The 244,544-nt window shown below is 29.3% G+C and overlaps 26 protein-coding genes, 3 long non-coding RNA genes, 4 other non-coding genes and 1 pseudogene across 49 annotated transcripts; 18 read left to right on the plus strand and 16 right to left on the minus strand.

Annotated features, from left to right (window-relative positions):
• Positions 1 to 12,850: 12,850 nt before the first annotated feature.
• On the plus strand, positions 12,851 to 13,990 carry LOC112786604 (F-box/kelch-repeat protein At3g23880-like). Its single transcript, XM_025829974.1, has one exon. It carries the CDS (start codon positions 12,851 to 12,853, stop codon positions 13,988 to 13,990), a length of 1,140 nt encoding a protein of 379 aa, XP_025685759.1.
• Positions 13,991 to 16,839: 2,849 nt separating this feature from the next.
• Positions 16,840 to 17,982, plus strand: LOC112786605 (F-box/kelch-repeat protein At3g23880-like). Its single transcript, XM_025829975.3, has one exon. The coding sequence runs from the start codon at positions 16,840 to 16,842 to the stop codon at positions 17,980 to 17,982; it is 1,143 nt and encodes a 380-aa protein (XP_025685760.3).
• Positions 17,983 to 20,214: 2,232 nt separating this feature from the next.
• Positions 20,215 to 23,461, minus strand: LOC112782462 (uncharacterized). The gene is made up of 4 exons (XR_003816223.2): positions 23,324 to 23,461; positions 21,238 to 22,842; positions 20,800 to 21,024; positions 20,215 to 20,584 (listed from the first exon to the last, which is right to left on the minus strand). It is a non-coding gene; the product is annotated as an uncharacterized lncRNA (long non-coding RNA).
• On the plus strand, positions 23,292 to 28,004 carry LOC112782459 (F-box/kelch-repeat protein At3g23880). Of its 4 annotated transcripts, none has more exons than XR_003816221.2 (3): positions 23,632 to 23,939; positions 24,932 to 26,360; positions 27,588 to 28,004. XR_003816221.2 is itself a non-coding variant. In XM_072229431.1 (2 exons), exon 2 carries the CDS (start codon positions 25,044 to 25,046, stop codon positions 26,193 to 26,195), a length of 1,152 nt encoding a protein of 383 aa, XP_072085532.1. In that variant the 5' UTR covers positions 23,292 to 23,939; positions 24,932 to 25,043; the 3' UTR covers positions 26,196 to 26,439. The 4 variants fall into 4 exon arrangements, 2 of the variants coding, with proteins under 2 accessions (XP_072085532.1, XP_025680633.1); XR_003816220.2 differs by having other exon boundaries at positions 23,649 to 23,939; positions 24,972 to 26,360; XM_072229431.1 differs by lacking the exon at positions 27,588 to 28,004 and having other exon boundaries at positions 23,292 to 23,939; positions 24,932 to 26,439.
• A 6,225-nt stretch (positions 28,005 to 34,229) lies between these two features.
• Positions 34,230 to 35,039, plus strand: LOC112786606 (uncharacterized). The gene has a single exon (XM_025829976.1). It carries the CDS (start codon positions 34,230 to 34,232, stop codon positions 35,037 to 35,039), a length of 810 nt encoding a protein of 269 aa, XP_025685761.1.
• Positions 35,040 to 35,808: 769 nt separating this feature from the next.
• LOC112782463 (pentatricopeptide repeat-containing protein At5g39710) lies at positions 35,809 to 39,688 on the minus strand. 4 transcript variants are annotated; one of them, XM_025824853.3, is made up of 4 exons: positions 39,423 to 39,688; positions 36,466 to 38,957; positions 36,256 to 36,339; positions 35,809 to 36,128 (listed from the first exon to the last, which is right to left on the minus strand). In XM_025824853.3, exon 2 carries the CDS (start codon positions 38,915 to 38,917, stop codon positions 36,635 to 36,637), a length of 2,283 nt encoding a protein of 760 aa, XP_025680638.1. In that variant the 5' UTR covers positions 38,918 to 38,957; positions 39,423 to 39,688; the 3' UTR covers positions 35,809 to 36,128; positions 36,256 to 36,339; positions 36,466 to 36,634. The 4 variants fall into 4 exon arrangements, with proteins under 4 accessions (XP_025680638.1, XP_029152214.1, XP_029152213.1 ...); XM_029296381.2 differs by having other exon boundaries at positions 35,809 to 36,125; positions 36,246 to 36,339; XM_029296380.2 differs by having other exon boundaries at positions 35,809 to 36,125; positions 39,423 to 39,686.
• A 917-nt stretch (positions 39,689 to 40,605) lies between these two features.
• LOC112782464 (peroxisomal nicotinamide adenine dinucleotide carrier) lies at positions 40,606 to 43,687 on the minus strand. Its single transcript, XM_025824854.3, has 11 exons — positions 43,306 to 43,687; positions 43,060 to 43,176; positions 42,866 to 42,940; positions 42,624 to 42,754; positions 42,482 to 42,536; positions 42,089 to 42,241; positions 41,812 to 41,880; positions 41,621 to 41,719; positions 41,427 to 41,495; positions 41,276 to 41,330; positions 40,606 to 41,134 (listed from the first exon to the last, which is right to left on the minus strand). Exons 1-11 carry the CDS (start codon positions 43,390 to 43,392, stop codon positions 40,944 to 40,946), a joined length of 1,101 nt encoding a protein of 366 aa, XP_025680639.1. The 5' UTR covers positions 43,393 to 43,687; the 3' UTR covers positions 40,606 to 40,943.
• A 6,594-nt stretch (positions 43,688 to 50,281) lies between these two features.
• Positions 50,282 to 52,337, plus strand: LOC112784791 (probable xyloglucan galactosyltransferase GT17). The gene has a single exon (XM_025828117.3). It carries the CDS (start codon positions 50,655 to 50,657, stop codon positions 52,131 to 52,133), a length of 1,479 nt encoding a protein of 492 aa, XP_025683902.1. The 5' UTR covers positions 50,282 to 50,654; the 3' UTR covers positions 52,134 to 52,337.
• Positions 52,338 to 56,712: 4,375 nt separating this feature from the next.
• Positions 56,713 to 59,866, plus strand: LOC112782364 (BTB/POZ domain-containing protein At1g50280). The gene is made up of 3 exons (XM_025824722.2): positions 56,713 to 56,840; positions 56,959 to 58,089; positions 59,261 to 59,866. Exons 1-3 carry the CDS (start codon positions 56,778 to 56,780, stop codon positions 59,684 to 59,686), a joined length of 1,620 nt encoding a protein of 539 aa, XP_025680507.1. The 5' UTR covers positions 56,713 to 56,777; the 3' UTR covers positions 59,687 to 59,866.
• A 7,925-nt stretch (positions 59,867 to 67,791) lies between these two features.
• LOC112784514 (uncharacterized) lies at positions 67,792 to 72,152 on the plus strand. The gene is made up of 6 exons (XM_025827750.3): positions 67,792 to 69,186; positions 70,305 to 70,360; positions 70,472 to 70,705; positions 70,800 to 71,091; positions 71,443 to 71,639; positions 71,802 to 72,152. The coding sequence occupies exons 1-6, from the start codon at positions 68,296 to 68,298 to the stop codon at positions 71,953 to 71,955; spliced, it is 1,824 nt and encodes a 607-aa protein (XP_025683535.1). The 5' UTR covers positions 67,792 to 68,295; the 3' UTR covers positions 71,956 to 72,152.
• Positions 72,153 to 72,520: 368 nt separating this feature from the next.
• On the plus strand, positions 72,521 to 78,066 carry LOC112783985 (cytochrome P450 704B1). Its single transcript, XM_025827072.2, has 6 exons — positions 72,521 to 72,837; positions 73,365 to 73,580; positions 74,677 to 74,973; positions 75,614 to 75,991; positions 76,890 to 77,090; positions 77,887 to 78,066. The coding sequence occupies exons 1-6, from the start codon at positions 72,526 to 72,528 to the stop codon at positions 78,064 to 78,066; spliced, it is 1,584 nt and encodes a 527-aa protein (XP_025682857.1). The 5' UTR covers positions 72,521 to 72,525.
• Positions 78,067 to 92,118: 14,052 nt separating this feature from the next.
• Positions 92,119 to 93,239, minus strand: LOC140182795 (uncharacterized). The gene is made up of 3 exons (XR_011878926.1): positions 93,121 to 93,239; positions 92,654 to 92,745; positions 92,119 to 92,554 (listed from the first exon to the last, which is right to left on the minus strand). It is a non-coding gene; the product is annotated as an uncharacterized lncRNA (long non-coding RNA).
• Positions 93,240 to 94,540: 1,301 nt separating this feature from the next.
• LOC112784138 (uncharacterized) lies at positions 94,541 to 95,571 on the minus strand. Its single transcript, XR_011879109.1, has 3 exons — positions 95,477 to 95,571; positions 95,024 to 95,378; positions 94,541 to 94,796 (listed from the first exon to the last, which is right to left on the minus strand). It is a non-coding gene; the product is annotated as an uncharacterized protein (transcript).
• Positions 95,572 to 98,549: 2,978 nt separating this feature from the next.
• LOC112786887 (B3 domain-containing protein At3g17010) lies at positions 98,550 to 101,796 on the minus strand. Of its 2 annotated transcripts, none has more exons than XM_025830268.2 (5): positions 101,632 to 101,796; positions 100,641 to 101,241; positions 100,389 to 100,516; positions 99,584 to 99,860; positions 98,550 to 98,890 (listed from the first exon to the last, which is right to left on the minus strand). In XM_025830268.2, exons 1-5 carry the CDS (start codon positions 101,707 to 101,709, stop codon positions 98,877 to 98,879), a joined length of 1,098 nt encoding a protein of 365 aa, XP_025686053.1. In that variant the 5' UTR covers positions 101,710 to 101,796; the 3' UTR covers positions 98,550 to 98,876. The 2 variants fall into 2 exon arrangements, with proteins under 2 accessions (XP_025686053.1, XP_072085533.1); XM_072229432.1 differs by lacking the exon at positions 98,550 to 98,890 and adding an exon at positions 99,053 to 99,202.
• Positions 101,797 to 103,650: 1,854 nt separating this feature from the next.
• On the plus strand, positions 103,651 to 105,005 carry LOC140173161 (uncharacterized). The gene is made up of 2 exons (XM_072230264.1): positions 103,651 to 103,993; positions 104,742 to 105,005. Exons 1-2 carry the CDS (start codon positions 103,757 to 103,759, stop codon positions 104,877 to 104,879), a joined length of 375 nt encoding a protein of 124 aa, XP_072086365.1. The 5' UTR covers positions 103,651 to 103,756; the 3' UTR covers positions 104,880 to 105,005.
• On the plus strand, positions 104,923 to 111,291 carry LOC112786609 (origin of replication complex subunit 3-like; annotated as a pseudogene).
• A 1,032-nt stretch (positions 111,292 to 112,323) lies between these two features.
• TRNAV-AAC (transfer RNA valine (anticodon AAC)) lies at positions 112,324 to 112,397 on the plus strand. Its single transcript has one exon. It is a non-coding gene; the product is annotated as a tRNA-Val (tRNA).
• Positions 112,398 to 113,443: 1,046 nt separating this feature from the next.
• On the minus strand, positions 113,444 to 115,067 carry LOC112786610 (uncharacterized). The gene is made up of 3 exons (XM_025829980.3): positions 114,527 to 115,067; positions 113,915 to 114,299; positions 113,444 to 113,574 (listed from the first exon to the last, which is right to left on the minus strand). The coding sequence occupies exons 1-3, from the start codon at positions 114,878 to 114,880 to the stop codon at positions 113,444 to 113,446; spliced, it is 870 nt and encodes a 289-aa protein (XP_025685765.1). The 5' UTR covers positions 114,881 to 115,067.
• On the plus strand, positions 115,048 to 115,121 carry TRNAV-AAC (transfer RNA valine (anticodon AAC)). The gene has a single exon. It is a non-coding gene; the product is annotated as a tRNA-Val (tRNA).
• A 6,839-nt stretch (positions 115,122 to 121,960) lies between these two features.
• Positions 121,961 to 124,771, minus strand: LOC112784208 (B3 domain-containing protein At4g01580-like). 3 transcript variants are annotated; one of them, XM_072229862.1, is made up of 5 exons: positions 124,679 to 124,771; positions 124,148 to 124,252; positions 122,992 to 123,370; positions 122,575 to 122,693; positions 121,961 to 122,354 (listed from the first exon to the last, which is right to left on the minus strand). In XM_072229862.1, exons 2-5 carry the CDS (start codon positions 124,235 to 124,237, stop codon positions 122,082 to 122,084), a joined length of 861 nt encoding a protein of 286 aa, XP_072085963.1. In that variant the 5' UTR covers positions 124,238 to 124,252; positions 124,679 to 124,771; the 3' UTR covers positions 121,961 to 122,081. The 3 variants fall into 3 exon arrangements, with proteins under 3 accessions (XP_072085963.1, XP_025683122.1, XP_072085964.1); XM_025827337.3 differs by having other exon boundaries at positions 121,962 to 122,381; XM_072229863.1 differs by having other exon boundaries at positions 122,223 to 122,358.
• Positions 124,772 to 127,361: 2,590 nt separating this feature from the next.
• Positions 127,362 to 129,432, plus strand: LOC112783899 (B3 domain-containing transcription factor VRN1). 2 transcript variants are annotated; one of them, XM_025826975.3, is made up of 5 exons: positions 127,362 to 127,516; positions 127,603 to 127,917; positions 128,179 to 128,653; positions 128,840 to 128,910; positions 129,015 to 129,432. In XM_025826975.3, exons 1-5 carry the CDS (start codon positions 127,457 to 127,459, stop codon positions 129,258 to 129,260), a joined length of 1,167 nt encoding a protein of 388 aa, XP_025682760.1. In that variant the 5' UTR covers positions 127,362 to 127,456; the 3' UTR covers positions 129,261 to 129,432. The 2 variants fall into 2 exon arrangements, with proteins under 2 accessions (XP_025682760.1, XP_072085805.1); XM_072229704.1 differs by having other exon boundaries at positions 128,856 to 128,910; positions 129,015 to 129,204.
• A 614-nt stretch (positions 129,433 to 130,046) lies between these two features.
• On the minus strand, positions 130,047 to 134,487 carry LOC112786612 (probable disease resistance protein At4g27220). Of its 2 annotated transcripts, none has more exons than XM_072229318.1 (4): positions 134,328 to 134,487; positions 133,867 to 134,208; positions 133,048 to 133,176; positions 130,047 to 132,944 (listed from the first exon to the last, which is right to left on the minus strand). In XM_072229318.1, exons 2-4 carry the CDS (start codon positions 134,195 to 134,197, stop codon positions 130,177 to 130,179), a joined length of 3,228 nt encoding a protein of 1,075 aa, XP_072085419.1. In that variant the 5' UTR covers positions 134,198 to 134,208; positions 134,328 to 134,487; the 3' UTR covers positions 130,047 to 130,176. The 2 variants fall into 2 exon arrangements, with proteins under 2 accessions (XP_072085419.1, XP_025685766.1); XM_025829981.3 differs by having other exon boundaries at positions 130,047 to 132,959.
• A 1,664-nt stretch (positions 134,488 to 136,151) lies between these two features.
• Positions 136,152 to 140,940, minus strand: LOC112784197 (probable disease resistance protein At4g27220). Of its 2 annotated transcripts, XM_072229319.1 has the most exons (3): positions 140,377 to 140,663; positions 139,881 to 140,086; positions 136,152 to 138,931 (listed from the first exon to the last, which is right to left on the minus strand). In XM_072229319.1, the coding sequence occupies exons 2-3, from the start codon at positions 139,933 to 139,935 to the stop codon at positions 136,239 to 136,241; spliced, it is 2,748 nt and encodes a 915-aa protein (XP_072085420.1). In that variant the 5' UTR covers positions 139,936 to 140,086; positions 140,377 to 140,663; the 3' UTR covers positions 136,152 to 136,238. The 2 variants fall into 2 exon arrangements, with proteins under 2 accessions (XP_072085420.1, XP_025683107.2); XM_025827322.3 differs by having other exon boundaries at positions 139,881 to 140,940.
• A 3,175-nt stretch (positions 140,941 to 144,115) lies between these two features.
• Positions 144,116 to 144,874, plus strand: LOC112783265 (uncharacterized). Its single transcript, XM_025826131.2, has one exon. It carries the CDS (start codon positions 144,140 to 144,142, stop codon positions 144,872 to 144,874), a length of 735 nt encoding a protein of 244 aa, XP_025681916.1. The 5' UTR covers positions 144,116 to 144,139.
• On the minus strand, positions 144,757 to 148,279 carry LOC112786613 (B3 domain-containing transcription factor VRN1). The gene is made up of 7 exons (XM_029296549.2): positions 148,116 to 148,279; positions 147,165 to 147,681; positions 146,820 to 146,959; positions 146,475 to 146,727; positions 146,307 to 146,384; positions 145,806 to 145,954; positions 144,757 to 145,257 (listed from the first exon to the last, which is right to left on the minus strand). Exons 1-7 carry the CDS (start codon positions 148,215 to 148,217, stop codon positions 145,009 to 145,011), a joined length of 1,488 nt encoding a protein of 495 aa, XP_029152382.1. The 5' UTR covers positions 148,218 to 148,279; the 3' UTR covers positions 144,757 to 145,008.
• A 2,314-nt stretch (positions 148,280 to 150,593) lies between these two features.
• On the minus strand, positions 150,594 to 153,745 carry LOC114926089 (B3 domain-containing transcription factor VRN1). 2 transcript variants are annotated; one of them, XM_072230245.1, is made up of 7 exons: positions 153,604 to 153,745; positions 153,246 to 153,331; positions 152,951 to 153,031; positions 152,115 to 152,268; positions 151,549 to 152,005; positions 151,252 to 151,397; positions 150,594 to 151,001 (listed from the first exon to the last, which is right to left on the minus strand). In XM_072230245.1, exons 4-7 carry the CDS (start codon positions 152,178 to 152,180, stop codon positions 150,753 to 150,755), a joined length of 918 nt encoding a protein of 305 aa, XP_072086346.1. In that variant the 5' UTR covers positions 152,181 to 152,268; positions 152,951 to 153,031; positions 153,246 to 153,331; positions 153,604 to 153,745; the 3' UTR covers positions 150,594 to 150,752. The 2 variants fall into 2 exon arrangements, with proteins under 2 accessions (XP_072086346.1, XP_072086345.1); XM_072230244.1 differs by having other exon boundaries at positions 152,951 to 153,034.
• Positions 153,746 to 161,879: 8,134 nt separating this feature from the next.
• Positions 161,880 to 163,859, plus strand: LOC112784465 (B3 domain-containing transcription factor VRN1). The gene is made up of 4 exons (XM_025827672.2): positions 161,880 to 162,150; positions 162,552 to 163,095; positions 163,196 to 163,281; positions 163,379 to 163,859. Exons 1-4 carry the CDS (start codon positions 162,052 to 162,054, stop codon positions 163,622 to 163,624), a joined length of 975 nt encoding a protein of 324 aa, XP_025683457.1. The 5' UTR covers positions 161,880 to 162,051; the 3' UTR covers positions 163,625 to 163,859.
• An 11,206-nt stretch (positions 163,860 to 175,065) lies between these two features.
• LOC112784504 (B3 domain-containing transcription factor VRN1-like) lies at positions 175,066 to 176,312 on the plus strand. The gene is made up of 3 exons (XM_025827739.2): positions 175,066 to 175,671; positions 175,785 to 175,870; positions 175,968 to 176,312. The coding sequence occupies exons 1-3, from the start codon at positions 175,131 to 175,133 to the stop codon at positions 176,211 to 176,213; spliced, it is 873 nt and encodes a 290-aa protein (XP_025683524.1). The 5' UTR covers positions 175,066 to 175,130; the 3' UTR covers positions 176,214 to 176,312.
• Positions 176,313 to 176,901: 589 nt separating this feature from the next.
• LOC112784505 (uncharacterized) lies at positions 176,902 to 180,487 on the minus strand. Of its 3 annotated transcripts, none has more exons than XR_003193921.3 (5): positions 180,325 to 180,487; positions 178,801 to 179,354; positions 178,535 to 178,673; positions 177,739 to 177,860; positions 176,902 to 177,110 (listed from the first exon to the last, which is right to left on the minus strand). It is a non-coding gene; the product is annotated as an uncharacterized protein (transcript). The 3 variants fall into 3 exon arrangements; XR_003193920.3 differs by having other exon boundaries at positions 176,902 to 177,594; positions 180,325 to 180,486; XR_003193919.3 differs by having other exon boundaries at positions 176,902 to 177,860; positions 180,325 to 180,485.
• A 22,076-nt stretch (positions 180,488 to 202,563) lies between these two features.
• Positions 202,564 to 204,928, plus strand: LOC112783431 (B3 domain-containing transcription factor VRN1). The gene is made up of 4 exons (XM_025826378.2): positions 202,564 to 202,681; positions 203,606 to 204,149; positions 204,260 to 204,345; positions 204,443 to 204,928. The coding sequence occupies exons 1-4, from the start codon at positions 202,583 to 202,585 to the stop codon at positions 204,686 to 204,688; spliced, it is 975 nt and encodes a 324-aa protein (XP_025682163.2). The 5' UTR covers positions 202,564 to 202,582; the 3' UTR covers positions 204,689 to 204,928.
• Positions 204,929 to 206,467: 1,539 nt separating this feature from the next.
• On the minus strand, positions 206,468 to 209,658 carry LOC112783430 (uncharacterized). 2 transcript variants are annotated; one of them, XR_011878287.1, is made up of 5 exons: positions 209,521 to 209,658; positions 208,029 to 208,582; positions 207,750 to 207,901; positions 206,835 to 206,956; positions 206,469 to 206,690 (listed from the first exon to the last, which is right to left on the minus strand). It is a non-coding gene; the product is annotated as an uncharacterized lncRNA (long non-coding RNA). The 2 variants fall into 2 exon arrangements; XR_011878286.1 differs by having other exon boundaries at positions 206,468 to 206,956.
• A 21,223-nt stretch (positions 209,659 to 230,881) lies between these two features.
• Positions 230,882 to 232,080, plus strand: LOC112786615 (B3 domain-containing transcription factor VRN1-like). Its single transcript, XM_029296228.2, has 3 exons — positions 230,882 to 231,437; positions 231,551 to 231,636; positions 231,734 to 232,080. Exons 1-3 carry the CDS (start codon positions 230,882 to 230,884, stop codon positions 231,947 to 231,949), a joined length of 858 nt encoding a protein of 285 aa, XP_029152061.1. The 3' UTR covers positions 231,950 to 232,080.
• Positions 232,081 to 232,588: 508 nt separating this feature from the next.
• LOC112783425 (uncharacterized) lies at positions 232,589 to 235,275 on the minus strand. Its single transcript, XM_025826367.3, has 3 exons — positions 235,032 to 235,275; positions 234,186 to 234,887; positions 232,589 to 233,437 (listed from the first exon to the last, which is right to left on the minus strand). The coding sequence occupies exons 1-3, from the start codon at positions 235,125 to 235,127 to the stop codon at positions 232,754 to 232,756; spliced, it is 1,482 nt and encodes a 493-aa protein (XP_025682152.1). The 5' UTR covers positions 235,128 to 235,275; the 3' UTR covers positions 232,589 to 232,753.
• A 436-nt stretch (positions 235,276 to 235,711) lies between these two features.
• Positions 235,712 to 239,144, minus strand: LOC112783428 (B3 domain-containing transcription factor VRN1). The gene is made up of 6 exons (XM_025826371.1): positions 238,989 to 239,144; positions 237,490 to 238,084; positions 237,208 to 237,359; positions 236,832 to 237,081; positions 236,282 to 236,403; positions 235,712 to 236,137 (listed from the first exon to the last, which is right to left on the minus strand). Exons 1-6 carry the CDS (start codon positions 239,091 to 239,093, stop codon positions 235,892 to 235,894), a joined length of 1,470 nt encoding a protein of 489 aa, XP_025682156.1. The 5' UTR covers positions 239,094 to 239,144; the 3' UTR covers positions 235,712 to 235,891.
• Between the last annotated feature and the right edge of the window lie 5,400 nt (positions 239,145 to 244,544).

The following is a 244,544-nucleotide window of genomic DNA, read 5'->3' on the forward strand; positions in this document are numbered from 1 at the left end:
ATAACCTGGTCAGGATGTCTAAAAGCTAAGAAAGCTATAAAAAGTTTGGAACAAGAAAAAGAATCACTAGATTCTAAAGATTCCCCAAAGGAATTACTTTGCAGGTATATTTCAGGGACTTTTACTCCAACAGAACAGAGATATACCACTCATGAAAAAGAAACTCTAGCAGCAATTAAATCTCTTAAGAAATGAAAAATTGATTTACTACCCAGAGAATTTACATTAAGGACAGATTCAAGTTACCTAACAGGTTTCATACGATATAATTTAAAAGTTGATTATAACCATGGACGATTGGTAAGATGGCAATTATTTTTGTTACAATATCCAATAAAAATTGAATATATTAAGGGTGAAAAAAATGTTATTGCAGATACATTAACAAGAGAATGGAGTTCGTCTACAACACATTAGATCAAGAAATTCAAAAGTATGAGCAAGAATTCGAAAAATGCAAGCATTGTCAGCAAATAAGGACACAGATCCAATCTCTCAAGAAGGCCATCGAAGCAATGAAATCAACACAACAAGCAAAACCATCAGAGTTCAGCCAGCTAAGCGTGGTGGACAAATCAGGTGAAGAAAAAATTTCAGAAAATAAAACAATTGCTGAAATCATTAAAAAATCCACCCAAGATAAAAAATATTATGTAATTTATAATGGCCCCATGAAAGGAGTATATGATGCCTGGGAAAAAGCAGCACCATTCACACATCAATCAAGGATAATTCATAAAGGGGGTTTTCTAACACTAGAAGAGGCAAAGGAATCCTTCAGGGAATATGAAGCTCTCCATCCAGAGCAAACCTTAAAAAGAGCAGATAAAGCTCCAGTTCAAACCCAGAGAACAGGGATAATAAGAAACATTCCTACAAGGGCTGAAATCAAGGAAAAGAAAAGGGTCTGTAGATCAAATCTCAGAGAAACCCTTAACATAGTCCTGAATTGGACTCAAGAAAAAAGGGCAATTTTGGGATATTATCCTATTGCCAAAGAACAGCTAACAAAGCTGGTTATATTCCCAGATGCTTCCCCATCTGACACCTATCAGTTTTTCCAATATGGATTAATTGATACAATTTTAATTTTAATGATCTAAAAATTATTAGTGAGTTTCCTGCAGGATTCGTTGATGCAGTAAAGAGATTTAAAAATATGATTGACAATGTAAATCCAAGGGATATATCCCTAAAATTTACAAACAGTCAACCTATTTTTAATGAAGAAGAAGAATGCTTGGTTCCAGCACACCAAGTAATATTCATGTCCGTCTTCCCAGGAAATTTTCAACCAATTGATCAGATTCAAGACTTAACAATTTACAGTCATGAAGGAAGGCTAGCCAGCACATTAGCAAGGGTCTTTGAAAGAACTCAAAAAATAACGAAGGAATCTCACACAAGGATTAATTATAAAAGTAGAAATACTTTGCTTGTGTCCAGCAAAAGAAATGAAATTGAAGAAAGAGAGATGAGACTCTTGGTGGAATTTGAATCAGCATTCTACAACTTATCCGGACTTTTAGAAAAGCTCCCTGAAGGGATAAAGAGGAATCTCTGCTATTTGATAAAAGATAGAGAAGACCACAAGTGCCAGCTATGTGCCTCAGAGTTATCTGAAGAAAGCAATAATGAAACGGAATCAACTCACATGATGAAAGAAGAGGACAATGCATCTGAGGGTCACATGATAAAAGAGGAGGACAACACATCTGAAGCATCTCTCAATATTATTGCATAGTGACGTAAGCACTTAGGTCATAAAGCACCAACGATGTAGCTGGTGCAAGATAGCAAACAATGACGTAAGCAATGACGTCATAAGAAGGGTAAGGATGGGAATTGTCCATCAAACCCAATTATTATAAATAGGTTGCTTAGGCAATTGTAGAGGTATCAGAAAACAGAAAGCAGAAGGCTAAGAGTACTCATATGCTAGGAGAGCAAGGAGGAAGCTGCCGAGGCGATTCTGTAGTCTGACAAAGAATCCCCTTAGGGAAAAAATAATTCTAAACTCTCCTCTGGAGTTAGCATCTACAATCTCCCCTCTGGAGATAAAAACACCTTATGTAAAATATACTAAATAAAGGAAGTTTTTCTCCAGAAAGGTACATCTTCATCTTAATCTTTAAATTATGAATTATTTAGAAAGTTTAGAATTAACAGAAGAATCTGATTATTATAAATTAACTGCTTTACTAGATAATGAAAAACAGGCTGTTCTAAAAACAGAATTAAATCTCAAATCAAATGAAAACTTTAATAAACAAAATCTTTTAAAAGAAGTTTTTAATAGAAAAAATATAATATACTATGAAAAAATTCAACTTGAAGCTCCTATAAAGATAAAATCTGCCAATAGAGAACTTGAAATAGCTTTGATAAATAATGAAGAATTAAGTAAACAGATTGAAAAAATTAAGGATCAACAAAAAAGATATAAAATTGGATGGATTCATATTAGTACTATACAAGTCTTAATCAAATCTACATATATGAAAGGAATTAATTCACCAATAAGTTTAGCAATCTGTGACAAAAGAATTACTGATGACCCGATAGATCAAATAATTGGAATTTTTCATGAAAATTTGGCAAACGTAAATGTTAAATTTAATGCCCATCTTGGATATGCTATACCTTTATCAACTGAAAATCTTGGAAGATCTATAAGTTTGGCTTATAAATTTCATAGAAAGAATCTAATGGAACAAGATGATGAACCATTTTCAATAACATATGCAATAAATTATGCTTTAACAAATAGCCATCATAGTATAATATTTAAAAACAGAGAAAGAATTTATGTCGATGAACTATTTCAGAAAATTGTAAAAACAGAAATACCAAAATATAAAGCTATTGAAAACTCAGTTCTATTATTAAAAGAACCATCAGAAAAATTGGTTTCATCAAATTTTCAAATAAGAGAATCTAAAATTAATAGCCCTTTAAGTTTATCTAAGTTAAAGATTAAAGAAGAAAATTCTGAAATAAAAGAATTAACAAAAAAGGTCGAAAAATTAAATGAAACCCTAAATACTAAATTATGACAATAAATAAAGAAGAAATATATGTAACTTATCAAGATAAGAAACAAGAGCTCTTTGAAAGAGAAAATCGTTTGAATTATTTACAGTTTTCTGAAATAAATCAAAGAGCATTTGAAGCTCTAAAAATAATCTATGACAAGTTAAAAAGAGAAGTTGAAGAGCTAGAAAAATTAATAGAATCTCTAGAAAATAGTGATGAAGCGATGATAGAATTTGCAGAAATTCTAAAATAAATAATGAAGCATACAAAGATTGAAAGACCAGAAAATAAAATAAAAAGAAAAAGAGCGAAAAAATTAAAAAGTAAAATAAAGGAGTATAAAAGGGAATTAAATAATCTTCAGATCGAAATTGATGACCTTATAATAAAAAGGATAGAAATAAGAATAAATATAAACAAGTTGGAGTTAAACTTAAAAAATTTATAAATGCCTGGAAAACCATATTATGACTTAAAAGAATTAAAGCTATTGAAAGAAAAAATGGAGAATGAGGTTGAAAAATTAAAAAGATATTTAGAAACAACAGAAAGTGTAGAAATAAAAGAAGTTTTTGAAGATTTGAGAAATTATATTAAAGAAAAAGACAAACAGATAAAAAATTTTATATACAATAATCCTTGCAAAAAAGAATATTATAAACTAAAACAAGATTGAAAAACTATACAAATGAAATCAGAATTATAAATACTAGTAAAAATGATCAACATTTTTTATGAATTTGCAAATTATACAAATTATAAACTTATTCGAAGTAAAATATGAAGAGTAAAAATTGGTATCAGAGCCAAGTTAACGATTAAGGGTAACACTTTCTCTTTAAGCAATACTTTTAGTGATACGCTTTTAAACCAAATAAAAACAAAAATCTGTAAATCTGTACCAAAATGCATCTGTACACTAGATGGACCCTTAAAAAATTTATATTCTAATATTACGAATAAAAATACTAATATAAATAAAATCCCAAAAATGTGTGTGATCAAGAATTTTTCGTTTCCAAAATCCACGCTAATAAAAGATAACTCAAATGGCATAATCTATTCATATTCAATTAAGAAGATACGGGTTAGAGTCTTCTATCTTTGTTAAAAAAAAAAATCTCCACTAACCACAACAATAACAGGACACATGTCATCTCTTTATTCTCTAGCCAATTTTAAAACCTAGCCGCCTGTCACGGCCTTGGACACACTCCAACGCTACCGTGATGGCACTCGAACTTACTCAACCTCTTGAGCTAAGACCAAGTCAGCCTAACCCTCAATACTTAGCAATAAAGCTAAGAATACAAGAGAACACAAGAGAAAGGAAGCTTTGGTGGAAGAACACTTTATTGCTCAAGTGTGGTTACAAATGATTCACACCCATACTCTAACTCTCATCCCTATTTATAGCCATCCACCTCCTCAATGGATGGTTATGATTAAATCTAATCAACGGTCCAGATTAATCATCCAGAACCTTCTTTACAAATATCTATCCTACCACAACTCTCTAAATGTTTCTAGATTATTCCATATCACTCTTTATACTTCTATATACATCTACACTCTTCTAGAATACTCTATGACCTTCCAGAGTCTTCTAGAACCTTCTAGGGTATTCCGGGACCTTCTAGGACATTCTAGAACGTTCCGGAACCATCTAGAGTATTCTCAAACACTCCAGAAAACTATACAAACATTGTTAAATTTAACCTTCTAAAATTTACCGTGACATTCTCCCCCACCTAATGCGCAGACGTCCTCGTCGCGTTCTGTTCATGATAGCGCTCTAGGTGTTCTTGGAATTGCCACAGATCTTCGCGAGTTTCCCAGCTAGCTTCGGTTATCGGGAGCCCTTTCCACTTGATCAAGTATTGGATACTTGGTGGCACCCCTCTTCGTCGCACGATGCGATTAGCTAGGATCTCTTCAATTTCTTTATCAAAGGATCTAATTACCACGGGTGGAGCACGACTCGAGTTACCTCTACTCGGTTCATCTTGGTCTTCATGATATGGTTTAAGCATACTCACATGGAAGACCGGGTGAATCTTCATAGAGGGAGGGAGTTCTACTTTGTAAGCAACCTCCCCAACACGTCCAATGATCTCAAATGGCCCTTCGTATTTGCGGATTAAGCCCTTATGAACCTTGCGAAAGGCTTTGAATTGTTGTGGAAGAAGTTTGATCATTACCTTGTCTCCCACTTGATAGCTTGCATGCCTCCTCTTCTTATCTGCCCATTTCTTCATCCTCTTGGCAGCTTTGTCGAGGTAAGAACGAGTGACATCTGCTTGTTCTTCCCAAGACTTAATCATATGATAAGCTCCAGGGCTCTTCCCTGAGTAAGGGGAAGGAAGAGAGTGAGGTGTAAGCGGTTGTTGTCCAGTCACGATCTCGAATGGACTCTTCCCTGTAGACTCACTCCTTTGCAAATTGTATGAAAACTGAGCAATGTCGAGGAGTTTTGTCCAATCTTTCTGATTAGCGCTTACGAAATGCCTCAAGTAACACTCGAGTAAGGCATTCACTCTCTCAGTCTGCCCATCGGTTTGAGGATGGAAGCTTGTTGAAAAATGAAGCTCTGACCCAAGGAGTTTGAACAACTCTGTCCATAGTCGTCCTGTGAAGCATGGATCTCGATCACTAATGATGCTTTTAGGCAATCCCCAATATTTCACCACATTCTTGAAGAATAGTCGTGCTGCCTCTTCTGCAGTGCAATCAGTAGGGGCGGGTATAAAGGTAGCATACTTCGAAAATCGATCCACTACCACGAGAATAGATCCAAACCACTCGGACTTTGGTAAGGCAGAGATGAAATCTAGAGAGACACTTTCCCACGGTCGCTCCGAAGGAGGCAGAGGTTCCAACAACCCACTTGGTGTCTTGTTTTCAATCTTATCTTGTTGGCACACAAGACAAGTCTTCACATAGCTCTCCACTTCATCTCTCATTTGAGGCCAATAATAAGAAGATTTAATGAGTGCTAAGGTCCTTCGCTGACCTTGGTGACCAGCCCACTTGGTGTCGTGGCATTCCCTCACTAATTTTCTTCTTAGATTTTCCCATTTAGGGACGTATAGTCTTCTCCCTTTTGTGTAGAGAATGTCGTTTTCTAACCAAAATCTTTTGGTCTTACCTTCTCTAGCCAACTCCACCAACTTCTTGGCTAATGGGTCGTGATGCAACCCTTCCTTGATGGTATGCACAATATCTCCTTCCACCATAGAAATAGCCGCCAACTCAGCCTTGCGACTCAACGCATCTGCTACCACATTAGTCTTGCCTGACTTGTATTCGAATTCGAAATCAAACTCAGCCAAGAAGTCTTGCCACCTAGCTTGTTTGGGGCTTAACTTCTTTTGAGTTTGGAAGTAGCTTGTAGCCACATTGTCTGTCTTGACGATGAAGTGTGAACCAAGCAAGTAGTGACGCCAAGTTCTCAGACAATGCACCACCGCGGTCATCTCCTTCTCTTGGACAGTGTATCGCCTCTCTGTATCATTCAACTTGCGACTCTCAAAGGCAATAGGATGTCCTTCTTGCATCAGAACTCCTCCAATAGCGTAGTCAGAAGCATCAGTGTGGACTTCAAATACCTTTGAGTAGTCGGGTAGTGCTAGTATTGGTCCTTCTATGATAGCAGCCTTCAACTCATCAAAGGCCTTTTGACACTCCTTTGACCATTCCCAAGAGTGATTCTTCTTGAGAAGATCAGTTAATGGTGCAGCCTTAGCGGAGTATCCCTTGATAAACCTCCGATAGTAATTAGCCAACCCAAGGAATGACCTCAATTCAGATACCTTGTTTGGCGGCTCCCACTCTTTGATAGCCTTCACCTTTCCTTGATCCATGCAGAGAGTTCCACCCTTAATGATGTGTCCCAAGAAGTGGACTTCGTCCCTTGCAAAGGAACACTTTTCCTTCTTCACATATAGGTTATTCTCTCGCAAGATCTTGAACACGGTTCGTAAGTGTTCTACATGTTCCTCCAAAGTATTGCTATAGACAACAATGTCATCCAAGTAGACCACTACAAACCGATCAAGGTAAGGTCGAAAGATCTCATTCATCAAGGTACAGAAGGTCGCAGGAGCGTTGGTCAAGCCAAAAGGCATCACCAACCACTCATACGATCCATACCTCGTGACACACGTGGTCTTAGGCTCATCACCATCGGCAATTCTCACTTGGTGATATCCTGACCTCAAATCTAGCTTTGAGAACCACTTGGCTCTACCAAGTTGATCAAACAAATCGGCTATCAAAGGAATGGGGTATTTGTTCTTGATGGTTACCTTGTTAAGTGCTCGATAGTCGATGCATAGCCTCAATGAACCATCATGCTTCTTTTGGAATAAGACTGGTGCGCCATAAGGTGCATTTGATGGACGGATGAACCCAGCATCTAGCAAATCTTTGAGTTGCTTCTTCAACTCCTCGAGTTCTGGCGGTGCCATTCTATACGGTGTTGAGGCGGGCGGCTTTGCTCCTAACTCCAATTCAATCTTGTGGTCCACCTTCCTCCTAGGTGGTAGTTGTTTTGGCAACTCGGGAGGCATCACATCCTTATTTTCTTCAAGGACTTCCTTGATTTCGGGAGGAACGTCTTCTCTTTCAAGTGTTGACTCCTCTTATAGTAGAGCCAAATATGTAATCTCTCCCTTCTTGAACCCTTTCTTGAGTTGCATAGTGGAGAGTATCGGTGGTCCTCCAACTTTAGAGGCTATAGGGACCATGCATGGAGACCCTTTCTCCATGACGCATACTACGTCGTAGTATGGCATAGGTATTATATTTGCCTTCCTTTGCAAATCGAGCCCGATGACTATTTTAAAATCGTCCATGGGTGCTACTGAGAAATCCACAAGGCCCTTCCAAGAACCAAGAGTCATCTCAACCCCTTTTGCTACTCCCTTAAGGGGTTCACCCTTGGTATTCACGGGTTTGAACCAACCATTCTTTTCGGTGATCTTCAACCCAAGCCTCCTTGCTTCATCATGCGTGATGAAGTTGTGTGTAGCACCAGTGTCGATCATAGCCATGACAGGTTTTTCATTGATAAAGGCTTTGACATACATCAAGCCTTTCTTTTCTACAGTGCTTGCCTCTTTGCTCTTCACAGCATTTATGTGTTGGATAGATCCAACACACTCAGTTACTTGAGTTTGAGCTTCTCGTTCCTCGGCGATAGATGCTAAAGTCCCTAGCTTGGGACAATCCTTCATTTGGTGTGGTCCCTTGCACACGAAGCATCCTCCTTTGGGCACGAAAGCCTTCTTCTTTTCTTCGTACTCTTTCTTTGAAGAGTATTTTCCTTCCTTCTTGGTTGAGAAACTCTTCCCCTTGTCTCCCCCACCTTTAGCAGAACTAGGCTTGGAGGAAGACTTGGGTTTAGAGTCTCCCCTATGATACTCAGTGAGTGATTCGGCCACCACGATGGCCTCATCGACATCCTTAACATTCCTTCTTTGTAGTTCTTGCTTTGCCCAAGGTTGGAGTCCATCAATGAAGAAGAACAATGCATCCTCTGATGCTAAGTTGGGGATTTGAAGCGTGAGAGTAGTAAACTCCTTTACGTAGTCGCTAATCGTACTCTTGTGCTTCAACTCCCTCAACTTCTTCCTTGCTTCATAAACCACATTCTCAGGGAAGAATTGTCTTTTCAATTCCCTTTTGAAATCTTCCCATGTGGCTATGTTGCAAGTGCCCTTTTCCATATCTACGCACTTTCTCCTCCACCACAAAGTAGCATTATCAGAAAGGTAGAGAGCTGCAGTGCGTACCTTTATTGCTTCTTCGACCACCCCTTGGCCTTCGAAGTACCTCTCCATTTGCCATAGGAAGTTCTCCACCTCGTGAGCGTCCCTTACGCCCTTGAACTCCTTTGGCTTGGGGAGATCAATCCTTGTCGTCTCCCTTATAATGGTTGGTCGAGATTTTGCCTCCTCGAACCAAACTCGAACTTCCTCAAATAGCTTCAAGGAATTCTCAAGCTTCTCTTCGATTTGGAGCATGCTTTCTTTGAAAGCATCTAGTTCTCCTAACACGTGAGCCTCGAGGGTCTCCTTATCATGTTCTATCCTTTGGAACCGCTCATCCATAGAGGATAGAACCTTCTCCAACACAAAAACTCTCTCTTCTAAGAAGTTAGAGTCCTTACCTCTAGGCTCACTTGAAGAACGGACCTTCTTGCCTCCCCATTGAGAAGGAATAGCATTCCTTCCCCTTTGAGACTCAACATGCTCCATGGTGATACTAGAAGCCATACCCACAAGCGACTTGTGCTCCCTCTCGAACCTTGCTCTGATACCAAATTGTCACGGCCTTGGACACACTCCAACGCTACCGTGATGGCACTCGAACTTACTCAACCTCTTGAGCTAAGACCAAGTCAGCCTAACCCTCAATACTTAGCAATAAAGCTAAGAATACAAGAGAACACAAGAGAAAGGAAGCTTTGGTGGAAGAACACTTTATTGCTCAAGTGTGGTTACAGATGATTCACACCCAAACTCTAACTCTCATCCATATTTATAGCCATCCACCTCCTCAATGGATGGTTAGGATTAAATCTAATCAACGGTCCAGATTAATCATCCAGAACCTTCTTTACAAATATCTATCCTACCACAACTCTCTAAATGTTTCTAGATTATTCCATATCACTCTTTATACTTCTATATACATCTACACTCTTCTAGAATACTCTATGACCTTCCAGAGTCTTCTAGAACCTTCTAGGGTATTCCGGGACCTTTTAGGACATTCTAGAACGTTCCGGAACCATCTAGAGTATTCTCAAACACTCCAGAAAACTATACAAACACTGTTAAATTTAACCTTCTAAAATTTACCGTAACACGCCAGACACAATCAATTTGAATTTAAATTTAAATTCTCTAAATTTTAAAATGGAGCAATGCTAGGAACCAAAAGGATATTAGCCAAAAATCAGCCAAAATACTTTTGGTGAATTCAAAATTTATACGAATTAATATATATGGATGTTTCTTCTGCTAAGTATCAGAATATTTTTTTTTTCATACTAAATGGATGTTCTTTTATATATTTTTCGTATTTTTTTGTATTGCAAATGTGAATGTCTTTATTTTTTTAAAAATTTTATTTTTTTTTAAATTTTATAGATATTTAATTATTTTTGCTAAAATATAATTGGATGTTTCTTTTGTTAAGTATTAAGATTTTTTTTTCATATTAAATGAATGTTTTTTTTTTATAATTCTATAATTGTGTAGTTTGCAGTCTCTTTAATCATCAAAACAGCACCTAATATCATAAAACGCAGAGAGCAACATCTGCAACAAAAAAAAACATAAAATAAAAATAAAAAATAAAATTTTATTATTTTCACTTTTTTTTATAAAAATTAAAAATAAAAAACACTAAAAATAAAAAAGCAAAAGCTGCGATGGGTTGGGCTATAGCTGTTCATGGCGGCGCCCGCGACATCTTCCGTTCACTGCCACATGACCGCCGCCAGCCCTGTGAAGAAGCCCTCCACCACTGCCTTCAAATTGGCGTCGAAGCTCTTGAATCCAATTTGCCTCCTTTGGACGTGGTTGAGCTCGTGGTACAGTAATAACCGTAACGGTATTTGTCTTCACTTTCATCAAAGATCATGTGATCTCATGCTTTTACTCTTCTGTATAGGTTCGTGAACGGGAGAATATTCCGCACTTCAATGCTGGTAGGGGTTCTGTGTTGAGGGCGTCGCGGAGAGCATAGAAGTCGCCGGCGCTTCCAGCAGCATTGGCAAGAGAGAGATCTGTGTAATTGTTGAAAGTGAGTAGGTTAACGTGAGAGAAAAGAGAAAAGCTTTTATAGGTTTTAATTAGGTTTATCTAATTAATTTTAAATTTTTTAAATTTTGAATTTAAAAAATTTAAAATTAATTATTAATATAAATTAATATGGTTTTGTTTAATTTTTGGCTGATCCCTTTTGGTTCTATATACTTTTCCTTTAAAATGTGATCACACGTCCTTAAATAATTTTTTATATTTTTTAATTTCATCTATAAAATAAAAGATCAAAAATTACACGGCGAAAGCTAGTGCACTCCAGGTAAAGTAGAGAGTGCAGCACTCTTTAAAAGTTAATCTACTATCAAAAGTTATCAGGTAAATTAAATTTATTTATTATTGTTATTATTTTTTTGTGATGGGCTGAGTAAACAAATTGATACCGACAAAAAAATTAATTCCCACGTTTAACACAGGACCTTTACACCACAGAGGTACTCAGAAAAACTTGATCGAATTCTTCCATTACTTTGTTATTGTCGATGCAATGTCTTCAAACATCTTCACTATTTTGTTTGCTGACGGTGCTTCCATTATCGTTCTAGCTAGCCACAGAACCCACTCCCTTCCACCTCTGTCATGAAGCCGAAAAATCGCTGCCATAGAAGAGGAAGGCCATAGAAGAGGAAGAAGTCTTTTTGTCGCCGCTGCTGGCTGGCTAACTCAAGTCTATTATCTTTTATTTCAAATTATCCTCGACGTGTGCGTAATAGAATGAAAAATTAAAATACAATTCTATTTAAACAATTATTTGTATTACTTTTTATTAATTTATTCAAAAAATAATTAAACTTTAAAGCTAATTGATATAAAATATTACAGATATAAAATTAAGAGAAATTTTTATTTGTATAAGAATGAGCTAATAAATAATTATTCTATTTAATATATAATTAAGAGTATTTTTTTCTTTGCCATCGAGTTATAATTCAAATGGTATAGTCTTCTTATACTCACTTAAAATGTTGCGGATTTGAGTCTTCCTATTTTGGGTAAAAAAAAAATGAGTACTTCTTTCTTTTATTAACTTATATAATATTTATTGAATAGTCGCAGTTACGTAAAAAAATTTTTGTTATAGTATTTGAACAAAAAAAAAGAAAATATTATTTTAAAAAAAATTAATAATATATTTTTAATACAAAATAATAAATTTTAAATATAGTAAAATAACATATTTCAATAAAAAATTGTTAATAAAAAAATTATATAAATATTTTTTTATATGAATTTTTGTTTCACACAAAATAAAATTATTATATATTTGTTTACTTCTTACGTTATATATATGTTTTTTAAATTAAATTTATATAATACAAAATATGTTATCATTCACTTCATATTTAATGTTATAATTTTGTTTCACATAAAATAAAATTATATATATGTATTAATTAAATTTATATAACACAAAATTTTTTATTATTGTGTTTATATTTAATATTATAATTTTGTTTTACACAAAATAAAATTTATTTAAATTTTAATATTATATACATAATATATATTTAATATTATTTTTTTTATGATTCTAATATATCTTTTTTTATGAATTTAGTACATAAATTTTCAATTTATTTTTCATATATTATTTATTTTAATTCTAAAGTCCAGTAATTTTTTCTGTTGTACATACATGTTGTTTTTAATATTTATATACTTTTTTTTTTTTGTTTGGACTTCAGCTCAATATCTGAAACTTAAAAAAAATCTAAAATTTATAAAAAAAAATGGTTAACCTGATTAACAGGTTACCTTTTTAAATTCAGACCATTCAAATAAGATATAATAAATGAAGAGTTCAGATTTAACGAATTAACAAGGTGTGCAGCACTCCATACTTAGCAAGGAACGTTTAAAGATGAGCCAAATTACACTTTATTCTCTAAAATAAAATTTAAAATTTAAAGAATCCAAATCTCATTCACCTTATAATACAATTACATTTACGTTCTTCGTTTCATTTCGAGGGCATGCACATGGCGCCTCAACACGCAACAGCGGCGCTCCTGTTGTGTGAAGTGGTGATGGAGATCCTCTCTTGGTTTCCTGCAAAGTCTGTCACGCGCCTGAAGCTTGTGTGCAAGTCATGGAACTCCATCATCTCCCACCCTCACTTCGTCAAACTTCACCTTCACCGTTCACCTAAAAATGCCATCCTCCTCTTTACGCGAACACCAGCGCTCACCCTCGAAAAAGAAAAATGGGGCTTAGTGTTGACTAGCGTTGAATCTTTCATCCAAAATCCATCATCCACTCCTGATGCTCAAGAGAATCGCCACTCTCTACACGTAGAAGACTGGGTTTCGGGTTCATGCAACGGGTTGGTTTGTGTGGCCCATATTCTTTGCCACCCCAACAACGATATTTGCGATATCTGGTTCCGTTTATTGAACCCTCTCACAGGGTTTATTTCAGAGAACTCGCCGTGCTTACGTATCAATGTGCATACTGCTTTTGGGTTTGGGTATGATGAGTCAAGTGACAGTTACAAGGTAGTGACTCTCATTCGGGATTCTTCTGGAACAGTAACTGCGCAAGTTTATAGCTTCCGTGGCAGTTCTTGGAAGACGATCAACAGTTTCCCTGCTTTTCCGTATTGTGTTGAAGATAATGGCCAGTTCATCGGTGGCACTCTTAATTGGCTAGGTGTCCGTAACCCGCATGGAGATGATTATGATTGGGCTGCTGTTACACTTGATATGTTAATGATTGTTTCTTTTGACCTGAAATCTGATACACATAAACAGATTCTGCTTCCAAAGGGTATCGATGAGGTCCCCCGTGAAGAGCCAACTCTGGGAGTTTGGGGAAATAGCCTGTATCTTCTTCATGATTACAAGAACACTCATTTTATTGCATGGCAAATGAAGGAGTTTGGAGATGAGAATTCTTGGACTCAATTGCTAAAGATTAGTTTTCACCATCTCGGTGTTGAAAGGCTATTACCAGTGTTTATATTTGAGAATGGAAATATCTTCATGTTGAGAGGCAGGCATCGTTTTGAGGAAGTTTTTTATGACCGAAGAGATAATAGTATTAAACGCATTAATATCTTGGCCAACAATAGTTACTTCATTGCATTTGATTATGTTGAGAGCTTGGTTCAGCCTTGTTAAAATTTGGTTCCTATTCAAAGTTTTGCTTCTGCAGCTTTTTGTTCTGTTATTTCTTTGCCAATGTTATTAGTTCCTTTAAAATATTTACTTGTTTTCATGATTTCCACTGGTGCTATCATATCTTATGTTCAACTAGACATTTTATGACAATATCTTGTTATATTGAAGACCAAGAGCAATATTTTTAATCTTAGTAATGATGTTTTGTATCACGAGATATCCAGTGTCAAGTATGCAAAAGATTATGGTCAATCCTTGGTTCTGGCTTGCAATTAAGTTCCTTGTCAACGGTTGAATTCTATGAATTCTTCTGAAATCATGCAAGTGGCTTTAAACCCTTGCATTTCATTTAAGGATACAGAAGATCAGGGTGCCGTAAATACTTTTGGTGTTCCCTTAGTTTGACTAACTGTTGTTTTCATTCTTCATGCTAATTTTGGTTCTAAATATGTTGTTGGGTGAATTTATTTTGAATTTATTCAACATATTGTCATGAGAAAGTGAGCTAGTATTTGCAAATTATAATATACTGAAGTTAGTTGTGAGTTAGGATATTGACACTGAATCTGATTTTGATATGAATTGCAATATTAACACCCAATCTGTTTATCTAAGTGTTGGCCTAGATTCTTCATCCATGCGAATTAAAAAGTCTAACAAAACAAGTTTGATTGGAAAGGGAGAGTTCAAAGAGTTTAAAATATAAAAAAATTAAAATTTCACAAAATAAAATATTTAATTATTATATAAAAACAATGACATATTGATAATATGCTTTAAAGATTGGTGAGTGAAGCAGAGCACACTAAGTTGGAGAGAATTGAGAGAAGAGATTAAATGGAATTGATGAATAAACTCAATCTAAAGTGAAAGATCTCAAATGAAAGTAGCTGATACACGTGGCTTATATAGCAGCAAACTACAACTAACTTAGCCTCTAACTAACTGATCCTACGTGGCAAGTAACAATAACTAACTCTACAACTATCATCTACTTAATTTAGTCACACCAACCATGCATGCATGAGCTGAACTTGGCTGCATGAGGTTGCACCATATGCTGTGAGCTTCTCTTAAAACATAGATGCTACGTGGACACCAAAATTTGATAGAGAATATTATCCTCTGCTTCAAGTTACAGCAAGTTTTCCACAACTCCACAAGCATGGTTCACAAATAGTTTGCTACAACCTATTAAACAAGTAAAATTCCCCTGGTCAACAATGTTTTGTAGCTTTGAAATGCAGAGCTTCCCCTGCAAATTGGGAAATTTTTGCAATTCTCCCACATTCAATCCATTTTGCTGTCTGCTAACAACAAACCCAGATAAAGTTTGGAGATTTTCTAGTCCTGCAATTGAGTTCCACTAATGTTGAGGTGGCGAAGATTCACCAACATTCCTATCTCCTCAGGTAATTCAGTGAGAAACTTACAATCAGACAACAGCAAGCTCTAAGTAGCTTAGTAGCAGAGCAGGTTGCACATTCAAATTTGGAAGATCCCAAATGTTACTTCTAAGTACCTTATTCCAATCATTTTTCAACAATTTGGTGCGAAGAAGACCCCCCAATGCAACTGCAGCTAAAGGCAAACCATCAAATTTTTTCACAATTTCTCTTCCAATTCCTTCTAGGTTGGACCTTTCACTGGAATTATTTGCTCCAAATGCGTGTTCAGCAAGTAAAGACCAGCAATCTTCACTATCAAGAGATGTCAACTGGAAGATAGGAAAGGTTTGCATAGCAAAGTATTCAAGTTATCAGTATTTGTTGTTTTTGAGGTAACCGATTCAAGCACAGTCTTAGTGACCCTGAAAACCATCAAAATCCTTTGAAACACATGCCCATGCTTTTAAATCAAACTTGTCTTTAACTTCATTTTCATCTTTCCAAGAAGTGAAACATTAAAGAAGTCCAAGAACTCATTGGAAATGATCTTATCCAACAACACCTGAACAGAAGCAGAGAGTAATGCCCCTCCCACAATAGCAGCAGCCATAGTTTCTTTGGTTTAAATAAGACCCTACAGTTACCAGTAATTAACAGTATTAGTTTACAAGAGAAGTAGTGTGTAAATAAGGATTAATATATAGCACACAAATTTCTCAAGAACAAGTTTCTTAGTATTTGATGGATTTACAATTATACTTTAATCAGTTAATGATGATTATTCTTAAGTAATTAGTAACAAATTAGAACAAATGAATAGGATAAAATAGAGCGCCAACCAGAATGTGGTTTATTGATTCTATCAGCAGATGTTACTACAGTCTCTCTCTCTCTCTAATTTTGGACCTCACTAATTAAAGAAAAGAGAAAGAGTGAGAGAGAGCTGAATTCTTACCTTAGAAGTAGAATTTAATCAGAAACTAAATGATATGATGAGAAGCAATTAGCAGCAGAGCTTCTGTCAACTAAGATACTTCATTTTCTTCATATCCATATCCAGCTGCTTCTTCTTTGATGAGAAGTCACTCAAAACTCAAAGTCAAAGTCAAAGTCAACATCAACCTTAACAAAAAAATTAATAAACTAATCTGTATTATTATTATTATTATCATTATTTTTATTATTATTATTTAAAAATAATTAAAGTAAAATTTTTTAAAATTTAAAATTTAAAAATCTAATATAATTTTATATATTAACAAACTTTTAAATTTAAATAGTATTTTTAAATTTTAAAAATTATTTTACCAACCATAAATATTGTTATTTGTATTTATTAAAAGTCATTTTTAATTTGATTTACCAAACATAAATATTATCTTTTTTAAAAATAAAAGCTTTATCAAAAACTACCTTATAATGCCAAAACTGCCTTTGCAATTGCATTTTGAGGGTATGCACATGGCGGCTCAACACCCAACGGCGGCGGTCCTCTTGTGTGAAGTGGTGATGGAGATCCTCTCTTGGGTTCCAGCAAAGCCTGTCACGCGCCTGAAGCTTGTGTGCAAGTCATGGAACTCCATCATCTCCCACCCTCACTTCGTCAAACTTCACCTTCACCGTTCACCCAAAAATGCCATCCTCCTCCTTACGCGAACACAAGCGCTCACCGCCGGCGAAGAAGAAAAACATGGCTTAGTGTTGAGTACCGTTGAATCTTTCATCCGAAATCCATCATCCACTCTTGATGCTCAAGAGAATCGCCACTCTCTACACTTACAAGACCGGGTTTCGGGTTCATGCAACGGGTTGGTTTGTGTGGCCCGTATTCTTTACCACCCCAACAAGGATATTTGCGATATCTGGTTTCGTTTATTGAACCCTCTCGGAGGGTTTATTTCAGAGAACTCGCCGTGCTTACGTGTCAGTATGCATACTGCTTCTGGGTTTGGGTATGATGAGTCAAGTGACAGTTACAAGGTAGTGACTGTCAGTCGGGATTCTTCTGGAACAGTAACTGCGCAAGTTTATAGCTTCGGTGGCAGTTCTTGGAAGAGGGCCAACAGTTTCCCTGCTTTTCCGTTTTCTGTTGAAGATAATGGCCACTTCATCGGTGGCTCTCTTAATTGGCTAGGTCTCCGTAACCCGCATGGAGCTCATTATGATTGGGCTGCTGTTACACTTGATATGCTAATGATTGTTTCTTTTGACCTGAAATCGGATACACATAAACAGATTCTGCTTCCAAAGGGTATCGATGAGATCCCCGATAAAGAGCCAACTCTGGGAGTTTGGGGAAATAGCCTGTATCTTCTTCATAATTACAAGAACACTCATTTTATTGCATGGCAAATGAAGGAGTTTGGAGATGAAAATTCTTGGACTCAACTACTAAAGATTAGTTTTCACCATCTCGGTGTTGAAAGGCTATTACCAGAGTTTATATTTGAGAATGGAAATATCTTCATCTTAAGAGGCAGGCATTGTTTTGAGTTAGTTTTTTATGACCGAAGAGATAATAGTGTTAAACGCATTAATATCTTGGCCAACAATAGTTACTTCATTGCATTTGATTATGTTGAGAGCTTGGTTCAGCCTTGTTAAAATTCGGTTCCTATTCAAAGTTTTGTTTCTGCAGCTTTTTGTTCTGTTATTTTAAATCTTTATATTTCAGGTAGGTCCAGCAAAGTTCAGGTCATTGTGATTATTTTGGGTGTTTCCTTACTTCGGCTACTTCTTGTTGTTGGATCCAAATTTGTAGATGGATCACTTTTATTTTGGCTGCAAACTTTATATATACAAGTGCATAAAATTCTAACATCCTTATCATGACTACTTGTTGCATAAGTTTATTTATTTTTGCTAATTGTTGGATGAAGTTTACAAACAAATGAAGTTTGTGTTGATTTTTTCATTAATAAGAATCTAGAACATGATTTTCTGGAGTGAAGAATGATTTTCGCGACCATCCCATTGTTAAAGTAATGAAATTTTCACTTTCTTTATTTAGTTATTGGTTACTTTATGTTTTCATGACATATGTTTTGTATGGCGAGCAAGCTTGATGGCAAGCTGAAATCTTATTTATAGTAGTCATGGGATTTTACTAATAGGAATGAATAATATAAGATTAATTTGTACTTTTAAGATTAATTGTGATGGTAGTTATTTTGGTTTGGGTGATAGTGTTGGTTTTGCTTGTGTTATTAGAGATTGTAATGGGAGTTGACAAACTGGGTGTTTGGGAATGATTGAGAGTAATAGTATTCTTCAAAGAGAATTGTTTGCCATTTGGAGAGGATATCTCTTAGCTTGGGATGTGGGTCAACGAGATGTTATTTGTGAGACGGATTGTGTGAAAGCATTTAATCTTGTTACTCAAGATGGTTTTGGGTTTATTGATCCATTGGTGCTCAAAATAAGAGATATCATGCATTGGAATTGGCGTGTTGACTTTCGTTTGATTATGAGAGATGCAAACACGGTGGCAGATACTATGGCAAAGATGTCAATGAAGTTACAACTTTCACATGTGGAGTCTTCTTTCACCTTGTGAAGAATTTAAGAGTAGTCTTAAATGAGACTGTCCCTCTATTTAAGCAATTCTTTATTTTGTTTGTTTTATTTTTCTTTGTTTAGTTTATTTGAGTCACCAAAAAAAAAAATATAAGGATGGAAATAAATTATGACATCCTATTGCCATGCCAAAAGTACCCTATCTATGATGTAGATGCTCTATCTATGATGTATATACCTTCATTAGTTTTTTCCGTGGAAATTATGTGATAATGTGAGGGTGGTTTTGATCCTGTGTATCTCCATTTTCAATAGTGTTGGAACCAAAAAACTTACGTGTCAGAGTATTGGATTTAGTTCTTTTTTCTTCGGAGTAAATTTGTCATGCAGCATATGATTTCTTGGATCTTTAGATAGATGTCTAATACGATAGCAACTAAAATAAGATTGCTATCTTAGATTGTTACATACATGTCTAATAGAATGGTAACTATGTGTATTCTGAATTTTATTGCTGTGAGATAGTTAATACGAAAAAAAAAAAAGAGAAAATATTGACTAATCAGAGAATTTTTTTATTGGGAGGGAAGGGGTATCATAACAAAAACTTAATGAGGGAGCTGCTTTTAGTGTTCTATTGCTGTTTTGTCAACAAAATTATCCAGTCCAAGAATTACATATTACATTAGCAGCTGAAAATTTGTTTCAATGCATTAGAAAATATACTGCTATAAGTCACAATTGACATTGAACTGTAAAATGAAAAGTTTGATGCTATCACTATTTGCTGACGTTGCTGTACTGCTAATACTAAGTTGTCCCCTGTTGCATTCACTAGAAAATGTTGTGTGCAAATTTAGTTTCCGATTTTATCTTTATTACAGATCTCTACCTATTAATAAAACTGAATCTAGAATTTTTCTTGTAATCTAATTTTTACTACACATTTCAACATGCTTTAGCGTGTTAACTACATACTTATGAACTCAATTTTCACTATTTTTAGAATTAATTACTTATATTACTCTTTTGAAACATATTGCAAATATAACACTATTTTTGTATAATAATAATATTTTTTATTTAGTTTTGTGAGATTCTTTATGTTTTATGGATATTTTGACGTCAAAATTGGTTTTTAGAAAAAAGTCTATCTAAACAAGTTTGATTGGAAAGGGATAGTTTAGAGAGTTTAAAATATAAAGAAATTAAAATTTCACAAAGTAAAATATTTAATGATTATTTAAAAACAATGACATATTGATAATATGCTTTAAGATTGGTGAGTGAAGCAGAACGAGCACACTAAATTGGAGAGAATTGAGAGAAGAAATTAAATGGAATTGATGAATAAACTCAATCTAAAGTGAAAGATCTCAAATGAAACTAGCTGATACACGTGGCTTATATAGCAGCAAACTACAACTAACTTAGCCTCTAACTAACTGATCCTACGTGGCAAGTAACAATAACTAACTCTACAACTATCATCTACTTAATTAATCACGCCAACCATGCATGCATGAGCTGAACTTGGCTGCATGAGGTTGCACCATATGCTGTGAGCTTCTCTTAAAACAAAGATACTATGTGCACACCAAAATCCGATAGAGAATATTATCCTCTGCTTCAAGTTACAGCAAGTTTCCCACAACTTCACAAGCATGGTTCACAAATAGTTTGCTACAACCTATGAAACAAGTAAAATTTAAGAGCAGTGGTGTTATAAAGATATGACTCTACACATTCATAATATTTCTGTTAGAAAGGGTAAGAGAGAGCAGTAAAGAAAAGGTTTATGTGTATTCAAGTTGTGTAGAATGATACAATACAGAAAGATATTTATAGGTACTAAAAGAATTGAAATAAGAAAGACGTAATATGGAAAGGTATTTATAGGAAGACCTTCATTTGCAAAAAACTGCATACTTGGGAGGTTAAGAACTGTCAATTCTTGAAGGCCAACAAGAGCATTAACCGGTTCTGGTAGTGAATTAAGCTTGTTGCAATATGACACCCAAAAACGTCTGAGCTTAGGAGTTGGCAATCCAAGTTGAGGAAATGATTCAAGTTCAGGACATTCTATAATGTAGAAACCTTGAAGAAATGTGAGATACTGGGGTGCATCTTCTGAAATTAAAAATGAATTTCAGATTCTTACATTCTATAAAGTAGAGCCACTTGAGCACAGGGAGAGAGCCTAAGGGAAAAATGATTGAAATGAAGGAGAACAAGATCCATAAAATTCAGGACCAACAGTCTTCATTGAGATAATATCAAATATGATGAGTTCTTTAAGATTATGAAGCTGTCCAACAGGTGGTAGTGCAAATGAGGAATTACCTAACCAGTTGGGAAACCAGGTTCCACCATAGAATTAGATGGTTAGTTTGTTCAAGTTTGTTGAAGGCTGCAGGTGCTCCAATACAAGATGTTGGGACTCTTGAGCAGTGCAGCTATCCCATTCTAATGATAGATCTCCAATTTGTTCTTTCTTCTTCATATTGGCTTGTGAAGCATCACAGGTCAACAATGTTTTGTAGCTTTGAAATGCAGAGCTTCCCCTGCAAATTGGGAAATTTTTGCAATTCTCCCACCTTAATCCATTTTGCTGTCTGCTAACAACAAACCCAGATAAAGTTTGGAGATTTTCTAGTCCAGCAATTGAGTTCCACTAATGTCGAGGTGGCGAAGATTCACCAACATTCCTATCTCCTCAGGTGATTCAGTGAGAAACTTACAATCAGACAACAGCAAGCTCTGTAGATTGTAGAGCTTGCAAACCACAGAAGGCAACCTTTTAATGTTAGTGCCAGAAAGATCTAAATGCCGCAAATGTTTTAAAGCTCCAATGGAGTCTTGTAACTCAGAGATATTCTTGTAGTGTGACAAAGATAACACCCGCAACTGTTTTAACTTGGGCAACAAGCCATATATTACCTTGTTTGATAGGTAATAGTCAAATGACCATCCATTCAATGGTAAGGGAAGGAAAACCATCACATTTTTTCACAATTTCTCTTCCAAGTCCTTCTAGGTTGGACCTTTCACTGGAATTATGTGCTCCAAATGCGTGTTCAGCAAGTAAAGACCAGAAATCTTCACTAACAAGAGATGTCAAATGAAAGATAGGAAAGGTTTGCATAGCAGAGTATTCAAGTTATCAGTATTTGTTGTTTTTGAGGTAACCGATTCAAGCACAGTCTTAGTGACCCTGAAAACATCAAACTTCTATGAAACACATGCCCATGCTTTTAAATCAAACTTGTCTTTAACTTCATCATCATTGTATAGGAGTTTAGCAAGGGTTGTTTTCCCAATCCCTCCCATGCCAACAATTGCAATCACTCCTATTTTATTGCTACTAGCACCAACATCTTCTGACACCACATACTCTCTAAGCTTCTTTCTCTCATCATCTCTTCCATAAATGACAGCTTTGTCGACCACAGAACTTGTAGGCATCCCTTGCCAAACACTGTTGGAAACACCTTCTTTCAGTTGAAGGATGTGTATTTGCTGTGCAAAGTGCTCTAGTCTTTCAAATAATCATTTAGAACAGCTTGAACACTCAGCAATGTCATCTTCATCTTTCCAAGAAGTGAAACATTAAGCTTCCTTCTCCTAAAGAAGTTCAATAACTCATTGGAAATGATCTTATCCAACAACACCTGAACAGAAGCAGAGAGTAATGCCCCTCCCACCATAGCAGCAGCCATATTTTCTTTGGTTTAAATAAAACCCTACAGTTACAAGTAAATAACAGTATTAGTTTACAAGGGAACTAGTATGTAAGTAAGGATTAATAGTCAAAATGGCTATAAGAAACTATGGCCTGTTGCAGGAACAATTAAGCAACACTTCAAGAGTTGGACAGGGACTCCTGCTAGGAAGGATGAACGTAATAGGTGGTTGATTGGTTTTTGTACTATCACCTGGAATACTTGGCTGAAAAGGAATGACAGAATATTCAGGAATTGCGGAGGTTATCAATAAGTCAATTAAGAGTTATAAAGAGTGGACTGATTTTGATCTTTCTAGTTGTTGATGGCAATGTCAAAGATAACTACAGTTTAATTTTCTGTTTTATTACTTAGTAAATTTGTACTTTATAACCGCTTTACCTTATTGTGTTGAACTTGTTGTTTAAAAAAAAATGTCAAAATGGTCTCGGAAAGAAGCACACACAAATTTCTCACAAACAAGTTTTTTAGAATTTGATGGATTTACAATTATACTTTAATCCGTTAATGATGATTATTCTTAAGTAATAAGTAACAAGTTAAAACCAATGAATAGGATAAAATGAAGAGCCATGAGGACCAAAATGTGGTTATTGATTCTATCATATGTTATTACCGTCTCTCCCTCTAATTTTGGACCTCACTAATTAAAGAAGAGAGAAAGAGAGAGAAAGCTGAATTCTTACCTTAGAAGTAGAATTTAGTCAGAAACCAAATGATATGATTAGAAGCAATTAGCAGCAGAGCTTCTTTCAACTAAGATTTTTCATTTCCTTCATATCCAGATCCAGCTGCTTCTTCTTTGATGAAAAGTAACTCAAAACCATGGTTCTGAAAACCGGTCATAAAAGCGGTCCGGTTTACTTCTAATAAATGCTGAAGAGAAAACCGTTCAGAAATCGCTGAACCGTCCGAGAACCGGTCGGTTGAATCGAACTGATAACCAGACGGTTCTATAAAAACGACGCCGTTTTGTGATTTAAAAAAAAAAAAAAAAAATCCTGAAACACCCCCTTCTCCGAATCAAGAATCATTCGTGCACCCCCATCCCCCATTCGCCCCTTCTGAAGCAAAGCAAAGAGAACCCTAGCCCTAGGATCCTTGCCGCCGCCGTCCACAGGTTCTCGGCGCCTCCACTTCTTCCTCTTCCCCCTGTCCGGAACCAGGTAGCTCGACTCGTCATCCCCATCTTCCCTGTCTTCTCTGTTCGTGGCTTGGAGCAGCTCACCGTTGGGTCGCCGCTTGCCGTCGCCTCGCCTATCGTCGTCGTCTCGCCGGTTGCCATCCGTGTCTCCGTCGAAGGTTAGTGATGGATCTGTTTAATTTTGCTTCTGGTTACTGATGGCTCTGTTAGTCTTTTTAATTTTGCTTCGCATCCGCTCCTTCCTTTTAGTTTTGCCATGGTTAGTGGTTACTCATGAGTGATGAGTGATGGCTCTGTTTAATTTTGCTTCGATCTGCTCCTTCCTTTTAATTTTGCTCTGTTTACTGATGAGTGATGACTCTGTTTAATTTCTGAATGCTTGGTTCTTCTTGTTCTTTTTAATTTCTGGAATTTTCGTTCAATTTTTTGTGTAATGTTTTGTAATGTTTTATAATGTTGCTGTTTTGTAATTGCTGGTTGCTGGGTGCAGGTTTAGTGTCATCACTGTTTTGGAATGTTTATGTACTAATGTTTGTTGCTATTTTGTCATTGCTGGTTGCTGGTTGGAGGTTTAGTGTGATTATTGGTTAATGTTTTGTAATGTTTGTTGCTGAATGCTGATTGTTGGGTTCAGATATGGTCTTGTTGCTGAATGCTGTTTGTGCTGAATGCTAAATGTTTGTTGCTAAATGCTGCTGCTGTTTTTAATTTCGTGAATGATTTATTAATTTCATTGTTCTTAACTTCTATTCTTGTTAAAAAATTTGCAATTGGTGATCTTTTGATTTATTATATGCCTCATGTTTTTAGTTTCACTCTGCTTCTAGGCTTTGAAATCAGTTTATGATAACTGTGATGCAATTATTTAGTTGGATAATTGATGTAATTATTGAGTTCAAGAGATTGAGTTTTTCTGTTCTCATTATTAGGAAGACATGGATAGCTTAGAATTTTCTATTTCTGTTCTCAATATACTAATATGTATTATTATTATTATTATCATCTGATGCATAATTCTGATTATTGAAAATACAAAAAGATATTTATTAGCTCTACCATAAACAACTTAGAAAACGAAATTACTTTCACACCCCTATATATTAATAAAATCCCAAAAATGTGTGCGGGATCACAAATTTTTTGTTTTCAGAAACGACGTTAATAATCTCCACTAACCACAACAATAACAGGACACGTGTCATCTCTTCATTCCCTGGTCAATCTTAAAACCTAGCCACCAGAGACACAATTGCATTGAGGGAATGCACATGGAGCCTCAACACCCAACAGCGGCGGTCCTCTTGTGTGAAGTGGTGGTGATGGAGATCCTCTCTTGGGTTCCTGCAAAGCCTCTCACGCGCCTCAAGCTTGTCTGCAAGTCATGGAACTCTATCATCTCCGACCCTCACTTCGTCAAACTTCACCTTCACCGATCACCAAAAAATGCCATCCTCCTCTTTACGCGAACACAACGGCTCACCCTCGACGAAAAAGCAAAAAGGGGCTTAGTGTTTAGTAGCGTTGAATCTTTCATCCAAAATCCATCATCCACTCTTGATGCTCAAGAGAATCGCTACTCTCTACACGTACAAGACTGGGTTTTGGGTTCATGCAACGGGTTGGTTTGTGTGGCCCATATTCTTGACCACCCCAAGAACGATATTTGCGATATCTGGTTGCGTTTATTGAACCCTCTCACAGGGTTTATTTCAGAGAACTCGCCGTGCTTACGTGTCAATATGCATAATGCTTTTGGGTTTGGGTATGATGAGTCAAGTGACAGTTACAAGGTACTGGCTATCATTTGGGATTCTTCTGGAACAGTAAATACGCAAGTTTATAGCTTTGGTGGCAGTTCATGGAAGAGGATCAACAGTTTTCCTGCTTTTCCGTTTTCTTCTGAAGATAATGGCTACTTCATCGGTGGCACTCTTAATTGGCTAGCTCTCCGTAACCCGCATGGAGCTGATTATGATTGGGATGCTGTTACACTTGATATGTTAATGCTTGTTTCTTTTGACCTGAAATCGGATACAAGTAAACAGATTCTGCTTCCAAAGGGTATCGATGAGATCCCCCGTGAAGAGCCAACTCTGGGAGTTTGGGGAAATAGCCTGTATCTTCTTCATGATTACAAGAACACTCATTTTATTGCATGGCAAATGAAGGAGTTTGGAGATGAAAATTCTTGGACTAAATTGCTAAAGATTAGTTTTCACCATCTCGGTGTTGAAATGCTATTTCCAGGATTTATATTTGAGAATGGAAATGTCTTCATGTTGAGAGGCAGGCAGCGTTCTGAGGAAGTTTTTTATGACCGAAGAGATAATAGTGTTAAACGCGTTAATATCTTGTCCAACACTCATTACCTCAATGCATTTGATTATGTTGAGAGCTTGGTTCAGCCTTGTTAAAATTTGGTTCCTATTCAAAGTTTTGCTTCTGCAGCTTTTTGTTCTGTCAGTAAAGTTCAGGTCATTGTGATTATTTTAGGTGTTTCCTTACTTTGGCTACTTCTTGTTGGATCCAAATTTGTAGATGGATCACTTTTATTTTGGCTGCAAACTTTATATACACAGGTGCATAAAATTCTAACATCCTTATCATGACTACTTGTTGCATAAGTTTATTAATTGTTAGATGAAGTTTAAAGACAAATGAAACTGTGTTGATTTTTTCATTAGTAAGAATCTAGAACATGATTTTCTTGACTGAAGAATGATTTTGGCGACCATCCCATTGTAAAAGTAATGAAATTTTCATTTTATTTAGTTATTGGTTACTTTATCTTTTCATGACATATGTTTTGTATGGTGAACAAGTTTGATGGCAAGCTGAAATCTTATTTATAGTAGTCATGGGATTGGATTGTACTAATAGGAATGAATAATGTAAGGATGGAAATAAATTATGACATCCTATTGCCCTGCCAAAAGTACCCTCACTGCGCCCTATCTATGATGTAGATCCTCTATTTATGATGTATATACCTTCGTTAGTTTTTTCCGTGGAAATTATGTGACTATGTGAAGGTGGTTTTGATCCTGTGTATCTCCATTTCCAATAGTGTTAATAGGATAGAATATTGTTTTTAGTTCTTTTTTTATTCGGAGTAAATTTGTCATGCAGCATATGATTTCTTGGATCTTTAGATACATGTCTAATAGGATAGCAACTAAAATAAGATTGCTTTCTTAGATTGTTACATACAACTCTAATAGGATGGTAACTGTGTATTCTGAATTTTGTTGCTGTGAGATAGTTAATACGATGAAAAGATGATGAAATATTGACTAATGAGAGAATTTTTTGGAAAAGTTAGATGTACTTAAGATCTTAAAATGATGTTGTAGAGGGATGGTTGGGAGGGGAGGGGTATCATAACAAAAACTTAATGAGGGAGCTGCTTTTAGTGTTCTATTGCTGTTTCGTCAACAAAATTATCAAGTCCAAGAATTACATATCACATTAGCAGCTGAAAATTTGTTTCAATGCGCTAGAAAATATATTGCTAAAAGTCACAATTGACATTGAACTGTAAAATGATAAGTTTGATTCATTATGTCACAATAAGTTTCAACAAATTTGGATCAATATTTATTTATTAAAATCTTTTTTTTAAATCCTTCTTTCTCTCTCTTTGTTTAAACTTTATTCCAACAAATTTGGATCAATATTTATTTATTGATATCTTGCAAAACTTTCATTGTGGAAGAAGTGAAGGGAAAAATAAGTGCGTATATGCAAGTTACTAAATTACGGACTTAGTTGTCAATGGAAATATAAACAACAATTTCTATCTGCAGGGTCTGGAAAATGTGACACCAATGATTACAAAGATAGACCAGAAGAGTGCAATAGAGCTTGAATCATATGGCTTGGGTACAAGAATGGTAATTCCTACTAGTAGTAGTTATAGTGATTAGATCTTAGCATGTTGCAACCGAAATGTTGAGAACTTTAGATGATACAACATGTGTAGCATGTTATTGCAAGCATAGGAATGTAAGCAGTGAAGATTAAGAACCAAAATTTTATAGAACTAGAAGCAGTTATTAGGTGATATATATGTGTGGTAATTCCTTTGCCAATGTTATTAGTTCCTTTAAAATATTTACTTGTTTTAATGATTTCCATGGGTGCTATCATATCTTATGGTCAACTAGACATTTTATGACAATATCTTGTTATATTGAAGTCCAAGAGCAATATTTTCAATCTTAGTAATGATGTTCTGTATGACGAGATATCCAGTGTCGTGTGTGCAAAAGATTATGGTTAATCCTTGGTTCTGGCTTGCAATTAAGTTGCTTGTCAACGGTTGACTTCTATGAATTCTTCTGAAATCATGCAAGTGGTTTTAAACCCCTGCATTTCATTTATGGATACAGAAGATCAGGGTGCCGTAAATATTTTTGGTGTTCCCTTAGTTTGACTAACTGTTGTTCCTGTTTATTCATCATGCTAATTTTGGTTCTAAATATGTTGTTGGGTGAATTTATTTTGAATTTATTCAAGATAATGTCATGAAAAAGTGAGCTAGTATTTGCAAATTATAATATAATGAAGTTAGTTGTAAGTTAGGATATTGACACTGAATCTGTTTTTGATGTGAATTGCAATATTAACACCCAATATGTTTATCTGTTTAGGGTTTATTGCATTATTTTGGTAGATAGTAGAGTATGATTTAACTTTTTAAAATTTCAACCCTGTTAAAATTCAATTTATGCTTCTGCAGTTTTTTGTTCTTTAAGTTATTTTAAATGCTTGCCATTTCATGTAGGCGTAGGAAAAAGTTCAGGTCATTGTGATTATTTTGGGTGTTTCCTTAATTTGGCTACTTCTTATTGTTGGATCACAGATTAGTGAGATTACTTCAATTTTGGGTGTTTCCTCATTTTGTTCTGTAATGTTTGAAGTAATCTTATTTATTAATTTGCACGCAGATCACTTTAATTATGGGTAAAATTTTTTATATACACTAGTGGAAATGATCTTATATGAAGTAGAGAAGCAGAGAGTAATGCCCCTCCCACAATAGCAACAGCCATATTTTTTTGGTTTAAATAAGGCCCTACAGTTACCAGTAAATAACAGTATTAGTTTACTAGAGAAGTAGTGTGTAAGTAAGGATTACTAGCACACCAATTTCTCACAAACAAGTTTCTTAGTATTTGATGGATTAACAATTATACATTAATCGATTAATGATGATTATTCTTAAGTAATTAGTAACAAGTTAGAACAAAAGAATAAGATAAAATAGAGAGCCATGAGGATCAAAATGTGGTTTATTGATTCTATCAGCAGATGTTATTACAGTCTCTCTCTCTAATTTTGGACCTCACTAATTAAAGAAGAGAGAAAGAGAGAGAGAGAGCTGAATTCTTACCTTAGAAGTAGAATTTAGTTAGAAATCAAATGATATGATTAGAAGCAATTAGCAGCAGAGCTTCTCTCAACTAAGATACTTCGTTTCCTTCATATCTAGATCTAGCTGCTGCTTCTTTAATGAGAAGTAACTCAAAAATCAAAGTCAAAGTAAATGTCAACCTTAACAATGCTTCTTTAATGAGAAGTAACTCAAAAATCAAAGTCAAAGTAAATGTCAACCTTAACAAAAAAAAAATCAATAAACTAATCTGTACTAATATTATTATTATCAAAATTAATTGATGCATAATTCTAATTATTGAAAATACAAAAAGATATTTATTTCAACAAATTAAAAGAAATGACACTCCTTTTTTTGAGAAATGTCAAAAAACTTCCCTTTTGCTCAATTTACAAAACCTACACATTTCTCTCATAAAATAAAAAATAAGGTACACTCTAATGCATCTTACAAAACTATCCTTAAATAGAAATGATATATATGCAGATTAAAAATAATTCTTTTGTTGATTTAAATTATAAATGTAAAATATTTATGTTATTAATATAAATAATTCCAATTTATTTGTAATATTTTATCATTAATGATGAAATATATATAATGTTAAATTAATTTTTTTGTAGCAATTAAATTTTTTATAATGTGGTAAAATATTCAAAACAAACACATTTATTATACTAATAAAATACATATTTTCTATTATTATTATTATTATTATTATTATTATTATTATTATTATTATTATTATTATTATTATTATTGAAGAGTATTTTTGAAAAATGAATTAAAATGTATTTTATTATAATCCTGTAAAAAAAGTGTAAAATTTATAAATAAAGAAATAAAAAGTGTAATTTAGAGATTTCTAAAAAAATCAAATATTTATATTCTTTGTTGATTTATCAGAGTTGTGAGAATATATATATATATATATATATATATATATATATATATATATATATATATATAACTGATGTTAAACAGCGGTTACCCCCTCTTTTTGAAAAAAAAAAAGGTTTATTTAATGAATGTTATAAGAAAACTAATAGTTAAAAAATAAAATAAATATTCTTCTATTACATTTAATGTATAAGATACTTAAAACATTTTCAATTAATTTACATTTTCTATTCAAACTTTTTACTTAAAATATTTTATTAACAAAGTTTTTTTATTTTTTAATAAAGGATAAATATTTCATTATATATCATGGACTCAGAGGTCTCTTTCTAAAATAAATTAATTAAGGTACATGTTCTTAACTATAGAAAATGTTGAACTCATGGTTCTCTTTGGTAGTGCAGTGCAGGAAAAAATTTCAAAAATGTCACTTTTAAGGATTGAACGAACTTATCAATCCAACGTTTCTTATGGTTATGTATTTCTAACTTAATTTATTTTGGATAAAAAAATCTTTCCCCACATTCTAGAATGCAGTACATGGGTTGGTAAATTATCATGAAATTAAAAATGGGCAATCGAGTTATAAAATCTATTTTTAGTGTATATCTACCCAACTGACCAACCACCAACAATAATAATAATAATGTATTTATAATTCATAATTGATCATTGAATCTTATTCATAATAAAAACTTCAAATTCAAATACTATTCAACTATGGTAAGTGCAATAGTCACAACAGAAATCCAATCCAACTCTTTTGACATTAGAGTAGATATACAATTCGCGTATTTATATATGTCTTAATTTCATAGTGCAGTATTCAATACAGTTCAACAATACAAGATATAATTAATTTAATGTCTTTGACACGATATATGTGTCAGGAATTACACCTTAATTTGTTAGGACTTTGCAAGATACAAAAAGGATAAAGGAGTCTAAGAAGATTTTGACTTTAAATTAAGTAGATAAGTAATGTATTTTTATCAATTTATTACGTAATCGTGATATTTATATACATATGTTAATTATTGTGATATATTTATTTATAAAAAATTGTTATGTAAATAATAATTTTTAGAGCGAAACTTCACCTATTTTAATAAGATTTATGATAAATAAAGAATAATTAATAAAAATTTAAAATATAATAAATATTTTACTATTCAAAATTACATCATTTCTATACTCATGTGGTAGTAAGTAATGGAATATGCATTACTGTACATAACAGAATACATAAACAATTTTATTTCGTTTTGTACTATATATTAACAGAAAGACATTTATGCCAATGAGTTATAACTCAAATAGCATAGTCTCCCCATACTCATCTAAGAGATCGCGGATTTGAATTTTTTTTTTATCTTTGGTATATATAAAAAAAAAAGACATTTATATCCACTATTTATTATCCTAAAGAATCTAATTGATATTTTTTTAAAAAAATTGATTAATCCGAGATCAAAATTCTTGAAGATTTAATTGTTGTTTTATTCTAGATATTTCCTAATTCCACCCGTTTAAAATTTGATCCTATTCAAGTTGAAAAATGCAAATTTGTCAAATGCAAGGTATATAATTCATGTGGGAGGGTGGGTAATAATGATCTCTTTAGCAACAAGGGTGGGTGATAAGTAAACAAGTATATTATCATAATCTCATTGTTCATAAATTCATTAAAATGTGTTATTTAAATTTAATTAAAAAATTAATTTTTTTTCGATTATTATTCACTAACTTTTTAAAATGACTTCTATATTATAACTTTTAAATTTTAAATCTTAAATTTTAATTCTAAATTTTAGATTCTCTAAAAAAGAAAGATTGAAAAAATAATTTTGTAAAATATTCAAATGCATCTACTACAAAAATACCCAAACCAAAGTATCATGGAGTATTATTGTGATATATTTTAGTTTAGGAGACTGAGTATAGAAATTAGAAACTTTGGTGGATCAATCTATGTGACCACTTTAATCATCACCAGAAAAAGTTAGCATTATTCCTAAAAATCCTTAGCAAACAAATGAAAAAGGAGAACTATAGAACACACAAAACGGTAACTTAACCGCTATCTTATCAGAAAAGAGAAAATAAAAAAGCATTCTCTTGCATCTTTATTCTTCTTTAGCTAAGGTGCTTGTTTTCCTTTAATTTCAACGGTAAATTTATTTAGAACTTGAATGACCCAATTATCTTATTAGATTTTTTTTTCATAGGCTTGTGTTTTAATTTAGTTTCATAAAGTTTCAACGGTTATTTGCCAGAATTTGAATGGCCACGGTTTTAATTATATGGAGAATTAGTGAATTTAGGAGTGTCAATGAATCGGATCCGATCTGCACCCTTTGCGAATCGGATCCGATCCGCACCCTTTGCGGATCGGATTGCGGATATCTGCTCGACATCCGCGTATCCGATCGGCGGATCCGCACTATAATAATTAAAAAATAAATAAATATATATATGTTTGGTATTATATTTACTTGTTTGTATGTTTTAGTTAGTAATTATTATTTATATATTGTATTATTTTATTTTTGTTATTTAGAGAGAGTTTGATTAAAAATACTTTAAGAATAAATAAGTTTAAAAGTATGAAAGAAATATTTTTATCGAATTCTTTTACATAGAAATATGATTAAAAAGAGAAGGTTTAATTATGCGGATATATCCGATATTCGATATTCGATCCGATCCGCACGGATCGAATCGGATCGGATCCGACACTAAAAAGTGCGGATATCATATCCGATCCGATGAAAATTGTGCGGATCAGATCGAATTTTCGGCTATATCCGATTCGATCCGATCCGCGGACACCGCTAAGTGAATTACAGAGGTATATAAAAGATTAACAGTCTTTCTTCTTGTTGATTGAATACCAATTGAGAAAATTATGAACAAACATCGAAAGAAGAGTAGATTTGGATGAATTTGCAACATTGACCTACTTTAATCATTTTACATGTTTCTTAATTATTATTTTTTTACTAGGAAGAAAGACTTTTATTCGGCAAGATAATCATACAATCATTGACAGCTAGAAGAGCCACCTACACGCCACAAAATTTTGACATTTAATTTAGAATCTATAAACAATTTAGAGAAGGAATTAAGTCACCGTGTGATCTATGATAAATACGGTGATTATTTAAAAAAAAAATATCTATATAAAAAAGTCAACGTATATAGAATTACGTCTTTACATTTTATAAAAAAAATATTATATTAATGTAAACACATTTTACTAGAACAGATTTTGATTATTCTAGTAATTATTTATTTAATTAAAAAAATAAATTAATATATATATATACTAATATATAATAAATGATTTGATAAGTAATTTTTAATATACATAAAATATTAAACAAAAAAATACTACAAAATACAATATATAAGGATTTTTTTTATATGAGATAATCTATGAAGTATAAACATTGAAGATCATATCATTATATTGCTCTATGACTATCAATAACATAATATCTTAACTCAATCATTTTATCATTTGTTACCCTTAAAAAATAGGTTCTTTTTTTATATAGAGGTAAAAGTAGTGATATATCTTAATATCGTAAATTTTGGTATTTTTTAAAATTGTAGAAGGTATATAAATTAAAGAGTCCGATTTTTGTATCTCAATTTTTTTATTTTTTTAACACAAATCAAACGGTCCGATTTGTGTACCTCTACAAATCAGACAATCTGATCTCTGTACATCTAACAAATCTGGACGATCCAACTTCTACTTCTCTAATTAGACGGCTTGTGTTTCACATTTAAAAATAACAATCTAACAGTTTACATTTCGAAAAAACCTCATTGCCACTCAAACATCAAAAACAAAAAGTATATATATCCAACAGTTTGTTACCTAGATGGAAGCTTCAAATTATTTCAAACCAAAAGCACATTAAAAAACTCATCATTGCACCAAAATCTAAATCTCCCTTTTTCCACTTTCACCTTTTGGTTACTTTTTTTCCTTGTCCATTGTCATCATGCTCATTCTCTGGTTCATTCTCATCAACTCTTAGTTTCTTACGCTGTTACCCACCCATATATATACGTTTGAACTTCAAATACGATTGCGAATTGATTCATCAAACACAAATAATAAATAAAAGCAGTTGAAATGGAAGTTGCCATAGCAGTTCCTATTCACTCTATGGACTTCAATTTCCACAGTAACTGCTCCTCCCCTTTCTTCACAGCACCTTCAACCCCGCAACAACAACAACAACAAAATAATTTCGATTTCGAATTCGAATTCAGCGGCCAACTCCAAAGACCTTCCCTCTCCGCCGCCGACGAGCTCTTCGACCGCGGCATGATCCGCCTTCTTAACACCGCATCTTCCATTGATCCACCACCGATACCAAAAGTAGCAACACATGAAAGGTTAAGAGAAGAAAAACCGCAATCGCAATCGCAATCGCAACCGCAACCGCAACCGCAGCAACAAAAACAGAGTGATGATAGCAAAAAAGAGAAGAAAGGCCTTTCATCCTTATTCTCCGAAACTGCGATATCTTCGTTCTTGTCATCGATTTGGTTCAGAAAACGATACCGAAAATGGAGGATAAAGGATATTCTACTGTTTCGCAGTGCATCAGAGGGAAGATATAAGGACAACGATGCGTTCAGAAAGTACGTGGTTCTGTCCAAAACGAAGCCGCATTACGACGAAGATGACGACGTCGGGAACTTGAGCTTCCGATCCACAGCGACGACGGCGACGGCGGAGGAGAATTCCGGTTCGGTGTCGAAACGGAGAGTTTCCGCTCACGAGTTGCATTACACGGTGAACCGGGCTGCCTCTGAGGAATTGAAGAAGAAAACAATGCTGCCTTACAAGCACGGTTTGTTAGGGTGCTTGAGCTTCAATGCAACTTCTGATTTACATCTCATTAGCTCAAGAGTTATGTCAATGGAACGTTCATGAATCATGAAAGGTTAATCTTCAGTTTGAACATCGACGGATCTGAACTTCATTCAAGAGTCTACTGCGAGGAATAGACAGAGTTAATACTCGACCAATCCAAGTTGGTTTGAAATTAGCTAGGTTAGTAGATTGGTGCATATATGTCATTAATTTCATTCATGTTGTTTCCGTTTCATCCACAAGGTGATTGAAAAATGGATGAGAAGGAGCGTTTCAATTTACACACAAGAATAGACAATATAGATTTACATTTACTACACAAGGTTATTATTAGTACACTGTATGTGGTAATGGTTGCTTTCAGTTTTTGGTATATTGTGTTTATTCAACGAAAATCTATTTCGACTTTAGCGTGATCATGAGATTGTCAAATACAATTAGAAGGTTGTATTAGCTTAATACGTCATGTTTGCAGAACAACTTGCATGTATTTTATGCTCCACTGGCATGTGCTTATGAAACTTATTTTGTTGAAAATTAAAAGCGTTATTTGTCAACCTAAATGAAGTATGATTAACAGAATAAAGAAATAGTTTAATTTTGATCCAGTAATTTACACTATCATATTATCAGATACTTAGTTCATGTGGTATTTATTGGATAAAAAATACAAGTGTTTTACCGAGACTACAAATGCAACAAAAAAGAAAAACGCCATATTTAAGTAAAATATTTTGGTTGATTTATTTTAATTTCATTTTCTAGAATTTGGAATTGACTTCAATTTTCTGAAATAACTCTTAAACGTTAGAAAAGAACTCCAGCATCCTTGAACAGGAAATCACAATATTCAACTAATAACATTTGCAAATTTGTAGCACAGCTCACTACTCTCTGAATAAGAATAATGAATGTCAATTCAACACTTAAAAAATCACTACCATTCATTAGCAATGCCATACAAGACTGCAACCCTGCTAGAATCCCCTGAACTTGTACCAGAGATTTCAGTGACATCCGGCAATAATGCTGTGCCCGGCTACTAGGATTCAGTCCGTTTCCTCAAGTCGTCGCATTTCTTCAAAATCTTGGCAGTTTTGAACTTCTACATCCTACTGGAGATTCCAGCATGCAGATTATCAATGTCTGCTGTTGTAATTTCATGCAAATCATTGTCAATTAGTCTAACTTTTGCATTTAGCTTTATCTATTGCTTTAATCATTAACAGCACTCAAATCTAAATCGTAAATACTATATAGTCTTACATGAACTTACATGTCCAGAGATAGTTTCTCAATTTAAGCAGCACTCCCACACCGTTTATATCTTTCATAAAAAGTAACTCCTCGAACTTGAAATCTAAAGGAAATTAAAAAAAAATTGTCATATTTGGTATTATGGAAATACTATGAAAGAATAGGAATGGCAATGGAAATAAAATGGATTCATCATTCCTATTGCATCCTATTGTTATTGTAGACATACCTGTCGTTAGGAATTTAGAAAGCAGATCAATATGGGAGACAAATTGAAATCTCATTCTTGACAAGAACCCGTCCCTGCATTCCAAGTCCTCAAGCACAATCATGCTAGATATTTAGCATGAAGGGGTGGTTCAAACTTCAATGCAACAAGTTCAACACAACGAAAAATATTATGTAGTTGCTGGAGAATATGTGAACTTCCCACCATCAGGTAGCAGGCCATCCTTGGCCATGTCAACTAGGACATTTATTGCAGCATCCATGTTACCTTCTTTGAAGTTAATTTCAAGAAGTACTTTCGCTACCTCGGCTTCACTGAGCCTGCAGCTCCTCAATATGTTTTGCATTACCTGACTCACCTCATCATTCATCCCTTTTCCAGATAGAGCTTTAACTAGAGCAATCACCGTTACAGTATGAGAAACAAAACCATGACGCACCATCTCCTTGTACAAATTGTACGCCTTATGAACATTTCCACCTCTAGAATGTCCATGTATCAATAAATTATAAACTGCTTCATTGGGCTTATAATTCTTCTCAAGCATTGTCTCAACAACTTGATCTGCTTCCTTCATTAAACCCTTCATGCAGAATCCTTTGACAAGAGCAACCACACTCTTAAATTCATTATTACTGCAGTTTTTTATCAGAGTATCGTATGTTACATCATTTGGTATAGATCCATCAGAAAACAACTTCAGAAGAAGCTTTTTTGCTTCTCTTGTCCTAGCTTTTTTATTAAGTCCATTAATAAGAACACTATACGTAACTACATCAGGCAGAAACCCCTTCTTTATCATTTCATCATGCAAATGGAGAGCCTTACCTAGTTCCCCTTCCACACAATAAGCATTTATCAAACTAGTGTAGGTACATTCATCGGGTGGAAGACCCCTGTTCATCATTTCTTGGAAGAGATCAAACGCTTCACCCAATTTCCTCTGCTGAGAGAGACCTTGAATAAGCGACGAATATGTGACAGCATCAGGCAGCACACCCTTTTCAACCATCTCAAGCTTCAACTTGAATGCCTTTCCCAACTCTAGAATTCGGCAGAATCCAGATATAACTGTGCTATAACTCACAACATCTGGGGACAACCCCCTCTCAACCATACCCCTTAACACTCCCATGGCTTCTTCCATTCTCTCCAAAACACAATATCCATGGACAAGTGCATTGTAGGTTATAATTGACGGCCAAAATCCACTAACAATCATTTCACTCAAAACCTTATAAGCCTCGTTCAACAACCCCTGCTGGCAGAAGCCATCAATTATAGTTGTATACGTCCTCTCATTTGGGCTCAGCCCTCTAACTCGCATCTGATTCAAAAACTCCATCGCACGGCCTAAATTCTTAGCCTTGCACATACTATTGATCAATGTGGTGTAAGTAACAACATTTGGAGACAGTCCCTTCCTTGCCATCTCGGCATGAAGAACAAGTGCCTGGTGGAAATTCCCTTCTTTACAGTATCCATTAACAAGCGTATTATAAGTCACCTCATCTGGTGCCAAGCCTCTCCTCTCCATCTCCGAAAGCAATTCCCTCGTCTCACTCATCCTCCCCTCACGACACAATCCGTTCATAACAGCATTATATGAAACCAGATTGGCTTCCACGCCCTTCCTTGACATCCCCCTCAACAACTCGAAAGCCTCCCCCACCCTCCTCGCCTTACAACATCCATCTATCAGAGTGTTAAAAGTAACCACATTTGGCAAACACCCACTCCTCTCCATCTCACGCATTACACCAAACCCTTCCTCTAACCTCCCTTCAACAATAAACCCCCTAATCAAAACATTATAAGTATATATATTTGGCGACACACCATTTTGATTCATATCCCTCAACACATACTCTGCATCGCTAACAGACAGCTTAAACCTCATAATAGCATCAAGCACTGTGTTGTACGCTAGCACACTAGGCATAAACCCATGATCTTTTGCCAAATGAATAATGTTCATTGCCTTGTGAGTTAAATTAAGACGAGAGTAAGACTTAACAAGCAAGTCAAAGACCGCAGAGCTGGAGTTGCAGGAGTGATAGGAGTCCCTGAGCTGGTGGAAAACGAGGGATCCCGTGGGGTCGTTTGGGGAAGTGGATAAAATGACTTCCTCAGCAAGGGATTGGGCATGGTTGAAGAGCTTGAACCGGGTGAGAAGATGAAGAGCAAGACACTTGCAAGGGAGGGTAAGGAAAGGGTGGGGACGAGCCCATTGGAGGAACTTGAGGAGGAGGGTGTGGGGCTTGTGGTGTTGGAGAGTGAGGAGGGCATAGGAGGCAGCATTGGGAGTGAAGTGAGGGGAGAGTGTGGGGAGGCAATGGGGATGACGTTTGAGGTACGTGATGGCCCTGTCGCCTATCAGGGTGTCTGAGGATGAGAAAGGGTTCTGGCTTTTAGGTTTGGGAGAGTCCATTGTGGGTTTTGGATGGTCCATGGGAGCACCGGTGACAGGGTTGGCAAGATGTTAATGCTGCCTGAAAAGAGGATAAAAGAATATGTTTTACTCAGAAATCCATACTCAATCACCCTCTACTCTTCAAAAGTCATACAAATATAAATATCTAACTAGAACTAACACAATTCTCTCTCAAACTAGACTTCAGAGAACCAAATCAGCAAAACTTAGGGGTTGAGAAAGGTTCAGAAAATTGAAGTACCAAAAATCAGAGTATAGGCAACCTCTTAACAGCATCCAATAATTCACACTTCATTATATACTACACATTTACCATGATAGAAAACTAACCTAACAGTTTGGCATAATCATCGTACAAAAATTCAGTAACTACAATTTAAAGCTTAATCCACAAATCATGTATATTGTACTAATTACTTACCATTACTCAATAAATACAATTACAGACACCGGCAACATCTACCAAAGACTGTAAATAAATAACTGAATCAGTATCAATGAGTTTTTTTTTTTTTTTTTTTACCTTTTTAGGCTTCTTCTCTTCGCTCTGTTTGTTCCATCAATTACACCATCAGCACACTCGTATACGTCGGCGACAACCGAATCAGAACCGGCGACTTCGGGGATCTCAAGGTGCGGCAACAATAGACGTCGTGCGGCAGTGCACGGCGGATCACGACCGGTGGCAGCTTAGGCAGTTATGGTTCCATTTGGAGGGAAGATGGGAGCAAGGAGCTGGCTTCTCCTGGATCAACTCAACGCGGTTCGATACTGTTGGGCCCAACATGCACTTGGATCATGGTTCTAATTCCATTTAATGGCCCATTTGAATTTTTTTTTTTACCAAAATAAGGAGACTCGAATCTTCGACCTCTTAGCTAAGTATGGGGAGACTATAGTCACTATACCATTTGAATTATAACTCATTGGCTTTCATTATTTTCTTTACTCGACAACCCTATTTAGAAATAAATTTAATTTTAATACACAGTTAATATAAAAAAGTTTATCCAATCACATTTAGTTTTATAGATAAGAATTTACAAGATAGACATAAAAATAGTTATTTTTACTAATATAATAATATATAATTGAATTTATATGTAAAGCTATTCATAGTGTGTTAAAATTAAATCTATACTTTTATATCTATATATTATACTATATATAATAGGAAGAGCAATGTTATACAACCAGTAAATATTATGATTTTAAATCAGTATTTATCTAATAATAATTTATACTCATATTTATAGAAGTTTATACACGAAAAACATATAGTTTGCACATATGTTTACTAAATTTATACACGTAAATTAATATAATTTGTACCTATTTTTTTAAGAATTTACACACATAAATTATTAAAATATATTTGTTGAAAAAAAATTTAATATTTAATTATTTATACTAATCAAATAATACTAAAATTATTAAAAACGGCTTAACTCCAAGAATTTCTCTGATAAGAATATAGAAGATAATTAGTGTAATTTTTTTCAACAATTCTCTTCATCATAAATGCTGTAACAAAAAATTGTTAATTCTAAGAGTTAAACCTTTGACTTTTCAATTCTAATGTAATATACTTATGATCTTAGATAGGCTCAATTTTTATTATTATTATTATTATTATTATTATTATAAAAAAGTCAATTAGTAGGCAGTGGCCATTAATATAGTAGTTCTTGTAAAGAACAAAACAATTAGCTATAATTAGAGATAAAATCCCTCAATCATATTCATAACAATAGCAATACATGGTGATGCTAGCACGCAACAATTTTATAATGTTTGCAACGTGCCGCAAATATATGATTACAAATGAAGGTTGACAAAAAAAAAGGGTGCTCTTAATATTCACGTTTGAGACTAAATATCAGCTTCATTAGCTCTCCAAAGCTGTCAAAGTTAGTCTTACTTTTATGCTTCACCACAAGCTGTGACTGTGAGCATTATAACTGCATTGGGAAGAGGAAGTTTCTTCCATATGGCAAAGTTTATCTGCTCATTTCTTTCTTTAGCTTCTAAGGAGGAATGAAAGTTAATTCCTTAAATTTGATACAACTTTTTTGCTCTTATCTGCCAATGAAATGAAAACCTTAACAAGCTCCTCCTTAATCATGAATAGAACAGAAGCTGCAAAAACACTCTGTACTATCTTTGTGCTCATCCCTTTATAAAAACCAGGCAATCCTTCATAACGGATCATTTTCAGTATTGCATCAAAGGTACCTGCATTTGTAACATTAGAAAAGGTCAAAAGAAAAAAATTGAAAGGTTAAAGTGGTATTGTGGAAAATAACATTATATAAAACAACAATGTAAAAAGTCCAAAGGAAGAGTTGATATTCATGGAATCTATCTAAAGCAAACCTGAGTATCTTAATGAGTTACTAGCACCAATCTCCTGTTTTGCTTGAAGCCTTGACTGCAATATGAAGTTATAAGACTCATTAGGCATATACAAGAGAACTAGATCTGCAAAATAGTCACTTCATATATATATATATATATATGGTTTTACCTTGACAACCAGTAAGGGATATGTTGAAACGGTTGCTCCAAGTTTTGCTAATGCTCCAAGGAGAAAGACCTTGAGAGATGAATGTATGTGTTTAGAAATAAAGAAGAGTCAAATTGAATTTCAACAAATATCACAGAGATCAATGTAATTTTCCATCAAACAAATTAAAAGGGGTTTCTAACTGTGCTCTATACCTCCAATGCAGTTACATTACCCTGCTTCTTAGACGATCGCGCCCTTAGACGCTTTAATGAGCTCTCATAAATCATAAACTGTATTGATGGATTGCAGACCTGTAATTCAAATTCCAACTCTTAAAAAGGATTATATGTCTAAATCTTCTTCATGAACTTAACACATCAATGTAACAGATTATGAGGCTAACCATAATAAGTGCAGGGATGACACCCTTCCAAAATCCAACAATACCAGCTTCGCTATACACTTCATTAGCCTTTCATCCAAAACAAAATCAGCATTATCAAAAGAGAAAACATCTCATGTGACCAGAAATATGACAACTCTAAAATAGCATATACTTTTCTTTCAATACTACAATGACAAATCTAAAATTGAAGTATGTCCTGAATCATTCCCTGACCAATGTGACAACATAAGTGATAATCAAAAGTATAATGTGCAAGAAGAATCCAGAGACTAACTGCATGTATAGTTCCATATGGCCGCGGTTTCTTAGAATCAAGTTCAGCCAATTTCTCTCGTAATATTGAGCCTGCTAAGCTGCTTTCAGAAGCTGCCATCCTCAAGGCCTCTTTCTTTTCCTCCATGATTTTTCTTTCTGCTTGAGTATGTGTCTAGAATCAAACAATAAGTAAATGTCACATCGAAATTGGACCCAAAACATGGTTGCATTGTTTATATAATGCATCATGGAAATTGGACAATGACCATTATTAAGAATTCTAAGTCACCCTATACCACATAACCTAGGAATGCCAATCTTAGATTATAAATCTTAATATGAAAAGCAATCATAATGACATACAAACTCAAAATTGTAGTAAAATATACAGTATTGAATGCGTGGCGCCTACCTGCATACGAGTCACAAGAACCCATATTGGGTTTGTTAGCAGCACATTCAAGGACCTGCAAAATGAGACAATTACAGCAATATAAATAACAATACAAATCAAAGAATCAAAATGAGAGAAAAGTAGAGATAGTATTGTTCACCCAGCAATAGCAGCAACAACAAGCCAACCAAACATTCCAACAGTACCATCTCCATGGCCTTTAAGTTTTCTAGCAGCTGCAATAGCCACTGCCTTGTTCTTGAAAATCTGATAGAAATAATAGTATATTCCCTGACACCATTTGAAATAGCATAATTCAGATGAAACCCTAACAATAACAACACAAAATACACAATCATCATATCACAGAACTAAACCTTGAATAACATTGAAATTGATAACCTGTGAAGCAGCAGTTCCAAGCAGAGAAGGCTTAAGGCCACTGTAGAGTCCACCCCAACCCTCACTTCCAATTACCTGACCAAAAAAAAAAAAAAATCATAAATTTTATAAACAAATTAAAACATGATCCGAAATAGGGAAAATAAAAGAGAACAACATAAAAAGAGGAGAATTAAATTAAATTAAATTAACACATGAAGGATCTGAAGAAGAGTGCCAGGAGCAGAAGTAGTGGTTGTATTGGAGGACTGAAGAAGCAAACTCTGCTTGTTCCTCTTCAGTGTTCTCTCAGTTTGCTGACGCGTGTTTACCTTCAAATTACAATGGAAAATTGGTTAGAATACTAATAAATAAATAAATAAATAAATAAAATTAAGAAGAAGAAGAAGAAGAAGAAGAAGAAGAAGAAGAAGAAGAAGAAGAAGAAGAAGAAGAGGTACCGTTTGAAGAGGATAAGTTATGATTTGAGCAATGATACCGCCACCAGCACCGGCCAAGCCATTTGCTAGTGCGTTTGATTCTGACATGCTGCTTCTTTTTCTTACTTTTTTTTTTTTTTGGTTCACTTCAAAATTCAGAATTTCACATAGATGTGGCAGAAGAAGAACGGATAGAGTAGCTCAGAAACTGAAGCTGAGTGAGTTTTGGTCAATTTTGTTTCTTGTTAATTCCGAAGGTTTTGATTTGATTAGTTAGTACTTAGTTGAATATGCTTATCAAACAGTTATGACTTGTGGTTGTGGTGTAATAACTGCCTCAGCCCTCATGCTTGTTATTTGTTAACCTCATATGGTAGTTATACACTGTTAGAAAGTTAGTTACACTCTATTGACTTGTGTAAATGAAAAGAGTAAGTTCATAATAGGCTGTCAAATGGGTCAGGTTGGACCATTTAGGTCCGGCCATTTAGGTCCATAGGTTAAATAAATTGATCCGTTTAAATTCGCTTTATTTGCAGGTCATTATTTTTCAGTCGGACTCGTTTATGGTCAGTCCAACTGATTAAATAGGCTGGTCTATTTACCTTTTTATTTTATTTTTTAAAAAATATTTTGACAAAAAATTATCACTTTTAAATATACTGTATTTTTTTTAATTGATGGATCGAATTTCCAAGTCGGATTGAAAAAAATATTGGCTAAAAATGTTACTTTTTAAAAAAATATATAAAAAAAATTAACGGACCACCTGTTTAGTATGCAGGCTAGTCCGTTTAACCTGTCATTTTTTTTGGTTAATAGAACTCAGCCTGTTTAGCCCGAAATTTAAACGGACTTAATTTTAAAGGCAATGTCTGCCGATATTATAACAAATATTTTCATGAATAATTATTTATTAGTGAAAGCTCACGTGCATATTTGTTAAAAAATTGATAGTTAAAAATTGTTAGATGATGATTTAGTCAAGTTTATTAGATTATCTAACGATTATCAAATATCATGCGAGTTTTTACTTTATTTATTTTAAGAGAAATCTAAGCCGTTAAAATTGATTTTGAGAGTAAAAAACACGTTAAAATATAAAATATATTTTAAAAATAAATTAAACTATATATATTTATACACAAATATATAGTATCTAATTTTAATAATAGCGTTTTCGAAAATTTTATACGTAGAAACACAGAGAATTAGGTATTATATTGATTTACCAATAGCATTTTTTCAAGTTATTTTTAAATTCAAAATTACTAACTGAATTCAAGGTTATGATTATATATATATATATATATATATATATAACATTTGCACAGTTTAATTTAGGAGAGTAGATGAAAAAAATGAAGTTATCATCTCTTAATTGATTTAGGAGAGTTTCATTATCATTATGCATATGAAAAAATTTAAAAATTCCAATTAATTATTCCATACTCATTTTTCCGGATAGAATTTTCTCTCTAATGCTTTGCCCCTCTCATTTTATAGTTAGATGTACAAGTACAACAAAAACAAAATTTTTTTGGTATCATCTTAGAAAACTTTCCCAACTAATAATTTCTCTTTATATTTTTTTTGGTGACTAATAATTTCTCTTTATATATAGTTATATTTAAACACAATTTTTTTTTTCGTTTTTGCTTCTAATTCTTAAATCGGTTAATCCTAAACAGATTAATCCCAACTCCCAAACTTCTCTCACCTCAATCTTATATTCTTGAAACACAACCATATTTCTTCTCCTCCAAATTAAACTTCATATACTAGTATCCAGTTTAAAGTATAATTACCTAATGACTCCATTTTCATTTAATCTCCCCACACTATGTGTTTCTAATTTTGTTTCTAGTTATACAATACAGACCAAAACAATTGAAGACTCCTTTATACGATCTACACTGCAGAAAGCAATCTTTTAGCACTCACCATACAATATATCACGCCACAAGGATGAATAATATTTTGAATTCAACTCTCAAAATAAATTATTTTCAAAAAAATAATTGACAAATTAATTCCTAATTTTTTTTTAAAAAAATCAAATAAATTAATTAAAAATATATAATGTTACTCTTATTTTTTACAAGCTAATTCGCACATGATTTATTTACATTATATATTTGTATGAATTTAAAAAAAATGACATTATTAAAATTAAAGTCAGAATTATTTATTTTCATTAATTTATATTAATTTTTTTTTTATGCATTCTGTCAATACCTAGGTCTATACTCCAATAGAGAGGTGGTAATGGAATGGGTATTTGTCCTATCCAAACCGCTTTGCCATACAAAAATTCGCATTCGCATAAAATCCGTTTTGCTTTCATTTGTAGGTAATAAAAAGTTGAACTCTAACCCACTTTCTATGGATATCAGTCCCATTTATATTTGTCTTTATAATGATTAAAATTCAATAAATAAAATTAAATTTTAAAATTTATATAACCATCATTACATATATAATATAAATTAAAATAAAAACTTAAGTATGATACAATATTATTGATAATTTTACTTATTGAGGTGTGTATTACCTAAATCCGACCATGTCCTATCCAAAATTCGTCCCACTAAAAATCTATCTCGCACCGGGACGTGTAAGAACGAAGTAGATACTTGTAAATTCGAATAATGTTGTCATCCCTACTCCAATGACCTAAGTTTTACTAGTAACTCCAACATCTTCAACACGAAAATAAGATCAAATAAGACTCCGAAACTATATAATCCAACCAGGCCCAAAAAGCCAGATGGGATAGCAATGACGCGATTAGGTCTTAAGTCGGGCTTATAAACTCATTATCCGGCCTAATTTGGAGAGTAAGCATATATGATGTAAACTGCTACATTATTAAGGGTGACAATCATTGCGCGATTTACTAGAGCAAATCTACCAAAATGATAAATCATGCTCAACTTTTTTTTTAAGTTAGGAATAAGAATTGAACTCGTAATCTCTTAGAAGACTATACTATTTGAATTATAGTTTATTGACATAAATCACCCTCACTTACCTGTAAATATTCACCTCGGATAATTTTTCAATCAAATTACACATTATTAAAATTCATATTGACTTTAACATCAGAGTTTTTTTTAGGTATCTCAGTTGCTATATCAGGAACACTTCAAAAATTTTGAAACATCACTGCATTAGTAATAATAAAAAGTGTTGTTCCCTAATATTTTTTATTCAATAAATTAAATATGGATAACTAAAGAATAAATAAATAAATTTGAACAATTCTAATTAAATCTAGGATCTTTTTTCCTTCGTTTAATAAACCTCCATATATAGCTTTTTTTTTTATGATGGGGGCAGGATCCTCTTAGACGAAGAGATCCCATACAATCAAAATTTAAAGCTAATGTAATATCCGGAGGAGCAGCATCAAAAATATGCAGACCGAAAGGTAAATTTTGGCTTTTTTTTGCTAACACATCCGCAACCGAATTAGCTTCTCGAAGAGAGTGGGACCAAGAAATATTTGCAATTCTACCAGCCTGAATACCAATGTCTTCTACAGGGGAGCACAAGGGTGGCTGGCAGGGCACTCATTTTTCAAAAGGTGGAGGGCAGAGGCAGAGTCCGATTCCACAATAAGAGTTGTATACTCTTGAGCATTGGCAATTTGTAAACCACGGGCAATGTCCCACAATTCAACGTGCGTTATCGAGCAGCTTTCAAGATTGTAAAAGAAACCCAGAATAAACCTTCCTAAGTGATCCTTAAACAAACCACCACAAACAGCGCTATTTAGATGGCCTAAAAAAGATCTATTCACATTGAATTTTAATATTTTTTTTGGTGGCGGAAGCCATCAAATGAGACACTGTGGTTCAACATTGACAGTACTCCTTCTTTAGTATCTATCAATCTTTAGGATCTCGTCAGTTCGGACTTTAATTTGGTGCACGGCCATGAAAATTAGGAAGTTTGAGAGCAAACAAAAAATAATTTGCTTAAATTAATTATTAGGAACAATCCATGAGCCTAGTAGCATGCATGATTGAGGAAGGAGGTGTCCACGTTATTTTTAATTTCCAAAGTTAGTTGCTCCATATTCACCTCTTTCATTGAATGATGACAAAAGCTTAGACAATATATTCCATATAATTAAAAAGATGAATGAAGAATATTGGTCAATTACGTCACCGAATAAACAAAAAGGCAAAAGGTCAAGAACAACAAATTTGGAAAATTAAATACCAATTTATTTGGTTCACATATATAACACAGGAATCATTGCATATTGTGTTCCCTTAGTTCCGAGCTGTATGTATCAATCACATATCATATTCCATTATTGTTCTCTCTCTTTATAAGGTCTCATTGAAAATACACTTCACCGAAACTTTGGCACGTTTAATCCATTATATATTTTTATCTCCAACGGTCCAACCAAATTATTAACAATAATTATAACAAAACTGTGACACCTTTAACTACATGCATATAATGGCAGAGCTTGAAATAAAATTTTGAAGGGGTAAAAAATTTAATATAAAAATTTAATAATAATATTTATATTAAAATAAGATTTATAAATATAATTATTTTTTAAGTTTGTTATTAATAAGATAATAAATAAATAATTTTACAAATAAAAAATATAAAATAATTTATAATAGTATTCTTTGAGTCTTTAATGACTTCAATCTTCAATAATTGAATTAAAATTAAATTTTTCAACAATTTATAATATTTATTAAATTTTTTATTATTAATTTATACAAATATAATAATATCAATACTTATTAAATATTTTAATATTATTTTATCATATAAAAAATTATATTAAATAAACAATAAAATAAAAAATAATATTAAATTAAATAAATAAAAAATAAAAAGCTACAAAAGCTGTCTAATCTTTCTTTATTCTAAAACTAAAAATGATTGTACAATAAAAGTATGAGATGAAAATTGAACCTAAACTATTATTTATTTTTTTAAGAAGTACTACTAATTTTTTTATAAAAAATTTGGGAGGACCATAGCCTCCATTGTCTCATCTAAACTCCGTCCATGCATGCATGTGTTTTAGAATTCGTTTGTTGTATCCCTCATATAGTAAATTTTGTCCCCACCTACCTCTAAAAATCAAAATGCGAAAATGTTTGATAACTAAACAAATTTAGTTTTTTTTGAAAATTAAAAGAGCTCAATATACTAAGGTGGAGCATATAGGATCAAACATAAATTTAGATAAATTCAGTCAAAATTTATCTTATTTAGTATTTATTATTAATAAATGTTAATAATAAATATTAAATAAGACAAGTTTTGAATGTTTTTTTTTTTTTTCTAACATTATTGTTAAAATGTTTATCTACATACAGTATGATGATTGTTCAATAGTAGCTAACAAATAATTTTCATTCAATGTACGAGAATACTTGTTTATTTAGTTGTTGCATAGTTTTATTTGGTCAAACGATTTATTATATCATGTATCTAGAGTAGTTTCACGTAGAGGGTCATTATCATACATATATAGATTTAATATTTATATGATGATTCTCCTTGTCAAAGATAGATGAGGAGTTTTTTTTTTTTCTTTTTTTGTATAGTCTTGATGATGAGGTTACACGTAAAAAAAAAAATACTAAACCAAAAATAAAATTGTTAACATTTATTGAAAACTTAAACATATATGTCATTATATTTTCTATTCGTGTGCTTTTAGTGAGACACTCCTTATTTGAAAAAAAACAACTCATATTTATTCACTGACATTTTTTTTTTGGCACTTTCATTCACATTTTTGTAGCTATTATTGGCACCAACAAAATGAATCACCCTCGGGGTTTTCTAAAAGAATAAATTTGAAATAAGAGAGACAGCATTTGCTTTAATTTCCTCTGTCCCCACCTTCTTCCATCTTCGCTCCCATAATACAGCTAATGAATTTTCCTACCTACTCCACCTATAAGGACAAATTTATATAAATTAGCATACATATATACATATTACATACTCCTATAATTTGAAGTATTATATAATAGTATTTTTTTTAACCAAATTTGGCTGTTGTAACGGATAGCTCATTAGTCCATTTAACTAAGTGTTCAATACTGCAGCGAATTAATATTTGATTTGTTGGGTTGAAAAATACTGTAAGAAATTAAATAATATATATAATAATATTTTTTTGCAACAAAAATAAGATAATTTCGATGATAATTAATCTATCAGTCAATATATACAAGCCTCCGATTTTCTTTGAAGACTTACAATGTACAAAGATCTTTAATTTGTAGGATTATATATAATTATACATATTTGTAAGATGTGAAATTATATTTTATCAACTATATCTACCATTATTTAATTATTTACATAATTAATTTTTAAAATTCCTTTGTGAAAATAATTTTCGTTTTTGTTAATTAGTAACCAATATACAATAACACCAAAAATATCTCAGAAGTAGTGTAGGAAAGTTAATTTCGGTTGATAATACATTTCAAAACAACATAAATTATGTGCATTTGTATTCAAAATCATTTATGAATTTAGTTCATATTTATGGTAAATATAAAAACGTTTTACTTGTTTTAGATTATGTTTTCAAAAAAAAATATTTTTTTTAAATAATGAAATTTTTAAGTATCAACATTATTTTGACTAATTTATACAAATAAAAATATAAAATCCTTAATAAATATAATTAAAATAACCAGCATCAACAAAACTACAAAAAAAATAGTTGAATATCTCAATATATATAAAAATGATATTTATATATTAAAAATAATTATTAAAATTAATTATTATTAATATATTTATATATAAATAATTTATTTTTAATATATATTTATATTTTAATATATATTTTATACTAACAGTTAATTTTAATATATACATAATATAAACAACAAATATATATATATATATATATATATATATATATATATATTAAAAATTTAGATCATCTAAAATTTAAATTTTATTTTAGAAAATAAAATTTAATTTTTTATTATTTATTTTATAATTAAAAATAAAAAAATATATAAAAAAATCATTCAAATATAAAAAATTAAACTTTATCCTCTAAAATAAAATTTAAATTTTAGAGAATCTAAATTCATATATTAACAACTAATTATAGCCATGTTTAAATTCTTGTTGACTGCACACATTAATGGGAGGAGATTAGATAATAAAAAATCTTTCATCACAAATTCACAATAATATAGAAGACAGAGAGTTACTACTGTTTCTTCATCATAATTATTTCCTAGTCTTCACCAAATTGGAGCCACAACTTTCTCTCTCTCTGTTTCTCTGACTAAAGTTTCCATCACTTTCAACCCTGAGTCTGTGCCTCTTCTTCCTCTTCCTCCATGTTCTTCAGAAAACCATCACCGACTTCTTCTCTAAATTACTATCTTCCATCATCATCAGACCTCTTCTCAAAAACCAAAGACAAAGATCCAAACATCGCCTTAACCAAGCTCAACAAAATCAAGTACTTACTCTTCTCATGTCTCTTCATTGCCACGTGGCTCATTCTTCTTCGCTTATGGCTCTCACCAACCACAACCACCACCCTCACCACCACCACCACAACCACCCTCAACAACCACAACAAAACATGCGTCGGTTCATACCCATTCTACATCTACAACCTCCCTCCACAGTTCAACCTCGGACTCCTCGAGCACTGTAACAACCTCAACATCTACACCAACATGTGCCCCCACGTGGCAAATAACGGCCTAGGCCAACCTATCGTAACAACCGTAACTGCATTATCATCATCATCGTGGTTTGCTACGCACCAATTCATAGCGGAGATGATATTCCACGCGCGGCTCGAGAACCACCCGTGCCGCACGTGGGATCCAAGCGAGGCGCATCTCTTCTACGTCCCTTTCTATGGCGGTCTCTACGCCTCCAGCGTCTTCCGTGAGGCTAATCTCACGCAGCGTGATTCCCTGGCCGTTGATCTTGTTGACTATCTCCAGAGTCTACCCTGGTTTAATATAAACGAAGGTAAGGATCATTTTCTTGCCCTGGGGCGAACCGCATGGGATTTCATGAGAACACCCAGTGGGCCTGACTTTGGAGCCAACATTCTCCTAAACCTGCCACCTGTCAAAAACATGTCGGTGCTAACAGTGGAGCGACAACCCTGGCAAGGGAAAAATCAATTTGGTATTCCTTACCCTTCTTATTTTCATCCCAGGAGCTTAACAGAATTGATGACGTGGCAAAAACAAATTGGTGACTCCACCAGACCTTATTTATTTTCGTTTGTCGGCGGGACACGTCACGGTTTAGAAAAAGCCAAAATACGCGACGAGATATTGAAGCAGTGTAAGAATTCTATGAAGTGTGAGCTGGTACAGTGTGGAAATGGTGCCAGCAAGTGCCATGATCCAATGGCTGTGCTCGAAGTTATGAGTAAGTCTAGGTTTTGCCTTCAGGCTCCGGGTGACTCGTTTACCCGGAGGTCAACATTTGACTCGATTTTGGCCGGTTGTATACCTGTGTTTTTCTCCTCTCATACAGCGTACACGCAGTATGCGTGGTACTTGCCAGACGAGAAAAACACGTATTCTGTATTTATTGACGAAAATGATTGTGGTGAGGGGAAGAAGAGTATTGAGGAGGTTTTGATGGGAATTTCAAAAGAAGATGAAGAAAAGATGCGTGTGGCTGTGATAAATTTGATCCATAAGGTCACGTATATGCATCCTAATGCAAGTGTTGTTGAGGATGTTAGTTTTGGTGATGCTGTTGATATTGCGTTGGAGAGACTGTCTAGGATTGTTGAGGAAAAAATAAGTGGTAAGGATTTTGGAAGTGAGGAAGTTTAATTTGATTAGCATTATTATTTTTATTTATTGTTTTTTTCAATTGGATTTGTCGTAGATGTTATGTGTAGGTAAGAAACTAAATGTGAGGGGCTATGTTTGTCTATTTTTGGAATTTGATATGATCTGATGCTCCGAATTGTTTCATTGATATTTGGAATAATAATGGGAAGTATCAATCAAAAGATCACTACCTTTTAAGATTCATTGCTACTTTCAGTTTTGTATCTAGCCATATTTTTTGTTTGTTGTCTACATATTTTTTAGTCTAATAGGATAAAAATTAATCCGTCCTAAATTTAAGCTGTATTTAAAAATTTATTATTGGTCAATAAATTATTATATGCAGAAAATGAGTGAATTGACCATTTAACCAACTCAAATTAATTGTATTTAGCTACTATTTGTTAGTAACTTTTGGATAAGTTATATATGAACTAGTGTTCTTAAAAAAAAAAAAAAAATCATTTTAAAACAAATTAAAATCTAGCGGTATGTGTGTTGGAATTATTAGCTCAACCTCATAAGTCATGTGTTGGAGTTAAAAGCAAAAGCTGCGAATGAAGGACATAGGAGTAAATTAGCTTCTTCTTTAATATGGGGTGTGACGGTGGGTGCACTTCATAGGCTATATTTATCACATGCTTTGTAAGGTGTTATGTGATGAATTTTGACAAAATAAATTAAAGAGAAAGGGAATAAAATTTTCAAGTTATTACAAATGTGATTGTTATGGTGTCTAAAAGGTAGTACTTAATCTACTAAAAAAAATAAAAAATTAATATTTAATTTAAAAATATAAAAATAAATATTTTTTAAATACTTAAAATTCATTATAAAAAATAAATTATGTAAAAATAAGATATCAAGTCATAGACTCCATCGAATTGACTTATTACAAACACTTTACTATAGTTTTGTTATTATAATTTATAATTACTAGTATATTCATTGATATTCCATAATTCACCTTTTTTTTATTGAATGTGTGCGAAAATATTAATGGTGAAATCAGTCAAATGACAAAGACATTGTACTCTTATTAAAAAATCTTCGATTTTTTTTTTGTCAGGGACGTGGGTAACAAACGGCCCAAGCCCAAAAAAACAGAAACCTTATTGTTCATTTCATATGTATCCATAAAAAATATTAAAACAGGGTGGTTTTTCTTTTTTGAGTCAGAGGGTGGGTGGGTTTTTTTTTTTGGTCAAGAGAGGGTAGGTGGGTTCAAACGGCAAATAAAAGAGAACAACACTTTTTGGGCCTGAATACCAAAAATGGAAGGGGACAATATTTTTCCTAGCCCACAACTAAGGTAGTACTAGGCCCATAAGTCCAAACAAAAAACAGAATTGTGAGGGAGATGATCAATTTGAAGGGTTGGTTTGGGGGGGTTGGGTTGGGGTTCCGGGTAGGGTTTTTGGTCTTAGCCCATGACCAAAAAAAGAATATCATAATTCATAATAATTTTGAACAAAATTGTATAAGCAGAAAATGATCTGTAAATATCCTTTACTTAATATTTGTAATTTGTTGAATATATGAATAATTGAAAACAAACAAAATTCTTGAATAATAAATAAAAAAGATTCGAAGCACGCATATCATTAGCACATGCATAAGCAATGACTCAGATGCTGTCAGACGCTGGTTGTATGTGGTGCTTAATAAGAATCAAACTAAGTTTCGATTTTTTACAAATTTATTCTTGGATAAGATATATTTTTTGTTTATAAAATTTGTTAAAATTTTTAAATATATTTATAAATTTATTTTATTTTAATTTTATTTTAAAATTTTTGAATTACATTAAAAATATTTTTTATGGTTAATTTTTTAAAAAATTTAAAATTAATTGAATAATAATTTTATAAGAATAACTTTTAATACAAATAAATTAGATATAATTGTCTTGTATTATTACTGAATTGATCCTAAATTTTTTAAAAATTTAGCTACAAGAATATATTTGATATAAATAAAAAATGTTAAAAATAAAATAAAATTTAAAAATATTTTTAAAGTTTTTAACAAATTTTAAAGATAAAAAAAAATATATTTTACCTTTTTTTTTCTTTCTAAATAGGTAACAACTCAATATATGACATTGCTATATGTACCAAAAGAATGTATGACATCAGTGTCTTAAACAAGAAGGTTTGCAATGAAAAGCTTATGACATATTCTTCCTATGTTATGTTATTTTCTTTTATTATCCACTTAGATTTTAGCTAAGTTAGGTAAAAATTATTCTTCGTTGTATGAAAAATTAGAGAATTTATCTAAAAAATTTGATTTGATTGATTGATTTAGTTTAAAATACTACAAAAAAACAGCTCAAAGCCAATTTTTTTATTAGTAATGCTAAAAAAATAAAAAAATACTTTAAATTTATCTTATTTAGTATTTATTAATTCTAACAATAATTAATAAATATTAAATAAAATAAATTTTAATTATTTTTTACTTTTTTTTTTGTTATCCAATATTTTAATTTTTCGACTCAATCATTTTACTCATTAGTCCTCGTTCAATTTAAAAATAGTCTAAATTTAGATGCTAATTTTTTGTTTATAGAAATAGAAGTGGTGATATAGTTTAATATTGTAATTTTTGGTATTTTTCAAAATTGTGAAAAGTACACAAATCGAAAGGTCCGATTTTTGTAGCTCAAAATTTTTTTTTTACCACAAATCGGATGGTCCGATTTGTGTACCTCTCACAAATCGGATGGTCCAATTTCGATACCTCTAATAAATCGGACGGTCCAATTTCTACTTTTCTAGTTAAACGATTCTACATTTGAGTATAACACCCAACAATCCACATTTTAAAAAAACAACACTACCACTCCAATATTAAAAATAAAAAGTTCCAATTTTTTACCTTATCAACCATTGATTTTATCTTGATTCTTTTCAAAAAAAAATTTCCCTTATAGTTCTCATTGGTCCCATTCATTAGGTCCATGTTCACATGTTTAGAAAGTACATCCCTCAAGTAAATCCAAAGCCAAGTCATGCAATGCAACTAAATTTAACTGGCAGAACTCAGAACTGAAAAAAAGGTGCTTATATTATTAACCAATATGCTTTGGTTTTGCTCTTCTTGAATTGTTGACCCTGTCAGACAAATTCAAACATAAGCCTATCCCATTTCAATAGCAAATAAAATAAAAACAAAAAAAGAATCATTGTGGCTTACTCTAAATTTTGAAGTAGAACAACTGGTCCAGCAATAGAGACAAGAGCAACAAATTAGCAAAATACATAAAATATATACTGTCACACACCTTTTGCTAATACAACCAAATTTGTCATACATGCATGGGGACCTTGTCTTATAATAGCCAAAACTATATAACATCAATCATAAATAATTATTAATAAGGCTGTAGAATCACGATACAAAAAGCATATTTAACATAAAAACAGAATATAATATATGTAGTTAATTATGAAAAAGAGCTAGGAAACAAATGGGATAGATCTCAATAATGAAGCATCTCCTTGGCTTGGATAGGGTTGAACATTTTCATGTACCTTGCTTGGCCATACCGTTATATATATATACACTGACAAATCTGTTAAAAACTAGTAGTGAATGTAAATTTGAAATTTTTTTTTACATCATAAATTTGAAATACATCATAAGTCTGAAATTACACTTGAGTTTAAAGCTGCATTTGTTTACAGATTACGTGACACTGAAACAGCTATGAGTAATATTATGAGGAGTGTTAGGAGATAAGCGACTTTTGTGATTTGTAACCATCAAGTAGTTATTAATGATGTTTTTAATAGTGTGAGATTTCATCCAATGATATAGGATTACTCACTTTTTTTTTGTTGATTACATGCTGATTAGAATTTAACAACGTTGTTGTCCCTCTGGACTTTTTCATATTATATATCTAAGTTTTTTTATGAACCAAGTCCAATTAAGTTAAACAATAAGACTTGTAATAATGCTAGCCATAATTGATTTTTGTTATGTTAGATTAACTTGGTTAGATTTTGTTAACAAAAAGATTTGGATGTGTAGTATTATTCAACAGCCAAATAGGATACAGAAATACAAAATTATGTTTGGTAGATAAAACATAATTAAAAATATTGTGTCTAAAAATTCTGAATTAGTATATTTTATAAAAGGATACATAGATACTAACAAGAGACACAATTTATTTTTTATTTTTATTTTTTATTAATTTTTTATTATTATATTTTTTTATAAAAAAATAAAATTAAATTAAATTTTCATAATTTATTTTAGATTATCACAAAATAAAATATAAAAATACTAATTTTTGGTCATGTTCTCTAAACCAAACAAAGCCTAATTGAATTAGGGTTAAACTAAAAACTCAAATTATATCTCACACAAAGCGAGTTCGCGCAACTTCTTAATTGAGTATGGAGAGACTATGCCATTTGAGCTATAGCTCATACTTAATCGATATATAAATATTATTTTAAATATTTATTAAACTTAAGGGCATACCCTAATCTTAGTGGAATAACTGATACCGAGACCAACTAAACTTTTATATATTAAAATTCATATAATGCATTTATATAATTATCCACAAGAATTAGAATTTCATATTTCCCTCTCTTTTGTTCAATGCACAATTAAGTGGCTACTATGCAGAAGCCTTGTGACTTGAAAATCAACATTAATGATGAGGAAATCTTCCTTTTGAACAAGGTACTCAACATATTCATTATTATTTATATTTTCTCTTCTAAATTCTAATAATTGTTCTTAGATCCAAAGAAAAATCAAAAGGTGAAGACTGAAGAATCTAGTTCATCTTATTTTGCAGGAGGTTATGTCAAAATACAGTGGAAAAATAGAGAGTCAAATCCAGAACAAGAACAAGAACAAGATGATGATTGAAATGAATGATTTCCCATGTGGTCCAAATGGATTTGAGCTTGTTTCAATGTTCTGCTACAACAATGGCAAGATTCCAATCACAGTTTCCAATGTCCTTATCCTCCATTGCAGTGCACTCTACCTTGACATGACTGAAGAATTCTTCACCAACAATCTCATCCAACAAACAGAAAATTTTCTTGACAGAATCTATCACTGGACATGGAATGACACACTTTTGAGTCTCAAGAGTTGTGTTTCATTCCATTCCTATGCAGAAAACTGTGGAATCTTGGACAAGATCATGTTTGCATTGTTGGCAAAGATTGCTCTGAACTCTGATCCAAGCCTACTTTTGTTGTCTCCTTCTTCGTCGCCGTCGTCGCCGGAAAACAATAACAAGAGGTTTTCTTTTCAGGCAACACCAAAGACTATAAGACAAAGTTTTCCAAGCAAAGCTTGGTGGTTTCAAGACATGGATTCTCTTCCTCCAATGATTATTGACAAGTTTCTCAGGTGCATTGGCGGTTACAAGAAGCATAACAACAACTTAGTCCTCACAAGGTTCCTAATTGATTATCTGAAGAAATCAGTTGCTCCAAGTAGAAGCAAGAATGGTGAGTATTCGAGTATTGCCGAGACAGCTGCTTATGGAGTCATATTTGTTGGGAAGAACACATTTTCTTGCAGAACACTTTTCTGGGTGCTAAGGATTGTGTCTTGTTTTGGGCTTAGTGAAGGTTGTAGAATGGAGATGGAGAAATTGATTGGTGGGAATCTTGAGCAAGCAACATTGGATGATTTGTTGGTGTGTGGGAACCATATGGGGCTGTATTATGATGTTAATTTTGTTATAAGGTTAGTTAAATTATTTGTTGAGAGCAACAATAATAATAATAATAGTGAAAGTTTAGAGAAAATGAGGAAAGTTGGAAGGTTAATTGATAAGTATTTGAGAGAGGTATCAGCTGATCAGAATCTGAAGATCTCAAAGTTTCTTGGAGTTGCAGAGTGTTTGCCTGATTCTGCTAGAGATTGCTTTGATGGCCTCTACAGAGCCATTGACATCTATCTTCAGGTTAGTTCATCAAAATCGTTAGAAAGTTTCACATATTTTATTAGTATTCCTTAATTGTCGCGACAAAAAAAAACAGTCGGAACTTTTCTTATTTAGCATTCATTAATTGTCGCAATGCTAAATAAAGAAAGTTATCGCTGTTTTTGGCTGATATTTTTTTGTTACTAAACATTTTCCTTTTACTAATCTAATAGGTAGTTATTTACATGTAAAATATATTTATATGCAGATGATAATTAAGAGGTGAAAATTCAGGTGCAGTCAATTTTATATGAAATTGATTGATAGTTGAGAGTGGTTAAATGATTTGACTAAATTTTCATTTTACTGCTCTCAATTATTAACTTCACATGAAATTTACTGTACCTGAGTTTTCACCTAATTAAAAAGATAATATTTATATGTTAAATAATTTAGTCAAATACATCTGTTGCTAATTGATTTTAATTATTTTTTTACATAATAATATTTTTATTTAAATAATTGTTCTACTAAAATGCTTAATATAATATGTGTATTATCTAATTATTATTTTAAAGACAATTTTATACATCTTTATGTGGATAACCACCATCTATTTTTACCTTTTTTTTCTTAAACAATCACCAAATATTTTTTTTTTCTTAATGACTTATCATCACTAGAAATTGCTAGGATAGTAAAATTTGTTAGTCCAAATTTCAGTTCAAAATACTGAAATTTACCAATTTGGCTTATTATTATTATTATTATTATTATTATTATTATTATTATTATTATTATTATTATATCTATGTCATTGTCATATAATCTGTCATATATATGGAAATGCAATCAATCATGAAATAAAACAAAAAAAAGAGGATAAGAAGGTGCCCGCCAAGAAGGGAAACGAATTTTGCCAAATGTTTGTATTACTCTAAATAATGTTGTACATACAAAAATTTGAATAATCTAAAGATCCAAAAAAAAAAAAAAATTGCATACTCTTATAGTCTTATAAATGTATACATAATTAAATAGTTTTGTTCAGTTTACTAATATTATTTTTGAATAATCTCTCCACAACAATTACTTCTTTTAAAAATTTTAATTTTGTAAATGTATTGCTTTGGTGTTAGTGTTAATAATCTAACTTTTATATTTAATTTCTAATTCAATTTTTTTCTTGGTGGAACTATTCAATTTGCAGTCTCACCCAATGATTACATTTGAAGAAAGATCAAGATTGTGCAGATGTCTTAATTATAATAAACTAAGTTTTGAAATTTGTAAAGATCTTGCAAAAAACCCAAAAATACCCCCAAGGATTGCAATGCAAGCACTTATTTCCCAAAAAGCAAAAATTCCACAAAGTGTTTTTGCAGTTAATGAAAAGGGCATAATGGACCATTCACAAATAATCTTGTACAATGAGTCCAACACAAATAACTTGTTCTTGGAAGAGAAAGAAGACATGAGACTAAACTTAGAAAGCATGCAATTAAGAGTAAGGGAGTTGGAGAAATTATGCAACCAAATGAAGAATCAAATGTCAAGGTTTGGTGTCAATAATAGTAATAATAATAATGGGTTGCTTAGTCCTTCTTGTGCTGGAAATGGGCATAGATTCTGTTGAATATATATTAATGTAAATTCTTGCTTGGTTGTTTATCTATGGCTAAGATATATATTGATATTTCATTGAATTGTATAAAAAATTGTATTGTAATTTTGATTTTTTTTTTGAATGTTTAACTATACGTATATATTTATTGTAGTATTTGCAGAGTTTAATATTATATGAAATATTTGATTACGTAAAAATGATATTATTTTTGAAAGCAAAGTATCAGACGTGGTTAATTATGTTGTTCGATCATTCTGTTAAGGAATTGTATGATAGTTAACTTATCTTGTTGATGGCATTTTTGCTAGTAATTGGGGTTTTGAGGTTATAGCAAGGCTAGACATGAATTTAATAGTGGCATTTGATGTTTCTCATGTACATGTTTGCCCATATTGGGCTTAGACTTCTTTATTGAAAAGATTTTTTTTTTTTTTTTATCAAAGATAGAGAGACTCGAATTTATGATTTCTTACGTAAATATGAAAAGATTATGCTATTTGAACTATAATTTATTGGTTTATTGAAAAGAACTTATACATTATAGAATATAGACTATAAATTATATCTAATAACATTTTTTATCACTAAAAAATCATTTGATATTATTTTCTACATAAATCAAAATTGATTATTATATATAAATTTAAAATGCACATGAACATGCAGTTCTATTGATATTCAATTTTTTTAAAGATTTAATGATACTAAATGTACACTAAAATTAGCTATTAAAATTGGCTATTAGTATAAGAGAACAACTAGGAAACCAAAAGCATATCAGCTAAAAATATTAAAATATATATATATATATATATATAAATAAATTAAATACATCTATACACAAATATATTATTATTAATTTTAATATACAAATAATATTTTTATAATTTTTATATATATATTGGGCAGATTATTGCCAAATATACTAGAAATTTTTGTATTTTAATATTTTTAGATATTAATCTTTAATATAATAAAAAAATTTAATTTTAATAACTAATAATGTAAAAAAAATTTACATATATATTTAATTACATATTAATATATTATCACATTAGTAAATATAACTATTTTTAACGATTAATATATAAATGATCATCGTCAAATAAACAAACATAACTAAATATTGTATACAATAATTTAAGCAATCCAGTGTATCAAAATTAATCATATTAAAATTTTTTATATATATAGTTAGTTGAGTGAAAAGAAGATTTAGGAACATTATTAATAAAATGGTCAAACAAGATTTATATGTAAATGATTTTTTTATAGATATAATATATATAATAGAATTTAATGAAATCGTTTGGTTATGTAGCTGATTTTATTTAATGACAAAAGATTTTGTTGTTATTGTTATGGTTAGTTGAGTGAGACGGTTTGGTTGGTGTGCCAATTGGCCAAAGCCTTGCTTAGTAGGTGTTTGATTGTTTCTAAATAAACAAATGAAGATTAAGATTAAGATGGAAAGAGTCCTAATTTGACGCCAAGGTTCCCAATTGGAGCCTAAATCACGTCATGCAATGCATGTTGTTATTATCTCATTTGACTCTTTGCCATTGTCAACACTATTATGCAAATCAACCAGTCCCCACTCCCTACATCATCGCCACATTCCCATGACATTTGAAATTACAGACATGCCCCTAAGACATGCAATCTTTGTGCTTAATCCACTCTTGATTGTCAAATCCTGAGGGCATTTCCGTCACTCCGCACACTAAATAGGGCCAGTTGGGTGCTGTCTCCACCGGCATCAGTTGGAGATTCCGTTATTTTGCGTCTCTTTTGGTGCCAACACATCGGATTTATCGTTGCAAACTTCCAATTACGCGTTGAAAATGGGCCAACCAAACACTTTTTTATTAAGGAGAATTGAAATGGACCAAACACTAGCAAAGGTAAATGCTGATTAATAGTTTAATACAATAACACTTTCCATGAAAAATAATAATAATAATAATAATAATAATAATAATAATATATGATAGTCAAAGAAACTCTAGTAGTAGTCCATGGAGTTTAGGCTAACTAATTATAAACAGACAATATAAAATTTTTAAATTAAAATAGTTTATACAACTTATCTCTCAAATAAGTCTTTAAGATAAAAAAAATATAATATAAAAAGTGAGATAATAACTACAAAAAAAATAAAGTAAAATAAAACATAAGAAAGATCATCCTCCATTCTGTCATCATATCCACAAACTCACCGAAGTGGGTTACGACCTGCATCTGAAAAACAACAATATATGATATGAGAACCGGAGGTTCTCAGTATCAATATGGTAACAGTGCCCAATATGTAAGATATAAGATTTTGGGACGCTAAAGGCAATCCTAGAACTTCACATCGAAAACAGATATTCAAGCTTAACAAATATAATATATATATATAAACCATAAATAGGGTATTCTAACTAAAACTAGTCACTGTTGTCCTACAGCCTTCACCAACCTACCTTCCGTATGATCCCATTGCCACCGCCTACCAATCTTCCTTAACGCCATTAAACACATTTAATGTAAACAAGTAAAACACAAATAGTAAACATATATAACAGGTAAATCAACTAGCATTTAGGCATGTTATTCAAATAGACATAACTCAAGTAATCAAAGCAAGCAAGCATGTAAAAGATGCATATGATGAATGTCTATCCTATTTGACTCGTGATATCACTTCTCGGTTCAAAATGCTAACCCGACACATCCCCGAGATGTCACCTTTCTGCCACGACCAGGGTTATAGTGCGCTGCTCACTCTTTCTAGTGCCCAACACTTTATCTTGTGCCCCGTAAGTTATAGTGCCCGGCACACTCTTTCACGTTATAGTGCCCGATTTCACTCTGGCGGCAGAAATGTTATGTGAGCGAGAAACTGCCACAACCCTCACATCTCAACGTAGGCGAGAGACTGCCTCGATCCCTACGCCAATACCGCTACCTCAACAAGCGGGAGACTGTCACAGCCCTTGCCCGAGGCGCATAGCGACTCACCAAAACAATTCGTATCACGTGAGCGGGAGACTACCACATCCCTCACATCCGAACGTAGGTGGGAGACTATCACAGCCCCTACGATGAAGAACAAGGCATATCACAATCATATGATCAATCCCATCACCAGCCTCAAATATCACAAATTCATCATCAACCCAACTCCCCACCAGTACACATCACAATTCCATCCAACTGACATACCAGGCTTAAGTCACCGTCTTTTAAACTCATACATAAATTTACTAATTAAACTCACTCATTGTATTCTCTATGCTTCAAAACCTAAAAACAAGCTAAGGGATCTTAAACAAGCGTTATGAAAGTTTGCAAGCTTGCCGGAAAGGTAAAACGATTGAAAATAGAGTTTTTATTGAAAAATATGCCTTGTGCGTACATATAAGAGTGTGCTTACACACTCAATAGAGGACTCTTCCCAGCTTGTGCGTACGCATGATGTTGTGCGTACGCACAACTTGTAACTTTCACAGAGTGTGCGTGTGTACGCACGAGTCATAACACTCATTCTGTTCGGTGCGTAGGCACAGGTGCGTGTGTGAGCACACAAACTAGCACTTATAATTTTCTGCAACATCACAAAATTCAGATTTTTGACACTAACTTCCAAAGTTCATATTTTTTTTCTACAAAATTTCTATTTCCACAAAATCTATACAGTTCTAAAACTCTTTAAATTATCTTTAATTTGATACAATATCCACTCAATTTCAAAAACCGAAGTTCTAGCAAGGATACTCTCTTCGAATTATAGATCGGCTTCACGCTACTCGGAACTCCGGCAGCTCTCAACTCGGTAGTGCAGTACCCTTGTGAACTCGACCCAAGTGTGGTACCTGCAAAAAGGACTCCGACATTCAAGTTAATGACAAATTTTAACACAGACGAGTATAGTATCGATGATAGAGTTGTTGATTTACCGCCCATATTGTAGGTTGTTTCTTTGATTTATAGCCATTAGTGCTGAATTATTCGTCGGTCCGTTAGTTATGGCCGACTAGTTGTGAAATATTTGGAGAAGAGTTAATTATGATAAGGAGTTTAATTGATTTGAATTTTATTTGATTTTGCTGAGGTATAAACCATTTTTTCCGACGTACAAGGGATACGATATAAGAGTCATTAAATAATTTGATAAATTTGACTAAATTATCATTTATTTAACGATTCTCAACTATCATCTTCACGTAAAATTAACTGCACTAAATTTTTACTTTTTAATAATGTTTTTTTTTTTATAAATTCATACAAAATTACAATGTAAAAATATCAGTTATAATTATATATGGAATGACTTTATCATTTTCCTTATAATAGAAGCAACAACATAAGAAATTTTCAAAATAAATCACCATAATTAAAGCATTGGTTAAGAAAAACTATTTTTTTTCAATTTTTAATATATTATTAATATATTCAATGCATTAAAAACTTAAAATATGTATATTTTCTGGGCGAAAGCTAGTGCACTCTAGGCAAAGTAGGGAGTGCAGCACTCTTTAAAAGTTAACCTGCTATCAAGAGTAATTAGGTAAATTAAATTTATTTATTATTGTTATTTTTTTTGTCATAGGCTGAACAAACAAACCGGCACTAACAAAAAAAACTAATTCGCTCGTTTAACACAGGATTATCTTTACACCAGAAAAGTACTCAGAAAAATTTGATCGACTTTCTCCGTTATTCTGTTATTGTTGATGTGATGTCTTCAAGCATTTTCACTATTTTGTTTGCTAGCAGGTGCTTCCACTATTGTTCTGTCTAGCCACAGATTTTGACGCTCTTGAACCCGCCCCATTCCACATCTACCATAAATGGATCTTCAAAGCCCGAAAAATTGCTGCCATAGAAAAGGAAGACGCTGTCTGTCGTCGCTGCTGGTTGGCTAACTCCAAACGTAAAACTGATTTTGTAGAAGAACCCGGTCTCCATGAAGGCGCCATGATTCTCGGATGACAACGCAATCAAAGCACAAGATACATGACAGTTACAACAAGTTCATTATCTTTTATTTCAAATTATCCTCAACGTGTACATAATAGAATGAAAAATTAAAATACAATTATATTTAAATAATTATTTGTATTATTTTTATTAATTTATTCAAAAAATAATTAAATTTTGAAGCTAATTGGTATAAAATATTACCTATATAAAACTAAGAAAAATTTTTATTTGTATAAGAATGAGCCTAATAAATAATTATTTTATTTAATATATAATTAAGAATATTTCTTTCTTTGTTAACTGAGTTATAGTTCAAATGACATAGTCTTTATATTCACCTAAGAGTTGGTAAAAAAAAAAAAGAATACTTTTTTTTATTAACTTTTTTAAACATTAATTATTTATTTTACATACAATATAGAAATAAATGAATATAATATTTATTGAGTAGACACAGTTACGTAAAAAAAATTTATTGTCATAGTATTTGAACCAAAGAAAAAAATATATTATTTTAAGAAAAACTAATAATATATTTTTAATAATATTCTTAATACAAAATAATAAATTTTAAATATTTTTTAAATAATATATATTAACTAAAATAATATAATTATCCCAAATAATATATTATAAATATAGTAAAATGACATATTTCAATAAAAAAATTGTTAATAAAAATTTTTATGAATTTTTGTTTCGCACAAAATAAAATTATTATATGTTTGTTTGCTTTTTACGTTGTATATATGTTTTTTTAATTAAATTAGTATAATACAAAATCTTTGATCATTCTGTTCATATTTAATGTTTTAATTTTGTTTCTCACAAAATAAAATTATATATATATATATATAACACAAAATTTTTTATCATTGTATTTATATTTAATATTATAATTTTATTTCACATAAAACAAAATTTATTTAAATTTTATATATATATATAACACAAAATTTTTTAGCATTGTGTTTATATTTAATATTATAATTTTATTTCACACAAAACAAATTTTATTTAAATTTTAATATTATATACATAATATATATTTAATATTATTTTTTTTAAGATTCTAATATATCTTTTTTTCTAAATTTAGTACATGAATTTTCAATTTATTTTTTATGTATTATTTATTTTAATTTTAAAGTCCAATAATTTTTTTTACAAACATGTTGTTTTTAATATTTATATACTATTTTTTTATTTTGAACTTCAGCCCAATACCTGAGACTTATAAAAAAAAATCTAAAACTTATCAAAAAATGATTAACCTGATTAACAGGTTACCTTTTTAAATCCAGATCATTCAAATAAAATATAATAAATGAAGAGTTCAGATTTACAAATTCACAAGGTGTACAGCACTCCATACTTAGCAAGGAGCGTTTAAGGATGAGCCATATTTTCTGTTAATAATTATCTTAAAACGTGTCTTTAAAGCACTTATTAGCAAAACACTAAAAATATTAGTTAAAAGGAAAAACTGAAAAAATTTAGCTCTTTCAATGTATTCACTATATATAATTTTTTTAAAAAAGTTACATTTATTTTATATTTTTCATTCAAAATTTTTACTTATAATGTCCATGAAAAGTGTGTGAGGTATTTATTAGCAATATCCTTCTATTACTATAAAAGGCAGACTAATTACTTTTCAATTAAACTAATATTTTTTTATCATCCAATGATTGACTTCATTTTATGGTAATACAATTATTGACTTGGTTAATGCACCATTTAATTCCCGTCAAAATGAAAATAATTGTACCATTTTATGGAATAAGAAAAGAACATATATTATAAAATTATTAATAAATTGGTTAAATAAAATAATTAAGAATGGAAATGTCTAATTTTTTAATTCATAAAAAAAGTTTAAATCATTTTCCACTTCAGGCAAACATACAATTAAAACACTCATTCTAGTAATGTACTAATAAAATACACATATTACAATCACCTATACCATCAAAACACAATTAAAATTAAAGATTTGACAAACATAAATACATATTAAGGTTATTAATTGAAATTTTTATTAAAAATATATACAAAAAAATAGCTAACTTGCACATGTTAAGAATATAATAATAAAATATTTTTAAATTTTTGATGTAATTAATACATTAAAAATATAAAAAAATAATTTTTCAATAATTATTAGTTAAATATTTTTTTTATGATATTTAAAAAAAATGTTAAAACTTTAGAAGACCATCACAATTTATTATTTTTAGCTATTAGTTAGTTATTAATATTTAAAAATATGAGATAAAATATATTATTGAGTTATTAGACTAAAAAAACTAAACTAAAAGAATTGAATTAATAATTAAATAATTATAAAAAATAATAAATTCTAACAGAATTGTTACACATCCAAGTATTTTTTTATCAAAGTTTATTCAAGTAGGTCTAACACCTTAATGTTCCGTTCATTAGTACTATACAATTGTTTCACCTTAATGTTCGGTTCATTATGAATTGAATGGATGCATGTGTTCTGAATTAATTGATAATCTCTGATTTTATATAATGGATAATGTTGCGTTCATTTAGTACTATACAATTGTTTCACCTTAATAACGTGTTCTGTTCATTATGCAGAAAGCTGTTTTGAATATGATTTTATATAATGGATAATGTTCCGTTCATTTAGTACTACTGTACAATTGTTTCACGTTACTAACATATTCGGTTCATTATGAATTGAATTGAATTGAATTGTTTTGAATTGAATGAACGCATGTGTTTTGAATTGAATTAATAATCTCTAAGAGGAGGAAAAGAAGAAAAGAAGAAAAACCTATGTGGGTAAATTTGGAAGAAGAAGAGGAGGAGAAGAAGAAAGGAAGAAGAAGAATCTATGCGAATTTAGAAGAAGAAATACGAGAAGGAGAAAGAACCAAAAAAAAAAGAAAGAGTGCATAATTTAAAGAGTTGTTACAATAACTTGGATAAAGATTTTGTTTGGATGTATAGCACAAGAGCTTTATTCAAATTCTAATAACTCTGATAATTTTTTTTTTTAAGAATATACCTTTAAAACACAAGTCAGCAAAATCCAAACAAAAAAATAAAAGACATGTATTCTTAGCTAGCTAAATCTTCAAATTAAAACACTCGTGAATTCCACGTGCAGTGACACACATACATGATGAAGTGATGAACACACCACGCTCTTCCCATGGATAGAGAGCCAAGCCAACTTTAGTTTGGTTAGTAGTACTTTTGAATGAAAGAAAATTCTTGAAAAGTTCCAAGTAAATGTATATTAATTAGGTCATCATATGAGTATTTTTCTTTCCATAGAAAAGTATACAAAACGTAAACACTCAAATCATATCAATAAAAAAGACCACGTCTGTCTCTTCCCCCTGTATTTCACTGACCCCTTCATCGTACTCCCTCAAATCCGTTGCTTCCATTTTTAATTACTACCATTACTTAATCAAATTACTTAATCAAATCCCACCCTATTAAAAACCCACCACTCCCATCTCAAAGCATCCTCATCACTACTCCAACCTCGTTTTCTTCACTCCTCGATTTTCCCAACGTAACCGTTTTTTTTTTATCTTCTCTTAGTTTTGAACACTAATCTCCATTCGTAGCTAGCATAGAAGAAACAAACAAACAAAAAAATGGGTTCTGAAGTGGAAAGTCATATTCCAAACGAAAACCACGATCCCAACGGTAATAACGTCAACAACGACGTGACCGTTACAAAAACTCTAACAATCGTGCAACCTCATTCGCTTCTCCCGAGGCCAGCACCACCAGCTAAACTTAACAGCAATAACCGAAACGACGCCGTTTCGCGTTTGGCAGTCGGGAAATTCTTCCGCCAGCGCAGCAACGACTTGTCGTCTGCGATCTCAAGAGGCATCTCGTCAATCAAGCAATCCATCGCAAACGACGAGTCGTTTAACAAGAACGACAAGGACTCTAGTAGCGACGTTACGGAGTTCAATCTGCCGGGAGTCAAGGTGGTTGTGACGGCGAAAAAAGAAAACGACGTGTCGTTTTCGACGAAGGGACGAGTGATTAGCTTCTTCTCGAGGTCGAACTGCAGGGACTGCAGCGCGGTTAGGAGGTTATTCAGAGAGAGAGGGTTGAGGTTCGTGGAGATCAATGTCGACGTGTACGTGGAGAGAGAGAAGGAGCTGGTGGATCGGACGGGGAGCAAGACGGTGCCGAAGATCTTCTTCGACGGGGAACTGATCGGAGGGTTGGTGGAGCTGAACGTGATGATGAGGAACGGCGACGGAGAATTGCAGCGGCGGTTGTTGAGGGAGGAGGGAGGGAAATGTTCCGGTGCTGACGCGCCTGCAGCGCCGGCATACGGATTTGATGATGACGTGGCAAAAGACGAAGAAGAAGAAGAAGGGGAGATGGTGAGGGTTGTGAGGGTGATGAGGCAGAGATTGCCGATTCAGGACCGTTGGATTAAGATGAAGCTTGTGAGGAACTGTTTCAGTGGGACCGACTTAGTGGACTTTCTCCTTCATTATCTTCACTCTTCTCGTCCCAAGGTACGTTAATATATAATAACTATTTATTTTATTTTATTTTAGTATATTTTTAAATATAGAAAATTGTGGTACTGTTGATATGATATTATTAGGATTAGTTTGGTAAATGTTTTCAGATTTTGAACGTATGAATTTAAACTTTGGTACACATTCTGAACTTTCCTATCACGTTTTGGTGTATGTTGTTTAAAAAAAATTAAGTGTACATGATAATTATTAAATTAATTATTATATATGTGTATAAATATATATAATATTTAATTTATATTTTATATTTTAGTATATAATTTTTACGGTGATTAATTTAATAACTGATTTTGATGATTGATTATCTTATAAGAAAAATGTTTAAAGAGTCAATAAAATTTATTATTTTTGACTTGCAACTAACTAACAATATTTAACAATATAGATTAAAAATATGTTATTAGATTGCTCAATAAAAAAACTAAACTAATAACAAAAATACTAGCTAAAAATACTAAATTCTGCCAAATCTTGAATTTTTTTTATCTTATAATTTGGCCAATTGTTTTCATTGTTTTTTAATGACAATAGAAAATTAGAAAAGAACAACTAGGGGCCTAGCATAAGTGGTCCTAAGTACTAATGAGATCAAAAGTATAATAAACCAAACAAAGCCTGTTGGCTGGTGGGGGAGTCCCAAAGATATATGGACTCATTCCATTGACCCAAAATGAGAAAAATGGCACATGGGTTTGAATGATTGATTCTTTTCTCGACTGTAAAATTTTCAATAGTTTTGGTTATCATTTTCTTAATTAATTTGTAGGATTAAACATAAACTTATATGAAAGAGCAGTTGTTATGATGATTCATTGATTCATGTTAAAGAAGTTTATAAAATAATGAAAACTAAGATATTTTTTACATTTACCTCTTAAGTAATATTAGTGTATTACTAAATAGTAATAATACAATCCAAATAATTATTTTTATAATTGTTAAATAAATACAATCCCGATTTCTTTATATGCAAATAAATTCTGCAATTTAAAAACTATAATTTTAAAAATAAAATACCAAAATGATTTATTTATTTATACTATAATATTAAGGCATATATCCTTATTTTCATTTCTAACAAAAATTTCCAGGCTGTGGAGATTGGAAAACAATTGTGCCAGAAGCACTTCATACATCATGTTTTGGGGTAAGAAAAGAACTCTCTGAAACTAATAACCAACTATACATATACATGCACCATATATAAGGGACACTCTTAGTCTTGTAGTGATTTTCTTATATGTGTTTTCATATGTAGGGAAAATGATTTTGAGGAGGGAAACAACAATTTCTACAGATTCCTTGAGCATGAACCATTTATCACCAAATGCTTCAATTTCAGAGGTGCCACAAATGATAGTGAACCAAAGGCTGCAGCTGAACTTTGTGACAGGATTACCAAGATTATGTCAGCTATTCTTGAGTCTTATGCTTCTGATGATAGAAAACATGTTGATTATGTGGCCATTAGTAAAAGTGAAGAATTTAGGAGGTATGTTAATTGATTCAAAACACCACAAATACTAAGTTTTTTTTACTATGAATGCATAGTTTGCAAATTAACAAGCTTACTCTTGGAAATGCAGGTATGTTAACATGACCCAGGATCTTCAGAGGGTGGATCTGTTGGAGCTATCAGAAAACGAGAAGCTTGCTTTCTTCTTGAATTTGTATAATGCAATGGTAATCCATGCTGTGATAAGAGTAGGAGTGGGGCAAGAAGGTGCAATTAACAGGAGATCCTTCTCTGATTTCCTGTATTTGATTGGAGGACATCCTTATTCTCCTAGTACTATCAAAAATGGTATTCTCAGAAGTAACAGAAGGTCACCATATTCATTAGTTAAGCCCTTCAGCACTGGAGACCCTCGGTTAGAGGTAATCTCATTTTTTTTTTGTTATATATTTTTTCTGGTTGGTTCAAATTTTGCAATTAGAAAAGTTTTCTTAAGCAGGGTAACATAATTGTATTGCATGTTCTGTTTTGCTTTGTTTTGAATAAGTGAGACACACACTTAAATAGTAAGTACTAATCATGAAATTATATATACTCTTAAAAGTAAAATTCATAAAAGAAATTTATCTAAATAAAAATAAAAACAGTGCTGCAGCCTCAGTTTTTGTGTTTTCTAAATTGATTTACTTTTTCTCACATTTTTTCTCAGTAAAACCTCTATCCTATAATTAAGTGAATACAAAGTAAGAGTAACTTATTATTTCTGATTGCAGCTTGCTCTTCTGAAAATGAATCCGTTAATTCACTTTGGAATTTGTAATGGTACAAAGTCAAGCCCAAAGGTGAGGTTCTTCTCACCCCATAGAGTTGCAGAAGAACTGAGAGGTGCTGCAAGAGAGTTCTTTGCAAATGATGGAATTGAAGTTAATTTGGAGAAGAGAATCGTTTATCTAAGTCCCATTTTCAAGTGGTAAGCAATTTTTTTTTTCCTACTTTTCTTTACTATGGAGTTCATTAAATTAGATGCATGTATAGATTTTTTTATGCTTTTAGACGGTTTTTGCTTATTTAAGAAATATTATTTATAAATAAAAACAATTTAATGGTAAATTCGTAATTATAACATTTGCAGGTATGGCATGGATTTTGGACAAGAGAGAAACATTCTAACTTGGATGATAAGTTACTTGGATCCAAATAAAGCAGGCCTTGTGACACATCTCTTGAGTGATGCTGCTTCTGTTAATATCTCATACAAGAATTATGATTGGTCAATAAATTCTTGAGTAGTAGTAGTAGTATTGAACAAATTTTGATTCATCTCCTATAGCCACCAAATTCTTGAGATGCTCATTGTAATTTTGAAGGGTGTGTGGGACAACATGTGTATATATATCTTTTTACATGATAAAGTTATTGATGGTAGCATTCAAATTAAAACCTTCAAGTAAAAATATAAAAAGATAAGAATTTATCCCCTCAATCTAATTTTTGTCATGTCATTATTGACTTAACTATGCATGCATTTACTGATATTAACTGCAAGAACCAAAATCAAATATTTAAATTTTACCTGAACCAATAAAAATATAAAGAGTAGCTTTTTTAGGCATAAATTATCTTCCATAATTTCAAGAAATTTAATTAGGTCAAGGGCATGAAACAAATGAACCTTTTCATGCATTCAAAGATTGTGACAACATGTTGCTTTGCTAAAACCACACACATAAAGGAAACCACTAACATACCTACATCCTAACCATCTCTTGACATCCTTTAATTAATATAAAGAAGCTCATCAATTAATCACCATTGAAGCATTCATTTTTTTATGACATATTACTCGGTTCTTAAAAATGGGACAAGAGACAAGCCCTTCATTAGAATGCAACATGGGAAGTTTGGTGCTATTGATGTTAATGTTTGTTTCATGGATGCTAATACATAGATGGAGTCAGAGGAACAATAAAGGCCCCAAGACTTGGCCTTTTCTTGGGTCTGTGATTGAATTGTTGATGAACTATGATAGGATGCATGATTGGCTTGTTCAATATTTGGCCAAGTCAAAAACTGTTGTGGTTCAAATGCCATTTACAACCCATACATACATTGCTGATCCTGTTAATGTTGAACATGTGCTCAAGACCAATTTCAATAACTATCCAAAGGTAAAATCTAAATTACATCCTTTCTTTTCCTTTCAATGGTGGATACTAAATTCTTAGTTGAGGATTTGTTTGGAAGATTAAACTTATTTCAACCATAGTATATTGGTACACGGAAATGTTTGATAACAAAAAAAAATTAGCCAAAATTAGCCCAAATTCACCTTATTTAGTATTTATTAATTGCTACAACAATTAATGAATGCTAAATAAAGTAAGTTCTGCCGATTTTTTTTATCTTCCTAACATTATCGAATTGTATAATTGTTTTTGTTTTATATAATCATTTATATGAAAATAAATTTATTTACTAGTATTATTAAAAAGTGGTTTTGAGATAAAATTACTATAAAAAGAGGCTAGCTAACATATATATTCTAAGGTCATATTTTAAACACATCCTAAAAAAATATTTTACTTAAAATTATCAAAAAGATAAAAAATATATATATTTTTTTAATACATTAAGTCACTAACTACATAAAAAATTAAAAAAAAAATTCTATTATTATGCTCTTAAAATAATGCAGGGTGAAGTGTATCATTCTTATATGGAGGTATTGCTTGGAGATGGGATATTTAATGTTGATGGTGAACTTTGGAGGAAACAGAGAAAGACAGCAAGCTTAGAGTTTGCATCAAGAAATTTGAGGGATTTCAGTACAAAAGTTTTCAGAGAGTATGCCTTAAAATTATCTACAATTCTCTCCCAAGCTTCTTTCCTCAACAAAGAAATAGATATGCAGGTGCCTACAAATATTTACATTCATTAATTGATGGTCTTATTTTTATGATTTTACTTTTACTCTTCATTTTTTGTTTTGATTTTGATGGACAATTCGTTCTCTAACCAAAGTAAATTATAATTCAATCCTTATTTATTAAAGGTTTAATTTCTTCGCTGGTCCTATAATTTCGTCGAATTTTCAATTAGATCCTTATATTTTTTATTTTTTTAATTCGGTCCATGTATTATATTAGATTTTGTAATTAAGTTTCTGTTGTCACAAAAACATTGAAATCAACTGAATATTCTATTAAACAAAATAGAATATTCAGTCAAGTGTTAGGTATATTTGTTTTATTTAATAGAATATTCCATTAATTTCAATGTTTTTGTTAACATGAACTTAATTACAAAATCTGATATGGTATAGGGACCCAATTAAAAAGAAAAAACTATAGGAACCTAATTGAAAATTCGGTGCCAATGAGTTATTACTCAAATGACATAGTCTCCCCATACTAATTTAAGAGGTCGCGGGTTTGAGTCTTCGTAAAAAAAAACCAAAAATTCAGTAAAAATTATGGGACCGACAAAGTAATTAAATCTTATAAAAAAAAAGAAAAGGACAAATATGTCCTTGACCTTTTGATCCGATGGACATTTAAGTTCTTGACCATTTCAAAACTTAGACATATTGATTCCTCATGTTCACTTGGGTCAGTCAGACTCAATGGAAAAATCAAACATGACTCTCGTTGTACAGACTTGGTTGATACGGATGTACACGTGAGAGTTTTTAAAATTGAACAAATTAGATTTAGGGATCAATATGTCCAGATTTTGAAGATGTTAAAGACTTCAATGTATTTTTAAATCTTCAAAGACTTAAATGTTTATGGACCAAAAAGTCAATGATCGATTTGTTCTTTTCTAAAAAAAATGGGCATTTTTCATGGTTAAAAACCAAATTGTTATTTTATTTTAATTAGGGACCAAGTTGGCCAAGAAAAATAGTAGTTTGAAACCAAATTGGGTATTCAATCTAAAAAAATGTTTTGAATACAAATATTTTTAAATCTAAGCCAAAATACAAACATCAATTTCCAATTTTGTAGGAGTTGTTGATGAGAATGACTTTAGACTCAATATGTAAGGTTGGATTTGGTGTGGAAATTGGAACCTTGGCTCCAAATTTACCAGAAAATTCTTTTGCTCAAGCCTTTGACACTGCAAACACCATTGTCACACTTCGCTTCATCGATCCGCTATGGCGAATCAAGAAGTTTCTAAACATTGGTTCAGAAGCACAACTTGAAAGAAGCATGAAAGCCATTGATGATTTCACTTACAATGTCATTCGGAGAAGGAAAGCAGAGATAGAGCTTTCTAAAAACAATGGACAACAAAGTAAGGTATATATTTATACAAATTAGTCCTCGAAACATCGAATAATAACAAATTAGTCCCTAAAAAATGTCGTGTCCGCGTGTCGGACATATTTCGGACACGACACTCGTCCGACACATGTGTCTTTTGTGTCCAACTGTGTCTTAATAAAAAATAAAAAATTCTTCTCTGGACATGCTTGGACACACCTAAATACCATCACGTGTCCGCGTGTCCAGTCTTATTTTTAACATATATTCTTAAAATAAATTTAGATATAGTATATATTATTATTTATTAAAACAAAAAATATTTTAAATACTTGATATAATTAAAATAAGACATTAAAAATAATTAAAAATTTTAATTTATATTTTAATATCAATAAAATATCAAAATATCATTACAATTTATCTAAAAAATACTTTATATTTTATATATATACGTATCCCCGTGTCATGTAAGATTTTAAAATTCGCGTGTCGGCATGTCCCGTGTCGTGTCGTGTCCCGTGTCTGTGTCAGTGTCCGTGCATCATAGGTTATATTACAAGTTTTCGAAAAATCATAATACTTTATTTCTCTAAAAATCTTAAATCATAACAATTTTAATACATCATTAAAGTGTGATAAATTGGTTTTCATTTTTTTTTCTTGTTGAAATCAGATAAAGCATGATATATTATCAAGATTTATAGAGCTAGAGGGAAATAATGCCACAGACAAGAGTCTAAGAGATGTTGTGTTGAACTTTGTGATCGCCGGCCGAGACACGACGGCGACAACTCTGTCGTGGGCGATATACATGGTGATGACACATTCTCATGTTGCTGACAGACTTTACTTGGAGCTCAAGACATTTGAGGAGAACAGAGCAAAAGATGAAGGTGTTACTCTGAATCAATGTGACATTGGAGACTCTGAATCATTCAATCAAAGAGTGGAGCAATTTTCAAAGTTTTTGAATAAAGATTCATTAGAGAGATTGCATTATTTGCATGCAGTCATCACAGAGACACTAAGATTGTATCCAGCAGTTCCTCAGGTATGTATGTATATATATATGTACATACGTATGCATCTCTTGTATTTTTTTTAACAAGAAAACTCGACACAATATAGTGGAGAGAAAGAATATAAACAAACAAATAAATAAAACTAAAAAATAAATTTAATCCGTTGTTATTTCTTACGTTACCATCAACAATAAAAGAAATTTACATGATTCTACTAGCGTTTGTTTTGAGGTACTGAGACAGAGATTGAGAGACGGAGACTCATCAGTATTATATTTGTTGGTTCAGAGATTGGTACTAAATTTTTTTTCAAAATTTCAGTATTTCAGTATCTCCAAAAAATAGAAACACGGAGAACTAAAATTTTTAGAGATGGAGAAGGAAATTTTAATAATATTTTATACCTAAAATACCCTCATTTCAATTAATTAATTCCAATTTTACCCTTTACGCAAATTAAATTAGTTTTATTCTTGTTTCAATTTCTATCTCCCATTTTACACCAAATAGAATACTGAGATTTATTGCAATATCTGTCTCTTAGTTTCTGTCTCTCAATCTTAGTCTTTTTGTCTTTCCACTAAATAGTACCTATAATTTTCACAATACTTGATTTTTTATTTTATAATATTCTTTTATTTCTTTTCAGCCAAACTTTCTAAATAGCCGCAAAGAATCACCCTCACTAACTACTTCTTACCTTCTTCCTACTAGAAATTTATGTCCAACCTTTAAAATGTTACTTTAATGTGTCTGGAACAGGATATAGTCTATTATTAACGACGGTTTTAAATTGCAGTTACAATTTAAAATATAAATATATTGCGATGGCAGAACGTGATATACTTTGCCATCTAAAACCATAAATTCGATTTATTTTCAGTGCAGCCTTAATTTCTTGTATGATATATCAATGGTTGAATGTAGGATCCTAAGGGAGTGTTAGAGGATGATGTGTTACCAGATGGAACAAAAATAAAAGCAGGGGGAATGGTAACATATGTTCCATACTCTATGGGAAGAATGGAATATAATTGGGGACCTGATGCACCTTCATTCATACCTGAAAGATGGTTCAAAGATGGTGTTCTCCAACATGAATCTCCATTCAAATTCACTGCTTTTCAGGTAACTTCATCACCCATCAAATTTTTACTTAGAATTACACTTATGTGATGAATTAATTATTCAAATATGGGATCTATTTCATGAGTTTTGTATCTTATAAAAATAGAACTAAGGTAGTGTTTGGTGGAGAGACAGAGACTGAAAGACTGAGACTAAGAGACAGAGAGAGACAGAGACTGAAATAAATCTCAGTATTCTATTTGGTGTAAAGTGGGAGACTGAAATTGAAACAAGAATAAAGCTCTAGTTTAATTTGCATAAAGGGTAAAATTGAAATTAATTAATTGAAATGAGAGTATTTTAGGTATAAAATATTATTAAAGTTTCAGTCTCTTTTTCTAAAAATTTCAGTTCTTTGTGTCCCCATTTTTTGGAAGTACTAAAATTTTGGAAACAGAGACAAAAATTTTAGTACCAGTCTCTGAGCCAACAAACATGATATTGAATCTTAATCTTCCAATCTCTATCCCAATACCTCAAAACAAACGCTACCTAACTAATCATAAGACAAAGATGTTACTATTTTTTACCAATTTAGAGTCTTTCTTTTTACATTATTATGGATAAAAAAATAATTAAAAAAATAGAATTCGACTATCAACTGCAATTATTACGAAATATGATTAACTACGAATTTAAGCAACGAGACACAAATTTAAAAATTCAATCTAAATAAAGTAGGTTTTCATGAAAAAAAAATTGACTTGAGTAATCTAACAAAAAATTATCAAAGTTTTACTTTTTCTTTTTTTTAAGTAGAAAGACATAAATAATATTTTAAGTGTGGATTTTTCAGGGAGGGCCAAGGATATGCCTTGGGAAGGACTCAGCATACCTACAAATGAGGATGGTGATGGCTATTTTGTGCAGATTTTATAAGTTTAATTTGGTGGCTGGTCACCAAGTTAATTATAGAATGATGACTATTTTGTCAATGGCACATGGCTTGAAGCTAACCATACAAAGGCGCCATTGATCTATAATCTCATCACATTTTTTATGTGATGGAATAAATAAATAAATCTTTCATAATTAAGATTTTCATTATTATCATTTATTTGCATGATGTAGTTGTAGGTGTTGCTTCTTTCATTCAAAAGACAAAGAAAGAGAAATGAATTGAACTAGCAATTAGGGGGGACAAAATAACAAGTAGCTCTTGTTCTAAAATAAAATAATGTACTATGTAACCTGAAATCAAAAGATAATGTCATATACTAATTTAATTTTTCAAACTTCAAAACTATTTATTAAGAAGAATGTTTTATATACTCTTTATATATCTCTCTCTTCTTATACACCTTTTATTTTTAATATTATAAATAATGATAAAATAAAAAAAATAACAAAATTTTCTTTTATACTATAAAAAGATAAAAAAAAAAACTTCCTCTACAAAAAATAATACAAATATCATTTTTCTTTAAAAAAGATACTATATAATATTATTAATGCTAATTAATAGTACTTACTACGCCATAATCAACAATCCATCATATGGGAGTTTTTTTTTTGAAACAAAAAGCTCAATACATCAAAGTAGAGCATCAATTAAAAAAGTACTAAACAAATAAAATAAACAAAGCATCATATGGGAGTTTAGTTACCAAAATACATACAATGATGACAAAATTAAACTCCAAACAGTTAAATTAGTAACCCATATAAGAACACAAAAGAGTAGCAACCTAAGATGAAATCAAAAGCCTTAATCTTGTGCTACATAGAACAAACACACAAAACCTCACTATTTTGATTTTTTAGTTGAAACTTCAAAGATAAGATTTTGGTCATCAACGAGTTCGAAGGAACAAAAGTCACCAGTATTCAATTTGCATTCTTTTGCAAAATTCAACCATCCTTCAGAAAATGCACCGCGTGCTAACAATTTCACTGGCCGTAAAATTTCTCCAAATTTCAAATTCACAAGTTTTCCAAGACAATCTTTGTGCCTACGACAAAATCCGTTTGGTATGAACTGCAAAAATAAATAAATAAACAAATAAAATAAAAAGACAGCTGGATGAATAAGTAGCTTATATTACGCAATAAGCACGGTTTTGATAAAAAATCATGTGCAGTTAATTTCATATGAAAATGATAGTCTGAAAATTTTAAGTCTGTCAAATCAATTGACGACTCTCAGTTATTAATTTTATATAAAGTTATCAATTTTAAGATATCCATCTCTTTTTCATATTTTTAAAATTTTTAAAATATTTACTTATAAGTTATAATTATAATCTTACCACAGTAGATCCACTAAGGTGATAATCTTTAATTTCAAGGATAAATTGATTTTCCTGCATGTTGGGAGCTCCTGCAGAAATATATAAAGAATGAAAATATATTTATAGAAATTAAAATAATGTATTTATTTTGCTATAAGCCTTTAGATGATTTAGACCAAAAAGATTTCTTATTTTAAAACCACTTAAATCTTCAAATTAATAATTTATTCAAGTAAGAAATTAAACTCTCAAAAACCAATTGTAAATATGGCATAACATGATAATTGTATACACCAGGAGAAAAAAAAAGGGAAAGAATAATATTTACTGTCACGGATTCTGAAAGAAGTTCCATCACTGCTTCTTTTTCTTTTTCTAGATTGACTGGTTTGCCCTTGCACTTTGTTTAGCTGAGGGAGGCTTTGATGATGGTCTGCTACATGCCATAACAATTAAATAAAAATGAGAATAGAATAATATATATTATTTTTTAAAAGAATAATGATTATCCTCTAATTATCTTTCTAATACTAAAAAGAGTAAAAAAAAAACTTAAATATAGATTTTATTTTCTAAAAACATCAATAATTTTCTTATATAAAAATTAAGAAGATAAATAGGAGAATAAGTTAGAACTTTAAATCATATTTTTTTATAAAAATATCAAGAAATAAAAATTCAAAATTTCGTTATCTAAAAATTAAGAGGACAATTAAAACAATGATGAATTATGTCTCCCAATCATTTTTCTAATCATAATACTAATTTCTACCAAAATTGGGCAAGAAAATATTCAGTTTGGTTTTGAAGTTACACCGGAATCTCAATTTAGTCTCTAAACTTTTCAAATTTTAATTATGTTAGTTTGTTTCAATTAAAAAGTTTGGAACTAAATTGAATATTATCTTTAAATTGGACTCATTTTCTTTATAATTTAACCTTAATTCAACTCAAGATTGTTCAACAACTCTAATAACATCTTTCAAGCAATATATTAGTAGTAACTTTATATTAAACAACAACAATAATAATAATAATAATAATAATAATAATAATAATAAGTGATGAAACAATTAAAAATTATGAAACCTGGCAAGTTTTGGTGGCAAAGGTTGATTGGTTGCTGTTTGGGTCTGATGAGAAAAAAGTTGAAGAAAAGTGGAGTGTCCTTAATCATCTCAAATACACAAACATCACCAAATTTTAAGCCAAAATCGTTGCAAACATTTCTCCAACCAGCATTGAAAGTAGCTCTATCACCACAAAATCTTAACTCCATATCCCATCTCATGTTACCATTAACTCCAATTTTGGCTTTTCCCTCTAACCCATGTAAGTTCTTTCTCGAAAACTCGATTGGTATACGCTGTTCCAAAATCATGGTTTATGAGGAAAAAATAAAACACAAAATAATGTTACAACAGAGTCAGAAATTACTAAAAATTTTTTACACATTTTTTTTTTGACATTTTGTATATAAATCTAATATTATATATAAAAAAATAAAAAAGGAAATTGATTAAAAACATGATGAATATATAATCTCGGTTCCAATAATTCCGCAAGATTTATCTACTAAGCATGAGTTTGACCTTTTAATTTCTAATAAAAAAATATCTTTTTTTGAGTTATCTTTTTTTAAAAGATCTTATGAAAAAATAAAAGATCTTTTTATTTATTTATTTATTACATGAAAAATATTTTTTTAAGAGAAAAAAATATTAAAAAATGTTTTTTTTTATTTTTCTGGTATTTTTATTTTTACTACTAGAAATTTGTCAAACACGCTAAAAATAAAAAAAGATATTTTTTCATTAAAAAAAATCTTTTCTTGTCAAACAAGCACTAAGTATTGTTTAATTTCAGAACCGCAATATCTGCAACAACTAATATAACAATAATTAGGTATATTTTTAAGAAGGTAGTTTTCATAACCGTAAAAATTAAAATTAAACATTGTAGTCTTCTCAATTTTATGGTCAACTTTTTGTCAAACAAGTTATATACTTGAAGATGTCAAAAATAAAATAAATAAATTTATGCAATGCATATAAAAAGAAAATGTGAAATAAAATTTCATAAAAAAAAGAAAAGATGTGGAGAGAAAATTACCAGTAGATCTTGTGAAATATAAGATCTTTGCATTTCTAGTATAAAGCAAGGATATTTTGAGTTTAGGCAGAATACTTGGGCTTTATTCATCAGTGCTTTTTTGCTTTGAAATTCTACTACCAACGGTTTATTATCCTTTTTCGGAGCAATTTTTGAATCACTTTGAACTCTTTTAGGTCTTTCACTACAAGCTCCTGCAAATTCAAATTAAATAAATTCAAATACTTTCACTATTTCTAAGATATTAGAAGAAATTCATCAAAATAGCTTGCATAATCAAATATGGGATTTTACAACTTGTAAACCTAAATTTTCAATTTAAAAAAAAAGAACAAAATTAATTTTTTATATATAAAAAAATAAAGAACAAAATATATTTTGCTTTGTTTAAAAATTTTAAAAGTTTTTTATTTCTATCAGCTAATGTTTTTAAAAAACTTAGTGCCAAATAACTAATAACTTTACAAAAATAACCATCGACACAAATAAATAAAAAAATAGACAAAAAATATTATGAAACTAAAAAAATTAAAAAATATTATGAAACAAAATTAAATAGTAAAAGTAGACAAATTTTAAGAAAAAAAAATATAGTTCATCCAAAACTAAAAAATATTATGAAACTATTTTTTACCTGCTCTGCTTCTTCTTCTGAATTGTTCTTGTCTTTCATTCACTGTTTCAATAGGCTGATTGTCGTCGTCGTCATCATCATGATTTCTATTTTCCCCTTGATGATAATCATTACGAAAACTTTTCGAACTTAAATAATCGATCTCCATAGCACTTAAATCAAACACTATAAGCTCAAATTTAGATTCTCCTTTATATTTAAAAATCACAAAATATTGGTGTTTTAATTCTAATAATTCTACGACTCTTTTCCAACCTTCGTTCAACCATATACTATCATCTTCTTTTTTATTCCATCTTACTTTTATTTTATCACCCGACGGTAGCTCCAACAATATAGGATTTGATACTTCTTTCCAATATTTCTTCACAAAACTTTTTGTCACTTTCTGAAAAAATAAGCAATAATATATAACAATATTAATAGCATGAAAATTAAATATAAACAATTAACAAAAAAATGTGTACATACATACATTATTTAATAATTTCTCAACACAATTTTTATCTTTTTTACTACAGTGAATAGAAATGCATTGAATTTATATGGTATGAAGAAGAATTTAAATAATAATACGAACCGTTTCATCATAAAGGTTGGGATGACGAAGAACCTTAAAAAACATGTTATGGTAGGGCATGTTTGTTTGTTGATGATGGAAAAGAAGAACTGAAAATGAAAAAGAGTTAAATAAAGACTAATAGCTGTGACTTGTGAAGAGTGACGAGATTAGGGTAACTGAATCAATTTCAAGGCGTTATTTATATATAAAACTAATGTAGACTTGTAGAGTACGTTTTGCCTTGGTCACGCTACAGTTTTTTAGAAGAAAAATATTTTTTGAAAATTAAAACAATAAACAAGTTTTTTTAAAATTTAAAATATGAAAAAATAACTGAATTATTTAACATAAATTCAGTTTGACAAAATAATCGAACATTCACTATTTGGCAGAATATTTTGGGAGTCACTTAAAAACTAAAGATATCTTATTGACATCTGATTTAAGAATATATTTTAAAGATATTATAAAAAAATATTTTATTAAAAAATTATTACAAAGATAATTTTTTTATATTTTTAATATATTAAGTACATAAAAATTTAAATTTTTTATTATTATATTTTTAAATTGTGATCTTAAAACATAATATAGTTAAATTCTTTAAGATAAGATAAAATTTTTAATACATCTAATATGTTAAAAATATATTCAAAAGACTTGAAATTTTAAAATGCAAGTTAATGTTGAAATAAAAATAGAAATTAATTTGTCCAATAACTCAGAATGCTTATTTTTTATTTCCTTCCTCCTTAATTGTATTTCCCCCTAATCTTTGCTGCTGATTGCAGATGAACCGTTTCAAAATAATTTTACTTTTTTATTTTTAATATTGGATTAATTTTTTAAATTGTGATTTATTGTGATATTTTTTTAAAATGTTGGACGATTCAATGTATGAAATACAAATTGGACCGTCCGATTTTTAGGTATACAAATCGGACCAATTAGAAAAATTTGGAGTACACAAATCCGATTTGTGTACTCCAAATTTTTCTAATTTTTTCAACACAAATCGGTCCGATTTGTATATCTCCCATAGTTTTAAAAAATATCAAAAATTATTACGTTAAGGTATAACACTCATTCTACTTTCATTTAACGATTAAAAACGTTTATAAAAATATTTATTAAATTAAATTTAAAAATTTTATTAATAATAATATTAATTTGTGCTTTTAAAATACATATTAGCTAAACTTTTAAAACTCTAAAAATTAATATTCATATAGACACAAATATATTTAATCTAGCCTTTTAACAGAAGACACCTAAATATTTTTTTTTGTGACTATACACCTAAATGATATTTGATGTGGTAATATTTGCTCTATCAATATTAAACATACACTATACATACTTATATATAATAATATCGAAAAAATTTTAAGTGTACCGAAAACACCAGTGTTCTAATTGTTTTAATCGTTGATTTTAATTAATATATATTATATATATTTTTTATAATTTAAATCAACGGTTAAAATAACATGGTACACTTAAAAGTCTTCCATAATAATAATAATAATATAGTTAAAATCAGAAAACCTAAAAAAAAAAAGTAACCGCGTATAGTCTTTATTAGAAGTTAATAATAAAAAATCGTTGAATAATTTAATAAATTTGACTAAATTATTATAATTATTATCTATTAATTTTTCATAAAGACAAAATATGTGTGAATTTCTACCAAAAAAAAACACAATCCAACCTTCAACTGAAAATACGTTACATACATTCATGGGCAATTTACGTTTTTAAATTGTTTCAACTCCAAATTTACGTAAATACATTGTTTCAAAAATGGTTACGCAATTACGTTGTTTCACTATATTATATAAACCGCTACTGGCAGTAGCGGTTTATAGTTGCACAGAAACCGCTAGAGCCAGCAGCGGATTTTGTTCAAAAAGTGCAGCATGGAAACCGCGGCAGCCCATCGCGGTTTATGTTTGAGAGAAGTTGGTCATAAACCGCTGCTGGCAGCAGCGGTTTATGTGCGTCGGATGTGTGCGTAAACCGCTAGAGGCTATAGCGGTTTACGTTGAAAGTTTAAGTATATTTTGTGTGTGTTGGATTAGAGTTGGTCAAACTGGAGTTTCAATGAAAGTGATTTTGTAAAATTGATTTTGGATACAAGTGAGTTTGTGCTAACATGATTCATGTTTGGCAATTTTATACTAAAATTGATTTTGATAAAATGAAATTGTTTGGATAATATTAGTTAAAATCACTTTTAAATAAATAATTAGTTAATTACCAAAAAAATATAATATTAAATTATAATATTATTTTTTAGTATATTTAATCTTTTTTTATACTTCTTTTAGTATATTTTTTATATAATATTTTTTATAAAATTCTATTTTAGTTTGTTATAATTTTTTAATTCTCTCAGTATTCTTTTATTTAGTATTATTTTGAACCGTAAAATTTTATTACTTATGATTCCATTATTATGTAGGATTAGTTTTTTATTTTTTTATCATTTTTAATAAGATTAATAATTCATATTATAGTAGAATTACAATAACAAATTTAATAAAAGAATCAAAATATAAAAAATACTAAAAATTGAAAAAAAATTAAAATATTTGAAATGACTTGAAACAAATATGAAAATTTTTTTGAAAAAAATCAATAATGATCATCAAAGGTGAACTCACGTTTGAAGTGAACGCAGAAGCAACAATTTTTTGCTTCCAGTAAACGCGCGTTTAAGCTGCAAAATCACTTCTGCGTTTAGAAGAAAAAGATTGCCAAACAAAAAAAAGCAGCATTTAAAGAACTTCAACGCACTTTTCTCCTCTCAAACGGGTTTGTCAAACACACTTATTAGGTTCATATAGTTGGTGTCTTACTTGACTTAATACATATAAACCATTCAGTGCAAGCTTGTAGCCTAAGTCCCTTCATCAAACATTCTATGTTAATTACTAGTTAGTTGTATTTTTCAATTGTACATTCAGTTACTAATTATTATTATTACTGTACTGTAATTATATTAAAATATTAATTTTTTTCTTGATCAGTTCTAATTCTTATTTTGTTTTGATTATTTATTTTGGTTGATTTTTTTCTTATTTTCTTAATTATTTTCTTAATTTTTCTTATTTCTTATTTTCTTATTAAATATTAATTTTTATTAAAAAATTATAACAAACTAAAATAGAATTTTATAAAAAATATTATATAAAAAATATACTAAAAGAAGTATAAAAAAAAGATTAAATATACTAAAAAATAATATTATAATTTAATATTATATTTTTTTGGTAATTAACTAATTATTTATTTAAAAGTGATTTTAACTAATATTATCCAAACAATTTCATTTTATCAAAATCAATTTTAGTATAAAATTGCCAAACATAAATCATGTTAGCACAAACTCACTTGTATCCAAAATTAATTTTACAAAATCACTTTCATTGAAACTCCAGTTTGACCAACTCTAATCCAAACACACACACAAAATATACTTAAACTTTCAACGTAAACCGCTATAGCCTCTAGCGGTTTACGCACACATCCCCACGCACATAAACCGCTGCTGCCAGCAGCGGTTTATGACCAACTTCTCTCAAACATAAACCGCGATGGGCTGCCGCGGTTTTCATGCTGCATTTTTTGAACAAAATCCGCTGCTGGCTCTAGCGGTTTCTGTGCAACTATAAACCGCTACTGCCAGTAGCGGTTTATATAATATAGTGAAACAACGTAATTGCGTAACCATTTTTGAAACAATGCATTTACGTAAATTTGGAGTTGAAACAATTTAAAAACGTAAATTGCCCTACATTCATGGATACTTAATACATAATATACATAATGCTAGCTAGGATAATATTCTCCATACATATCCATTTGATAATTACTACAAAAAAAAATATTCATTCGCACCATAACTTAAAATATTTATATACAACACTAACAAGATATGATTTCATTTTCATGAACGATGCTCCTCCTTAGAAATGGAAACATGGAACACAAAATTAGTGGGGTCAGTGAGTTCAAAATAACAAATATCTCCAACAACTAATTTGCATTCTCTTGCGAACTGAATCCAACCTTTACAAAACGAACCAGAATTCAACACTTTCACAATCCACGATTCTTTTCCAACTTTAAATGTCACATCTTTCCCAACACATCTTTCATTCCTGCAAATAAAGCTCCTTGGTATTCTCTACAAAAATAAAAATGTATTTAATTATATAGCATACAATAACCACAAAAATATAGTAATATATATATATTAATATATAATATACAATATTCTGGTAATTAATTCGTACCACGCGTGTTGGTGTCTTCAATTTAGATTCTGTTATCAGAAGCTCGAATTGATTATTCGTCTGCCTATTGGGACTTTCGGACTCTGTTTAGATATAGAAAAATAAGAAAAAAAAAAGCTTAGATTTTGTAACCAAAAATAAAATAAAATACAACAACAACAACCAAAATAAAATAAAATAAATTGCATAATAATATATTTTAAAAAAATAACAAAAATAGGAAAATTTTAAATATAATTAGTAAAGAGATATTATATTTAGCTACTCTACTTTATGCTATAAGAATATATTTTAAAAATATACTAGTAAATTTTTTTACATTTTCCTGTATTCAATATATTAAAAATTAAAAAATAATTTTTAGTAAACTTTTGCTAAGATTATTAATTTTTTATCTTTTATTTTTTTTAGTATTTTTTTATTTTATAAATTTTGTGAAAAAAATAAAAACAAGAAATAAAAATAAAAAATAAAATTGTATTATATTTACTGTTTTTTTTTTCACAAAATAAAAAAGAACATACAAATAATAAAAATCACTGAAAATAAAAATAAGAAAAATAAAACTACAAACCAAACCATTCCAGAATTTTATTAATTAATAATGATAAAAAATAAATAAATAAATTAATTAATTAATTAATTATTTAAAAGTTAGAACCTTGGAATTGATGAGGATAAGATGATGATGATTCTTGTCTGACTCGGATGATGTAAATTTTGAAGGAATGGGGTTCAACTTTCGTCATCATTTCGAATACACAAACATCACCAACTTCTAACCCATTTTCTTCTCTAAATTTGTGCCATTCACCATAGATACTTGTTCTGTTCTGAGAATCATTGTAACTGTATTTGATGCTCCATTTCATGTCTTCATTATCACTAACCCAAATTGTGCCACTTCCTTTTAATCTATATAAATATTGTTCCGAAAATGAACTTGGTATTTGCTGCATGATGCAAATTAAATCATTCATGGTTATTAAAATTAAAAATAAAATAAAATTAATCCACAACTGTAAATAAATTTAATTATTTTTATATTTTGGATTTGGTTATTCTATTTAGTTAAAAAAATAAATAGAACATGGACTGAAGTAGTATATAATTTTTAATATAAACATAACATTTTAGTATTCTATTTCAACAATATATAAAGAAAATGCATGACTTGACCCCAATTAATAAGAACTTTTTCTTTTTAATATTGTATTACTAGAAGTGAAATCCTTCATCATGAACCAAACTATGTGTTGAGCACAACTATGGCCATTTACAAAACGTCAGTGACGTTTTGTGTTTCTTCAATTAAAATAATATTTTTTTAACAAAACGTCAATGACGTTTTGTGTTTTAATAATTAAAATAATATTTTTTATTACAAAACGTCAGCGACGTTTTGTTCTTTCATGATTAAAAAATTTTTTTTATCGTAAAACGTCAACGACGTTTTGTGTTACTACCATAACCGTGTAGAACACCAAAATGATCAAATATTTTTGTATTTCACATTAAAATTATTCATATATAAAAATTTTAGCCAATTAATAACTTTCTTTTGTTATTTTAAAAATTGATTAATAATAACAAATAATAAAACTACACTCTGTACATCAATTAAAAATATAACAATATTAAACTGAAAATATAAAAGCACAAAAAATAAAACATGTATTTTTGTGAGTGTGAACTGTGAAAAAACTTATTTTTATTAATAGAAAATAAACTCTAGAAAATATAGAATCAAGTTAATGAATGTGAATGTTTTTTTTTTTTTTAATTACCAGGATCCCGTAATCAACATATGAACGCCTCAAATCACGAACAAAAGAAGGATTTTTCAGCTTTGAAGAGATGGCTTCAGCCCTCTCCAGTGCCTTCCTCCGGTGATCACCACATTTCATATTTCTCCTCACTTTTTTGAGCATGCTTTTACTTGTTCCTGTAAATTCAAATAATTATTTAAACTATTTTATTTTCAGCATTTATAAGGTATTCCCTTCAATCCTAACGAGTTATATATATATAGGCTAGTTATATTGATTTATTTAGTTAACATAACCAATTATATATTATGAAGCAGATAAATATAAAACTTTATCATGATACATAAAAAAATACTTTTGATAGATATTCTTCACTATAAGGTATATTGATTCTATTATGACTTTTGAATTTCTTCAGCTTTGTTTCGAAATATGAGCTGAATAATGAAATAAAAAATATAAAATAAAAAGAGTTGAAGTTAGATTTTAATTCAATTACCTTCTGTTTTGGTTCTCTTTTTCATCAAGAGTGGTTTAGAGTGCCTTTCTTCATCATCATCATCATCAATTACAATATAGTCATGATTTTCATGAACTTCTTTGAGCATGCTTTTACAAGTTCCTATAAATTCAATAATCAAACTATTTTATTTTTCACATTTATAAGATAATAGAATCTAATTTTAATTAATGCATTCTCAAAAAAAAAAAAGTAATTTCTTTTTACATTAATAATATGAATGGTTATATGAAAAAACAAATATAATTTTTATACTGTAGTGCTACTGTAGTGCATGCATTAAAATTGAACTTTATGTATATATAATTTATGTATGAAAAAGATTCATGTAACTCTGTTTACCTTCTTTGCTTCTGTTGTTGAATTGTTCTGGCTCTTCAGCAATAATCTCAATAGAGTCATCATCATCATCATCATCATCATCATTGAATTGTTCTGGCTCTTCAGCAATAATCTCAATAGAGTCATCATCATCGTGATTTTCATTTGCACCTTGATGGTGATCATCATTATAGAAATTTCTCACATTTGAGTAATCAATTTCTAAAGTATTCGGATGAAACACTATGAGTTCAAATTTCGATTTTCCATTATATTTAAAAGTCACAAAATATTCATGTTTTAATCCTAACAATTCCACAACTCTTCTCCACCCTTCATTTAACCAAACACTATTATTTTTCTTCATGATCCATTTTATTTCTATTCTATGTCCAGTTGGTAGCTCCAATAATATAGGATTTGACAATCCTTTCCAATTTTTCTCTACAAAACTTGGTGGTATCTCCTGAAATAATAAGCAATATATAATAAATTAAATATTAAAACTAACAAAAAAAATTATATATACATTATTATTTAGTAATTTCTCGACATAAGTTTATGATTTTACAATGAATAGGAATGCATCAAATTTAAATAGACATGAGTGATGATATTATTTTTTGTCAACGAATTGTTAAATAAATTTTATATGAAAGGGGAATAATAAAAAAATAAAAATAATAATAAAATAATAATAATAATTAATACGAACCAATTCATGAAGTGATGACGGTTTCTTCCATTTTGGCTGGTTTTTCCTCAGTTGGTTGGGATCAATAAGAACCTTAAAAAACATGTTATTATAGAAGGCCATATTTGTTTGTCGCGAAGAAGAAGAAAAAGAAAGAAGAAAACGGGTGATGAAAATTAGGGAATTGAATCAATTTCATAGGTCATAGCAAGTTATAAATAAATTTTAAGAAGAGTATAGAGTACGTTATAACTCATGGAGGAGAAATGCATTCTAGAAGATTTTGGACGTTCATAAAAATATTTTTTTTAAATTAAAACAATAAAGAAGTTTTTTAAAAATTAAAAAATAACTGAAAGATAACATAAATTCATTTTGACAAAATATTGGAACATTTACTCTTTGGCAGCATATTTTGCCAGTCATGTTAGCTTTTAAGATGACAAAGTTTTTAATATGTTAAAAATTTAAAAGACTTGAAATTTTAAAATACAAATTAAGTTCCATGCCACTAATCACTGCATAATTATATAGGTAACATGAGAATAGAACGATAAAATTTATGATAAAAAAAAATTTTAATGTTGGCAATGCGTTTTTTTATAGGTACATACTTTCGATATATTGACTAATTTATGCACGTCGATGTGATTAAAAAATAAACGAATAAAAAAATATTATGTAGATTATATTTATTTTTTATTTATTGTTTAAAAAGCATTATATCATTATATTTATAAAAATATTTTCATAAATAAAAATATTTTAATATATATAATTATATAATATTTTTAAAAAATAAATAATGATAAAAATAAATATAACCTATACGCATCATTTTTTAATCGTCTATAAATTTTATTATATCGGTACATATAAATTAATCATCACACCGAAACAATCACTTTTTTCATAAGTTATTTAGTAAAAAGAGAAATTAATTTGTCCAATAACAATACTTTCTTCAAAATATTTACTTATTTTTATTCTTCTTTTATCTCATTAAGATATTTAAGTGTTTATGAAAAAATAAAAAAAATCTTATAATAAACAATTTTTTTTATCATTTTTTTAAATAAATATTTTTAGAATTAAAAAATCAAAAATAAAATAATTTATTATAAGCTATAAATATTTATTGTTTAAACTTTTTTTTCAAAAAAAGTTTAATTAAATTGTTTATCCAAACTCTTTTTTTAATTTTGCACAAGTATTAAGACAAACATTAAGTTTTATTGAAAACATAAGAACTCTAATGAAATATTTTTAGAGTATTATTTTGATATTTTTTGAAAATAAATTAATTTAGAATTTAAATTGATAGATAAAATAAAACCGATTCCACTTTAAAGAAATAGTATCACTTTGATATAAATTAATAAAATTAGATCTTCTGAATTTTAAATTTCACTTTATCTATAAAGTGTGATCTCTCACTATTTATTTTATAAGTGAAATAAAAAAAAAATTCAAAAATAAGATATCATACTTTATTCTTTTAAGTGAAAATTCAAAATTTAAAATATCTAAATTCTAAAATTTTGATACTTCAATAATTATCTTCATGAAATAATTAAAATAACAAAAAAATTTAATTGAATTAAAATCAAACATAATAGTAGAGATGGGTTAATTATTTATGACACGTAATTTTTTATTTTGTGAGATTCAAAACAAAATTAAATTTAAAAAATAGAATTAGAGATAGATGGGTTAATTTTTTACGCATAGATAATTTTAATGTAAAATACAATAATATTTAACTATTTTAATATTTACATTATTATAATAATAGTATAAAATATTACTGACGTTTTATAATAACAATTTTAATTATTTTATTTAATAATAGAGGACACAATAGATTAACATTAATTAGTGACTTCTTGAAAGTAGAAAGCTGACACTTAAATACTTAATTACAACAAAAATAAAAATGAAAAGAAATAGTCAATATATATGAAATGAAATACCAAGATTCTCCATACAATCCATTTGATAATTACTACAAAATACAAAAGATTCTCCCCATGACTTAAAATATATAAAGACAACATTAACAAGATCTCATGATTTTTCATTTTCATGAGCGATGCTCCTTAAAAATGGAAACATGGAACACTAAATTTTTACGGTCACTCAGTTTAAATCGACAAATGTCTCCAACAACTAATTTGCATTCTGTTGCAAACTGGATCCAACCTTTGCTAAACGATCCACCATTCACCACTTTCACAATCCACGATTCTTGTCCATATTTAAGTGTCACATTTTTCCCAAGACATATTTCATTCCTGCGAATAAATTTCTTTGGTATGGGCTGCAAAAAAATGTCTTCAATTAATTTTTATTTATATAAATACTATATATTAATATATAATATATATAATATACAATATTCTAGAAACTCGCTACGTACTACGAATACTGATGAAGTGAATTGCTTTAATTTAGATTTTGATATTCGAAGCTCGAATTTATTATAACTCTGCCTATTGGGACTTTCAGATTCTGCGCAGGAAAAAGAAAAGAAATTAGATTTTGTAACTCAGAAGATGAAGTATACATTCGTGGTTAATTTTTTTTTATATATTGAAAAAATCTTGGTGTAATACTCAATTATTAGATTTTACGGTGTTTTTTAGAATTGTAGAAACAATACGTCTCCTTAGATTGACAATATGTTTGGGGCGTATTGTCAATCCAAGGAGACGTATTGTACTATTTTCACAATTCTAAAAAATACCATAAAATGTAATAATTAAGTATTATACTAAAATTATACTAATATGTAAAAAAATAAACGTACATACGTAACCAAAATAAAATAAATTGCAGAATAATATATTTGAAAAAAATAACAAAAAGAAAAGAAAGAAAGAATACTCTGAAGCACGTGACACTGTGGAGATCTTCCTGAAACCCTATTGTTTCTTTTTCTCTTTCTAATAACTTTATCATTATCTTTTTGTTGATCAGCTTCATATACCACAAGGAAAACAATGAATGAATCATCAAAGGAAGAAAAATAGGAAATATTTAAAAATAATAATAAAGGGACATTATATTAATTATTTTTATAAGCACACCTTATAGCACTAATATAAAAAAAAAATAAAGGATGAAGTATAAATATTTTAAAAAAAATGGTCAAAATTTTGAAAAATATTATTTTATTTTAAAAATGTTCTTAAATTTGTAAAAAAATTAAAATTAATCTAATAATAATCAATTATGTTATACATCAAAATCAGTCACTAAAATTAATCACTAATATAACATACATATTAAAATAAAAATAAATTAAATTATACATATTTATATACAAATATTTATATACAAATATATTATTAGCTAATTTTAGTGTATAAATAATATTTTTAAATTATAATATATGATAATTATCCTTAATTTACTTGTGTTGATGGTTATTTTTATAAAATTGTTACCAAATTAGTTTCAATTTTTTTAAATAATTAGTCAGGCAGATGTATATATTTTATATAAATCGAAAATTCTTGAAATAAAATAAAATTTAAAGTATTTTTAAAATTTTTAATAAATTTTAAAAAACAAAAATTATACTTTATCTAAAAATAAATAAATTAATTAAAATTAAAGTTAGAACCTTGAAATTGATGAGGAGGAGTTGGTGGTGGTTGTTGTGTGACTGGAATGATGTGAATTTTGAAGGAATGGGGGTTGACTTGAGTCATCATTTCAAAGACACAAACATCACCAACTTGTAGCTTATTTTCCTTGCAAAATTTGTTCCAACCACCATGGATTGTAGTTCGTTTTCTAATATTAGAAAAATTGTAATTAATGGACCAATTCGAGTCTTCATCGTCACTAACCCAAATCGTGCCACTTCCTTTTAATCCATTTAAGTATTGTCTGGAAAATGAAGATGGTATATGCTGTGTGTTCCAAATGCAATTCACTCGTTAATCAATTATTACGTATAAAAAACATATTTAGTATTTTATAAAATTTTTATTATGTAACTGTGAACTAGTATAATTATCTAATTAAAAATATATAAAATATATTTATGCATAAAAATATAATAATATAATAATCAATTTTTTTTTTCATCTATTTCAATGAGATGTAAAGTACTAACTCTCTTAGGTTTACAATATTTGTCATTTTAATTATTTACATATAATTTTAAAAATTTTAAATTAGTTAATAATAAATAATAAAACTACTTACTAATAAAATATTCAGTGGCTTAGCTTCTATACTATGTACACCAATTAAAAATATAACAATATCAATTTAAAAATTGAAACTACTACAAATTGAAAATATAATTCACAAAAAATATAACAAAAAAAACATATTTTTACTAATAGAAAATAGAGTCTAAAAAATATAAAATCAAGTTAATTATTGACTTTTTATTTTTTATTTTTTAATTACCACCAGATTAGCATTGCCATGAACATATGAAGGCTTCAGAACAAGAAAAAAAGAAGGATTTTTCAGCTTTGTAGATAAGGCTTCAGCCATCTCTATTTTCTCCCTAACATTATTGAGCATGCTTTTTCTAATTCCTGAAAAAAAAATATGATAAAATATAAGTTATTGAGGTAGAGAAATCTAATATTAACATGGTAAATAAATAAAAAAAAAACTTTTGATAGATATTCATTAAAAGGCACATTATTTTTTTTAATCAAACCTAATGCTTTGTCTTTTGAATTTTTTCAACTTGATTTCAAATATGAGCTGATGAATAACAAAATAAAAATAGTTGAAGTTATTAGGTTTTGATTATTACCTGCTTTGTTGGTTCTCTTCTTTGCCTTTGGTTCCCTTTGAACATGATCATCAACAACAATATAATCATGATTATTTTCATGAACTCCACAATCTGAATGGTAGTTTATTTGTGAAGCACTCTTATCATATACTTTGAGTTCAAAGCATGATCTTTCTTTGTATTCAAATGTTAACAAAAATTCATATTCCAAGTGACATAATTTCACAACTTCATCCCAACCATTTTGCAACCAAATTTCATTTTTTTTCCTCTGACTCCAATATACTTCTTCTTCCCTATTATTTGGTAGCTTTAGTATTATAGGATTTGATATCCCTTCCCAATATTTTCTCACAAAACTCTTGGGAATCATCTGAAAAAAAAAAAGAATATATAATTGAATTAAAGAAAATTGTGCATGCATTATGTTATAGTATGATGCAAAGAGAAACAAAAGAATATAATAGTTACCAATTCTTTTTTGAACTTGTTGTGTACAAGTATCTTAAAGAAACCTGGTGACGATGAATGCATAGACATTGTTTAGTACTTAGGTACTAGTAAAGATGAAGCTATTGAATATATATTTAGTTGAGAACAAACTAAAAGGATATATATAATATAAGCTTATTGATTTTTTTATTCAATAACATTGGCACTTATTATAAAATTTTATCCAATTCTTTTTTAAAGTTAAGAGTGAGGCTCGAATCTAATATCTCTAGATAAAGAGAATAGATTATATCATTTGAGTTATAATTTCATTTAACTTATTCATGTGTGTTTTTGTCTTTTTATTATGATAGATTTGTTTTTTTTTTTTTTTTTTGATATTTTTAATACATTAAAATGTAAAAACTATTGAAAATGTAAAAAATATTTTTTAATATTTTTTATAATTTTTTAAAATATATATTTATTATTAAATTATTAATTATAGAAAATTTTGTTTTAATCAAACTTAATTTAGTGTGATATTTAGTTTATGTATCTATATCTATATGTTTCGGAAGAAAATTACGAAAATATGATTATCTTGATTATTTGAATGTTAAAACAGACATGGAGAATTTTTTTAATTTACTCCTTAATTATGTTAAATAAATCTAATTTATTAAAACATCATATTAAAATGAAAATCAATTATTTCAAATAAAATATAAAAACTCAAACGAACTTTAACATATTATTATATAGACAAAAAATATTAGAGAAAACAAAACATACATTAACTTTATGCTGTTTTAAGGTTTTTTTCATTCATTAGAAAATTAAATAAAAATTTCTCACATTTTATATTGATTCATCTGCTATAACCCACTAGGGCACTAGTCTTATCCGTGTGTTGTTTCCAATTTTACATGTCTTGTAACCAGTGACTACTGAAAGTTTGGAAATTGAAACACACAAACTATTGATGACGATGATGATGTAAGACGGCATAGGGGGGATGAAGTATACGTAACCAATAAATATATAAATAAATAAATTTCAGAATATAAAATATATTTAAAAAAATTATAGAATACTCTCAATAAATAAATTTCAGCCCACTCATCATGAGTATCCAAATAAATGGTTTAAATTTGTTGGATTAATTTGTTGATCTACTTAAATAGATTAAAAAAAATTAATAATAAATCAGATACATATTTGGTTACAAAAATTTTTTTACAGATCTGTAATATATAATAAATATATTTAATAACATATTATTATTAAAAATATTAAAGAAAACAAAGTAAAACATTAATAACTTTATGCTGTTTTAAGTTTTTTTTTTATTTATTAAAAAATTAAATAAAAATTCCTGACATTTTATACTTTTCTTTCCAATTCTAGGAAGGAAGCCCTTCTAAGTCAAAATGTTATATTGATTAATATATTATATATTCCTATAGTAGTAATAATAATAAATAAATAAATAATTGGATTAACTTGGAGTTCCAAAAAAAAGCACATTATGTTTAGTGACTGATGAGACAGCTGACGCTACAACCCCCTACCGCCACGCCACCGCCACCCTATAATAATAATAATGATACGATGTTTACTTTGCTAAGCAAGCTAACTAGCTATATTCATTTACAATTTTTGGCTTTTTTTTTTTCAACTATATTATTTATTCACATTTTTTAATTTTAATATTGAATAAACAAAGATAATTTTTATTTTTATATTGAAGTAGTAATAGTATTTTTTTGAAATTTCAATTGATAAGGTATTATTCTCAAATGTAGAATCGATTAATTAGAGAAATAAAAATTAGATGTTTCTATTTATGAAAGGTCAAGAATTCCTGATTTGTGAGAAATATAGAGATTTCTGTTAAAAACAATTAAAATATTTGAGATATAGAAATCGAACCCTCCAATTTGTATACTTTTCACATTTTTAAAAAACACAAAAAATTATAATATTAAAATATAGAGTAAAGTATCGTTTTTGTCTTTGAGATAAATTCTATTTATGTCCCTAACGTTTAAATCGTTCTATTTGTATCCCTAACGTCTGTAAAAATGATTCAATGTTATCCTGTTGTCAATTACACATCATGAGCGCTTTAGTTTGAGTTTTAAAAATCTCTTCTTGAAGTTAGAATACAAATGTATGAGATAGAATCGATGATCTACTCCGAAAAATAGATCATCAAATGTTGAAACTAATTCCTAAAACATTTACATAATTCACTTTTCTAGAGACATAATTGATTTGTTCGATTTTAATATTATACCCATTATTTGTCTTTAGATTCAAAGTGAGACCTAATTGAGAATGAATACAACCAAGTGAGAATAATTAAAAAATATAATCTGATTTGTTAGTATAATTGATAATAGGATAATATTAAATCACTTTTATAAACGTCAAAGATACAAATAAGACGATTTAAATGTTAGGAACATAAATAAGACTTACCCAAAACGTTGGAAACAAAAACATAGTTTACTCTAAGATATATCACTATTTCTACTTTCATAAAAAAAAAAAAAGGCCAAACAAAAACATTTTTCAGTGTTATTGAAATTTGGTATGTTTTAACTTGGTGTATTTCACTGACATAAAACTGGATGTTAACACATCACATGTTCACATTTTAAAGTATTTAAATTTAACCCTTAAATTTAATTTTATCAAATTTTAAAATTTCAGTCTTTCATAAAATTTGAGGGTCAGATTTTTCTAATAATTTTATTATTTTTCAAATTTAACCCTCAAATTTGTTAGCATCTAAATTAAAAAAAAACACCCCAAATTATCATCCCACAGTATTACGCACAATGTTTCTCCATCCTTAAAAAAAATCAGCGATTTATTCATTCCAACCATTATAGAATACAGGCACATGCTTTAGGAATAGTAATGGTTATGTATTTTTTATTTTAAGGATAATAACGTTTAAAACAAAAAAAAAATGTTTGCAATGTAAACTCTTGGATGCATGTGCTTGGCGTAGCTCTCACTTAACAAAATTATTTTTATACTATACCAAATATACCCCTTTCGGTTAGCAACTAAAAATTCATTTACAAAGTTTAAACGATTGAACAGACAAAAAGAAAAACTTCATATCATCAATACATCATGAAAAATGAAATTATCTATTAAACTATATTTTTTAACTTCTGAGTGTTACGTACATATAATATTATAAACCAACTCTAGTGTCCTTTTCTAATTGAAACTTGGAACTTAAGATTCTCCAAATCAATAAGCTCAAAGTGACAATAATCACCATACTCCAACCTTGAGAAAATCGTGCATACCCATTATTTGGATAATAAAGTAATTTCACCTTCCATTCTCTCTTCTCATGAACTTGCAAGGTTGCAAAATTGTTCCACTGCTTACACTGTAATTCTTTATGTATTCAGTTGGTATCACCTACACCAAACACCACATAATAAAAAAAACTTTATTAGTTCAAGAATAATGGTTAATAAATGATATTAACAATACATATATGACATATAGAATATAGTTGTTGCATTTAATCATTTATACACATGATGATTATTCTAATAAAATTATATTTTCATACCGCATAATGACTTGTTCATGCTTGATGTGTATGGTGAAGTCATTCATTCTTGGGCATGGATCCGAAATTAGCTTTAGAAGTTTTATGCTTTTTAGGGAATGGTGAAGAAGAAGAAGAAGGAGGCCTATAAGAAGGGCCTTCTTGCTCTGAATATTCTAAAGTGAAAAAAAAAAAGTAAAAAAATTATCCTAAAATATTGTACATTTTTCACAAATTAGCAAAAATAAAAACAAAGATTGGAGTTACATGTGTTATAATAATAATAATTAATTTTTAATTTTACTAAAAAACAAGTATAAATAACACATGAAGTGTATCAAAATTAAAATCTAATAATTGATAATTATTTTGAGAAAAAATATAAAAAATTTTAATAAATAATGAGAATATAAAACCATGCAATATTTGAATTCATTCCATTTTTACCCTCTCTTTCTAAGATGACATATTTGAATTCTTGTATACATACTATTACATAATTAAAAAATGAACAAGGAATTAAATTAATTATTGATAAGGAGATATATGTAAATTACCAGGAGAGCTAGGAGTCAAAGGGTCTTCTCCATAACTACGAATATGAACTTTGAATAAAATATCGATTGGATCGACCAACTCAAAGACACAAGCGTCACCAAGTTTTAAACTATAGAATGTTGAGAATTTCTTCCAACCATTTGTAATTATAAATTGTCTGCAAGCAGAAATTCTCATCTGCACATCCCAACATTTGTTCGGATCATCAACAAGAAAGAGCTTTGCATTTCCTTCTTTATTCCCAAGAATTGGTTTAGCAAAATAGCTTGGTATAACCTGTTTTCATCATTAATTATTAGTTATTATTAGTAATGGAAATCTCACTCACAAAAAAAATTGGATGAATTTCAAGTGTTAAAAAAAATACTACTATATAAGATAAAAAAAAGGGTAAAGTATACTTTTTGTCCCTGAAGTTTGACAAAAATTTCAAAAATACCTCTAAGTATTTTGTTTCAATTTTGTTCCAAAAGTTTTCGATTTGCATCAAATATATCCTTGACAGCTAATTTTTCAAAAAATTTAAGATCAATTCAACAACAATATCATAAGAACAACACTCAATACAAGCAAATCAAGCATAATTTTCATGTATTATTGTTAGATTAGTCTTAAATTTTTTTAAAATTTAGCCTATACAAATCGAAAACTTCTGGGACAAAATTAAAACAAAATAAAACTTATGAGTATTTTAAAACTTTTGCGAAACTTCAGGGACAAAAAATATACTTTACCCTAAAAAAAATCTACAAAATTAAGGTTTAAAAAAATAATGAAAGTGATGATATAAGAAAGAATAGTTACCAAGAGGTCTCTGTCAGAATAGGTTTTCCCAAGTGCACATACAAAAAATGGATTCCCAGTTTGGAACCTACTCTTCACTTTCTCTTGAAACTTCTTCATGGTTTTATTGTCCAACACTTCTGGATTATCTATAAGAGCCAAGTAAACAAAACTTCAATAAAATTACTTTAAATTTGCATATAACAATTAACATTATTATAACATCTTTTTTAATTTTTTTAATAGAGATTAAAATAAAAAGAGAGTAATTACCATAATCTTTTTCCTTGGCAATATAATCAAAATTCCTAGAAGCTCTCCTTTTTCTTTTAGTGGTATTGATTTCACCATCAATAGAGTAATCTTCAGGCTCTTCTTTTATAATACTCTTCCTTTTGAAACTATTAGTTTCATCATCGGAAATTACCAGTGGTGGTGGTGGTGGAGGTGGTGATTGTGGCGGTGACAAGAGAGATTTCCGTCTTTTTCCATTAACAAACTCAAAAGAACCATCACTCTTTTTTTCACCCTTTTGCCCTTTTTCAACAACATTAACATTAACATTTTCATTTTTTTTCTCAGAATTAGAACATGGGTACTTAATTTCTAAACCACTTGAACCCAAAACTATAACATAAAACTTATTATTATTATTATTATTAGTTTTTTTCAGTTCATAACGGAACAAGAGAAACTGTGTCGCTTGGAGAGACACGTATTGTGCAAACTCTTTCCAACCGTGGCCAAACACAACGTCACCACGTTCATCCCTTGACCAATGAACTTCCAATTCAGCTCCGTTTGGAAGACTTAGAAAAACAGAACGTGACGTAATTCGTTTCCAGTAATTATGCACAAAACTCTTTGGCAATCTCTGTAAACAAAAATTAAAATAAACTTCTTAATAATTATCTTCAAGAACGAACACGAAATTCAATTAGGGTTACGAATAAAGCTACATACTTTGTATTGTTACTAAACCCTAAAGTTACTACTAATCAAAATTATCGAATAAAAATAAAGAAAGAAAAGAAAATTAACTACTAGTAATTACTAAGTCAAAAGATTAGGGTTTAGCATAAAAATTAATCCTAATTCAAAACCCTACTATTGGGAATTGAACTGCACACGATTCATTCTCCTATGTTGTTTTGGTGAACCCTTATTAATGTGACAAAAATTAGAGAATTGCATGGAGAATTGAAAAAATAAGAAAGAAAAAAGAAAAAGAACGGAAAAAAAAGTTGATGTTAATTATTATTACCAGAAATCCATCATCAAGAAGGTTCTTTTCAAGAATAACCTTGAAGAAGTGAACGACATCACGTTCTTGAGAAGACATAGTTGATCACTGAAATTGATCGAAGCTCAGGAATTTGGAGTCAGAGAGATGTAAAACTGAATTGAAAATGTGTGAAAATAAGTTGCTAAATTGATGGAATAATGAATTGTTATATTTATATGGAAAGTGATTAATTCATTTAATTGTGTAATTGAGTGGGTCCCACTTCTCAAACATTTAGGAAATATAAATTGATTTTTTTTGTGACTAGGAAATAGAAATTGATTTTTTTTGTGACTAAAATAGAAATTGATTGATACTAAGAGTTTGTTTCTAATTCGAATCTTTGAATTATTTTTTTTGGAAAAATACTAAGTAAATAATGGCTATCTTAAACAACATAAATAATTATCAATCAAATAAAAATATATTATATTTTAATTTAAATTTATTAATTAAATTTAAAATTAATTTATTCTTTTAATCTTATTAATTTATATTATTCACATATTATTCAAAAATATTATTGAGTATGTATACTTTTCCTTTCCGTAAAAACAGGAGATATTTAAGATTTAGAAAAATCAAAGAAGATAATGCGTTTTATCTCCTTTTAACTACTTACCCTTTTTTATTTTTTATTTTCTATTTTCGGTGTCTTTCTAATAAACCATATACTAGCCATAGCCAATATCTAATCTAATCAAATGATTTTCCTTTAAATTAGTAATTCTTTTACAAAAAATCTCATATTATTGGAAAAAATAATTCCTATAAGATCTTCTTTTAGTCTTAACAACATATTTTTATTTATTATTTTCATGTTATATGTATAAAGTGTAAACAATGTGTCTTATTATTTTAGATTTATGGTGTAGATGATAGAATTTTGATAATAATTTACTTAATTAAACTAATTAAAAATGTATATTACCAGATTATTCTAAATTTAAATGTAATAAAATTTTATTCTTTAATTTTTTGTATAAATCGTGGCACTCCTGGTCTACTAATTAAAAAAAATATATAAAAAATTTAGCATAAGACTACAATTTATGCTTTAAATTTGGATGCATGAATTGTTGTAGTACTACGTATTTTAAAGATGTCAGAAATATGACCTTTTTTTACATAAAATACTATGATTTATGTGAAAATCAAAATTATAGACAAGTGAGACAAAACCATGGGCGCACAAAGCATGAGTCGTCGGTTTAGGATGTGGTTTTAAACGAAATAAATGAAATCCACAAAGAATTCACAATTTATGAGAAATGATGTGTGAAACATGTAAAGAACCAATGATTTATACATAACTTTTGTCCTTGCATGTCATTCTGGTTTGATTTACCCGTGACCATAATAAATCAACTACTCTCCAGATATTTAGCTAAACCTAAATAAATAAAGAAATTGTTGGTTCCTTATGTTTTACGCATCCTTTTTCATAAATTGTGAGTTCTCTATGGTTTCATTCATTTTATTTAAAATCATTCCTACATTCCCATGATTTCCACGTAAATCGTGGTGTCCTGAAAAAGGGGTCACATTTCTAATACTTTTAAAATATGTACTAGTACAACTATTCATACATGCAGATTTAAAGCATAAATCGTTGTCATATGCTAGATTTTATATGTTTTTTTCTTAAAATTAGTAGGAATGCCATGATTTATATAAAAATTTGAAGGATAAGTTTACAAAACCCTAAACTCTAGTTTTTTTTTGGGAGAGTGAGGGATCCAATTACGGTTGTATCCTTCATTTCTTAAGGCCCAAAATATCTAAGCTTCAAGTCCGAAAGTTCCAAAATCAGTTTTGGGCTTAGGCTGCATAACGATCCAGGAAATACTACACACCCAAAAAGAGTTCAGACCGTCCAAAAATGAAACATGGAATGGGCCCATGTTGTTATGGGCCTGATATGAATGAGATCTTGAATTTGTATTTCCTGCGTATACTCTGATTTTCCCGCCATAACAGCGCGGTGAGGTTACTCACTTCATCAGTTCACCTCCTTTTGTTGGCTTGGCACAGTACCTCTCTCTCTCTCTCTCCCTCTCTCTCTCTCTCTCTCTCTCTCCAGCATATTTCACAGCTTAATCGAATGGCTCCTTCTTCTTCTTCTTCTTCGATTGTTACTGATTCACTGGATCCATCAACACCTACCGAAACTCTTCACAACGATCTTCAGGTTCTCTTCGCCTTTCTCCAATTTCCACCTCTCTCTCTCTCTGTCCAGCATATTTCACAGCTTAATCGAATGGCTCCTTCTTCTTCTCCGATTGTTACTGATTCACTGGATCCATCAACTCCTACGGAAACTCTTGACAACGATCCTCAGGTTCTCTTCGCCTCTCTCCATTATACTAGTTTTGAATGTAGCCTTGCGGTAAATACTAAATAGGTTGTGATACTCCTTAGTCCTTTCATAAATTCTTCGTTAGTTTCCAGCTCTGATTGATGCTTAATATACTCACGCACCGATCTTGATGCTTGTGATAGGTCTTTCTTAACTTCGTTTATTTCCAGATCTGAATGATGCTTAGTATAACATACGCACCGATCTTCCACATGAATAACGCGTGCTTTTATTTTATTTTTAAAATCTTATTGATCTTCATTCTGATTGCTTTGAATAGTTATAGGCGACTGATTATAATATATATTGTGGAAATAACATCATTTATTTTGCAATTTAAACTAAATTTTTTGTTTCAATTTGGAGCGTCTGTTAATGATTTGACTAATTTCAAACACACGACAAATGACGATATAAGTGATATTGCAGTAATTGCTTGATAATTTATTGGTGCTTCATAACGAGTGAGTAATATGTAGTTTGGCCTTCAAAAGGATATTTCCGACATTGCTGTGTTCTATCAACTGCAGATGAGCAATTTCCCGTGCTTTATTTGTAATTTCCGTAAAGGCTATAGATTAATTTTCATCACAATATGCGGAGAAGATAGAAGAGAACAAGTGTCATATGTAGTATTTGATTTTTGTCTTAGTTTGATTTTAGTTATACCTCCAAGCTACTACTAAAGGAGTACTGATTTTTAATTCTATTCTGTGTTCATTTTTGATAGCCATTCTTTGTTCTTCACAAACCTTCATCCCGAAGAAAAGATAGCTCATCAACAGGACAAGGTAAACTGCGAAAAAGAAATGAGCTGTCTTCACCGCAGAACACAGAAATAGGAAGGAAGTGTGAACGAAGAATGTGACTCACCATTTGTTTAAGCCGCTACAAATTGAAGCGTTTAACCGTGGTCAAGAATCGAGTCCACCATTCAGGTTCTTAGTTATCTTTTTCCATTTTCCTTGAATCTTGTGGCTTGGTTTTCTCTATGCTCGAGTAGGGAGATTTAGGAGGTATTTTTAACTTCTAATTCTTTTTCCTTGAATGATCTAATATGAAAATATTGATTCCATTTAGGATGTTTTAAGAGATCTTAATTCTAGTGTATTTAAAGATATACAACGATGGATTCTGGAGTGCTTCAATGCTGCTAGATTGATGGAGAACCTAGTATCACAAAAGCAACTCGATCCTTTCCTATTCTGAGTAATGCTACTCCTGGTCAACTGTCCACTGCATTGGTTATTACCGGTAAGCTTAGGCACTATCCTTTTTGGTGAATCCTGTGAATGCTATGATTCTTGGTAACTCTGTCTAACTAGACAGATGTTCATCAAATCTATGATTGACAGGAAATATAGAATTTGTCGATGATATATTGACCTTTGAAGAGCTCGGCCATTTCTTGAAATCCCATGGATGCCATGTAGCCAAGCTTTCTTCGGTGGATTTTTCAATGAAAAACGGAATTGCTGGTTGCTTAAAAGCTTTATTGCGAGAGTTTCCACTGGGTGAAATTGATGTATGTTTTTACGTATACGTACTAGTGCATTATTGAATTAATTCTATCTACTCGTACCTTCAATTTTACTATTTCCTTAACATTGATGTTGAGCAGTCAGCTGATATATCAATCTTAGCATCATGGTATAGAGAATAAGACAACAGCAATAAACCACTAGTGCTTATCATTAGTGATTTGGAAAGGTGTTGCGGATCTGTCTTAACAGAATTTGTCCTGATGTTGAGCTATAAGCGTCTTCTAAAAGTATATTTCCATGTAAATTGATAATGTGATTTATGTTTGTACATCTACTTAGATTAACTATGCCGGGGCTTCACTTTGCATGTGTCTATTGTTGATAAACATGGGATATATACTTTGTAAAATCTTTTTTATTTATTTATTTATTTATTTTTTTTGTATAAGGAGGAGCATTCACATGTATAATATGATATTGGCTTCTGTCTGCTTCCTCTTTTTCCACTAGCGAATGGGTTGTCAAGTTACCATTCTATGGAGCACCGCAGTTCTGATTTTGATAATCCATTCTTATGATCAAATTCCCTTGCTTTCGAAACTTATGACTCCCCTTTTCATGGTGGAAATTCTATTCACTTTCTATATAAGTAGGTCTATTGCATTACTTGTTAAATGCATCTGCCAATAATAAATTAGAAATATTAAGCATTCATTTTAACATGCTATGGTGAGATTTGCCTACCCTACATAATAGTTAATGTGGTAAAGTTGGAGTTCATGATACTAATTTTTCTTTGTGCTCAGTGCCTATGTGAAGCTGGAAAATATAGCAAAGTGCGACTGCTGGATTTGTTTTGCGAAGTGCTCAATCCAGATTTGTTCCCGCATAGAGATTCTGTTTGTCACATCAGGAATGAAAAAATCAAGGGTTGTCTTCAACAAATGGCCACAGTCAATAATACTCTTCCGTTCAAAGCGGTGGTTTGATTCGCCAAATAGTTCTCAAAGTGAGGTACATTGAAATATGATGTTTATTTTCTTTCAAGTACCGAGAAAGTTTCTTGATGCAATACTATTTTCCATTAAGATAATGTATTTTAGCAGTAAAGCAAGGTGGGATATATAGAGAAGCCATGAAATCTGTTTTGTTTCTGAAGTCAAAGATGACATCTAAAGCATATAGCTGCCTCCTTATATTGTTAAACTTTAACTTGATACTACAAGTTTAATCGAATGCTGGAATCTAGTATGAAATAAAATCGAAAACCATGCCATTGTAAACTTGTAATATGATAATGGGATACCAAATAGTGGCTCTAGCAAAACACAATTTGATCACTGAAATTGAGTTGTAATTTTCCTTATTTATTTTCTATTTGAAACTATTTAAGTGGAACTTTCCATTATCCTGTTAACCAAAGCAAATCCGTTGATTCAGCCATTTCAATTTTCAAAGAGACTAATTTTTGTTTACTTCAAATATCTGTAGACTTCTGACCGAACATTATGCACGGATCTCCCTACAGGAGCGCTTGGTCAACTGATAAAGAGTTGGGAAAAACTTACCGCAGATATTTGATATTTCCGAGGTATGCTCAACTAGTCTTTACTGTGTACAACTTCCTTCTGTTTCATTCATTCTACCTATTCCTTATTGTGGTTATATTAAAAATTGATTCCTTGTGAAAGCTCGTAATCGTTAAATAATGATTTGATTTCTCACAGATTCATGATAAATTGAAAACATTAAAATCTTCAGTAAGATGTGAAGATAGGAGGCGTCCACGCAAGAGTTCCAAGGACATATCCAAGTAATATTCTAATTCTAATAAGCGAAGTTGCGATTTCTTGGCAAAGGAGGTTGATTCTTCATTGATTGTACTGATCTGTTTGATTGAGAACTGAGAGAAACCTATTGCTCAAATTGAATGCCAGCTGTTTCCTTGACAGACCAATTGTCTGGGTCCTTTTGGTTGGGGTCCCAAAAAGCCTGGATGCCTCACCCACAAGCTTGCTCTGTGGCAGGTTTAAGTGAGATGCTGAGGTTAAGCAAGGAAGGAGAGGGGTTGAACTAATGTTGGACTTAACCTAAACAAGGGAAAGCAGGCCTAGTTATAGAATTGTGAACAAATGAATATCAAATTAAAGATTCTACAAACATTTAAGTTTAAAAAATGATTAACTAACGGATATGATTGTGATGTACTTCATTCTTTGAGGGCAAAACTCACCTTCATGGAATATAGGAAAGCTTTTAGCTTGTTTCTGGTTGGGTTTTGTGAGCTTGCCTTTCTAGGAGATACTTATGTTAATTATGGGAGGACTGGAAAATTTTTGTGGGCTGTTGTATGCTCTCTTTTTGTTGTGGTTGTCAAATCAAAACTCCTTGTCTGATGCCTATAACAATTCCTTATAATGATATATGCTGGTTTCTTTGCTTGTTTTCTTAATTGAGGCTAACTATTTTTATTCAGGAGATATGGATCGAAGGTTTCATTAGATGCTGAGAATGAGTCGACAATGTTAAACTTGCGAGCTGTTGCATTTATAGATTGTTTAGTTAGGTAAGGTTTTGTATTCTGTTTCATTTCAGGTGTAGATCGATTGATTGTGGAAAGCATGATGCCAGTGATAGTGAATTTGGGCTTGTTTGGAAAGATTATTTTTCAGTGATGTCTTTTTTTTCATTAAAAGTACTTTTATTCTATCAATTATATTTGGATACAATATAAAAATACTATTTTATAAATTGTTGGCTCAATAAATGGGTTTGCATGCGTTGTCTGTGTCCCTGTCTATTTCTCCTAAGCAAATAAAACTGAAACAGGACAATAGATTGATCAGTTTTTTTCATTATGGTCAGGGGACTATAGGTGTGAGCTCAGCTTTTCTATGATTGAAATTCAAATTTCATCGTCTTAATATTTAAGATAAACCTTAAGGTTAATATGTATAACTCAAGTTGGTGAACTAAATAAGCACCAATACTCTAGCATTAAATTTTATTGTTTTCTAAGAAGATGGCATTAAATTTGATTGAGATGTTGCACTATAAGCACCATAAGTGCTGATCTCTCTCACCCTCTCATTTTCAGAAAACATTATTAGGTTAATAGGTTTATTATCTAGTGTGTCCTCTTTTCTATTCTTTTTTTTACACACAACAGTGCCAAGTAACGTTGATAAAACTCGATCCATTCCCCCTTCAATTGATATGAATTTTGATGATATGATTTTATATGGCAACAAATGCTAATTCAGTTGTACAGGTTATGAATGCATCTCTCAAGTCATGTATTGTGCTGTGTGTGATAATTGAGATCCCTGTGGTTTTGTTTCATCCTATTGTTATACACAATAATGGACTATGTCGCAGGTCCTAATTGATGTTTATTTTTGGTGAAAACGAATAGCACTCTTTTATTGCTGGTTAAGTCTTGTCACTGATTGACCTTTTCCTGGAACAGAAATTACATGAGGCCCATCGAATGCATGCCTTTTCATGAAATTTCCTGCTTCAAGAATGTTGAGAAGCTTCAAATGGTAAGAGATTAGGGTTTTCCTCCTTGCCCCTTGCCCCAAATTCAAAAAAAAATATCAGCATATGGGCCTTTTATATAGAGAGGATGCAGTCGCAACTTATTGTGCTGACTAGCGTTGATTTTAGACACTGCCAGGTCAAAAGCATACTAAATCTTCAGACAATGTGTATTTGAGAAACATTTTATTTATCTTCCAAAGAATTGATCACCAAAGCTTGATTCTGTCCATGCTCGTGACTTGAGCTACCATTGGTTTAGATTCCGGTGTTCAAGTCCCTGACTAAATTTCATTTTTGTTGAGGAATTTTTATGATGAGTTATGGAGCTACAGATTTCAGGTGTAACTCTTCGGAAATGGGCTTTTTGGTGCATTTTTTTTTTCATATAAATTATGAATCACTAATAATAAGATTTCATTCCCCGATACATTATATTACTCATGGAGTTACTATAATTCAACCGCATCAACGCATCGCATAAAGTTAATACTTAATACACCTACCGAAGTCATGTATGATTAAGTTTGTTCCTCTACACTTTTAATTTACTTTTTGCTTATCGTAGGTTTCGATTGGAGATCCAAGAAGAAGAATTCAAGCTGTTTTGTTGGATTCACATAAGATTTTAAGGTGCAGTTGCTGTAACAAAACTGGCAATGCCCTATTGCATCAAGACAGGATTCCTCAATTCTGTAAGTCTATCTAGTAAATTATCAATTTAGTATAGCATGCCCTAGCTTGAAAATGAGGTAATCTCCCCCGATTCTAAATATTCATATGCCCCAACCGAAAAAGTGAATCTTTGTTTTATATTTGACCAACCCTATTCATTATTCATATACCATGATCAGTACTTGAGGGTTGACATTTATTAACGTGTTTCACCTTACATATGATTAATCTTGGCTGTGAACAGTACTATGCCACAACCACAGTGGAGTTTCTAAACTGAAATTTAGAAAATTGTACAGGTATTCCCTGTCTCGAGCACGGAGATCTTATCAATCTTCACGATTGGTTCCAGTCTTTTAGAACAATTCTTCACCAAAGAAATAAACGGAAACCGAAGTCAAAGCAGTCATCTCAGCCAAAGAGAAAAGATACAGCTGGATCTGGAGACCAAAATGAAGCACCAATCCAGTATCCTTTATCTTCCCCATTTTCCATTGTTTCTTTCACATAACAAGATATGATGCTGAGAATGCATTGGTAGGTTATCCCAAAGCATCAGTTGTGAAGTCATTATCTCTTTAATCTTGTGGTGCCATTTATTATTTGCATACACACGCATGCATTTTAACTTTTCAAGAATAAAGAAACATCTCCAAAACTACATGACAAGGGGCCATTTTGCACCTAACTCAACTATGATATCTTCATACTTTTTTTTATTCGTTTTTCAGTTTCCTCCCAATTTTTCATTAGTGGCCGAGGAACAATGTTATTTGCAAAATGAATATGCTAGCTTTCTACAAGCTATTTTCTTGGATAACATCCCCAGTTCTTCCAACATTACTTTCTTCCAAATAGAAAATTTTAGTTAGATTTGATTATCATAGTCAACCCTGATAACTAAAGCGGTAGAACTACTGTGTTATGAGTATCTTATTTAACCATGCCTAAAGTTAGCCTTGATTGCCACCTGTTTATTTTGCTAGTTAATGTGCTATCATATTCAATATTTCTCTAGAATTATGGGATGCATGGCTCATGCGTTTCAGAATATTGCAGTCCCGATGTCTTTTTCTCAATCAGGTCCGAAAATGTTACTCACACTGCAGAACCATAGTATGAAATCTTTGAGGGTGAATATATTTATTTGCAGCAGATTTCTCTCATGAAAATGCTTAAGAGACAAATCTTAGGCTGAAAATAACCTGCTGTAACGAGTTGCTTGTCTTTAAATGCATCTAAATTGAAGTTCAACTCTGGTATTTGATATTCGTATTGTATTTTGTATAGGCATATTTGCTATTCCATCATTATTGCTGTAATTGCGAAGCATTTTGTTGATGCTGCCATGTTGGTTTCAATCCTTAACCTTGTGTTGCCACTTGCCAGAGCACGCTTTTGCAGAGAAGTTACAGAAATGCAGATCACCGGGCTGCTTAGAATGCCAAGCAAGAGGCGCCCAGATTTTGTACAAAGAGTAGTATTTGGACTTTGAATGACGTTTGATGCCCTTTGTCATTTCCTAATTTTCTTATTCCAGTGTAATTATAATTTTATTTTCTTAAATTATTTACTTCCTCATACTCCGGTCAGCTCTTCGATTAATTGATGCATCTCATCCAACACACAGGATTTTGAAGGTAAGGCCGAAAGGAATAACTGTGTTTTATAGGGCCCAGTAGAGTAATATATCTTATAAAGTAGTATGAATTTGAATTTAACTAGTTCAAAAATAACATTTTATCAGTAATCTTTTTATGGTTTTATTGTTTAATCTTACTAATAAGTGTCTCAATTAGATGTAAATTATTTAAGTTTATAAGAATTAAATATATTGGAAAAATTGAAACTTTTACTTTTATCTTAATTAATACTTTATTTCTAAGTATAAATATATTACTTCATAGTAGAAGTAGCATTGATATTTGTACATGTTTCATTTTGAGATTATGCAGAAGTCTATTATATATATCTAGTTAAATAAGTTGGAATAATCCTTCTCAATGAGAATGTACGGTAAAACGAATGAATTGTTTAGAATCCGTATCAGAGTTTGTTTAAGTTTAATTTCCCTAAAAATGGCAGAAAATTGTCAACATATAGTGAACCGTACTTCTATTTATTGACAACATCTTTTATATTCGTTAATATTTAGGATTCGTTTAGGCGAAATTTTTAAAAAAAATAATAATAATTTAATGTCTGAATATTTATGTAAAATATTTTTTATGTATCAATTATATTTAGATATAATAATATAAAAATATTTATTGATTTCTTTATTAAGTTAAATATTTTTTTAGTATTTTTTTTTTTATTTTATTATTAAAATTTATCAAATACACTAAAAAGGACCAACATTTTAAATTGGCCCTTAAAAAATTTAGTCAAATAATTTAATTCTTAATAAATTTTAATGACCAAAACAATCTTTAACCTTTTATTTTATTAGACAAATAATTTCCATGTCAAATTTTGATTAAAAAAAATTATACAAATTATTCTTTGTTAGTACTAATAAAAGATAGTCTCTAAAATTTTAAAAACTTTTTTAATATGGCTCTATAAAGATAAATGATATGATATATAAACTAATTTATCTAACAAATGTCTGGTGTCGTGGTGTAGTTGGTTATCACGTCAGTCTAACACACTGAAGGTCTCCGGTTCGAGTCCGGGCGACGCCAGCAAATTCTTTTTAGACACCAAAAAATAAATTTTTCTAACAAAATAAAAGTTTAAATAATGATTTGATGATTAAAATTGTTTAAAACTAAAATAACCAACTAAAAAATTCTTACAGATTGATTTAAAAATAAAATATCTTTTATTGAAAATTTTTTTATAATAATTTAATGAGTTTGTTTGTATGGGTTTATACTAAAATCTTTCTATAAGTAATTTTAAAAAAAAAAAATAATAATTTTATTTGAATATTTCATATAATTTTTTTATGTAACAATTATGCTTAAGTATAACAATATAAAATATTTTTTATTTATTATGTTAAATACTTAAATATATCTTTTTTAAAAGTTAAAAATATCCTTTAAAGATATAAATTGTAGCTTGTAAAAAAAAGATTATTTTTTATTTTTTTAACGTTTTTATTTTGACTACTAAAATTTATCAAGCACATTAAAAATTAAAAAAAATTTAACAAGTTAATGGCATCCGAACGAGTTCAATAGCAATAAAAAAAAATTTTTAACAACTTAATAACACCTAAACAAGCTCTTAATAATCTTTTGACAAAATCTCCAAAAGTGCATTAATCATTGTCTATACAATATACTACTTCCATAATTTTATGATTTTTATTCTATATTTTGTTACTTGAATTACTTTAGTATATACAAAGAAATGTAAATTGAAATAATATAATTTATATACACAACGAATTTGCATGTGTCAATTAGGAAATCTCATTTATCAGGATTAAACTCTAAAATATAATTTAGTGCTGTTAAAATAAAAATGTGTTGATCCTTCCTTCCCTTAGAGAAACATGCATTCAATCACCCAAATAATGGCACTCAAGTTTGATTGAAAAACATTTTGAAAGGAATTATATTCAGTTACTCAACTTAGTCTTTAGGGAAGTAGCTAGATAATAATAATAATAATAATAATAATAATAATCTTTTAAAAAGTTAAACGTAAAATAACTAAATAAGTAAATAACCGGTGAAAAAAAAATTTATGAATCCCTCATGACAACTTAGTAGTTATCTTAATTACTTACCATGCATCTTCCTCCATTAATATATGAATCCCTCATGACAACCTCAAAATTGGGGTTGCCATCTTGTCTCTCTTGTCTGTCTCTACTCTTTATAGCATCAGCAATACCCTTATTTTTCTCTACATATTAATAGATTAGTGAAAGGGCATTGGTAATAAAAATTAAAATATAAACTTAAATATATGCTTTTATTTATATTGCATTAAAAAGATATGATTTTTTATTTTGATATAATTTGGTCTATAAATATTTAAAAATTTTATTTTAAATGCGACAAATTAAATATTAGTATAACACATTTTATCATGTCAATATTTAACTAAACAAACTAAGAACAAAAATGAAAAAACATATATTTTAAAAATATTAAAAAGTTTTAAAACCATAAAATATAAAATAAAATTATAGCTTGACATAAAATAAATGAATAGAAAATCATATATAATATTAGTAATATACCTTTGAATTGATATTGATCATAGTGAACCTTCATAACATCATCATCACCATCCCCATCACCATCACCATCATCATCAAAATCAAAATCATCATCATCATAATCAGCATAATTGAGTTCAGGAGAAGGGTAATCAATTTCAAGAGTAGTGTTATAAAATATTTGGACCCTAAAATATGAAGCATCAAGACAATATTTGAACAATAAAAGGTGGCCATGGGAGACAGAGTAGTGCTCAAGAAACTCTTTCCATTCCTTCCCAATAAACCAAATGGAACCATTAATATTGGTCCAATGCACTTTCTTTTGGTTGCCATTTACAACTTTCAGAATCACCGGATTTGGGAGTTTCAATCCATATTTGTTTGTGAATTCCGTTGGAAGCTTCTGTCAATTATTGAAGAACAACATAATTAACCATTCTTAATTATTGATAATATATATTTCTATAAATTGAATTTTTTTTGTTCCAAAACAGATTACATAGAGCTTATAGCTAGGAGTTAATTGTTAAAGATATACTTCATATGATTATTGAATTCATATTAATGGTGTAGTAACTAGTAATTAATAATTAATGATAAGTAACTAATAATTAATAATTAAATCCATACCCGAGATATCAATGAATGGCTACTGAGTTTGGCTAATATTGCTTCCCCTTGGACAAATATTTTTTCCAAACTACTCGTTGATTGTATTAACCCTTCATCAACGAGATTCATAATAAACACCTCAGGTGAAACATCACTGTATAATGCATGTTGCAAGAAACAGTTTTGAATAGTCTTGTCTGCCAGGTGGTCATAGCTTCGTTTTAATACCTTTATAACCTCTTTTTCCATGTCTTCTCCCATTGATGAATCTTCAAGTTTGCTCTGTGTATATTTCCAGATATTAATGTCATCATTTATCCCTTTCATCAATCTTGCCATCACATTGATTCCAAGTGGCAAGCCCTCACACATCTCTACAATAGATCTTGCAGTACTTTCCACTTCACCGGAAAGAGTTGCAGGTCTTCCATAGCATCCCAGTTTTGATAAAAATAAGTCCCAATCTGCAAGTTTTTCCTAATATGGCTTTATAGAGATGAATGATATCATGTATGGACTAATTTGTTTAACAAATGTCTGGTGTCGTGGTGTAGTTGGTTATCACGTCAGTCTAACACACTGAAGGTCTCCGGTTCGAGTCCGGGCGACGCCAACAAAGGCTTTTTATATACTAAAAAAAATTTTAAAAAATTTCTGTTACAAAAAATAAAAGTTTAAATAATGATTTGATGAGTAAAATTTGTTTAAAACTAAAATAACCAACTGAAAAATTCTTAGAGATTGATTTAAAAAGAAAATATCTTTTATGGAAAAAAATTTTTTAATAACAACTTAATGAGTTTGTTTGGATGAGTTTATACTAAAAATCTTTTTATAAGTGATTTTTTAAAAAAATAAAAATAATTTTATTTAAATATTTTATATAATTTTTTTTATTTAATAATTATGTTTAAGTATAATAATATAAAAATATTTTTAATTTATTATGTTAAATACTTAAATATATCTTTTTTGAAAGTAAAAAATATCCATAAAAAGATATAAATTGTAACTTGTAAAAAAAATTATTTTTTATTCTTTTAACGTTTTTATTTTTACTACTAAAATTTATCAAGTACATTAAAAAATTAAAAAGAATATTTTTTTAACAAATTAATGGCATCAGAACAAGTTCAATAACAATAAAAAAAAAATTAACAACTTAATAACATCTAAACAAACTCTAAATAATCTTTTGACAAAATCTCCAAAAGTGCATTAATCATTGTCTATATAATATACTACTTCCATAATTTTATGATTTTTATTCTATATTTTGTTACTTGAATTATTTTAGTATATACAAAGAAATGTAAATTGAAATAATATAATTTATATACACAACGAATTTGCATGTGTCAACTAGGAAATCTCATTTAACAGGATTAAACTCTCAAATATAATTTAGTGTTGTTAAAATAAAAATGTGTTGATCCTTCCTTCCCTTGAGAGAAACATGCATTCAATCACCCAAATAATGGCACTCAAGTTTGATTGAAAAACATTTTGAAAGGAATTATATTCAGTTACTCAACTTAGTCTTTAGGGAAGTAGCTAGATAAATAATAATAATAATAATAATAATAATAATAATAATAATAATCTTTTAAAAAGTTAAACGTAAAATAACTAAATAAGTAAATAACCGGTGAAAAAAAACTAGTGCTATATTATTAACTTTTTCCCTACATATAAGAGCATGAGATGAGAGTCATGAAACTTATTGCAGTACAGACAACAACGGTATGATGAGATTTGAATACTGTTTATCTGGAAGGTTTCCAAGTCGTTATCTATTTCTCGGTCTAATTTGAAACTATGAATACGAGAACTATTCTAAGTGAAGCTAACCAGATAAAGGAATTAGGAGATACTCACTTTACATTATTATTTATTGTTGTTGTGGGAGAAAACAAAAGATCCCGACCTGCCGGATTCCATTGTTTTTGCGCCATCAGGTGATCTTGGGAGAAGAGTAAAGCTTGGGGTCCCTCTGAAACCTTGAAATCATCTCTGCCTTCTCAGCAGAAAGGTCTGTGTTCTCCAGAATTTGGTCTTTTGATGCCTTGGCAATTGCTTGGACAGAACCAATAGCTTGACTAAGATGAATTGAGCTACCAGAATGACAAAATAACTCAAGCTATACCTATATCCATATGCTTATCATGGTTTCATTTCATATTTAAGTCAAATAATAGGTGATATAGCTATTGTTATAGAAAGATACTCCAGAGTTTAAACATCTATGTAATCAAGAATCCTGATTCCTGAGCTTTAACACTGTCAGGTTTAGGCATGAAAAATCACGAAAACTAAAATGAGAAGTTGCTTCATAATAAAATGATTTACCACATTTGCTTCGTGATTGTCAATGCCTGGAATCGAAGTAACCATTTTAAGGTAAAAGTTCATTCCTTGCACCGATTGCTTCTTTATAACCATAACAAAAGTTCATGCATTAAATCAATATTTAAGTTTAATTCTTAAGTAAGTCCTGGCAACTAATTATTGTATGCACTTCACACAACTGACCTCAGCTTTCAGTTTCTCTCCAATTTTCTGCTGCTTGTATACTGTAATTATTTTTAATATAAGAAATGTCAATTGGAACAACACATAAAAGTTGGTACTAAGTTTCAGTTTTTACCTCCAGACGAATTCTACATAGCAAATGATCAATCAGAACAAAATAAAAGCAACGTATTTAACTCACTTCAAGTATGACTGAATAAATGAATCAATTTGCTGTTTAGCTGGGAGTGTGATGATAACATAAAAACGTGCAAATTGTGTTCTCAATTTCTGAACTCTGCATGAGAAGAATTGAATCTAACATAAGAGTCGAAAATCTCTTTATGAAATAGATAACAAAGTCCCAACTAAAGACTTGAAAACCAACAGCTCAGTTACCTGCTGAAGATCAGAGACACGTTGTCGCAATCCCAGTTAGTCACAAAAACAAATGCTACAGACAAACCCCCACAATTGAAAATGAAGTCCTGCAAATAAGCTTCTCAAAATTAGTGGAGAGTCAGTATTTGAAATAAACATTAAAAGAACACAGAATCTGTAAATTACTGGAGCAATAGGGACAAAATTAAGGCGAAAAGAATTTGCTGGGAGGAAAGTGGAGATGAAGTTGAACAGATGGATGTTGTTCCCCTTTCCGTACATTTCTCATCAAACAGACTCCCCCTGTGCCTGCAGTAATACATAATGCAGCCTCATTATATAGTGTCGCATGCAATTTTCTCTGATTAAACATTTAAGCACGAAAAATAAACATAAAAACAAACTTTCGATGCTATAATTGCCTGCATCGAGCTGTAATTACTCAGTACAGGGTTAAGACAGTGCATACTTAAGAAGCTAAAACAAATAGATAATGATCGGAATTCAGAAGCATTATAATATACTTTTAATCTACGGTTGCAGGTTAACAAGCAGCTCTACCAGTACATAAGCATTCTCTTGAAAACGCCATTACCGGTACCTAAAATATTCTCATATGCCATAAATCAATCCATGCTATAGCTAGATTTGTTGCACCATAGTCCATAATTAATTTATGATAATTACGAATTGTTAGTTTTGTACAAGCTACTTAGGCAGTTATAAGGGAAGTTAAACTTGTAAGTCTCTTATTCCCTGTGATTCTGTGAATACAAACCAGTCTGATTATTCGATGAATTGTAGTGAATCAATTCCACTTCAAAAAATGTTTATCGTATTAGAAGTGTGAAAACAGATCGATGAATAAAAGCAATAGATCCCTAAAACACGAAATTCATTTTGATTTTGAAATTTTCTTCCGCCGATACACATGAAATTGTTCCTACGGCGAAATCAGATCAAATCGAAAGAAGAGAAAGAGAATCGCATGAACCTACTCTTCTCATTTCATCTTGTTATTAGTAAATCAAAGCCTCATTACTACTAATTTTACTACTGTATCAGCTAGCATTAGATCGGCTCCATATCCTCGATGTAATAGGATTCGTAATGCTAACAAACGGAATCCAAGCAAAACAAAACACGATTAGTTTTCTCTCGGATCAAACGCTAAGGAAAACCAAAAACTAAGAATATTAAAAAAAAAGGAACTAAATCGATAAGCAGAGCATTCGTATCTGGAAACGAAATTGTGACGGTTACAGTGTTTTTCAGGTGATTAAGAAAACAAAAGATCGTACCGGATAACGTGGCATGCGATGGAGCTGAAGTAGTTGAATCACTGAGGTGCATATCCATGAGAACTGAGAACTAAGAATCAGAGAAAGAAGAAGCGATTTGTTAGATGGATCTCGAACTCGAAGCTCGTTCTCTTTCGGTATTGCAGAGCACGAAGAAGGGAAATAGAAGATGGAACGCGATTCCCGTCTCAGGTACACAAAATAAGTGTTTCCCGCCACCGTTTTGAACCAAATTAATGAATTTATACTTCCCCAGCCTTTTTTAAAATATTAGATTTTTTCTACTGAATAGTTCCTTTAGTCGGTCTTATCAGAACCATAATGGACCGGTCATTTTGACCGAAAAATAAAAAACCGGTGGTCTAATTTACCTCAACTTTATCCCACTAACTCGAACTCTCTATATGTATATATTATATATTTATATAAAAATATATTTTCAATGAACGTTAAATCATCTCTCACTAAATGTATAAAATTTTTAACTATTAAAAAAATTATTAATTAATAATTTAATATTTTTTTATATAAAAATAAATTCTATTTTAAATTATCATCAAATTATATAATAATATTGTATCTTTTTAATAATCCGTAGATAAAATTAGATACATACAGATTAAAAACATGTAGAATTAGGATTGAGATATTTATTATATTCTCAATCCGCAGCTACCCATTGCCACCTCTACTCCAGCGTATGACGTGTTTCGCGTGCTTTGCATGTCCATATGCTTTAGGGTGCTAGAAAATACAAAAATTAAGAAAGTCATGGTTCAAACACATAATCTCCAATTTGCAACATTCCTTCCATGCCACCAAGTTAAATTGACCGGAAATTGGAGAATTAATAGTTTGACCAATTCCATTTGAATTAACGATGTTTATGGGTCGAGTGAAATCGGATTTGATGTGATTTAGATCCGTTTCGAAATATATATCGGGCCTATTTGTTAGGCTCGAATTCGACCCTAAATCCGATGAAATCTACACACTTTCGGGTCACGATTATACCGAATAAAAACCGTATAAAAACCGAGTCGTTACATTACCTTCTTGTAAACTAGCATGTGAAAATATCTAAATTTCAAAGACTCTAACAATTATTTGACATGGTAAAATTCACTTAGAAAAATATAAAAAGAACCAACCATTCTCTAAAATTAAAGCATAACCACAATCAATACTAATATTGTCTAATAACACCAAATATTTAAATCAATACAAATAACATAATATTATGCATTAGTCTAGTTAGTCTTATGCATTTTAAACATAAAACATTAATTTATAGTTTTATAATGACTAATAACACAAAATATTAAGGTTTACAATACTTAAATTCTACATAAGAATAGCCATCATCCATCACTAATAACACAAAATATTAATTGTGTATAATGACCGAGTCGAGTTCGGATGACCCGAGTTATGGCCCGAACCCGATCTAAAATAATGTATGCGTTTATTTTTGAGACCCTTATCCAATCTTAAATTCAGTAAAATCACACCAAATTAATTCTTAAAATATTTAAGATCGGATCGAATCTTCGTGTCGGACCAGACCATACATACCCCTAGTTTAAATGTTAGATCAAATTAGTCTTAGAACCGGGTAACAACAGTCAAACTCGCTAAAAATCAATCGGTTCACAACGGAATTCGTAGGTCTACCATACTTTAAATCACGCGGGTCCAGCTATGCACCAGGCGCTCCAGGTGTCCTGCATGTCCATGTGCTTTAACATGCTAGAAAATACAAAAGTTGAGAAAATTATAGTTCGAACACATGACCTCTAATTTGCGATTTTTCATGCCACCAAGTTGAATTGACAGAAAAATTTAAAAGTCAGTGATCTAATCAATTCGATCTAAAATTTTAAATATTAAATGAATTAACCTTTAAATTAGTTAATAGTGATCAAATCTGCTAAAATCAATCAAATTACAGCAGAACTCGCAAGTCTATCAATACAAAAATTGAAAAAGTCATGATTCAAAATTTCTAATTTGCAACATTCCTTCCGTATCATCAAGCTGAATTGATCTTTTTTAGTATATGTGTCAACCAACATACATACAGTAAACATTCTACTGACATTTATCCAAGTAAATTAATTAACTAATTACTAAACCAACCAACTTGATTTACTTCAGATATTATTACATTTTAAACTTTAGGGTAAATTATAGGAATAATTTTTTATAGAAAAATAATGAGAATTAATTTTTAATTTTTAATTAATGATAAGTTAATATTTTATTCTCTTTTAAATTTATCTTGCTCTTTTTACCGTAATAATTGAAATTGTTAATTTTTGTTCATCCACTATTTTATTAAATTTGTTAGGTAAAAAAATAGTTCTAAACAAAGAATACACTTTATATAAAAAAAAATTGATACGGTAATAATAATACTAATAATCGTAAAGCAACTTTTGTAAACTCAATTACGAAAAAACAATAACAAATTAACAATAACAGGATGGATTTCATGTCCTTCTCATCACATCACATTATTATAACGGAGAATACTAGGTAAACAATGACCATCTTGAACAATATGAATAATTACTAATCAAATAAAAATATATTACATCCTAATTTAATGCTACTAATTAAATTTAAGATTAATTTATTCTTTTAACTCTATTAATTCATTTTGTTCACACATTATTTAAAAATATTGTTAGTTATCTATACTTTTCCTATTATAATTTATAACTAAAATGCAAACATTACTAATGACACAAAAAAAAATCTGTTTAAAACTGACACGGTATTATTTGTGGTGGGACCGTATTATATGTTATGCATCATGTCTCCCTTGGAAAAATGTGTTGCAATGTATAAATTGATATTGAAAACTAAACAGAATTGAATTGAAAAACTAGTAGTAGTCCTCTTTCCCAATGTCCTCTCCTTTCTTTATTTCTTCCTTTTTTAGTTCTTTCACATCCCCCAACATTAGTACATGATCCGATTCTCTTGACCATAATAGTATCTTCTGCACCATTATTTCCATTTGTCAGTTTATATGATCTTTTTTTTGTTAAAACCTTTTACTCATTTGCTGCTAGCTTCTTTTGCTTGTTTTTTTCCTTCTTTGGCAATACCTACCTACTTAGCTATTCCTATAGATATTTATGGTAATTAATATATACACATTGTATATAATTATATATTACTAACATGCTTATTAATACAAAGCTAATATGTTATATATATAATTAAGTTGACTATAATTAATAACTTAAACATAACATAATATAGTATTATCAAAGCAAAACAAAACCAACAAACTATAATAATAGTAGCATCATAATAAGTCATATATAACACACAACCCAATATAGACAATAAACTAGCTTAGGGCATCATCATGGTGAATAGCTGCTACCAATGTGGTTCCGGTGAATTAGAACATTGAAGGTTGGTATGGTAGTGGAGCTACCATTAGAATTGTGGTTGTAAAGAAGCTCAAAGACACAAACATCATCCTTTTGTAACTTGTTTCCTTGGCTAAATTTGGCCCAACCCTTTTGCAATTTGTATTTCTTGTAAGGCACTCCATCTCCACTCCAAGTCTTAAACATCACTTTCCATGCCCTCCCATCTTCCACTCTTAGTAGGTACCCTCCTTCCTTCATGTACTTCCTTGCAAAATTAGATGGTATGGCCTAAATTATTATTATTCCCAAAAAAAAAAAAAAAAGAATTAATAGTGATATGTTAGTATGGCATTAGTATATATACTTAAAAAAAAAATTAATTTCAATGTATTAATATTTAATAGTGTTAAGAGTTACAATTTCATAATTGATTTTTTTTTTTAATAATGTGACTATGTTATTAATTATCTTAAGTACTTACCATGCATCTTCCTCCATTAATATATGAATCCCTCATGACAACCTCAAAATTGGGATTGCCATCTTGTCTCTCTTGTCTGTCTCTACTCTTTATAGCATCAGCAATACCCTTATTTTTCTCTACATATTAGTAGATTAGTGAAAAAGGCATTGGTAATAAAAATTAAAATATAAACTTAAATATATGCTTTTAATTATATTGCATTAAAAATATATGATTTTTTTATTTTGACATCTATCTATAAATTATCTTTTTATTGATTTGGTATAACACATTTTATCATGTCAATATTTAACTAAACAAACTAAGAACAAAAATGTAAAAAACATATATTTTAAAACCCTAAAACATAAAATAAGATTATGGCTTGACATAAAATAAATGAATAGAAAATCATATATAATATTAGTAATATACCTTTGAATTGATATTGATCATAGTGAACCTTCATAACATCATCATCACCATCACCATCACCATCATCATCAAAATCAAAATCATCATCATCATAATCAGCATAATTGAGTTCAGGAGAAGGGTAATCAATTTCAAGAGTAGTGTTGTCAAATATTTGAACCCTAAAATATGAAGCATCAAGACAATATTTGAACAACAAAAGGTGACCATGGGAGACAGAGTAGTGCTCAAGAAACTCTTTCCATTCCTTCCCAATAAACCAAATGGAACCATTAATATTGGTCCAATGCACTTTCTTTTGGTTGCCATTTACAACTTTCAGAATCACCGGATTTGGGAGTTTCAATCCATATTTGTTTGTGAATTCCGTTGGAAGCTTCTGTCAATTATTGAAGAACAAAATAATTAACCATTCTTAATTGATAATATATATTTCTATAAATTGAATTTTTTTGTTCCAAAACAAATTAGATAGAGCTTACTGCTTATAGCTAGGAGTTAATTGTTAAAGATATACTTCATATGATTATTGAATTCATATTAATGGTGTAGTAACTAGTAATTAATAATTAATGATAAGTAACTAATATTTATATCGGATAAATGTTAAATCTTGAAACTTTTCAATCTTCAGAATGAAAAATGTTTAGAGGGACAAGCAAATTTTATTAATTTTTTTGGATAATTAATAATTAATAATTAAATAACTACTCATATTTATATTGGATAAATGTTAAACATGGGAAACTCAAATTATTAATTTTTTTCAAAGAAACAACTTTAAGCAGAGTCATATATAAAATCACCTTAGCTTTTTCTTGTAAGCAAATAAGTTTATCACTTTTTTTTAACTCTGTTTCGTTCAAATTAAATGTCATTGAATATATATCATAATAACAAAAAATCTTTGAAGATAAGCATAAATAATGCACCATATATTTATTAAATGGTAAGTAGTCATAGTTCACAATTTTTTCTGAGCTAAAAGTTTAGCATGAACGACTATAAAAAGAAAAAAAAAATAGAAGAGGAAGTTGAATTGAATTTGGTTATAAAAAAAAATAGGTAAAGAAAAAATGAGTAACTAACAAGAGATATATTACAATATTACATATGATAATAATATAATTAAGTAAAAGGAATTATAAGAACTTACAATCTTCTCATCTCGAATATGCCAACGACAAATGATCTTGAAGAAACTAACAACACTATTAGTGGATTCTCCTTGTTGATTAAAAGCCATAGATGAAAATTGAATCTATATAGATATAACACACTTTTTAGTTTTTACTAAACAAATAAAATGCAACAGTGATAAAAATCAGTGAACATATAATTAATTAGTTCTTAAATATTATATATTTTGACAAGGAAACAAACAAACAAAAAAATATATTTGAGTCTTGTTACATAGTAACCCATTTTTTACTATTAGTTAGATGTACAATGTTTTTGTTTCTTTTCTGATTTCATGAAAATCCCAAGTACACAAAAGCCATTTCTTCTCTGTCTAAAATAAAGAAAAAAAAAAGAGAATGAATAAAAACACAACTAGCTATAAAGTATAAAGTGTATATATATATATATTTTTTTTTTTGGAGAAATAGGATGTATAAGACTGAAGCAAAAAAACAAGTTTATATATCTTTTTCTTGATTAAGATTATATTAAGATTAGAGCATACCTCAAGTTGGAGAGAGAATGAAGATGGAAGAGAGAGAGCTAGCTAGTAGTGAGAAACAAGTAGTGTAAAGTCTTTATATAAGATATCAATGCAAATATTCATAGTCTTTATTGTAATGTTCTGTAGAAAGAAAGAAATGAGAATAAATAAATAAAAGACCAAAAAAGACAACAGATTCTGTACTAAAAAATCAAGGAAGAAAATTAAAGAAGGGAAAAAGCTTCACTCCTTTGTTGTGACTTGTGAGGTTGTCACTTTCTCATTCAATTGGTTACTACCATTTGGAAACTTGACAGCCAAATGCCAAACACCACCTGCATTTTATTTTACTTTTTACGGTAAAAAAATATTGTTTATTAATTATGTTAGGCCCTTGGGGGGGAACTGAAACGTGAGAAAATCAAAATCAAAATCAATTTGAATTGTTAAAAAAATTTTAGAATAATTATGAAATTAAGTTGTTAATGTCTAGTCACACATACATTTCATATTGTGATATATATATGAAAGATTTGACTAATACTTATGGTCAACAATATACAATTTGTATTATCATATTAGTGGTGTTTTTTTTAAAATATAAATATGTGGTTTAATTGGCTTAGTTTGATATGATGATAAAAGTTAAATGTAGTCATTTTAGAAAAGAAAATTGTAAGATTTTTTTGTATGTGCTGTATTTGTATATTTATTTTGTATGCTAAATCGTTTGTCACTCTTTTAGTTAGAAAAGATTAATTTTATATATTTGATGTTTTTTTATATTTTAGATTGAATATTTATAATATATAGTTTGACATTTTAGATGTATATTAAGACTTGATTCTCAGTGGCAAAATTTGAAATAAAATTTTAGAGGGACAACAAATTTAACATAAAAATATAATAATAATATTTATATTAAAATAAAATTTATAAATATAATTATTCTTTAAGTTTGTTACTAATATGAGAATAAATAAAAATTTCTACAGATAAAAAATATAAAATAGTTTATAACGGTACTCTTCGAGTCTTTAGTGACTTAAAATCTTCAATAATTGAATCAGAACTAAACTTTTCAATAATTTATAATATTTATTGATTTTTTTATCCATTTATACAAATACAATAATATTAATACTTATTAGATATTCTAATATTTTTATCATATAAAAAATTAAATTAAATAAATAATAAAATATAAAATAATATTAAATTAAATAAATAAAAAATACCTAATTTTTTATATTTAAACTCAAAAGTAAAGGGAGTGTTGCTTGTTGAATAGAGAGATGCGAAATGCAAATAGAGAATGCTAGCAAAACGGCATGTTTTTATAACGATGATTTTTATCTTTTATTTTATTAGATGATATTTTTTTATTCTTATATTTTTTTTTGTTAGATAACTTTTTTTATTTGATTTGATTGTTAGATGATTTTTTTTTTCTTATTTTTTTTGTAAGATAACTTTTTTATTTGATTTAATTTTATCTTTTAATTTTAATGTGTTATGAAAGCCAACAAAGGTCCATCCACTACGATCAGTCCAAATCTAATATGTTTTTAATGTTTAAAATTAAAAATTATTATGCAATAAAAGAAAAAGATGAGAATTAAACTTGAGTGCTTTAAATTATAGTAAAATATTTAAGTTAACTGAACTATTTTTTTATTTTTTGAAGAAGTACTACTAATTTTTTTTTATAAACAATTTGGAGGGTGCCTAGCTTCCATAGTCTCAACTAAGCTCCACCCTTAAGCATAATAAATTATTATTTTATATTTTTGTGTCAAAAATTTAGTTAGGATAAAGTGATATCCAATTTTATAACTTTATTATAGCATATTTTTTTAGTAAAATATTTGATATTTATTTGTGTTAATTGTATAAATTTTTTATTTTATTCGCAAATTCCGTTTTCTAACATGAAAGAGATTTAAACAAAATGTTCATATAAATAAATGAGGGACGAAAAGAGCCTAAGTAGAAATTAATAAGCTGGTTGTATATGATATGTATAATCTTGTGAGGTTAAATCAAATCTCAAGGATAATAAGGGATAGATCAAACAACCCACTTTATTTTTCCATGATATATATGATATGATATGATATGATATGATATGATATCTTGTGCTCTAATTAATAATTATTAAGCTAAGCTTAACCTAAACTTAATGCAACTTAGCTAGTGAGGGAAAAAAGAGTAGTACTCTTAGTAGTTGGTACATTGTACAGTGTACACAGACAGCGATCATAAAAGCCAAGTATTTCAGAATGAGACAGAACTATTAATTTATTTGAATAATTGATTAATTTCTCAACAAACTCATCACACTAGTTGGCTAGTCTTTTTTTTGTTTTGAATACATAGCATGCATGTAGTGTGCTATGCAGGGTGGTTACAGGTGCAGAGTAGTACAATAATAACATTATATACACCAACAAAGAAAAAGGAAAAATTCAAAGATTGGAACAAAAAAACAAGATAACCCTAAAATGGAAAGGGCACAGAAGATCAGATAAGATAGTAGTACAACAGAATCGGATCTCATGTAAATTTTGGTTTATTAATTAATGGATTTTATAATATTTATAATTTATTTATTTATATTATGCATGAAATATATAACCAACTTTCTATTACCAGAGTTTTATATATACTTCAGAATGCTAAGTAGTTATAAAGCAAACAAAGGATGAGAGAAAATTAAAGCAAAGAGAAAAGAAGATTTGGATCTTCTTCTTCTTCTTCAACCTAGCTTCTTTTACTTCTTCTTTTTAACTACTCACAATGCCTTTACATGAAAGAGGTTTCTTTAAAGTTCTTGTTCAAAGCTTTAAGCATGAGTTGGTAAGTTTTCTTTTTCTTTCTCTTTCTTTTCATAATATATAGATAATATTAATTAGTTATTACTTACATGCTTGCTTTGGTTACAGAAAATTCCTAAACCTTTTGTGAAAGAATATTGGAGAGGAGTATCAAATCCTATAGTGTTAAAGCTACCAAACACTCTTAAACAAAGAGTATATTGGATTCGAAAGAATGAAGATGAAATTTGGTTGGAAGAAGGTTGGGAACAAGTTGTGAAGGATTTTGGCTTAGAATATTCTCAATTTTTGACTTTTGACTATAAAGGATGGTCTTGCTTTGAAGTCAAAATATATCCCAAGAATGATTCTGAGATAATGCCTCCTCATCATCAAATATGTTTCTTTCAGATTCTTGTTCACAACAAATTTTACCAAAAGCTGGTAATTTCTATTCTTTTTTTTAATTGCACTTTTATAAGGTTGAATATTATGTTGATTTAATTATAATTGTTATTATCGTGTGCAAATTCATGTTTTAAAATTTCTTAAACATGATACTTTAAACATTCTAAAGTTTGATATGGATATGTTAACTTTTGTTAAAAAGAAGAAGCTAAAAAATGTATGTGGCATAACTGATAAGAAATAGATTCCAATTAATTATAGTTATTAACTATGTTTATTTTTATTTTATTGTTATAGAGGGTTCCTAAATGTGCAAATGAATGTTGGAAAAGAATGTCAAATCCTATAAAGTTGGTGTTACCTTATGGTGTTGAGAGGAAAGTGAATTGGACCAAAAGAGGAGAAAAGATTTGGTTGGAACAAGGTTGGGAAAAGGTTGTGGAGTTGTGTGGTTTGAGTCATCAGTGGTTGTTGACTTTTGACTACAATGGAATGTCTCGTTTTGAAGTTAAAGTATATGATAACACTACTTTAAGGGTAGCTTATTATGATGAGTATGATGTTGAGAATAACAAAGATGTTGATGAAACTGAGAGCGAAGATGATGATGATGATGATGATGATGATGATAATGATGATGATGATGATGATGAAGATGAAGATGATGATGATGATGATGGTGATGATGGTGATTTTGCTGAAGATTATTGTGATGAAGAATATCACTATAAGTTTGTTCAAGAACACTTCAAGAGAAAGAAGACCAACACAGGTAAAATATAATAAGAGCTAGTTCATAACTTAAAAAGAAATTATTATCTTAATCTTTTACTTTAATACTCAAGATCAAAACAAAAGCTAAATCATCTCTATTGTATTAAATGCTGAAAAAAATTATTATTTATTATTTTTAATTAGTGTATGTCTTTTTCATATTAATCTATTTTGATCATTGAAGTTAATGGGAGCAATAGGAATCCCAGTTTCAAGATTAGAATTCAAGAATCATATGTTGGGTCAAGATGCGTGGTAAGTATAGTTTATGGATTGTTGTTTTGTGTTATGTTGTGTTTCCTCTCATTTGAAACTAACCACATTTTAATCATTGGAAAACATGTAACGTTTTTTTGTAGGCAATACCAGCAACGTTTGCAAGGAAGCATTTGGAGGAAGGACCGATTCGTATGATTGTGGGTAACAGAGCTTGGACTGTGTGCTACAAAACTTGGAGAGGAAGGGCCAGATATCGCAAACACAAATTGCAAAGTGGGTGGCTCAGATTTAGAAGAGAGAACAATTTAGAGGTTGGTGATGTTTGTGTCTTTGAGTTAATTAGCAAATTTCCTCAGACCATGATCGTCAGAGTGCAGAGTGGATGATTGTGTTATTTACGGATTTACCCTTTTCTTGTTATGTATTTGGTGCTTGTGTGTGTGGTGACTTTAGTGTGATGGTTTAGTTTGTAAATTGACAATTCAATCAAGTGGGTAATTCTAGTTTTTTTCTTTAGTTATTAAGAAAAATGGCTAGCTAACTACTCAAATTTCTGTATTTTGTTGTTGTTTTTGTGTGTTTACAATTTGTACTCTTAGCTACTAATTTGCTAGCTTCTAGTTAATTATTAACATCACACTACTGTTTTAATGCAAAATTTCTTTTTACGGCATCAATTGAATTTGTTATAGTCTATTATCTTTCATTTAACAAGTGTTCTTATTCAAATCTGGTAAAATACTAAAATGTATGGACTAATGGAAAAGAATATCGCAAATTATTCCACCTCTTTTATAGTTGGGTCGGGAGAAAAAAGGGGGGAAGAAAAAATAAAAGTAAAACCAATACAGACCCATTTGGCAAATATAATAAAGAGAAAGTTAATCATCAATAGCAACAGAAGAAAATAGTTGTTGTACAATTAGAAGATGAAGATTGATATGTACCCAAAAACTGATAAAGAAAATTCAATAGGACAGTAGTATAAATTTTACATTCATTATGTGCATGTGCATAAGAGAGAAAATATGGCTTAAGTTCAATTTTTGATGTAATGTACATGTAGCAAAAGGTTCCATAGTTCTGATTGAATCCCAGTAGGTTAAGTACTCTTTCTGTAAAAATAAAAGAAAAATATCTCGTTTCCCAAAGTGAATAAAAAAAAGGCTGTATTTGCGGAAAAAACGAGCAATTGATTATTTGATGAAAAAGTAAAAAGTTAGGACAATGGAAGTGTATAGCATTTTGGAGAAAGCAAATTAAAGTAGTGTTCATAGGTACTAATTGACATTACACATTCAATCAATTTCGTATTTTAATATTAGACTCAGAAGCTGAAGGAGATTGCTTGTGCCGAAAGTGGGACTGTCTTAGTTGTCGACAGAAGCAGGCCGTAACGTCTGGAGGGGATTCAGAGACTATAATGCTGTCGCACACACTCACCAATTCTGGCAGCTCCGATAAATGCAACCGCTTGAATGAGTTGGGGAACGTAATTGTGAGATCAGGATCATCCTCGCTCATCCCCGTTGCAAATACCTCTTTCATTGACAGACAACTATCCACTTCTATACTCTCTAGTTTTGGGAATTTTGCAAGTGCCGCAGCTCCCATCAACCTTTCTATCCTATCACAATACGAGATCTTCAATTGACTCAAGTTGGGCAAACCTATGAATTCGTCTTCTTCACTCCAGATGGCGTCTAGTCTTTCCAATTTATATAGCTCCAAAGATTGAAGGTTTTGGAGATGTTGGCAGAAGGAACAGTCACCAGACATACAACACAATCTCTCCAATTTTGGCCAACGCCACACTATTATCTCCCTCAGTGAAGAAGGAGCTTTGAATGAGAAAGCTCCACATAAGTCTCCGCTCCACTGTTCAATATTTCTTATAACCAATTGGTCAAGGTCACTTGGCAGCAAAAATTCAAATCCTTCGAAATCCTCCACAGTTATGAGCTTCCTTTTCCTCCCAGTAAAGTCAGGTTCCCAAAACAAATCCCAAGCTCGGAAACCGATATGATAACATTTGAGTCCACCATCTCTGTTGAGGATATTTTCCACAAAATCAGCCAAGTGCTTAGCTACCTGAAAAGAGCCTACAAAATATTCCAACCTACTCATCATGCCATGCACAATTCCTACTTCTCCTGTTATAGATGTTTTCTCGAGATTAAGGTATTGCACGTTAGTCAAACCAAATATCACAGACCATTCTACACACACGAGTTTTCTATTTTGAGATAGATCAAGCCATCTCAACTTGGTCAGTACCTCCAACCCATCAGGTACTTCCTTAATTGATGTCCCTGAAATAACCAATCTTGAAAGCTCCTGCAGGTTCCCCAATGGAGGCACAGATTCCAACGAGCGACAACCTTTGAGCAACAATGATTTAAGGCACCTCAAACTAGACAACGAATTCGGCAAGGATGTTAACTCTTCATTGTGGGATAAATCAAGTAGAGTCAGAGCTTTAATGCGGTAGAAAAAACAATCTGGAATATATCTAATCATATTGATACTAAAATTCAAGGTGGACAACTGCGGACACTCTGGTGATATGCCCTCTGGAATTTCTTCTATACAATTGCCCATCAATGAAACTTTCTCCAACTGTGGTGTCCACTCCTGCATCTCAGGGATATTATCTAACCTTTTCCTACATCTCAGCATGAACCTTCCCTTCATAATATGACTTGCCATCTCCCTCAATAAGCCATGCATATGCAAATCACTGGAATCAGGATCCCACAAACAATCTATCAATGAATGGCTATTGAGTTTAGCTACTATTGCTTTCCCCTGGACAAATATTTTTTCCAAACTACTCGTTGATTGTATTAACCCTTCATCAACGAGATTCATAATAAACACCTCATCTGAAACCTCACTGTATAATGCATGTTGCAAGAAACAATTTTGAATAGTCTTGTCTGCCAGCTGGTCATAGCTTCGTTTTAATACCTTTATAACCTCTTCTTCCATGTCTTCTCCCATTGATGAATCTTCAAGTTTGCTTAGTGCATGTTTCCATATATTGATGTCATCATTTACCCCTTTCATCAATCTTGCCATCACGGTAATTCCAAGTGGCAAGCCCTCACACATCTTTACAACAGATTTTACAGTATTTTCCACTTCACCGGAAAGGCTTGCAGGCCTTCCATCACATCCTAGGTTTAGCAAAAATAATTCCCATTCTTGTTCTTCCACCGATAAAGGTTCCATTTCTATTACATTACTTGTCGGGCAATCCATTTGTCTGAACACATGTTTCAGACGACTTGTTAGAATCAATTTGATCCCATTTATTCTGAGCGGAATTCCTATCTTCTGCAGATCAATATAATTCCAAACATCATCCAAGATAAGCACTGATCTATCTATCTTTTCCAGTGCAGATGACAGAATTTCTGCCCTGTCGGTTATCTCATCATCATCATCAAGCTTTTCACCTATCCTTTTGGCAATGGAGTTTTGCAATTTAAGAATGCTAAAATCTTGGGATACTGTGACCCAAAATACATTCTCAAAATTAAAACTCTTATTCCGTCTTATTTGATTCCTAAAGTGAGTTACTAGCCACGTTTTTCCCACTCCTCCCATTCCACATACACTGATGAAGAAGACATTGTCATTCCTTAGAAGTTTTCGCATCTTTGTGAAATATGCGTCCATATGAATATCATCATCACAGCAGACAGGTGTCGCATTCTCCAGCAAGTTCAATCTGCAGCGTAAGTTATCTGTTTTCATTTGAAGGTCTTGCAAAGCATCCCGAGGGAACGAGTCAATTATGCCACGAGCTTCTTTTTTAAAGTCTTCCGCTTTCTTTAACCAATCATCGGCTTCTTCCCTTTCACGCTTCTTCTTACCACAATACTCCAGCCACTGCAGTTCTTCTTTAACTTCTTCTTCCCAGCCGGTTAATTCATCAACCAATTCACGTAGTTCTTCCAGAACCTCATCTTCAATGTCAGTTTCAAAACCACTGCTACCACTTTCCAGAACCTCATCTTCAATGTCAGTTTCAAAACCACTGCTACCACCTTCCAGAACCTCATCTGAATGTGGCAAACCTGTTTATTTGAAAATAATAATTGAAAGGAGCAAACACGTGATGACTATTATAAGTTCTTGGTAGCCAGAACAAGGGAGGTAGCGTACCTTCCACCATATTGCTGGGTCCGGCCACATCATTTTGATCTATTGGACCGTCAAAGCAAGCAGATATCATATTACGATGACCTTCAGCCTTTTCATGGTAGGAATTCATAGGATCCGCAAGTTCAAACCCTTGTTTAAGCAAATACCAAATCACTTACCAACTTAAATTAGCTCACGTTCATAGTCGACAATTATTTTGAAACATATTTTTTTTTAGGACAAATATATCAAAACACACGGAGGATTTTACTACTAGTATTTGTATTTTAGTTAATAATAAACGGTAATCTATCAAAATTGTCCTGTTTTAAAATATGACAAAAATATTTAATATTAAAATAAAAAATATTTTAAAAATTAAATTTTGATATAATTTTTCATAAGTATAATTAAAAAATAAGATAATTTTATTCTTAATAAATAAAAAAAATTTAAGGGTCGAATTTTTTAAATAATTATGTAAATATTTTTATAAAATTTTAGATCAAATAAATAAATATGCAATTTGTAAAGTACAAAAATTATTTGTAGCTTATACAAAAAAATTATTATTGTTGGTTACGTTTGTCGTATTTTATAACATTTTGATGGATTTTTTTTTTGTCGTCATAAGATTGTTCTTGTCGCGTATCCAAAAATCAGCATATCCAACATTCGAGAGTATAGAATCAGTAGTTTAGCCCGCAATAAATGTAAAAATGAACTCTAGGGGAATCTATTTTGCCTTAAAAAGTGGACTTACTAAGTCTTTATTATGACATAAGCACATGTGTAATACACAAGAAGCAATCATAATAATGATAGAGAATATTTGTGTACCTGTTAATGAATCCAATCCATTTGAATCTTCCAATTGATTACTTGAAGCAGGCAACACACCATTGTTTAAACCAAATTCATTTGGAGCTTCCATTTGATTACTTGAACCAGGCAACATAGAATTGTTTACTCCTTCATTAGCAAGAAGGTCGTGACGACGAGGACATAAAGTGATATTCCCCTTCCCTTTTGTAATTCCCAGATGCTCATTAATTCTTGTAGCGCCTCCTGCATATTGCTTGCGACAGCGATTGCACAACCACTTCCTCTCCTTCTCACTCTCTGCTATTATAGTAACTTGATTCCAGATGGGATTTTTCGGTCTCCCCATAATCAATTTTCCTAAACCAAACAAACAATTCAACTTTAAAAGTTCGTCAAAATGCTATGCTATGCTTGCTAGTTTCAATTTTACCAGAGATCTATGATATGCGATAAACAAAGAAGAATCACATACATACCCTTGAAACTGCAGAAATCCTTTTCGAAGATCAGAACCGAGTCTTGCTTTGTGACTTGTGAGAAAAGTAGAGGAAGTTCTCTTGTATTTTAATTTTTAAGTTGTAAATGGCGGAGACCAAGACTTTGCAGTAACGTGAAATTTGCGCAAATGCAAAAAAATCCAAATTATTGTAAAATAATAAATAAAAAAATGGTATAATACGAAAAATATAAAACGCTGGTATAATACGAAAAATATAAAACGCTGGTATTAATATCTTTAAGGAGACTATTTCGATAAAGACACTAAAAATATATATTTTTTTTTAAAGATGTTTACATATGTTATAATATTATTGGACATCTTTATTAACCGGTTAATAATTTATTTTTTAATAAATTAGAACAAAATCAGTTTATTATAGCAACAATAATAAACCCAATTATTTGCACTATAATTATTAGACTCGATTTGATCCTGTTGATTTACACAATCTAAACTGAATCATATTTAAATTTTTTGATAAAAAGACAAATATATTCCTGATTTTTGTTTTAAAAAAAAAACAAAAAAAAATGATCTAGTGAGTTATATAAATTGGTCGGTTCGACCGGATCTGATAATAATTGAATTTATTGTTATTGTTATAAAAAAATCGATTTTATTTTAATTTGTTAAGAAATTAAAAAATAACCAGTTCATTAATACGTCCAATAATAATACAACACATAAGTGTTTTTTAAAAAAAACGTTTTATACGTGTTTATGGAGCATCTCCCTATCTTTAAATATGTATAATTTATTATAGTTAAAATTTTATATCATATTAAATCTTTTAAAATTACCTCATGTGTATTATTCTTTATTTATTATTTTTTAAAATTGAGAATTATAATCTCAATTAAGATTCACAAAAATTTCTCCTCCAGCAATAATATATTCTAAAACACGTTTTCAAAATAAAGTGAGAAGAATAAATCGAATTCATCAAATTTGCATTGTACTTATCATATCATATATTACAAATGTTAATTGATCCTCTAATTTCCAGGTAGTTTCGAAGCGGTTGCCAAAAATTTTGAGCGGACTTTTCTTTTTGTTTTCGTGAATCATATTTAATCAATTTTTAAATTGATAGCAATACAATATAAAGACATGCATAATTTTTTATTAATAAAATAATGCCATGCACAACTTAGAATAGGTTTGGATTATAGATAGACTCTGAAATTATACCATCCAAAATTCCAAATTGCATCTATTTGAATTTATTTTGTTTGACATCCACGTTTTTTTCAATATATATTAACCAGTAACACATTCCAATTTCAAAGAGATACAAACATGGAAAATGAGTTTTTTCAGTTTTTTTGGGCTTCTTAATTTGGCCCAAATGGCAGCAAGAATTACCATTGAAATAAAAAAAAAGTCGATTCATCTTTTATCCTTTATTCTTATTCTCATGATAAGTAAACAGACGCATTAATACCAAAAAAAAAAAAAGAGTAAACAAACGCATGATTATGGTAGTTGAGTACACATTGACAAGATAATTGATGAACATTGAGGAATGAATGGGTAGGAAAGGAAAATAAGCTTTACATCAAGAGAGGTGATAATAAAAATTCTATAACCTATATAATCATTTGAACTAGTTTTTCCAAATTCCTTAGCAAAAGGGTAATGATTGGTACGAAAGCATCGCATATATTCATAATCTTGAAGCTTTTACTTATTCACCATCGTAGATAATAGATAGAAAGATATTTCAATACTTATGTTTAAGAACATATGAGTAGTGATTGATAGAATTGAGAAAGGCTTATAAATATAACATTCAACATGAGAGTAACAAATATATTGAATAAGAACTTCTATCAAGTGATAAATATTACACGCTATATATAGAACTAGCATAAAAATAATTATCCTATAGATGGCTTGTATCAAAGATGGGACTTCTTAGTTCTGGACACAAGAAAACCGTAACTTCTGGAGGGTAGTTAGAGACTATAATGCTGTCCGTGTCACACACACACCCCAATTGTGGCAGTCCCCATAAACATAACTCCCTGAATGAGTTGGGGAGAGTAATTATTGTGGCAGTCCCCATTGTAAATATCTCTTTGATTGACTTACAATAATCAACTTGTATTCTCTCTAGTTTTGGGAGTTTTGCAAGAGATGTAGCTCTCATTAACCTTTCCATTCTATTGCAATGTTGGATCTTCAATTCACTCAAGTTGGGCAAGCCTATGAATTCATCATCTTCCCTCCAGATGGTGTCTAGTCTTTCCAAGTCATATAGAACCAAAGATTGAAGGTTTTGAAGATGTTGGCAGAAGAAACAGGGACCAGACAAACAACACAATCTCTCTAATTTCGGACAATAACTCACATCAATCTTCTTCAACGAAGGAGCTTTCAATGACAAAGCGCCACATTCACATAGATCTCCACCCAACTGTTTATTATTTCTTATATTCAATTCCTGAAGGTCACTTGGCAACAAAACTTCAAATCCTTCGAAATCTCCCACAGTTATGCGCTTCCTTTTCCCTCCCAAAATGTCAAGTTTCCAAAGCATACAAGAAGATCGGAAATCTATATCATAATATTTAAGTCCACCATCTCTGTTGAGGGTATTTTCCATGAAATCGGCCAAGTTCTTAGCAACCTGAAAGGAGCCTTGAAAATATTCCAACTTATTTATCACCCCTTGCACAATGTGTCCTGTTATAGATGTTCCTTGGAGATTAAGGTATTGCACATTAGTCAAACCAGATATCACAGGCCATGGTACACAAACAAGTTTTCTATTATTAGATAGATCAAGCCATCTCAACTTGGCCAGCATTCCCAGTCCATGTGGGACATCCTCAATTAATGTATCTGAAATAACCAATCTTGAAAGCTCTTGTAGCTCCCCCAATGGAGGCACATACTTCAATGAATAACAACGCTCGAGCAACAAGGATTTAAGGGACTTCAAACTAGACAACGAATTCGGCAGGGATGTTAATTCTGCATTGTAGGATAAATCAAGTAGAGATAGAGCTTCAAGGTGGTTGAAAAAACAATTTGGAATATATCTGATCCTATTTTTACTAAGATTCAAGGTGGACAATTGTGGACACATGGGAGATGTGGCCTCTGGAATTTCTTTTATATCATTGTCCATCAAAGATGCTTTCTCCAAGTGTGGTGTCCACTCCTGCATCTCAGGGATATTTTTTAAACCTTTCCTACATCTCAGCATGAACCTTCCCTTCATAATATCACTTGCCATGTCCCTCAATAAACTATGCATAGTTGAAAGGTGCCTCAAAAGGATCCAATCATGAACCCAAGATATCAATGAATGGCTATTGAGTTTAGCTAATATTGCTTGCCCTTGGACAAATATTTTGTCCAAACTCCTTGTTGATTGTATTAACCCTTCGTCGACGAGATTCATGAATAACACCTCTGCTGAAACTTGACTGTATAATGCATGTTGCAAGAAACAATTTTGACTAGTGCTGTCCCCTAAATAATCATAGCTTTGTTTTAATACCTTTATAACCTCTTCTTCCATGGCTTCTCCCATTGATGAATCTTCAAGTTTGCTTAGTGCATGTCTCCATATATTGATGTCATCATTTACCCCTTTCATCAATCTGGCCATCACAGAGATTCCAAGTGGCAAGCCATCACATATCTCTACAACAGATCTTGCAATTTTCTTTACTTCATCAGAAAGGGTTGCAGGTCTTCCATTGCATCCAAGTTTTAGCAAAAATAACTCCCAACCCTCTTTCATGTCATCTTGTTGGTCATCTTCTGGATGGAAAGGTTTCATTTGTATTAAATTTTCTGTTGGGCAATCCATTTGCTGAAACACATGCTTTAGACGACTTGTTAGAATCAATTTGATCCCATTTGTTCTGAGAGGAATTCCCACTTTCTGCAGATCAATATAATTCCAAACATTGTCCAAGATAAGCACTGATCTATCTATCTTCTCCAATGCAGATGACAAAATTTCTGCTCTGTCAGTTATCTCATCATCATCATCAAGCTTTTCACCTATCCTTTTGGCAATGGAGTTTTGCAATTTGAGAATACTAAAATCTTGGGAAACTGTGACCCAATACACATTCTCAAAATTAAAACTCTTCTTACTTCTTATTTGATTCTTGAAGTGAGTTACTAGCCAAGTTTTTCCCACTCCTCCCATTCCGCATACACCAATGAAGAAGACATTATCATCCCTTAGAAGATCTCGCATCTGTATGAAATTTCTGTCCACGGATTCCTTGTTCAAGCAAAAAGGCATTTTATACTTTATGTAAAACAATTTGCTTTTGAAATCATCTGTTTTCTTTAAAGGGTCTTGCAAAGCATGCTGATGCAATGACTCAATTATCTCAAGAGCTTCTTCTTTAAGGCCTCCAGCTTCTTTTAACCAATCATTGAGTTCTTCTCTTTCGCACTTCTTGCCACAGTACTCCAGCCATTGCCATCCATCTTTAAGTTCTGCTTCCCAGCTGCTTAATTTATTAACCAGTTCATGCATTTTTTTAATGTGAGTTCCAAAACCAATGTTACCGCTACCCACAACCTCATTTGAATGTGCCAAACCTGTTTATTTGGAAAACAAAAGAGCAACATGTTACTCCAATAAGAATGAGAGCAGGCATGTATAACACAACAACAACTTCTTTGAATTTGAGTCATATATCATATGAATTTCACATGAAACTTAAAGGTGTATTTTTTTCATCGTTTACTTCCTAAACACGCCTCATACAAGATTGCAAGACGTGTTTCGAAAAGAACAAGTTTACTATAGTAGTTTAATGATAATGAACAAGTTTAAAGAGAAAATGTTTATTTATTTATTTTATAATGATAAAAATAATATTTTGCATACGAAAAATTTGTTGATGATAACAATTTGCAGCCACATCCCAAAACAATGGGGAATGGTGGAAATTATGTAGTCAGGGAGTAAGAAACTTATATATGGTGGTGACTCAGGTGAGAATTTATTTTATTTAAAATTATGCAATTCGAACTGCCAAAAAATTATCTTTAAAAGCTATTGCATGAAGTAAAACTATATTATTATCCTAAACTAGAAAACTGATTTTTTTTTTATGACAGGTAAATTTGTATTTTAATATATATAATAAAAATATAATTTAACAAGATAAAAATTTAGCATATCAAAAGATATATTTGGAGAGGTATTGTTTAATATTCAGAAAAGAAAAAAAAATACATATTAATCAATACTTTTTTCATAAAACTTGTAACTTTTTCAAAAATAAATCGGTGCATCTAATTTGTAAAATGACCATAACAAGAAAATACACTTTAAACTGAGTATACACGGGCATTGTACATTTTCGTTTCCAATAAAAAAATTATTTTGCGGGATTTTACTACTAGTATTTTAGTTAACAACGAATTTAAATTTTTCAATTTAAAAATGAACTCATTTTAGGTAAATTTATTTAGCCTTGAAATAAAAGAAGACTATGCGATTATTATAATGATGATAATCATAGATAATATTTGCATGTACCTTGTAATGAATCCAATTCATTGGGAGCTTCCACCTGATTACTTGAACCAGCCATAGAGCATAAACTGATTCCCCTCCCTGTTTCATTTCCCAGATGCGCCTTGATTCTTGAAACGCCTCCCTTAAATCTTTTGCTACAGCGTTTGCACAACCAACCGTCATTTCCTTCTTTAGTAACTTGATCCCAGTAGTACTCATCCCTTGGTCTACCCATAAGCAAGAGGAGTGAATACCCAATCCGGCTCAGGACAATTATTACGAGACTCTTAATAAAAGAATATTTAATTCGATCTCTGAACTTTACTTTTATGCGACTAATTAGTTCTTATGCACAAAAAAACAAAAAAAACACCGACACAAGAGCTAATCAGTCCCATAAAAATAAAGTTCAGGAATCGAGTTAAGTATTTTTTTTGTTAAAGACATAGTTATTTTTCAAAGTAATTGTCAAGAGTTCGTTTAGGATTTTTCTCTAAGCAAGAGTGATGAATGATACCAGAGTTTAGCCGGTAAGAGCGAAGAAATCGAAATCAATAGATGAGAGTGAGGGAGTAGAGAAAGCTGGGTTGAGAAAAACGGTTAGAGACCGGTGACTTGGACTAACAAACTCTGCTAGCTCAACATCTATAACAAGAAACTGTTACGGTGTTACCACTACCAATAACGTGTAACTAACTTCTAAACTACGTTCTCATTTAACTGCAGAAACCCTTTTCGGATATCAAAAATTCAGGACTGGATCTTGGTTTTGAATAGGTACAAGAAGTAGTTCTCTTGAATTTTAGTTTTTAATTTTTTAAAATTTCCTCAGCATTTTACTTTTTTAAAAATATGGTGGAGACCAAGACTTTGCAGTGACGTGAAATTTGGGCAAACTATAGACTCCTAGAAATGGTGAAATTGGGTAGTTGGATTGGAACCCCATAAATATTATGTCACTTAGAAAGATATTCTTGATTTTTTGTCGCTGAGAATAACTCCAGTAGATATCAAACTTGAGCTAGACAAAAAGAGATTTGAGTGACTTTGACCAAAAATAGAGAGAAAATGAATTGTTACCAAAAAAAAAAAGAGAAAATGAATTTTAATATTAAAAACGGGCAAAGTCATATTCAGATATGGCAATGGGTCTTCACTCTTCATGGGGGCAGGGTTTGTCTCATGATTCTTTTGTTTATTGTTTTTCTAAAAATGATGAATTATATATAATATATATATAGTATTTAATTTATTTTTAATGTGTATTTTATATTTTATATAAATAGTAGTTAATTTAGATATGCACCTATCATAGTTAATTTTTAATTAATAAAATAATACTACAGAAACTTATAATAGGTTTGGATTATAGACTCTGAAACTGTACCATCCAAATTGTGTTTATTTGAATTTATTTTGTTTGATGTCCACATTTTTTCAATATATATTAAACAGTAACACATTCCAAGAGAAGCATAGATGAATAATCATTATATTATACCCTGAACCACATACTTATAGTTTGGCTAGATCTTTTTTTACTTTTTTTTCTTTCTTATGTTTTATGCATCTTATTTTAGTTCAATATGTCATTACTTTATATTTATTTTGTTTATGATTGTTGTATTTTATTAAATCTGTGACCAATAGCAAGAATGAAAAAAAAAAAAAGTGTAGTTTAGGAGAGTGTAAAATAAGATGGAATTTTAATTAGGCGTCTAGTTATATGAGTTCGTAGTATTTATAAAAATATTAGTATAGTACTAATAGAATTGGCAACCAAAAAGATATTATATTTTTTTATAAATTTATTTGTATTCAATGAATAGTTGTAAATAGTAATATTTTTAGGTACTAGTTGAAATATAAATTTATTTTTTATTTAGAATTAAATGTACAATATAAATTACTCTTAAATGAGTATATAATCTGCACATAGTAGAAGTAGTATTCTTGACTATAGAAAAATAATATTATTTAACTAATATTTTATTTATTTTATTTTTTAAATTTATTTTAATATTGTATCTTAAAACTAAAAAGATATAGGTGTCGTGAAGATATGATTTGATGATTTTCTGTATAACAGCGGTGAAAATTTAATTATTAAAATAAAATAATACATATAATGGTTAATATGCATTTTTTTTGTTATTAAGATTTAAATTGATTATATAATTTTTTGTGTGAATTCTGTCAAATAGGCAAAGAGATTCAAAAGATATGTGAAGATTGAATCATAATAAAATTCTTTGTTTTTCACTAATTTACTATTTTTTTCTGTAATTATTATTTTTTGTTATTAATAATGATTTGTTTTTAAGAATGAAAAAAATAATATTTGATCTTATATATAAATGATTTTTATTTTTTAATTTTTTTTAATTTTAAGATTTGTGTAGTTGATGATGGTGGTATATATTATTACTAATTTTTTAAGGAGTACTTTTCTCTTTTTATTTTTAGATATTGTATAACTTTTTTTATGAAAGAATTAAACCAATAAATAAAACCGTATTAATTGTTATTATGGTAAATAATAATTCAAATATTATTTTACAATATAAATCAAACATGATTTTTGAGATTGTATCTTTTTGTTAAACGTAAAAAGAGAAAATGAATTATATTTGAGTATTATGAAAGTAATTTTGCAATCTCATTACAGAGTTTTTTTAACAAATATTTGATTACTAAATTATATAAAATTTTCACGTTATGTGTTTTACGTTAGTTAGATAAAGAAAATCACTTAAAATATAGATTTTTAAGTTACATAAATAATGAGATATGTTAAACTTAATTTTTTTTTTGTTTTTTATTTAATGTGTTTTTATTTTAACTATAAACCAATTTTTAAATTTTGAATATTTTGTGAATGACACTATAGTATAGATAAATTTATTATTATTTTTTAAATGGCATTTATCTTTGTATACTTAATAGGAAATTTACATAATTAATAGATTTTAATTAAATATATATAAAGCATTAATAAAACAGAAAACCAAAAATATATTTATGCTTCTTACATTAATTCTAAAAATTTTATATAAGAAAAAAGGTATTATTACGTGGTTTTACAAATAAATTTATTGATTTAGATAATAAAATTATCCATTGTTTTTTTTTAAAATTAGGTTAGTTAAAATATAAATTGATTGCTACACCTTGCTATTTTTTAAAATTGACATTGTGAAATATTACATAAAATTTGGTTTTTAAAAGATACATTATATAGAAAATTTTCAAAATAATTTAAATTAAAAATTAAAATTATATTTTTTTATTTATTATATTTTTTTTAAATGATATAAGTACTAAAAATATGTGTCTTTACTCTTTACAAATATATATACACTCAGAGAAAGTATGAGGAACCAATAGAATATTTGTATAATGTGTACAATAGAGGTTTAGAGAGTATTAGAGATATAATCATTATTGTTACCTTTTCCCATCAATTAAAGTTTTTAAGTTGAGTGATATCATGACATGTTATTAGAGCTCTAAATCTAAAAGATCAAGAGTTCAATCCATTATCTCCTTAGCGGGAGTGATACACTTAAATGTTATATGTTTTAACAATCCGCGCGGGCATTTACCTAGTAGTATATATGCACCAAATATGCATGCAGATGTTATATTGAGTGGTTATTCCACGATATCTTAATTTCTATCTTTATTATTCTTTGCCAAAGTCCAAACTCAATTGACATAATAATGTTATGATGTGCTTTATGATGTCTTTAAAATACACACGTTTTAATTTTTATAAAAAAGTAAGTCTTATCTCTTAATATTTATATTTAAATAATAATTAGACACAAAATTTGTTGTCATCATAGAATTATCTAATATCATTAAATTTGAATTCAAATTTTTTATATCTATTTAAAGTGAACTATCTGATAAATCAATTCAAATTGATTAACTTATTGAACTATTTTTATCTTTTTAGACTTGACTTAAATTTTAAATAATTAGGTACCAATTTACACTTACGATAAAATTGGCCTACATCATCATTCTAACAAAATTATATTTGCAAAAGATACACGGCAACTTAATTATTAAAGCATGACTTATAAATCTAATTAATCTTATTCTATTTATTTTATCTTTTCAAATTGAAATTTAAAAAGTTGTTACAAACGGTTCTAGAATTCAAATTTTAAGTTCAAATTTTAAATCAAGTACTTTAAATTAGACACATTTATTCTCCGAAAACTCAGCTAACGGCTCTCAACTATCAACACGTGAAGTCAAATTCCAAAACAATGGAGAACAAGGATAACAAGAGAAAAGATCAACCTTCATCAGCCTCCACCAACCACCACCGCCGCCGCAACGTGAAACCAAAGCTTACTGCGGTTACTCCTCCCAATCCAGAGCCTCAAGATCAAGAAATCAGAGAATTGCAGACACTCTCTCTCTTTCCTACCGAACCTTCATCTTCTTCCAGTCATTCACAAGTTCCAGAGTTTTCATCGCCACCACAACCACCACCGGCACTGGCCGTCGTCGACGACCTCAACATAGTCATCCCTCCTCCCTTTCCATGGGCCACTGATCGTCCGGCAAAAATCCACACACTCCAATATCTCAACCAAAACAAGATCTTAACAATCACCGGAGACGTTCAATGTGGAAGCTGTCACAAAAAATTCGAAATGGAGTTTGATTTAAAACAAAAGGCTGCAGAGCATGGAAAGTTCTTGAAGGATCATAGAGATTCCTTGCATAATAGATGTCCAAAAGAGTGGATGAACCCGAATCCGATTGCATGCAAATTCTGCGGCAAAGAAAAATGTGTAAAGCCTGTTATTGGAAGCTGGAAGGAACACTCCATTAATTGGTTGTTTCTTTGGTTGGGTCAGTTCATAGGGTTCTGCACTTTAGAAGATTTGAGGTACTTTTGCAAGTACAATAAATTGCATAGAACTGCAGCCAAAGATCGGCTTGTTTTCAACGCTTACACTGAAATCTTCAAACAACTCATTCAAGCCGATTAGAAATCATGGTAGCATGACATGTCAAATTCACTCTAGACATTAATATATTACACTAAGAGTTCAAGTTTTACTAACTGCAGTGCAAAGTAGTTTCAGATTCACAAAATTACTGAGATTAGTTCCAAATAGGTTGCCTAGGAGTGGCACCTAAACAAGTGAACATCAAACACTGCATCTTCTTTGTTGATTAGCTCAAAGATGCAAACATCTCCTGCTTTCAATCTACTTCCTCTACAAAATAGGCTCCAACCATTCGATAATGTGATTGGACTTCTGTATCTTGTGTAACGCAGCAACTTTATACGCCACCGTGTCTCTCCAAACTTGAATGTCACAATATGAGTCTTTTTGAGGTGATTTCTGATGAAGAAAGCTGGTATACTCTGCATCAAGTTATATGTATAACCGTGAGATCATAGCCTAGCACTTTAATGATAAGCTTGAGTCATAAGAATTATTAAGAGATAAATAATGTATCTGATTTGTTGCTTAATTATTAAGAGTTCAAGTCTTATTCAGAAGATATTAGTTTATATTTTTAGAACGTTTTAATTTAATTTAATATATTTTGATTTTGTTTATTTAATTACTAGATTGTGCATTATGCTTATGGGCTTTAGGGTTTTCTTTGTTTTAACCTAATAAGAGGTTATAAATACTTCCTTTGCTATTGGAGAAGTGCCTCTTTTGTTGCATCGGAGAATTGGTTGAAAGTCCATTTGATTCAATTTCCAAACTACGACGTTGACAAGTTAGGTTGAGAAGTCTCTCGTCAAGAAATTGGATAGAAAGTAAAGTAATTCTCTTTGTATTCAATTTCAATCTATCATTTTTATTTCTATTTTCAATTTCAATGTATTTTTTTATTCAGTTTGAATCCTTATCTTCTTGTTTATTTTTTATTTTTTATGATTAATTATGTTAAACTTACCGGTCTGCGTTGCCTCAGAAAGCTCGGCTTTATAATGACCATGAAAAATGGATTTTCTGAGGTGAATTTCTTAGCTTCTTTCAGGGCTTCTTCATTTGGCTCAAAGCCGGGAGGAGTCGCCAATGAAGTTTCTTGTGTTTCCTTTTTGACTGCAGCATGCAAACAAATCCACATAATTTTAGAATGCACTCAGTAGCAACTAATTACACTGTTGATTTTTGTAAAGAAGTTTTGGCAATAATTATGGAAATAGTTGAAATACTTTTAATGTCACAACCCCAGGGGAAAAAGAATATTCTTGTCACAAACTATCAATGCTAAAGGCCTCAGCAATTACATGAAAAAATTGAGATAATGTTGATCCACAAGATTGTGTAACTGCACAAATGGTAAAGAGTCAAAACCTTTTTTTCCCCTTAACAATTGAGCACTTATGATTTTTGTGAGTAATAAGATCTTGCTTGCAATTGGCCACACAGCATAAATTTGTCCTGAATTTACCTTTAATCATAATGTCACTTTTGCTTTCAACATAATTGACTTTTGCTGGTTCTAAACAATTGACTCTGTCTCCTTCAACTGTTCATAAAGAATAAAAAAGCAACCATTACAATGCAGAAGCAGAACAATTTGGGACTCTTTCACTGAAATACCAACTAGAATAATTACCTTGTGATAGCGGAAGTTCCTCTTCTTCAATTCGAGTTATGGATACCTTAAAATAAAGGTCTTTGGGATTGGTGAGCTCAAAAACACAAATGTCCCCTACATTCAAACTATTGTCTTTTGCAAATCTCTTCCATCCAGAACTGAATTTGCCAAAACTGTAAGTAACAGCCCATGTTCTCCCCCCATCATGGACCTCAAGGATGGCTGTCGCTTGCTTCTTCAAATATTTTGCTGTGAATTTTGAAGGGATATTCTGGTGGTTCTTTTGGAAGTTAGAAAATCTATGGACCAAAAAATGTATGTGAAAAAATATCATAACAGATGCAAAAAATGAAGAAAGCTCACCATCGAGTAACTTTTAGCATAGGAAGGTTTCATGATAACCATGAAAGAGGGGTTTTGTCTAGATTTGGAAGTTGTAGCTTTGTTTAAGGTTTGCTTTAACCGTTCCACTCTTGGACATGGAGTGCTACCACCTATATCCTCTGAAAATTTGAACATGGGTTTGTTGTCATGAAAACTTGATTATTATGTCCTCTATGTATGCAACAAATTTGTGGACAGAAAGAACAATGACAGAAACATAACTCTCCTGCCTTGTCTCTACTCCTGTCTCTATATTTTCTTTATCGATCCACTTACCAAACACAGCTAAAGATCCCTATTAAATACACAAAATGAAAAACATACCATCCAATTCTTTCTTAATAGATGCAAATGTTGACTCGTCAAAGCTTGTTCCTTGACACTCATTACCATTAATTTGGTGAATAAGAGGCAAGTTTTGCAAACTGCAGCTTGTTCTAACTTCTCTAGTTGTGTTTGATGGTTGAGGATAAGACATTGGTGATTTCATTCTATTGTTTTGGCTTTGAGGCATATCATCGAACACTTGATCTGCCTCATGATTGATCTGTTCAATGTTTTCATTTTCTTGTTGAATGACATGGAAAGGATAATCTATTTCAAGGCCACTCACTTCACATATTTGTACCTCAAATTGAGAAGTGTTTTTGTACTCAAAAAACAGCAAATGCCCATGATCTAGAGAGTAATACATAGCAAACTCATTCCAACCATGTTCAAGAAAAATCCCATCATCTTGCTTAGTCCATTCTACTTTCCATTCGGTTCCATCCGGAGGCTTAAGAAACACTGGGTTTGAAAGGCCATCACCATATTTTTTAGTGAAACTGTTTGGGATCTTCTGCAAATATTCATAACAGAATATTGAAAAACTTAATCAATGATATAATATAACTAAGTCATTAGCTACTATATCAAAACAAGTTCAAAGTATTGGAAAGGATAAAATAATGTGTATTTTCACTTTTCAGAACAATGCATGCAAATGCAAGATATAAATTGAACTAATAAATGTTGTGGAATTATCAAACACACTTCAAAATTGTACTAATAACTTTAACAGAAATACCCTCTATATTAATCTTCTACTAATGCACATAAAAACCATGTTTAACCCAAATCACTTACAACAATTAGTATTTTAAATAACAAAAGTAGCTATATAGTAAACATTTGTGTGAGTTTGTAACTGTCCTGTTCATTGGCAAGAGTTTCTTCCAGATACTGAAAACCCTAAAGAAAATTGAAGATGCTGAGCTAATTAAGAATGCTTACAAGTTTTCCATCCTCAAGAGCTGTTGAAAGTATGATCTTGAAGAAAAGGACTGCATTGGAATTATTCATGGGTGGTGGTGTGGCTTGATCTTCCTCAGTCATTTTCCTAAGCTTTTCAGGCTCACCAATGTTGTAATGAAGTATGGACACTGTTTAGATTAGTCAAAACCAATAATTAAATTCAACCATTATATTGGTCCACCAAATTCAACTATTAAAATTAATTTTTAATATAAAATATATATTAAAAATAAATTAAATAATATATATTTATATATAAATATGTAATAATTAATTTTTGTAATTAATTTTAATATAAAAATAATATTTTTGCATAAATTATATTAGATTATTTCTAAATTAATATGCACTAATTATTTTATAAAAAATATTTTTTGTATATTAAAATTAATTATTAAAATTAATTATTGATATTTAATTTATTTTTAATGTGTATTTATATTTTAATATTTATTTTGTATTAATAATTAATTGTGATGACTGATATTAATATATACTTAACATAATTTTTATTTTATTAATTAATTAAATGTCATAATTACTTATATAATTTATTTATTTTGTTTAGAATATTTTTTAATTTAATATATTAAAAATTAATTTATTATAAATTTAAATTTTATTTAACATTTTTTTCATTGACAAATAGCGTAAAATTCTGGCTAATTTTTTTTATATGAAAAAATATTGATATTTTTATTAAAAATAAAATTATTTGATGTAATTAAAGGTAAGTGAATTTTATAGGTAAAAAGTCTGCATGTTGTAACACGTGTCATCATTCTAATAATATGTAGAGTATGTGTTAGACATTGTCAAACATTTTGAATGTGTGCTGAACACCTTTTTTAATACATTCATAATATTATAATACATTTCAAATATCTGTTGATTAATTTGGTTATAGAACCTTTAAGTGTGTTATGCTACGTTATGGGGAAGGGTGATACTACACCACAATGTGGGGCAGTTTTTTTCTGCTCTTGTAAGATACAATTCGGATGGTCCGAATTGTTTGTGTGGTACAGTGTTAGTTGCAAGGAGGAAAAATTTAAATTTTTGAGGCAGCAAATCGAACTGTCCGTGTTCTATTTTTTTTTTTTTAATTATACGAAAATTAAATCGGAGGGTACGATTTGATTATTATAAAATATTTTTGAATTGAAATACAATGCAAAACGGTCCGATTTGTTCGATTTGTTGTTAGCTGACACCACAATCTGTAATGCTCACACACGCTCCATAACCCCGTCCTACCCCAATCCCACCTCCATAACAAAAATAAAAAGAATCAAATATCAATATTCAACAAAATCACTATTTTTATCTCCATATTAAAAATAATATATGTAAAATTCTTGTTTCACTCCTATAAACAATATTATTTTAGTTTATTTGGTTCTCATTTCTGAGGAGAAAAAGTGGAGTCATGCTGATTACTGAATGGTGATTTTGTGAATATTCCAAATTTGAAATTACCAATATAACCCATTTCAAGTCTTATCAACAGTAAACGACAAAACCTACGACAGTCATTGTAGTCAACGCTAGTTTCGATGCATGCATGAACATAAATATATGTCCCCCCCCCCCCCCCCCACTTTTAACAAAGTGAACTTAAGGGTGTAAGTGTAATTACGAATTACCTTTTAGTTAAAAAAAATAATTATATGTTCTTCTTTTCTAATAACTCCACTTTTGACAATAGTTTCTTTTGTCCAATAATATTTTTAGTTGTACAAAGTAACATAAATTTCCAAAACTTATATATCAAATAATCTTTTAGCAACCAAAAGAAAAAGTGAATTAATAGTTTGTCTTTATAGGGTTTATCCGTTTAGGCATATTAATTCACTAATCTGAATAAATAAAGTTAATTTTATGCATTTTAAAAATACTTAATTTTAATTTCTATAAAAAATTTATCTAGATATAAGTTCAAATATTTCTAAACCTATAACTAAAATATTTTAGTTTTATTCATTACTTGTATTTTTAAAATGAGTTTGAAAATTGGATATATTATTGATTGGTTATTCCATAAGAAGTTATTTAAAAATTTGACATCCACCTAGCCAATATTTTTGTATAAAATGGAAAATATATAGTTTTTTATTTTAAAAAAAAAAACTCTGTAAATAAAAGTGATATACAAAAAAGGACACTGTTAAAAGATGCTCAGAACTCAGAAGTACAACATGGACACTCGTGAAGTGAAGCTTGTTAAATCTTAGATGTTGGATTCTCATACAGTAACTGTGATTCTCACATTTTAAGGACACTATAGTAAAATTGCGTCCTTCTTTTCAACTGTTGAAATTACTACCCTACCCTTTCTTTTGACATCCCTTTTTCCAGTTCCTATATAAATTGTTGCTAAACCCTTCACTTAAATGCGTGTGCTTTAAATTGAATGACTCAAATGCTGATATTCACATTCATCAAATCTTTAACATGAAAGGTAAAAAAATGCAGCCAATGACATGTAACAGGAAGATTATTACATGATGATGATATAAGTCCTGGAGGTTTTGCAGATTACATTGGAAAAAAAAAAAGTGATACCTATTCAAAGTTAAGAAAACTAACACACTAGCAGAGTCCCAAATGGATTGCTTAGGAGTGACATCTAAAGAAGTGAACATCAAACTCTGAATTTTTCATGTTGATCAGCTCAAAGATGCAAACATCTCCAGCTTGCAATTCACTTGCTTTAGCAAACAAGTTCCACCCGGTGGACAACCGGATTGATTCCTTTTTTGTTACATAAGGCAGCAACTTCAAAGGCCACAATTTATCTCTAAACCTTACCATGGCAAACTGCTTTTGCTTCAGGTACTTTTTGACAAAGTCAATTGGTACATTCTGCATCAAAGTTACATTTTCTTTATAGATAACCAACTTATGACATGTAATAAACTCACAGCTGTAGTAATATACTCCTCCTGTTTCAAAATAAGTGTCTTTTCACTTTTTTGTTCATTGAAAAATTAATATATCTAGACAAACCCTTTATCCAAATACATTACTTTTTCAATGAATCGAAAATTGAATGCAACTTAGTTTGAAACAGAGGGAGTATCTGTTTTATTGCTTGATATTAACACCATCTTACCGGTCTGCTTTGGTCCAGAAATTTTTTCGTTACATTTATGATGAAAAACGGATTTTTTGAGGTGAATTTCTCAGCTTCCTTCAGAGTACCACTTGTTTCAGCGAGGGGACTTTTAACCTTTGAAGTTGTTTGAGTTTCCTTTCTATCTGTAGCATCCCAACAAATCCACATAGTTTAATAACACAATCAGTAGCATTTTTTTATGTTAATGCATAATTGAACAACATGTTTATGTTAATGCATAATTGACCACAAAACCTCTGTTGTATCCGAAAAATAGAAAATGAAAATGCATACCACCATCTAATTCTTTTTCAATGGATGTTGATGTTGACTTCAAAAAACTTGTCCCTTGAGACTGATTACCATTCCTTTGGTTAAGCTGAGACTTTGGTGATTTCCTTCTATTGTTTTGTCGTTGAGGCATTTCATCGAACGCTTGAACTTCTTCATCACTGATCTCAATAATGTTAACCTTTTCTTGTTGATTAACATTGACAGGATACTCTATTTCAAGGCCACTCTTGTCACAAATTTGAACCCCCAATTTGGAATTTCCATTATATTCAAACTTCAACACATACCCATGATTTATAGAGTAATATTTAACAAACTCTTTCCAACCATTTTCAAACACAACATCAGCATCATGCATAGTCCAATCTACTTTCCATTCAGTTCCATTTGGAGGCTTGAGAAACACAGGCTTTGGTAAAGAAGCACCATATTTTCTACTGAAATTCTTTGGGAGTTTCTGCAAAGAACTTAATCAATGTTAGCATGCATAGTCAAACACTTCGAATTAATAAATGAAGGAAAAAAAAAAATAAAGATGCTGCTTAGGTACGAATAAATATTCTTACAAGTATCCCTTGTTGAAGAGATTGTGAGATTATAATCTTGAAGAAAAGGACTGGTTTGGATGTCATGGATGGTGTGTGAGAAACTGAGAATGTAATTATTTTGTTTTACTAGGACTGGACCCGGTTTGTGACGGATCTTGCTGATTCAGGCCCACTGGATTGCATTTCCGGATTGCAACAATACAATGTGCAATCCAACACCAAAGGGAAGGAAACACATTACAACACAACTATTGGAAATAAGATAGCATGATATAATGTGCTGTGTGACTTTAACCAATTCAAAAAAAAAAAAAAAGGAAAAAATTGGCATACAATTATGCAATAAATGTTAAAGTTTACTTGTTCCATATTGATGATTATAAAATAAGATGTCAAAATTTTCAACTAAAGTCTTATTTGGGTGAACTTCTAAGAAAACATCTTTTTTCGAGTTATTTTTTTTAAAAGATTTTATGGATAAGTAAAAATAATTTTATGTTTGAATATTTCATACAAAAAGATCTTTTTATTTATCAATTATTTTTTGGTATAACAATATAAAAGTACTTTTTTGTTTATTTATTACGTGAAAAATATCTCAAAAAAAAATTGTTAATTACAGCTTCTCAAAAAAAATATTTTTTTTTATTTTTCTACTGCTTTTACTTGTACTACTAGAAATTTGCCAAAGACAGTAAAAAATAAAAACTCTTTTTTTTAACAATGGCGCCCAAACAAGTACTAATAGTAGTTCCTTAAAAGACATACAAAATTTACTTTTCATCACATAACACAATCACAAATCAGAGGGACAAGAAGATCAAGCACACAACCCCTTGACCATCAAATATTACCTTATAGCTGTTCAACTGAGTTATTGTACTTAAAGAATGATGGCTGGGTCCCTTCAGCAGGTGAATTATTGGTACTTCAGCCTTCTGGCAATAAGTTAGACAATAATTGAATCAGAAAAAAATTGAAAGAAAGTGGTTAATGGAAGTAATACATCCTTAGCACAGAAGAATAACACTTAATGAAGGAATGGAACTGGGGAAAAGAAGAAGACAGCATAGTAATTACAAAATATTAGGCAAATTTCAATATGTACACACATTATTACGGTCATAATTATATATCTAGAATCATCACCTTATTCAGGGATCTATGGTATACATGACATCTTGATTTTCAAGAGAGGAGTATGTACAACCAATACAGATTCTGGATTTGGGATCCTGAAATCGAAGTAACATAAAAATACATAACTTTAAAGAACACCAAGATATCATTAAACATGATTCAATCGCCAGAGCTACTATTAGCTAGGTTCAGTTCAAAACGGTTCTTTTTTTTTACTTTCTTCTTTATAAAATAAAATCGCATAAAAGATCAAGAAGCTTCTTCTTCTCTCACCACGATCACAGAGAACACCGGAAGTTGAAAAACACACAAAGAAATGCACTAATCACATGCTTCACGTAAGGAAAGAGACTTGAAAAGTGGTTACCTTAATTTGTTGTGTGGCAAAAGAATGTGGAAAATGGCGTGGTTACTGTAAGGAGAGAGAGTTGTAATGGAATTGAACCAGAAAATGTGAGAGTGAAGTGTTAAGGGACGCAGTCTTGGTGCATATTATGGGAAAAGCTCCAAATGATCCTGCACTAAGCAAAATAAATAACTTAATAAAATAAATAAATAAATAAATCTTCTAACTATCTATCCATCCATCCATCCATCCATCCATCCATCCATCTATTTTAATTATATAAAAACTAAAGTGAGACTGCGTAATGCACATAGAGGTAGATTACTTATACTATATAGTATATTTTAATAAATGTTATATTAAAAATATATTAAAAAATATATTATAAATAGATTTTGAATTTATTTATTTTTAAAAAAGACAGGTTATTTATATTAGAGTTATATAAAACTGTATTTTTTTTTGCATTAATTGCTACACTTTGTCTTTTCTTACGTTTTTTGTTTGTTTGTAAATAAAAATGTTATATTAAATTTAAGAAATCTTTTACAATTAGTATGAGAGATTAAGAAATGAAAAATAGTAAGAGTCTTAATATGTATAAGTTGTAAAATTTGAATATTTGCAACTGAAACTTTTATAATTATTATTATTATTATGACACTTTTAATGTATGTTTATTATATTTAATTAGTATTTGATGTTTCAATTGAATAATAATAGATAAGAGTTTTTTGTTTTAATTTTTTTAAAATATTTTATTTTATTCAATAGTGATTGGTTGATTACTTGATTTTCATCTTTTGCCAAATCATTAGAATTGCTGATGTGACATCATTAGCAAAGAAAAGATAACTTAAACTCATTGTAGAGAGAATTGGAATCAACTTTTATATATTATAAATGATCTAGAGTTCTTGACCTTTTGGATTTAGAGCTCTAATACCATGTCATGATATCACTCATCTCAAATGCTCCAGCTGATAGAAAAAGATAACACTAATAGTTATATCTCTAATACTCCCTAAACCTTCATTGTATATATTATACAAATATTCCATTAACTCTTCGTACTATCATTCTATTATTAATTTATTTCATTGGCCGGTAAAAAGGATAGAGTAAAAAAGGGGAGAAACCTCTCAACCAGTGGGTTGGTGCCAGACACATCCATCTTATTGTCACCTACATTCCCGTCTTCTGCATTGGCTGTGCTGGGTTGGCTGTAGGGCTTGCTTCTATTGGACCTGGGGTTGGCCAAGGCACTACTGCAGGGCAAGTAGTAGAAGGGATTGCGCGACAACCAGAGGCAGAGAGAAAAATACGGGGTACTTTATTACTTAGTCTAGCGTTTATGGAAGTTATAAATAGATTCTTTTGGAGAACTGTTGAAGCTTGATTTACAAAAATTGAGAGATCAAATTATATTTTTTTTGTTTTGCTTATTCACGTATTTTAATCTCATAGATAAAAAATTAATTCATCGCAGATCTGAATTTAATTTAAAGACCAACTTGATAGATTAATAAATTGTTGTATGTATAATGTAAAATTTAAACTCTCAATATTTATTTAAGTGGACAAATGAGTTGATCACTCGATCAATCTAAGTATGTTATGGACACCAAATTATTGATGAGAGAAAATGGTAAATTGCAGAATTTTTTTCTGAAATAAATAAAAAAAACATTATTTTTAAAAAGAAATTATTTCAACTTTATCGGAATATGTTTTTTTTTAATTTTAAGCAAATTTGCCGCAGTTTCCAACGAACTCTATAATATTAATAAAATTTGTCCCACCCCGACGAATTTCATATAAATGACGAAGTTCGTTACATTCTCCGACCAACTTTACTTTGAATTCTAAAAAATAACTAATTAACTCAAATTCTTAAATTTTACAGCAGTCTATGGCAACCAACTATTATTATCATCTTTAGAATACATAATACACAAAAATACACAGAAAATAAATCGTTTCTTTGGGAAATAATAATTTTTTTAAGAGGTCTTGAGACTATAACCTTGAAGAAAAGGACTGGTTTGGATGTCATGGATGGTGTGTGAGAAACTGAGAATGTAATTATTTTGTTTTATTCTTTGGAGAATGTAAAGTTGTACTCTCAATATAATGATGTGTTCTTGAAAAATATATTCAATATATTGAGCAGTGCAATGATGTAGTAGAAGTAGAACTGTTGAAGCTTGATTCACAAATTGAGACATCAAATTATGAAATATTGACACCAAATTATATTTTTTTTGTTTCGCTTATAGATAAAAAATTGATCCGTCGTAGGACAAGTTCGAAAGGTTAATAAAATTGTTGTATGCACAATGTAAAATTTAAATTCTCAATATTTATTTAAGTGGATAAATGAGCTAATTATCTGATCAATTCAAATGTGTTATGAATACTAAATGATTGATGAGAGAAAACATCGAATTGGAGAATTTTTTTTTCAAAATAAATAAAAAAATATTATTTTCAAAAAGAAATTATTCAACTTTAAATATTAGAATACGTTAGTCACCAAAAAAAATATTAGAATACGTTTTTTTTTTTTAATTTTAGGCAAGTTTGCTGCAATTTTCAACTAACTCTATAATATTAATAGAGTTTGTCCCACTCCAACGAATTTCATATAAATTATTAAGTTCATCGCATTCTCCCGTCAATTTTATTTAGAATTTTCAAAAATAACTGGCTGACTCAAAATTTTAAGCTTTATAACGGTCAATAATAATTGTTATCATCGTCTCTAGAATACATAGTATACAAAAATATATAGAAATAAGTCGTTTTTTTGAAAAATAATAATTTTTTAATTTATAATATAAAATTTTTTATTAAATATAATTTATTTTTGTATATCTATATATTTTTTATTATGTACTTTTATATACTTTTATATACTTTTTTAATATAATTTTGAAAAGAATTTGGATAAAGTAATCGGAATGCAACAAATTTTTTGAAATTATAAAAGTTTGCGGGTGGCTGCGGGGAACACATTCTAAAAAAAATGTATTCTGAAAATTGAAGTTAAAATAATTTGTTTTTGAAAGTAATGTTTTTTTATTTATTTCAAAAAGAATTCTATTGCATCCCAGCTTTTATGGTTATTTAAATTACTATCCTACCCTTAATAAATAACCAACGTCATATTTTTTTTGACTCTTTCATAAGATGTCTTCCTGACACCAGAATTTAGTGCATGGTTTCCTTTACGAGCATTTTCTTGCCTTCAATCACCTCTTTCTTTCATAAATACATTTACTTTCCATGTTTCTGCTGATCTACATTAAACCCGGCGGATCCACGAAATTTAATTTTTATATAAAGGAAAGTATTTATTAAAATAATCTTAAAAATTAATATTAAATCTAAATAAAATTAAATTCAATTATATATGTTAGTATTTAAAAGATCTTATCATTTAATACATATGTTTAATAAATTTAAATACTATAACACAAGAGTCAATAAATTATAATTTAAATTTTTAAGTGTGACAGGAGACGATAACAATTATTATTATTATTTTTAAAGTACATAAGAGTACATTAGAATAAGTATTTTTTTTGTTGAAATAATAATTTTTTTAATTTATAATATAAAAAAATCTTTATTAAATATAGTTTATTTTTATTTATCTGTGTATTTTTGGAGACTACAGTAATAATCGTTATTATTGTCGAGTCACCAAAAAAAAAATCGTTATTATTGTCGACGTTAAAACAACCATATTTTGTTGAATGTGTATTTTTGGGTGAAGTTTATTGGGATACAATAATTTCTATAAAATTATAGTCATAGAAATTCACAGATGGATGCAGTAAACTCACTCTAAAAAAACATGTATTCCAAAAATTAAAATTAAAATAATTTATTTTTAAAAATAAAAATTTTTTATTTATTTCAAGAAAAATCTTATTGCATCCCAGTTTTTAAGGTTACTTCAATTACTATCTACCCTTAATAAATAACAATAAATAACCAGCGTCATCTTTTTTTGACTCTTTCGTAATTTCTTTTTTGACGGCGAAATTTAGTGCAGGTTTCCTTTTTTTTTTTTTTTTTTGACTCTTTCATAGATTCCTTTTGACAGCGGAATTTAGTGCATGTTTCCTCTGTGATCCGTTTCTTCAAGAATTCTCTCACAAAAGGCCTCCAAAATGGAATTCGTTATGAGCATTTTCTTGCCTTCAATCCTCTCTTTCTTTCATAAACACATTCACTTTCCGTGTTTGTGCTAATAACTAGATTGAACTCGCATGGTTCCACGAAATTAATTTTTATATAAAAAAATGTGTATTAAAAAAATCTTAAAAATTAATATTAAATTTAAATAAAATTCAATTCAATTATATATTTTAATATTTAAAAGAATTTATCCTTTAATACATATGTTTAATAAACTTAATACTATAATACAAGAATGAAGTTATTAATATTAAATTAAATTGATAGATAAATTTTTGTAAAATAAAATTTATTAGTTAAATAAAATATACCGTATTAGAATTTAGATCATTGATATAAATTAATAATTTTATAAAATTATGATATTAATACTAGATTGATTATATAAATATTATTTTTATAGTTGTATAAACTTGTTTTAAAATAGATATTTTTTTATGTTATTACATAGATGACATCACAATTTTATATGGAACGTAAAAACTTATTTGTCAATTTGGACTTTTTTTTTAATATATATATTATAATAGATAATAGATTATAGATAGGATTTGGTAGTCAAAAATTTGAATTAGACCATAAATAATTTGTTAAAGGTTTAATTACTCTATCGGTCTTTATATTTATTCATTTATTAAATTTTCAATCAGGTTCTTATAAAGACTATACTCAAAATGAAAGGTTAGGATTTACTGTAAATTAATTTTAAATAAAAAATTATTAAAACAGACATCAATTTAAATATTTTTTATATTATTTTATCATCTTAATTTAAATACTTAAATAGATTTTATTAATTAATTTTATAATAAAACTAATATTTACTTACTATATTAAAGTAACATATAAAAGTTAACAAAATATATTTTATTAGTTATGAATAATTTTTTATTTAATTTATCTTTTTAAATAAGATCATAATCTATATTATAAAAAATTATAATAAAATATAATATACGAGTATTATAATTATAAATTTTACAGAATTGAATAAAAAATAAAAAATTTCAACCAAAACAAAAATATTAGAAATAAATAACAGTAAATGAAAAAAATTAATATGAACAAAGAAACAATAAGAATGGCAAAAAAATAATAATATACATGAAAAATTTGAACACTAACAAAAATAATATAAAAATTATTTATTATATAAATAAAATAAATACAATAAAAAATAAAAATATAAAAGAGAGTATTATAAATTTTATAACGTCAAACAAAAAAATATTATCTAATTTTTTTAGTATTACCAGTACTCTTTAATTTAGTATTATTTTAAACTATAAATTTTTATTATTTATGATTCTACTGTTACTTATAATTAATTTTTCATTTATAAAATTTTGATGATAAACGTAGTATATAATAATTACAATTATAAATTTTACAGAAACGAATAAAAATTATATTTTTTTTATACAAAACGAAAATACAGTACATCGAAAAATAGAAAAAAAAACTCATATAGATAAGAAACAATAAAAGTTTCATAAAACTAATAACATATATCATATGAACAAAAATATAAAAATTAAAATATAAAAAAATACTAAAAATAATAAAAAATTAAAATATTAATCTTATCTGTGATTGAAACAAATCTAAAATATTTTGATGAAAAAAAAAAGTTAAAACAAAAACTTAGAAAAAAAATTACTGTGAAGCCATGAAAATAATAATTACTAGTATTCTTTTTATAGAATAAAATAAAAAGTAAAATGGGTAAAAAATAAATTTTTTATTTATTTTTTAACAGTAACCATCAACATATACGCAGAAATAACAAATTTTAATTTCGTATAAACGTAATATTCAAAAGCAGAATTACTTCTGTATTCAGAAAAATAAAAAATTAACAAAAATAAAAGTAAAATGTTTAAAAAGATTCAAATACACTTCTCTTATTTTCAACACATTTATCAAACGCACCAGCATTTATTGACTAAATAGTAAATATAGTCATATAGATTTACTGATTCCTACACATAGAAAAGTGAACCTCTTTGGAAAAGAGAATACATAGATTAATTAGATTCTACCTACTTTTAGGTTTTAACTCGCATTTATTGTACATGGCAGTGGAAACAGCATTATTTATCAAGTGATTACTCACATGAAGATTTTTCTTACGTGAAAATGAATTGAAAATTATTAAATAATTCATATAATATATATTAATATCTAAACTATTATCTTTACTTAAAAATATTTTTATATAAATAGTCGCCTCACTTATAACTATAAAAGAAAGTATATGAAGTTAATGAAATATTTATATGTGTGTAATAAAAATTTAGAGATGTTCGATTCAGTATTAAAAATATAATCATTAGTATTATCTTTTTTTACCAACTTAAACTTTTTAGATGATTGATTTCATAACATAATATCAAAACTTTAGATCCAAAAAGTCAAGAATTCGATCATTAATAAATCCCAAAATAAGCGGTTTCAAGAGTTCAATGAAACCACTATATTATTTTCTGTCTTATTTTGGAGTCCAATGACATTATTCCATGTACAATGCTTAGTGGTCCTATCATTTTATTCTTCTTTATAGCATTGTGGCCAACAAGAAATTTCAGAGCATTGTTATACAAATATTATATGCATACCAGCTTTATCATTTCAGAGATAGAAGCGACACTGTTGAAGGCTTGAAGCTGATTCAGAGGTGAATTATTGATTAGAGGAAACGGTGAATTCCATTCCACACCAACTTCACATGTTACTTAAAAGTACGATCTTACCCTTAAGAAATTAGCATTGTCATTATTTTGTTCGAGATTCTTTAATGCGAATTTCGTTGATCTAAATTACTTAAAAATAAAAATAGAAAAAAAAAGTAGAATTTAAAATTTAAATACATAAAAAATATTATAAATATTATTTTATATTTTTTAATTTTTAATCTAAATTATTAAAAATATTATTTAAAAACAATATAAAATATCATTTTATATTTTTTATTTTATTTATTTCAAATTTTTTTGTCTAAATTATTTAAAAATAAAAATAAAAAAGTAAGACTTAATTATATTTAAAATTTAAGCGTATAAAAGGAGTCTTATTTTATTCATTTTTTATTTTTTGTTTAAATTACTTAAAAGTAAATATAAAAAAGGAATAAAATATGATTTTTGTCCTCAACGTTTGTGGTAAGTTTTAAAGTTGTCTTTAACATTTCAATTGTCTTATTTAAGTCACTAGCTTTTCAAATTTGGCTCAATGTTGTCCTGCCGTTAGGGATCCGTTAACAGAATTGACGGTGGAACAAAATTGAGACAATTTTAAAACATTAGAGACTTAAATAGAACAAAAACGTTGGGGACAAAAACGATACATAGAAATAAATTTTAATTTTATCTTTCAATAATATCAATTTTTTATTGTATATAATATTCAATTATTTTTTAATCACATCTAAGTAAATCACACTTAATCACACTACTTTCATTCTAAATAATTTTTTTTATATTTTTATATTAACTTATAAATTTAAGTGTAAAATTATAAAAAAATAAATTTATTTAGAATAAAAATAATGTGATTAAATGTAATTTACTTAGATGTGATTAAAAAATAATTAAATACTATGTACAGTAAAAAATTGATATTATTAAAGGATAAAACTAAAATTTATTTCTATTTATCGTTTTTGTCCCCAACGTTTTCGTCTTATTTAAGCCTCTAACGTTTTAAAATCGTCTCAATTTTGTCCTGCCATCAATTCTGTTAATGGATCCCTAATAGCAGGACATTATTCAGTCAATTTTGAAACATTAGGAACTTAAATAGAATGATTAAAACGTTAAAGACAACTTTAAAACTTATCCCAAACGTTAGGGACAAAAACGATACTATAGAAAGTGTCTTATTTTATTTGTTTTTAATTTTTTTATTTAAATTACTTAAAAATAAAAATAAAACAGAGTAAAACTCAAAATTAAGTCTGAAATTTAAGTGCATAAAAGGAATTTTATCTTCTTCTTACTTAGAATTATGTCTAAAATTTAAGTATTTTTAAATTTTTGTCTAAATTATTTTAAAAAAAATTAATAAAAAAAATAAGACTCAAAGTCTGAAATTGAGAGAGGAACTTATTTTGTTCTTACTACCCAAAATTGTGTCTGAAATTCAGGCGTACAAAGATCCTTATTTTGGTTTTTTTCAGATGCTGTCTTCTTAGTTAGAGAGATCCACTGAAGAAGAAGAAGAACATCCATGGCTGTAATTCTGTGAACAAGAAGAGCATCCATGGCTTCCTCTAGCTTCCAAAAAAACAAGCATTCTCTGTTCACTGTGATCCGTTTCTTCAAGATTATTCTCAGAAAAAGCCTTGATGATGGATATCTTGTGAGTATTTCCTTCCCTTCCTATCCTCTTTTTTTTTTTCTTTCACTGTTTTTGTTTAACACATACAAAATTTTTCATTTGTACTTCTTGTGTTTCACTCTTTTTGTCAAATTTTCTATGCGAGGTAACAACCACACACATGCATGGCTTCTTTTCTTACCAGCTAGTATATGCTCCTCAATATTTATGCTTTTTAGTTGAGTTTTTGATTGTTAGTTAGTTAGAGCAGTAACTGAATCAACAAAGCTGCTGTTAGGAAAGGATAATTCTTAGAAGGTTGTTAAGAGGTTGAGTGATACAAATAGAGTGAATGGAATCAATTTCTGTGTATCTTGCCAGTTTTGTGTTAGATTGAGTTTTGATAATTATGGTTACCAACAACAGTTTCATTGACATTGCAGAAAATACCAACCAAGTTCAGTAGGAAGCATGGCAATAATATGCCAAATCCAGTGTATCTGAAGCCTCCAGATGGCACTCAATGGAAAATAGATTGGACTAATAATGGTGATGAGATTCTGTTTCAAAAGGGTTGGAAAGAGTTTGCTACATTTTACACTTTGGATAATGGTCATTTGTTGTGGTTTAAGTACAATGGAACTTCTAACATCAAAGTAAACATATTCGACATGAGTGGCCTCGAAATTGAGTATACTTCCAATGGCCGAATCGGTGATGATAACTTGGTTGAGACTTTGGAGGCACCGCCGCCACGAAGGGGCCGAGGCCGGCCGAAGAAGAAAGTGATAGCAGAACCAAAGCAATCATGTCCTTCTACAAGTAAAAAAATGAAAAGAGCCATCAAAACTAAAGACATGGATAAAAGCCCCAATACACAAAACTTGAAGCAGCATGTCAAGTTCAAGATTGAAGAAGATGGTCAATCTGAAGAGACAACAGATATTAAGCAGCCAATAGTTCAATGTGCCAGACCAGATATAGATGGTCTGTTTCATGATCTCATCATTCTTTCATTTTTTGGATTCTACTGATTTTGTTTAACTTTTTATATTTTCTTTGTGGCTAAAATGCATAAATACCTTAGTTATTAGAGAAGCAAGGAAGTTCAAGTCGAAAAATCCTTCTTTCGTGATAAAGATTAGGCAAAAGCACCAAGCAGGATCACCAGCAGTAAGTTGATTCATTTATCTCTGTGCAAACTTTGTATGTCATGCAAAATTGAGACTGTTGTGAACCATGATGATGAAATATTCTGATATGATTGCAGAGTCTTCCAGTTTGCTTCTTCAGAATGTACTTCGAGAACACGAAGCAGTATGCAACTCTACATGTTGGAAAGAAGCAGTGGCATGCAACATTGATCTATTATCCATATAAGAAGAGTGCCATTATCTCTAATTGGCGCTTGTTCGTTAAAGAAAATAACATAAAAGCCGGAGATGTTTGTATCTTTGAGCTCATTAACAGACAAGATCCAGAGCTTAAGGTTCATATTTGTCGAAGCCATGATTAGGGAATGGCAATGCCTACTTGTGTTGCAGATCAATGGTGTATGTTCAGGGATCAAGAGTTTTCATCACACCTAAATGGTTGCATTGAAGTGATATCTCCTTACTACCATAACTAGAAATGTATCAATGATCAATGCAGAAACAACACATTTAGAATTATAGACTGTTGGTAGTATAAGATGTTATTTGGACAAAGTACCTAATCAAAAGTTATCCAACTACTTATTTTCAAAGCAATTATGGTTTGAATCCTATTTCACTCATTCTCCCTCATTTATTATACTTATTGCTTTTTAGAAAGTTACTAATTATTTGCAGAGTTGCAGTAATTACATCAAAAAATCCAATGTAAATAAGTTTTAATGAGTGTATAACTTTTTTTAATTCATTGTATTGGACTAATTGATACAAGTTTTTTATGTCATATTTAAGCCAAACTTAAAATAAAAGTTCATTTCGCTTACTTTATGTAAGATATACTTGCATACTCATAAGTTCTGTCAAATTTTATGTGAATATGTCCATTACAATACACAATCTTGTGTATGAAATAAGATCCATAGGTACTTTTCTAATTTCTGGTTTATAGTGAGAACAACACTGCAACAATTAAGTGTGAACTGTAAAGAAAAACATGAATCCATGTCACAACTCTTAATCCTTAAACAGACACCATTGCTTTGCAACATGAATAAGCATTCATGACTAACATTCAAGTTTGATTTCATTACAGGCCACTGCTTCTTTCCACTGTGTAGATTTACATACTCCTTTGTTTTCTTAAAGTGTTTTCTGAAGAAGACTGCTGGAATGCTCTGCATCACACATTATATATATATATATATATATAATCACCATTGTTCAGAACAAAGTAACAGAATTTTTGCATCACATGAAATTTTTTTGACAGAGATAAATGTGTCAACTTACTGTTGAAGATCTAGATAGTTGAGTTTGCCTTATCTTGGTTAAGAAAGAGGGATTCTTTGACTTGAACTTCCTTGCTCCTTTAACAACTTTACATGTGCACCATAAAAATTTGCATGGAAGTTACTTGTAGCTAAGTTCAAGCTTCAGACAACACAGTAATTTTTATCCATTTGAACACAGCCTAAGAACAATAAGATATTTATGGCATAGTTACGTGGAATACAATACGTTCTGATATGAAAATGGATATGCTGACGCAGTAGTCATATGTAAAATATTTTATGTGAAACATATACATATGATGTTCTTGTATGCATAGAAAGAACCTTCTTTTATTTTTTTTTTTAATTTTTTGTCTAAATTAAAAGTGAGATTGAGAATTATGTATAAAATTTGGGTGCATAGAAGGAACCTTATTTTGTTTTTTTTTTTTAATTTTTTGTCTACATTAAGAGTGGACTCATAAATTAGGTCAGAAATTTAGGCGCATATAAAGAAACCTTATTTTGATCTTTTTTATATGTTGTTTTTGTTATTACAGTGATCCATTGATTGGTTCATGTGAACATGAAGAACATTTACGGTTATGCTTCCTCTTTTTTTGATGAGAAGGGAGGTCAAAGACCCCAAACAAAAAGAAACAAGAACAGCAAAACAAAACTAGGAGCCCCTAGGATGCATACAGCTAAAGCAATCTAAATCTAAGGCCAAAGATATATCAGGAGGGGGCACATCATAAACATGGAGGCTAAGGGGAAGAGTCTGTCCTTATTTTGCAAGGATGTCTGCGACATAATTCGCTTCTCGCAAAGTGTGGGTCCATTCAGAGATAATCAGACGTTGAGCTTGAATGTTGATATCTGCGAGGAGTGATGCACATGGGTGTCTTGTAACGCAACCGCTCTTTACAAGCTCCAAAACTGATGTAGAATCTGTTTCAACAATGATTTGGTGGAAGTTCTTTGCCACTGCAATTTGAAGGCCACACACAACCCCCCAAATTTCAACTTGCTTTATAGAGCAACTACCCAAATTGCAAGAGAAACCAGCAATATATCTCCCCAAGTGATCTCTAAAAACTACTCCACATGCTGCATTATTCTGATTTTCATAAAAGGAGCCATCAACATTGAGTTTAATAACATCTTCTGCAGGAGGGAACCAGCGTATGAGGTTGTTGTGGGCTGTAACGGTATGCTTCATTTTTCACTGGTTCTCCATAACTCTTAGGTATTCCTCATGTCTTGCTTTAATATTGAATAAAGCCAAGGTAGAAGGAATCAACTTATTCTCAAACACCTAACTGTTTCGGCAGAACCACATGTGGGAAGTCGCGTAACCAAACAAATTTGACCAGTTTGTTTCTTTCGATATATTGCTTAAAAGCCAGTTAGAAAGATCAGAGCCGAAGAATGCAGGCAGTTGACCTGATGGAAGGAGATTGCACCAAATGCTCTTGGCGAAGAAGCAGTCATAAAGGACATGTAAAGTGGATTCTTCATTTCTGCTACACCTGGGGCAGCGATCATCACTTGTCATGTGTCGTCTCTTTCTTGCTGCATTAGTAAGGATAGCGTCATGGGCCACTAACCATAGGAACATGCGGATGCGTTCTGGACCTTTCCACTTCCAAATAAGGCTGAAGATGTTGTTGGGTTGACCGGTGGTATCATGAATATCTTGATAAGCCGATTTAAGTTTGAAAGACCCATCTGAGGTGAGTGCCTAAGCGATTTAGTCTTTCTCCTTCCAAGGGGATGGTGGGATCAATGCATTGATCTTTTTGACAATATCGTCCGGGAGCCATTCCTTAATCCTCTTGATGTCCCAATCCCCTGAAATAGATAGAAAATCCGTGAGGGAGCTATTATAGTCAATAGTATCAATACTTACCTGGTGAACATGCTTATCCAGGCTCCCTAAATTAGGCACCCAATTATGTTTCCAGAAATTGATTTTCGAGCCATCTCCAATCCGCCAAATGGTGTTTTTTTGACATTTTTCCAGTTTTCACAAACTCTTTTCCACAGATTTGAGTTGCTCTGTTTTCGCACTACTCTCAGGATAATGTCTTCACCTCCTCCATATTTGGATCGCAGAACTCTAGCCCAAAGAGCATCCTTCTTCTCAATGAGGCCCCAACCCACTTTCATCATGAAGGCTCGATTGAGGGTACGAGCATGACGAATGCCCAATCCACCATTATTTTTATGCTCGCCAATTTTTTTCCAACTCAAGCGATGAATCTTTTTTGATTGAGCGGTTTCTCCCCAGAGAAAATTCCTGCATTTATGGTCAATAGCATTACAAGTAGTAGAGGGAATTAAGGCGGTTTGCATAGTGTATGATAGAATAGAAGAAATGACAGATTTCACCAGGGTGTTTCTTCCTGCCAAGGAGAGGGATGAAACCTTCCAAGAGTTGAGTCTGGTGTTGAGTTTGCTAATGATATCATCGAAAGTACTACCAGACACTTTATTGTGATGGAGAGGAACTCCAAGATATTTTCTCAAGTTGTCCGTTCTGGCGAAGCCCAAGGCATCACTGATCTCTTCTCTTATGGGGCCCCCAACATTGCTAGAAAAGAAGATACGAGTTTTTTCCTGGCTAACCGTTTGCCCAGAGCTCTCACAGAAGGTATTAAGACATCTTTTTATAACACTAGCCTGGTTCATATTAGCCTCAGCAAAAAGAATCAAGTCGTCTGCAAAGCATAGGTGAGATAGTGCCGGACCCCGTCTCTTGATGCGAATTGGCTTCCAAAAACCGTGATTGACCGCACAGTTAATAAGCTGAGATAGGCGTTCAATGCACAAGACAAAAATGTAAGGAGATATTGGGTCCCCTTGTCGAATACCCCTTGTTGGTTTAAACTCCTCCAATTCTTCACCATTCCAAAGAACTCGCATTCTTGCGGAGGAGATACAGGAGAGAATAAGTTCAATAGTATTGGAAGGAAGCCCAATGTCCTTTAAAGTATCCTCCACAAAAGACCATTTGAGCTTATCATACGCCTTTTCGAGGTCGATCTTGATCGCCATCCATCCCTGCCTCCCTTTTTTATTTCTCATGGAGTGGATTACTTCCTGTGCAATGATAATGTTATCTGAACTTTGTCTTCCTGCACAAAGCTGCATTAGGTCGGACTAACCAGCTTCTCCATGATTCTCCTCATACGACTAGCTAGAATTTTAGTAACAATCTTGTACGAAACATTACATAAGCTTATGGACCTCATTTGTTTGAGGTTAGACACAGAATCTACCTTTGGTATAAGGGTGATGAGGGTCTCATTCAGTTCACTGACGTGTTTGAGATTGTGGAAGACAGTTTGGATCAACCTACAGAGGTCAGGTCCGACTTTATTCCAATACTGTTGGTAAAAAATAGCTTGTATGCCATCCCTGCTCAGCGCTTTTAGGCTTCCAATAACAAATAAAGTGTCCTTAATCTCCTGTTGCATCACTTCACCACCCAAGATATTAAGCTCAGTAGTGTTAAAAGTCAGAAATTCATTTTTTAGCACATATGGAGGGTTATCGCTGGTATCTTGGTAGAGATTTGAGAAAAATGAGAAAGCAAGCTGCTCCAAATCGTTTTTCTTAGTGACCCAAATACCATCATCATTTTGTAAGGCAAGAACTCTGTTTCTTCTTCTTCGAATCATCGTATGCTTCCTCTAGCTTCCAAGAAAAGTAAGCATTATCTAGCTTCATTTAATGAGTTTAATGAATTATGAAAATGATACCGTCACTTATTATTAATACCATATAATAATATCACTTCAAAAATAATATTCCATGCAAATTTTAATTTTAAATGAGTTTAGTTATCGTATACGTCAAAAGTGATACCTAAAAAATATTTCATTAGAGTTATAGAACTCAAGAATTATTTCTGAAATTTAGATATATTCAAAGAATCTTATTTTCGTTTTTTTTTTCCAAATTACTTAAAGGATAAAAATAAAAAAAAATGAAATTCTGTGTGAAATTTAGACGCACAGAAGGAACTTTATTTTGTTCTTTTTCATATGTTGCCTTTTTATTAGAGATATTCACTTATTTTTTTGTGCAAGAACATTTTTAACTATGATTTCCTCTAACTTCGAAAAAAATAAGCATTATCTAGCTTTATTTCTAAAATATTAGACACATTTAAAGAATCTTATTTTTGAATTTATATTTTTTTTTATCCAAATTACTTAAAAGGTAAAAATAGAAAAAAAAATGATTCAGTATGAAATTTAAGCACATAAGTACATAACAGAGAATTTTTTTTTTAATTTTTTGTCTAAATTAAATGTGGGACTCAAAAATTATGTCTAAAATTTAGACGCATAGAAAGAACCTTATTTTATTCTTTTTCAAATATAGTCTTCTTAATAGAGGTATCCACTTATTCTTTGTGAATAGGAAGAGCATTCATAGCTATGGCTTTCTCTAGCTTCCAAAAAAAAGTATCATCTAACTTTATTTAATAGGTTGAATGGATTATGAAAATAATATGGTGTACCGCATACTAGTATCACTTAAAAAATAATATTCAACGCAAGTTTTAATTTTAAATGAGTTTAGTTATTGTATAGGTCAAAAGTGATATCTAAAAAATATTTTATTAGAGTTATGAAATTCAAGAATCAACAAATCTTATTTTTGTTTTTATCAATTTTCGTACAAATTACTTAAAAGGTAGAAATAGAAAAAATATGAATCAGTATAAAATTTAGGCACGTAATAGGAAATCTTATTTTGTTTTTGTTTTTTAATTTTGTTTAAATTAAATGTGAAATTCATAAATTATGCCTGAAATCTATATGCATAGAAATAATCTTATTTTGTTCTTTTTCATATATTGTCTTCTTATTAGAGATATCTACTGATTCTTTATGAACAAGAACATTTACAGCTATGACTTTTTCTAGTTTCAAAAAAAATAAGTATCATCTAACTTTATTTAATAGGTTTAATGAATTATAAAAATGATCCGGTCTCTTGTTTCTGATACCACATACCAATATCACTTAAAAAATGATATTTAATGTAAGTTTTAATTTTAAATGAGTTTAGTTACTATAATGGTCAAAAGTGATACATAACAAATATTTTATTAGAGTTATGAAACTCAAAAATTATGTCTAAAATTTAGGCGCATTCAACGAATCTTATTTTAGTTTTTATCATTTTTTGTCAAAATTACTTAAAAGGTAGAAATAGAAAAAAGTGAGACTCCAAATAAAATTTAAGCACAAAACAAGAAACTTTATTTTATTCTTTTTTAATTTTGTCTAAATTAAATGTGAAATCCAAAAACTATGCCTGAAATCTATGTGCATAGAAGAAATTTTATTTTGTTCTTTTTCATATGTTGTCTTTTTATTAGCTAGAAATATCCACCAATTCTTTGTGAACAAAAAGAACATTCATGGCTATGATTTTTTGTTAGTTTAAAAAAAAAAGCATCATCTAGCTTTATTTAATAGGTTTAATAAATTATGAAAATGATACGTTCTCTTATTACTGATACCACATACAAGTATCACTTAACAAATGATATCCAATGCAAGTTTTAGTTTTAAATGAGTTTAGTTACTGTATAAATAAAAAATGATACCTAAAAAAATTGTATTAGAATTATGGAACTCAAGCATTATGTCTGAAATTTAGGCACATTCAGCGAATCTTATTTTATTTTTTTACCTTCTGTCCAAATTACTTAAAAGGTAGAAATAGAAAAAAGTGAAACTCAGTATGAAATTTAGACACATAACAAAAAATTTTATTTTATTCTTTTTTTAATTTTGTCTAAATTAAATGTAAAATCCAAAAATTATACCTGAAATCTATGCGTATAGAAGGAACCTTACTTTGTTCTTTTTCATATGTTGTCTTCTTATTAGAGATGTCCGCTAATTCTTTGTGAACAAGAAGAATATTCATGGCTATAGCTTTCTCTAACTTCAAATAAACAAATAAATAAATAAACATTATCTAGCTTTATTTAATAGGTTTAATAAATTATGAAAATGATACGGTCTCTCGTTATTGATACTATATCAATATCACTTAAAAAATTATATTTAATACAAGTTTTAATTTTAGATAAATTTAGTTATTGAATAGGTCAAAAGTGATATCTAAAAAATATTTTATTAGAGTTATAGAATTCAAGAATTATATCTGGAATTTAGGCACATTCAACGAATCTTGTTTTGATTTTTATTATTTTTTATTCAAATTATTTAAAAAATAAAAATAGGAAAAATTGATACTCAATATGAAATTTATAGCCGAAACTTTATTTTGTTCTTTTTTTAATTTTTTGTTTAAATTAAATGTGGGATTTAAAAATTATGCGTGAAATCTAGGCGCGTACAAAGACCTTATTTTGTTCTTTTTTATATGTTGTCTACTTATTAGTGATATTCACTTATTCTCTCTTAACAAGAAAATTATTCTTGGCTATGACTTTTTCTAGCTTCCAAAAAACAACAAGTATCATCTAACTTTATTTAGGGCCCATTTGACAAACTTCAAAAGTAATTTTTTTGGACTTTTTACTTATGAAAAGTAATAGTATTAATGTTTGGTGCAAGTTTCAAAACCAAATTGAAGCTTTTTAAAAAGCTATTTAGGAGCTTATAGAGAAGTTAAAAAAACGACTTCTCTCATAATACTACTATTTTTTATCACATTTTTATAAAATAAGCACTTTAAAAACTAAAAATCCAAATACAAAATAATTTATTTATAAACTACTTTTAATATAACTATTTATTGTTTAAGTTATTTTTTAAAATGAGTTTAATTAAGCTATTTACCTAAATTGAGGCTTAATAGGTTTAACTGATTACGAAAATGATACAATTTTTTGTTACTGATACCACATACCAGTATCACTTTAAAAATGATTTCTCATGCAAGTTTTAATTTTAAATGAATTTAGTTATTATAAAGGTCAAAAGTGATATCTAAAAAATATTTCATTAGAATTATAAAACTTAAGAATTATGTATGAAATTTAGACACATTCAAAGAATCTTATTTTGATTCTTATCTTTTTTTTTGTTCAAATTACTTAAAATGTAAAAAATAGAAAAAAATGAAACTCAGCATATAATAGGAAACTTAATTTTGTTCTTTTCAATCTTTTATTTAAATTAAATGTAAAATCTCAAAATTATGACTGAAATCTATGCTTATAGAAAGAACTTTATTTTGTCCTTTTTTATATATTGTCTTCTTATTTAAGATATCTACTGATATTTTGTGAACAAAAAGAACATTCATGACTATGACTTTTTTTAGTTTCGAAAAAAAAAAATCATCATATAAGTTTATTTAATAGATTTAATGAATTATGAAAATGATATGATCTCTCTTACAGATACCAAACCAGTATCACTTAAAAAAATAATATTTAATACAAATTTTAATTTTAATTGAATTTAGTTACTATAGAGGTAAAAAATGATACATAAAAAATATTTTATTAGAGTTATAGAATTTAAGAATGAAAAAGCATGAGGAGGCAATGTATGTTTTATACAATGTGTACAATGGAGTTAATTTGAAATTAAAACTAAATTATAGACAACTAATTGATTTTGAATAGTTTTCAATTTGAAATTTAAATCAAATATTAGGATTACCGTCGGATTTGGAAACAAATAATCAACCTCCCTCACTTCTCTCTTTCAATACGGTTTGTCAACGTTCTATACCTTTCTCGTCGAGTCTCGCCGGTACACTAACGCCATGGTCACCAGCCGCCAAGGAAGAACGCGCATATTGTGTGGATCGAACTAACGGCACCGCAACAACTCGGACGTCCAGCACCTCCGTCGCAGCAGATGTGTGCCTTCTTCCCGACACCGTCCTCACATCCTCCGATGCGCCTTTGCTTTCTCCCATTCCTTTAAGTCTCTTCTCACCGATGATACCACCATACTCTTCTTCTTCTTCTTCGGATCCAAGCATGGTTAGCTTCTTTCATGATTTGAGCCCTATGCTTCATAACAGTGTCGCTTTTGTCATGACTAGTCCTTCAAAATTATGTTTCACCACAATAATAGTTTCTTCTGTTTATTCATCTTCTTCTTCTATTTTAATGGTCAATTTAGGATGGTCATTTTAGTAGGTATGCGGATGGTTATTTTATTTTTATGTAGATGATTATTTTGATTAGATTGAGTTTAGTTATATATAATTAAAATATGTTAGATGTTCAATTCATTAGATATGCGGATGATTAATTTTATCCTTAAGTGGATGGTTATTTTTATTAAGGGTGAGTGCCGTGTGGCAAGTCAAGTAACGACGGTGAAATGTGATGATTATTGATGAAGGTGGGGTCGCTGCCGGTTGAAAAAGAATAGAGTATCAGAGGATTTTAGATGGTTATTTTTTTGAAATAACTAACTATATTTTTTAAAAATTTGAAATTTGAAAGTGGAGAATTTGAAATTTGAAATTTGATGTGAAATAACTGGATAAGAGTTTTTAAATTTATTATTTCGTGGATAATTTTCATTTTAATTCATATTGGGCTAAATAAGTAGCTCATTGTACACATTGTACAAATATCCCATTAGCTCTCTAGTGGGACTCAGAATGAATTATATCTGAAATTTAGGCACATTTAACAAATCTTATTTTATTTTTTATCATTTTTTATTCAAATTACTTAAAAAGTAGAAATAGAAAAAAATTGGACTCCATATGAAAACAGAAACCTTATTTTGTTCTTTTTCAATTTTTTGTCTAAATTAAATGTGTGATTCAAAAATTATGCCTGAAATCTAGGTTATGAACAAGAAAATCATTCTTGGCTATAACTTTTTCTAACTTCCAAAAAAATAAGCATTATCTAACTTTATTTAATAGGTTTAATGAATTACAAAAATGATACAGTTTTTTGTTACTGATACCACATACCAGTATTACTTTAAAAATAATTTCTCATGCAAATTTTAATTTTAAATGAGTTTAGTTAATGTACAGATCAAAAGTAATATCTAAAAAATATTTTATTATAGTTATAAAACATAAAAATTATATATGAAATTTAGATACATTCAAAAAATCTTATTTTAATTTTTATCCTTTTTTATTCAAATTACTTAAAATGTAAAAATAGAAAAAAATAAAATTCGGTATAAAATTCAGGCACGTAATAGGGAATTTAATTTTGTTCTTTTTCAATTTTCTATTTAAATTAAATATAAAATCCAAAAATTATGCCTGAAATCTATGAAAAGAATTTTATTTTATTCTTTTTGATATGTTGTCTTCTTATTTAAGATGTCCACTGATTCTTTGTGAATAAGAAGAATATCATAACTATGGATTCCTCTAACTTTCAAAGAAACAAGAATTCTCTTTCCATTGTGATCCGTTTCTTTAAGATTGTTCTCAGAAAAAGCCTTGATGATGGATATCTTGTGAGAATTTTCTTCTCTTCCTATCCTCTTTTTATCTTTCACTGTTTTTATTTTACACATACAAAATTAAGAGAAATGCTAGGGGCCAACAACTTTTGTGATTTATAGCCATCAAATAGCCATCAATGATGGTTTTAATGGTGTGAAATTGGTGTGAGATTTCATTCAATGGCTCACTTTTCTTTGCTGGTTACATGCTGACCAGAATTTGAATTTAACAAAGTTGTTAGCCCCTAGACTTTTCTAAAAATTTTTTCATGTATAGTTCTTGTGTTTCACTATTTTTGTCATATTTTCCATGTGAGGTAACAACCACACACATGCATGGTTTCTTTTCTTACGAGCATAATATGCTCCTCAATAATTTTGCTTTTTTAGTTTTGAATTTTTTATTGTTAGTTAGTTAGTTAGAGTAGTAACCGAATCAACAAAGCTGCTGTTAGGAAAGGATAATTCTTATAAGGTTGTTAAGAGGTCGAGTGATAGAAATAGAGTGAGTCGAATCAATTTTTGTTTATCCAATTTTGTGTTGTGATTGTGAGTTTTGTTAGGGGTGTATACAGATCGGATCGGATTGGATATGGCCGAAAATTCGGTTCGATCTGCACAATTCTTATGGATCGGATCGGATAGGATATCGGATATATCTGCATAATTAAACCTTCTCTTTTTAATCATATTTTTATGTAAAACATTCAATAAAAATATTTCTTTCACACTTTTAAATTTATTTATTCCTAAAATATTTTTAATCAAACTTTTTTAAATAACAGAAATAAAATAATACAATATATAAATAATAATTACTAACTAAAATATACAAACAAGTAAATATAATACCAAACACATATATATATATATATATATATATATATATATATATATATATATATATATATGCAGATTTGCGGATCCACGGATCCGATATGCGGATGTAGGGTAGATATCCGCGATCCGATCCGTAAAGAATGCGGATTGGATCCTATCCGATCCGATCAATATGTGGATCGGATCTGTAATTTTTCGTATCGGATGCGGATATTTACCGCAGATTTGTAGATACGATCCGATTCATGAATACCCCTAAGTTTTGCTAAGTATGGTTACCAACAACAGTTTCATTGGCATTGCAGAAAATGCCAAACAAGTTCTGTAGGAAATATGGTGGTGATATGCCAAATCCAGTGCAACTCCAGCCTCCAGATGGCACTGAATGGAGAATAGATTGGACTAATCGTGATGGTGAGATTTTGTTTAAAAATGGTTGGAAAGAGTTTGCCTCATTTTACACTTTGGAGAATGGTCATGTGTTGTGGTTTGAGTACAATGGAACTTCTAACATCAAAGTTAACATATTCGACATGAGTGCCCTCGAAATTGATTATCCTTCCAATGGCCGAATCGGTGATGACAACTCGGTTGAGATTTTGGATGAACCGCCGCCACGAAGGGGCCGAGGCCGGCCGAAGAAAAAAGTGATAGCAGAACCAAAGCAATCACGTGCTTCTACTTCTACAAGCAAAATAATGAAAAGTGCCATCAAAACTAAAGATAAAGATAAAAATCCCAATACACAAAAATTGAAGCAGCATGTCGAGAATGAAAAAGATGGTCAATCTGAAGAGACAGCAGATCTTAAGCTGCCAATAATTCAACGTGCCAGACCAGATATGGATGGTCTGTTTCATAATCTCATCATTCTTTCATTTTTTGGATTCTACTGATTTTGTTTAATTTTTTTATTTTCTTTGTTGCTAAAATGCATAAATACTTCTTTTGTCATAAAGAAGTTATTAGAGAAGCAAAGAAGTTCAAGTCGAAAAATCCTTCTTTTGTCATAAAGATTAAGCAAATGCACCAAACAGGATCACCAGCAGTAAGTTGATTCATTTATCTCTCTGCAAACTTTGTATGTCATGCAAAATTAAGACTGTTGTGAACCATGATGATGAAATATTCTGATATGATTGCAGAATCTTCCAGTTTGTTTCTTCAGAATGTACTTCGAGAACACGAAGCAGTATGCAATTCTACGAGTTGGAAAGAAGCAGTGGCATGCAACATTGATCTATTATCCAAATAGGAAGAATGCCCTTATCTCTAATTGGCGCTTGTTCCTTGAAGAAAATAACTTGAAAGCCGGAGATGTTTGTATCTTTGAGCTCATTAACAGACAAGGTCCAGATTTTAAGGTTCATATTCGTCGAAGCCATGATTAGCGAATGGCTTTGCTTACTTGTGTTGCAGATCAATGGAGTATGTTCAGGGATCAAGAGTTGTAACAGAGTGTTTTCATCATACTAAATGGTTGCATTGCAGCATTATCTCCTTACTACCATAACTAGAAATATATCTGCATTGCAGTGTTATCTCCTTACTACCATAACTAGAAATATATCAGTGATCCATGCAGAAACAATACATGTAGAATTATATATTGTCGGTAGTATAAGATGTTATTTGGACAAAGTACCTAATCAAAAGTTGCCCAACTACTTATTTCAAAGCAATTTATGGTTTGGATCCTATTTCACTCATTCTCCCTCATTTATTATACTTCTCACTTTTTAGAAAGTTACTAATTATTTGCAGAGTTGCAGTAATTCCATAAAAGATTCCAATGTAAATAACTTTTAATGAGTGTAGTCACCAAAATAAAACTTTTAATGAGTGTATAACTTTTTTTAATTCATTGTATTGGAATAATTGGTAAATTGGTACAAGTTTATTATGTCATATTTAAACAAACGTAAAATGTTTCTGACAGAGATAGATCGAGATAGTTGAGTTTGCCTTATCTTGGTTAAGAAAGTGGGATTATTTGACTTGAACTTCCTTGCCTCTTGAACAACTTTACATGTACACCATAAAAATTTGCATAAAAGTTACTTGTAGCTAAATTCAACCTTCAAACAACACAGTAATTTTTATTCATTTGAACGAAATTTAAACACAGCCTAAGAAAAATAAGATATTTATTGCACAGTTACATGAAATGCAATACGCCATATGTAAAATATTTTATGTGGAATATATGCGTACGCTGCTTTCAACACTGCATTCTTCATTCAGATTGACTAGCTTCTTCATCATTTAATGAACGTTTTTGGTACCTCCTGCAATTCAAATGAAAGTATGAAACTAGTCTTAGTAATAAGCATAAATGAAAGAAACCCTTACAAGGGAAAAATCAGAAAGAGAAAGTACGCATTAAATAATATTATAAGTAAAGAGGATATAAAGTGAAGAAAATGCTTGCAAGGTTTCCATCTTTAAGGCTTTGTCTGAGAACAATCTTGAAAAAACAGGTCACATAGGAAGGAGAATGCTTGTTTCTTTGAAGCTAAATACTCTTCTGTTGCTGTCATCTTCTTTCTCTTTTTCAATAAACTTGTCTTCTTACCAGAGAGACTGTAACTGCGTCTGTGAACAAGAAGAACATCCATGGCTTCCTCTAGTTTTCAAAGAAACAAGCATTCTCCTTCCTCTGTGACCTGTTTTGTAGATTATCGTAGTAGGCCATGACTCCTTTCTGAACTGTAACTTTACATCCTGCTGATTCTTTTTAAAATACTTTCTGTAGAAGGTAGCTGATAAGTTCTGCATCACATTCCATTTTTGAATCACCATGGTAAAAAATAGTTATAAACTTACAATTTGTGAAACTAAGTATAAACTAGCACTCAGAAGTTTGCATGGCATATTATGTTTTGTCATCAATAAAATGTATCGAAATAAACTTACAGGCCTTGATTTCCTTGGATCACTATCTCTTATCTTGACCATGAAAGAGGGATTCTGTGAGTTGAGCTCCTTAACTTCTTTGAAGAGCTGAATCCCATGAGTCACTGGTTTGAAAAGTGACTCTGATACCATAATAAAATTGTAAAAAATTAGCATGAATTTTACTTGTGGAGAGTTTTGGATACAAGTTATATCTATAGGGTTGGAGACCAACACAAATTTTAGCATAAGATTAGTTTATATAACAAATTGTGGTTACATTAAGGACCAAGTACATAGTCATTGCATTCATAAGCTAACTGCACTTTTAGCCAAAACTAACAATAGTTTTCAATTAATTTTTAATATAAATTTTTTTAACGAGGATAATGCTAACTTTTATTCCATTTTTAAAGTTAATTATGTTTTCAATGTTGTACTGATATCTTAATTTTTTTACAGAATAACACGGTTTAAGAGCTCCTAAACAATTGCCAGATCTTTTCTATTGATGAGCTTAAACAAACAAACATCTCCGGCTTGTAAAGCAAAAAAGTTCCAAACAGTAGAGATAAAGGCATCGATGATGGCCTATAGATCAACTTAGCAGGGAACAACTTCTTTCCAAACCTTATAATTGCATTTTGGGGGTTATTTTCAAAATATTTTCGGAAGAATTTAGTTGGAAAGTATTGCAGCACATCATATTTATGTCATCATAGTTAGAAATAAGACACAAAGTTTGGAAGAATGATAGCATATGGAAGTTCACGATATATAATTTTCAACGTGGATATATGTATTAACCTATACTTACACATGGTGCTCTCGTTTGAGCTTGATGATGAGAGAGGGCTTTTCTCACTTAAACTTCTTAGCTTCTTTCAGAGATTCAGGTCTTATAGGACAGGGCCTAACAGGAGATTCAGAATCTTTTCTTCTTCTATTCTTTTTACCTTGTACATAGGAAACAAAGAATCAGAAACTGCCACTATAATGTACAAAAAACAGTTGCAAGTTGTAACTCAAAAACAACTGTTGAATCTACAAAAGGAAAGGATGATCTAATTATGAGACACATACCATTAGAATCTTGATTGACAGACACTGGCATCTCATGGTTTTTTTCTTTAGATTTAATACCGTGCGAATTGAGGCTTCTTTCCACATCCCTGATTTGTGTGTCATTTTCCAACTATCTATCTTTAGAAGCAGATGACACTAGTGCTCTCAGTTTTTTCTTCGGTTGTCCCTGGACTTCTCTTGGAAATGGTTCATTCAATCTTTTCTTCAGCAGTCCCTCGTTAAGTCTCATGTTTTGGGTGTTGGGACTACTATCCACATCTCTAGTTTTTTGTTCTTCTGGCCTTTTCACCGGCTGCTGACTACTGCGTGGCAGCTGCTCTTTGATCTGATCATTGGCAAATATGTATACTTCCATGTGAGAAGTTCCAATATTATACTCAAACCATAACAAATGGCCATGATTAAGAGAGTAATATGCAACAAACTCTTTCCAACCCTTTTTAAACAAAATCCCACCATCATGATTAATCCACTCTACTCTCCATTCAGTACCATCCGGAGGCTTAAGATACAATGGGTTTGATAGGCCAGAACCATATTTTTCAGTACTTCTGCAATATTATGAACCTGGTGTTAGCAACCATAATAACAATAAGGTGACACACATTAGTATGTCTTCACCAAGATGTTGACATGTATTATGTTAACTAGTTTTTTTTTTTTTGTGACTTTTATGTTAACTAGTTTAGACAAATATATCAAATTATTTAACGATTTTTGGCTATATCTTCATATAATAATAACATTAAACTCCCAATTCATCCTTCACTAATAATTATAAATAGTGCAGTAAAATAGTCCAAACATATTAGTCCTAAATTTTGTATGGAGATAAAGATTAATCTTTCACCTATTTTAAAGGAGAGACTAATTTCAAATTTTAAAGGGTTATTTTGCAGCATTGTTTGCATATTTAGAGACTAGGAGTGAAATAAAAAAATATTAAAAGACAGGATTATCCAACATGAAAATTGGTAGGGACCAAATTAGTAATAACAAAATTAAAACTCATGCATAACGAAAAATGATGATGAATATGATAATTTTTCAAATCACCGCAATATATTCTATAATATTTCCTAATCTTGATTAGTGAAAGTGTTAGCCAGATCATTTTTCATTAACAATAATGTAGATTTAATCGTAATTAATTTTGTAGTAAGAATACATACAGAGTACATAAAATGATGTAACCACTTAACAAATATGTTTTTAGGTTTTCATTCATCTTATGTATTTTTTTATTTTTTCATGTACTTCTGCTACAAAATTAATTATAATTAATCCTACGTTATTGTAAATAGAAAATGATCTAAATAATAAGAAGAAGAAGTTTACTATTACTATATTTGCAGCTAAGAAGCCATGCATGTGTATTGTTCTATGAAGAAAATGTTTATAAACGAGAAAAATTATATATAGAGGAATAAAGAGAGAAACTTTTTGTTAAATAAACAATATCTCAAAAGATAAACAGATTAAAAGAAAAAGAGGGGATGGAGAAGACGAGAAAATGCTTACAAAGTCATCATCTTGAAGAGCTTGTCTGAGAACAATCTTAAAGAAAGAAATCACAGTAGAAGTAGAAGGAGAATGCTTGTTTTGTTGACAGCTAGAAGAAGCCATAGTAAACGGATGATGTATGGATTTGACTATTGTTGAGGTTCAGAGTCTCTCTCACCGGCGGTATTCCTTAAATAAACTTATTTTGGGATAACAATTAAATTAAAAAAAATAACAAGTGAGTACTAAAATAAGTTATATATATTTTAATTTATTATTAATATAAATTGTATATTTTCATATGTATTATATATGTATAAATAATTTTAATATATATTTAATATAATTTAATAAATTAAAAGAAAAGTTAAGACCGATTCCTTCATAATTGATTGCAAAGTTATACAGCGTTAATTGATAATGGTGTTATTAGAGAGACAATAAAAAAATAAGTCAAAATTTATTTTATAATTATTTTTGTCTACTTTTTTCTTTTTGCTATCAAACATTTTTGAAATGATAATATGAAATACCATTAGACAAGCTAAATAAAAGGAGAAGGTGCTCATGGAAAGAAATAAAATAGAAGCATAATGAAATAGCACGATGAATGTTAGTACATAGAATAAAAGGTAAATACTAAGGATCAATTGAGTTAAGTTAGGCTTGATTTGATAAAATTTTTATTTTTTAAAAATAATTTATAAAAATTAGTTTTAAATATAACTTTTTAAAAGTGGTAGTATTTGTAAAATAGAAATAATTTTTAATAAACATAAGTAATAATAAGTGCGTTTGGTAAAATAATTTTTAAAATTTAAAAATATTATAATAAATATTAATAAAAGAATTAAATTTAAATATTAATTAATGTATAAAATTATAGTAGATTTTTTAATTTTGATAAATATAAACAAATTTTGCCAATGAGTTATAGCTCAAATGGTATAGTCTTCCCATACTTAATTAAGAGGTTACGGGTTTGAGTCTTCTATTTTTGGTAAAAAAAAAAGAAATATATAAACAAATTTTAAATTTTTTTTTTCTTAAATGCTTTCAAAAGTACTTTGAACTTTTAAAAATTACAAATACACTCACATAATTTTTTTTATTTACTAAATATAAAATAAAGTGCTTATACTTTTATACATTTTTGAAAAATTTTATTAAACCAAATCTTAGTAAGTTTGATAATAGATTATTACTTACAAAGATATCGAAAAAGATAGACAAAGGTGTTAGATAATTAAATCAAGAATATTTAAGAAAAATAAAAATACAACATCCTAAAACATTGAAAAAATTCGAATCAAATTGAATTGGAATTGGAAACCAAGTTGTATTTTAAATTAGAAGGTGGTAGAAACGGATAAAAATTCAAGTTATTTTTCTGGTGCAAGACAACACAATATTTATGAAGAACGAAGAATCATGATTGGAAGTTTCAAGTTGATGACTAAATTTGAAGGATTTGAAGCAAATTTGAATAAATAACTTGACTTGTAAAAGTTTTTATTAACTTCATGAAATATTACAAGTATACTTAGTTGTTATAAAAATTATTATTTTATTATAAAACTTTGCCCATATAAAGGCTTGAACACATGTACTTTAATCATATTTTCATATGAACGAAAATGCATTGAGTTGTTAATGTTGGATCGTCTGGTCCCAAATTAAATGAAAAATTTGATTATTAAGAGACTTTGATGTCTACCTATTTAAAGGTTTAGATCCTATATAACTTTATTGAATTGGGTTTGCAAGAAGGAGTTTATGCTACCTAATAGAAACAAAATCAATTAGCATGGTCTCAAATTTACCAAAGTGTATATATTATACAATGTTTTGCAAAATAGCAAATGCTAAAAGTGTAAAAGAAGCATAAAACACGTTGAAACTGTCGTACAAAGACATAGATAAAGCCGAAAAAGCAAAGTTACAATTTTTGAGAAGAGAATATAAAAGGTATGAGATGTCTAACTCAGAAATTGTTAAGCAATATTTTTCTTGTGATACAAACAGACAAAAGTATGAAAAATATTTCCATTAGCAAAGTGGTGAAAAAATCTTTTTGCATTATGCTGATGAAGTATGGTCATATGGCGACTGCAATATTAGAGTCCCACAATATGGATACTATGACGATTGCAGAGTTGTAAGGAACCATGGAAAGCCATATTAGCATAATATTAGAGAAGTTAGAAAAATCAATTGAAGAAGCCCTGAAAAGTCGAGTGAATTTAAACAATGGTGCAGAATCAAGCTGTACATAAGATGGACGAGACCGTACTTTCAATTTTCAAAGTAAAGGTAGAAGAAGTTCCAGAGGCAGAGGTGGTGGCAATTATAGCCATGGAAGTTATAATAATTTTACACCACCTAATCAAGGAAGAGGTGGAATAAATTCCAGGTTTGTCAACTAAAGAAGAAATCGAGACAATTTTTATCAAGAACGAACTAATTTCTACTGCTTTCATTGTGAAAAGTATGGACACAAAGTGGTAGACTGCAAAATCAAAATAATGAATAATAATCAAGCACATGTTGCAGAAAATTAACATCAAAATACTGATGATAATCCGGATATTCAAACTTTATTTTTTACATGTGACTCATATGCTGAAGATAAAAATATATGATACTTGGATAATGGTTGTAGTAATCATATGTCTGGTAGAAAAATTTCTATTGAAGTTTGGTAAGAGTACAAAGATCCCTATTGAAGAAAAAGAACAAATACCAATTAGATTGAATGATTGTTCTCTGAGTTATATTTTTGATGTTTTCTATACTCCTGAACTTGATTACAATTTATTGAGTACGAGGCAGTTATTTGAGAACGGATATAAAATAATTACATATAGTGGATATTTGCATTATATTTGACAACAACAAAAAGTTCATAGATAAAGCAAAGATGACTTCAAATAAAATGTTTCCATTGAAAATTCAACATGTTAATCCTTCTTGCATGAGTTATGTAATAATTTATGATAGCTGAGTGTGGTATATTCAGTTTGTGCATTTTTATTTTTCTGGCCTAAATTACCTGTCAAGAAAAAGACTTGTTTCTGGTCTGCCACAGATTCATATTCCTAATTGTGTTTGTAAAATTTGTCAACTGAAAAAGAAGCACAGAAATCTATTTCCTATAGAAAAGTCATGAAGAGCTTGAAGATTACTTGAAATTGTGCATTCAGATCTTTGTTTTATTAAGATTCTAAGCAATAGTAATAGCAGGTACTTTATCACTTTTATTAATGATTTTAGTAGATATATATGGATATACTTTCTATCGTTATAAAGCATGCTCATATTTTAGTATATAGAAAACATACTCATGTATGTCGCAACAATGGTTCATATTTTAGTATATAGCAGGTATCCAATGAAAGATGTTCGTGATAAAATTTCGAAGGAAGTTTGGAGTGAAAAGAGGTTTTTCATTAATCATTTTCAGAGTCTTTGAGTATATTGCTTATGCCCATATTTTATATCAATTAAGAAAGAAGTTAGATGACAAAGATAAAACGTGTATCTTTAACGGTTATAGCACATACTCAAAAGCATACAAGTTGTATAATCTAGAATCAAAGAAGGTGATCATCAGCAAAAAATATGACGTTTGACGAGAAAGATATTTGAGACTGGAACAGAACGACAGAAAAGCAGCCAATTATAATTCCAAATTCATGTGATGAAGTAGAACAAAGACAACCTAACACAACTAAATAACTAAAATCTTCTAGAAGACCTCAAAAAATATAGACTACCTGCTAGATTGGCAGATTATGAAATTGGCAGTGATGATGATCCATCCGATGAAGAAATTATCAACTTTGCTTTATTTTCAGATTGTGAGCCATTAAAATTTGAAGAAGTCTCTAGAGGCAACAATTGAAAAAAAATAATAGATGAAAAGATTCATGCAATTGAAAAGAATGACATATGGGAGCTGATAGATTTACCATCAGATAAGAAGTCAATTGGAGTAAAGTGGGTTTACAAAATTAAGTACAATCCCAACGATGAAATTGATCGTTTCAAAGCAAGATTAGTTGCTAAGGGATACAAACAAAAATCCAGTATTTACTACTTTAAAGTATTTGCTCCTGTTGCTAGATTAGACACTATCCATATTATTAGTTCACTATCGGCTTAAAATAAATTAAAATACATCAAATGTATATTAAGTCTGCATTTTTAAATGGCACTTTAGAAGAAGAAGTGTATGCTGAGCAACTTGCAGGATATGAAATTTCTGAAGAAGAAGAAGAAGAAAAAGTTTATCAATTGAAGAAAGTTTTGTATAGGTTGAAGCAAGCACCAAGAGCGTGATACAAGAAGATTATTTATTCTTTTTTTCACTTAGAATGGATTCAGAAGATATCCATTTGAACATACTCTTTATATCAAGTTTGTTGAATCTGGATAAATCTTAATCGTGTGCCTTTATATTGATGATTTGATCTTTACTCGCAATAATTTGAAGATAATTGCAGAATTCAAAAAGACTATGATAAAACAATTTGAAATGACAAATATGTGTTTGATGTCTTACTTCCTCGACATCAAAGTCGTTTAGAAAGATGACGGAATCTTTATTTCACATAAGAAATATGCAAATGATATTTTGAAGAAATTTCAGATGGTACATTCCAAATCAGTTCTTATTCCAGTCGAAGAAAAGTTTAAGTTGTTGAGAGGAGATAAAGGAAGAACAGTAAATTCTACTTATTACAAAAGCTTGATTAGAAGTCCGAGGTACTTAACTGCAACTAGACAAGATATTGTGTTTGGAGTTGGATTGCTTAGCAGATTTATGGAGGAGCCTTATACCAACCATTTGCAAATAGGGTTGTCAAACGGGCGAACCCAAACTATTTAGGCTTGACCCGTTTAAGTTCGCTTTATTCGCGGGTCATAACCTTTTAGCCTAGACCTTTTATGGCGAGCCCGATGGGTTAAATGGGTTGGTCCGTTTATCCTTTTATTTATATTTTGAAAAATATTTTGACAAGACATATCACTTTTAGGTTAAAAACTTAAATAAATAGTATTTTTTTTAGTTGATGGATTAGATTTTCGGGTTGAATCGAGAGAAATGTCAATTAAAAATGCTACTTTTTAAAAAAATAAATAAATGGACCGCCGGTTTAGCTGGCGGACTAGCCCATTTAACCTTTCATTTTTTCGGGTTAAACGGACGGGTTAATCGAGCTCAGCCCGTTTAACCTGAAATTTAAATGAACTTAATTTTAGAGGCAAGCCCCACCCATTTAAATGGGTAAATGGGCTGGCCTTATAGTTTAGCCCATTTTGACGGCTATATTTGTAAGCGGCAGAAAGGATTCTTTAATATATCAAAGGTACTTTAAATGATGGTATTTTTTATGAATATACTAATAAAATAAATATTGTTGATTACATTGATTGGGCTGAAGATATTGAAACAAGAAAAAGTACTTCAAAATTTGTATTTCATCTTGGTTCTGGTGTAATTTTATATTCTTCGAAAAAATAATCTGTAATAGCATTCTCTACGGTAGAAGCAGAATATAAAGCAACAATAAGTTATGCAATGCAAGCAGTATGGATAAAAAAAATTCTTGAGAAATTGAACAAAAAATAAAGTACTTCAATAACGATATTTTGTAATAATAAGTTAGCTATTGCACTTTGTAAAAATTTTGTGTTTTATGGAAGATCGAAATATATTGATATTCAGTTTCACATAATTAGATAATTAGTGAATAAAAAAAAAATTTTGATTGAGTATTTTCCTACTAAAGACTAAGTACAGTTATAGATATCTTTACAAAATCAATAATTAATTTTGCAAGTTTAGTTTAAAGAATACAATGTTAGAACATTTAAAAATAGTACAAATATAACATACTAGAGGTCATAATGTGTCCAAAACGGACTACACATGCAATGAGAATGTGACAAAAACAATAATATGAAGAATAGAGTCGCAACCAATTTTATTACAGGAAAAATCGGATAAAACTGTTAGTTTGCAAAAAATTGATATTTTGAAGATATCTAGAATTTTGATTATGCACAAAGAAGGGCGAAAACCTAATTTCAGTGCATACTTAATACATCTATTTAAAACGATTATCTTTTGAATATATTATGTCAATTATTTATGCTTTAATTAGTATTTATATTTTTTGTTTTTTTTTTCACAAATTGCAATAAAAGGATATTATTTACACAAAAATAATAAATATGAGCAAAAATTTAAGAAACTTGCTTTTTTTTTAATGAATATAATAGATGAGCGTTAGCAAGCCAGCAATTTTTATGATTTATAGCCATTAAATAGTCATGAATAATGATTTTAATAGTGTAAGATTGGTGTGAGATTTTATCCCATGACTCACTTTTTTTTGCTGGTTACATGCTGACCAAAATTTAATAAAATTGCTGGCCCATATTAATCTATAAAAAAACCTAAACTAAATGCAGTGACATCCCTAATAAATAGTAGAAAAAAATGTATTGTTTAATTATAAACTGGAGCTTGTTATTTATTTACTTCTGACCTTTTTTTAATTATTTTATTGATTTATGTTACCACGCGAAACCAAAAAAAAAGGAATAAAAAAACAAACGGATCAAAATGTCATCAAAATTCAAAACCCGTTGTTCTTATAGTAATCCCAAATACCGTCACAAATAATAATAATAATAATAATTTATATGCTAAATATCAAATAACAATGATGATGAAAATCTAGGAAATAGAATAAAAAATTTAAGTGAGACATATATATTTTAGAACAACTAAAATAACACTGCACAAAAAAATAATTGACCAACGATACTAAAAAAAAAAAAAGAAAGATAAAATAAATAAGTATATGGCCTACATGCACTAAAGATAAAATAAAATTTTTAGAACATTCTACTACGAGAGTGGCAACAATCTTTTTAAATTTGTTTGTGCAACTACATACATTATATTTTTTTTCTTTTACGGTAAATTATATAATAAAAATATAAGTTTGTAGATTTTTTTTGTAAGATTAAATAGTACTTAAAAAATTAATATTTATATTTTAAACAACAATGATATAATAAAAAATAATTATAAAATAAATTTATACTCTCTTTATATAATTTTAATCTATATAATAAAATATTTTTTTTTATATTTTATAAATATATTTATTATCTTTACTTTTCTGTTGATACACTATTTTCCTTTATTTTTCTTACTTCACATACATTGTTTTTTTTTATTATTATTCTATGCCTTATTCACTTAGAATACTTGCAACACAAGTACACAACTCAAACATATATCCAGGTTATCCAGGTTTGAACTTATTCTATTTAAAATATTAGCAAAAAAAATATTAAAGGTAGTTTTTATTGATGAAGAAGCAAAAATAGTATAATTCTTTTTTTAGAGTTTATCTATTCTATGTTCTAAAAACATATGTTAATAAGATTATAAAATAAAAAAATTATTAAAAATATAAAAAATTTAAAAAAAAATGACAAATTAGATATCTAACTTTTTGATTCACGAACATTTAAGTTTTTAAAAATTTAAAAATATATTTATATTTTTGACTTTTTTAAATTAAAATGTGGTGGACACATTGATTCCTGGGTCTAATTTGTCTCATTTTAAAAACTCTTTCACATATATATTCGTATTAACCAGGTCAGTACAATGGGAGTCACATTTAATTTTTTCGTTGGGTATGATAAACTCATGTGAACATGAAAGATCGATATATCCAAATTTTGAAAATGTTAGAGTCTTAAATATATTTTTAAATTATCGAGAACTTAAATGTTCACGAATCAAAAGGTTAATGATCTATTTATCTTTTTCTCATTTAAATTTTCAATATATTTATTTTGTAGTTATTAAATGAAAATATTTAAATTTTTCACTAATGATAAATTTTTCATGTATCCTTAAAATATGTATTAGCTAAATCTTTTTTTTTATGGGTGAACTGATGAATTTATTTTAGGAATATTACATGATAAAATAAAAAATAAAAAAAATTGCGTTCAGAAATTTAAAATATTCCTAATATTGAATATGTCTATTTTGCTTCAGATTTTGAACGATCACTTTTCTTCTCCAACTTATTTTTTTTATTAACTGTGATATTCTCTCCAAAAATATTTTTTTAAGTAATTTTTTGTTTTGTTTTTTTTACAAATTGCAATGAAAGGATATTATTTACACAGGAATAACAAATAAGGGCAAAAGTTTAAGAAACTGGCTTTTTTTTTTTTTGAAAGAACATAATATATCTATGAGAAAAATTAAACTAAACGTAGTGATATCTCTAATAAATAGTAGAAAAAAATGTATTGTTTAATTATAAACTGGAGCTTGTTATTTATTTACTTCTGACCCCTTTTTTAAATTATTTTATTCATTTATGTTAACTCCAAAAAAAAAAGGGTCAAAATGTCATCAAAATCCGTTGTTCTTATAGTAATCCCAAATTCCAAGGTACCGTCACAAATAATAATAATAATTTATATGCTAAATGACAAATAAGGGAATCTGGGAAATTAACAGAAAATTTTAAAAGAGAGATGCATGCTTTGGAAGTTGTGGTCTACATGCACTGGATAATCGACGGACGGAGAATCCAAGAAAGAAAAGAAAAAAAAATGTGATGTACATGCACTGGATTATTATGGCACTTGTATTGTTGTGCTATACTTAACTATACCAAATGGTAGTGCTGGTAATGGATAGGATAGGATAGGGTAGGGTTTGGATTCTACCCTAATTCTATTTGCGAGTTAAAAATTTTATTAAAATTATATCTTATCCTACCCGCAGGTTGAAAATCTATCAACCCTAATCTTACTCGCACCTTAAAATTCTAAATTCTACTCTATCTTACCCTACCTGTAGAAATATCACTTTTTTATGAATATTACATGATAACATGAGAAAAAAAATTGAAAAAAAATTGCGTTCAGAAATTTAAAATATACCTAATATTGAACATGTTTATTTTGCTTCAGTTTTTAAAGTATCACTTTTCTTTTCCAACTTATTTTTTGTATTAACTGTGATAGAGAAAGTTTAGGGACCAGTAATTTTTGTGTTTTGTGACCATCACTTAACCATAAAAAAAGTGAATGATTTTTTATCATTGAATATAATCTCACAGCATTAAAAATATTATTGATGACCAATTGATAATTACAAAATATAAAAGTTATTGACTTCCTAACACTCCTCAACTTAATATTCTCTGCAAAAATATTTTTTATGTAGTAAAAAAAATTAGCTTCTTAAGTTGTTTTGCTTTTATGTATTTTCTAATTTTGACCCTCTCCTTTGCTTGTGATGCTTTTAAGAATTTATAGAGCATGAAAGATATTTGATATGATTGTACTCCCATATCTTCTAATTCATTTCTTCATTTATTTAAAAACTTTTGATAGATTAAAAAGTGACCGTTGATGCTTTATACCTTCATTTTGTAGCGTACTACTTAATCATGATCATAACACATGCAGCAGGTTTAATTTGCATGTTTGTTGATTGGATGTCACAGAGGCAATTTTTGTCTTGAGCCTTCGTTTTTGGAGAATCTGGGAAAAGTAAGACACATGCTTTGGAACACTGCAAAAGAAAAATATTTGACGATAACTCCAAAGAAAAGAAAGAAAAGAAAGACTTAATTAACTATGAAGAAAATGGCAACAACCAACAATCTTTTCAAATTTGTTTATGTAAACTGCAAACACATTAATGATAACTTTTATAATATATTTCCAATAAAATACAATTATGAAGAAGATATATAATAATTAAAATAAATTTACCAATTAAATCCTATAATCTAAATTTAATTCAATAAGTTGGTTATTTACATGATATTTTAGATAATTAAAAATACTTTAAATATTTTGGCGTAACATTATTTAAATATTGCAACTTAATTATTTGTATTTTGTTGTATATATTGTTATTAAATGCTTATAATTAATTATGAGAGCATCTTTAATATTAGTTTTAATTTCATTTTATTTTAGATTTTACAAAAATATTTGTGAGATCATATGTTATAAATAGTGATTTGAAACTAAAAATAAATTTTGTTTTTCTAATACTTAATATTAGTTTAATTAAAATTTTATATTATTTTTAATTATTTCATCAACATAATTATATAATTAAGTACCAAAATTTTATTTTAAGTCTCTGAAAATATAAAATATTTAAGTTTTTGACCTCTTCAAAATCTGGATATATTTATCCGAGTCTAATTTGTCTTATTTTAAAAACTCTCTCACGTGTACTTTCGTATCAATCAGGTCAGTATAATGAGTCATCTTTAATTTTTCTGTTGGATCTGACAAACCCAAATAAATATGAAGGATCGATATGTCAAAATTTTAAAAAGGGTAGAAACTTAAATGTATTTTTAAATTCTCCAAAACTTAAATGTTCGCAAATTAAAATGTCAATGATCTATTTATTATTTTCTCATTTAAATTTTTAATGTATTTATTTTATAGTCATTAAATAAAAATATTTAAATTTTTTCATTAATGACAAACTTATCATGTATTTTTAAGATACATATTAGCAACATTTTTTTTTAATAGGTGAACCGATGATTTCTTTTAATGAATATTACATGATAAAATGAGAAAAAAATTGAAAAAAAAATTGGGTTCAAAAATTTAAAATATACCTAATATTGCATACGTCTATTTTACATCAGTTTTTGAAGTGTCACTTCTCTTCTCCACACTTTTTTTTTTGTCCTAACTGTACTATTCTCTGCAGAAATATTTTTTGTTTTAGTAAAAAAAATTTGCTTCTTAAATTCCTTTGCTTAGTATTTTCTAATTTTTGGCGCTTATATATTTTTTAATTGTTGGCCCTCCCCTTTACTTTTGATGCTTCTTAAGAATTTATAGAACATAAAAATATTTGACATGATTGTACTTCCATATCTTTCAGCTCATTTCTTTGTTTATTTGAAATTTTTTGACAGGTTAAGAAGTGGGTGTTAATGTGTTTTTTTTTTTTAAATCAGATAATTTTATTTATAAAATAAAAGAAATATATAAGTGTCCATATATCAGATAAATAAATAAAATAAAAGACTTTTAACATTCTACTGTAGAAATAACATCATATAATAATCTAATAAGAGAAATAAAAGGTAAAGTGCTTATCAATTAAGAAGTGAAAATTTGTTAAAGTTCTTTCAACAGCTTCAAAATCGATGTTATTATCTCTTTCACACTGAAATTGATACATTATAAAAAATGAACCCGTTCCTAATCTTCCACAAAGACCAGCTTCGTTCAACGGATAATTTCATTATTGATGTTCTTCTTCTCTTGCTATCATATCTTTTTTTTTTTTTTGGACATTTTTCTCAATAGGTTTAATTCGCATGTTTGTTGATTGGGTGTCTTAGAAGCAATTTTGTTGAAGTCCAATAAAAAATCTTGAGCCTTCGTTTTTGGTCTTCAGGAATATTGGGCTATATTGGCCAGACTTCTTCTATTTTTCTTCTAATTTTTCTGTTTTCTTTTTTTGGTATCGATAGAACTGAATGTTTTTTATACAGAATAATAAGTGCAAACTAAACTATCAACTACTCTCTGGGTGCAGGGTTCTGGGCCTGGGCGGGTACGGGTTGTGGTCCGGGTCAGTCTTCTGGCCCATGGCCAAGTCCAAAAAAAAAAACTATCAACTACTCTCTTTTTTTTTTTGGAAAATATTATCTTGGATCGGACAAAATTTGGTATTCACTCACACGAACATTGAAAAAATTTGAAATCAAATTTAATTAAAAGTAAAAATTAAATTAGATAGTAAAAACTACAAGAATGTAAGTTATTTTTTTAGTGCAAAACAACATAATATTCATAAAAAAAATGAAGAATTATAAATGAATTGAAAGCTTCAAGTTGATGACTAAACTTAAATTAAAGAATTTAAAGCAAATTTAAATAAAGAATTTAACTAGTCAAAATTTTTACTAAATTCATGAAATATTACAAATTTCATATGAATGAAAATATATTAAGTTATTAGAAATTTTCTTATCTTTTGTGAATGTGTCAGTGAATTTAAAAAATAAAAAATATAATAGTATTATTTAAATGAATGAATAATCTGAAATTATTTGTGTGGATATTACACTTAAAAAAATAGATATAAGATAGAATATGTGTAAGTACATTATAAATTTATAGTTTAACTTTTATTCTACTTTGTTTATTGTTTTGTGTTTTGTGTTTTGTATTTTATTTTGTTTTTTTATAACATATTTCACTTATAACTGTGTTAAATCTTTACTTAAAAAAATATGAGAGTAATTAATTACATTTTATCATTAATTAATTGATAATATGAGATATGTCATTAACTAACCTTATTTGGAAAAAAAAATTGAACTTTAAATAGGAGGGTTTGATCATTAGATAAAATTATAAAATCAATTTGATTATTTTCTCCATTTATAGACCAAATTGATTATTAGATAAAAGTTGGAAACTAATTTAATTATTATTCAATTTAGTAACCAATTTAAAATATTTTATGTTATTAAATTTTAATATATGTTTAATAACTTACGATTAGAATAATCAAATTTTAACTGCTTTGTTGGAATATAAATTGATTATTATCGTATATTCACTACAAGAAATACTATTATAATCGACAGCCAAATCGACGGCGCTAGCCATCGCTTTAAAACGGGTCGATTTTTTAAAAATATAATAAAATCGACGGCTTCTCAGGTTGTCGATAAACTTTTAATAAAATCGACAACCATTGTGTCGATAATATAAAATTATGATTTTTACATACTTAAAAAAAGCGACACCCAGGCTGTCGATAATATTATTTAAAATCGACGACCCAAGTGTCGATATTTAATTTATTAAAATTGACAAATTAACTGTCGATTTAATTATTAAATTACCGATAACAATATCGTCTATTTTCTCTTTTTTTTGTCTATTTTAAATTAAAAATTGACAACATTGCCTTTTATTTTTGTCTATATTAAATTTAAAAATCGACAATAATGCCATCGATTTTAATAACCAATTTTTTTTTTAGTTTTTTCCATTTGAAAATAGTAGATAATTAATACAAATAAATTTTTAAATATAAAAATAAAATTTATACTAAATATTAGATAATGAGGTAAATACATTTTAAAATATAGAGATAAAATTTATTCTAAATATTATATAAGATAATGAATTTGCAAACTTATCAAGATAATAAATAATCCTCTAATATAAATATTCAAGATAAGATAAATAATTAAATTTAAATTTATATTCATTTAAATCACAATCCACTAATAATACAACTGGTATACCCTATAATACAAGTACTGGTACACGAAAATTTTAAATTGCAATAAAAAAAAGTGCAAAAAATGGCTCTCTGTTGGCAGTTTAAAATAAACCTTAGAAACATTGAAGTAAAAAGCTTTTAATTTTGAAATTATTATTGACTATATAGAGTATTTTATTTAAAATTTGAATACATGCATGTATTTACTTAAGTCACTTAAACATTACAAATTTTTATAGTACTTTTAACATTTTTTAAACTATTTTTTTTTTAATATTTTGCATGAAATAAAATATTTTTTTGTGATATAATTTAAATAAATTTATTAAAAAAATTAATAATCTAAAATAAAAAATTTATATTTTATATTCCATGCATTACAAAAAAAATTGAACTAAACTATATTTATAGGGTATTTCATTGATAATTCGAATGAGACCAATTTAAATTACCTTCGGCTGCTACTTGGTGGTAATTCCAATTAGTCCACTTTAAATTAGAGCTGTATTCACATGCATTTTCACATGCATGTAATTCGATTCACTCTCATTCGAATTACTAAAACATTTCGTCCATACATAATTCAAATTGTACTGCTTTGAATTAGTATTGAATTTTAAAATTCGATGGGTCTCGTTCGAATTACATCAAAATACTTGGTAAATCTTTGTAACATTTTTCGTTTTGGTAGATATGTGTAATATTGGCTTCCAATTAATTTATATATGCATCTTGACTTATAAATAACTAATAATATAAATATAAATATAAAATCTATCCACATTTTTCGTTTTCAAAAATATAAATATAGATAAGTAATAATAAATTATTAATCACAATATATAATAAATTATAAAATATACATAAATAATTAATAAAAAATAAACAATCAATCAAATACTACTTACTAAATAAAAAAAATCTTACATGATCAATTGATATTCTATAGATCACATGTTGGTCATGCTACCTAATCAATCTGTAATATTTATCTATCATAAAAATACATACCTGCATTCATATACTGAAAAAATTTCAATGCATGTATGTTCTCCAAATTCAACGACCGCATGAAAGTAGGCTTTACAAACGTATGCTGGTTTACTAGTGCATTTGCCACCTCTGTCACATCTGCCTTCATAGTGCCGTTAGCCTGATCTTTGTCTCCACCCGGATCAACGACCTCATAGTTACTTTCAAACTCCTCGTCGATGAACGATATCTGTGAGGGAGTTTCCATATACACTAAAAACATATCTTGCATGCTTGCTTCATCGGTTACATATTTGGTTTGAAACTGAATGAACCCACCAAATACGAATATAGGATACCTGTACAAAATGCACGACACTCTCCTAGATATTTGAGAATTCATTTTTCTCACAAATTACACCTTTTGATTCTTCAAATGACAATGTGAGTGAAATAACGATATCTAACGGATTTTCACACACAAATTTCACTCATTCAACTGTTTATAACAAAATCTGTCTATGATAATAAACTTTTAACATCACTCTATCATCCATTATGATACATTCACATCAAAAGCTCTCAATCTTAGTAAAATTGGTGTTGAAACAATGAAGAAGAAGAAAGAATCAGAGGGGTTTGAGAAGAGAGAATTGAGAGACAAAGAAAAATGGAGACTTCAGCTAATAGTGAGTATATATAAAAACAGAAATCGGATAGTCCGACCGCTCTTTAGCCGGTTTAAATTTTATAAAGAACTAAAATCGGACCGTCCAATTTTAGTCATATACGAATTCAAAATTATAGCATGCATGAAATCGGACCGTCCGATTTTAGTCATATACAAATTCAAAATTATAGCATGCATGAAATTGGACCATCTGCTTACCATATTCAATTTTTTTTGCACACACAAATTGAACCGTCCGATTTGTGTTCCCCTTCTGCTGCAAAAAAAATGAACGGTCCGACTTCTTCCCCCTAACTTCGAAAATCTAATGCCGTCACAACACTCTATTAACCCCTCGTACCTCCATAACTCAGCGTTACACACACTTCATTGTCATATTAAAAATAAGGAAAAGTCTAGGGAACTAATTCTCTAACTAGCCAATTTGAACAATTCAATTAATTATATTAATGGTTCGAATCCCGCCTTGTGCATGCAGCAATCCATTGGCCAGCGGCAAACCCTTAAATGGAGCTCAGTACCGCGACGGATTATTCTTTGACCTGCCGGGTTGAGGGATACCGTGGGAAACCAAAAAAATTAATTATATTAATTTTAATTTATTAATTAATTTGAATCATCCTCATTAATGATTATTTTAAAAAAATAGGATTTGCAATTAATTGCCTAATTGGAACATGATTCACGGTCCTATTAGGACTCTTCCTCTTTCTACACATTAAGTGTGTTGTTGTGCTTAATTCATTCCGCCGACGTCCTCAACAACGTGAAGACCGAGGCCCACCTCTACTGTGCTACGCTGTTCTTGCCACCTTTTGTGTTATTGTTCCTGATCGGGGTTCCATTGTTGTTCATTGTTTGATTACGTTCCGCTGCAAGGACCAGCATGCCGCGTGACCACCGAATCCCCACCTCCGCCGTGCTTTGTTGTTCTTGCCGCTATTAGCGTTACCGTTCGTCATCGGGATGCCATTGTTGTTCATTGCTTGATCACCTTCCGCCGCAAGGACCACCACGCGGCTGCATCTTTGACCGAAGTCGTTCGCGGTGGTTAGAGAGTTTTTCCCGTCTAACTGTTGTACGCAAAGAAGTCGACGTCGCAGTATACGGCTTCCGATAGAGAGCATTTGTCCATGGACCAATCAATTTCAGAACAAAGATTGAATAGCCCGTTCGTTGATGTGAGTGATAATAATTCAATGGAAGGCTCTGAGGTTGCAATTCAATCTGTTTCCAATGTACGTGGGGGAAAGAGGATGTTGTTTCGTTTTTTTTTCTTTTCATGCAAGTGAATTGTATTTGGTTAGTCTCGTGTGAATTTTTTTTATATACTAAGTGGATACGTTTTTTTTTAGCTAATGCATTTTTTTATTTACGATTTGGAGATTTTTTTTATTAGTTTTGCATGATTTTTTTCTTATGTTTTGTATGTTTTTTCCTTTAGGATTTGGATGATTTTTTTATTAGTTTTGAATGATTCTTTTTTTTGTGTGTGTTTTGTATGTTTTTTTTTAGAATTTGGATAAATCTTTATCTTATATTTTATTATTTTTTTTAGAGTTTGGACATTTTTTTTAGAAAGAGAAATTAGAATTTGCTTGATAAATAGTAAAAGGTAAATTAGAGTAAGAAGAGGTAATTAATAATCGTTAATTTTGTATCCTTTAAAAATTAAAATTTAAATAATCATCAATGAATGGCAATTAATGAGTATAGAGTGTAGTTCAAAAATATTTGTTGGCTATATTCATGTTGGTTTTCTAGCGAAATTGTAAAAATAATGAGCCATATGATGGAAATATGGGAAACTAACTAAAAAATTGAAAAGTGAGACATGCATGCTTTGGAACAAGTAAATAATACTGCACAAAAAAATAATTGACCGACAATTTAGAACAAATTTTTTTTGGTCTAAATTAAATGTGAAATTTAGAAATTATGTCTAAAATCTAGCGTATAGAATGACTTTCTTTATTTAATAGGTTTAATGGATTAAGAAAATGTATGATTTCTCGTTACTGATACCACATATCAGTATTAGTTCAAAAATAATTTTCAATGTAAATTTTAATTTTAAATGAGTTTAGTTACTGTACTGGTCAAAAGTGATACTTAAAAAATATTTTATTAATATTATGGAAATCAAGAATTATGTATGGAATTTAGTTATATTTCAAGAATCTTATTTTAATTTTTATCATTTATTACTTAAAAGTAGAAATAAAAAAAAAAGTGGGACTCAAAATAAAATTTAGGCACATAACAAAAAACTTATTTTATTTTTTTTATTTTTTTGTCTAAATTAAATGTTTTAAAAAATTGTATCTGAAATCTATGGGCATACTAAGAACCTTAGTTTGTTCTTTTTTAATTTTTTTTATCTAAATTAAATGTGAAATTTAGAAATTATGTCTGAAATTTAGCGCATAAAAAGATCTCTTTATTTAATAGGTTTAATGGATTAAGAAAAGGTTTAATTACTCTATTGGTCCTTATAGTTTTGCAAAAATTTTTAATTAGGTCCCTATACCTTTTTTTCTTTTAATTGGGTTCCTACACCAATTCTTTTTTAATTAGGTATCTCTTAGCAGTAATTGGCTTATTAATTGTACAGGAACCTAATTAAAAAAATTGGTGCAAAGATCCAAATAAAAAAAAAGTGTAGAAACCTAAGTAAAAAAAAAAAAAATTAGTGTAGGGACTCAATTAAAAAGAAAAAAAATATAGAGACCTAATTAAAAATTTCACGAAACTATAGGAACCAACAGAGTAATTAAACCTTAAGAAAATGATATAGTTTCTTGCTACTGATACCATATATCCTTATCACTTTAAAAATAATTTCTAATGCAAGTTTTAATTTTAAATTAGTTTAGTTACTGTACAGGACAAAAATGATACCAAAAAAATATTTCATTAAAATTATAAAACTCAAGAATTATATATAAAATTTAAACATATTTAAATAATTTTATTTTAATTTTTATCATTTATTACTTAAAAAGTAAAAATTAAAAAAAAAATGAGACTCGATATAAAGTTTAGGCACATATATAAGAGGAAACCTTATTTTATTTTTTTATTTTTTTGTCTAAATTAAATATTTTTCATAAATTATACCTTAAATCAATGTGCATAAAGGAATTTTATTTTTTTTTATATGTTTGTCTTTTTATTAGAGATATCCACTGATTATTTGAAATTTAGGCACATTCAGCAAATCTTATTTTATTTTGTCCAAATTACTTAAAAGGTAGAAATAGAAAAAAGTGGAACTCGATATGAAATTTAGACACATAACAGAAAACCTTATTTTATTCTTTTTTAATTTTGTCTAAATTAAATGTAAAATCCAAAAATTATACCTGAAATCTATGCGTATAGAAGGAACCTTATTTTATTTTTATTCATCATATATTGTCTTCTTATTAGAGATGTCCCTGATTCTTTGTGAATAAGAAGAACATTTATAGCTATGACTTTTTCTAACTTCAAATAAATAAATAAATAAATAAACATTATCTAACTTTATTTAATAGGTTTAATAAATTATGAAAATGATACGGTTTCTTATTATTGATACTATATCAGTATCACTTAAAAAATAATATTCAATACAAGTTTTAATATTAGATAAGTTTAGTTATTGAATAAGTCAAAAATGATACCTAAAAAATATTTTATTAAAGTTATAGAATTCAAGAATTATTTCTAAAATTTAGGCACATTCAACTAATCTTATTTTAATTTTTATCATTTTTTATTCAAATTACTTAAAAAATAGAAATAGAAAAAGGTGGGACTCAATAAGAAATTCAGGCACATAAGCAAAACTTTATTTTGTTCTTTTTTTTTAGTTTTTTTTTTTAAATTAAATGTGAAATTAAAAAATTATGCTTGAAATCTAGGCACGTACAAAGATCTTATTTTGTTCTTTTTTATATGTTATCTACTTAGGATTTGGATCCTCTAAAGTTTGAATTTCACTTTAGAGAATAAAGTGTGATCTCTCACCATTGATTTTATAGGTGGGACCAAGAATAAATATGAAAGAGAAACTATTTAAACTTTATTCTCTAAAGTGAAATTCAAACTTTAGAGGATCCAAATCCATCTACTTATTAGAGATATTTACTTATTCTCTCTTAACAAGAAAAATATTCTTGGCTATGACTTTTTCTAGCTTACAAAAAAAAAAAAAAAAACAAGCATCATCTAACTTTATTTAGGGCCATTTCGCAAACTTCAAAAGTAATTTTTTTGAACTTTTAACTTATGAAAAGTAGTAACATTAATGTCTAGTGCAAGTTTCAAAACCAAATTGCAGCTTTTTAAGAAGCTATTTAAGAGCTTATAGATAAGTTAAAAAAATAACTTCTCTCATAATACTACTACTTTTTATCACATTTCTATAAAATAAGGACTTTTAAAACTAAGAATCCAAACACAAAATAACTTATTTATAAGCTACTTTTAATATAACTATTTATTGTTTAAGTTATTTTTTTAAAAGGAGTTTAATTAAGCTATTTATCTAAACTGAGCCTTAATAGGTTTAACTGATTACGAAAATGATACAATTTTTCGTTACTGATATCACATATCAATATCACTTTAAAAATGATTTTTCATGCAAGTTTTAATTTTAAATGATTTTAGTTATTATATAGGTCAAAAGTGATATCTAAAAAATATTTCATTAGAGTTATAAAATTTAAGAATTATGTATAAAATTTAGGCACATTCAAAGAATCTTATTTTGATTCTTATCTTTTTTGTTCAAATTATTTAAAATGTAAAAATAGAAAAAAAATGAAACTCAACACATAATAGGAAACTTAATTTTGTTCTTTTCAATCTTTTATTTAAATTAAATGTAAAATCTTAAAATAATGACTAAAATCTATGGGTATAGAAAGAATTTTATTTTGTTCTTTTTTATATATTGTCTTTTTATTTAAGATATTCACTGATTTTTTGTGAACAAGAAGAACATTCATGGCTATGATTTGTTCTAGTTTCGAAAAAAAAAATCATCATCTAAGTTTATTTAATAGGTTTAATGAATTATGAAAATGATACGGTCTCTCTTATAGATACCAAACCAGTATCACTTAAAAAACTAATATTTAATGCAAGTTTTAATTTTAATTGAGTTTAGTTACTGTAGAAGTAAAAAATGATACATAAAAAATTATTTTATTAGAGTTATAGAATTCAAAAATTATATCTGAAATTTAAGCACATTCAACAATCTTATTTTAATTTTTATTATTTTTTATTCAAATTACTTAAAAAGTAAAAATAAAAAAAATAGGACTCAATATGAACAGGGACATAACAAAAACTTTATTTTATTCTTTTTTTTATTTTTTGTTTAAATTAAATGTGGGATTCAAAAATTATGCCTGAAATTTAGGCACGTACAAAGACCTTATTTTGTTCTTTTTTATATGTTGTCTACTTATTAGAGATATTCACTTATTCTCTCTTAACAAGAAAATTATTCTTGGCTATGACTTTTTCTAGTTTCTAAAAAAAAAAAAGCATCATCTAACTTTATTTAGGACCCGTTTGTAAACTTTAAAAGTATTTTTTTTTTACTTATGAAAAGTAGTAGTATTAATATCTGGTGTAAGTTTTAAAACTAAATTGTAGCTTTCTAAGAAGCTATTTAGGAGCTTATAGAGAAGTTAAAAAACAACTTCTCTCATAATACTACTATTTTTATCACATTTCTATAAAATAAACATTTTTAAAACTAAAAATTCAAATACAAAATAACTTATTTATAAGCTACTTTTAATATAACTATTTATTGTTTAAGTTATTTTTTTAAAAAGAGCTTAATTAAACTATTTACCTAAACTGAGTCTTAATAGGTTTAACTGATTACGAAAATGATATAATTTTTCGTTATTGATATCACGTATCAGTATCACTTTAAAAATGATTTCTCATGCAAGTTTTAATTTTGAATGAGTTTAGTTATTATATAGGTCAAAAGTGATATCTAAAAAATATTTCATTAGAGTTATGAAACTTAAGAATTATGTATAAAATTTAGGCACATTCAAAGAATCTTATTTTGATTCTTATCCTTTTTTGTTCAAATTACTTAAAATGTAAAAATAGAAAAATAAAACTCAGCACATAATAGGAAACTTAATTTTGTTCTTTTCAATTTTTTATTTAAATTAAATGTAAAATTTTAAAATTATGACTGAAATCTATGCGTATAGAAAGAACTTTATTTTATTTTTTTATATGTTGTCTTCTTATTTAAGATATCTACTTATTTTTTGTGAACAAATTCATGGCTATGACTTTTTTTAGTTTCGAAAAAAACAATCATCATCTAGGTTTATTTAATAGGTTTAATGAATTATGAAAATGATACGGTCTCTCTTACAGATATCAAACCAGTATCACTTAAAAAAATAATATTTAATACAAGTTTTAATTTTAATTGAGTTTAGTTACTGTAGAGGTAAAAAATATACATAAAAAATATTTTATTAGAGTTCTAGCATTCAAGAATTATATCTGAAATTCAGGTACATTCAACAAATCTTATTTTGATTTTTATTATTTTTTATTCAAATTACTTAAAAAGTAGAAATAGAAAAAATTGAACTCAATATGAAATTTAGGCACATAACAGAAATCTTATTTTGTTCTTTTTTAATTTTTTGTCTAAATTAAATGTGCAAATTATTCTAAAATCTAAGTTGTAAACAAGAAAATTATTCTTGGTTATAACTTTTTCTAGCTTCCAAAAAAATAAATATCATCTAACTTTATTTAATATGTTTAATGGATTACGAAAATAATACAGTTTTTTGTTACTGATACCACATACCAGTATTACTTTAAAAATAATTTCTCAAACAAGTTTTAATTTTAAATGAGTTTAGTTACTGTATACATCAAAAGTGATATCTAAAAAATATTTTATTATAGTTATAAAATTTAGGAATTATGTATAAAATTTAAACACATTCAAAAGATCTTATTTTGATTTTTATCCTTTTTTTTGTTCAAATTACTTAAAATGTAAAAATTAAAAAAATAAAATTTGGTATGAAATTTAGGCATGTAATAGGGAATTTAATTTTGTTCTGATTTAAATTAAATATAAAATCCAAAAATTATGCCTGAAATTTATGAAAAGAACTTTATTTTGTTCTTTTTAATATGTTGTCTTCTTATTTAAGATATACACTGATTCTTTGTGAATAAGAAAAATATCCATAACTATGGATTCCTCTAACTTTCAAAGAAATAAGAATTCTCTTTCCACTTTGATCCGTTTCTTTAAGATTGTTCTCAGAAAAAGCCTTGATGATGGATATCTTGTGAGAATTTTCTTTCCCTTCTATCCTCTTTTTATCTTTCACTGTTTTTATTTTACACATACAAATTTTTTTTATGTATACTTCTTGTGTTTCACTATTTTTGTCATATTTTCCATGTGAGGTAACAACCACACACAGGCATGGTTTCTTTTCTTACATATTTATGCTTTTTTAGTTTTCAATTTTTGATTGTTAGTTAGTTAGTTAAAGTAGTAACTGAATCAACAAAGCTGCTGTTAGAGAAGGATAATTCTTAGTAGGGACGTTCATGAATCGGATCCGATCTGCATATCCACTGTATTTATCCGAATCTGATTCGAAAATTGTGAATATAGATTCGATTTGCAAGGTTATCGGATCGGATCGGATCAGATCCGCACACTAATCGGATCGGATTGCGGATTTTGTGTATATATTCGCATATCTGCGTATCCGCAAAAATAAAGAAATAAATAAATAAATAAATATTCTTTTTATATTTTATTTCAACTAATAATTATCATATATGTTGTATTATTTTAATTTATTATTTAAAAAATGTATGTTTAATATTATTTTGAGAATAAACATATTTAAAAAATAAAAAATAAATAAATTTTATTGATATTTTTTAATAAAAATAAGCTTCTAAAAATATTTTGTGTTTTGTGGATATATCTGATATCCGATATCGGATCGGTTCAAGTTAAAAAGGAGATTGGATCCGATCCGATCCGATGATTTTAGTGCGGATCCGATCAAAATTTTAGCCATATCCGATCCGACCTGATCCACGTTCACCCCTAATTCTTAGAAGGTTGTTAAGAGGTTGAGTGATACAAATAGAGTGAGTCGAATCAATTTTTGTTTATCTGGCCAATTTTGTGTTATGATTGTGAGTTTTGCCAAGTATGGTTACCAACAACAGTTTCATTGGCATTGCAGAAAATACCAAACAAGTTCAGTAGGAAATATGGTGGTGATATGCCAAATCCAGTGAAACTCCAGCCTCCAGATGGCACTGAATGGAGAATAGATTGGACTAATCGTGATGGTGAGATTTTGTTTGAAAATGGTTGGAAAGAGTTTGCTACATTTTACACTTTGGAGAATGGTCATGTGTTGTGGTTTGAGTACAATGGAACTTCTAACATCAAAATAAACATATTCGACATGAGTGCCCTCGAAATTGATTATCCTTCCAATGGCCGAATCCGTGATGACAACTCGGTTGAGATTTTGGATGAACCGCCGCCACGAAGGGGCCGAGGCCGGCCGAAGAAAAAAGTGATAGCAGAACCAAAGCAATCACGTGCTTCTACAACTACAAGCAAAATAATGAAAAGTGCCATCAAAACTAAAGATATAGATAAAAATCCCAATACACAAAACTTGAAGCTGCATGTCGAGAATGAAAAAGATGGTCAATCTGAAGAGACAGGAGATCTTAAGCTGCCAATAATTCAACGTGCCAGACCAGATATGGATGGTCTGTTTCATAATCTCATCATTCTTTCATTTTTTGGATTCTACTGATTTTGTTTAATTTTTTTATTTTCTTTGTTGCTAAAATGCATAAATACTTCTTTTGTCATAAAGTTATTAGAGAAGCAAAGAAGTTCAAGTCGAAAAATCCCTCTTTTGTCATAAAGATTAAGCAAATGCACCAAACAGGATCACCAGCAGTAAGTTGATTCATTTATCTCTGTGCAAACTTTGTATGTCATGCAAAATTGAGACTGTTGTGAACCATGATGATGAAATATTCTGATATGATTGCAGAATCTTCCAGTTTGTTTCTTCAGAATGTACTTCGAGAACACCAAGGAGTATGCAACTCTACGAGTTGGAAAGAAGCAGTGGCATGCAACATTGATCTATTATCCAAATAGGAAGAATGCCCTTATCTCTAATTGGCGCTTGTTCGTTGAAGAAAATAACTTAAAAGCCGGAGATGTTTGTATCTTTGAGCTCATTAACAGACAAGGTCCAGATCTTAAGGTTCATATTCGTCGAAGCCATGATTAGCAAATGGCTTTGCTTACTTGTGTTGCAGATCAATGGAGTATGTTCAGGGATCAAGAGTTGTAACAGAGTCATAGTTTTCATCATACTAAATGGTTGCATTGCAGCGTTATCTCCTTACTACCATAACTAGAAATATATCTGCATTGTAGAAACAATACATGTAGAATTATATATTGTCGGTAGTATAAGATGTTATTTGGACAAAGTACCTAATCAAAAGTTTCCCAACTACTTATTTCAAAGCAATTTATGGTTTGGATCCTATTTCACTCATTCTCCCTCATTTATTATAATTGTCACTTTTTAGAAAGTTACTAATTATTTGCAGTGTTGCAGTAATTCCATAAAAGATTCCAATGTAAATAACTTTTAATGAGTGTAGTCACAAAAAAAAAACTTGTAATGAGTGTATAACTTTTTTTAATTCATTGTATTGGAATAATTGGTAAATTGGTACAAGTTTATTATGTCATATTTAAACAAACGTAAAATGTTTCTGATAGAGATAAATGTATCAACTTACTGGTGAAGATCCAGATAGTTGAGTTTGCCTTATCTTCGGTTAAGAAAGAGGGATTATTTGACTTGAACTTCCTTGCCTCTTGAACAACTTTACATGTACACCATAAAAATTTGCATAAAAGTTACTTGTAGCCAAGTTCAAGCTTCAAACAACACAGTAATTTTTATTCATTTGAACGAAATTTAAACACAGCCTAAGAACAATAACATATTTAATGCATAGTTACATGAAATGCAATACGCCATGTGTAAAATATTTTATTTGGAATATATGCGTACGCTGCTTTCAACACTGCATTCTTCATTCAGATTGACTAGCTTCTTCATTCTTGCAACACTGCATCCAGTTTTGTTTATCAGGGGCCTTCTCTACATCTCCAGTTTTGACAGAACTCAATATTTTACTTGTAGAAGGAGATGATACTTCTGCTGCTGCTTTCAATTTTTTCCTCGACCTCTTCGTAAACTTGTGAACATTTTACTTGTACAACAAGGCACAAGCAGATGGTGTCTTTGGTGCTGCTTTCTCTGTTTTCCTCGGCCGGCCTCGGCCTCTTCGTGGCGGTTCATTCTCAACCTTAACCATGTTGTCATCATTAATGTGGTCCTTGGAAGGATAGTCTATTTCAGGACACCATTTCACTTTAGTTTTGGCAGAACTTGTGAACATTTTGCTTGTACAAGGAGATGGTGTGTTTGGTGCTGCTTTCTCTGTTTTCCTCGGCCGGCCTCGACCTCTTCGTGGCGGTCCATTCTCAACCTTAACCATGTTGTCATCATCAATGTAGTCCTTGGAAGGATAGTCTATTTTGGGGCACCATTTCACTACTTCAGTTTTGGCAGAACTTGTGAACATTTTACTTGTAGAAGCAGATGGTGTCTTTAGTGCTGCTTTCTCTGTTTTCCTCGGCCAGCCTCGTGGCAGCAGTTCATTTAAGATCTCAATTGAATCGTCATCGCTGATGTGATCCATGGAAGGATAGTCTATTTCAAGGCAAGTCATGTCAAAAATGTGTACTTCAATGTTAGATACATGACCAACTCGACCAACTCGCTACTTCATTATATAAGCACGTACTTATAGAGGATTAAAATACTAAACAGGTCACAGAGGAAGGAGAATGCTTGTTTCTTTGGAAACTAGAGGAAGCCATGGATGTTCTTCTTGTTCACAGACTGTAACTGTGTCTGTGAACAAGAAGAACATCCATGGCTTCCTCTAGTTTCCAAAGAAACAAGCATTCTCCTTCCTCTGTGACCTGTTTAATATTTAATCCTCTATAAGTACGTGCTTATATAACGAAGTAGCGAGTTGGTTGAGTTGGTCATGTATCTAGTATTAGATTTGATGAGAAATAAAGGTGTTTTTCTTTGTCGGATTGTAGATTATCGTAGTAGGCCACGACTTCTTTTCGAACTGTAACTTTACATCCTGCTGATTCTTTCTAAAATACTTTCTGTAGAAGGTAGCTGGTAAGTTCTGCATCACATTCCATTTTTGAATCACCATGGTAAAAAATAGTTATAAACTTACAATTTGTGAAACTAAGTATAAACTAGCACTCAGAAGTTTGCATGGCATATTATGTTTTGTCATCGATAAAATGTATCGAAATAAACTTACAGGCCTTGATTTCCTTGGATCACTCTCTCTTATCTTGACCATGAAAGAGGGATTCTGTGAGTTGAGCTCCTTAACTTCTTTGAAGAGCTGAATCCCATGAGTCACTGGTTTGAAAAGTGACTCTAATACCATAATAGAATTGTAAAAAATTAGCATGAATTTTACTTGTGGAGAGTTTTGGATACAAGTTATATCTATAGGGTTGGAGACCAACACAAATTTTAGCATTAGTTTATATAACAAATTGTCGTTACATTAAGGACCAAATACATAGTCATTACATTCATAAGCTAACTGCATTTTTAGCCAAAACTAACAATAGTTTCCTTGAGATTGGAATTCTGTTGCTATAAATGTTGCAAGGAAGGGAAGAATTAAAGATTTGTAAAATGTACTCCAAGTCAAACACGGGGTCAATTAATTTTTAATATAAAATTTTTTTAACGAGGATAATGCTAACTTTTATTCCATTTTTAAAGTTAATTATGTTTTCAATGTTGTACTGATATTACAGAATAACACGGCTTAAGAACTCCTAAACAATTGCCTTACGGCGGCGTTGTCGACGACAAATATGAACATCAAGCACCAGATCTTTTCTATTGATGAGCTTAAACAAACAAATATCTCCGGCTTGTAATTTACTAGCTCGAGCAAAAAAGTTCCAACCAGAAGAGATAAAGGCATCACATGATGATGGCCTATAGATTAACAACTTCTTTCCAAACCTTATAATTGCATTTTGGGGGTTATTTTCAAAATATTTTCGGAAGAATTTAGTTGGAAAGTACCGCAGCACATCATATTTATGTCATCATAGTTAGAAATAAGACACAAAGTTTGGAAGAATAATAGCACATGGAAGTTCACGATATATAATTTTCAACATGGATATATGTATTAACCTATACTTACACATGGTGCTCTCGTTTGAGACAGTTGCGTTATCTTGATGATGAAAGAGGGCTTTTCTCACTTAAACTTCTTAGCTTCTTTCAGAGATTCAGGTCTTATAGGACAGGGCCTAACAGGAGATTCAGAATCTTTTCTTCTTCTATTCTTTTTACCTTGTACATAGGAAACAAAGAATCAGAAACTACCACTGTAATGTACAAAAAACAGTTGCAAGTTGTAACTCAAAAACAACGGTTGAATCCACAAAAGGAAAGGTTGATCTAATTATGAAACACATACCATTAGAATCTTTATTGACAGACACTGGCATCTCATGGTTTTTTTCTTTAGATTTAATACCGTGCGAATTGAGGCTTCTTTCCACATCCCTGATTTGTGTGTCATTTTCCAACTATCTACCTTTAGAAGCAGATGACACTAGTGCTCTCAGTTTTTTCCTCGGTTGGCCCTGGACTTCTCTTGGCAATGGTTCATTCAATCTTTTCTTCAGCAGTCCCTCGTTAAGTCTCATGTTTTGGGTGTTGGGACTACTATCCACATCTCTAGTTTTTTGTTCTTCTGGCCTTTTCACCGGCTGCTGACTCCTGCGTGGCAGCTGCTCTTTGATCTGATCATTGGCAAATATGTATACTTCCATGTGAGAAGTTCCAATATTATACTCAAACCATAACAAATGGCGATGATCAAGAGAGTAATATGCAACAAACTCTTTCCAACCATTTTTAAACAAAATCCCACCATCATGATTAATCCACTCTACTATCCATTCAGTACCATCCGGAGGCTTAAGATACAATAGGTTTAATAGGACAGAACCATATTTTTCAGTACTTCTGCAATATTATGAACCTGGTGTTAGCAACCATAATAACAATAAGGTGACACACATTAGTATGTCTTCACCAAGATGTTGACATGTATTATGTTAAATAGTTTAGACAAATATATCAAACTATTTAACGATTTTCGGCTATATCTTTGTATACTAATAACATTAAACTCCTAATTCGTCCTTCACTAATAATTATAAATAGTGCAGTAAAATAGTCCAAACATATTAGTCCTAAATTTTGTATGTAGATAAAGATTAATCTTTCACCTATTTTAAAGGAGAGACTAATTTCAAATTTTAAAGGGCTATTTTGCAGCATTGTTTGCATATTTAGAGACTAGGAGTGAAATAAAAAAATATTAAAAAACAGGATTGTCCAACATGAAAATTGGTAGGGACCAAATCAGTAATAACAAAATTAAAACTCATGCATAACGAAAAATGACGATGAATATAATAATTTTTCAAATCACCGCAATATGTCCTATAATATTTCCTAATCTTAATTAGTGAAAGTTTTACCAGATCATTTTTCATTAACAATAATGTAGATTTAATCGTAATTAATTTTGTAGTAAGAATATATACGGAGTACATAAAATGATGTAACCACCTAACAAATATGTTTTTAGGTTTTCATTCATCTTATGTATTTTTTTATTTTTTCATGTACTTCTGCTACAAAATTAATTATAATTAATCCTACATTATTGTAAATAGAAAATGATCTAAATAATAAGAAGAAGAAGTTTACTATTACTATATTTGCAGCTAAGAAGCCATGCATGTGTGTTGTTCTATGAAGAAAATGTTTATAAATGAGAAAAATTATATATAGAGGAATAAAGAGAGAAACTTTTTGTTAAATAAACAATATCTCAAAAGATAAACAGATTAAAAGAAAAAGAGGGGATGGAGAAGACGAGAGAAAATGCTCACAAAGTCATCATCTTGAAGAGCTTGTCTGAGAACAATCTTAAAGAAAGAAATCACAGTAGAAGTAGAAGGAGAATACTTGTTTTGTTGACAGCTAGAGAAAGCCATAGTAAACGGATGATGTATGGATTTGACTATTGTTGAGGTTCAGAGTCTCTCTCACCCGGTATTCCTTAAATAAACTTATTTTGGGATAACAATTAAATTAAAAAAAATAACAAATGAGTACTAGAATAAGTTATATATATTTTAATTTATTATTAATATAAATTTTATATTTTCATATGTATTATATATGTATAAATAATTTTAATATATATTTAATATAATTTAATAAATTAAAAGAAAAGTTAGGACCGATTCCTTCATAATTGATTGCAAAGTTATACAGCGTTAATTGATAATGGTGTTATTAGAGAGACAATAAAAAAAATAGTCAAAATTTATTTTATAATTATTTTTGTCTATTTTTTTTTTTGCTATCAAACATTTTTGAAATGATAATATGAAATGCCATTAGACAAGCTAAATAAAAGGAGAAGATGCTCATTGAAAAAAATAAAATAGAAGCATAATGAAATAGCACGATGAATGTTAGTACATAGAATAAAAGGTAAATACTAAGGATCAATTGAGTTAAGTTAGGTTTGATTTGATAAAATTTTTATTTTTTAAAAATAATTTATAAAATTAGTTTTAAATATAACTTTTTAAAAGTGGTAGTATTTGTAAAATAAAAATAATTTTTAATAAACATAAGTAATAATAAGTGCGTTTGATAAAATAATTTTTAAAATTTAAAAATATTATAATAAATATTAATAAAAGAATTAAATTTAAATATTAATTAATGTATAAAATTATAAAATTTAAAAATATTATAATAAATATTAATAAAAGAATTAAATTTAAATGTTAATTAATGTATAAAATTATAGTAGATTTTTTAATTTTGATAAATATAAACAAATTTTAAATTTTTTTTTCTTAAATGCTTTCAAAAGTACTTTGAACTTTTAAAAATTACAAATACACTCACATAATTTTTTTTATTTACTAAATATAAAATAAAGTGCTTATACTTTTATATATTTTTGAAAAATTTTACTAAACCAAATCTTAGTACGTTTGATAATAGATTATTACTTACAAAGATATCGAAAAAGACAGACAAAGGTGTTAGATAATTAAATCAAGAATATTTAAGAAAAATAAAAATACAACATCTTAAAACATTGAAAAAATTCGAATCAAATTGAATTGGAATTGGAAACCAAATTGTATCTTAAATTAGAAGGTGGTAGAAACGGATAAAAATTCAAGTTATTTTTCTGGTGCAAGACAACACAATATTTATGAAGAACGAAGAATCATGATTGGAAGTTTCAAGTTGATGACTAAATTTGAAGGATTTGAAGTAAATTTGAATAAATAACTTGACTTGTAAAAGTTTTTATTAACTTCATGAAATATTACAAGTGTATTTAGTTGTTATAAAAATTATTATTTTATTATGAAACTTTGCCTATATAAAGGCTTGAACACATGTACTTTAATCATATCTTCATATGAACGAAAATGCATTGAGTTGTTAATGTTGGGTCGTCTGGTCCTAAATTAAATGAAAAACTTGATTATTAAGAGACTTTGATGTCTATCTATTTGAAGGTTTAGATCCTATGGAACTTTATTGAATTGGATTTGCAAGAAGGAGTTGATGTTACCCAATAGAGAAAAAATCAATTAGCATGGTCTCAAATTTACCAAAGTGTATATTATACAATGTTTTGCAAAATAGCAAATGCCAAAAGTGTAAAAGAAGCATAAAACACGTTGAAACTGTCATACAAAGACATAGGTAAAGTCCAAAAAGCAAAGTTATAATTTTTGAGAAGAGAATATAAAAGATATGAGATGTCTAACTCAGAAATTGTTAAGCAATATTTTTCTTGTGTTACAAATAGATAAAAGTATGAAAAATATTCCCAGTAGCAAAGTGGTGAAAAAATCTTTTTGCATTATGCTGATGAAGTATGGTCATATGGCGACTACAATATTAAAGTCCCACAATATGGATACTATGACGATTGCAGAGTTGTAAGGAACCATGGAAAGTCATATTAGCATAATATTAGAGAAGTTAGAAAAATCAATTGAAGAAGCCCTGAAAAGTCGAGTGAATTTAAACAATGGTGCAGAATCAAGCTGTACACAAGATGGACGAGACCGTACTTTCAATTTTCAAAGTAAAGGTAGAGGAAGTTCCAGAGACAGAGGTCGTGGCAATTATAGCCATGGAAGTTATAATAATTTTACACCACCTAATCAAGAAAGAGGTGGAATAAATTCCAGGTTTGTCAACTAAAGAAGAAATCGAGACAATTTTTATCAAGAACGAACTAATTTCTACTGCTTTCATTGTGAAAAGTATGGACACAAAGTGGTAGACTGCAAAATCAAAATAATGAATAATAATCAAGCACATGTTGCAGAAAATTAACATCAAAATACTGATGATAATCCGAATATCAAACTTTATTTTTTACATGTAACTCATATGCTGAAGATAAAAATATATGATACTTGGATAATGGTTGTAGTAATCATATGTCTGGTAGAAAAATTCCTATTGAAGTTTGGTAATAGTAGAAAGATTCCTATTGAAGAAAAAGAACAAATACCAATTAGATTGAATGATTGTTCTCTGAGTTATATTTTTGATATTTTCTATACTCCTAAACTTGATTACAATTTATTGAGTACGAGGCAGTTATTTGAGAACGGATATAAAATAATTACATATAGTGGATATTTGCATTATATTTGACAACAACAAAAGGTTCATAGATAAAGCAAAGATGACTTCAAATAAAATGTTTCCATTGAAAATTCAACATGTTAATCCTTCTTGCATGAGTTCTGTAATAATTTATGATAGCTGAGTGTGGTATATTCAGTTTGTGCATTTTTTTCTGACCTAAATTACCTGTCAAGAAAAAGACTTATTTCTGGTCTGCCACAGATTCATATTCCTAATTGTGTTTGTGAAATTTGTCAACTGAAAAAGAAGCACAAAAATCTATTTACTACAGAAAAGTCATGAAGAACTTGAAGATTACTTGAAATTGTGCATTCAGATCTTTGTTTTGTTAAGATTCTAAGGTACTTTATCACTTTTATTAATGATTTTAGTAGATATATACGGATATACTTTCTATTGTTATAAAGCATACTCATATTTTAGTATATAGAAAGCATACTCATGTATGTTGCAACAATGATTCATATTTTAGTATATAGCAGGTATCCAATGAAAGATGTTCGTGATAAAACTTCGAAGGAAGTTTGGAGTGAAAAGAGGTCTTTCATTAATCATTTTCAGAGTCTTTCAGTATATTGCTTATGCCCATGTTCTATATCAATCAAGAAAGAAGTTAGATGACAAAGGCAAAACGTATATCTTTAATGGCTATAGCACATACTCAAAAACATACAAGTTGTATAATCTAGAATCAAAGAAGGTGATCATCAGCAAAAAATGTGACATTTGACGAGAAAGATATTTGAGACTGGAACAGAACGACAGAAAAGTAGCCGATTATAATTCCAAATTCATGTGATGAAGTAGAATAAAGACAACCTAACATAACTAAACAACTAAAATCATCTATAAGACCTCTAGAAAATATAGACTACCTGCTAGATTGGCAGATTATGAAATTGGCAGTGATGATGATCCATCCGATGAAGAAATTATCAATTTTGCTTTACTTTCAAATTGTGAGCCATTAAACTTTGAAGAAGTCTCTAGAGGCAACAATTGAAAAAAAATAATAGATGAAAAGATTCATGCCATTGAAAAGAATTTGGAGCTGATAGATTTACCATTAGATAAGAAGTCAATTGGAGTAAAGTGGATTTACAAAACTAAGTACAATCCCAACGATGAAATTGATCGTTTTAAAGCAAGATTAGTTGCTAAGGGATATAAACAAAAATCCAGTATTTACTACTTTAAAGTATTTGCTCCTGTTACTAGATTAGACACTATCCATATTATTAGTTCGCTATCGGCTTAAAATAAATTAAAAATACATCAAATGTATATTAAGTCTGCATTTTTAAATTGCACTGAAGAAGAAGTGTATGCTGAGCAACTTGCAGGATATGAAATTCCTGAAGAAGAAGAAGAAGAAGATAAAATTTATCGATTGAAAAAAGTTTTGTATAGGTTGAAGCAAGCACCAAGAGCGTGATACAAGAAGATTATTTATTCTTTTTTCACTCAGAAGATGTCCATTTGAACATACTCTTTATATAAAGTTTGTTGAATCTGGATAAATCTTAATCGTGTGCCTTTATATTGATGATTTGATCTTTACTCGCAATAATTTGAAGATAATTGCAGAATTCAAAAAGACTATGATAAAACAATTTGAAATGACAAATATGTGCTTGATGTCTTACTTCCTCGACATCAAAATCGTTTAGAAAGATGACAGAATCTTTATTTCACATCCAATTTTTTCTTTCTAATTCAATAAAACAAACTTAATTATATAGTTGCTATTTTTTAAAATATATTGACGTTCTTCTTCTTCTCTTGCTATTATATCTTGTTATTTTTCTTTTGTAGTGTATTACTTAATCATGATCATAATACATGCAGCAGGTTTAATTTGCATGTTTGTTGATTGGATGTCACGGAAGCAAGTTTTGTCCTGAGCCTTCGTTTTTGGAGAATCTGGGAAAAGTAAGACACATGCTTTGGAACAATAATTTTGACCGATAACTCCAAAGATAAGAAAGATAAAAAAAATTAGCTTCTTAAGTTGTTTTGCTTTTATGTATTTTATAATTTTTGACCCTCTCCTTGCTTGTGATGCTTTTAAGAATTTATAGAGCATGAAAGATATTTGATATGATTGTACTCCCATATCTTCTAATTCATTTCTTCATTTATTTAAAAACTTTTGATAGATTAAAAAGTGACCGTTGATGCTTTATACCTTCATTTCTTCTTAGCTTCTTCTCTTGCTATTATATCTTGTTATTTTTCTTTTATACATGCAGCAGGTTTAATTTGCATGTTTGTTGATTGGATGTCACGGAAGCAATTTTTGTCCTGAGCCTTCGTTTTTGGAGAATCTGGGAAAAGTAAGACACATGCATTGGAGAAATAATTGATCGATAACTCCAAAGATAAGAAAGATAAAATAAACGGTTTTGTTATATTACCAACAGCATATCTGCTAATTTCTGCCAACTCTTATTTATAATTGTGTTTTATGGAAGTGTGTTCGTAGATGTGTTTAATAAAAATATCTTTTTTATAGCAATGTTTAATAGAAATATTTTTATAGATATATTTTTTAGATGTATCTCTTTATATATGTATTTAAAATATATTAATTATTAGCACATCCACAAACACACTTCCATGAAACACAATTATAAATAAGAGTTGGCAGAAGTTGATAGATAATATGTTGGTACCTTATACTTTTCCATAAAATAAATAGGTACGTGGTCTTCATGCACTAGTTTATTATGGTGTTGACTTGTTGTACAATACCTAATTAACTACACCAACACTGTATGAAGAGAATGGCAACAATCTTTTCAAATTTGTTTATGTAAACTGCAAACACATTAACGATCATTTTTAAAATATAATTCCAATAAAATACAATTATAAAGAAGATATATAATAATTAAAATAAATTTACCAATTAAATCCTATAATCTAAATTTAATTCAATAAGTTGGTTATTTACATGATATTTTAGACAATTAAAAATATTTTAAATATTTTCACGTAACATTATTTAAATATTGCAACTTAATTATTTGTATTTTGTTGTATATATTGTTATTAAATGCTTATAATTAATTATGAGAGCATCTTCAATATTAGTTTTAATTTCATTTTATTTTAGATTCTACAAAAATATTTGTGAGATCATATGTTATAAATAGTGATTTGAAACTAAAAATAAATTTTGTTTCTCTAATACTTAATATTAGTTTAATTAGAATTTTATATTATTTTTAATTATTTCATCAACATAATTATATAATTAAGTACCAAAATTTTATTTTAAGTTTCTGAAAATTTAAAATATTTAAGTTCTTGACCTCTTCAAAATCTGGATATATTTATCTGAGTCTAATTTGTCTTATTTTAAAAACTCTCTCACGTGTACATTCGTATCAATCAGGTCAATATAATGAGTCATCTTTAATTTTTCTGATATGTCAAAGTTTTGAAAAGGGTAGAAACTTAAATATATTTTTAAATTCTCCAAAACTTAAATGTTCGTAAATTAAAATGTCAATGATCTATTTATTATTTCCTCATTTAAATTTTTAATGTATTTATTTTATAGTTACTAAATAAAAATATTTAAATTTTTTCATTAATGACAAGCTTATCATGTATTTTTAAGATACATATTAGCAAATTTTTTTTTTAATAGGTGAACCGATGATTTCTTTTAATGAATATTACATGATAAAATGAAAAAAAATTCAAAAATTTAAAATATACCTAATATTGCATACGTCTATTTTACATCAGTTTTTGAAGTGTCACTTCTCTTCTCGAGACTTTTTTTTTGTTTTTGTCTTAACTGTACTATTCCTTTGCTTAGTATTTTCTAATTTTTGGCGCTTATATATTTTTTAATTGTTGGCCCTCCCCTTTACTTTTGATGCTTCTTAAGAATTTACAGAACATAAAAATATTAGGAGTGGATTCTCTTTAGTGAAAAAAAAATTGGATGATATCCCGTGAAAGATCTCATCTTTTATTGCATTCTCTCTCTCATTTATTTTTGGTCCCACTTGAAGAATTAAAGGTGGGAGATTACACTGTATTCTCTCCAGTGACAAAAAAATGGAGAGGATCCATTAACGAAGTGGGTGTTAATGTGTTTTTTTTTTTTTCAAAAATCAGATAATTTCATTCATAAAATAAAAGAAATATATAAATGTCCATACATACATAAGACAAATAAAAGAAATAGAGAACTTCCAACATTTTACTATAGAGATAACATGTAATAATTTAATAAGAGAAATAAAAAGTTAAAGTGTTTATTAATTAAGAAGTGGGAATTTGTTGAAGTTCTTTCAACAGCTTCAAAATCGATATTATTATCTCTTTCACACTGAAATTGATACATTATCAAAGATGAAGCCGTTACTAACCTTCCACAACGACCAGCTTCGTTCGACGGATAATTTCATTATTGATGTTCCGGAATGGATCCTCTCAATTGTTGAAACAAATTGAGGGAGTAAAGTGTGATCTATAACCCTTTAATACATACTTTCTCATATTTTTTTTTGGTTCTACTTATAATAATTAATGGTGAGAGATCACACTTTATTTTCTCAATTGTTAAAAAAAAATTGAGAAGATCCATTTACATTGATGTTCGGTGAATGATTCAATGGTCTTGCATCTTTTTTCACCAAATTGGTGAAAGATAACCATTCTTTTACGCTGTTGCCTGTTGGGTACTTGGATCTTGGGCTCAATCCTGTTCGAAACCATTAAGCCTTATAATATCCCATTTATTGAAGTCCAATTATCCTGATAGTTTTAAAATAGCATAAAAATATTTTTTGGGTTAAAATAAACATATTGAATTAGTGAAATATGATGTAAAATGTTAAAATAAATTATTATTTTGACCCGCAAAAAATAAACCAAAAACAAAAGAAACAATATTTTTATTTTTTAAAATTAATTTTAGTTTGACAAAATATACATTTTGGGGATAAATAACAAATAATGCATGTATTTAATTCAACTTTTTGTTGGGTCATTTAAAAAGTTATTTGGAAAGTATATATAAAAAAATTAATAAATTGATTTTTTTTACTATTTTTTAATTTTTTTAATATTTTTTCAGTCATGTAAATGATATAAACAAATATTTAAAATAAAATGACCAAATTAAAAAGATAATTTTTTAATCTTTAAACAGATTTACAAAAAAATATATTGATATTTATAAATTATGAGATATATGACATGTTTTAAAAATTTGTCAAATTAAAATTATATTTTAAAAATAATTATGAGATACTTGATATGTTTTGAATTTTATCAAAAATATTTCTACAATAAGAGAGTATAGTGCCAAAATAATTATTGTATAAAGATTCATTATGCTGCAAAACCTTTGTTATTTCTTTGTTTATTACTTTCATTGAATAATAATTTTGTGGAATAAATTTTTGATATCCTCGCTATGCTTGTTTTTTAAGAAAAAATTACTATTTTTTCTATGAAAAGAATTCATTTTTGATAAATAATTTTTAAAAAAAGGAATGATACTTTATATTTAAGAATATTTTAATTTGAAAGAATATATATTAAATATTTGGAGATATATTTTAAAATATTATAAATATTAATATAATTTTTTGCAAGTCTATTTAAAAGAGTAAAAAAATTATCTTTTTAATTTGGCAATTTTATTTTAAATGATTTTTCTGTATCTTTTATGCGACAAAATATTAAAAATAGTCTAAAGATCATTTTTTATTATTTTTTATATGTATTTTTTAAATAAATTTTTTAGATAACCCAACAAAATGCTGAATTAAATACATGAATTATTTGTCATTTATTTCAAAATGTGTATTTTTATCAAACTAAAATTAATTTTAAAAAATAAATTTTTTTTTGTTCATTTTTTCGGTTAAAATATTAATTTTATTTTAACATTTTATATTATATTATCACTAATTCAGTATTTTAATTTAATTTTTTTACCCAAAAAAAATATAATGCTATTCTAAAATTATTAGTTTTTTTGGATGAAAAAATTTATTAGGCTAATTGGGCTTTAATAAATGGGCTATTATAAGGCTCAATAGTTTTTAAAAAAGAACTGAACCAAAAAACCTAGCGGTGTAAGAGAATAGTTAACTTTCACCAACGTTGGTGAAAAAAGATGCCGGACCATTGAATCATTCACCTTGATGTTCTTCTTCTCTTGCTATCATATCTTATTATTTTTCTCTAACAGTTTTTTTTTGGACATTTTTTTCAACAGGTTTAATTCGCATGTTTGTTGATTGGATGTCATAGAAGCAATTTTGTTGAAGTCCAATAAAAAATATTGAGCCTTCGTTTTTGGTCTTCAGGAATATTGGGCTATATTGGCCAGACTTCTTCTATTTTTCTTTTAATTTTTCTGTTTTGTTTTTTTGGTATCGATAGAACTGAATGTTTTTTATACAGAATAATAAGTGCAAACTAAACTATCAACTACTCTCTTTTTTTTTTTTGGAAAATATTATCTTGGATCGGACAAAATTTGGTGTTCACTCACACGAACATTGAAAAAATTTGAAATTAAATTTAATTAAAAGTAAAAATTAAATTAGATAGTAAAAACTACAAGAATGTAAGTTATTTTTTTAATGCAAGATAACATAATATTTATAAAAAAATGAAGAATTATAAATGAATTGAAAGCTTCAAGTTGATGACTAAACTTAAAAAATTTAAAGCAAATTTAAATAAAGAATTTAACTAGTCAAAATTTTTACTAAATTCATGAAATATTACAAAATTCATATGAATGAAAATATATTAAGTTATTAGAACTTCTCTTATCTTTTGTGAATGTGTTAGTGAATTTAAAAAATAAAAAATATAATAGTATTATTTAAATAAATGAATAATCTGAAATTAATAGTGTAGATATTATACTTAAAAAAATAGATATAAGATAGAATATGTGTAAGTACATTATAAATTTATGGTTTAACTTTTATTCTACTTTGTTTATTGTTTTGTGTTTTGTGTTTTGTATTTTATTTTATTTTTTATAACATATTTCACTTATAACTGTGTTAAATCTTTACTTAAAAAAAATATGAGAGTAATTAATTACATTTTATCATTAATTAATTGATAATATGAGATATGTCATTAACTAACCTTATTTGGAAAAAAAATTGAACTTTAAATAGGAGGGTTTGATCATTAGATAAAATTATAAAATCAATTTGATTATTTTCTCCATTTATAGACCAAATTGATTATTAGATAAAAGTTGGAAACTAATTTAATTATTATTCAATTTAGTCACCAATTTAAAATATTTTATGTTATTAAATTTCAATATATGTTTAATAACTTACGATTAGAATAATCAAATTTTAACTGCTTTGTTAAAATATAAATTGATATATTCACTACAAGAAATACTATTATAATCGAGGGCCAAATCGATGACAAAAACATCGATATATTAAAAATCGATGGTAAAATTAACAGTACTAGCCATCGCTTTAAAACGGGTAGATTTTTTTAAAATATAATAAGATCGACGGCTCCTCAAATTGTCAATAAACTTTCAATAAAATCGACAACCATTGTGTCGATAATATAAGATTACGATTTTTACATACTTAAAAAAAGCGACACCCAGGCTGTTGATAATATTATTTAAAATCGACAACCTAAGTGTCGATATTTAATTTATTAAAATTGACAAATTAACTATCGATTTAATTATTAAATTACCGATAACAACATCGTCTATTTTCCTTTTTTTTGTCTATTTTAAATTAAAAATTGACAACATTGCCTTTTATTTTTGTCTATGTTAAATTTAAAAATCGACAATAATGCCGTCGATTTTAATAACCAAATTTTTTTTTTAGTTTTTTACATTTGAAAATAGTAGATAATTAATATAAATAAATTTTTAAATATAAAAATAAAATTTATACTAAATATTAGATAACGAGACAAATACATTTTAAAATATAGAGATAAAATTTATTCTAAATATTAGATAAGATAATGAGTTTGCAAACTTATCAAGATAATAAATAATCCTCTAATATAAAGATTCAAGATAAGATAAATAATTAAATTTAAATTTATATTCATTTAATCATAATCCACTAATAATACAACTGGTATACCCTATAATACAAGTACTGGTACACGAAAATTTTAAATTGCAATAAAAAAAAGTGCAAAAAATGGCTATCTGTTGGCAGTTTAAAATAAACCTTAGAAACATTGAAGTAAAAAGTTTTTAATTTTGAAATTATTATTGACTATGTAAAATATTTTATTTAAAATTTGAGTACATGCATGTATTTATTTAAGTCACTGAAACATTACAAATTTTTATAGTACTTTTAACATCTTTTAAATTATTTTTTTAAATGTTTTGCATGGAATAAAATATTTTTTTGTGATATAATTTAAATAAATTTATTAAAAAAATTAATAATCTAAAATAAAAAAATTTATATTTTATATTCCATGAATTAAAAAAAAACTGAACTCGAACTATATTTATAGGACATTCATTGATAATTCGAATGAGACCAAATTGAATTACCTTCGGCTGCTACTTGGTGGTAATTCCAATGAGTTCACTTTAAATTAGAGCTGTATTCACATGCATGTAATTCGATTCACCCTCATTCGAATTACTAAGACATTTTGTTCATGCATAATTCGAATTGTACTGCTTTAAATTAGTATTGAATTTTATAATTCAATGAGTCTCGTTCGAATTACATAAAAATACTTGGTAAATCCTTGTAACGTTTATTGTTTTGGTAGATATGTGTAATATTGGCTTCAATTGATTTATATATGCATCTTGCCTTATAAATAACTAATAATATAAATATAAATATAAATATAAAATCTATCAACATTTGTCGTTTTCAAAAATATAAATATAGATAAGTAATAATAAATTATTAATCACAATATATAATAAATTATAAAATATACATAAATAATTAATAAAAAAACAATCAATCAAATACTACTTACTAAATAAAAAAATCTTACATGATCAATTGATATTCTATAGATCACATGTTGGTCATGCTACCTAATCAATTTGTAATATTTATCTATCATAAAAATACATACCTGCATTCATATGCTGAAAAAATTTCAGTGCATGTATGGTCTGCAAATTCAACGACCGCAAGAAAGTAGGCTCTACAAACGTATGCTGGTTTACTAGTGCATTTGCCACCTCTGCCACATCTGCCTCCATAGTGCCGTTAGCCTGATCTTTGTCTCCACCTGGATCAACGATCTCATAGTTACTTTCAAGCTTCTCCTCGATGAACGATATCTGTGAGGGAGTTTCCATATACACTGAAAACATATGTTGCATGCTCGCTTCATCGGTTACATATTTGGTTTGAAACTGAATGAACCCACCAAATACGGATATAGGATACCTGTACAAAATGCACGACACTCTCCTAGATATTTGAGAATTCATTTTTCTCACAAATTACACCTTTTAATTCTTCAAATGACAATGTGAGTGGAATAACGATATCTAACAGATTTTCACAAACAAATTTCACTCATTCAACTGTTTATAACAAAATATGTCTATGATAATAAACTTTTAACATCACTCTATCATCCATTATGATACATTCACATCAAAAGCTCTCAATCTTAGTAAAATTGCTGTTGAAACAATGAAGAAGAAGAAGAAAGAATCAGAGGGGTTCAGAAGAGAGAATTGAGAGATAAAGAAAAATGGAGACTTCAGCTAATAGTGGGTATATATAAAAACAAAAATCGGACAGTCCGACCGCTCTTTAACCGGTTTAAATTTTATAAAGAACTAAAATCGGATCGTCCAATTTTAGTCATATACGAATTCAAAATTATAGCATGCATGAAATCGGACAGTCCGATTTTAGTCATATACAAATTCAAAATTATAGCATGCATGAAATTGGACCGTCTAATTACCATATTTAATTTTTTTTTTTTGCACACTCAAATTGGACCGTCCGATTTGTGTTCCCCTTCTGCCGCAAAAAGATTGAACGGTCCGATTTCTTCCCCCTAACTTCGAAAATCTAATGCCGTCACAACACTCTATTAACCCCTCATACCTCCATAACTCAGCGTTACACACACTTCATTGTCATATTAAAAATAAGGAAAAGTCTAGGGAACTAACTCTCTACCTAGCCATTTTGAACTACTCAATTAATTATATTAATTTTAATTTATTAGTTAATTTGAATCATCCTCATTAATGATTATTTTAAAAAAATAGGATTTGCAATTAACCGCCTAATTATTGGAACATGATTCACGGTTCTGATAGGACTCTTCCTCTTTCTACGCATTAAGTGTATTGTTGTGCTTAATTCATTCTGCTGACGTCCTCAACAACGTGAACACTGAGGCCCACCTCTACTGTGCTACGCTGTTCTTGCCACCTTTTGTGTTATTGTTCCTAATCGGGGTTCCATTGTTGTTCATTGTTTGATTACGTTCCGCTGCAAGGACCAGCATGCCGCGTGACCACCGAATCCCCACCTCCGCCGTGCTCTGCTGTTCTTGCCGCTATTAGCATTACCATTCGTCATCGGGATGCCATTGTTGTTCATTGCTTGATCACCTTCCGCCGCAAGGACCACCATGCGGCTGCATCTTTGAACGAAGTCGTTCGCGGTGGTTAGAGAGTTCTTCCCGCCGAGCTGTTGTACACAAAGAAGTCGACGTCGCATTATATGGCTTCCGATAGAGAGCATTCGTCCATGAACCAATCAATTTCGGAACGAAGATTGAATAGCCCCGTCGTTGATGTGAGTGATAATAATTCAAGGGAAGGCAATGAACATTTGAGTGTGAGGTTGCAATTCAATATGTTTCCAAGGTACGTGGGGGAAAAGAGGATGTTGTTTCATTTTTTTTCCATGCAAATGAATTGTATTTGGTTAGTCTCATGTGAATATTCTTTTTTTTTTATACTAAGTGGATGCGTTTTTTTTAGCTAATGCATTTTTTTATTTACGATTTGGAGAATTTTTTTATTAGTGTTGGATGATTTTTTTCTTATTTTTATATGTTTTTTCTTTTAGGATTTGGATGATTTTTTTTATTAGTTTTGAATGATTTTTTTTTTGTGTTTTGTATGTTTTTTCTTAGGATTTGGATAATTCTTTATCTTATATTTTATTATTTTTTTTAGAAAGAGAAATTAGGATTTGCTTGATAAATAGTAAAAGGTAAATTAGAGTAAGAAGAGGTAATTAATAATCATTAATTTTGTATCCTTTAAAAATTAAAATTTAAATAATCATCAATTAATGACAATTAATGAGTATAGAGTGTAGTTTAAAAATGTTTGTTGGCTATACCCATGTTGGTTTCCTAGCGAAATTGTAAAAATAATGAGCCGTATGATGGGAATATGGGAAACTAACTAAAAAATTGAAAAATTAGATATGCATGCTTTGGAACAAGTAAATAACACTGTACAAGAAAAATAATTGACCGACAATTTAGAACAAGTTTTTTTTGTCTAAATTAAATATGAAATTTAGAAATTATATCTGAAATCTAGCGCATAAAATGACTTTCTTTATTTAAAGGTTTAATGGATTAAGAAAATGATATGATTTCTCGTTACTGATACCACATATCAGTATTAGTTCAAAAATGATTTTCAATGTAAATTTTAATTTTAAAGAGTTTAATTACTGTACTGGTCAAAAGTGATACTTAAAAAATATTTTATTAATATTATGCAAATCAAGAATTATGTATGAAATTTAGTTATATTTCAAGAATCTTATTTTAATTTTTATCATTTATTACTTAAAGGTAGAAATAGAAAAAAAAAATGGGATTTAAAATAAAATTTAGGCACATAACAAAGAAACTTATTTTATTTTTTTTTAATTTTTTGTCTAAATTAAATATTTTAAAAAATTGTGTCTGAAATCTATGGGCATATTAAGAACCTTATTTTTTTCTTTTTCAATTTTTTTTATCTAAATTAAATGTAAAATTTAAAAATTATGTCTGAAATCTAGCGCGTAAAAAGACCCCCTTTATTTAATAGGTTTAATGGATTAAGAAAAAGTTTAATTACTCTATTGGTCCTTATAGTTTTACAAAAAATTTTAATTAGGTCTCTATACTTTTTTTCCTTTTAATTGGGTTCCTGCACCAATTTTTTTTTAATTAGGTCTCTCTTAGCAGTAATTGACTTATTAATTGTACAGGAACCTAACTAGAAAAATTGGTGCAGAGATTCAAATAAAATGAAAAAAAGTGTAGGAACCTAAGTAAAAAAAAAATTAGTGCAAGCTCAATTAAAAGGAAAAAAAAGTATAGGAACCTAATTAAAAATTTTACGAAACTATAGGAACTAACATAGTAATTAAACCTTAAGAAAATAATATGGTTTCTTGCTACTAATACCACATATCCTTATCACTTCAAAAATAATTTCTAATGCAAGTTTTAATTTTAAATTAGTTTAGTTACTGTACAGGTCAAAAATGATACCAAAAAAATATTTCATTAAAATTATGGAACTCAAGAATTATATAAAAAATTTAGACACATTCAAATAATTTTATTTTAATTTTTATCATTTATTACTTAAAAAGTAAAAATTAAAAAAAATGAGACTCAATCTAAAATTTAGGCACATATATAAGAGGGAACCTTATTTTATTTTATTTTTTTGTCTAAATTAAATATTTTTCATAAGTTATACCTTAAATCAATGTGCATAAAGGGAACTTTATTTTGTTTATTTATATGTTGTCTTTTTATTAGAGATATCCACTGATTATCTAAAATTTAGGCCCTTTTAGCAAATTTTTTATTTATTTTTTTACCTTCTGTCCAAATTACTTAAAAGGTAGAAATAGAAAAAAGTGGAACTCGGTATGAAATTTAGACACATAACAAAAAATCTTATTTTATTTTTTTTTAATTTTGTCTAAATTAAATATAAAATCCAAAAATTATACGTGAAATCTATGCTTATAGAAGAAACCTTATTTTGTTTTTATTCATATATTATCTTCTTATTAGAGATGTCTCTAATTATTTGTGAACAAGAAGAATATTCATAGCTATGACTTTCTCTAACTTCAAATAAATAAATAAATAAATAAATAAATATTATCTAGTTTTATTTAATAGATTTAATGAATTATGAAAATGATACGGTCTCTCGTTATTGATACTATATCAGTATCACTTAAAAAATGATATTCAATACAAGTTTTAATATTAGATAAGTTTAGTTATTGAATAAGTCAAAAGTGATACCTAAAAAATATTTTATTAGAGTGATAGAATTCAAGAATTATTTTTGAAATTCAGGCACATTCAACTAATCTTATTTTAATTTTTATCATTTTTTATTCAAATTACTTAAAAAGTAGAAGTAGAAAAATGTGGGACTCAATATGAAATTTAGGCACATAACAGAAATTTTTTTTTGTTTTTTTTTGTTTAAATTAAATGTGGGATTCAAAAATTATGCTTGAAATCTAGGCACGTATAAAGACCTTATTTTATTCTTTTTTATATGTTGTCTACTTATTAGAGATATTTACTTATCCTCTCTTAACAAGAAAATTATTCTTGGCTATGACTTTTTCTAACTTCCAAAAAAAACAAGCATCATCCAAAAAAATATGTTTTACATATAATAAATAAATAAAAAAGTACTTTTATATTATTATACCCAAATATAATTGATAGATAAAAAGATATTTTTGCATGAGATATCCAAACATAAAATTACTTTTACTTTTTTTTATAAGATCTTTTAAAAAAATATAACTTAAAAAAAGATATTTTTTTAGAAGTTCAGCCAAACAAACCCATAGAGAAGTTAAAAAAATGACTTCTCTCATAATACTACTACTTTTTATCACATTTCTATAAAATAAGCACTTTTAAAACTAAGAATCCAAACACAAAATAACTTATTTATAAGCTACTTTTAATATAACTATTTATTGTTTAAGTTATTTTTTTAAAAGGAGTTTAATTAAGCTATTTATCTAAACTGAGCCTTAATAGGTTTAACTGATTACGAAAATGATACAATTTTTCGTTACTGATATCACATATCAGTATCACTTTAAAATGATTTTTCATGTAAGTTTTAATTTTAAATGAGTTTAGTTATTATATAGGTCAAAAGTGATATCTAAAAAATATTTCATTAGAGTTATAAAACTTAAGAATTATGTATAAAATTTAAGCACATTCAAAGAATCTTATTTTGATTCTTATCCTTTTTTGTTCAAATTGTTTAAAATGTAAAAATAGAAAAAAATAAACTCAACACATAATAGGAAACTTAATTTTGTTCTTTTCAATCTTTTATTTAAATTAAATATAAAATCTCGAAATAATGACTAAAATCTATGCGCATAGAAAGAACTTTATTTTGTTTTTTTTTATATGCTGTCTTCTTATTTAAAATATTCACTGATTTTTTGTGAATAAGAAGAACATTCATGGCTATGATTTGTTCTAGTTTCGAAAAAAAACATCATCATCTAAGTTTATTTAATAGGTTTAATGAATTATGAAAATGATACGGTCTCTCTTACAGATACCAAATCAGTATCACTTAAAAAATTAATATTTAATGTAAGTTTTAATTTTAATTGAGTTTAGTTACCGTAGAAGTAAAAAATGATACATAAAAAATATTTTATTAGAGTTATAGAATTCAAGAATTATATCTGAAATTTAGGCACATTTAACAATCTTATTTTAATTTTATCATTTTTTATTCAAATTACTTAAAAAGTAAAAATAAAAAAAGAGACTCAATATGAAATTTAGGGACATAACAGAAATTTTATTTTGTTCTTTTTTTAATTTTTTGTTTAAATTAAATGTAGGATTAAAAAATTATGCCTGAAATCTAGGCGCGTACAAAGACCTTATTTTGTTCTTTTTTATATGTTGTCTACTTATTAGAGATATTTACTTATTCTCTCTTAAAAAGAAAATTATTCTTGGCTATGACTTTTTCTAGTTTCCAAAAAAAAAACAAGCATCATCTAACTTTATTTAGGACCCGTTTGCAAAAATTTAAAAGTAATTTTTTTTTTAATTTTTGACTTATGAAAAATAGTAGTATTAATGTCTGGTGTAAGTTTCAAAACAAAATTGCAGTTTTTTAAGAAGCTATTTATGAGTTTATAGAGAAGTTAAAAAATAACTTCTCTCATAATACTACTATTTTTTATCACATTTCTATAAAATAAATACTTTTAAAACTAAAAATTCAAATACAAAATAACTTATTTATAAGCTACTTTTAATATAACTATTTATTGTTTAAGTTATTTTTTTAAAAAGAGCTTAATTAGACTATTTACCTAAACTGAGCCTTAATAGGTTTAACTAATTACGAAAATGATACAATTTTTTGTTACTGATATCACGTATTAGTATCACTTTAAAAATGATTTCTCATGCAAGTTTTAATTTTAAATGAGTTTAGTTATTATATAGGTCAGAAGTGATATCTAAAAAATATTTCATTAGAGTTATGAAACTTAAAAATTATGTATAAAATTTAAGCACATTCAAAGAATCTTATTTTGATTCTTATCCTTTTTTGTTCAAATTACTTAAAATGTAAAAATAGAAAAAATGAAACTCAGCACATAATAGGAAACTTAATTTTGTTCTTTTCAATCTTTTATTTAAATTAAATGTAAAATCTCAAAATTATGACTAAAATCTATGCATATAGAAAGAATATTATTTTGTTCTTTTTTATATGTTGTTTTCTTATTTAAGATATCCACTGATTTTTTGTGAACAAATTCATGGCTATGACTTTTTCTAATTTCAAAAAAAATAATCATCATCTAGGTTTATTTAATAGGTTTAATGAATTATGAAAATGATACGGTCTCTCTTTACAGATATCAAACCAGCATCACTTAAAAAAATAATATTTAATACAAATTTTAATTTTAATTGAGTTTAATTACTGTAAAGGTAAAAAATATACATAAAAAATATTTTATTAGAGTTATAAAATTCAAGAATTATATCTGAAATTCAGACACATTCAACAAATTTTATTTTGATTTTTATTATTTTTATTCAAATTACTTAAAAAGTAGAAATAGAAAAAATTGGACTCAATATAAAATTTAGGCACATAACAGAAATCTTATTTTATTCTTTTTTAATTTTTTATCTAAATTAAATGTGCAAATTATTCTAAAATCTAAGTTGTAAACAAGAAAATCATTCTTGGCTATAACTTTTTCTAGCTTCCAAAAAAATAAACATCATCTAACTTTATTTAATAGGTTTAATGGATTACGAAAATAATACAGTTTTTTGTTACCGATACCACATACCAGTATTATTTTAAAAATGATTTCTCAAGCAAGTTTTAATTTTAAATGAGTTTAGTTACTGTATACATCAAAAGTGATATCTAAAAAATATTTTATTATAGTTATAAAACTTAGGAATTATGTATAAAATTTAGACACATTCAAAAGATCTTATTTTGATTTTTATCCTTTTTTTTTTATTCAAATCATAGTTGTCAGAACCGAACCGGTGATCGAACCGGTCAGGTTACTGGTTTACTGGTTTATTGGTTCAACCGATGAGTTATTGGTCCAACCGGTAAAACCGGTCTCATGTAAATAAAAAATATAAAATAATAAAAAATCTAACATTAAAATTTAAAATACATATTTTTACTAATATTTTAAGAATAATTAAGTCTCAAATTCTATAAATAACTAATAGAAAGATAGACATAAAATTAGTCCGTACTACTATAATAATATCTTAGTTGGACACAGTAAGAATAACAATCTATAAACTATATCCAAAGAGTAATTTTAAAGTCTAAATATCTTTACATAATTAAATAATTATATATAAATTTATTTTTTTAGAATAAGTAATTTTTATTTTATTTTAAAATTAATTAATTTGTACTTCAATTAAAAAATAATTAATTTAAAAAATATTGAAATAAAAAATATTGAATTAAGTATTTTTGTATATATATATATTAGTTAGGATATTATATAACATACAATATATATTATAAAGGCATGAAGTATTCTAAAAGAACAAAGTAGTGTAGTGGTAGTTAGCTTGGTCTCCCTTTGAGAAGGGCCAAGTTCGACTCCTGCCTTGCATTATATTTTTAAAAAATTTCCCAACCCGCACGCTGACATCAGCATGACATCATCAATGCGCGGGATTGACTGTTGACTGTGTTTGTTGACCGAACCGGTTCGGTTCAAGTTCGTGCCGGTTTTGACCGGTTTAATCGGTTCGTACCGGTTTTAACCGGTTTAATTCCTTAAACGGTTAGTATACTAAACCGGACCGGTACATGGTCCGGTTCACCGGTTTTCCGGTCGAACCGGCCGGTCCGGTCCGGTTTTTACAACTATGATTCAAATTACTTAAAATGTAAAAATTAAAAAAATAAAATCCGGTATGAAATTCAGGCACGTAATAGGGAATTTAATTTTGTTCTTATTTAAATTAAATATAAAATCCAAAAATTATGCCTGAAATTTATGAAAAAAAGAACTTTATTTTGTTCTTTTTAATACGTTGTCTTCTTATTTAAGATATACACTGATTCTTTGTGAATAAGAAGAATATCCATAACTATGGATTCCTCTAACTTTCAAAGAAACAAGAATTCTCTTTTCACTGTGATCCGTTTCTTTAAGATTGTTCTCAGAAAAAGCCTTGATGATGGATATCTTGTGAGAATTTTCTTTCCTTCCTATCCTCTTTTTATCTTTCACTGTTTTTATTTTACACATACAAAATTTTTTTATGTATACTTCTTGTGTTTCACTATTTTTGTCATATTTTCTATGTGAGGTAACAAGCACACACATGCATGGTTTCTTTTCTTACCAGCATAATATGCTCCTCAATATTTATGCTTTTTTAGTTTTAAATTTTTTATTGTTAGTTAGTTAGAGTAGTAACTGAATCAACAAAGCTGCTGTTAGGGAAGGATAATTCTTCGTAGGGGTGTTCATAGATCGGATCCGATCTACAACAGTATTTATCCGAATCCGATTTGAAAATTGTGGATATAGATTCGATGTGTAAGACTATCGGATCGGATCAGCACACTAATCAGATCGGATTGCGAATTTTAGGTAGATATTCGTATATCTGATCAGCATATTTGCGTATCCGCAAAAATAAAGAAATAAATAAATAAATATTCTTTTTATATTTTATTTCAAGTAATAATTATCATATATGTTGTATTATTTTAATTTATTATTTAAAAAATGTATGTTTAATATTATTTTAAGAATAAACATATTTAAAATAATAAAAAAAATAAATTTTATTAATATTTTTTTAATAAAAATAAGCTTTTAAAAATATTTTGTGTTTTGCGGATATCGATCCACGTTCACCACTAATTTCTTAGAAAGTTGTCAAGAGGTTGAGTGATACAAATAGAGTGAGTCGAATCAAGTTTTGTTATGGTGAGTTTTGATAAGTATGGCATTGCAGAAAATACCAAACAAGTTCAGTAGAAAATATGGTGGTGATATGCCAAATCCAGTGCAACTCCAGCCTCCAGATGGCACTGAATGGAGAATAGATTGGACTAATCATGATGGTGAGATTCTGTTTGAAAACGGTTGGAAAGAGTTTGCTACATTTTACACTTTGGAGAATGGTCATGTGTTGTGGTTTGAGTACAATGGAACTTCTAACATCAAAGTAAACATATTCGACATGAGTGCCCTCGAAATTGATTATCCTTCCAATGGCCGAATCGGTGATGACAACTCGGTTGAGATTTTGGATGAACCGCCGGCACGAAGGGGCCGAGGCCGGCCGAAGAAAAATGTGATAGCAGAACCAAAGCAATCACGTGCTTCTACTTCTACAAGCAAAATAATGAAAAGTGCCATCAAAACTAAAGATATAGATAAAAATCCCAATACAAAAAAATTGAAGCAGCATGTCGAGAATGAAAAAGATGGTCAATCTGAAGAGTCAGCAGATCTTAAGCTTCCAATAATTCAACGTGCCAGACCAGATATGGATGGTCTGTTTCATAATCTCATCATTCTTTCATTTTTTGGATTCTACTGATTTTGTTTAATTTTTTTATTTTCTTTGTTGCTAAAATGCATAAATACTTCTTTTGTCATAAAGAAGTTATTAGAGAAGCAAAGAAGTTCAAGTCGAAAAATCCTTCTTTTGTCATAAAGATTAAGCAAATGCACCAAACAGGATCACCAGCAGTAAGTTGATTCATTTATCTCTGTGCAAACTTTGTATGTCATGCAAAATTGAGACTGTTGTGAACCATGATGATGAAATATTCTGATATGATTGCAGAATCTTCCAGTTTGTTTCTTCAGGATGTACTTCGAGAACAGGAAGCAGTGGCATGCAACATTGATCTATTATCCAAATAGGAAGAATGCCCTGATCTCTAATTGGCGCTTGTTCCTTGAAGAAAATAACTTAAAAGCCGGAGATGTTTGTATCTTTGAGCTCATTAACAGACAAGGTCCAGATCTTAAGGTTCATATTCGTCGTAGCCATGATTAGCGAATGGCTTTGCTTACTTGTGTTGCAGATCAATGGAGTATGTTCGGGGATCAAGAGTTGTAACAGAGTCATAGTTTTCATCATACTAAATGGTTGCATTGCAGTGTTATCTCCTTACTACCATAACTAGAAATATATAAGTGATCCATGCAGAAACAATACATGTAGAATTATATATTGTCGGTAGTATAAGATGTTATTTGGACAAAGTACCTAATCAAAAGTTGCCCAACTACTTATTTTCAAAGCAATTTATGGTTTGGATCCTATTTCACTCATTCTCCCTCATTTATTATACTTGTCACTATTTAGAAAGTTACTAATTATTTGCAGAGTTGCAGCAATTCCATAAAAAATTCCAATGTAAATAACTTTTAATGAGTGTATAACTTTTTTTAATTCATTGTATTGGAATAATAGGTAAATTGGTACAAGTTTATTATGTCATATTTAAACAAACGTAAAATGTTTCTGATAGAGATAAATGTATAACTTACTGGTGAAGATCCAGATAGTTGAGTTTGCCTTATCTTGGTTAAGAAAGAGGGATTATTTGACTTGAACTTCATTGCCTCTTGAACAACTTTACATGTACACCATAAAAATTTGCATAAAAGTTACTTGTAGCTAAGTTCAAGCTTCAAACAACACAGTAATTTTTATTCATTTGAACGAAATTTAAACACAGCCTAAGAACAATAAGATATTTAATGCATAGTTACATGAAATGCAATACACCATATGTAAAATATTTTATTTGGAATATATGCGTACGCTGCTTTCAACACTGCAACACTGCATTCTTCATTCAGATTGACTAGCTTCATTCTTGCAACACTGCATCCAGTTTTGTTTATCAGGGGCCTTCTCTACATCTCCAGTTTTGACAGAACTCATCAATATTTTACTTGTAGAAGGAGATGATACTTCTGCTGCTGCTTTCAATTTTTTCCTCGGCCGGCCTCGGCCTCTTCGTGGCGGTTCATTCTCAACCTTAACCATGTTGTGATCATCAATGTGGTCCTTGGAAGGATAGTCTATTTCAGGGCACCTAGTTTTGGCAGAACTTGTGAACATTTTACTTGTACAAGCAGATGGTGTCTTTAGTGCTGCTTTCCCTGTTTTTCTCGGCCGGCCTCGGCCTCTTCGTGGCGGTTCATTCTCAACCTTAACCATGTTGTCATCATTAATGTGGTCCTTGCAAGGATAGTCTTTTTCACGCCACCATTTCACTCCTCTAGCTTTGGCAGAACTTGTGAACATTGTACTTGTACAAGAAGATGGTGTCTTTGGTGCTGCTTTCTCTGTTTTTCTCGGTCGGCCTCGGCCTCTTCGTGAAGGATAGTCTATTTCAGGGCACCATTTCACTACTCTAGTCATGGCAGAACTTGTGAACATTTTGCTTGTACAAGGAGATGGTGTGTTTGATGCTGCTTTCTCTGTTTTCCTTGGCCGGCCTCGGCCTCTTCGTGGCGGTTCATTCTCAACCTTAATGGATCCAGAAAATTTTATTAGCGGAATGAAAATATATATAACATGATAATTATTTTTATATTTATTATTATAATTAATTTTTAAATTATCTCACAAATAAATTAAAATAATAAAATAATTATTTAAATAATAATCTGTTAATAATTTAACATCATAAAATTAAAATTAAAATCAAATTCACTAATTAAATACAATTTTAAAATCAATTCATAAAACAATAAAAAAATCCCTCGTGAAAGTAGCAGTAAAATCATATATACATAACACACTATTGCTGCTGCTTTGGCTATAATTTTTTTTTTAATTTTGTGATAAAACTAATCACATGAATAAGAAAAAAAGAAACATACAATAGAGTATAAAAGTTTAATCTTTTTCACACATATATATGAACTAACTCTCGAGAAGATCTTAAATAGAATCATATAAAAAGATGAATCAGAGTTAGTAGTATAGTAAAATTAATATATGGTAAATTTAAATTAAATAGGTTATGATTATTAGTTTTTTATATTATTTATTTAATTATTTTATTAAATAATAAATATAATATTTTATAATATAATAAAGCCATTTAATCTCTTATTTTTTTATTTGTATATAGATATTGTGAACCCAAAAAATAAATAAAGTAGATGAGGTCAAATTTATCTAATTTTTTTTTTTGGGGGGGGGGGCGCAAAAAAAATATTTTTATTATATACTATATATAAAATTTTTAAAACTCAGTGGGAGCACTAACCATGTTGTCATCATCAATGTGATCCTTGGAAGGATAGTGTATTTCAGGGCACCATTTCACTTCTTTAGTTTTGGCAGAACTTGTGAACATTTTGCTTGTACAAGGAGATGGTGTCTTTGGTGCTGCTTTCTCTGTTTTCCTCGGCCGGCCTCGGCCTCTTGGTGAACTTGTGAACATTTTACTTGTAGAAGGAGATGGTGTCTTTGGTGCTGCTTTCTCTGTTTTTCTCGGCCGGCCTCGGCCTCTTCGTGGCGGTTCATTCTCAACCTTAGCCATGTTGTCATCATCAATGTGGTCTACTTCAGTTGTGGCAGAACTTGTGAACATTTTACTTGTAGAAGGAGATGGTGTCTTTGGTGCTGCTTTCTCTGTTTTCCTCGGCCAGCCTCGTGGCGGCAGTTCATTCAAGATCTCAATCGAATCATCATCGCTGATGTGATCCATGGAAGGATAGTCTATTTCAAGGCAAGTCTTGTCAAAAATGTGTACTTCAATGTTAGAAGTTTGATTGTACTCAAACCACAGCAAATGGCCATGATCCAAAGAGTAATATGAAGCAAATTCTTTCCAACCATTTTCAAATAGAATCGCACCATCATACTCAGACCAATCTATCTTCCATGCAGTGCCATCTCGAGGCTTCAGATACACTGGATTTGGAACACTGTCACCATATTTCATACTGAACGTTTTTGGTACCTCCTGCAATTCAAATGAAAGTATGAAACTAGTCTTAGTAATAAGCATAAATGAAAGAAACCCTTACAAGGGAAAAATCACAAAGAGAAATGCATGCATTAAATAATATTATAAGTAAAGAGGATATGAAGTGAAGAAAATGCTTACAATGTTTCCATCTTCAAGGTTTTGTCTGAGAACAATCTTGAAGAAACCGGCAGAGGAAGGAGAATGCTTGTTTCTTTGGAAACTAGAGGAAGCCATGGATGTTGACCAACTCGCTACTTCATTATAAGCACGTACTTATATATACACATGAAACAGAAAAAACAACACACACACACCGTGCAACTAGAAGTGATAAACCAAAAACTATGTTTGAACTCTTAATTATAGAGGATTAAAATGCTAGTGGTAGTTAAAAATGGTTTTATCTTTAATGTATCAATAAGGTTCTTAAATGTGGAAAAGACTAAAAAATTATTTTAAAAGAATTCTTAACCTCTCCAATTTTTATAAATTTTATTTGATAAATAAAAAAAATTTCTCTCAAAATAGAAAGCACAAATTTAGTATATATTAATATTCTAAAAAAAAAATATTACAAATATTGGAATTATAATAGACATAAAATTAATTATAATTATTTTAGATTTTATTAATCTTCAATCTTTTTTTATGATATACTATTTTACTGCATTCATGGATTAGATTCATAGGTAAATTACAATTTTGAATCAAATCCATGAAAAATTCTACCTCACTTTTTTTTATCCTTATACCAAACACAACCTTGTCTTTCACTTTGAGAAGATAACAATGCAATCATGAAGTGCCAAAACAAGAAATAAAATTAAAACACTTAGTTCATACATATATATATATATAACTGGTCCAAACCAAAAAGGATTGAATACAGTAGAAGTTTGATTCAACAGAAAAGAAAAAAAAAGGTGATACATTCTTCATGAAATTAACCTTATTTAAGAATTATGAGCTCTTAGTTCGTGAAGTTATAATACATTAGCCTAGCATTGGGCTCTACAAATATGAACATCAAACAGATCTTTTTCATTGATGAACTCAAAAACACAAACATCTCCAGCTTCTAATTTACTTGCTCTAGCAAATGAGCTCCAACCAGCCGAAATAAAGCTGTTTTTCGATGTCGGATTGTAGATTATCGTAGCAGGCCACGACTCCTTTCCGAACTGTAATTTTACATCCTGCTGATTCTTTTTAAAATACTTTCTGTAAAAGATAGCTGATAAGTTCTGCATCACATTCCATTTTTGAATTGCCATGTTAAAAAATAGTTATAAACTTACAATTTGCGAAACTAAGTATAAACTAGCACTCAGAAGTTTGCATGGCATATTATGTTTTGTCATCGATGAAATGTATTGAAGTAAACTTACAGGCCTTGATCTCCTTGGATCACTGTCTCTTATCTTGACCATGAAAGAGGGATTCTGTGAGTTGAGCTCCTTAACTTCTTTTGGGAGCTGAATCACATGAGTCACTGGTTTGGAAAGTGACTCTGATACATAAAAGAATTGTAAAAAATTAGCATGAATTTTACTTGTGAAGAGTTTTGGATACAAGTATATCTATAGGGTTGGAGACAACAAAAATTTTAGCATAAGATTAGTTTATATAACAAATTGTGGTTACATTAAGGACCAAATACATAGTCACTGCATTCATAAGCTAACTGCATTCTTAGCAGAACTAACAATAGTTTCCTTAAGATTAAAATTCTGCTGCTATAAATGTTTTAAGGAAGGGAAGAATTAGAGATTTGTAAAATGTACTCCAAATCAAACACGGGTCAATTAATTTTTAATATAATTTTTTTAATGAGAATAATGCTAATTCTATTCCATTTTTAAAGTTAATTATGTTTTCAATTTTGTACTAATATCTTAATTTTTTACAGAACAACAAATTCTTAAACAATTGCCTTACCGCGGCGTTGTCGACGACAAATATGAACATCAAACACCGGATCCTTTCTATTGATGAGCTTAAACAAACAAACATCTCCGGCTTGTAATTGACTAGCTCGAGCAAAAAGGTTCCAACCAGCAGAGATAAAGGCAACACATGATGATGGCCTATAGATCAACTTAACAGGGAACAACTTCTTTCCAAACCTTATATTTGCATTTTGTGGATTATTTTCAAAATACTTTCTGAAGAATTTAGTTGAAAAGTACTGCAGCACATCATATTTATGTCATCATGGTTAGAAATAAGACACAAAGTTTGAAAGAATAATAGCACATGCAAGTTCACATGATACATAATTTTCAACATGATATATGTATTCACCTATACTTACACATGGTGCTCTCGTTTGAGACCGTTGCGTTATCTTGATGATGAAAGAGGGCTTTTCCCACTTAAACTTCTTAGCTTCTTTCAGAGATTCAGGTCTTGCAGGACAGGGCCTAATAGAAGATTCAGAATCTTTTCTTCTTCTATTCCGTTTGCCTTGTACATAGGAAAAAAAGAATGAGAAACTACCACTGTAATGTACACAAAGCAGTTACAAGTTGTAACTCAAAAACAACAACGGTTGAATCCACAAAAGGAAAGGATGATCCAATTATGAGACACGTACCATTATAATCTTGATTGACAGACACTAGCATCTCACGGTTTTTCTCTTTGGATTTAATACCGTGTGAATTGAGGCTTCTTTCAACATCCCTGATTTGTGTGTCATTTTCCAATTGTCTACTTTTAGAAGCAGATGACACTAGTGCTCTCAGTTTTTTAGTCGGTTGGCCCCGGACTTCTCTTGGCAATTCATTCAATCTTTTCTTCTGCGGTCCCTCGTTAAGTCTCATGTTTTGGGTGCTGGGACTGCTATCCACATGTCTAGTTTTTTGTTCTTCTGGCCTTTTCACTGACTGCTGATCTCTGCGTGGCAGCTGCTCTTTGATCTGATCATTGTCAGGATACTCTATTTGGAGGCAACCCATGTCAAATATGTGTACTTCCATGTGAGAAGTTCCAATATTATAATCAAACCATAACAAATGGCCATGATCAAGAGAGTAATATGCAACAAACTCTTTCCAACCCTTTTTAAACAAAATTTCACCATCCTGATTAGTCCAATCTACTCTCCATTCAGTACCATCCGGAGGCTTAAGATACAATGGATTTGATAGGCCAGAACCATGTTTTTCAGTGAACTTTATTGGTAACTTCTGCAGTGTTATGAATCTGGCGTTAGCAACCATAATAACAATAAGGTGACACACATTAGTATGTCTTCACCAAGATGTTGACATGTATTATGTTAAATAGTTTAGTCAAATATATCAAACTATTTAACGATTTTCGACTATCATCTTCATATAATAATAACATTAAACTCCCAATTCATCCTTCACTAATAATTATAAATAGTGCAGTAAAATAGTCCAAACATATTAGTCCTAAATTTTGTATGTAGGTAAAGATTAATCTTTCACCTGTTTTAAAGGAGAGACTAATTTCAAATTTCAAAAGGCTATTTTGCAGCATTATTTGCATAATTAGAGACTAGGAGTGAAATAAAAAAAATGTTAAAAGAAGGCATTGTCCAACATGAAAATTGGTAGGGACCAAATGAGTAATAACAAAATTAGAACTCATGCATAACGAAAAAATGATGAATATGATAATTTTTCAAATCACTGCAATATGTCCTATGATGAGTGAAAGTGTTACCTAGATCATTTTTCATTTTTTAATCGTAATTAATTTTGTAGTAAGAATACATACGGAGTACATAAAATGTAACCATCTAACAAATATGTTTTTAGGTTTTCATTCATCTTATGTATTTTTTATTTTTATGTACTTCTGCTACAAAATTAATTATGATTAAGCATACATTATTGTAAATAAAAAATGATCTAGATAACAAGAAGAAGGAGTTTACTATTACTATATTTTCAGCTAAGAAGCCATGCATGTGTGTTGTTCTATGAAGAAAATGTTTATAAATGAGAAAAATTATATACAGAGAAATAAAGAGAGAAACTTTTTGTTAACTAAATAATATCTCAAAAGATAAACAGATTAAAAGAAAAAGATGAGACGAAGAAGACGAGAGAAAATGCTTACAAAGTCATCATCTTGAAGAGCTTGTTTGAGAATAATCTTAAAGAAAGAAATCACAGTAGAAGTAGAAGGAGACTGCTTGTTTTGTTGAGAGCTAGAAGAAGCCATAGCAAACGAATGATGGATGGATTTGACTATTGTTGAGGCTGAAAGTCTCTGTCACCCGGTATTCCTTAAATAACCTTATTTTGGGATAACAATTAAATTAAAAAAATAACAAGTGAGTACTAAAATAAGTTATATATATATTTTAATTTATTTTTAATATAAATTTTATATTTTTATATGTATTATATATGTATAAATAATTTTAATATATATTTAATATAATTTAATAAATTAAAAGAAAAGTTAGGACCGATTCCTTCATAATTGATTGCAGAGTTATACGAAGTTAATTGATAATGGTATTATTAGAGAAGCAATAAAAAAATAGTTAAAATTTATTTTATAATTATTTTTGTCTAATTTTTTCTTTTTGCTAGCAAACATTTTTGAAATGATAATATGAAATGCCATTAGATAAACTAAACAAAAGGAGAAGGTGCACATGAAAAAAAAAACAAAATAGAGGCATAATGAAATAGCACGATAAATATTAGTACATGGAAGAAGTTAGATGATAAAGGCAAAACGTGTATCTTTAACTGTTATAGCACAAACTCAAAAGTATACAAGCTGTATAATCCAGAATTAAAGAAGGTGATCATCAGTAAAAAATGTGACGTTTGACGAGAAAAATATGTAGGACTGGAACAGAAAGACAGTAAAGCAGCCGATTATAATTCCAAATTCATGTGATGAAATAGAACAAAGATAATCTAACACAACTAAACAACTAAAATCATCTAGAAGACCTCAAAAAAAAATATAAACTACCTACTAGATTGGCAGATTATAAAATTGACAGTGATGATGAGAATATATTACGAAAAGAATGGCAACAATCTTTTTAAATTTGTGTAACTATATAATAAAAATGCAACTTTGTAGATTTTTTTGTATGTAAGATTAAATAGTACTTGAAAAATTGATATTCATATTTTGAACAACAATTATATAATAAAAAATAATTATAAAATAAATTTATACTCTTTTTATATAATTTTAATTTATATAATAAAATACTTTTTTTTATATTTTATAAATATATTTATTATTTTTACTTTTCTATTGATATATTATTCTCCTTCATTTTTCTTACTTCACATACATTGATTTTTTTTATTTTATTATTCTATAAATGTTAGCAAAGAAAAAAAAATATTGAAGGTATTTTTTATTGATGTAGAAGCAAGAATAGTATAATTCTTTTTTTAGAGTTTATTTATCCTATATTCTAAAGACAAATGTTAAGATTATAAAATTAAAAAAATTATTAAAAATATAAAAAATTTAAGAGAAAATGACAAATCAGATATCTAACTTTTTGATTCACGGACATTTAAGTTCTTAAAGATTTAAAAATAATTTTAAGTCCCTGACTTTTTTAAATTAAAATGTGGTGGACACATTGATTCTTGGATCTAATTTGTCTTATTTTAAAAACTCTCTCACATGTACATTCGTATTAACCAGGTCAGTACAACGGTAGTCATATTTAATTTTTTTCGTTGAGTTTGACAGACCCAAGTGAACATGAAAGATTGATATGTCCAAATTTTGAAAATGTTACCGTCTTAAATATATTTTCAAATTATCGATAACTTAAATGTTCACGAATCAAAAGGTCAATGACTTATTTATCTTTTTCTCATTTAAATTTTCAATGCATTTATTTTGTAATTATTAAATAAAAATATTTAAAATTTTTTACTAATGATAAATTTATCATGTATCTTTAAAGTACATATTAGCTAAATTCTTTTTTTATGGGTGAACTGATGAATTTTTTTTAGGAGTATTACATGATAAAAAAAAAAAAACTTGGCAATGCATCAGCCAATGCATGCAGCAGGTTTAATTTGCATGTTTGTTGATTGGATGTTACATAAAAAATTTTGTTGAGGAATATTGGACTATATTAGCTAGACGACTTCTTCTGCTTTTTTTTTCTTCTTTATATTGATGGAACTGAATTTGTTTTTTTACACAGAATAATAATAAGTGCAATTGTGCAAACTAAATTATCAACTACTCTTTTTCTTTTGAAAAATATTATGTTAGACAAATTTCGATATTCACATTAGAATATTAAAAAAATTCGAAATCAAATTGAATTAGAATTGAAAATCAAATTGCACTCTAAATTAGATAATAGAAATGATAAGAATGTAAGTTATTTTTTTAATGCAAGACAACATAATATTTATGAAAAATAAAGAATTATGAATTGAAAGTTTTAAGTTAATGGCTAAATTTAAAAAATTTATAGTAAATTTGAATAAAAAATTTGACTAGTCAAAATTTCTATTAAATTTATAAAATATTACAAACACAATATGAATAAAATATATTGAATGGTTAGAAATTCTCTTATTCTTTGTGAATATATTAGTGAATTTAAAAAAACATATAATAATATTATTTGAGTGAGTGAGTAATCTGAGAGTAATAATAAAATTGGATATTATACTTAAAAAAATGATATAAGATAGAGTATGTGTAAGTACATTATAAATTTGTGGTTTAACTTTTATTCTATTTTGTTTATTGTTTTGTGTTTTGTGTTTTCTATTTTTATTTTTTATAACATGTTCCACTTATAATTGTGTTGAATTTTTACTTAAAAAAATATTAGAGTAATTAATTATATTTTATGTTTTGTTTCGTGTGTTGTAGTTTGATTCGCTGTTAGTTATTTTAATAAGTTAACACAACTGAGTGGAAGAACGTATAAAGAATAAAAGAATTGGTATATTTTAGTGTAAATTCGGGTTTTTTTTTTTTAAATTGTAACTCAACAATTGGCAGCGGTTTTAAATCCGCTGTCATATCTTAACAGAATAATTCAACGGATAGCATTTTGTAGCGGTTAACAACCGCTGCCATCTCCAAGCAGTCATATTCTTACGATTTTGTAGCGAAAATAACCGCTGCAAAATACCATTTAACAGCGGTTGTTCCAGCGGTTGCTATTAACCACTGCAAACGGTTTAACCACACGCTATCTTTTAGCGAATATACCAACTGCTGCTATCCGTTTGGCAGCGGTTAAAAACCACTGTTAATCCTGTACATAACCGCTGTTATTTATCGGATATGGTGTAGTGCATTAGTTAATTGATAATATGAGATATGTCATTACTCATTAACTAACCTTATTTAGGAAAAAAAATAGAGCTTAATTAGGAGGGTTTGATCATCAGATAAAAATTATAAGATCAATTTAATTATTTTTTCTATTATTTATAAACCAAATTGATTATTAGATAAAAGTTGGCAACTAATTTAATTATTATTCAATTTAGTCACCAATTTAAAATATTTTATGCTATTAAATTTTAATATTATTTTTAATAACTTACAATTAGAATAATCAAATTTTAACTGCTTTATTGGAATATAAATTGATTATTATCATATATTATTGGTTCGGAATTTTAATTAAGAATTACAAAACTTACGTCATTATATATTTCTTTCATTTAGACAAATTCTTTCATATATATTTACAAATAAAATAAAAGATTAAAATTGAGTGTATTTAACTTAATAACAAAAATTAATTCATAAAATAAAAAAGTTATCTTAACACATCATTTTTAAAACGGTAACCTTTCTAATATACGAATTATTATGATTTAAATAGTATTTATATTTTTATATTTTTTTGTTTTTTTTTTGTTTTTTACAAATTGCAATGAAAGGATATTATTTACACAAGAATAACAAATAAGGGCAAAAATTTAAGAAACTGGCTTTTTTTTTTTCTGAACGAACATAATATATCTATGAGAAAAACTAAACTAAACCCAGTGATATCCCTAATAAATAGTAGAAAAAAATGTATTGTTTAATTATAAACTGGAGCTTGTTATTTATTTACTTCTGACCCCTTTTTTTAATTATTTTATTCATTTATATATGTTAACTCACAAAAAAAAAAAAAGAATAAAAAAATACAAACGGGTCAAAATGTCATCAAAATCCGTTGTTCTATCTTATAGTAATCCCAAATTCCAAGGTACCGTCACAAATAATAATATATAATAATAATAATTTATATGCTAAATGACAAATAAGGGAATCTGGGAAACTAACAGAAAACTTGAAAAGAGAGATGCATGCTTTGACGGACAATCCAAGAAAGAAAAAAAAGACAAAAATAAATATGTTAACTCATAATATATCTAATATTGAATATATCTATTTTGCTTCAGTTTTTGAAGTATCACTTTTCTTCTCCAACTTATTTTTTTTGTATTAACTGTGATATATTCTCTGCAGAAATATTTTTTATGTAGTAAAAATAATTGGCTTCTTAAGTTGTTTTGCTTTTATGTATTTTCTAATTTTTGGCCCTCTCCTTTGTTTGTGATGCTTTTAAGAATTTATAGAGCATGAAAGATATTTGATAGGACTGTAATAAACATTTTTTCAAAAACTTAAACTAATTGAACTCTTGATCTTTTAGATTCAGAATTTTTATACCATGTCATGATACTACTCATCCCAAAAACTTCAGTTAATGACAAAAGATAACACTAATAATTATATCTCTAATACTCTCTAATCTTCCATTACACACATTATATAAATATTCCATTAGCTCCTCATGATTTTCCTATTTAAAAACTTCTGATAGATTAAAAAGTGACCGTTGATAATGCTTTATACCTTCATTAAAGTGGATAATTTTATTATTGACGTTCTTCTTCTTCTCTTGCTATTATATCTTGTTATTTTTCTTTTGTAGTGTATTACTTAATCATGAATTCATGATCATAATGCATGCAGCAGGTTTAATTTGCATGTTTGTTGATTGGATGTCACGGAAGCAAGTTTTGTCCCGAGCCTTCGTTTTTGGAGAATCTGGGAAAAGTAAGACACATGCTTTGGAACAATAATTTTGACCGATAACTCCAAAGATAAGAAAGATCAAATTAATAGGTACGTGCCTACGTGGTGTACATGCAAACACATTAATGATAACTTTTAAAATATATTTCCAATAAAATACAATTATGAAGAAGATATATAATAACTAAAATAAATTTACCAATTAGAGTTAATTTTAAATATTTTGACGTAACATTATTTAAATATTGTAACTTAATTATTTGTACTTAGTTGTATATATTATTGTTGAATGTTTATAATTAATTATGAGAGCATTTTTAATATTAGTTCTAGTTTCATTTTATTTTGGTCTTACAAAAATATTTGTACAGTGAGACTATATATCATAAATAGTGATTTAAAATTAAAAGTGAATTTTGGCCTTCTAATACTTAATATTAATTTAATTAAAATTTTATATTATTTTTATTTATTTTATCAACATATTATACAAGTACCAAAATTTTATTGGTTCTTTATCAACGTGATACCCGTATATCTCTAATTTAAAATTTTTTACTAATGATAAATTTATTATGTATCTTTAGAATACATATT

Source organism: Arachis hypogaea, chromosome 20, assembly GCF_003086295.3.
Source record: "Arachis hypogaea cultivar Tifrunner chromosome 20, arahy.Tifrunner.gnm2.J5K5, whole genome shotgun sequence".
Lineage (NCBI taxonomy): Eukaryota > Viridiplantae > Streptophyta > Magnoliopsida > Fabales > Fabaceae > Arachis > Arachis hypogaea.

What these genes read in the sequence shown, in the direction of transcription:
- LOC112786604 (XM_025829974.1), top strand. Translation starts at nt 12,851, where the DNA reads ATGGCGCCTCAACACGCAACAGCGGCGCTCCTGTTGTGTGAAGTGGTG.
- LOC112786605 (XM_025829975.3), top strand. Translation starts at nt 16,840, where the DNA reads ATGGCGGCTCAACACCCAACGGCGGCGGTCCTCTTGTGTGAAGTGGTG.
- LOC112782459 (XM_072229431.1), top strand. Translation starts at nt 25,044, where the DNA reads ATGCACATGGAGCCTCAACACCCAACAGCGGCGGTCCTCTTGTGTGAA.
- LOC112786606 (XM_025829976.1), top strand. Translation starts at nt 34,230, where the DNA reads ATGGAAGTTGCCATAGCAGTTCCTATTCACTCTATGGACTTCAATTTC.
- LOC112782463 (XM_025824853.3), bottom strand. Translation starts at nt 38,917, where the DNA reads ATGGACCATCCAAAACCCACAATGGACTCTCCCAAACCTAAAAGCCAG.
- LOC112782464 (XM_025824854.3), bottom strand. Translation starts at nt 43,392, where the DNA reads ATGTCAGAATCAAACGCACTAGCAAATGGCTTGGCCGGTGCTGGTGGC. An exon ending in TTGGAACTGCTGCTTCACAG is followed by an intron (nt 42,755 to 42,865) that starts GTTATCAATTTC and finishes AAATGGTGTCAG; the next exon opens with GGAATATACTATTATTTCTA. An exon ending in GTTGTTGCTGCTATTGCTGG is followed by an intron (nt 42,537 to 42,623) that starts GTGAACAATACT and finishes CTCATTTTGCAG; the next exon opens with GTCCTTGAATGTGCTGCTAA.
- LOC112784791 (XM_025828117.3), top strand. Translation starts at nt 50,655, where the DNA reads ATGTTCTTCAGAAAACCATCACCGACTTCTTCTCTAAATTACTATCTT.
- LOC112782364 (XM_025824722.2), top strand. Translation starts at nt 56,778, where the DNA reads ATGCAGAAGCCTTGTGACTTGAAAATCAACATTAATGATGAGGAAATC. An exon ending in AAATCTTCCTTTTGAACAAG is followed by an intron (nt 56,841 to 56,958) that starts GTACTCAACATA and finishes CTTATTTTGCAG; the next exon opens with GAGGTTATGTCAAAATACAG. An exon ending in CCATTGACATCTATCTTCAG is followed by an intron (nt 58,090 to 59,260) that starts GTTAGTTCATCA and finishes TTCAATTTGCAG; the next exon opens with TCTCACCCAATGATTACATT.
- LOC112784514 (XM_025827750.3), top strand. Translation starts at nt 68,296, where the DNA reads ATGGGTTCTGAAGTGGAAAGTCATATTCCAAACGAAAACCACGATCCC. An exon ending in TTCACTCTTCTCGTCCCAAG is followed by an intron (nt 69,187 to 70,304) that starts GTACGTTAATAT and finishes AAAAATTTCCAG; the next exon opens with GCTGTGGAGATTGGAAAACA. An exon ending in CTAAGTCCCATTTTCAAGTG is followed by an intron (nt 71,640 to 71,801) that starts GTAAGCAATTTT and finishes TAACATTTGCAG; the next exon opens with GTATGGCATGGATTTTGGAC.
- LOC112783985 (XM_025827072.2), top strand. Translation starts at nt 72,526, where the DNA reads ATGGGACAAGAGACAAGCCCTTCATTAGAATGCAACATGGGAAGTTTG. An exon ending in ACAAAGAAATAGATATGCAG is followed by an intron (nt 73,581 to 74,676) that starts GTGCCTACAAAT and finishes CCAATTTTGTAG; the next exon opens with GAGTTGTTGATGAGAATGAC. An exon ending in TCAAATTCACTGCTTTTCAG is followed by an intron (nt 77,091 to 77,886) that starts GTAACTTCATCA and finishes TGGATTTTTCAG; the next exon opens with GGAGGGCCAAGGATATGCCT.
- LOC112786887 (XM_072229432.1), bottom strand. Translation starts at nt 101,709, where the DNA reads ATGTCTTCTCAAGAACGTGATGTCGTTCACTTCTTCAAGGTTATTCTT. An exon ending in TGCCAAGGAAAAAGATTATG is followed by an intron (nt 100,517 to 100,640) that starts GTAATTACTCTC and finishes TGGCTCTTATAG; the next exon opens with ATAATCCAGAAGTGTTGGAC. An exon ending in TTTGACTCCTAGCTCTCCTG is followed by an intron (nt 99,203 to 99,583) that starts GTAATTTACATA and finishes TTTTCACTTTAG; the next exon opens with AATATTCAGAGCAAGAAGGC.
- LOC140173161 (XM_072230264.1), top strand. Translation starts at nt 103,757, where the DNA reads ATGGCTCCTTCTTCTTCTTCTTCTTCGATTGTTACTGATTCACTGGAT. An exon ending in CTCTTGACAACGATCCTCAG is followed by an intron (nt 103,994 to 104,741) that starts GTTCTCTTCGCC and finishes CATTTTTGATAG; the next exon opens with CCATTCTTTGTTCTTCACAA.
- LOC112786610 (XM_025829980.3), bottom strand. Translation starts at nt 114,880, where the DNA reads ATGTGTGAGGGCTTGCCACTTGGAATCAATGTGATGGCAAGATTGATG. An exon ending in GCCATTCATTGATATCTCGG is followed by an intron (nt 114,300 to 114,526) that starts GTATGGATTTAA and finishes AATAATTGACAG; the next exon opens with AAGCTTCCAACGGAATTCAC. An exon ending in TGATCAATATCAATTCAAAG is followed by an intron (nt 113,575 to 113,914) that starts GTATATTACTAA and finishes ATTAATATGTAG; the next exon opens with AGAAAAATAAGGGTATTGCT.
- LOC112784208 (XM_025827337.3), bottom strand. Translation starts at nt 124,237, where the DNA reads ATGGCTTTTAATCAACAAGGAGAATCCACTAATAGTGTTGTTAGTTTC. An exon ending in ATATTCGAGATGAGAAGATT is followed by an intron (nt 123,371 to 124,147) that starts GTAAGTTCTTAT and finishes AATAATTGACAG; the next exon opens with AAGCTTCCAACGGAATTCAC. An exon ending in TTAATGGAGGAAGATGCATG is followed by an intron (nt 122,382 to 122,574) that starts GTAAGTACTTAA and finishes ATAATAATTTAG; the next exon opens with GCCATACCATCTAATTTTGC.
- LOC112783899 (XM_025826975.3), top strand. Translation starts at nt 127,457, where the DNA reads ATGCCTTTACATGAAAGAGGTTTCTTTAAAGTTCTTGTTCAAAGCTTT. An exon ending in AAAGCTTTAAGCATGAGTTG is followed by an intron (nt 127,517 to 127,602) that starts GTAAGTTTTCTT and finishes CTTTGGTTACAG; the next exon opens with AAAATTCCTAAACCTTTTGT. An exon ending in GAGAAAGAAGACCAACACAG is followed by an intron (nt 128,654 to 128,839) that starts GTAAAATATAAT and finishes TGATCATTGAAG; the next exon opens with TTAATGGGAGCAATAGGAAT.
- LOC112786612 (XM_025829981.3), bottom strand. Translation starts at nt 134,197, where the DNA reads ATGGGGAGACCGAAAAATCCCATCTGGAATCAAGTTACTATAATAGCA. An exon ending in TGGATTGGATTCATTAACAG is followed by an intron (nt 133,177 to 133,866) that starts GTACACAAATAT and finishes TGCTTAAACAAG; the next exon opens with GGTTTGAACTTGCGGATCCT. An exon ending in ACCCAGCAATATGGTGGAAG is followed by an intron (nt 132,960 to 133,047) that starts GTACGCTACCTC and finishes TCAAATAAACAG; the next exon opens with GTTTGCCACATTCAGATGAG.
- LOC112784197 (XM_025827322.3), bottom strand. Translation starts at nt 140,094, where the DNA reads ATGGGTAGACCAAGGGATGAGTACTACTGGGATCAAGTTACTAAAGAA. An exon ending in TGAATTGGATTCATTACAAG is followed by an intron (nt 138,932 to 139,880) that starts GTACATGCAAAT and finishes CCAAATAAACAG; the next exon opens with GTTTGGCACATTCAAATGAG.
- LOC112783265 (XM_025826131.2), top strand. Translation starts at nt 144,140, where the DNA reads ATGGAGAACAAGGATAACAAGAGAAAAGATCAACCTTCATCAGCCTCC.
- LOC112786613 (XM_029296549.2), bottom strand. Translation starts at nt 148,217, where the DNA reads ATGACTGAGGAAGATCAAGCCACACCACCACCCATGAATAATTCCAAT. An exon ending in GGAACTTCCGCTATCACAAG is followed by an intron (nt 146,385 to 146,474) that starts GTAATTATTCTA and finishes CTTTATGAACAG; the next exon opens with TTGAAGGAGACAGAGTCAAT. An exon ending in TTCTGAGGCAACGCAGACCG is followed by an intron (nt 145,258 to 145,805) that starts GTAAGTTTAACA and finishes AACTTGATGCAG; the next exon opens with AGTATACCAGCTTTCTTCAT.
- LOC114926089 (XM_072230245.1), bottom strand. Translation starts at nt 152,180, where the DNA reads ATGACATCCAAACCAGTCCTTTTCTTCAAGATTATAATCTCACAATCT. An exon ending in CTCTTCAACAAGGGATACTT is followed by an intron (nt 152,006 to 152,114) that starts GTAAGAATATTT and finishes AGTTCTTTGCAG; the next exon opens with AAACTCCCAAAGAATTTCAG. An exon ending in TTCTGGACCAAAGCAGACCG is followed by an intron (nt 151,002 to 151,251) that starts GTAAGATGGTGT and finishes ACTTTGATGCAG; the next exon opens with AATGTACCAATTGACTTTGT.
- LOC112784465 (XM_025827672.2), top strand. Translation starts at nt 162,052, where the DNA reads ATGGCTTCCTCTAGCTTCCAAAAAAACAAGCATTCTCTGTTCACTGTG. An exon ending in TGCCAGACCAGATATAGATG is followed by an intron (nt 163,096 to 163,195) that starts GTCTGTTTCATG and finishes TAAATACCTTAG; the next exon opens with TTATTAGAGAAGCAAGGAAG. An exon ending in ACCAAGCAGGATCACCAGCA is followed by an intron (nt 163,282 to 163,378) that starts GTAAGTTGATTC and finishes ATATGATTGCAG; the next exon opens with AGTCTTCCAGTTTGCTTCTT.
- LOC112784504 (XM_025827739.2), top strand. Translation starts at nt 175,131, where the DNA reads ATGCCAAACAAGTTCTGTAGGAAATATGGTGGTGATATGCCAAATCCA. An exon ending in TGCCAGACCAGATATGGATG is followed by an intron (nt 175,672 to 175,784) that starts GTCTGTTTCATA and finishes GTCATAAAGAAG; the next exon opens with TTATTAGAGAAGCAAAGAAG. An exon ending in ACCAAACAGGATCACCAGCA is followed by an intron (nt 175,871 to 175,967) that starts GTAAGTTGATTC and finishes ATATGATTGCAG; the next exon opens with AATCTTCCAGTTTGTTTCTT.
- LOC112783431 (XM_025826378.2), top strand. Translation starts at nt 202,583, where the DNA reads ATGGATTCCTCTAACTTTCAAAGAAATAAGAATTCTCTTTCCACTTTG. An exon ending in GCCTTGATGATGGATATCTT is followed by an intron (nt 202,682 to 203,605) that starts GTGAGAATTTTC and finishes TTGGCATTGCAG; the next exon opens with AAAATACCAAACAAGTTCAG. An exon ending in TGCCAGACCAGATATGGATG is followed by an intron (nt 204,150 to 204,259) that starts GTCTGTTTCATA and finishes TTTGTCATAAAG; the next exon opens with TTATTAGAGAAGCAAAGAAG.
- LOC112786615 (XM_029296228.2), top strand. Translation starts at nt 230,882, where the DNA reads ATGGCATTGCAGAAAATACCAAACAAGTTCAGTAGAAAATATGGTGGT. An exon ending in TGCCAGACCAGATATGGATG is followed by an intron (nt 231,438 to 231,550) that starts GTCTGTTTCATA and finishes GTCATAAAGAAG; the next exon opens with TTATTAGAGAAGCAAAGAAG. An exon ending in ACCAAACAGGATCACCAGCA is followed by an intron (nt 231,637 to 231,733) that starts GTAAGTTGATTC and finishes ATATGATTGCAG; the next exon opens with AATCTTCCAGTTTGTTTCTT.
- LOC112783425 (XM_025826367.3), bottom strand. Translation starts at nt 235,127, where the DNA reads ATGGCTTCCTCTAGTTTCCAAAGAAACAAGCATTCTCCTTCCTCTGCC. An exon ending in ACCTTGAAGATGGAAACATT is followed by an intron (nt 234,888 to 235,031) that starts GTAAGCATTTTC and finishes TTTGAATTGCAG; the next exon opens with GAGGTACCAAAAACGTTCAG. An exon ending in ACATTGATGATGACAACATG is followed by an intron (nt 233,438 to 234,185) that starts GTTAGTGCTCCC and finishes GGATCCATTAAG; the next exon opens with GTTGAGAATGAACCGCCACG.
- LOC112783428 (XM_025826371.1), bottom strand. Translation starts at nt 239,093, where the DNA reads ATGGCTTCTTCTAGCTCTCAACAAAACAAGCAGTCTCCTTCTACTTCT. An exon ending in TGTCAATCAAGATTATAATG is followed by an intron (nt 237,360 to 237,489) that starts GTACGTGTCTCA and finishes CCTATGTACAAG; the next exon opens with GCAAACGGAATAGAAGAAGA. An exon ending in CTCAAACGAGAGCACCATGT is followed by an intron (nt 237,082 to 237,207) that starts GTAAGTATAGGT and finishes GATGTGCTGCAG; the next exon opens with TACTTTTCAACTAAATTCTT.